Source organism: Melanostigma gelatinosum (assembly GCF_949748355.1).
Source record: "Melanostigma gelatinosum genome assembly, chromosome: 10".
In the NCBI taxonomy this organism is placed as follows: Eukaryota; Metazoa; Chordata; class Actinopteri; order Perciformes; family Zoarcidae; genus Melanostigma; species Melanostigma gelatinosum.
Genome location: NC_136643.1, coordinates 22,016,288 through 22,278,415, shown reverse-complemented (window position 1 = coordinate 22,278,415; position 262,128 = coordinate 22,016,288). Strand labels below are relative to the sequence as shown.

At 42.5% G+C, this 262,128-nt stretch overlaps 16 protein-coding genes across 21 annotated transcripts; 14 read left to right on the top strand and 2 right to left on the bottom strand.

The window, feature by feature from the left end:
* Positions 1-2,347: 2,347 nt before the first annotated feature.
* Positions 2,348-3,265, top strand: LOC306783641 (olfactory receptor 13C2-like; the record flags this gene model as incomplete). The annotated part of the gene is made up of 1 exon (XM_079277355.1): positions 2,348-3,265. One exon carries the CDS (start codon positions 2,348-2,350, stop codon positions 3,263-3,265), a length of 918 nt encoding a protein of 305 aa, XP_079133481.1.
* A 9,785-nt stretch (positions 3,266-13,050) lies between these two features.
* LOC306783765 (olfactory receptor 10K1-like) lies at positions 13,051-13,968 on the top strand (the record flags this gene model as incomplete). The annotated part of the gene is made up of 1 exon (XM_079277567.1): positions 13,051-13,968. One exon carries the CDS (start codon positions 13,051-13,053, stop codon positions 13,966-13,968), a length of 918 nt encoding a protein of 305 aa, XP_079133693.1.
* A 3,879-nt stretch (positions 13,969-17,847) lies between these two features.
* Positions 17,848-18,765, top strand: LOC306783327 (olfactory receptor 10K2-like; the record flags this gene model as incomplete). Its single annotated transcript, XM_079276924.1, has 1 exon — positions 17,848-18,765. One exon carries the CDS (start codon positions 17,848-17,850, stop codon positions 18,763-18,765), a length of 918 nt encoding a protein of 305 aa, XP_079133050.1.
* Positions 18,766-24,262: 5,497 nt separating this feature from the next.
* LOC306783851 (olfactory receptor 11A1-like) lies at positions 24,263-25,180 on the top strand (the record flags this gene model as incomplete). The annotated part of the gene is made up of 1 exon (XM_079277669.1): positions 24,263-25,180. The coding sequence occupies one exon, from the start codon at positions 24,263-24,265 to the stop codon at positions 25,178-25,180; it is 918 nt and encodes a 305-aa protein (XP_079133795.1).
* Positions 25,181-30,154: 4,974 nt separating this feature from the next.
* On the top strand, positions 30,155-31,072 carry LOC306783493 (olfactory receptor 10K2-like; the record flags this gene model as incomplete). Its single annotated transcript, XM_079277164.1, has 1 exon — positions 30,155-31,072. The coding sequence occupies one exon, from the start codon at positions 30,155-30,157 to the stop codon at positions 31,070-31,072; it is 918 nt and encodes a 305-aa protein (XP_079133290.1).
* Positions 31,073-38,841: 7,769 nt separating this feature from the next.
* LOC306783850 (olfactory receptor 10K2-like) lies at positions 38,842-39,759 on the top strand (the record flags this gene model as incomplete). Its single annotated transcript, XM_079277668.1, has 1 exon — positions 38,842-39,759. One exon carries the CDS (start codon positions 38,842-38,844, stop codon positions 39,757-39,759), a length of 918 nt encoding a protein of 305 aa, XP_079133794.1.
* A 6,064-nt stretch (positions 39,760-45,823) lies between these two features.
* Positions 45,824-46,741, top strand: LOC306783280 (olfactory receptor 10K2-like; the record flags this gene model as incomplete). The annotated part of the gene is made up of 1 exon (XM_079276865.1): positions 45,824-46,741. One exon carries the CDS (start codon positions 45,824-45,826, stop codon positions 46,739-46,741), a length of 918 nt encoding a protein of 305 aa, XP_079132991.1.
* Positions 46,742-56,267: 9,526 nt separating this feature from the next.
* Positions 56,268-57,185, top strand: LOC306782878 (olfactory receptor 10K2-like; the record flags this gene model as incomplete). Its single annotated transcript, XM_079276359.1, has 1 exon — positions 56,268-57,185. The coding sequence occupies one exon, from the start codon at positions 56,268-56,270 to the stop codon at positions 57,183-57,185; it is 918 nt and encodes a 305-aa protein (XP_079132485.1).
* A 1,691-nt stretch (positions 57,186-58,876) lies between these two features.
* Positions 58,877-59,794, top strand: LOC306783388 (olfactory receptor 11A1-like; the record flags this gene model as incomplete). The annotated part of the gene is made up of 1 exon (XM_079277012.1): positions 58,877-59,794. One exon carries the CDS (start codon positions 58,877-58,879, stop codon positions 59,792-59,794), a length of 918 nt encoding a protein of 305 aa, XP_079133138.1.
* Positions 59,795-65,787: 5,993 nt separating this feature from the next.
* LOC306783721 (olfactory receptor 13C2-like) lies at positions 65,788-66,652 on the top strand (the record flags this gene model as incomplete). Its single annotated transcript, XM_079277496.1, is given in 2 exon segments — positions 65,788-66,627; positions 66,629-66,652. Coding segments are annotated over 2 exon segments (864 nt in total).
* A 20,754-nt stretch (positions 66,653-87,406) lies between these two features.
* pth2ra (parathyroid hormone 2 receptor a) lies at positions 87,407-116,927 on the bottom strand (the record flags this gene model as incomplete). Its single annotated transcript, XM_079276729.1, has 13 exons — positions 87,407-87,775; positions 88,346-88,387; positions 89,637-89,775; positions 93,500-93,594; positions 96,221-96,287; positions 100,135-100,195; positions 104,254-104,407; positions 105,150-105,333; positions 107,935-108,032; positions 108,805-108,926; positions 109,259-109,369; positions 110,638-110,737; positions 116,862-116,927. 13 exons carry the CDS (start codon positions 116,925-116,927, stop codon positions 87,407-87,409), a joined length of 1,608 nt encoding a protein of 535 aa, XP_079132855.1.
* Positions 116,928-127,427: 10,500 nt separating this feature from the next.
* mrasa (muscle RAS oncogene homolog a) lies at positions 127,428-139,633 on the bottom strand. 3 transcript variants are annotated; one of them, XM_079277166.1, is made up of 7 exons: positions 139,499-139,633; positions 132,907-133,163; positions 131,861-132,014; positions 131,328-131,427; positions 129,460-129,539; positions 128,832-128,880; positions 127,428-127,843 (listed from the first exon to the last, which is right to left on the bottom strand). In XM_079277166.1, the coding sequence occupies exons 2-7, from the start codon at positions 133,097-133,099 to the stop codon at positions 127,715-127,717; spliced, it is 705 nt and encodes a 234-aa protein (XP_079133292.1). In that variant the 5' UTR covers positions 133,100-133,163; positions 139,499-139,633; the 3' UTR covers positions 127,428-127,714. The 3 variants fall into 3 exon arrangements, with proteins under 3 accessions (XP_079133292.1, XP_079133293.1, XP_079133294.1); XM_079277167.1 differs by having other exon boundaries at positions 139,409-139,592; XM_079277168.1 differs by lacking the exon at positions 128,832-128,880.
* A 7,062-nt stretch (positions 139,634-146,695) lies between these two features.
* On the top strand, positions 146,696-149,293 carry LOC306783289 (zinc-binding protein A33-like). Its single transcript, XM_079276875.1, has one exon. The coding sequence runs from the start codon at positions 146,741-146,743 to the stop codon at positions 148,157-148,159; it is 1,419 nt and encodes a 472-aa protein (XP_079133001.1). The 5' UTR covers positions 146,696-146,740; the 3' UTR covers positions 148,160-149,293.
* Positions 149,294-149,793: 500 nt separating this feature from the next.
* Positions 149,794-152,355, top strand: tmem177 (transmembrane protein 177). 2 transcript variants are annotated; one of them, XM_079276698.1, is made up of 3 exons: positions 149,794-149,843; positions 150,821-151,085; positions 151,376-152,355. In XM_079276698.1, the coding sequence occupies exons 2-3, from the start codon at positions 150,885-150,887 to the stop codon at positions 152,105-152,107; spliced, it is 933 nt and encodes a 310-aa protein (XP_079132824.1). In that variant the 5' UTR covers positions 149,794-149,843; positions 150,821-150,884; the 3' UTR covers positions 152,108-152,355. The 2 variants fall into 2 exon arrangements, with proteins under 2 accessions (XP_079132824.1, XP_079132825.1); XM_079276699.1 differs by lacking the exon at positions 149,794-149,843 and adding an exon at positions 150,680-150,743.
* Positions 152,356-154,751: 2,396 nt separating this feature from the next.
* On the top strand, positions 154,752-210,208 carry ptpn4a (protein tyrosine phosphatase non-receptor type 4a). 2 transcript variants are annotated; one of them, XM_079277014.1, is made up of 27 exons: positions 154,752-155,225; positions 174,432-174,586; positions 181,598-181,705; positions 182,129-182,171; positions 182,807-182,885; positions 183,998-184,042; positions 184,274-184,326; positions 186,797-186,917; positions 187,474-187,561; positions 188,469-188,557; positions 192,147-192,210; positions 193,354-193,526; positions 194,029-194,097; positions 194,202-194,336; positions 194,471-194,635; positions 199,022-199,181; positions 199,629-199,712; positions 199,890-199,946; positions 200,410-200,566; positions 201,563-201,729; positions 202,084-202,174; positions 202,363-202,424; positions 203,158-203,304; positions 203,950-204,078; positions 205,807-205,955; positions 206,059-206,194; positions 206,278-210,208. In XM_079277014.1, the coding sequence occupies exons 2-27, from the start codon at positions 174,449-174,451 to the stop codon at positions 206,683-206,685; spliced, it is 3,117 nt and encodes a 1,038-aa protein (XP_079133140.1). In that variant the 5' UTR covers positions 154,752-155,225; positions 174,432-174,448; the 3' UTR covers positions 206,686-210,208. The 2 variants fall into 2 exon arrangements, with proteins under 2 accessions (XP_079133140.1, XP_079133139.1); XM_079277013.1 differs by having other exon boundaries at positions 192,147-192,216.
* Positions 210,209-211,922: 1,714 nt separating this feature from the next.
* On the top strand, positions 211,923-237,467 carry epb41l5 (erythrocyte membrane protein band 4.1 like 5). 2 transcript variants are annotated; one of them, XM_079277606.1, is made up of 25 exons: positions 211,923-212,061; positions 212,812-213,027; positions 217,101-217,205; positions 218,430-218,472; positions 218,692-218,770; positions 219,110-219,154; positions 219,677-219,729; positions 221,290-221,410; positions 221,564-221,651; positions 221,810-221,898; positions 222,030-222,099; positions 223,512-223,681; positions 224,273-224,379; positions 224,594-224,612; positions 225,417-225,462; positions 225,550-225,674; positions 231,070-231,212; positions 231,443-231,537; positions 231,742-231,876; positions 231,955-232,022; positions 233,708-233,789; positions 233,995-234,075; positions 234,369-234,428; positions 234,664-234,797; positions 235,393-237,467. In XM_079277606.1, the coding sequence occupies exons 2-25, from the start codon at positions 212,848-212,850 to the stop codon at positions 235,460-235,462; spliced, it is 2,208 nt and encodes a 735-aa protein (XP_079133732.1). In that variant the 5' UTR covers positions 211,923-212,061; positions 212,812-212,847; the 3' UTR covers positions 235,463-237,467. The 2 variants fall into 2 exon arrangements, with proteins under 2 accessions (XP_079133732.1, XP_079133733.1); XM_079277607.1 differs by lacking the exons at positions 233,995-234,075; positions 234,369-234,428; positions 234,664-234,797; positions 235,393-237,467 and adding an exon at positions 233,932-233,950.
* The last annotated feature ends 24,661 nt before the right edge of the window (positions 237,468-262,128 follow it).

The following is a 262,128-nucleotide window of genomic DNA, read 5'->3' as shown; positions in this document are numbered from 1 at the left end:
TCATCCTGACAGTGGTAAACAAATTCATCAAGCTGGCCAATTATTTTCCTCTGCCCAAACTTCCGTCTGCTAAAGAGATGGCAGTAGACAGCAGAACGGCAGAACTCATCTACCTGCACATCTTCCACCTGCATGGGATCCCAGTCGACGTAGTCTCCGACAGAGGTCATCAGTTCACTCCCATCGTCTGGAGGGAATTATGCGCTCTGCTGACGGCCACCGTCAGTCTGTCCTCTGGGTTTCACCCCCAATCCAACAGCCTGGTTCTTCAGAGAGGAAGAACCAGGAGATGGAAATGGCCCTCTGCTGCTTGGTCTCCCGGAATCATGCCTCCTGGTCGCGCCAGCTAATGTTGGTGGAATACGCTCTCAACACCCTGACCAGCTCCGCAACAGGCTTGTCACCCTTCCAGTGCGCATATGAGTTCTAGCCACCTCTGTTCCCCGAGTTGGAGAAGGTTTCCTGCCCTGCAGTCCAGACCTTCATCCCCCGCTGCCACCAGACCTGGACGAAGGCCGACCGCTACGCAACAGCGGCTAACCGACACCGCACTCCAGCCCCTATCTACGAGGTGGGTCAGAGGGTGTGGTTGTCGACCCGGGACCTACCCTTGCGGGTAGAGTCCAAGAAACTGGGCCCAAGATTCATCGGGCCTTTCGAGGTCAAGAGAATCATCAACCCGGTGGCAGTGAGGCTCAAGCGCCCCAGATCCATGTGCATCCACCACACGTTCCACGTATCCAAGGTCAAACCTGTCCCAGCTCTGCCCCGTCGCCCCTCTCACTCTATCGCTCACCTAATTAGCTCAATCAGTACACCTGTTCGTCACACTCACCTCATCAGCTCAATCACTCTCAACTGCTCACTCTGCGGCACCTACTATTTAAAGCCCAGTCTCACACACACTCACTGCCAGATCATTTTCCCCATTATGCCAGACTTTCCCGCGTTCATCCTTGGACTGTTTTCCCGTTGCCGACCCTGCCTGTCTGGACTTCTCTGCTTTGCCTCTGCCCCGGTAAACAACTCAGCCTTCTGTCCCCGACCATGAGATTCTAGCCTCTGCTTTCTCTGGTTTCTGTCTGCCTTCTCCCCTGACGGCTTGGCGTTCCACCGAGTGGATTTCTCCACGTGTACAGATCGAAGGCTGTTTACCTGTTGTGTCTTCTGTCTGCAATAAAGTTTCATTTCAACTGTTCTGTGTGTCCGTCGTACTGCTTCTGGGCCCTTGCCATACCCGTTACAGTTATACTCTCATATATTCACAAATCTCTTTGTCTCCCTCTCTCTTCGGCTTATACTCTAATCAGCTGATAATTGGCATTCACTCTTGAGCTCAACAACCAGATTCTGCCACGATCTCCATGAGCCAATCACATCGTTGCTGTCAAATTTTAAAACTGCTCTCCTCTCTGCTGCTGTCAGTTGTCATTTCATCATCATCATCATTTCTTCATCCCATCGATGGATCATCAGCAGTTCCCTTCACCACCACCAGGGTCTAGACTTTAGGAATATTAGTGTTCACAGCATCATTACCCCCTTTAATATACTACGTCACTGTGGAGTATAATCTCTTCACTATTCATCTCACCATGCATGTGTAATTAATCATTTTTGACTTTAAGTGAATTCTCTCCTGATTGAAATAGTTTTAGTCTTACTAGTGCAGTGCACTTTCAAAACATGTCTGTTCAGAATGAGCTGAATGCTTGGCCTGTGGTGTTGCTGCTTTCAGCTTTCTCAAAACAACTGAACACTGTGCTTCCTTGAGTCCAGAGAAATATGTCTGCCATGACATACTTGTGACACACACCAAAGACACGGCTACCCACGGTCTAAAACAAGTGAAATTGGCCTACGGTGTGGTTCACTGGTACAAAACACCAGGGAAAAACTTTACCGTTTTGCAGCAACCTGAGCTTGGGACACACAACAAAATAGGCCCCAAACTGCTTTAGGTTTATTATGATGTTTAGATATACTGCTTGATAGAACATCAACTACAAACGCCACAAGTGCTCCAACAAAACAATAAATGCACAAGCACATACAGCTTGAATGTTGTTGTGAATAGATGATGCCATAAAAAACATCTATGACTTCATGTCTCTAGAATCAAGTTGTTCACCGAGCTCATTCTTTGGAGAGTTGAATGAGATCCATGGAGGGAGAAATAGTCTGATAAAGACATCCCACCGACTCACACAGATCCCTTTCCAGTTCCTGTGTTTGCTGGATCACACCAGAGCATATCAAGGTCAGGTACTGAAGACTGAATAAGACAATCTAGTGCTGGTTCCATGAGCTTTATTGTTTTGTTATCATCTCTTTTGATATATCAATGATGGATAATAGATTAAATGTGACATATATAACTTTTGATGGGCATGTGGAAGTGCACAGATATAGATATCTTTATTTTGTGATCATGTTTACGATGTATATTTTAATAATTAGCAGTAATTTCACTGTTGTGAGCATCATAGTGATTCACAAATCCCTACATGAGCCAATGTACATTTTCATTGCAGCTTTGTTAATCAACTCTGTTCTTTTCAGCACTGTTATCTACCCAAAGCTTTTGATTGACTTTTTATCAGAGAAACAGATCATATCTTATTCAGCCTGTCTCTTCCAGTGGTTTAGTTTTTACTCTCTAGCAGCTTCAGAGTTCTTCCTGTTGTCGGTCATGGCCTATGATAGATATGTGTCTATATGTAACCCTCTGCAATATTCAACCATCATGAGAAAAACAACTGTTAATATGTTCCTGATTTTTGCTTGGGTTCTGCCTGTTTGTGAGGTTTCAGTACCAATGTTACTGAGTGCTAAAAAAGAAATCTGTAAGTTTCATTTGAAAGGAATACATTGCAACAGCACAGTTCCCAAACTTCACTGTGTGAGTTCAAGACTGCTTCATATTTATGGCATGGTTGCTTTAGCGAGTGCTGTACTTTTCCCTGTGCTCTTCATACTTTTTACATACACCAGGATACTTGTAATATCCTATCGATGTAGAGGAGTCAGGACAAAAGCTGCACAGACCTGTTTACCCCATCTGCTGGTTCTAATCAACTTTTCCTGTTTTATTGCATATGATGTACTCATTCCTCGACTGGAAGTTGATTTTCCCAAAATTGTACGTTTGATAATGGCTTTACAAATAATAACATACCATCCTCTTTTTAATCCAATTATTTATGGACTAAAAATGAGAGGAATTTATGAACACCTGAAGAGGCTCTTCTGTAAAAGGGTCTAATGTATTCACACTGATAACTGTTGTCCAGTCATCGTTTTGTGTCATAATAATGGAAAGATTTGATTACTTTGAAGATTTGAAGACATGTTTCTAATATAGTAATGCACTTCAACAATGTAATGATAAGTACTGAGCAATTCACTGCAGTTTTAAAAACAAAACAAAAGGTAATGGTGAAGTCTAACAGATAACCACAACTTAATCATACATTTTACAGTTTGATTGTAGTTACCGTTGATGACATGACTGTTGTCTTCAAGTGTATTGCTGAAGTTTATAATAGCCCTCAAATAAGCATAAGATCAGATGAGATACGCCTTTATCAATCCATGGAGGGCAATCTAGTGTTTTAGCAGCACAATACAGAAAGAAATACAGATAAGAGAAGTAAAAATAAATATTATAATATAGTACGTGGTGGAGTGAGTTGTGATCGGGCAGTGGTTGTTATGTTACGGAGGAGGGTGGGGGTTGTGATGAAATGAATGCATGTAAATATTTTAAATGATCAACCTTGAAAGCAAGAGTATGTTTCTGATTCGGCAGTGCATGTAACTAAAATTGTAGTTTTGTGCCCTGAGAGACGTGTTTGTTTTTAATTTGATGGTAAAAATAAACGACTAAACCCACTGTTTCTGTCAAGTTATTACTTCATCATTATTACTCCATCTTGAGTAAATAATCTCATTCATAAAAAAGTCCAATTGTCATATGTAGGCTCGACTCAAATACTGTCAAATTTTAATAATGTTAAAAAGTACTGCTGAAAATATGTTTCGTATTATATTTGACTGTTTATAATCTGTAGTTGTCAGCTGGAATATTTTTGAAAAAGCCCTATCATGTACACACCATCATGATATCAAAGTCTTTACTTGTGGGTTATTTCATCCATTGTAAAATACAAAAATAATCATATAACATTGACTACACATTGATGTTTCTATGTGGTGAATTTTTCAAGAGGATGGTAAACAGAGTGGATTCAAGCTGATACTTTCAGTTTTTTAAACCCTCTTCTAATGTTTATGACTGTGTAGTAGTAAAACAGACAACTCTCCTAAAATACTATGCCTAGACACATGACTATGCAGACATGATGATTAATTTACAGTTTAATTACCTCCATTATAAAAAAAAGCTGTGATCAAAACTACATGGATGATGCACTGAGTGGGGGCCAGCTCCCTGAACTGGTGGAGAAGTCCTGAGGGAAAGATGAGAACAAGATCGGAAGAAAAGAGTCTCTAATTACAAAGTCTGATCCCATCTCCTCTAAACAGACATTCATCCAACCTGTATCCATCAGTATGTGGACTCTGGAGCATCCCTTCACAGGAAAACTCATAGTGAAGTTAGGGCTCAATCAATTAGAGATATATTTTAGAAAAGTTGCAGTTTTGTTTTCATCAAGCTGAGATTCCTCTGTACATGCACTGCTTTACTGTCACCACCCGGTGCCAGCCAACACCAGGACAATAACTGATGAATTAAACTTGTTCAGTCAGTGTTCTTGCAGCATGCACAGTGTGTGTTTGAATCATCTTCAATTCAAATACGGAAAGTCTATAAAACGTTGCATACGTCATTTTCTCTTACATGCAAAATACAGAAATAAAAAGTGTGAAGCTGCTTCCATAGTGTTTTAAGTGTTTCCAGAACATCTGAGTTTCTGGGCTTAGTCGTTACTCGGGATGCCCTCGAAAAAAAAAGGGAACCGGTTCTAGATTTGTAAAACCCGGAGTATTGATAATGTCTGGAGTTAACGGTTCTACTATCAACACATTAAAAGTTAGGGAGTGAGATCTCCAGAAAATAGCAGCATCACAAACCTCCTCTCTCTGTCTCTGTGTCTTTGCACGAGGGCCAGAGTCGTGCTTTACTCTGACACACTCACACCGACTCCGCTCAGTACAGCGTGAGACACACATCATGGCAGAGACAACAAAAAGATTGGAAGTGTGGCTACATTTTACTGGAGTAGATGCTGATATCTCTGTCAAAAAAGCAAAAATAAACCCCCAATTAATTAAGGGAGTTAATTCCAACAATTTGGCGAACAAGCACATAAATCTGCAGAAATGCAGTTTTCTGCTGTTTGGCGAGCAGCCGTCCATCCTCGTCCACTGCAGGTAACGTTAGCAATGCCACGTGGAGTTTGCCAATATCAATTGGCTCATACATGGAAGCTAATTGTTGCAAATTTATGTTCAAGACTTTGGAGCTTTTTGTTTTGCTGCTCACTTAAGACTATTTTTATTCATACAAGAATAATGAAACGATGTTGAGTGTTATATTAATTAATTGTCTTTTTTTCTCACAAAACAATCAAAGAAGAACCAATGAGGAACCTAAAACCGATAAGCAGCATCAAGTATATATGAGTACTATCGTATATGTTACTAGTATAGTAACATTTGATTTGGCGTTATTTGATCAGCTCTGTTGTCCTCGTTCTTATGTCTATTTCTGTGTCAGTACATTGACAGCAAGTCAGAAACCCGAGTCAAATTCTTTATCTGTGGACACATACTTGGCAAATAAAGCTGATTCTGATTCTGATGAAGGCTTGGACAGGCTGGAGTATTTACAGGACCTGGTTTCAAATCAGCCAAAAGATCTCTAGCATCCTTTCTGGCTTCAAAGGCAATGAGAAAAGTAAGCAGTCATACCTGGAAAACAAGTAAAGAGGCAGGCAGGGAAGTAGAGGAGCGCATGTGGGTTTGGTAGTCAGGAGACTGGGTCTGGTGGGAAAACACTGAAGACTACTCCTGGTGAGACTGGGAATGGCAGCATCTGAAATGAGAGGTGAGTTACTTACAAGGCAGTTAGAAATGTAAACTGAAGGAAACAAAAAGTTAAAAGCTGGCAGATGCTATGACACCCACATTCACTTGTATTCAGGTCTCGGCAAGAAAAGCAGAATCAAACAATACAACTCTCATGACTGATTTCATCAAGTACTTAAATCAGTAGCACTAACTTATCCAGGGTTTTGTTTGTTTTTAATATTACGTTTTGTTAAATATTGAAATCAAAACACATATGTGTGGCTTATGTCCTGTCGTGGTGAGGAAGACTCTTCTTATAATCTCATTGATTCACAAATCTCCCCGTCTCCCTCTCGCTCCGGTTTATACTCTAAGCAGCAGATTATTGGCGTTCACTCTTTTTATTTATTTATTTTTTCAATACATTTTTCATTGAAAGACACGAGACAATATTAAGACACAGCCGTAACAACAAGAGGATGACAAGAACAGTGGGATAAAGGCCAGCAAATGTCATGTAGTCAGTGTGTGTGTGTATGTGTGTGTGTGTGTGTGTGTGTGAGAATGTCCATGAGCCTTTTGAGATGGAGGGAAAAATATATAAAAATAATAATAATAATAAAAAAAAGAAAACTAAAAAAAACACACCAAACCAAAAAAATAATAATAATAATAATGAAAAAATGAAAAACAGGTATGTGTGCATATGGATGTTCATGTATGCATGTACGTGGGTTTCAATTGGTTGTCCGGCAAGAAAAACAAAACAGAAATCAATAATAGTAAAAAATACACAAAAAAAAAATATATATATTTATACACCGGTATATTTACTATACATATTTCAATATTAATAGAATGGGTGGTGTCACGTTTGCAGAAACATCGTGAGGGATGACCAGGTGGAATGGTGTTCTGTTGTATTGTATATGATGGATGAGGTTAGATTTTCCATTGAAATATATTCTATCATTAAGTTTCTCCAGTGTGCGATGTGCGTATTATTCCTCGATTTCCAGTTCATGAGGATAGTTTTCTTGGCGATAGTTAGGGCCACAAGGAGTAATTTGCGGTTTGGTTTCCTCAGATGTATTGCTGAGATGTCTCCTAGTAAGCACAGTGAAGGGGATAAAGGGACGAGGCAGCCCAGGAAGACAGACAGTGACTCAGTTATTTCTTCCCAAAATTGATTAACTGGTGTGCAGTGCCAGGTGGGGTGAACATAGCTCCCATAATCTTATTTTCTTATTGCACAGCTACTGTCTTCCTCAGTTGCTCTGCTTCCAGTTGTTAGATCCTGGGGTACTTCTGGCCCGATACGGGGCTACTTACTGACTCAGCTCTCTATTAAAAGATTGTCGAGCTGGTGTTCTTGCGAGGGAACTCGCCTGGCTCTTCTAACTGCCGTTACTCCCGACGTCTACCCTGCTTCCTCCGGTCTGAGTGCACTCGGTCGAGGGGCCACCCTGACCCCGGGCGCTCCTACCGGTCGCGTCGGTTATGGCAGCTTCCCTCTTATGGATCCGTGCTCTTGGTAAATGCCAGGTTAGGTTTTAACGGCTAGGATTACTTCTTTCTAAAACCGTAAGGGGTTGTTAAGTGGATTCGGTCTCTAGGATAACCTTTCAGAACTCAGTTGTTAGACATACAATGGCTTTAACTTTTTACTGCCACGAGGAACTTTTTACTACTTGAGCAAATGAATGCACTTGAGAAATTTACTTTAAATGCAGATTAGATATTTATTGCAGGTTATATTTAGTTAGTTTGCAAGGGTTAAGCTACAGCTCACATAAAATGTTACTACACTTGATTCGTTACTTAAATTTTCTTCTTCGATTATACTCATTAGTTTTAGATGCCGAGACGGCTCGGTTGGAGCTGGATGTCCAATGGTGCGATGAAAAGGTTCTTTTGGAGTTGTTAGGAGCGAAGGTCCGGCCGGACCCTCGGTCCTCCTGCTCTCGCAGCGAAGTTCGGCCAACAGTCCACAAAACTCAGTACAAAGTCTTTCTAGGGCTGCTGCGTCTTCTCCGTTGTCCAGTTGGTAAAGGCGAGCAGGGGGGAGAGGTGATTCTCCGTCTTTCAATTTTTGTCCACGAACGGCGGTCTTCTTTCTGTGAACAGAGACGAAGTCCTGGGACGCCTGCTGTCGAACGAGGTCCAGTGTTTCTCCATGGATGGCTCGGTCGGCGTCCCATCGTGAATTCCCGTCTTGCTGTTTGCAAGTTACTTCTTTTATAACACTTTTGGGCTGCCTCTCGCGTCTCTCCCCCCTCCTGTTCAATACATGATCTCATCCCCCCACCCTCTGGAAAGGGTGTTGGGTTCGAACATGTCCGGACATGTCCAGGCTTCATCCTGTATCATGCCTCTATGACTCATCTCTTGCGACAGTCTTTTCCTATTTTCTGCCAAGTCATCCTGACAAAACACTTTTATCGCAGCTCCGGTTACACAGGACATTTGTTAAACACTTATTACAATTGTTAAATCACTCTACTTAGTACACATTTGCTTATAAAATGATTATTGATCTCATCCTTCATCATTATTGTGCTTTGTGTCTTTTCTTCTCAACCATCATTATTTCCCCATCCCTTGAAGCAAACACCCTGCTTACTTCCTCTTTCTCCGTACTTTCTACACTCAGACTGCACTATACTCAGATACACTTATTATTATTATCAGGTTTACATTTGTTAAATCACTCTATGTATTAAACATTTGTTATGTAACGATCATACACTTTATCTTTCGATTACACTTTAACTATTGATTTCTGAGTATATGCTTTTTATATCCTGACCTTCTCCTGATCGTGTATGCATGTTTTGGAGGCAGCTCTGTGGGCTCAACTCTTCTTGACATCCCCTTCATGAGGTCACAGGCTGCCTCGCCTTAGCTAGTAGGAATCTCACAGGAAGGTTTCGTCGGCCGGGGCAGTGATGACGAGCACGTCGTCCTCTGGTGAAGACGGTCCTGATGCCTGCTCCCAGCTGTCGATCACCACTAGGTGATCAAGGTTAACCTTGTTAACTTCTCCATACGGCATGTACTGCATATGCATGCATCCATAACCTTCACCGGTTTATGGCGCATGCGGTTAAACTCTTTTCTTTTTCCTGTGACCCGGAGTGGTTTCTGGTCTCCGGGTCCCTGCCATGCAACGGCTAGGGTGGTCGGCAGCAGGCAGACCACACAGTCATTCTTAATTTCTCTCCATTGCAACACTTCTTTTTTCTCCGGAGAGAAATCACTTCTTGCATAACCCAACTTCCTCAGGGCTCTTCCTGCCCAGAGCCCCGTAGTACTCCTTCTCATGGTAACCACCCCTTTGACATTGGCCACTCTGACGTAGGGTGGTAAATCTTGTATGTTGGTGGCCATTCTTGAGTTCCTGGTTTTCTCCTAATGCAGAACTGGCTTCAGCTGCCGGGTCCTGGGTTGATGTCGCTGGCACGTCCTGCTGAGTCGTCGTCTGTGGGCTGCCTTCGTCGCCATCGGGTCCTCGCTGCCGTCCGGTGGCGATTCCTTCATCAGGGCCGCTGGCTCGTCCCGCTGGGTCGCCTCCGTCTGCCGGCCGGTCCCTGGAACATCTGGTCCGTTCTGCTGCACTTGCATCTTGGACTTTGTCTTTGTCTTTGTTGTCTCGAGTCGCCTTCCTCCCAAAGCCTCTCATCGCGCGTTGAGGAAGGGATGGGATCAGGCTCTGGCCCCTCTACAGGTCGGGCGAGTCTGGTCGATGCTCCCCGTCGCCTGCGGCTTCTCCTGTGCTGGCTTGTAAATACCACACACAGCTTCGATTCGTGGATGTCTCGCAATCAGACTTCTTCGAGGCTTGGGCAGCTTTACTTTCTACCCAACGCCTCACCTCAGGTCTTTTCGTACACGAACGACGCCTCTCTCGGCTGCCGGGGTTCTTCTTTTGGACTCAACGTACTCCTTTTCCGCCGAGCCCCACGTTGGGCGCCACGTGTTAGATCCTGGGGTACTTCTGGCCCGATACGGGGCTACTTACTGACTCAGCTCTCTATTAAAAGATTGTCGAGCTGGTGTTCTTGCGAGGGAACTCGCCTGGCTCTTCTAACTGCCGTTACTCCCGACATCTACCCTGCTTCCTCCGGTCTGAGTGCACTCGGTCGAGGGGCCACCCTGACCCCGGGCGCTCCTACCGGTCGCGTCGGTTATGGCAGCTTCCCTCTTATGGATCCGTGCTCTTGGTAAATGCCAGGTTAGGTTTTAACGGCTAGGATTACTTCTTTCTAAAACCGTAAGGGGTTGTTAAGTGGATTCGGTCTCTAGGATAACCTTTCAGAACTCAGTTGTTAGACATACAATGGCTTTAACTTTTTACTGCCACGAGGAACTTTTTACTACTTGAGCAAATGAATGCACTTGAGAAATTTACTTTAAATGCAGATTAGATATTTATTGCAGGTTATATTTAGTTAGTTTGCAAGGGTTAAGCTACAGCTCACATAAAATGTTACTACACTTGATTCGTTACTTTAATTTTCTTCTTCGATTATACTCATTAGATTTAGATGCCGAGACGGCTCGGTTGGAGCTGGATGTCCAATGGTGCGATGAAGAGGTTCTTTTGGAGTTGTTAGGAGCGAAGGTCCGGCCGGACCCTCGGTCCTCCTGCTCTCGCAGCGAAGTTCGGCCAACAGTCCACAAAACTCAGTACAAAGTCTTTCTAGGGCTGCTGCGTCTTCTCTGTTGTCCAGTTGGTAAAGGCGAGCAGGGGGGAGAGGTGATTCTCCGTCTTTCAATTTTTGTCCACGAACGGCGGTCTTCTTTCCGTGAACAGAGACGAAGTCCTGGGACGCCTGCTGTCGAACGAGGTCCAGTGTTTCTCCATGGATGGCTCGGTCGGCGTCCCATCGTGAATTCCCGTCTTGCTGTTTGCAAGTTACTTCTTTTATAACACTTTTGGGCTGCCTCTCGCGTCTCTCCCCCCTCCTGTTCAATACATGATCTCATCCCCCCACCCTCTGGAAAGGGTGTTGGGTTCGAACATGTCCGGACATGTCCAGGCTTCATCCTGTATCATGCCTCTATGACTCATCTCTTGCGACAGTCTTTTCCTATTTTCTGCCAAGTCATCCTGACAAAACACTTTTATCGCAGCTCCGGTTACACAGGACATTTGTTAAACACTTATTACAATTGTTAAATCACTCTACTTAGTACACATTTGCTTATAAAATGATTATTGATCTCATCCTTCATCATTATTGTGCTTTGTGTCTTTTCTTCTCAACCATCATTATTTCCCCATCCCTTGAAGCAAACACCCTGCTTACTTCCTCTTTCTCCGTACTTTCTACACTCAGACTGCACTATACTCAGATACACTTATTATTATTATCAGGTTTACATTTGTTAAATCACTCTATCTATTAAACATTTGTTATGTAACGATCATACACTTTATCTTTCGATTACACTTTAACTATTGATTTCTGAGTATATGCTTTTTATATCCTGACCTTCTCCTGATCGTGTATGCATGTTTTGGAGGCAGCTCTGTGGGCTCAAATCTTCTTGACACAGTGCAGCTTGTTTTAAGTAGAGCTTTTATCCAATCAGATTTCACCTCTGTGTCTCTAGGTAAGAACAGAGGCCCGAGGCCTGCAGACTCGCAAGTGAATCCCTTTGCAGATTAAAGTACATGGGGACGATATTGTTGATTGTCATAGTGTTCAACCAATCAGATCTTTAGTTTGACATGTTGGGCGTATTCTTTGATGTGTCAGAGCCTGCTAGCTGGCCCAAAAGTACGTCAGCATTACGTGCAGCTCAGTTTTCCGGAGCAGCTCTGCAGTGAGGTACAGCGTGTGCTGTGATTGGTCAGTGCACGAGCACGTGACTATTGTGAAATGAAACTTAAAGTAGCCAGCAAAGCTTGGTCGGAGTAGTGAGAGTTCAAATTGAAAGACATGGAAGAAATTATGACATTTTTTGCATTTTGCTTGGTGTAATTATTTTTTTTTTTACCTCGCTTTGTTTTTTTAAACATTCAATGGCGGAGAAACGGATTTGTGAGTTGGGATTTAACCGTGGGATTAAACTCTTTGTCAACAAAGAAAGGAGGATGGAGTTTGTCTTTAAGTGAACAGCATTTGGTCAGTCAACTGCGTTTGTTTTTTTACATCTAATATCTGAATGGCCCGTGCCCTCGAGTGTGTAGCAGAATGCATGTTGCTGCTGTTGTTTTCCCGTTAAGCTAGTTTAGCGTAGCCTCCCAGAACACGTGCGGTCCCTCAGCTGTTTTTTATTTTTTGTTCCGGTCAGAGGTCACACAGCCCTTTGTCTCCTACGTGAGCGCAGAAAACATTATATTTCCTACAATTTAAGCTGTGGCGCCATCATCAGGTTATTAAGAGATGTTTCAGCTGCAGGACAGCAGTGAAGGCCCAGGTATAAAATTCAGGGCCCGCAACTGGTCTGCCATGACATACTTGTGTCACACACCAAAGACACGGCTACTCACGGTCTAAAACAGGTGAAATTGTCCTACGGTGTGGTTCACTGGTAAAAAACACCAGGGGCAAACTTTACCGTTCTGCAGCAACCTGAGCTTGGGACGCACAACTAAAAAGGCCCGAAACAGCTTTATGTTTATTATGATGTTTAGATATACTACTTGATGGAACATTAACTACAAACACCACAAGTACTCCAACAAAACAATAAATGCACAAGCACATACAGCTTGAATGTTGTTGTGAATAGATGATGCCATAAAAAACATCTATGACTTCATGTCTCTGGAATCAAGTTGTTTACCGAGCTCATTCTTTGGAGAGTTTAATGAGATCCATGGAGGGAGAAATAGTCTGATAAAGACATCCCACCGACTCACACAGATCCCTTTCCAGTTCCTGTGTTTGCTGGATCACACCAGAGCACATCAAGGTCAGGTACTGAAGACTGAATAAGACAATCTAGTGCTGGTTACATGAGCTTTATTGTTTTGTTATCATCTCTTTTGATATATCAATGATGGATAATAGATTAAATGTGACATATATAACTTTTGATGGGCATGTGGAAGTGCACATCTATAGATATCTTTATTTTGTGATCATGTTTACAGTGTATATGTTAATAATTAGCAGTAATTTCACTGTTGTGAGCATCATAGTGATTCACAAATCCCTCCATGAGCCAATGTACATTTTCATTGCAGCTTTGTTAATCAACTCTGTTCTTTTCAGCACTGTTAACTACCCAAAGCTTTTGATTGACTTTTTATCAGAGAAACAGATCATATCTTATTCAGCCTGTCTCTTCCAGTGGTTTAGTTATTATTGTCTAGTCGGTTCAGAGTTCTTCCTGTTGTCGGTCATGGCCTATGATCGATATGTGTCTATATGTAACCCTCTGCAATATTCAACCATCATGAGAAAAAACACTGTTCGTATGTTCCTGATTTTTGCTTGGATTCTGCCTGCTTGTGAGGTTTCAGTACCAATATCACTGAGTGCTAAAAAAGAAATCTGTAAGTTTCATTTGAAAGGAATACTTTGCAACAGCACAGTTCTCAAACTTCACTGTGTGAGTTCAAGACTGCTTCATATTTATGGCTTGGTAGTTTTTGTGAGTGCTGCACTTCTCCCTGTGCTCTTCATACTTTTTACATACACCAGGATACTTGTAATATCCTATCGATGTAGAGGAGTCAGGAGAAAAGCTGCACAGACCTGTTTACCCCATCTGCTGGTTCTAATCAACTTTTCCTGTTTAACTGCATATGATGTACTTCTTGGACGACTGGAAGTTGATTTTCCCAAAATTGTACATTTGATAATGACTTTACAAGTCACAACATATCATTCTCTTTTTAATCCAATTATTTATGGACTAAAAATGAGAGGGATTTATGAACACCTGAAGAGGCTCTTCTGTAAAAGGGTCTAATGTATTCACACTGATAACTGTTGTCCAGTCATCGTTTTGTGTCATAATAACACAGAGATGTGTTAACTTTGAACATTTAAAGACTTGTTTCTAATATAATAACTCACAGAGAATCTTCCACTTCAACAATGTAATGATAAGTACTGAGCAATTCACTGCCGTTTTTCAAAAACCCTGAAGGTAATGGTTAAGTCTAACAGATAACCACGACTTAATCATACATTTTACAGTTTGATTTTAGTTACCGGTGATGACATGACCATTTTCTTCAAGTGTATTGCTTAAGTTCATAATAGCCCTCAAACAAGCATAAGATCAGATGAGATAAGCCTTTATCAACTCCATCTTGAGTAAATAATCACATTTATAAAAACCTCAAATTTTTTATGATCTTAAAAGTACTGCTGAAAATATGTTATATATTATATTTGACTGTTTCTAAGTTGTAATTGTCAGCTGGAATATTTTGAAAAAGCTCTATCATGTACACACCATTGTGATATCCAAGTCTTTACTTGTGCATTATTTCATCCATTATGGATACAAGATAATCGCATAACATTGACTACACATTAATATTTCTATGTGTGGTGAATTCTTCACGAGAGGTAAACAGAGTGGATTCAATTTGATACTTCCAGTGTTTTTAACCCTCTTCTAATGTTTATGACTGTGTAGTAGTAAAACAGACAACTCTCCAAAAATGCTATGCCTAGACCAAAGATCTTCAACAGGGGGTCCGCGAAATCTTTGTTTGATTTGACAATTTAAAAAAAATAATAAGAATTTTCTTTTTCTCTAAACATGAATCTGTCCATTGTTTTAATAGTTCAGTATTGTATGAAAGATAACAGGTATGTTTATGCATGGCAGTGGCACTAATAGGCCATCACTCATTTTTGTTTCCACATTTATGTTTAAAATGAAAACATCAATCTGAATAGCTTGTATGCATGATTATCATGCAATTGACCAACAATGTTGATATTGGCATTGGTATCAGCTGACAAGGTGTGTTTATAAATGTCAGTGGCACGGCCCCCCTACTCACTGTACCTTGCACATGTTTAAAATAAAAACATGAATATATGAACCTGTGTATTATTTGAATAGCTTAGTATTGAATGCACAATAAAGAGGTATGTTTATACATGGTCCTAGGCCCATTTAATATAAAACACAATTTTATACAATATATATAGTGGGGGGGGGGGGGGTCCCTGCTCCATCTCTCTATCAGTTTGGGGGTCCTTGGCCTGAAAAACGTTGAAGACCCCTGGCCTAGACGCATGACTATGCAGACATGATCCATTTACAGTTGAATGACCTTCATAACAAAAAAAAAAAGCTGTGATCACAAGTACATGGATGATGCACTGAGTGGGGGCCAGCTCCCTGAATGGGTGGAGAAGTCCTGAGGGAAAGATGAGAACAAGATAGGAAGAAAAGAGTCTCTAAAAAGTCTGATCCCTTGCTCTCTAAACAGACATTCTTCCGACCTGTATCCATTCGTGTCTGTGCTTTTGGTGACCAAGCCTTTTTGTGACTTTTGCCTTTTTATTTTCAGTTTGGATGTTTCTCACTCCCTAGTGGAGTTGTCTTTGGTTTCTATTTTTGCTTGCTTGATGCCCAGTAAAGAGCCTTGCAATTCACCTCAACTTGTGTCCTGTGTCTAAGTCTCCGCCTGAGTCTCTGATCCACTCCTAATCCCACACAGTAAACCGTGAACCGTCACAGTATAATCCGACCATGACAGACTCAGCAGACCACCCTTTTGTGCACAGCGCACTATACCAATTGGACCCACTTAGGGAGATATGCTGGGCCAGAGGGGGCCTCCAGCGCCGCTGAGCTTCCAGCGGGCTGGCCTTGAGCTCGAGCTCAGTCGCCTATTCGCCCCTGAGAAAGAGAGACATGGGAGGAAGGGTCAATTCCCCGTTCCCTCTGGGCCGCAGTTTTCCCCAGCTCCCTGTGTCCAGTGTTGGGCCAGGGGAGAACCTCTGAGCATCCAGAGGGCTAACCTGGAACTAAGCCGCCCTGTCACCCCTAAGAAGAAGCAGAGGAAGGGTCAGACTCCCATTCCCGCTGGGCCGCAGCGATTCCCCGTTCCCGTCTCCACTGGGCTGCAGCTTACCCCGTCTCCGCTGGGCCGCAGCTTTCCCCCGTCTCCGCTGGGCCGCAGCTAACTCCAGCTCCCCGTGTCCTGTCGGCGGTCCGACCGACTCCAGCTCCCCGTGTCCTGTCGGCGATCCAGCCGACTCCAGCTGTCGCCTCCGTGCCGCTCCCGGCCGCTGCCATCTCCGAGCCGCAGCCACTCCCAGTTCCGGCCGTTGCCTCCGCTGGGCCTCAAATTACTTCAGTTCCCCGTATCCTATAGGCGGTCCGACCGACTCCAGCTCCCCGTGTGTGGACTGTGGTCCGGCCGACTCCAGCCGTCGCCTCAGAGCCGCAGCTATCCCCGGACCCGGTCGCCGCCGCCTCAGAGCAGAAGCTATCCCCGGACCCGGCAGCCGCCGCCTCAGAGCAGCAGTGACCTCCAGCTCCGGCCGGCGCAGCCTCCGAGCAGCAGCGACCTCCAGCTCCGGCCGCCGCAGTCGCCTCCGAGCCGCAGCCTCTCTCGGACTTGATATGAGGTATCGTAGAGCTCTGGGTGAACACAGACGGCTACAGTATTTATTTCCTGATTCAACAACGGCAGCACGTCACTGATAACAGGGGGAGCAACTCAACGCTGCTGATAGGCTATCGCGCTGGGGCGTAACGCGTATATTTCGGCGAACTTCAAAAATTTCAACTCGCGTGTTTGAGGCGATTTGGTGTTTGACACAAATTTGCGTCAATCGCGTCAATCGCGCCGCGGATTTGCGTCAATCGCGCCGCGACATCGCAAATTCGCATCACTCCAGTCTCATCGCGTCTGTGCATAGACTTTGTATGTAATCTACTCGCGTGAATAATTCGCGCCGTGTTTGTTGTGAATGCAGCATCAGACTGAAATCCTGTGATGATCAGATATGACCACTAGTCGGCGCTGTTAAGGGGGCTTGATGTGATGGGGATAATGTCACGGGAGAAGAAGAGGAGTGAGAGAGTGTGATTTTGACTTGGTGCGATTCCGTGGAAAGTTGACAAAAGTTATGAGGAAAACCCAAAACGTGTTGGACTGATTAATTCCCGATCATATACCCACGACGCTTACACTGGTGCACGTTCAAAACATGTCTGTTCAGAATGAGCTGAATCCTTGGCCTGTGGTGTTGCTGCTTTCAGCTTTCTCAAAACAGCTGAACACTGTGCTTCCTTGAGTCCAGAGAAATACGTCTGCCATGACATACTTGTGTCACACACCAAAGACACGGCTACTCACGGTCTAAAACAGGTGAAATTGGCCTACGGTGTGGTTCACTGGTAAAAAAACACCAGGGGCAAACTTTACCGTTCTGCAGCAACCTGAGCTTGGGAGGCACAACTAAAAAGGCCCCAAACAGCTTTAGGTTTCTTATGATGTTTAGATATACTGCTTGATGGAACATTAACTACAAACACCACAAGTGCTCCAACAAAACAATAAATGCACAAGCACATACAGCTTGAATGTTGTTGTGACTAGATGATGCCATAAAAAACATCTATGACTTCATGTCTCTGGAATCAAGTTGTTTACCGAGCTCATTCTTTGGAGAGTTGAATGAGATCCATGGAGGGAGAAATAGTCTGATAAAGACATCCCACCGACTCACACAGATCCCTTTCCAGTTCCTGTGTTTGCTGGATCACACCAGAGCATATCAAGGTCAGGTACTGAAGACTGAATAAGACAATCTAGTGCTGGTTACATGAGCTTTATTGTTTTTTATCATCTCTTTTGATATATCAATGATGGATAATAGATTTAATGTGACATATATAACTTTTGATGGGCATGTAGAAGTGCACAAATATAGATACCTTTATTTTGTGATGATGTTTACAGTGTATATTTTAATAATTAGCAGTAATTTCACTATTGTGAGCATCATAGTGATTCACAAATCCCTCCATGAGCCAATGTACATTTTCATTGCAGCTTTGTTAATCAACTCTGTTCTTTTCAGCACTGTTATCTACCCAAAGCTTTTGATTGACTTTTTATCAGAGAAACAGATCATATCTTATCCAGCCTGTCTCTTCCAGTGGTTTAGTTATTATTCTCTAGGTTGTTCAGAGTTCTTCCTGTTGTTGGTCATGGCCTATGATAGATATGTGTCTATATGTAACCCTCTGCAATATTCAATCATCATGAGAAAAACAACTGTTAATATGTTCCTGATTGTTGCTTGGATTCTGCCTGCTTGTCAGATTTCAGTAACAATGTCACTGAGTGCTAAAAAAGAAATCTGTAAGTTTCATTTGAAAGGAATACATTGCAACAGCACAGTTCTCAAACTTCACTGTGTGAGTTCAAGACTGCTTAATATTTATGGCTTGGTTGGTTTTGCGAGTGATGTACTTTTCCCTGTGCTCTTCATACTTTTTACATACACCAAGATACTTGTAATATCCTATCGATGTAGAGGAGTCAGGAGAAAAGCTGCACAGACCTGTTTACCCCATCTGCTGGTTCTAATTAACTTTTCCTGTTTAAGTGCATATGATGTACTTCTTGCTCGACTGGAAGTTGATTTTCCCAAAATTGTACGTTTGATAATGACTTTGCAAATGATAATATATCAACCTCTTTTTAATCCAATCATTTATGGACTAAAAATGAAAGGAATTTATGAACACCTTAAGAGGCTCTTCTGTAAAAGGGTCTAATGTATTTACACTGATAACTGTTGTCCTGTCATCGTTTTGTGTCATAATAATGTAAAGTTGTGATAACTTTGAACATTTGAAGACGTGTTTCTAATATAACTCACAGAGAATCTTCCACTTCAACAATGTAATGATAAGTACTGAGCAATTCACTGCAGTTTTTAAAAAAACCAAAAGGTAATGGTGAAGTCTAACAGATAATCACAACTTAATCATACATTTTACAGTTTTGATTTTAGTTACCGTTGATGACATGACCATTGTCTTCAAGTGTGTTGCTAAAGTTTATAATAGCCCTCAAATAAGCATAAGCTCAGATGAGATACGCCTTTATCAATCCCTGGAGGGGAATCCAGTGTTTTAGCAGCACAATACAGAAAGAAATACAGATAAGAGAAGTAAAAATAAATATTATAATATAGTACGTGGTGGAGTGAGTTGTGATCGGGCAGTGGTTGTTATGTTACGGAGGAAGGTGGGGGTTGTGATGAAATGAATGCATGTAAATATTTTAAATGAACAACCTTGAAAGCAAGAGTATGTTTCTGATTCGGCAGTGCATGTAACTAAAATTGTAGTTTTGTGCCCTGAGAGACGTGTTTGTTTTTAATTTGATGGTAAAAATAAACGACTAAACCCACTGTTGTTTCTGTCAAGTTATTACTTCATCATTATTACTCCATCTTGAGTAAATAATTTCATTCATAAAAAAGTCCAATTGTCATATGTAGGCTAGACTCAAAAACTGTCAAATTTCAATGATGTTAAAAAGTACTGCTGAAAATATGTTTCGTATTATATTTGACTGTTTATAATCTGTAGTTGTCAGCTGGAATATTTTTGAAAAAGCCCTATCATGTACACACCATTGTGATATCAAAGTCTTTACTTGTGGGTTATTTCATCCATCATAAAATACAAAAATAATCATATAACATTGACTACACATTGATGTTTCTATGTGGTGAATTTTTCAAGAGGATGGTAAACAGAGTGGATTCAAGCTGATACTTTCAGTTTTTTAACCCTCTTCTAATGTTTATGACTGTGTAGTAGTAAAACAGACAACTCTCCTAAAATACTATGCCTAGACACATGACTATGCAGACATGATGATTCATTTACAGTTTAATTACCTCCATTATAAAAAAAAAGCTGTGATCAAAACTACATGGATGATGCACTGAGTGGGGGCCAGCTCCCTGAACTGGTGGAGAAGTCCTGAGGGAAAGATGAGAACAAGATCGGAAGAAAAGAGTCTCTAATTACAAAGTCTGATCCCTTCTCCTCTAAACAGACATTCCTCCAACCTGTATCCATCAGGATGTGGACTCTGGAGCATCCCTTCACAGGAAAACTCATAGTGAAGTTAGGGCTCAATCAATTAGAGATATATTTTAGAAAAGTTGCAGTTTTGTTTTCATCAAGCTGAGATTCCTCTGTACATGCACTGCTTTACTGTCACCACCCGGTGCCAGCCAACACCAGGACAATAACTGATGAATTCAACTCTTTCAGTCAGTGTTCTTGCAGCATGCACAGTGTGGGTTTGAATCATCGTCAATTCATATTCGGAAAGTCCATAAAACGTTGCATACGTCATTTTCTCTTGCATGCAAATTACTGATATAAAAAGTGTGAAGCTGCTTCCACAGTGTTTTAAGTGTTTCCAGAACATCTGAGTTTCTGGGCTTAGTCGTTACTCGGGATGCCCTCAAGAAAAAAAAGGTGAACCGGTTCTAGATTTGTGAAACCCGGAGTATTGATAATGTCTGGAGTTAACGGTTCTACTATCAACACATTAAAAGTTAGGGAGTGAGATCTCCAGAAAATAGCAGCATCACAAACCTCCTCTCTCTGTCTCTGTGTCTTTGCACGAGGGCCAGAGTCGTGCTTTACTCTGACACACACACACCGACTCCGGCTCAGTACAGCGTGAGACACACATCATGGCAGAGACAACAAAAAGATTGGAAGTGTGGCTACATTTTACTGGAGTAGATGCTGATATCTCTGTCGAAAAAGCAAAAAAAAAACCCAATTAATTAAGGGAGTTAATTCCAACAATTTGGCGAGCAGCTGTCCATCCTCGTCCACTGCAGGTTACGTTAGCGATGCCACGTGGAGTTTGCCAATATCAATAGGCTAATATATGGAAGCTAATTGTTTAGCTGCAAATTTATGTTCAAGACTTTGGAGCTTTTTGTTTTGCTGCTCACTAAAGACTATTTTTATTCATACAAGAATAATGAAAAGATGTTGAGTGTTATATTAATGAATTGTCTTTTTTTCTCACGAAAGAATCAAAGAAGAACCAATGAGGAACCTAAAACCGATAAGCAGCATCAAGTATATATGAGTACGATCGTATATGTTCCTAGTATCGTAACATTTGATTTGGCGTTATTTGATCAGCTATGTTGTCCTCGTTCTTATGTCTATTTCTGTGTTAGTACATTGACAGCAAGTCAGAAACCCGAGTCAAATTCTTTATCTGTGGACACATACTTGGCAAATAAAGCTGATTCTGATTCTGATGAAGGCTTGGACAGGCTGGAGTATTTACAGGACCTGGTTTCAAATCAGCCAAAAGATCTCTAGCATCCTTTCTGGCTTCAAAGGCAATGAGAAAAGTAAGCAGTCATACCTGGAAAACAAGTAAAGAGGCAGGCAGGGAAGTAGAGGAGCGCATGTGGGTTTGGTAGTCAGGAGACTGGGTCTGGTGGGAAAACACTGAAGACTACTCCTGGTGAGACTGGGAATGGCAGCATCTGAAATGAGAGGTGAGTTACTAACAAGGCAGTTAGAAATGTACAATGAAAGAAATAAAAAGTAAAAAGCTAGCAGATGCTGCGACACCCACATTCACTTTTATTCTTATTTCGGAAAAAAAGCAGAATCAAACAATACAACTCTCAGAAATGATTTCATCAAATACTTCAATCAGTAGCACTCACTTATCCGGGGTTTTGTTTGTGTTTAATATTACGTTTTGTTAAATAAATATTGAAATCAAAACACATATGTATTGTTTATGCATGTCCTGTCGTGGTAATCTCTCTGTCTCCCTCTCTCCAGCTTATACTCTAATCAGCTGATTACTGGCGTCACTCTTGAGCTCAACAACCAGATTCTGCCACGATCTCCCTGAGCCAATCACACCGTTGCTGTCAAATTTCAAAACTGCTCTCCTCTCTGCTGCTGTCAGTTGTCATTTCATCATCATCATCATTTCTTCATCCCATCGATGGATCAGCAGCAGTTCCCTTCACCACCACCACCAGGGTCTAGACTTTACGGGGAATATTAGTGATCACAGCATCATTACCCCCTTTAAAATACTACATCACTGTGGAGCAGTGGCGGCTGGTGGAAAATGTTCTAGGTAGGGCCATCCTATCAATTTCAGCAAACATCCCAGTGTGATTTAATGCAAAACAATTAAAGTATCAAACACGCATTACTACTTTGCAGTTACATTTTTAACATTTATTCCAACACGAAAAAAAGCAGTAAATAACACTTATATAATATAATATAACATGTTAATTTATTGAGATGCCCCTATGGACCTTGTTATAGGAGGTAAAGATCAGGAGAAGTAAACATGAAGTGTAATTATGAATACTGATGTTAAATTAAGCTATGACGAGTTTTCACTGTTAATTTTACATCTCTATTACATGTTGATGCCTCCATGACCAAGTTAAGCAGATGAGACTGAGGACAACTATGTAGAAGAAAAGATGTTCACTTTGTCTAATATGTAGCTTGAAAGAGTTCTCATGTGTGTCCTGGTGTTCTCATGTGTCCTTACTTCCTCATCCCTCACTCTCTAACTGTCCGTGATGGATCCGTCCCCGTTGTTTTAAAAAGCTAAATAAGTGATTAGCATGACATCATCCAGCTCGCCAAACCTGTCTGGTGAACAGCTAGTACAGAAGCTTCGCATGTACTGCTTCCCTTTCCCGCGAGTCTGCTGTCTGATTGTGGAGTCAGGCTGATCTGATATCAGCTCTTTGGCTGCAGAATCTCTGCCAAAGTTCTCCTCTCAAACGAGAGTTGGAGGAGTAATGCTCGCCTGTAGAGACTTCTCCTGACGAGAACGCCCAGCTGAATCTATTTGAGGGCGCTGATTGGCTAAATTGTATGTCACTCATTTATATATTTAATCAGAAATTGGCGAAACTGCTTCATAGACCCGCCTCTTTTGGGCCAAAACGATTAGGCCCCCCAAGCTGCGCGTTCTGAGACGTGGCTTGCACACAGGCAGAGAGCACGAGCAGACGAGCACACAGGCGGAGAGGACGAGCAGGAAAAGCATATATTTTGCGCAGATATCATATTTTACACATATTACTGGATACATTCCATAGTTCAAAAACACAAATATTCACAATTTGTATAATTTACGATTATTATAATTTTTTTTTTTGTGTGGCTCAAGGTGGGGCCAGGCCCCATGGCCCTCTATTGGCCAGCCGCCACTGCTGTGGAGTATAATCTCTTCACTATTCATCTCACCATGCATGTGTAATAAATATTGTTTTACTCTAAGTGAATTATCTCCTGATTGAAATAGTTTTAGTCTTACGAGTGTAAGACTGAAATCCTGTGATGATCAGATGATCAGAGTCCAGCCACACAGCGATGCTCTGTTTCACCAGATAGGGCTCGGACTAATGTTTGTCCTGTGACTCGAGGAGCTGCCACTACCATAACAGATGTGGGAGACAATACTGCCACAGGTTCTTCCAGTGAACTGTCTCCGGTAGTGCTGCCTTTTGATGGCGTAAGGACCAAGTCCGGCCGCTGTGTGCATCGCCCAGTACGTTATGGAACTGTTGTATGAACTTTTGCTTGTTCTTGCTGGTGTTGCTGCTTTCAGCTGTCTCAAAAGAGCTGATCACTGTGCTTCCTTGAGTCCAAAGAAATACGTCTGCGATGATGTACTTGTGTCACACACCAAAGACACGGCTACTCACGGTCTAAAACAGGTGAAATTGTCCTACGGTGTGGTTCACTGGTAAAAAACACCAGGGGCAAACTTTACCGTTCTGCAGCAACCTGAGCTTGGGAGGCACAACTAAAAAGGCCCCAAACTGCTTTATGTTTATTATGATGTTTAGATATACTGCTTGATGGAACATGAACTACAAACACCACAAGTGCTCCAACAAAACAATAAATGCACAAACACATACAGCTTGAATGTTGTTGTGAATAGATGATGCCATAAAAAACATCTATGACTTCATGTCTCTAGAATCAAGTTGTTTGCCGAGCTCATTCTTTGGAGAGTTTAATGAGATCCATGGAGGGAGAAATAGTCTGATAAAGACATCCCACCGACTCACACAGATCCCTTTCCAGTTCCTGTGTTTGCTGGATCACACCAGAGCACATCAAGGTCAGGTACTGAAGACTGAATAAGACAATCTAGTGCTGGTTACATGAGCTTTATTGTTTTGTTATCATCTCTTTTGACATATCAATGATGGATAATAGATTAAATGTGACATATATAACTTTTGGTGGGCATGTAGAAGTGCACAAATATAGATATCTTTATTTTGTGATCATGTTTACAGTGTATATGTTAATAATTAGCAGTAATTTCACTATCGTGAGCATCATAGTGATTCACAAATCCCTCCATGAGCCAATGTACATTTTCATTGCAGCTTTGTTAATCAACTCTGTTCTTTTCAGCACTGCTATCTACCCAAAGCTTTTGATTGACTTTTTATCAGAGAAACAGATCATATCTTATTCAGCCTGTCTCTTCCAGTGGTTTAGTTATTATTCTCTAGTCAGTTCAGAGTTCTTCCTGTTGTCGGTCATGGCCTATGATAGATATGTGTCTATATGTAACCCTCTGCAATATTCAATCATCATGAGAAAAACAACTGTTAATATGTTCCTGATCTTTGCTTGGATTCTGCCTGCTTGTCAGGTTTCAGTAACAATATTACTGAGTGCTAAAAAAGAAATCTGTAAATTTCATTTGAAAGGAATACTTTGCAACAGCACAGTTCTCAAACTTCACTGTGTGAGTTCAAGACTGCTTAATATTTATGGCTTGGTTGTTTTTGCGAGTGCTGTACTTTCCCCTGTGCTCTTCATACTTTTTACATACACCAGGATACTTGTAATATCCTATCGATGTAAAGGAGTCAGGAGAAAAGCTGCACAGACCTGTTTACCCCATCTGCTGGTTCTAATCAACTTTTCCTGTTTAACTGCATATGATGTACTTCTTGCTCGACTGGAAGTTGATTTTCCCAAAATTGTACGTTTGATAATGACTTTGCAAATGATAATATATCATCCTCTTTTTAATCCAATCATTTATGGACTAAAAATGAGAGGAATTTATGAACACCTGAAGCGGCTCTTCTGTAAAAGGGTCTAATGTATTCACACTGATATCTGTTGTCCAGTCATCGTTTTGTGTCATAATAACGCAGAGATGTGATAACTTTGACCATTTGAAGACGTGTTTCTAATATAATAACTCACAGAGAATCTTCCACTTCAACAATGTAATGATAAGAACTGAGCAATTCACTGCAGTTTTTCAAAAACCCAAAGGTAATGGTTACGTCTAACAGATAACCACGACTTAATCATACATTTTACAGTTTTGATTGTAGTTACCGTTGATGACATGACTATTGTCTTCAAGTGTGTTGCTAAAGTTTATAATAGCCCTCAAATAAGCATAAGATCAGATGAGATACGCCTTTATCAATCCCTGGAGGGGAATCCAGTGTTTTAGCAGCACAATACAGAAAGAAATACAGATAAGAGAAGTAAAAATAAATATTATAATATAGTACGTGGTGGAGTGAGTTGTGATCGGGCAGTGGTTGTTATGTTACGGAGGAGGGTGGGGGTTGTGATGAAATGAATGCATGTAAAGATTTTAAATGATCAACCTTGAAAGCATGAGTATGTTTCTGATTCGGCAGTGCATGTAACTACAATTGTAGTTTTGTGCCCTGAGAGACGTGTTTGTTTTTAATTTGATGGTAAAAATAAACGACTAAACCCACTGTTGTTTCTGTCAAGTTATTACTTCATCATTATTACTCAATCCTGAGTAAATAATCAAATTCGTAAAAAAGTCCAATTGTCATATGTAGGCTAGACTCAAAAACTGTCAAATTTGAATCATGTTAAAAAGTACTGCTGAAAATATGTTTCGTATTATATTTGACTGTTTATAATCTGTAGTTGTCAGCTGGAATATTTTTGAAAAAGCCCTATCATGTACACACCATTGTGATATCAAAGTCTTTACTTGTGGGTTATTTCATCCATCATAAAATACAAAAATAATCATATAACATTGACTACACATTGATGTTTCTATGTGTGGTGAATTTTTCAAGAGGATGGTAAACAGAGTGGATTCAAGCTGATACTTTCAGTTTTTTAACCCTCTTCTCATGTTTATGACTGTGTAGTAGTAAAACAGACAACTCTCCTAAAATAATATGCCTAGACACATGACTATGCAGACATGATGATTAATTTACAGTTTAATTACCTCCATTATAAAAAAAAGCTGTGATCAAAACTACATGGATGATGCACTGAGTGGGGGCCAGCTCCCTGAACTGGTGGAGAAGTCCTGAGGGAAAGATGAGAACAAGATAGGAAGAAAAGAGTCTCTAATTACAAAGTCTGGTCCCTTGTCCTCTAAACAGACATTCCTCCAACCTGTATCCATCAGGATGTGGACTCTGGAGCATCCCTTCACAGGAAAACTCATAGTGAAGTTAGGGCTCAATCAATTAGAGATATATTTTAGAAAAGTTGCAGTTTTGTTTTCATCAAGCTGAGATTCCTCTGTACATGCACTGCTTTACTGTCACCACCCGGTGCCAGCCAACACCAGGACAATAACTGATGAATTCAACTCGTTCAGTCAGTGTTCTTGAAGCATGCACAGTGTGGGTTTGAATCATCTTCAATTCAAATACGGAAAGTCTATGAAACGTTGCATACGTAATTTTCTCTTCCATGCAAAATACTGATATAAAAAGTGTGAAGCTGCTTCCACAGTGTTTTAAGTGTTTCCAGAACATCTGAGTTTCTGGGCTTAGTCGTTACTCGGGATGCCCTCGAGAAAAAAAAGTGGAACCGGTTCTAGATTTGTGAAACCCGGAGTATTGATAATGTCTGGAGTTAACGGTTCTACTATCAACACATTAAAAGTTAGGGAGTGAGATCTCCAGAAAATAGCAGCATCACAAACCTCCTCTCTCTGTCTCTGTGTCTTTGCACGAGGGCCAGAGTCGTGCTTTACTCTGACACACTCACACCGACTCCGCTCAGTACAGCGTGAGACACACATCATGGCAGAGACAACAAAAAGATTGGAAGTGTGGCTACATTTTACTGGAGTAGATGCTGATATCTCTGTCGAAAAAGCAAAAAAAACCCAATTAATTAAGGGAGTTAATTCCAACTATTTGGCGAGCAGCCGTCCATCCTCGTCCACTGCAGGTTACGTTTGCGATGCCACGTGGAGTTTGCCAATATCAATTGGCTAATATATGGAAGCTAATTGTTTAGCTGCAAATTTATGTTCAAGACTTTGGAGCTTTTTGTTTTGCTGCTCACTTAAGACTATTTTTATTCATACAAGAATAATGAAACGATGTTGAGTGTTATATTAATTAATTGTCTTTTTTTCTCACAAAACAATCAAAGAAGAACCAATGAGGAACCTAAAACCGATAAGCAGCATCAAGTATATATGAGTACTATCGTATATGTTACTAGTATAGTAACATTTGATTTGGCGTTATTTGATCAGCTCTGTTGTCCTCGTTCTTATGTCTATTTCTGTGTCAGTACATTGACAGCAAGTCAGAAACCCGAGTCAAATTCTTTATCTGTGGACACATACTTGGCAAATAAAGCTGATTCTGATTCTGATGAAGGCTTGGACAGGCTGGAGTATTTACAGGACCTGGTTTCAAATCAGCCAAAAGATCTCTAGCATCCTTTCTGGCTTCAAAGGCAATGAGAAAAGTAAGCAGTCATACCTGGAAAACAAGTAAAGAGGCAGGCAGGGAAGTGCATGTGGGTTTGGTAGTCAGGAGACTGGGTCTGGTGGGAAAACACTGAAGACTACTCCTGGTGAGACTGGGAATGGCAGCATCTGAAATGAGAGGTGAGTTACTAACAAGGCAGTTAGAAATGTACAATGAAAGAAATAAAAAGTAAAAAGCTAGCAGATGCTGCGACACCCACATTCACTTTTATTCTTATTTCGGAAAAAAAGCAGAATCAAACAATACAACTCTCAGAAATGATTTCATCAAATACTTCAATCAGTAGCACTCACTTATAGCGGGGTTTTGTTTGTGTTTAATATTACGTTTTGTTAAATAAATATTGAAATCAAAACACATATGTATTGTTTATGCATGTCCTGTCGTGGTAATCTCTCTGTCTCCCTCTCTCTCCAGCTTATACTCTAATCAGCTGATTACTGGCGTCACTCTTGAGCTCAACAACCAGATTCTGCCACGATCTCCCTGAGCCAATCACATCGTTGCTGTCAAATTTCAAAACTGCTCTCCTCTCTGCTGCTGTCAGTTGTCATTTCATCATCATCATCATTTCTTCATCCCATCGATGGATCAGCAGCAGTTCCCTTCACCACCACCACCAGGGTCTAGACTTTACGGGGAATATTAGTGATCACAGCATCATTACCCCCTTTAAAATACTACATCACTGTGGAGCAGTGGCGGCTGGTGGAAAATGTTCTAGGTAGGGCCATCCTATCAATTTCAGCAAACATCCCAGTGTGATTTAATGCAAAACAATTAAAGTATCAAACACGCATTACTACTTTGCAGTTCAATTTTTAACATTTATTCCAACACAAAAAAAGCAGTAAATAACACTTATATAATATAATATAACATGTTGATTTATTGAGATGCCCCTATGGACCTTGTTATAGGAGGTAAAGATCAGGAGAAGTAAACATGAAGTGTAATTATGAATACTGATGTTAAATTAAACTATGATGAGTTTTCACTGTTAATTTAACATCTCTATTACATGTTGATGCCTCCATGACCAAGTTAAGCAGATGAGACTGAGGACAACTATGTAGAAGAAAAGATGTTCACTTTGTCTAATATGTAGCTTGAAAGAGTTCTCATGTGTGTCCTGGTGTTCTCATGTGTCCTTACTTCCTCATCCCTCACTGTCTAACTGTCCGTGCTGGATCCGTCCCCGTTGTTTTAAAAAGCTAAATAAGTGATTAGCATGACGTCATCCAGCTGGTCAAACCTGTCTGGTGAACAGCTAGTACAGAAGCTTCGCATGTACTGCTTCCCTTTCCCGCGAGTCTGCTGACTGATTGTGGAGTCAGGCTGATCTGATATCAGCTCTTTGGCTGCAGAATCTCCGCCAAAGTTCTCCTCTCAAACGAGAGTTGGAGGAGTAATGCTCGCCTGTAGAGACTTCTCCTGACGAGAACGCCCAGCTGAATCTATTTGAGGGCGCTGATTGGCTAAATTGTATGTCACTCATTTATATATTTAATCAGAAATTGGCGAAACTGCTTCATAGACCCGCCTCTTTTGGGCCAAAACGATTAGGCCCCCCAAGCTGCGCGTTCTGAGACGTGTCTTGCACACAGGCGGAGAGCACGAGCAGAGAGCACACAGGCGGAGAGGACGAGCAGGAAAAGCATGTATTTTGCGCAGATATCATATTTTACACATATTACTGGATACATTCCATAGTTCAAAAACACAAATATTCACAATTTGTATAATTTATGATGATTATAATTTTTGTTTTTGTGTGGCTCAAGGTGGGGCCAGGCCCCATGGCCCTCTATTGGCCAGCCTCCACTGCTGTGGAGTATAATCTCTTCACTGTTCATCTCACCATGCATGTTTACCGTTCTGCAGCAACCTGAGCTTGGGACGCACAACTAAAAAGGCCCGAAACAGCTTTATGTTTATTATGATGTTTAGATATACTGCTTGATGGATCATTAACTACAAACACCACAAGTGCTCCAACAAAACAATAAATGCACAAACACATACAGCTTGAATGTTGTTGTGAATAGATGATGCCATAAAAAACATCTATGACTTCATGTCTCTAGAATCAAGTTGTTCACCGAGCTCATTCTTTGGAGAGTTTAATGAGATCCATGGAGGGAGAAATAGTCTGATAAAGACATCCCACCGACTCACACAGATCCCTTTCCAGTTCCTGTGTTTGCTGGATCACACCAGAGCACATCAAGGTCAGGTACTGAAGACTGAATAAGACAATCTAGTGCTGGTTACATGAGCTTTATTGTTTTGTTATCATCTCTTTTGATATATCAATGATGGATAATAGATTAAATGTGACATATATAACTTTTGGTGGGCATGTAGAAGTGCACAAATATAGATATCTTTATTTTGTGATGATGTTTACAGTGTATATGTTGATAATTAGCAGTAATTTCACTATCGTGAGCATCATAGTGATTCACAAATCCCTCCATGAGCCAATGTACATTTTCATTGCAGCTTTGTTAATCAACTCTGTTCTTTTCAGCACTGTTATCTACCCAAAGCTTTTGATTGACTTTTTATCAGAGAAACAGATCATATCTTATTCAGCCTGTCTCTTCCAGTGGTTTTGTTATTATTCTCTAGGTTGTTCAGAGTTCTTCCTGTTGTCGGTCATGGCCTATGATAGATATGTGTCTATATGTAACCCTCTGCAATATTCAACCATCATGAGAAAAACAACTGTTAATATGTTCCTGATCTTTGCTTGGATTCTGCCTGCTTGTCAGGTTTCAGTAGCAATGTTACTGAGTGCTAAAAAAGAAATCTGTAAGTTTCATTTGAAAGGAATACTTTGCAACAGCACAGTTCTCAAACTTCACTGTGTGAGTTCAAGACTGCTTAATATTTATGGCTTGGTTGTTTTTGCGAGTGCTGTACTTTCCCCTGTGCTCTTCATACTTTTTACATACACCAGGATACTTGTAATATCCTATCGATGTAAAGGAGTCAGGAGAAAAGCTGCACAGACCTGTTTACCCCATCTGCTGGTTCTAATCAACTTTTCCTGTTTAAGTGCATATGATGTACTTCTTGCTCGACTGGAAGTTGATTTTCCCAAAATTGTACGTTTGATAATGACTTTGCAAATGATAATATATCATCCTCTTTTTAATCCAATCATTTATGGACTAAAAATGAGAGGAATTTATGAACACCTGAAGAGGCTCTTCTGTAAAAGGGTCTAATGTATTCACACTGATAACTGTTGTCCTGTCATCGTTTTGTGTCATAATAATGGAAAGATGTGATAACTCTGACCATTTGAAGACGTGTTTCTAATATAATAACGCACTTCAACAATGTAATGATAAGAACTGAGCAATTCACTGCAGTTTTTCAAAAACCCAAAGGTAATGGTTAAGTCTAACAGATAACCACAACTTAATCGTACATTTTACAGTTTGATTTTAGTTCCCGTTGATGACATGACTATTGTCTTCAAGTGTGTTGCTAAAGTTTATAATAGCCCTCAAATAAGCATAAGATCAGATGAGATAAGCCTTTATCAACTCCATCTTGAGTAAATAATCACATCTATAAAATGGTCCAATTGTTTTATGATCTTAAAAGTACTGCTGAAAATATGTTATGTTTTATATTTGACTGTTTCTAAGTTGTAATTGTCAGCTGGAATATTTTTGAAAAAGCTCTATCATGTACACACCATTGTGATATCCAAGTCTCTTTACTTGTGGGTCCATAATGGATGAACAAATAATCGTATAACATTGACCACACATTAATGTTTCTATGTGTGGTGAATTTTCCAAGAGGGATGTAAACAGAGTGGATTCAAGCTGATACTTTCAGTGTTTTTAACCCTCTTCTAATGTTTACGACTGTGTAGTAGTAAAACAGACAACTCTCCAAAAATACTATGCCTTGACGCATGACTATGCAGACATTATGATTAATTTACAGTTTAATTACCTTCATATTAAAAAAATAAAAAGCTGTGATATAAACTACATGGATGATGCACTGAGTGGGGGCCAGCTCCCTGAACTGGTGGAGAAGTCCTGAGGGAAAGATGAGAACAAGATACGAAGGTCTGTTTATCAGGTCATGGTAGGTGCCTCAGTATTGAATATGACCCCTGACCTCTGTAAAGTTTCCCTTGAAGAACTGTGCTGCAGCGGGTGTAACCAATCCAACCCTCACCAGCAATGAAGAGGTTTATGGTGACCACATGCACTGCTTTACTGTCACCACACGGTAGCAGCCAACACCAGGACAATAACTGATGAATTCAACTCTTTCAGTCAGTGTTCTTGCAGCATGCAGTGTGGGTTTGAATCATTTTTAATTCAAATAGGGAAAGTCTATAAAACGTTGCATACGTCATTTTCTCTTGCATGCAAAATGCAGACATAAAAAGTGTGAAGCTGCTTCCACAGTGTTTTAGGCGTTTACGAAACATTTGATATTCTTGAACAATGTTACTTAGCAGTGTTTAATTAATCCCCTCCATATGTCATGATTTTCCCTATTTTAATAAGAATTTATTGTTAAGATGTGTTTTAGAAGTCGTCTGCAGAAAATCATACATTAGTTCTAGTCTCAAGAGACCTCAGTTGATGGTTGGATACAGTCATACAGTTGATGTTGACAGTTCTTTGTGGGCAGCTTTACCTTTGCAAATCCCATGTAAGTGCATTGTGATTCATTGTTAATTTATTTGGATCCCCATTATTTGTCACGCAACATAAATCACTCAATTAGCTGTTGGAATACAAAAATAAACAGAAAGATCCATAATACAGGTAAAGAACTGCATTGAGATCAAGTTCAGGCTGCAAAATGGACTGCTAAGGTTTTGTTTTTTGGCCAAAGCGACATGACTTAAGTCTGACTCAGTTCCGAAAGTGTCCAACACGCAAATCATACACCTGAACTACAGACACAAGTACAAAGTTCCACACACAAACCTACGCACATATATTTTTGACATTTGACAAAATGCACGGCCAAAAGGTATGTAGACACAGGACCCCCGAAAAACAGCTGAACATTACACCGATGTTGACGATCATGTAATTCCAAAACATGGCATTAATTGTAGATCAATTTATTTCGCTGAATTTCAGGAGCAGGACCACACCTCAGCCACTCGCCCACTTCCGGCCACACTCCTACAAATACCTACCCACTCTAAAGCCTCAGCTGGCTCGTGCTTTCCGCACTCGCAACCGGAACGCCACGCAGAGAAAACAAAAAACGTTACCTCGCCTAAAACATGGACCTGCCGTCCATCAGGCCATCCGACGACGACGACCAGTTCGCTTCCCCAGAGGCCACCCGTACAGCCCAGGGAAGCACTCGACCTGCCGCCAACGAGACGCCGCCAACCACCATCGAGAGGGTCCAGCTCAATGCAGCCGAACCCGCCGATCTCCACCACGCCGACCTGCTGCAACCACCCGCCAGAATCCGACAATACGAAGATTCAGACCCACGGCCGTCCTGTGATAACTCACATCTCGGTGGCAGAGGGAGACCCGCCACCTCCAGACGTAGACAACGGAAACATAAATCCAGCTCTCTCCTTCTTCGCTCGCTCCAGACCCAGCTCTGGCACGAGCCTCCGACGACTCTGGCTACCCGGCACGCCGCGCTCAAAGACGCCGCCAGCCTCTGCGCTCCAGCCAGGTCCCCCATCGAAGAAGCACCAGCTGATATCTCCAACTGGACCATAGTCCGCCTGCTAAGAGCATCGAAGCAACAAAGCAAACTGTGCCAACTCCTCACAACTTTCCCAAAGTCACGTCAGGCTAAGAAACACAAACGTACCTACATCCAAAACACACCGGCGTAACGCCAACGGCCGTGACGACACCACGCACCCCGAAGCTCCGACCTCCAACCCACAAAGTTCCGGGTTGCCAGGTTGCATCGCCTCACCTCTCATCCCCCTCCACTACCACAGGCAAACTCAACTTTCCATAGCAGCAACGAGATGCCGACTCTCTCTTCCTCCCTTCAAATTTCTACAGTATTCCATCCCACCTCCTGGCCAGATTCACCCGTCCGTCTCTTCACGTTCCCTTACTTTATCAGGGCCCTGTCCCAGTTTCCCCTACACCACCCTTCTTCTGCCTTTACCCAGGCACCGGGTTGCAAGGTCTTCTTTCCTCTGTCCCCCTCTCTAAGCTGTCCCCCTCTCTAAACGCCAACGGAACGCAGCAAAAGGAACAGAACGCAGCAACAGGAACGGAACGCAGCAACGCAACAACTAATCGCAGCAAGCAACAACTAATCGCAGCAAGCAACAATGGAACGCAGCAACGCCGCCACGAATCGCAGCAAGCAACAACGAATCGCAGCAACGCAACACATCAACGGATCACAGCAAGCAACAACGCCATGCAACGACGCAGCCACGCAACATAACGCAGCCACGCAACATAACGCAGCCACGCAACATAACGCAGCCACGCAACGACGCAGCCACGCAACATAACGCAGCCACGGAACGGAACGCAGCAACGGCGGAACGGAACGGAACACAGCAACGAGTTGTGCTTTTGGGTTCTCGTATCTGTAATCCTTACAGTATAATCTGGCCAACATGAACCCAGCCGACTCCGCACCTCCCGAGACGGAACCTCTGACTCAGAACATGTGGCTAGGCCACGAGCAGCAGCTTACCTTCTTAGCAGAAGCTATGCAGGCTATGAGCGTCCGTCACAAGCGCAGCATGGAGTCTCTCCGTGATCATCTGATGAGTTTGTCCGCTGCGGCTCAGGGTCCAGCTGCCGCCAGTGCTTCCAGCCCTCCTCTTCGCACTTCTCCCGTGTCGGATGCACGCTTGCCTCCTCCAGAGCATTATTCTGGGGCTCCTGGTTCCTGCCAGCCATTTCTGATTCAGTGCTCCCTCGCCTTTGAGCTTCAGCCCTCCGCCTTCCCCTCCGAGAGGTCCCGAGTAGCGTACATCGTATCTCTCCTCACGAGCAGAGCCAAGGACTGGGAAACCGCAGAGTGGGAGCGACAGTCGTCGATCTGCGCTTCAGTCCAGCTGTTTTTGTAGGAACTGCTGAAAGTCTTCAACCATGCCACGCCTGGAAGAGAGGTCGCTCGAGGTTTGTTTGACCTGAAGCAGGGAGGGAGATCCGTAGCTGACTACTCCATCGAGTTCCGCACCATAGCAGCCGAGAGCAACTGGAATGCCTCCTCGCTCCTCGATGCCTTCTACCACGGTCTCTCAGACCGCCTGAAGGACGAGTTGGCGGCTCGAGATCTTCCTGCTGGCTTGGACGAGTTGGTCGCTCTCTCCATCTGTATCGACGGTCGTCTGCGGGAACGGAGAAGAGAGGGGCTTTTCCGCTGCTCCATCAGGGCCATCTCGCCGATCCGACGATCCTCGGGGGCTTCCGTCGGAACGGGTCTCTGACGGTCCGGCCGACTCTCCTGAGCCTATGCAGCTGGGGCGGACCCGGCTCGCCACAGCAGAACGACAGCGCCGCCTGCAGGAGGATCAATGTTTTTACTGCGGCCAGAGCGGCCATTTTGCAACCTCTTGTCCAGTAAAAGAGATGGCTCACCAGTAGGGGTGTAACGGTTCACAAAATTCACGGTTCGGTTCGGTACGATACAGTGGAGCAGAAAACTATAAATGCCAGAGAAATGTACTTGATTTTAAAATATATTTATTCATTACAACTAACATCATGAAGTTATTCTTTGAGTTTGAACAATGATGGAACTATACCTGAGTGACCCATCTTCTGGGGTGTCTTCTTAGCAACACATAAGCATAAAAAACTAAAACTGCTCCTTAATGTTATGTAGTATTGTTACTTACATCTTGCTTACATCTTGTATTGTTACTTACATCTTGCAAAATAGTTTTAATCTCAATGGGACTACCTGGTTAAATAAAGGTTAAAAAAAAAAGAAAATGTTTTTTTTATTTTTTTTTATTCAAACTTATTCGGTTCGTTATGTGTACCGAACCATGAGCCTCGTACCGAACGGTTCAATACGAATACGCGTATCGCTACACCCCTACTCACCAGTCATCCGGAGGGCGCTGGTGAGTCGAAATGTGAACTTAAAAATGCCCTCTCGTCCTTTGATTCATGCTCAACTGTTTTGTTCAGGGAACAATCACACTGTCTCAGTCCTCATTGACTGGTGCAGATGCTAACCTTATGGACAGGACGCTGGCCTCCCAGCTGGGGGTTGAGCAGGTGGCCCTGGGGAAACCCATCTACGCCACAGCTTTAGATGGTCATCTCCTCTGCAGGGTTACCCATCAATCCACTCCTCTGCAAATGACAATGTCAGGTAATCATAATGAAATGCTTACATTCCATCTCATCCATGCACCTCAGCAACCAGTCATTTTGGGCTATCCGTGGCTTAGGACACACAATCCACACATTGACTGGGCATCAGGAACTGTATTACAGTGGAGTGTTCATTGTCATGCTGTCTGTTTAAAATCTGCCTCATCGTCTGTCCCTAGTCTGCCCGCCTCTTCTGAGTTCCCAGATCTCTCTGGGGTTCCTAAGGAGTATCTTGACCTTAAGGAGGTTTTTAACAAGGCCCGGGCCACCTCGTTGCCGCCTCATCGCCCGTATGACTGTGCCATTGACCTCCTCCTGGGTACATCTCCTCCCAGAGGTAGACTTTTGTCCCTATCTGCTCCTGAGACGAAGACTATGGAGAGATATATTACTGACTCATTGGCTACAGGAATCATTCGACCATCTTCATCTCCAGCGGGAGCGGGGTTTTTCTTTGTGGGAAAAAAGGAAAAGGTGCCCTTGCATTGACTACAGAGGACTCATGTTAGGATCTCGGTCTGACCTAGTGTGTGCTCCTCTGTTTTCCCCCTGTCAGTGTTGTTGTTTGAAGGCCATGTGCTTATGTTCTGTTTTTGTGTCAGCCTATTGTTTCCACCCCCGAGTTCCATCTCCAACCACGCCCCTCTCCCCAGGCTCAGCTGTGGGGAATTCCGGTGATCAGCGCCGACGGACTTAAATACCCCCAGCTGTCCTCCGGCGCGTTGTCAGTCCGTCCGGTTACCAGTCTGGTCACGTAAGTCTGAACACCAATTCAGTGAAGATCGTTACCTGTTTGTTTTCTGTGTCTTCAGTTTGAGTGCAGTCGAGTTTCCCTCCCGACTCCGGAGGCTACCTGTCCCGGCCTCGGTTGAGCTTCCCTCCCGACTCCGGTGGAGATTATAGGAGTGACTTTAGTTTGCTGGATAGTTCGTCTTTGTTTTTTGTTGGCTCATTCTGTGACTCCTCCTGCACCGTTAAAATAAAGTCTTGGCTGGAGTAAACCTGTTGTGTGCGTGCGTTTGGGTCCACTAACTACACTACCACATAACAACTCAATAACATTACGGAAAAAATAGGTACCCTCTTCCACTTATTGCCTCTGCTTTTGAGCTGCTACAAGGTGCTACCATTTTTTCGAAACTCGATCTCCGCAATGCTTACCATTTGGTCAGAATCCGAGAGGGGGACGAGTGGAAGACTGCCTTTAATACTCCTAGTGGACATTATGAGTATTTAGTTATGCCATTTGGTCTCACTAATGCCCCTGCAGTCTTCCAGGGGTTGGTCAATGATGTTCTCTGCCAAGACCAAAGCAGTTGCTGACTGGCCCTCCCCATCCACACGCAAGGAGCTTCAACGCTTTTTGGGCTTTGCAAACTTCTATCGGTGGTTCATCCGTAACTACAGTTCCGTGGCTGCTCCCCTCACCGCTCTCACCTCCCCGCATGTGCCCTTCCGGTGGTCCTCTGCGGCAGCAGGGGCCTTTGGTGAGTTAAAATCACGTTTTACCTCTGCTCTCATCCTCATATTCCCAGAGCCTGCCCGGCAATTTATTATGGAGGTGGACGCCTCGGACACTGGTGTAGGAGCGGTCCTCTCTCAGCGGTCGGCTGAGGACGAAAAGGTTCACCCATGTGCCTTCTTCTCCCGGAAGCTGTCCCCCGCGGAGAGGAATTATGATATTGGGAACCGGGAGCTGTTGGCAGTCAAACTGGCATTGGAGGAGTGGAGAAACTGGTTAGAGGGGGCGGAACAGCAGTTTGTGGTATGGACAGACCACAACAATCTAGAATACATCCGTTCGGCCAAGCGACTGAACTCTCGTCAAGCTACAGACCAGGTTCAAAGAATATCAAGCCAGACGCCTTGTCTCGTCAGTTCCAGCAAGAGAGCTCTCCTTCCCATCCTGAAGGTATCCTCCACCCTGAGTGCGTTATTGGTGTGGTATCACAATAAATATCACAATATCACAATAAATATTTAAATATTTTTTTTCACTCAAAACATGTCTGTTCAGAATGAGCTGAATCCTTGGCCTGTGGTGTTGCTGCTTTCAGCTTTCTCAAAACAACTGAACACTGTGCTTCCTTGAGATCAGAGAAATACCTCTGCTGTGACATACTTGTGTCACACACCAAAGACACGGCTACTCACGGTCTAAAACAGGTGAAATTGGCCTACGGTGTGGTTCACTGGTAAAAAAACACCAGGGGCAAACTTTACCGTACTGCAGCAACCTGAGCTTGGGAGGCACAACTAAAAAGGCTCGAAACAGCTTTAGGTTTATTATGATGTTTAGATATACTGCTTGATGGAACATTAACTACAAACACCACAAGTGCTCCAACAAAACAATAAATGCACAAGCACATACAGCTTGAATGTTGTTGTGAATAGATGATGCCATAAAAAACATCTATGACTTCATGTCTCTAGAATCAAGTTGTTCACCGAGCTCATTCTTTGGAGAGTTGAATGAGATCCATGGAGGGAGAAATAGTCTGATAAAGACTTCCCACCGACTCACACAGATCCCTTTCCAGTTCCTGTGTTTGCTGGATCACACCAGAGCACATCAAGGTCAGGTACTGAAGACTGAATAAGACAATCTGGTGCTGGTTACATGAGCTTCATTATTTGTTATCATCTCTTTTGATATATCAATGATGGATAATAGATTAAATGTGACATATATAACTTTTGGTGGGCATGTGGAAGTGCACAGATATAGATATCTTTATTTTGTGATCATGTTTACAGTGTATATTTTAATAATTAGCAGTAATTTCACTATTGTGAGCATCATAGTGATTCACAAATCCCTCCATGAGCCAATGTACATTTTCATTGCAGCTTTGTTAATCAACTCTGTTCTTTTCAGCACTGTTATCTACCCAAAGCTTTTGATTGACTTTTTATCAGAGAAACAGATCATATCTTATTCAGCCTGTCTCTTCCAGTGGTTTAGTTATTATTCTCTAGGTTGTTCAGAGTTCTTCCTGTTGTTGGTCATGGCCTATGATAGATATGTGTCTATATGTAACCCTCTGCAATATTCAATCATCATGAGAAAAACAACTGTTAATATGTTCCTGATTGTTGCTTGGATTCTGCCTGCTTGTGAGTTTTCAGTACTAATATTACTGAGTGCTAAAAAAGAAATCTGTAAGTTTCATTTGAAAGGAATACTTTGCAACAGCACAGTTCACAAACTTCACTGTGTGAGTTCAAGACTGCTTAATATTTATGGCTTGGTTGTTTTTGTGAGTGCTGTACTTCTCCCTGTGCTCTTCATACTTTTTACATACACCAGGATACTTGTAATATCCTATCGATGTAGAGGAGTCAGGACAAAAGCTGCACAGACCTGTTTACCCCATCTGCTGGTTCTAATCAACTATTCCTGTTTAAGTGCATATGATGTACTTATTCCTCGACTGGCAGTTGATTTTCCCAAAATTGTACGTTTGATAATGGCTTTACAAACGATAATATATCATCCTCTTTTTAATCCAATCATTTATGGACTAAAAATGAGAGGAATTTATGAACACCTGAAGAGGCTCTTCTGTAAAAGGGTCTAATGTATTCACAGTGATAACTGTTGTCCAGTCATCGTTTTGTGTCATTATAATGTAAAGATGTGATTACTTTGAACATTTGAAGACGTGTTTAGAATATAATAATGCACTTCAACAATGTAATGATAAGTACTGAGCAATTCACTGCAGTTTTAAAAAACAAAACAAAAGGTAATGGTTAAGTCTAACAGATAACCACAACTTAATCATACATTTTACAGTTTTGATTGTAGTTACCGTTGATGACATGACCATTGTCTTCAAGTGTGTTGCTAAAGTTTATAATAGCCCTCAAATAAGCATAAGCTCAGATGAGATACGCCTTTATCAATCCCTGGAGGGGAATCCAGTGTTTTAGCAGCACAATACAGAAAGAAATACAGATAAGAGAAGTAAAAATAAATATTATAATATAGTACGTGGTGGAGTGAGTTGTGATCGGGCAGTGGTTGTTATGTTATGGAGGAGGGTGGGGGTTGTGATGAAATGAATGCATGTAAATATTTTAAATGATCAACCTTGAAAGCAAGAGTATGTTTCTGATTCGGCAGTGCATGTAACTAAAATTGTAGTTCTGTGCCCTGAGAGACGTGTTTGTTTTTAATTTGATGGTAAAAATAAACGACTAAACCCACTGTTGTTTCTGTCAAGTTATTACTTCATCATTATTACTCAATCCTAAGTAAATAATCAAATTCGTAAAAAAGTCCAATTGTCATATGTAGGCTAGACTCAAAAACTGTCAAATTTCAATGATGTTAAAAAGTACTGCTGAAAATATGTTTCGTATTATATTTGACTGTTTATAATCTGTAGTTGTCAGCTGGAATATTTTTGAAAAAGCCCTATCATGTACACACCATTGTGATATCAAAGTCTTTACTTGTGGGTTATTTCATCCATCATAAAATACAAAAATAATCATATAACATTGACTACACATTGATGTTTCTATGTGTGGTGAATTTTTCAAGAGGATGGTAAACAGAGTGGATTCAAGCTGATACTTTCAGTTTTTTAACCCTCTTCTGTGTAGTAGTAAAACAGACAACTCTCCTAAAATACTATGCCTAGACACATGACTATGCAGACATGATGATTCATTTACAGTTTAATTACCTCCATTATAAAAAAAAAGCTGTGATCAAAACTACATGGATGATGCACTGAGTGGGGGCCAGCTCCCTGAACTGGTGGAGAAGTCCTGAGGGAAAGATGAGAACAAGATAGGAAGAAAAGAGTCTCTAATTACAAAGTCTGATCCCTTCTCCTCTAAACAGACATTCCTCCAACCTGTATCCATCAGGATGTGGACTCTGGAGTATCCCTTCACAGGAAAACTCATAGTGAAGTTAGGGCTCAATCAATTAGAGATATATTTTAGAAAAGTTGCAGTTTTGTTTTCATCAAGCTGAGATTCCTCTGTACATGCACTGCTTTACTGTCACCACCCGGTGCCAGCCAACACCAGGACAATAACTGATGAATTCAACTCTTTCAGTCAGTGTTCTTGCAGCATGCACAGTGTGGGTTTGAATCATCGTCAATTCATATTCGGAAAGTCCATAAAACGTTGCGTCATTTTCTCTTGCATGCAAAATACTGATATAAAAAGTGTGAAGCTGCTTCCACAGTGTTTTAAGCCTTTACAGAACATCTGAGTTTCTGGGCGGAAAAAAAAATCGGAACCGGTTCTAGATTTGTAAAACCCGGAGTATTGATAATGTCTGGAGTTAACGGTTCTACTATCAATACGTTAACTTAAAAGTTAGGGAGTGAGATCTCCAGAAAATAGCAGCATCACAAACCTCCTCTCTCTGTCTCTGTGTCTTTGCACGAGGGCCAGAGTCGTGCTTTACTCTGACACACTCACACCGACTCCGGCTCAGTACAGCGTGAGACACACATCATGGCAATGACAACAAAAAGATTGGAAGTGGGGCTACATTTTACTGGAGTAGATGCTGATATCTCTGTCGAAAAAGCAAAAAAAAACAACAAGTGAGTAAATACCAGCTATTTTTCACAACGTTTGGCGAAAAAGCAGAACATGAATCTGCAGAAATGCAGTTTTCTGCTGTTTGGCGAGCAGCCGTCCATCCTCATCCACTGCAGGTAACGTAAGCGATGCCACGTGGAGTTTGCCAATAACAATAGGCTAATATATGGAAGCTAATCGCTTAGCTAATTGTTTAGCTGCACATTTTATGTTCAAGACTTTGGAGCTTTATTTGCTGCGCACTAAAGACTATTTTTATGCATGTAGTACCTTGGATACTTCCGGTTTAGGTAACCGTCATGTTGTGATGATGTCAGCAATGTGCGCCAGAGTGTGAAACACAAGAACAATAAAGATGGACGCCCACCGCGCCCTATGAGACAAACTGGTATCATTCGTTTTACTTTGACACTTAAATGTCAGTGAAAACAGAATACTACATGGTGTCAGAATAGCTTGGTTCTCACTTCGACCTGACAACGGAATATGGAGAACACAGGCGTCCCCACGCCACAGATTGATTGGGATTCATCTAACCTGCCCGACGCATGGAGAAAGTTTCGCCAGCATGTGGAGCTAATGTTCTCCGCCCCGCTAAGCACTAAATAGGAGGAAGAGAAGTGTAGCTATCTACTCCTGTGGATCGGTGAAAATGGCAGATATGTATATAATACGTGGACCCTCACGGCAGATGAGAGAAAGGCACTCCAAACGTACTATGTAAAGTTTGAAGCATATGTAACGGCCAAAGCTAACCCCATTTTCGCGCAATATAAACTTCACGAAAAGATACAAAAGGATTGTGAAAATTTCGACCAGTTTGTGACTGAGCTAAAGCTGCAAGTAAAAGACTGCAACTACCCTAACGGTGATGAAATGCCCCGCAAAAGGACGTCAGTGTAACAAATGCAAAAAGCCCAACCTCTTTGCTAATATGTGTCGGACAAAAACACAGTATCAGCCATCAAAATACAAGCCCAAGAAAGTCAATGCTGTTTCAGAAAGCACGGAACAGGCACCAGTGGATCTGTACATTGACACTATTATAAAAAAGCATGAAAATACAACAAGGGAACAGGCATTCGCAGAGGTGGAAATAGGAAAAGCAAGGCACAAGTTAAAGCTCAAGATAGATACAGGTGCCCAGGCTAATGTGATACCAGTGAACATATTCGACAAAATATTAGAGAGTATTGCATTAGGTCCATCAGACAGCGACATCTCAGGATATGGTGGTCAGAGACTTGAAGTAAAAGGAGCTTGCAAGTTAGCATGCAGATACAGGCAGAAAACAGCCATGCTAGACATGGTGTCTGCAGAAAATGCTCCCCGTTTTGGGCCTACGTGCATGTTTAGACCTAAACATGGTCAAGCTAGTGCACATGGTTGACGCACAGTCGAAAACACACACCAGCATCACAGAAGAGTTTGCTGACGTATTTAAAGGCATTGGACTGTTCCCCGGAGAATGCACCTTTCACCTTAAACCCTTTGCAACACCGGTGGTGTGCCCACCTCACCGCATCCCACATGCCCTGCGCAACCGACTCAAAGATGAGTTTGATGAAATGGAAAAAATGGATATCATCCAAAAGGTCACAGAGCCGACTGAGTGGGTGAATGCACGAGTGGCAGTGGAAAAGCCGAAAACAGGAAAGCTTAGGGTGTGTTTAGATCCCCGCCCCCGAAACAAAGCTATCCAGAGACCCCACTATCCACTTCCCACTCTAGATGATGTCACATCAAGACTAGCCAGAGCACAGTACTTCAGTGTACTGGACGCTAGATCTGGATACTGGACGATAAAACTCAGCCATGAATCATCCATGCTGACCACGTTCAACACCATCTACGGCAGATATCGGTTCAAAAGGCTCCCTTTCGGAATCATTTCTGCACAGGATGGGTTTCAGAGGAGAGTTGATGAGGCCTACGAGGGGCTTCAGGGTGTCGCAGCCATCGTAGATGACATTTTGGTGTATGGCCGCACCAGAGAGGAGCACGATGCCAACCTGCCCGCCATGCTGGAGAGAACCAGGGAGAGAGGAATAAAGCTAAACAAAGACAAAACCATCATCTGCGTCTCTGAGGTGAGCTATTTTGGACATAGCCTGACACGGGAAGGCATCAAGCCCGACCCTAACAAGGTCAAGGCAATTAAAGAAATGGCTCCCCTACGCAGCAAAGCAGAGCTGGAGACCATACTGGGCATGGTCACCTACCTCTCCAAGTTTGCACCCAGACTTTCAGAGATAATTGCCCCACTTAGACAACTGCTGAAAGAGAACAATGAATTCACGTGGGACTCAAATCAAGATGTTGCATTCCAGCAAATGAAAGACCTGCTGACACAGGAGCCCGGCCCAGTGCTCACATACTTCGACCACACCAAAGATGTGAAACTACAAGTCGATGCATCAAAATGCGGCTTAGGAGCAGTCTTTCTCCAGGGAGAGAAAAGAGTCACATACGCATCCAAGACACTAAATGAGACAAAAGAAAATTATGCTCAACTCGAAAAGGAGCTGTACGCAGTGCTCTTTGGATGCAGACGCTTTCATCAATATCTGTACGGACGACAGGTGATCGTCGAGTCAGACCACAAACTGCTGGAGTCAATCATACGGAAACCCTTGGCAGCCGCACCGCCACGCCTACAACGCATAATACTGCAGCTACAAAGTTACGACATCACCATTACACACAAGCCTGGAAAACAAATCCCGGTCGCAGACACGCTGTCCAGAAAGCCGATTGAGTTTCCTGATAACTCGTTAAGTGAAGGCATGGATTTACAAATCCACACGGTGATCAGCAGTGCACCGGTGAGTGACCGCAAAATGGCAGAAATCAAAGCCGCCACAGCAGAAGATGAGCAACTCTCAATGTTCAGACAAGTTATCCAAGCAGGATGGCCTGAGTCGAACAGAAGGTGTCCGCCTGCTGTCGCTGAGTATTGGAATCATTGGGACGAGATATCAGTGACAAACGGGATCCTGCTCAAAGGTGAAAAAATCATTGTGCCACATTCACTCAGAGCTGAAATGCTTTCACGCATACACACTGGACACTTAGGGATGGAAAGGTATGAGCAGCGAGCAAGAGACGTACTGTTCTGGCCCGCAATGTGCAAACAGATCTTGCGTAGGATCTTGCAACATCTGCCTTGAGCGCCGCAGCTCCAATACAAAGGAACCGATGCTCTCGCATCCTATCCCGGAACGACCCTGGCAAACAGTAGCCACAGACTTGTTCACCTGGCACAGTACTGACTATATAGTTGACTATTATAGCAGGTACTTTGAGGTAGAAAACATCACCAACCTCACATCCGCAACTGTCATCCAAAATCTGAAGTCCATGTTCGCCAGATTTGGAATACCCCAGACAGTAATCGGTGACAATGGACCTTGTTACAGTTCACAAGAGTTCAGAGGTTTTGCTCACGCATGGGACTTTGAGCATACCACGAGCAGCCCGCTGTACCCACAGAGTAACGGTTTGACTGAAAAGACTGTTCAGACTGTCAAAGCCCTCATGGACAAAGCACATGCAGAGCAGATAGACCCGGACCTCAGTTTACTGGAATGAAGAAGGACATCCCACCGACTACAACAGATCACTTTCCAGTTCCTGTGTTTGCTGGATCACACCAGAGCATATCAAGGTCAGGTACTGAAGACTTAATAAGACAATCTAGATATACTGCTTGATGGAACATTAACTACAAACACCAGAAGTGCTCCAACAAAACAATAAATGCACAAGCACATACAGCTTGAATGTTGTTGTGAATAGATGATGCCATAAAAAACATCTATGACTTCATGTCTCTGGAATCAAGTTGTTTACCGAGCTCATTCTTTGGAGAGTTGAATGAGATCCATGGAGGGAGAAATAGTCTGATAAAGACATCCCACCGACTCACACAGATCCCTTTCCAGTTCCTGTGTTTGCTGGATCACACCAGAGCACATCAAGGTCAGGTACTGAAGACTAAATAAGACAATCTAGTGCTGGTTACATGAGCTTTATTGTTTTGTTATCATCTCTTTTGACATATCAATGATGGATAATAGATTAAATGTGACATATATAACTTTTGATGGGCATGTGGAAGTGCACAAATATAGATATCTTTATTTTGTGATGATGTTTACAGTGTATATTTTAATAATTAGCAGTAATTTCACTATTGTGAGCATCATAGTGATTCACAAATCCCTCCATGAGCCAATGTACATTTTCATTGCAGCTTTGTTAATCAACTCTGTTCTTTTCAGCACTGTTATCTACCCAAAGCTTTTGATTGACTTTTTATCAGAGAAACAGATCGTATCTTATTCAGCCTGTCTCTTCCAGTGGTTTAGTTATTATTCTCTAGGTTGTTCAGAGTTCTTCCTGTTGTCGGTCATGGCCTATGATAGATATGTGTCTATATGTAACCCTCTGCAATATTCAATCATCATGAGAAAAACAACTGTTAATATGTTCCTGATTGTTGCTTGGATTCTGCCTGCTTGTCAGTGTTCAGTACCAACATTACTGAGTGCTAAAACAAAAATATGTAAGTTTCATTTGAAAGGAATACTTTGCAACAGCACAGTTCCCAAACTTCACTGTGTGAGATCTACACTACTTAATATTTATGGCTTGGTTTTGTTGGTGAGTAATGCACTTCTCCCTGTGCTCTTCATACTTTTTACATACACCAGGATACTTGTAATATCCTATCGATGTAAAGGAGTCAGGAGAAAAGCTGCACAGACCTGTTTACCCCATCTGCTGGTTCTAATCAACTTTTCCTGTTTTATTGCATATGATGTACTTCTTCCTCGACTGGAACATGATTTTCCCAAAATTGTACGTTTGATAATGCATTTACAATTAGTCATATATCATCCTCTTTTTAATCCAATCATTTATGGACTAAAAATGAGAGGAATTTATGAACACCTGAAGAGGCTCTTCTGTAAAAGGGTCTAATATATTCACACTGATATCTGTTGTACAGTCATCGTTTTGTGTCATAATAATGCAAAGATGTGATAACTTTGACCATTTGAAGACGTGTTTCTAATATAATAACGCACAGAGAATCTTCCACTTCAACAATGTAATGATAAGTACTGAGCAATTCACTGCAGTTTTTCAAAAACCAAAAGGTAATGGTTAAGTCTAACAGATAACCACAACTTAATCATACATTTTACAGTTTGATTTTAGTTACCGTTGATGACATGACTATTATCTTCAAGTGTATTGCTAAAGTTTATAATAGCCCTCAAATAAGCATAAGATCAGATGAGATAAGCCTTTATCAACTCCATCTTGAGTAAATAATCACATCTATAAAATGTTCCAATTTTTTATGATCTTAAAAGTACTGCTGAAAATATGTTGTGTTTTATATTTGACTGTTTCTACGTTGTAATTGTCAGCTGGAATATTTTTGAAAAAGCTCTATCATGCACACACCATTGTGATATCCAAGTCTCTTTACTTGTGGGTCCATAATGGATGAACAAATAATCGTATAACATTGACCACACATTAATGTTTCTATGTGTGGTGAATTTTCCAAGAGGGATGTAAACAGAATGGATTCAAGCTGATACTTTCAGTTTTTTTAACCCTCTTCTAACGTTTACGACTGTGTAGTAGTAAAACAGACAACTCTCCAAAAATACTATGCCTAGACGCATGACTATGCAGACATTATGATTAATTTACAGTTGAATTACCTTCATAATAAAAAAATAAAAAGCTGTGATATAAACTACATGGATGATGCACTGAGTGGTGGCCAGCTCCCTGAACTGGTGGAGAAGTCCTGAGGGAAAGATGAGAACAAGATAGGAAGGTCTGTTTATCAGATCATGGTAGGTGCCTCAGTATTGAATATGACCCCTGACCTCTGTAAATTTTCCCTTGAAGAACTGTGCTGCAGAGGGTAAAACCAATCCAACCCTTACCAGCAATGAAGAGGTTTATGGTGACTACATGCACTGCTTTACTGTCACCACCCGGTGCCAGCCAACACCAGGACAATAACTGATGAATTCAACTCTTTCAGTCAGTGTTCTTGCAGCATGTACAGTGTGCGTTTGAATCATTTTCAATTAAAATAGGGAAAGTCTATAAAACGTTGCATACGTCATTTTCTCTTGCATGCAAAATACAGAAATAAAAAGTGTGAAGCTGCTTCCACAGTGTGTTAAGCGATTACAGAACTTCTGAGTTTCTGGGCTTGGTCGTTACTAGATGCCAAACGGAAAAAAAAGGGAACCGGTTCTAGATTTGTAAAACCCGGAGTATTGATAATGTCTGGAGTTAACGGTTCTACTATCAATACGTTAAAAGTTACGGAGTGAGATCTCCAGAAAATAGCAGCATCACAAACCTCCTCTCTCTGTCTCTGTGTCTTTGCACAAGGGCCAGAGTCGTGCTTTACTCTGACACACTCACACACGACTCCGGCTCACATCATGGCAGAGACAACAAAAAAATTGGAAGTGTGGCTACATTTAACTTGAGGAGATGCTGATAACTCTGTAAAAAAAGCAAATATTTATGTTCAAGATGTTGGAGCCTTTTTTGCTGCTCACTAAAGACTATTTTTATGCATACAAGAATAATAAAGCAATGTTGAGTCTTTTATTAATTAATTGTCTTTTTTTCTCACAAAATAATTTAAAAAACCCGATAAGGAACCTAAAACCGATAAGCAGCATCAAGTATATATGAGTACTATCGTATAGTATGTTACTAGTACACTGTAAACCCGAATTTATTTCAAATTAAACTTTTCAGTGGTCATCACTTATACTTGAGTGTTTTGTAAAACAACTGTGTAATTACTAAATCTATTTAGTAGTTTGCACTAATCAACTGAAATATTGAGTGCAATGATCATGTTTAGCAGAGATAACTTGGTAGGTTACGTTTCTGTAAGGGGGGGGGCCGTTTGAATTTCACTCGATTCAGCATTAGTGCCGTGTGCAGCGCAGTGACGAACCCAGAGGAGTCTGCTCGTCCTGCGTCCGAGCGCGACACCCATCCTGGCTTTGACGGAGCTGCGGGACTTCTGCAACAACTTTGAACCAAGTGGAATGGTGAGTGTGTACTCTCACCATGTTGACTGTAACGTTAGATATCATTCTGGGAGCATTTATTTCAACAAGTAAGCTAAACGCTAACGTTAAATGAGTGTTAGCATGCTAACGATTTTCTGTGGGTCGTTTATAACTTCAACACGTGTGCTGTGTTTTAAGCTCGCTGACGATAACGTTAAGTTACGTTAGCTTTTCAAAATGGTGCTTGGTTAGGTTGCACAGGAGTTATTTATGGCATTTATAGCAGTAACTTAGCTAGCTTCTCAAGGCACGAGGTCATTAGTTGGTTATTAGCAGAGGCTGGGTAACGTTTTGCAGTGGAGTTAATGTTACTGGAACTGGGTTGTTGAACTGAAAGTTGAGCCAATAGTTTTCTTCTTGTTTACACAGGTTCTTGTGAAGATGCAATGGAAGTGTACATGTTGTGAGTTCATAAGTTGACTCAGGTCGCCCCCGGATCGCGCACCATCAAACAGCGGACTCACTGCGGACACCGGGGTATCCGCACATCAAACGTGCCTTTTTCCCCCATTCAAATACTGCAGGCAGGTAACAGGCAGCCTACCATTAGGACCCAGGCAACAGGGGTCATACCATACAATGGGGTGGGAGGTTCACCTTTCCTCCTGAACTCAGACAAACCTGAGAGAGCAACTGATCTACCTCGATGCCAGCCTTTGTTTGGTAAGTTCTCTTTCCTTTTTTAAATATGTTTAAAAGCATGATTTTAGGAGTGAAATTGTAGAAAAAACATTCTGTAAAGTGTTAACAGTACTTTTTTGATCCATTTTAGATTTCCTCCCTGGCAACCATCGGAGGACATGACACAAAACGGGTTACATGGAACATCCTTGCCCGCATGTTCAACGGTGATGTTGGGAAGAGAATGAACTGGAAAGGGATACATGTGAAAAAGTCCTTCAGCCAGATGGAGTCGAAGACTTTGCTCCTGCGTAAGTAACTAATATTTAATGAAAACAATTTTGTGAGGATTTGTGTCTAACTCTGCTGTATTTCCCTCAGTGGGGTCCTCCTACGAGTCCCGCCCACTGCCGCGCCTCTCTCCTTAGGCACAGCTGTGCCTCATCTCCTGTGATCGCCTCCAGCTGACATAAATACTCCTGTCACTCTCATTCCAGTTGTCAGTCCGTCCGTTTACCTACCTGGTATTCCGACCCGTGAGTAGTCCATTTGTTCACTCTCTGAAGATCCGCTACTAACGATGCATTTCGTTTTTTCAACTTGCCTGCCGTACAGTGTCGAGCCTCGGGTTTTCACCTGTACGAAGAAGCCTTCCAGTTAGTTCCTCGGAGATCAACTGTGTAGTCTTGGCGTTCCTGTGTCGAGCCTCGGGTGTCACACAGATGATCCAGCCTGCCTGCCAGCCGCGGACGCAGACCGGCCACTTCCCGGCTAAGATCCGATCGGAGCGCGAGGATGCGCTTCCGTACTGACGTTTGACAGTATTCCTGTCGGCTTCGTCGACCGCTCAGCAGGATTAGCCACTTTCCGGCTTGGAACCGTGCGGAGGCGTGGAGACGCCTCCTATTGACTTTGTCCATTTCCTGTCTTTTCCCTTGACTGAGAGAAATTAATTATCGTGGTTTTGAAATAGAACTCTGCTGTCTGAGTCTGTATTCGGGTCCATGAACACACCACATCATAACAGAATGGACTGACCATAACTATGGACCCAGCAGACACAGCAGGATTTCCACCTGCAGATCCCCGGGTCCGTGAGTCATTTGTTCCGGCTCCTGAACCTTTCCATGGAGACATGAGAGGATGCAGAGGTTTTCTGCTCCAGATGACGTTTGTGTTCAACCAACAGCCCTGCACGTATGCGTCGGACAGTTCTAAAATTGCCTATCTGACCGGGTTACTACATGGCCGTGCTCTCGACTGGGCCCAGGCCTGGTTCACTCAGAACCTGTTGGATACGGTTTCTTTTGGACAATACCTGGAGGCGTTTAAGAGAGCTTTTGACCACCCTACATACTCTCAGGTCGCTGTTCAGAACCTCCTCCGCCTCCGTGAGGGCTCTGCTAGCGCCGCTGAACATTCCATTGACTTTCGCATCCTGGCCGCAGAGTCCGGTTGGGAGGAGAGGGTGCTAAAGGGGGTTTTTCTCAGCAGCCTGTCGGAGGGATTAAAGGACGAGCTCGCTGTTCTGGAGGAGGCTAAGACACTGGAAGACCTGATCGCTCTCACCATCCGACTGGATACTCGGATGCTGGAACGTCGGAGAGAGTGTAACTACAGGCTCCCGGCTCCGGTTCGTCAGCCAGTAACCACTTCCGGTCACCGGTCCCCAGTTCCACCTCGCTGCCGCAGCCCAGGCCCCCAGCACTCGCCCGCTCCGGCACCTTCTCCCGTGGATCGGGATGAACCCATGCAGTTGGGACGGTTCCATCTGTCTCAGGATGAGAGGGAGCGACGAATCCGTTCAGGAGCCTGCCTCTACTGCGGCGAGCCGGGTCACCGTATCCCTGTGTGCCCGGTGCGCCCCCAAAAGAGAGGGCTCGCCGGTAAGAGTGGGAATACTGGCGAGCGACTCACCCGACTTCCCCGTCCCAAGTCCCGTCTCACACTACCAGCTAAGTTATGCCTGCCATCCGGTGCTCTACCGGTCTTGGCCCTGATTGACTCTGGAGCAGAACAGAGTTTTTTGGACTCCTCCTTGGCCTTCGCTCATGGGATTCCCTTGGAGGAGTTGGAATGCCCTCTTCAGGCGAACGCTCTGGATGGCAGTCGCTTGACCAATATCACGCACCGGACTTGCCCTATTATCCTGCTTGTGTCAGGAAACCACCAACATGAGATCTGTTTTTACGTCTTCTCTACGCCCCTGACGCTCCTGGTTCTGGGCCATCCTTGGCTCCTGGACCACAACCCACAGATAGACTGGGCAGGAAACAGAATCATCGGATGGAGCCCTACATGTCTTTCGAGGTGCCTCAAGTCCGCCATTCCCCGGCAGACCGCTTCTCTCCACACCCCTACTACTGGAACTGATCTCACCTCGGTCCCTTTGGAGTACGCAGATCTCAGCGAGGCATTCAACAAGGAACGAGCCCTTTCCCTGCCACCCCACTGACCCTACGATTGCGCCATAGAGCTATTCCCCGGTGCCACCCTGCCCTTCAGCCGACTATACAACCTTTCCCGACCTGAACGCGAGTCGATGGAGACCTATATCACAGACTCCCTCGCTGCTGGAATTATCCGCCCATCATCGTCCCCGGTGGGAGCAGGGTTTTTCTTCGTGGCCAAGAAGGACAAGAGTCTCCGTCCTTGCATCAACTACCGAGGGTTAAACCAGATCACCACCCGGAACAAGTACCCACTACCCCTAATCAACTCTGCTTTTGAATCCCTACCCGGTGCCACAATTTTCACCAAGCTAGACCTCCGCAATGCTTACCACTTGGTTCGGATACGAGAGGGGGACGAGTGGAAGACCGCTTTCAACACTCCCCTGGGACATTTTGAGTACCTGGTCATGCCATTCGGACTTACAAATGCACCAGCCGTTTTCCAGGCTTTGGTGAACGATGTGCTCAGGGATTTTCTCAACCGGTTTGTGTTTGTCTACATCGACGACATTCTGATTTACTCCTCAAACCTACAGGAACATTGCCACCATGTCCGTCAGGTCCTTCAGCGCTTACTGGAGAACCAACTCTTCATCAAAGCCGAGAAATGTGAATTCCATGTCACCTCCGTACAGTTTCTTGGTTTCATCATTGAGGAGGGTCAGATTCGGAAGGATCCAGAAAAGGTTAAGGCGGTCACCGAATGGCCGGTCCCCTCTAACCGGAAGAAGCTCCAGCAGTTCCTAGGATTTTCAAACTTCTACCGCCGGTTCATTCGGAACTACAGTCAGACGGCGTCATCCCTAACCAGACTCACCTCCACAAAGGTGTTTTTTTCCTGGTCCCCCGAGGCCGACCGGGCATTAAATGCCCTCAAGGAGCGATTCACATCAGCCCCCATCCTAGTACAGCCGGATGAAAGCCGCCAGTTCGTGGTCGAGGTGGACGCCTCCGACACCGACAGTAGGAGCAGTATTATCACAACGCTCAACCACTCACTCTAAGCTCCGTCCGTGTGCTTTTTTCTCTCGCCGCCTTTCCCCGGCCGAGCGGAACTATGATGTGGGCAATTGGTTGGAGGGGTCAGTCCACCTGTTCATTGTGTGGACCGACCACCGAAATCTCGAATACATCCATTCTGCCCAGCGACTGAACTCCCGCCAAGCCCGTTGGGCTCTGTTCTTTGCCCGTTTCAACTTCACCATCACCTACCACCCAGGAAGTAAGAACATCAAGCCCGACCCCCTCTCTCGGCAGTTTTCCCCAGACGAGGTTGACCCAGCTCTGGACACGATTATTCCACCTGCCTGTGTCCTAGGGGTTCTCACCTGGGCGAGAGAGTCTGCAGTGCGGGAGGCTCAGCAGACCCAGCCAGACCCAGGAGGTGGTCCTCCTGGGCGCCTGTTCGTTCCCCTTTCCGTCCGTTCCCGGGTCCTACAATGGGCTCATGACTCCCGACTCTCTGGCCACCCTGGGATAAGACGTACGATCAACTGGCTCCAGCGCTCCTTCTGGTGGCCATCCTTGGACAATGACACCCGAGCGTACGACCTAGCCTGTACCACCTGTGCGCGCAACAAGGCCTCACACAGACCCCCTGTTGGACTATTACGACCTCTGCCTGTTCCCCACAGGCCTTGGTCGCATATGGCATTGGACTTCATCACCGGATTTCCTCCCTCCGAGAACAACACGGTCATCCTTACCATCGTGGACCGGTTTTCCAAGGCAGCTCACTTTATTCCCCTTCCCAAGGGCCTGAGGGACGAACAGGCGGTTAGGAGGTAGAAGACAGCAGAACGGCAGAACTCATCTACCTGCACATCTTCCACCTGCATGGGATCCCAGTCGACGTAGTCTCCGACAGAGGTCATCAGTTCACCCCCATCGTCTGGAGGGAATTCTGCGCTCTGCTGAGGGCCACCGTCAGTCTGTCCTCTGGGTTTCACCCCCAATCCAACAGCCTGGTTCTTCAGAGAGGAAGAACCAGGAGATGGAAACGGCCCTCTGCTGCTTGGTCTCCCGGAATCCTGCCTCCTGGTCGCGCCAGCTAATGTGGGTGGAATACGCTCTCAACACCCTGACCTGCTCAGCCACAGGCTTGTCACCCTTCCAGTGCGCATATGGGTTCTAGCCACCTCTGTTCCCCGAGTTGGATAAGGTTTCCTGCCCTGCAGTCCAGACCTTCATCCGCCGCTGCCGCCAGACCTGGACGAAGGCCGACCGCTACGCAACAGTGGCTAACCGACACCGCACTCCAGCCCCCATCTACTGTCAGGATCCAGGATCCCTGTCTGACCTGTTCGGTGTTACCTCTGTTTCCCCTGATCTCCTCTCCTCATGTGTTCTGTCATTCCCCTGTTTGTTATTGTGTGCCATGTGCTCTCTGTTTGTCCTCTGCCTCCAGACGCCTCCCATGGCCACACCCTTGAGTGTGCACAGCTGAGGACACTCCAGCCGATCACCTCCTGCTGCCTGACACACCAGACTCAGGGCCCACTAATGAGTCCCCTGTCACTACATAAGCTCTGGCCCTTCAGTCTAGGGTTGTCAGGTCGTACCGTCTTTCACCCGCGTCAACCCCGTGGCGTCCTCTGCCCTCGTGTTCTACGGATTACACGTTGAACTCCCACATAACATCTACGAGGTGGGTCAGTGGGTGTGGTTGTCGACCCGGGACCTACCCTTGCGGGTAGAGTCCAAGAAACTGGGCCCAAGATTCATCGGGCCTTTCGAGGTCAAGAGAATCATCAACCATGCAGTGAGGCTCAAGCTCCCCAGATCCATGCGCATCCACCACACGTTCCACGTATCCAAGGTCAAACCTGTCCCAGCTCTGCCCCTTCGCCCCTCTCACTCTATCACTCACCTAATCAGCTCAATCAGTACACCTGTTAGTCACACTCACCTCATCAGCTCAATCACTCTCAACTGCTCACTCTGCGGCACCTACTATTTAAACCCTAGTCTCACACACACTCACTGCCAGATTATTCTCCACATTATGCCAGACTTTCCCGCATTTACCCTCGGACTGTTTTCCCGTTGCCGACCCTGCCTGTCTGGACTTCTCCGTTTTGCCTCTACCCTGGTAAACGACTCAGCCTTCTGTCCCCGACCACGAGATTCTAGCCTCTGCTTTCTCTGGTTTCTGTCAGCCTTCTCCCCTGACGGCTTGGCGTTCCACCGAGTGGATTTCTCCACGTGTGCAGATCGAAGACTGTGTACCTGTTGTGTCTTCTGTCTGCAATAAAGTTTAATTTCAACTATTCCGTGTATCCGTCGTACTGCTTCTGGGCCCTTGCCATACCCGTTACAGTTATACTCTCATATATTCACAAATCTCTTTGTCTCCCGCTCTCTTCGGTTTATACTCGAATCATCTGATTATTGGCATTCACTCTTGAGCTCAACAACCAGATTCTGCCACGATCTCCCTGAGCCAATCACATCGTTGATGTCAAATTTTAAAACTGCTCTCCTCTCTGCTGCTGTCAGTTGTCATTTCATCATCATCATCATTTCTTCATCCCACCGATGGATCATCAGCAGTTCCCTTCACCACCACCACCAGGGTCTAGACTTTATGGGGAATATCACAGCATCATTACCCCCTTTAATATACCACATCACTGTGGAGTATAATCTCTTCACTTTTCATCTCACCATGCATGTGTAATTAATACTTTTTGACTTTAAATGAATTCTCTCCTGTTTGAAATAGTTTTAGTTTTACTAGTACAGTGCACTTGACATACTTGTGACACACACCAAAGACACGGCTACTCACAGTCTAAAACAGGTGAAATTGGCCTACGGTGTGGTTCACTGGTAAAAAACACCAGGGGCAAACTTCACCGTTCTGCAGCAACCTGAGCTTGGGAGGCACAACTAAAAGGGCCCCAAACAGCTTTATGTTTATTATGATGTTTAGATATACTGCTTGATGGAACATTAACTACAAACACCACAAGTACTCCAACAAAACAATACATGCACAAGCACATACAGCATGAATGTTGTTGTGAATAGATGATGCCATGAAAAACATTGATGACTTCATGTCTCTAGAATCAAGTTGTTTACCGAGCTCATTCTTTGGAGAGTTTAATGAGATCCATGGAGGGAGAAATAGTCTGATAAAGACATCCCACCGACTCACACAGATCCCTTTCCAGTTCCTGTGTTTGCTGGATCACACCAGAGCATATCAAGGTCAGGTACTGAAGACTGAATAAGACAATCTAGTGCTGGTTACATGAGCTTTATTGTTTTGTTATCATCTCTTTTGATATATCAATGATGGATAATAGATTAAATGTGACATATATAACTTTTGATGGGCATGTGGAAGTGCACAGATATAGATATCTTTATTTTGTCATGATGTTTACAGTGTATATTTTAATAATTAGCAGTAATTTCACTATTGTGAGCATCATAGTGATTCACAAATCCCTCCATGAGCCAATGTACATTTTCATTGCAGCTTTGTTAATCAACTCTGTTCTTTTCAGCACTGCTATCTACCCAAAGCTTTTGATTGACTTTTTATCAGCGAAACAGATCATATCTTATCCAGCCTGTCTCTTCCAGTGGTTTAGTTATTATTCTCTAGTCTGTTCAGAGTTCTTCCTGTTGTCGGTCATGGCCTATGATAGATATGTGTCTATATGTAACCCTCTGCAATATTCAACCATCATGAGAAAAACAACTGTTAATATGTTCCTGATTTTTGCTTGGATTCTGCCTGCTTGTCAGTGTTCAGTACCAACATTACTGAGTGCTAAAACAAAAATATGTAAGTTTCATTTGAAAGGAATACTTTGCAACAGCACAGTTCCCAAACTTCACTGTGTGAGATCAAGACTGCTTAATATTTATGGCTTGGTTGTGTTAGTGAGTAATGTACTTCTCCCTGTGCTCTTCATACTTTTTACATACACCAGGATACTTGTAATATCCTATCGATGTAAAGGAGTCAGGAGAAAAGCTGCACAGACCTGTTTACCCCATCTGCTGGTTCTAATCAACTATTCCTGTTTTATTTCATATGATGTACTTCTTCCTCGACTGGAACATGATTTTCCTAAAATTGTACGTTTGATAATGGCTTTACAAATAATAACATACCATCCTCTTTTTAATCCAATTATTTATGGACTAAAAATGAGAGGAATTTATGAACACCTTAAGAGGCTCATCTGTAAAAGGGTCTAATATATTCACACTAATAACTGTTGTCCAGTCATCGTTTTGTGTCATAATAATGTAAAGATGTGATGACTTTGAACATTTGAAGACGTGTTTCTAATATAATAACGCACAGAGAATCTTCCACTTCAACAATGTAATGATAAGAACTGAGCAATTCACTGCAGTTTTTCAAAAACCCAAAGGTAATGGTTAAGTCTAACAGATAACCACAACTTAATCATACATTTTACAGTTTGATTTTAGTTACCGTTGATGACATGACTATTATCTTCAAGTGTATTGCTAAAGTTTATAATAGCCCTCAAATAAGCATAAGATCAGATGAGATAAGCCTTTATCAACTCCATCTTGAGTAAATAATCACATCTATAAAATGGTCCAATTTTTTATGATCTTAAAAGTACTGCTGAAAATATGTTGTGTTTTATATTTGACTGTTTCTACGTTGTAATTGTCAGCTGGAATATTTTTGAAAAAGCTCTATCATGTACACACCATTGTGATATCCAAGTCTCTTTACTTGTGGGTCCATAATGGATGAAAAAATAATCGTATAACATTGACCACACATTAATGTTTCTATGTGTGGTGAATTTTCTAAGAGGGATGTAAACAGAATGGATTCAAGCTGATACTTTCAGTGTTTTTAACCCTCTTCTAACGTTTACGACTGTGTAGTAGTAAAACAGACAACTCTCCAAAAATACTATTATGCCTAAACACATGACAATGCAGACGTGATGATTAATTTACAGTTGAATTACCTTCATAACAATAAAAACTGTGATCAAAACTACATGGATGATGCACTGAGTGGGGGCCAGCTGCCTGAACTGGTGGTGAAGTCCTGAGGGAAAGATGAGAACAAGATAGGAAGAAAAGAGTCTCTAATTACAAAGTCTGATCCCTTGTCCCCTAAACAGACATTCCTTCCAATAAATATTTAAATATTTAAATATTTTTTTCACTCTGAGTGAATTCTCTCCTGATTGAAATAGTTTTAGTCTTACTAGTGCAGTGCTCGTTCAAAACATGTCTGTTCAGAATGAGCTGAATGCTTGGCCTGTGGTGTTGCTGCTTTCAGCTTTCTCAAAACAACTGAACACTGTGCTTCCTTGAGTCCAGAGAAATACGTCTGCCATGACATACTTGTGTCACACACCAAAGACACGGCTACTCACGGTCTAAAACAGGTGAAATTGTCCTACGGTGTGGTTCACTGGTAAAAAACACCAGGGGCAAACTTTACCGTTCTGCAGCAACCTGAGCTTGGGACGCACAACTAAAAAGGCCCCAAACAGCTTTATGTTTATTATGATGTTTAGATATACTGCTTGATGGAACATGAACTACAAACACCACAAGTGCTCCAACAAAACAATAAATGCACAAGCACATACAGCATGAATGTTGTTGTGAATAGATGATGCCATAAAAAACATCTATGACTTCATGTCTCTAGAATCAAGTTGTTTACCGAGCTCATTCTTTGGAGAGTTTAATGAGATCCATGGAGGGAGAAATAGTCAGATAAAGACTTCCCACCGACTCACACAGATCCCTTTCCAGTTCCTGTGTTTGCTGGATCACACCAGAGCATATCAAGGTCAGGTACTGAAGACTGAATAAGACAATCTAGTGCTGGTTACATGAGCTTTATTGTTTTTTTTATCATCTCATTTGATATATCAATGATGGATAATAGATTAAATATGACATATATAACTTTTGATGGGCATGTGGAAGTGCACAGATATAGATATCTTTATTTTGTGATCATGTTTACAGTGTATATTTTAATAATTAGCAGTAATTTCACTATTGTGAGCATCATAGTGATTCACAAATCCCTCCATGAGCCAATGTACATTTTCATTGCAGCTTTGTTAATCAACTCTGTTCTTTTCAGCACTGCTATCTACCCAAAGCTTTTGATTGACTTTTTATCAGAGAAACAGATCATATCTTATCCAGCCTGTCTCTTCCAGTGGTTTTGGTATTATTCTCTAGCCGGTTCAGAGTTCTTCCTGTTGTTGGTTTTGGCCTATGATAGATATGTGTCTATATGTAACCCTCTGCAATATTCAACCATCATGAGAAAAACAACTGTTAATATGTTCCTGATTTTTGCTTGGATTCTGCCTGCTTGTCAGGTTTCAGTACCAATGTTAGTGAGTGCTAAAAAAGAAATCTGTAAGTTTCATTTGAAAGGAATACTTTGCAATAGCACAGTTCACAAACTTCACTGTGTGAGTTCAAGACTGCTTAATATTTATGGCTTGGTAGTTTTTGTGAGTGCTATACTTCTCCCTGTGCTCTTCATACTTTTTACATACACCAGGATACTTGTAATATCCTATCGATGTAAAGGAGTCAGGACAAAAGCTGCACAGACCTGTTTACCCCATCTGCTGGTTCTAATCAACTTTTCCTGTTCAAGTGCATATGATGTACTTATTCCTCGACTGGAACTTGATTTTCCCAAAATTGTACGTTTGATAATGACTTTACAAATGATAATATATCAACCTCTTTTTAATCCAATCATTTACGGACTAAAAATGAGAGGAATTTATGAACACCTGAAGAGGCTCTTCTGTAAAAGGGTCTAATATATTCACACTGATAACTGTTGTCCTGTCATCGTTTTGTGTCATAATAATGTAAAGATGTGATGACTTTGAACATTTAAAGACTTGTTTCTAACATAATAAAGCACAGAGAATCTTCCACTTCAACAATGTAATGATAAGTACTGAGCAATTCACTGCAGTTTAAAAAAAACCCAAAGGTAATGGTTAAGTCTAACAGATAACCATGACTTAATCATACATTTTACAGTTTGATTGTAGTTACCGGTGATGACATGACTATTGTCTTCAAGTGTGTTGCTAAAGTTTATAATAGCCATACGATCAGATGAGATACGCCTTTATCAATCCCTGGACGGCAATCTAGTGTTTTAGCAGCACAATACAGAAATAAATACAGATAAGAGAAGTAAAAATATATATTACAATATAGTACGTGGTGCAGTGAGTTGTGATCGGGCAGTGGTTATGTTATGGAGGAGGGTGGGGGTTGTGATGAAATGAATGCATGTCAATATTTTAAATGAACAACATTGAAAGCAAAAGCATGTTTCTGATTTGGCAGTGCATGTAACTAAAATTGAGTTTTGTGCACTGAGATAAAAAGTTTTTATTTTAATGTTATGATAAAAATCAACAATTAAACCAATTGTTGTTTCTGTCAAGTTATTATTCCATCTTGAGTAAATAATCACATTTATGAAAAAAATCAAATTTTAATGATCTTAAAAGTTCTGCTGAAAATATGTTTCATATTATATTTGACTGTTCTAGTCTGTAATGGTCAACTGGAATATTTTTTAAAAAGCTCTATCATTTACACACCATTGTGATGTCCAAGTCTTTACTTGTGCGTTATTTCATCCTTTATGGAGAAAAATAATCGTATAACATTGACTACACATTAATGTTTCTATGTGTGGTGAATTTTTCAAGAGGGATGTAAACAGAGTGGATTCAAGCTGATACTTTCAGGTTGTTTTAACCCTCTTCTCATGTTTATGACAGTGTAGTAGTAAAACAAACCTCCAAAAAATACGATCATGCCTAAACTCATGACAATGCAGACGTGATGATTAATTTACAGTTGAATTACCTTCATAATAATAAAAACTGTGATCAAAACTACATGGATGATGCACTGAGTGGGGGCCAGCTCCCTGAACTGGTGGAGAAGTCCTGAGGGAAAGATGAGAACAAGATTGGAAGAAAAGAGTCTCTAATTACAAAGTCTGATCCCTTGTCCCTTAAACAGACATTCCTTATAATAAATATTTACATGTTTTTTTCACTCTCAGTGAATTCTCTCCTGATTGAAATAGGTTTAGTCTTACTAGTGCAGTGCACGTTCAAAACATGTCTGTTTAGAATGAGCTGAATCCTTGGCCTGTGATGTTGCTGCTTTCAGCTTTCTCAAAACAACTGAACACTGTCCTTCCTTGAGTCCAGAGAAATACATCTGCCATGACATACTGGTGTCACACACCAAAGACACGGCTACTCACATTCTAAAGCAGTCGTTCTCAACTGGTCTGGCTGCGGGACCCACCATCACCCCTTAATGACAAGACTATCTGTATTCAAGAAGTCTAGTAATAGTAACGTCTCTGTGTAGTAAACTGTCAAATCAAATGAAGAAAGTACACATCAATTATATTTTAACAAATATTATTCTCATTTTTCAAATTTAACTGGATGGGTTATCAATAATACATAGAAATACATAAATAAATGCTCTTCTCATTTCAATTAAAATAACAGCTGGATTAAAAAATAAATTACGTAACAAAATGCATTTTAGAAAAGTTATTTTCACTGAATTGCTCTGCAGCTTTAAATTCAGTTCATTCAGGGTGAAGTGAAAAAGCCACAATATTATATTTTTCTCATCTTTCAAAAAGAGAAATTATTGTTGGACTGATATGAGTCTGTCCAGTCAGTCAAATGACTCTGGTCTCTCCGGCCATTTTTCTCTTTTGAAAATCGTCCTATGATTTGACTTTCACAACTCTCACGACAACAGTCCTGCTCTGCTGTCTCCTCGTCTCTCCCCCGTGTGTCACTGTGTGTGTACATCTCACTCAAGTCAGGAAACTTGTCAGGATACCCATATTTGATTGCCTGAGCTGCATCACGTGATTCACAACGCATTGCTCAGTGTATTTCCTGCACCGCTGAACAAGTGCCGTAAATGCTGGAATAATTCCACTGCATAAAAAATGCCCTTCAAAATAAAATCACAACTTTTTATTTTTTATTTTTTGTCAGGCAAAGGCCCGCGACCCACTTTTGGGTCGCGACCCACCTGTTGAGAATCACTGGTCTAAAACAGGTGAAATTGGTCTGCGGTGTGGTTCACTGGTAAAAAAAACACGAGGGGCAACCCTAACTGTTCTGCAGCAACCTGAACTTGGGATGCACAACTAAAAAAGCCCCAAACAGCTTTAGGTTTATTCTGATGTTTGGATATACTGCTTGATGGAACATTAACTACAAACACCACAAGTGCTCCAACAAAAAATAAATGCACAAGCACATACAGCATGAATGTTGTGTAATGATCACAAAGGTCTGCCTGTGTGTACAGCAAATGTGAATGGGGAAACTGTGGGTTATGTTCCTTCACCTATATAAAGTACATTACATTACATTACAGTCATTTAGCAGACGCTTTTATCCAAAGCAACTTACAATAAGTGTATTCAACATAGGTTTTCGAGAGAACAACTTGTCACTAGAAGTCATAAGTGCATCTCCTTTCTTCAAACAAGCATCTAAGAGCATAAACCAGAGCCAACGTACAGTGCAGAAACAAACGAATGCAACAAGTGCCACAAACTAATAGAAATGTAGCTCAAGCGCAAGTTCAGTCAGGAAGACACTCACTAGTAATCTCTGTCTTTCCTCTCCTTGTAATTACTCTATCAGCTGATTGGGGGCGTGCACTTTTAAGTAACCAACCAGATTCGGCACACCGGTTCCTCAAGCCAATCATATCGTTGCTGTCAATCTTTAAATAGTGTTCTCTTCTCTGCTGCTGTCAGTTGTCATTTCAGCGAAGCAGATGCAACCCTCCTCCACCCCAGTCGCCTCCAGTCAGCATCACAGTCATGCTCCTGATTCATCATCAGATTGCAGCAACTCCTTTCAGCACCACCACCAGTGTCTGGACTCCAGGGGGGATTAGGCCTGTTGGACCTCAGTATCCCTACCCTCGGTGATAGTACTTCAGGATGGAGTCCAATCGCCAAAGACTTTGCACTTTTCATATTTGATGCTTGTATAATAAATCATTGTTAACTTATGAAACAAGTCTCTCCTGATTGAAATACAATAAGTGCAATAAGCTAGTATGAATGCAATAGATACGAAGTAAGTGCTAAGTGGAAGGCTCTTCTTGAAGAGGTGAGTTTTCAGTCTGCGCCGAAAGATGGGCAGCGACTCCGCTGTCCTGACGTCAGTGGGGAGTTCATTCCACCACTGTGGCCGTAGGGACCGTAGGGACCGTAGGGCCGTAGGGACCTCTGAGCGACGGGGGAACCAATTGGCCCGAGGCAGCAGAGCGAAGTGGTCGGGCAGGGGTGTAGGGCTTGACCATGGCCTGGAGATGGGAAGGAGCTGTTTCTTTCACTGCCCTGTAGGCTAGCACCATAGTCTTAAACTGGATGCGAGCTCTTACAGGGAGCCAGTGTAGAGAACGGAGAAGGGAAGTTGTGTGGGAGGGTTTCGGGGCGATTGAACACCAGGTGAGCTGCAGCTTTCTGGACAAGCTCCAGAGGTCTGATGGCCGACGCCGGGGCTCCGGCAAGTAGTGAGTTGCAGTAGTCCAGGCGAGAGATGACAAGAGCCTGGATGAGCACCTGCGCCGTCTCATCAGTGAGGAAGGGGCGAATCCTCCTGATGTTGTAGAGCAGGAATCTGCAGGAGCGTGTAACCGATGCAATGTTTGCTGAGAATGACAGTTGGTCATCCAGGGTCACACCCAGGTTTCTTGCAGTCCGAGTTGGCGTCACCATGGTATCGTCAATGGTGATGGACAGGTCTCGGCGCGGGCAACTCTTCCCCGGGAGGAACAGTAGCTCGGTTTTGTCCAGGTTGAGCTTGAGGTGGTCTGTCGTCATCCACGTCGAGATGTCAGCCAAGCATGCAGCGATGCGTGCCTCCACTTGAGTGTCACCGGGGGGAAATGACAAGATCAGCTGGGTGTCATCGGCATAACAATGGTAAGAGAAGTCATGCGAGCGAATAACAGAACCCAGATATGTTGTGTAGAGCAAGAAGAGAAGGGGGCCCAGGACTGAACCTTGTGGAATCCCCGTAGTCAGCATGTGTGGTTCCGACATGGCCCCCCTCCATGTCACCTGGTAGGATCGACCTGTCAGGTAGGATGCAAACAGGGAGAGTTTGCATCCCACTCCTCAAAACTTACCTGCAACCCGGGCATCCAAAGGACCCAGGACGCTCTTGGGCAGGGCTTCTGGTGGGTCTCGCTCAACGAGAACACCAGGGAATTCATCAACGCCTGCCCAGTCTGCAATCAACACAATCCTTCTCACCAGGCTCCGGCTCACCTCCTTCAGCCTCTCCCAGTGCCTCATCGTCCATGGTCCCACATCTCCCTGGACTTTATCGCTGGGCTACCACCATCTGAGGGCCAAACCGTCATCCTGAAAGTGGTCGACAGATTTAGCAAGCTGGCCAATTATTTTCCTCTGCCCAAACTCCCGTCTGCTAAAGAGACGGCAGAAGACAGCAGAACGGTAGAACTGATCTCCCTGCACATCTCCCGCCTGCATGGGGTCCCAGTCGACGTAGTCTCCGACCGAGGTCCTCAGTTCACCTCCATCTTCTGGAGGGAATTCTGCGCTCTGCTGAGGGCCACCGTCAGTCTGTCCTCTGGGTTTCACCCCCAATCCAACGGCCAGACGGAGAGGAAGAACCAGGAGATGGAAATGGCCCTCCGCTGCTTGGTTTCCCGGAATCCTGCCTCCTGGTCGCGCCAGCTAATGTGGGTGGAATACGCTCACACCACCCTGACCAGCGCCGCCTCAGGCTTGTCACCCTTCCAGTACGCATATGGGTTCTAGCCGCCTCTGTTCCCCGAGTTGGAGAAGGTTTCTTGCCCTGCAGTCCAGACCTTCATCCGCCGCTGCCGCCAGACCTGGACGAAGGGCCGAGCAACCCTGCTCTGGTCTGCCGATCGCTACGCAACAGCTGCTAACCGACACCGCACTCCAGCCCCCAGCTACCAGGTGGGTCAGAGGGTGTGGTTGTCGATCAGGCACCTACCCTTGTGGGTAGAGTCCAAGAAACTGGGCACAAGATTCATCGGGCCTTTCGAGGTCAAGAGAATCATCAACCCGGCGGCAGTGAGGCTCAAGCTCCCCAGATCCATGTGCATCCACCACACGTTCCACGTATCCAAGGTCAAACCTGTCCGGCAGAGTTCCTTGGTGCTCGCTGCTCCTCCCCCTCCGCCTCCATCGCCTCCCTGTTTGGACAATGAGGGTCTTTCCTCCGGGTCTGGGGAAGCCTAACTCCAGACCCCCTCCACCCACCCGGCTGTGTATTCTGACTCTGCAACCTGAGCTTGGGACGCACAACTAAAAAGGCCCCAAACAGCTTTATGTTTATTATGATGTTTAGATATACTGCTTGATGAAACATGAACTACAAACACCACAAGTGCTCCAACAAAACAATAAATGCACAAGCACATACAGCTTGAATGTTGTTGTGAATAGATGATGCCATAAAAAACATCTGTGACTTCATGTCTCTAGAATGAAGTTATTCACCGAGCTCATTCTTTGGAGAGTTGAATGAGATCCATGGAGGGAGAAATAGTCTGATAAAGACATCCCACCGACTCACACAGATCCCTTTCCAGTTCCTGTGTTTGCTGGATCACACCAGAGCACATCAAGGTCAGGTACTGAAGACTGAATAAGACAATCTAGTGCTGGTTACATGAGCTTTATTGTTTTTTTATCATCTCATTTGATATATCAATGATGGATAATAGATTAAATGTGACATATATAACTTTTGGTGGGCATGTGGAAGTGCGCAGATATAGATATCTTTATTTTGTGATCATGTTTACAGTGTATATTTTAATAATTTGCAGTAATTTCACTATTGTGAGCATCATAGTGATTCACAAATCCCTCCATGAGCCAATGTACATTTTCATTGCAGCTTTGTTAATCAACTCTGTTCTTTTCAGCACTGTTATCTACCCAAAGCTTTTGATTGACTTTTTATCAGAGAAACAGATCATATCTTATTCAGCCTGTCTCTTCCAGTGGTTTAGTTATTATTCTCTAGCCAGTACAGAATTCTTCCTGTTGTCGGTCATGGCCTATGATAGATATGTGTCTATATGTAACCCTCTGCAATATTCAATCATCATGAGAAAAACAACTGTTAATACGTTCCTGATTGTTGCTTGGATTCTCCCTGCTTGTGAGTGTTCAGTACCAATGTTACTGAGTGCTAAAAAAGAAATCTGTAAGTTTAATTTGAAAGGAATACTTTGCAACAGCACAGTTCTCAAACTTCACTGTGTGAGTTCAAGACTGCTTCATATTTATGGCTTGGTTGTTTTTGCGAGTGCCGTACTTCTCCCTGTGCTCTTCATACTGTTTACATACACCAGGATACTTGTAATATCCTATCGATGTAAAGGAGTCAGGAGAAAAGCTGCACAGACCTGTTTACCCCATCTGCTGGTTCTAATCAACTTTTCCTGTTTAATAGCATATGATGTACTTCTTGCTCGACTCAAACTTGACGTTCCTATAACTTTACGTTTAATAATGGCTTTACAAATAGTAACATATCATCCTCTTTTTAATCCAATCATTTATGGACTAAAAATGAGAGGAATTTATGAACACCTTAAGAGGCTCTTCTGTAAAAGGGTATAATGTATTCACACTGATAACTGTTGTACAGTCATCGTTTTGTGTCATAATAACACAGAGATGTGATAACTTTGAACATTTAAAGACTTGTTTCTAATATAATAACGCACAGAGAATCTTCCACTTCAACAATGTAATGTTAAGTACTGAGCAATTCACTGCAGTTTTAAGTCTACCAAATAACCACGACTTAATCATACATTTTACAGTTTGATTGTAGTTACCGGTGATGACATGACTATTTTCTTCAAGTGTGTTGCTAAAGTTTATAATAGCCAAACGATGAGATGAGATACGCCTTTATCAATCCCTGGACGGCAATCTCGTGTTTTAGCAGCACAATACAGAAATAAATACAGATCAGAGAAGTAAAAATAAATATTACAATATAGTACGTGGTGGAGTGAGTTGTGATCGGGCAGTGGTTGTTATGTTATGGAGGAGGGTGGGGGTTGTGATGAAATGAATGCATGTCAATATTTTAAATGAACAACCTTGAAAGCAAAAGCATGTTTCTGATTTGGCAGTGCATGCAACTAAAATTGAGTTTTGTGCACTGCGATAAAACGTTTTTATTTTAATGTTATAGTAAAAATGAACAGTTAAACCAATTGTTGTTTCGGTCAAGTTATTATTCCATCTTGAGTAAATAATCACATTTATAAATTTTTTTTTTAATTTTAATGATCTTAAAAGTTCTGCTGAAAATATGTTTCATATTATATTTGACTGTTCTAGTCTGTAATGGTCAACTGGAATATTTTTTTAAAAGCTCTATCATTTACACACCATTGTGATGTCCAAGTCTTTACTTGTGCGTTATTTCATCCTTTATGGAGAAAAATAATCGTATAACATTGACTACACATGAATGTTTCTATGTGGTGAATGTTTCAAGAGGGATGTAAACAGAGTGGATTCAAGCTGATACTTTCAGGTTGTTTTAACCCTCTTCTCATGTTTATGACTGTGTAGTAGTAAAACAAACCTCCAAAAAATACTATTATGCCGAAACACATGACAATGCAGACGTGATGATTCATTTACAGTTGAATTACCTTCAAAATAAAAAAATAAAAAGCTGTGATATAAACTACATGGATGATGCACTGAGTGGGGGCCAGCTCCCTGAACTGGTGGAGAAGTCCTGAGGGAAAGATGAGAACAAGATAGGAAGGTCTGTTTATCAGATCATGGTAGGTGCCTCAGTATTGAATATGACCCCTGACCTCTGTAAAGTTTCCCTTGAAGAACTGTGCTGCAGAGGGTGTAACCAATCCAACCCTCACCAGCAATGAAGAGGTTTATGGTGACTACATGCACTGCATTACTGTCACCACACGGTAGCAGCCAACACCAGGACAATAACTGATGAATTCAACTCTTTCAGTCAGTGTTCTTGCAGCATGCACAGTGTGGGTTTGAATCATTTTTAATTCAAATAGGGAAAGTCTATAAAACGTTGCATACGTCATTTTCTCTTACATGCAAAATGCAGACATAAAAATTGTGAAGCTGCTTCCACAGTGTTTTAAGCATTTACGAAACATTTGATATTCTTGAACAATGTTACTTAGCAGTGTTTAATTAATCCCCTCCATATGTCATGATTTTCCCTATTTTAATAAGAATTTATTGTGAAGATGTGTTTTAGAAGTCGTCTGCAGAAAATCATACATTAGTTCTAGTCTCAAGAGACCTCAGTTGATGGTTGGATACAGTCATACAGTTGATGTTGACAGTTCTTTGTGGGCAGTGCCACCTTTGCAAATCCCATGTAAGTGCATTGTGATTCATTGTTAATTTATTTGGATCCCCATTATTTGTCACGCAACATAAATCACTCAATTAGCTGTTGGAATACAAAAAGAAACAGAAAGATCCATAATACAGGTAAAGAACTGCATTGAGATCAAGTTCAGGCTGCAAAATGGACTGCTAAGGTTTTGTTTTTTGGCCAAAGCAACATCATTTAAGTCTGACTCAGTGCCGAAATTGTCCAACACGCAAATCATACACCTGAACTACAGACACAAGTACAAAGTTCCACACACAAACCTACGCACATATATTTTTGACATTTGACAAAATGCACGGCCAAAAGGTATGTAGACACAGGACCCCCGAAAAACAGCTGAACATTACACCGATGTTGACGATCATGTAATTCCAAAACATGGCATGAATTGTAGATCAATTTATTGAGCTGAATTTCAGGAGCTGGACCACACCTCAGCCACTTGCACACTTCCGGCCACACTCCTACAAATACCTACCCACTCTAAAGCCTCAGCTGGCTCGTGCTTTCCGCACTCGCAACCGGATCGCCACGCAGAGAAAAGAAGAAACCTTACCTCGCCTAAAACATGGACCTGCCGTCCATCAGGCCATCCGACGACGACGACGACGACCAGTTCGCTTCCCCAGAGGCCACCCGTACAGCCCAGGGAAGCACTCGACCTGCCGCCAACGAGACGCCGCCAACCGCCATCGAGAGGGTCCAGCTCAACGCAGCCAAACCCGCCGATCTCCACCATGCCGACCAGCTGCAACCACCTGCCAGAATCCGACAATATGAAGATTCAGACCCACGGCCGTGCTGTGATAACTCACATCATGCCTCGGGCCTCTCTTCTTAGACACAGGGGTGAAATCTGATTGGATAAAAGCTCTACTTAAAACAAGCTGCACTGGAAGCAGAGCAACTAAGGAACACAGTCGCTGTGCAATGAGAAAATAAGATAATGGGAACAATATTTTTCTAAATTACAATACATGTAGTGTATTTAAGAAAAAATATTAAATTATAAAATAACTATAACTTTGTGATTCTGTTTAGGCCAGCAGAGAAGGCTTTGCAGGCCCTGACGGTCCACCACTGCATATATCACACAAAAATCCAAGGATTTCTCTGTCTGGCAAGCCAGTGCACAGACCAATCAGCATCTTGTGAAGAGCTTACTGTCAGCTGGCTTAGGTGAGAGACGACTGTTCCTTCAAAACACAAATAGCGACCGCTAAAGAGGTTAGCATAGATGCTGCAATAGCATCAGTTACATCAGAGCTGGAGATCATTTCTTCATTGAGAGAAGAGCAAAGGACGGCACTGAAGGCTTCTCTCGATGGTAAAGATGTTTTTGCTCTTTTACCGAAAGACTTTTGGCAAGAGTTTGATTCACAGATGGTAAATGGACTTTACTTGTATAGCGCTTTTCTCGTCTTTCCTGATGGCTCATCCCATCACCTGCCAAGTATTTTTTGGATACTTTTGCCTGCCCTTTTCCAAACAGTTCCCTGTGACGGCTTTTCTGATGGTTTTATGTCAACAAACCATCTTGCGGGTCAGGTTAGGGATTAGATGGATCTTAATACAAACCTGTGACCTGCAATTACATTTGCTAAGAGAATGTCTGCCTGCACCAAATAGAGAGAAATAACAATGAGCCAGAATCTAAGACCTGAAAAGATACAGTGCGTTGGAGGTATTTGTTGGATAAAAGAACATCACATCAAATGATGTCAAATAGAAAGTACAATATATGTGAATATTCTTTTCTGGACATATATTTTATTTTTGGATAAATGTGAATGCTGGCAATGAACTTTTTGTCATTTGTCATTAAAATGCCATCAGAAGTCTCATGTATGTGCATTCATGTAAATTTAATGACGTGTGGGGCACATGTGCCGCTTGCAACATATTGTACACCAGTAATCGATTCAGGCAGAATTTAGGAAAATTACCTATCTCAACACTCTGCTGGTATTTTCAAGCTAATAATGAATGGCCAAATAAATGAAAGCACAATAATTATGCTAATCACTCATTCATTCCAAAAAACTGGTTGTCACAGTTTTGGCAGGTTTGTCATAAGGGGACTTCTACAATTACTAAAACATCCCTGAATGGCATTTGCCGTTTTCCTCTTTTGCTTTGGCTCAATTCTTGAATGACTGGAGGACTCAATCAGATGTTTTTAATGCAACCTGTTTCCCTTCATTTATCCAATGTGCAATTAAGGCTTAATCATCTTTTTTCACAATTCTTTTCACTATTCATTATATAAACCGGTCTCAGTCCCAGCTGCTTTAATGTACACTGTGTTATGTCATTGCATCCCCCAATAAATGAGTTTGAGCAGACACACCTTATATGATTAAGTTACCACCAACTCTTTGAGGCACTCATTATTTTTCCGTAACTGTGTGGGGCTATGTGTCCTGATCTTTGTGAATTGGACTGTTTCTGTTATGACGCTCATTTACACAGAAAGGGTCGCTAAATGTATGCATATTACCCAATTTAAATACTTGCAAAAAGAACAAGAGCACCAAGACACTATTTGCTTGCCTGCGCAGTTATGAGATTTTCTTTTTGTCTTATTTGCACAGGTGCTTCACTTACAAATGCTGCGCAATTCTTTATAAAGTGCAGTTTTGACTCGACATGTAAAACCCAGTGCTTACATTTTTCTAAACAAATCATTTTCAACTATTTATTCTTTTAGGTATCTATTTATACAATACATATTTTTCATTAAATGGTGTAAATTATTGGTTAACCCTATAACCTCAAGTTACCTTGCCATCTGGTTGAAGCTGGTCCCCTGGGTTTCCTTTGTTGAGGGACGTGTGACTTGGACTAGCATGCTCTGCCTCTCCAAACCTGCAATATTCTTGACTGTTAAAGGTAAGACGGCTGAAATATAATGGCAAAAATGTATGTCTATGTCTCAAAATAAATTAAGTTCCTACTGAGATATAATTTTCATGTTTTGTCTGTTTAGTAATTAGTCTTTCAACTGGTGTAAAGCCTCGTCTTTCCTCTCAATGGAATGAGAAATGACTTCACACAGATATGTTTGCAAGAAGTCAAAAGATTTTAAGAGTAAGATTATTTCTTCTATTAGGTATCTATTTACAACAAAGATATACAAATGCTTTTCATTCAAGGGTGTAAGTTATTGGTAAACTCTAACCTCAAGTTACCTTGCCATCTGGTTGAAGCTGGTCCCCTGGGCTTCCTTTGTTTCAGCTCTGTCTGTGCCAGCATACTTTTTTTAGTGCGCAGCCTTGGTGTGAGCTGCGTGGTGGACACACTGCAGTCATCCCAGATGAAGAATTTCTGTCAAAGAGTCCTGGACCCCAAGAAGGGCGTGTGACTTCGACTGGCATGCTCTGCCTCTCCAGACCTGCAATATTCTCGACTGTTGAATGTGGAATAAAGATGACTACTGCAACTTATAACTAACCTTTGAACTTTTCTCAGTAATTACAATCTGTGGTGTAAAGCCTTGTCTTTCCCCTCAGTGGAATGAGAAATTAATTCACACAGAGAATTTACTTCACACACGTTTGCTAGAAGATTTAAAAAATGTTTTGAACCTACCATGTTTTTTCGTTCTGTCTCTATTTACAACAACAGAGGTTGTTGCTCCCTCAGATGCTCCCTTCACGTATTTTCTATGTGGCAATGACTATTTAATTCATTCATTCACTAGATCTGCTTTTTAATTCCTCACTCTGGCTGCAATAACGGTGCAGATGGCCACAATACTGCAGGGCATAGTCTTGGCTAACCCACCCAAAGCATGTGGTCTGTGCCGCCCCTCTCTCCCAGCTCTCCTGCACCACCTGTTTGTTGAGTGATTCTCCCCGTGTCCCTTCAGGCTTAGCCAGTAGTTGCCTTCAGCGCAACCTCAACAGCATGCCCCCAGTTTCCACCTGTAGCACACAGACTGTCAACATATTGAGTGTCCATTTTTCCCTGCATCTTTTACTTTCTTATCTTATTTTAACTTGGATAATTATGCCAATCAGAAAATCCATTACCCAAATATATTTCCTCCAGTGCAACTTAATTGGAAGACTTCTATGAATTCATTCTATTGGCCAGAGCCCTCTTTCGCTCCCCCAAGGTAAATGGGAAATTATACTTTTTCTCCGTGTTGCATTTCCTTTGTAAAGCCTACTTTTCCCAAATCGTTTTCCGTCATCTGACAAGTTGTGACAGCTGTGAAACCTTAACGTGTTTCCTGCCCTTGAAAAGGATTTGTTGAAAAGTGATTTGTTCCATCCTCAGGTGCTCTCTTTTGGCTGGATGGTTCACATATCACCTATTCAAACTGGGCGAGTCCACAGCCGGGAGCAGCTTGTGGACACCTACTGTGAGACTCAGGCTTCCAATGACAAGCCACAAGAGACTGCAACAAAAAACAACACTTTATCTGCCAGTTTGGTTGATATTCTTACACTTTGTATTTGCTTTTGTAATGTTCCCAGAGTCTGGGAGATCCATTGTGTGCAGGTTGTAACACCACTTTGCAGTGGGGTTCTGGTCAAGTCTTAACAATGGATGCTGGCTTCTGCAGTTGTAAGAACATTCATCGCTATTGTGCTCTCCCCACCAACTACAGAGCATCAGTGCGGCTGGGTGGATGTTGAATAATAGGTAAAACTTGGTCAAACATTATGTTTGGTATGCAATAAAAACTATTTCCATATGTCACTATACAATCACCTAATTTCAGATCATAGACAATATATAATAAGGTGGACGTAGTCGTCGTGACGTCAACCATTATTTTGTGAACTCCCCTTCGGCATTTGGCCATCGCCATCTTGGATTACGAACGTCGCCATCTTGTTTGTTTTGCAACTAATGAATAACAGTGACCATATGTAGACGGCGGAGCAGTGACGTAGAGACGCTGTATACAGCTCTGGTAGGTTCAGTTAAAATAATGCAAGTTTCAGACACTTCCGCGTTGGCTGCACTGTTCAGAACCGGAGTTTGCCGCGTCAACAATAACCACTCTCTTAAAAGTTCCTCTAATTTCATCTGCTGAACTCAGGAAAAAAAAAACACTCATGCCTCACGAAGAGGTTCTGCATGGATGAAACTGTGATGAATCTCAATCCACTTTTGAAGGAAGCGATTGCCAGATATCTCAAGCACATATTGTATCACTACAGACCATTATTTAAGGAAAAATACAATATCTTAAAAGCTTAATAGCCTTCAATATATATCAATGCTATCTTTTCATTTGAAGGTGAATATTGGACCTTTGAGACTATTTACTCTTCCAGCACCTACAAATGATCCCAGGCCAGCTGTGAATGTAAACTCAAAGTATATACGGCCTAAAGATATGTTTATAATGTTTACAAGAGTGTACACTGCATTTTGTTAGCATAACAGTCTCTTTAGAGGACTCTTACCTGTGCATGTGACAATAGACAGCAGCACTGTTCAGTCTGGCATTAACTCAACGAACATCAGCACTGCTGCTGTATCGCTCTTGACTTTGAACTGGGCTGTAATGCCGCAAGAGTGATGCACACTGACCTAGCTTAACTCGGAGCGTCCCCCCTTTTCATACTAGCGCTGGCACAAAGTCACACCACAAAAAGTCAACTGATGAGGGCCCTAGCTGGTACATCCTCCTTAGACACACCATGCTGCCATCAACTGGTGTTTTGAAATTTCACATCCTTCCAATAGTCACAGGGTTTGTAGTTACCCAGAATCCTCCTGGCTCAACGCGTCCTTGAGCAAGAAGATGAACATGAGCTGTCCAGTGAGTGTGTGTGAGTGGAGTGCTTTGCACTATGCTCATGTTAGAAGCAGTCTACTTTGGATGATAATGTTGACGCCTTAATGAGTTTTGTAGGATCATCCGTTGAATAACATACAGTTATAGAGCAGAGATTATTCTCACTGGACAACCACACCTGCTAAATATCAAGTGGTAATAATGTCATCATGTCATTATCATTGCCGTGTGTTTTATTTTCTGTGTGTTTCCCAGCTCACAGACATCAGGTCTGCCAGATTGCTGTGGTTGTGGACTCAGTAAGTCATGGCAAACATAAATGGTCCAAGTGGAGTCTCATGTTCTACATCCAGTAAAGGGTTGTGGCATTGTTCATGCTTGCTCACTGTCATGGCATACATTTTTTCTCAAATTGTCTGCAGTGAAAAAGCCTTATTTAGCCTATTTGTGTTTTCCAGCTAAGCCCCAGTAACTCTTAAACTAGTGTCAAGCAGCAAACCCAAATCCAAGCTTCAAAAAGTCCATTCAGACACTTAGACATCTTTCAAAGACTGTATTTTTATACAGTCTTTGCTTGTTTCTACAGTTTCAGCAAACAGCGAACTACGGATATGCTTATGCATCCAAAAATATGCAAATACATTCTTCTGACAAGGAGGATGGTGGTTGTGAATTAATTATTAAATCATTGAATTGCATAATATCTTATTGTTTGAATATCAGTAAAGCAGTCACCAGTGCAGAGCAAATGAAAAAGGAAAGAGGGAAAAAAGAGACAGAAAAACAGACAGATCACATTGATGGTCTCTGATGTTGCCTTGTTGCTGCTGTATTAAATATCCATGTGGACTTAGTGCCTCTCGGCTGCCCACTGAGATGAGGATCTGCGTTTGTCTGTTTTTTTGAAAATCTGGTTGATTACAGGTACTTTGACACATTTCTGGTCATTATCTCCCCCCAGGGCTCACACTGTCAGTGAGCGCTGTGCTGATGTTTTTCATGACGTCACCATCAGCGTGAAGTGCCTCTTACATTTGCCAAAAGGAAAACCTAGTAACAAGCTGCGTCCTGGAGATGGCCACGTTATTCATCAGCACGTTATTATCTCTTATTTACCAAGAGGGGTGGGTAGTAGCTTTTACAGACCGACTAATGTGGGTTTGAAATAAATACGACTCAGCATGTGAAAACGGTTGTATAGTGTCTTCTGAAGGAGCTTTGTCAAGTTTGAGAAAATAAACCAGATAAAATGTTGATTTGGCTTGAGACTTCAAATGTATAAGAGGTTATTACAAAGTGTAGGGTTAGTGATCGACAGACATTTAATAGTCAGTGAAGGACATTGTTGTTTCTATGCACTAGGTGTTTCTCCTCAGAGTTATGTCAGCAAGTATAGGTCAATATTTAATCAACTGAAATATCAGTAAGCGAGAAACAGTGCGCTATCTTTAATTAGCCCATATCGTCAACCCATACTGCCATGAAATTAGACCAAAATCTTTGATTATTTATGTGAATAAATCTCCACTTTTTATGGGAAGAAGATTACTAATTTGACTTGTTCATGTGTGACATATGTAACGTGACTTTCTTCTTTTTCTCAGGAAAGCAAGAGGTCACTGCCAACTGTTTCTGTGTGTGCTTTTTCTCAGGTTGGAGAGCAGCGAGGTGTACAAATATACCCATCCAAGCACATTTGCTGCGATAGTTGAATGCACCAGGGACACACATATTGCAGCTCAGAACACAATTATCATTCAAGAGTCCATCATAGTGTTTGGTGTCAAGGTGCTGGTAAACAGTTTTTTCATGCAACCAACCGCGCAAAGCCCTTTGTAGAGAGCCATTTCAAATTCAAATTGAGGTAAAAGCAGGAAGGTGTCAACATGATCATAACGTACCATAATTCATCCAGTCCAATGTGACAGTCACGTATCAGTTTTTGGTGTTTGTATTTTTTTTTTCTCTTTCTTTTTGCAGGTAGAAATGTGACTTCCAAAATTGAATGAATCTGTGTTTAGAGGAACTGACCCTTTATGCATCTAACATGGTCACATAGCCTGAAGTGGTCACAGTCCTGCAGGTAAATGAACATTAATCAAGTAAATATGTCATATTCTATCAATACAGCAGGAACGTGTAACATGATGCATGCAAGTATTTACCTTTACCACCACGGAAATGTTAATCATATAGTCCAAGTAGTTTTTTTCTGTTGTGTGCTTAATATGCGCCATAAACACAGCTGGGAAATAAAAGTTTAATCAAAAATGACAGTATCTGCTTAAAATAAATTTTAGCTGACAACTCTAATGTGCCCATCTGTTGCAGCCTAAATGAGGTTTATGTAGATGTTGCTGCTGGTGGCATAGAGCCAGAGAAGCACCACATGGACAGCTTCAGTGGAGGGATCTCATGCAGTATGAGTCTTGGCGATGTTTCCCGTTGGGCCAACACATTGTTACTTAGTACCGTAACCTTTTTGGATTTCATCTGGTTAAGAATGTATTGTAACGGTAAGGAGGACACAGAAATCACAGCAATCAGAGTCAGTTCCGCAGGGTATTCAGGGTATTTAATTAAACAAACTTCAAGTAACACAAAACAACAGAAAAACTTGCTCAGTCCAGAGCTCTATTACAAAACTAGAAAATATATACTATTTCAGCCGGGCCGCTAGCCGACTTACCGGTCTCAACTCTCTCCAACCCTGGAGATCTTCGGGAGGAGCTCTAATCAGCTCCTCTGCTCTACCTTTGTTCATCTCCCTGATGAGATCAACACCAGGTGTGTCTTTTCCCACACCTGATCCCAATGCTCTCCTGCCGGCGTGGTTGGAGCACTCTGGCTGGAATGTAGATTCCTCTAACTACCCTCCCCCTCAGCCCCTTACAGTATCCAGAGGAGAGAGCAGTGATCCAGCCCTGTTGTTTTAATCTTAGCAACCAAATGATTTTGTGTCAGAGCTGCAAAGAAACGTTTGTGGTTTTATCAGTGCTTTTCTGAATTGTTATATTCCACAAGCAGCTATTTTATAATTTACACTGTGTAGTGTCAAAGCTTGAGACAGAGTTAAACAACAATCAGTGCCACAGCAGGCAAACATAATGCTGTTAGTGTCTCAGTTCTTATTGGGTGTATCTTTCTTAGTAGTTAGTACTGTTTTAGGGTTAGGGCTAAATTAGACACTTTGATTGAGTTAATTTCCTTACGGTGGGCTGATGCCAGAGGGAACAAATAGCAGGTGCTAGATGATTGTACTGATCATAACTTCTCACTGGATCACTGGATGTCTTTTAAGATACTACAGCATGACTGTATTTGCACCCAGACATCATTTATTCACACACAAAATAAAAAACTGTGTTAACTTTACCCAGTGGCAAATGGGTAGAAAACCAACCAGGACAGTGAGTGACAATGCTAAAACCGCGCAGACACTGCATGGATTAAGCCCGATTTTAGCCCCGAATAGGAATACACAGCAAATTGTACAACTAATAATATAGTTGTACAACCCTGGCTGGAACCAGTCTTTGAGAGATACTATCTCTCGGGACATCTCCATCACATGATGTACCAGACACAGGCTCAGCTTGGAGCTTAAATGGTCCTCTACAGGGGAGATGGCAATGTAGTGGAGATGCTTTTTGGTTTTGGACCAATTTTCCCTGGACATACTGAAGCCACTCATTTTCTCATTTCACATTGTTACGCTCTGCTCATGTTTCCTCGAATCTATCACCCAGCCTGATAATGAAACAGGACATTATATTTCCTCCTTTTGAGTGTACGCCTCTTATTATTACATAGGGAAAGAAAAATCGGAAGACATTAACAGTAATGTGTTGACGAGGTTGTTTTGAAGATGTAACTAATAGCATTTATCTTCTGTGTGATTTTCTTAAAAGCTCTGAGTCGGGTCAGAGCTCCTGCTCGGCTCCTTGTTTTTCTACAGCAGTTATGAGTCATATCTCTAATTTTCTACTTGCTTCAGGGCCATGTTGGCTTATATTCATGGTCGTTGTTCGCCATCAACTGATTTCTGAGGCAATAAGGTCACACTGTGTGAACCCTTGAGACTGTTAAATAATAGGTATCACATTCAACAATGTCTTAAGGTGTTTTGGTTTCAGTGACACTGAAAATACTGTTTTACATTAATGCTGCGCTTCACAAAATGTAATACAGGAGATTTATTTTAAATGTTTGCGCACATCTTTGAAGTTCACCTGGAAGTTTGGATATCAAACAGCATTGCGATCAAGGTCTCATAAGGAGTCACTCAGAATAGTTGCATATTAAATCAGATTGCACATTGCAGAACCAACCACTTGACAGTGTTAACTGATGTATAAAAAAAAGTAAAATTGACTTTTGTTTAGGTTACATAAATGCTAAATATGTCAAGAGACCAGCAAAGGTAAAACATCTGCACACTTTTCATTGGATATGATTAAATTCTCAAAATAAACATTCTTGAGTGAAACAGGGGTCACACACAAGCAAGTCAAAGTCTTCATTTGTATCTATACAATAAAATTGACAAGTAAGCAATCGATTTGAAAGTGGTGAAAATGAAAACTGAACTGCAGCTGCCTCATTGTACCCTTTAAATGCTTGCTGTCCAAGGCACAAGGCTGACATTCTAAGTTTCCTCACAGACTCCAATGAAACTAGCCATCTAATGCTTCTTCACATGATGTACAGCTACTGCAAAGTCCAGAACCTCTTCGATCCTGAAACAGCCAAAAATCCACACTTTCACGAAGAAACTGATCTGACTTCTGTCTATGTCTTGTGCTATACAGTATAGCTTCAGCACTTAAGTAGACATGGCCAACAAAGAAGTAATCTCTATAAAAGGATTCAGGCAACAGGACACGATTCATTTCCTGAATCAGTCACGTGGTACGGCCGGCTCGCGAGGCTTCGAACGTCACCTCATACGTCATCAACACGAGCCTCGATACGCGCGTCACAAAAATCTTCCTGGATTGCTCGACACACGCTTCGAAGCCTCGACACGGAAGGACACATGTTCTTTCAACGCGAGGTTACAACAGTGATTATTTAACACACATAAAATGCATATACTTTGATAAAGGCTCCATGAAAAGAGAATATTGGGCCCTGAAAGGTATTGTATTCACACACTGTGTAAATATTCTTAAAATACAGTCAATTTTGAGAACTTTTTAGTAAAATAAAAACCTTTTAACAAAAAAATCCCTGTATCTACAAGTAGACGAGGCAATTGGTTTGGTTATGTTGGCTTCACCTTGTAAAATAAAAGCATATTGGATCTCACATCCTGATAATAAATGTTTTATTCAATAATAACACTGAATACACATACACTGCCATTAAACATTTTGTAGTGTTCTGCAACAAGAGCTGGATTGAGTCCAGTTAGAAGAGGACTACTCTATATTTCTGAATGGTCTTTCATGCTTTTAGCTCTAAAAGTCCTCTTTACAAATAGATAGACAGCTATTTAGTATGAAGGCTGAGCAATGGTTCAACCAGACCCTCGGAAAGACAGAAAGAGACAAAGATCCCTCTGAGCAACAGCTCTATAAGAATAGAAGAAACTTTTAATAAGATCAGTTTTCAACCAATCCCTGGGCTGAGTGTTGTGGTGATGTATGGAAAATAGATCGAGAGATCACCCCGGTCCTTCGCAACCTCCACTGGCTCCCGGTAAAATACAGAATAGACTTCAAAATATTACTCACCACCTACAAAGCCCGAAACAACCCAGCCCCTCCCTACCTTTCAGACCTCCTCCCCCTCCACGCCCCAACCCGTCGCCTCAGGTCCGCCGGTGCAAACACTCTGAAGACCATCAGGACCAAGCACCGGACCTGAGGTGACAGGGCCTTCTCAGCTGCTGCACCTCCCCTCTGCACCGCCCTCCCCATCCACATCCGTGAGGGTCCCTCCCTATCATCATTCAAACAAGCCCTCAAAACCCGCCTCTTCAGACTCGCCTTCAGCTGCTAACCCCTGCACCCTCCCCTCCCCTACATGACCCATTCCGCACAGCTTCTCCAGTTATTCTTTTTTTTACCACAATGTTCTGTTTGTTTGTTTTGTTTGCTCCTCTCTTTCTTTTTTTTGTTCTGTTTGTCTCTGCGCTATATAAAATTGAAGTGTTATTATTATTATTATTATTATTAGATCTTTTGTCGGGCAGCTAACTGGAATACGTCAGTCTCTCGGGTAGAACGGATTAGATCTCTATTCCATGGAATATATTTTTGCATTTCATAGTGTGATTCAGTTTGTAACTGCATTTGCTTTTGTTAGAGAATAAATATCTTTTGATTTTAACTTGAACAAACTATTCGGCCTTATTTTGTTGATGGACCTCGAGTCAGAGGGGTCTTTGTCTCTTGGAAGAAGGTCCGCACCCAACATAGGTGATCCGGATTGGATTTGAGTTTAACGTTGGTAGACGCATAGGACAAACATGTGTGAAGCCAGTATTATCGAAGTACCACGTTGTGAGATAGAGGTTGCGATAAAAATCTTTAATCTCAGTCTTTTCTTTTTAGAGTCTCTTGCAGATGTTCCCAATGGATACTATGTGTAATCCGGTGCATACACACCTCACATGGTATCCTGACCTAACCGGTGAACTGAGAGAAAAGTGCTAAACAAAATGCCCTTTCTGACAGCCTTTTAATAGAAATAGCCTTCCCCAAACTGTTGCCACACCTTTGGAAGCCCACTACTCCTCCACAAAATGTACTTGTAAAGGAAAGAAAAGAACGGTTCTTGAAAAGTGATTTCCAAAGCTGTTTTGTGAATGGCAAAACCAAGAACAAAACTATTGTGACACATGTTTTTGCTTCAGCACACTGCAGTTGTTTTCTGTGTGCTTGTGTGGCCTGCCTCTCTCAGGTTAACCTGTTGTTGATCCTAGACTTTCTCACATTACAATAACAGCACTTACATTTGACCGGAGCAAATCTAGCATGGCAGTAATTTGACAAATCAACTTCTTAGAAAGATATCATCCAAGTCAGTCAACAGTCTCTGTAATACATTTTTAAAAAAAGATCGATAGCTGTGTTGATATGTGAGACCTTTGACCAGATGGAAAGTCTTTTGGTTCCCATGGCAATCCATTCACCAACATTTCACCAATAATCTAAAATGTCAACGTCACACCTCCCACATATGTCAGGAGAAAGTCAGCACAGAATGAACCAATTATTCATGGAGAGCATATTGAGAAACAAATGCTGGAAAGTGTTTTCTTCAATATTTTGTTGATTTGTCTGCCAATAATTTCTGTTGCAGGAGAAGAAATATCAACTGGCTGCTTCTGTTGTCAGTGTGATGACTAATGTGCCGATATATTGAATGGAATGATAGTTTATTTTGCTCGGACATGATCATCTTGTATGAGGAAAGAATGCTTGCTTGTCATGAGTCTCCCCTGCTGTGACTACTGCTGGAGATAGACGTCAACTTAAGCCATGCATTGTAACACAACACGAGCTCATTCCATCAACATTCTGAAGTGCAGGATGCAAAGTATCTGAAGAGAAATAACACAGCGCAAAGAGCTTTCAGATGAAAAGAAAGGGTCGATGAAACTGACTGAGTAAATTGAAAGGAAAGTGAACTACTGACCCATAGCTCATGATCTAAAGTGAAACACTGACGCCAAAGAGTGGTTTGTGTATTTATCCTGTTTATGTTTATGTTTACTGTTTATGTATTTATCCTGAAGGGGTTCGTCTCCAAAGCCACAAAAGTGAATCAATTATATTTTCCTGATTAAATCATGTTTACTCTCATGAATAGGCAATTGTTTGAATCAAAATGCACGAAAACAAGAAGTGTGTGTGGGTGCTGCCTATTTATTAATATCTACAAATTAAAATCTACAGTCGCTGAGTCTGTGTCATGTTAACTCTCAGAGCACCTATAAAAAAAAGTCTCAATCAGTCTAGAAATCAGCTTTGTTCTCACATTTCACTGAGCTGCAAGTGTTCATTGCGATATATTTAAATTGTTGTAATATCTGTGCTTCTTACTCTGACATATTTACTTGTCAGTTGTTCTGAAGGGCTTTCATTCTGTTGCTAATACGTGTTATGCTTGCACTGCTATACAACATATATATTTAAAAAAGGAGTATTGGTGCTTTGGGCTTTTAGTGCAACAAGGTATTAAAATAACAAACGTTGGTCTGGAAATAAGACCAGGCAATGATCCAAATTGAAATACCTTAAAGTCTTAAGTTTAAGTTAGTCTTAGTTCAGGCGGCACACAGGAGTCTCACTTGAATTGGCTGATTGGCATCAGCTGTTTGCAATATGCGATACAATGATCCAATCAAGCATCCAATCATATGTCTATGTTTGTGTTTATTTCGGGGGATCAGCTCTCTCAGCAGACCTCTACGCTGTTTGGAATTCTCGTAAAATGTAAAATTGGGAAGGACATTGTAATTCATGGTCAGCAAACCGAAGATAATTATTGCTGACTGAAAGGCTGTTCTTTGCCGAATCTGTTTTTACACATTTCAGAATATTTCACATTTAAATGTCGATATTTAAATTGAATGTTTCATATGACCAACCTATGAAGACGTTCACACATCTCATCTCACCAGGAGATTCCATTTGCTGTCAATCAGGGCACCTGATGATCATGTGCTTTGACTGCATGTTTCACCGCTGCTCTGAGCTGGGATTGTTTGGTGTGCCTGCCTAAGGGCCGGATCAGACTGTGCGCTTATTGCTGGTTGTCTGATAGTACAATTTAAATTCCTACCTCCTAATTAATAGCCTCCTGCTATTATCAGCACCAACCACAATTAGAATAAACACAAACAACATTGGGCGAGTTGTTTCTTTTTTAAGCGAGGCGCTCAGAATAACAAAAGCAGCGCACAAAATGCTTCGCTCTCATTGAAAACAATTACCAAAACATGTCCTTGGCTGCTGAAATGCGCTCTGTTGGATCAGGGCCCCACCAAGCTCTTATTTGCATGACTGTGTGTTTGTGTGTGAGTGCTCTGCTTTTTCTTCTCAAGGGGGAGGAGGACTATGTCTTTGAAATAAAGAAGACAACAAAGAAGAGTGGAGGAGAAGGAGTGGTCATATTTACATACGGCATAACCTGCAGCAGTCAACAAACAAAGCATAGATCTGTTAGATAACACAACAACTCTGCACACACCAAGTCAGATAGCAAACATACAATAAACCTTTGCCTCCTCACCCGCCCATTATGTTGGAGCATCTCTCTTACTGAGCAATGGAGAGAAGCACATGGAGAGAAGAGCGATGCACAAATAATTGTAGTCAAATGATGTAAATCCCCTGATGGCTTTGTTTGGAAGAGCTCAGACATGGCTCATACTTAAAGCTCAGACTTAAATCTTAGTCTTAGAGCTCAGACTTCAATTTGTATGCGTGCATTTGATTTTCAGGAGCAGGCCCAATAACATTTTAGGCGTATTGATCAGGCTGATAGCCCACAATTATAAGCACATCCTCCCTGTGTATGCGCAATGTTCACAGATCTGGGAACAACACAGGTGAAGTCACTGACAGTTCATTTATCAGGTCAACAGAAAAGCATCCCATCTGGATTTTTTTTCTTCTATTTTGATGCTTTTTTTATGCACTCTAGTACCCTATTTACGTGAATATATCTTAATCATTGAAACATGTAAGTGTGAAGCCTATCCTGCTGCTAAAACTCTTTGTTACTTTCCAGATTGATGAATTTGTGATTTCAATTGTGATGGTTAAAATATACTGTGACTTTTCTCCTTTTCTGTATTTTGTGTCACTCGGGGCTGACAACCACACACACACACACACACACACACACACACACACACACACACACACACACACACACACACACACACACACACACACACACACACACACTTTAGAGACCAGCATTCAATTCAATTCAATTCAATTTATTTTTGTACAGCCCAAAATCACAAATTACAAATTTGCCTCAGAGGGCTTTACAATATGTACACGTTTGACATCTTCTTGTCCCGGGACCCTCACATCAGAACAGGAAAAACTCCCCAAAAACCCCTTTAACGGGGAGCATTCATTTTGACAGGCTGTTGTGTATCTCCGGAGTCTCTTACACACATTACTTTTTCGTTTTTTTTTTAATCTAGCTGCACATTGGCTCACATGTATTTACAGGCCTACACTTAAAAACGTTCAGGGTTAAGCCCCGATCAAATGAACTGGCGACAAGTTATCTATCTGTTGATCACCTGAATCTATGTAATGTTCAGTAAATATCACAATAAAAGTCGATTGTTTTTTGTCTAAATAGTACACATGTTGAAAGGCAACAAGTACTACTCATCATACGATTGTTGTTGAGTTATTCCTCACTCAGCTTGACCTAACGTTCTATTTCATTGATAGCCGTAAAGCATAAGTTACACCTCTGACTCCATTCGCCAACAACATGCTAACAACAGCTAACAACATGCTAAACTGAAAACATCGTAGGCTAGTTAGCTTTCTTCATCAATTGTGTTAAAGATGAAATGCAGTCATATTTAATAAACCAAACAAACCTCCTTCTGTTGCCTCATTCTAGCAAGAAACACGTCTCATACACTTCTGTCAATATCACCACCAGTTGAGAGCATGTAAACAAGACAACTTTGGAGTAACGAGTACACAAAGTAAGATGCACACACACACACACACACACACACACACACACACTTTAACATAGAACTCACACTATGCAGATGGGAATATACAGTAGAGTGTATTATTCTCAGGGCTTCATAGAAACCGTTAACATTTTTGGGGTTTTGGTTTTGAAGTGACTGACAAATACTGTTGAAGGCCACAAAAACAACATTTCAGTTAGTTTTATGACACACAGGTAACTTTTAAGCAAATATTATATTTGCTGATGTGTGTGGTTATTTTTTTTTTTTTTCAGGTGAATCATAAAAAAACAATTTGTCAATCTCATTCATTGACGGCTGGAATACCAACGAGCACATTGACAGGTTGTTGTTGCAAACATTCAACATTTATCATCACTGAACAGGGTAGTGGGTCGGGAGGAAACAAAAGAGGGGGAAAGGAAATAAAGGAGAGAAAGACAAGCAAATATCAAAAAGAAAACCAGCAACAGCATTTAGCACATAAACAAGACATGATTCAAAAGACTCCGTACTTTTTTTTTCAAGTTTCTGCTGGAGTAGGAGAGGCACATGCACAACAATGATCTTATCTTTGCACTGCATCTAATGCATTGACGGAAATGCATGCACAGACACGACAACTTTAAGCAGCCTTAATGTAGCCCTTCACAGGCAGAAGAAAAGTTGACACAACAAACTGCAATTGTACTGCAACATCTTTGTCTTAAGGGGACAGTTCACAGTAAGTTGACATTAGATTTACATCAGATGGGGCTCGTGCTCGTGACAGCACAAGAGGTAAACGTCAATGGCGTCCAGCTTGGCTGAGCTGTAATGTTAGCTGTAGCTCAGTTGTGCAAGGTGAGCTAGCAGTATCGAGTGGCTGTAAACTACAAACACAAGCCTCTTGTCCGTGAGTCGACGCACACTTCAGTCTGCACAGGGGAAACAGTTGGCAGTGTAGTTTGGTAGAAAGAAAACATTTCCAAATTACAACTGCTCACAACAAGGTCTGTGGATCATTTTGAGTACCCAGGTCAAGATTTCTGGAAAGTTACATTGTTGTTGAGTTTTTATTTGGCACTTTAAACACCACAAGCCGAGTGTCCTTTAGTTCCATTATATTGGAGGGAAAGCAGATATCGCCAGCACTCAGCAGCTCACACCAAAACAATCTCGACTGATAAGTAGCGCTACAGGTAAAAGCAAACAAATCAGAAAAAAAGAACTGAAAACAACTGCAAAATGTACCACGAATACTGTATGTGCTGCTGGCTGTGACAATTGTTGTGGCTCTTGCATGACAGATACTGTAATCAGAATTGCAATGAAGCCAACAGGAGGGTTAGAAACTGCTGTAGACGGCTGTCAATTACATTTTTTAGCTTTGGAACATGTGGGGAAAATGACAAGTATAAAATGTTCAAATTCAGTCAGCATTTTGGGAAGAAGAAATGGTCATCATGTCGACACAGTCCAGGAGATGAGTTTCCTTCTGCAGCTATCATGCTGCGGTTAACTTTTATTATTTGTGTCTGTGTACTTTTTATTAAGTTTGGCTTGTCACTTTCCTCAGTTGTGGTTCTCAAGGTCCCAGCAGGAGAAGTGCAGTTTACTGGAAACAGAAATACATTTCCATAAAGTCAGACCATCAAAATTCATGCAACAGCATGTTTTCTTTTATTGACAACAGAGAGCACTAGGCAATGCACTCCCTGAGAGCTTCTAAAGGTGGTGAATGATTGTCAGTTCGACGGGTGGCTGCAGCAACTACCAATACTAGAACATCAATTTAGATGTGTTTTGGTTGTTGAATAAGTTGCATTTCATATTTTGGCACCTCAGAGGGTTATGTTATATTCTTTTTCATAACGGGGTTCAAGACATGTTTTCCATTTTTGTACATCCAGTCCAACATTCGTTTGCCCTCGATACCTGCTTGAAGGAATACTTTGTATCATTTAGGGGGATTAATTGGCAGAAATGGAATATAATATTTATAACTATGTTTTAATCAGTGTACAATGATATGGAACTAAGACTCATCGTGTATCCGTTAGCTTAGGAAAAGGAATTTATATCTACGTGTAAGAGAACGGGTCCTCTTCCACAGAGTCTGCCATGTTGCACCACCATGTTTCTACAGCAGCCCATAACGGACGAACACTAACAAGAGCCATTCTCGATTTGACATTGTCTGAAGGTAGGGATGCGTTTTGAAACCCGGTGACTTTGCTGTTGCTGCAGAGACGATATTTAGATATATTAAAAAAATTAAAATTCTAATCCTGTCCTAAATTTAGTTGCAGATGGGTATTTAGTTGGTTGCAATCTGCAACATCCCACTAGATCTTACACACTGTTACTTTAAGAGTTTCAATGAAGTGGGTTGGACAGGATTGGGAACCTAGAAACCTTTTCATCGGTCTCTACCGCATGTTTTGACATGTTTGACATGTTTTGACAGCTACAGTGTTTCCTCCTCATCCTCAGCTGTTGCACTTGGAACAGGCAGATTTTCCTTCAGCGAGATATCATCCACCCGCTTGGGGCCGCCGTCCTCGGGTTCCTCAGGTATGGATGGGTCAGAGTTACTGACCACGTATCCTGGGAGGGTGCTGATCACGGGAGGACCTATGCTCCGATGAACACGGCTTGAAAGGAGCGTGGTGGAGCGTGCGGAAGGGCCAGCCCCTGCCAGGTGGGACTGGCTGCTGGTGCTGTTGTTGATGCCAACAACGACGGAGCCGTAACGGTAGCGGCCGCAGACCACCGGGCCCTCCCACTCAAAGGCCAGGTTCCAACGTGTCCATGTTTTCTTTATCTCTGTCTGGACCTGTGGGGATGGAAAGAACAAAGGATATGAATATAAAGAAGTATACTGCAAAATGATCTTGATTTGATCCAGGCTAATCTTTTAGTTTTAGGTTTCTACAAACCTTAACACCTGGTTCATTTCTTTTATTTCAGTGAAGACTGTTGATACTTTAGTTTGGACTGTAATTCAGCATATTCAAAGTATAACAACTCCTGCACTATGTCAAACGTTAATACAAGCAAACAATTGTCTGATAGGAAACGCACAGCAACAAAAGCATCCCAAAGGAGTCACGTTTTTGGCCATGTGGCGAATGCAAGTAAAACATTCATTCACCTTTTAGCTCAGGTTTGGTCTCCACCAACTCGTGAGAAACATTATTACGGTTTTTAACTTGCTAAATCTTCAATCTTGCAAATCTCCCCGCTGTGGGACTAATAAAAGATTATCTTATCTTATCCAGCATCTTAACTTCATCTCCCCCACTTCAATTTACTGTAAGGAACTTTTTACTGGTTAAGAAACAGTCTTGCAGTGTTTGTGCTTCTTCTGTGCGATCAGTGGCATTTGGAAAAGCGATCCACTCACCTCTCCGTTGCAGAAGCAATAGATTATGGACACAAAGAAGCCCTGAAAGGAAGAGATTGACATACGAGTTGTGAGCTCAAATCTCTTTGAGCAAGTGAGAAAAAAATATGTCTCGGGAGCAACAATCACAATAATTAAAATGTCTTTCTTTTCTGAGTTCGATACAGACGCAACCTTTTATCAAAAGAAGGATGTTCCAGGTCATCCATCTCTTTGCCTCAAAGAGTGCCTTTCTTATGAAAATTAGAGAGAGAAATATTCTCTCTGGGTTGCTGTTTGATCTGTTCACCTCTTGTCCTTGCTTCTCACAACGATAGGAAGTTACAGGAGAGACACAGTGTCTTTGTGAAAATGGTGGGTCATGGGAAGATGTGAAGGTGTGTGTGTGTGTATGTGTGTTTCTGCACACGTGTGTGTGTGTGAGTATTGCTACATTTCTTTGCTGGTGAGAGGCATCCACACAGTGACTCTCTGAGAGGTATAAATCAACAGCGTATGCTGGTTCATCCCAATAATTGCTATTCAGTACTCATTTAAGACCTGTGGGGGGAAAAACGTATTTGTGTCTTGAAAAATATTTGTGTAAAAATGATATCCATAATTTGAAATGTATTGATGCATCTGGTCAAACAATCTGATTTGTTCTAGAAGGTTTCTAGTACAGTTTGAAATACAGAACCCAATATTCATATTCTACGAGCAAGATAAGAACTGTCTTATCCAACACCAATCGGACATTGCCTCAAAGGAATCACTTCTGTCTTTTCTTTCAAGTCTGAGCATCGGTGTGCACATATGTGAGGGTGACAAGGAAGCAATGAATGTCTCGACTGAGAAGAACAGTGCAACGTATCCTCATACAGCAGTTTGTAGGAGGTTTACGAATGTGTCATGAAAATATTGACACATAGATCGCTCCATAACCACAGACCCTTCCATGTGTTATACATTTACCTCTGTCACTTTGATATCATTTATTTAAACTCGCACTCTTTTAAATACACATAGAAAAAAAGAATGTATGTGGAGGGAGATTGTGGTTGCTGTTGAATGGTGTTACTAAGCTGACTTTGAGGTGTTGGGTTGTTTCCACATTAATGAGTCAGCCACTACAGTAAAGAGACTGAACTGCTCCACCGGATCTGTGAATGTGAGGACCAACCTTGAGTTGGCTCATGCTTGTGGGAGTGCTTGCTGTAAAAGGGCATGGCGGGTTGAGTTTGAGGGCAGATTTTCACAGAATGTATATCAGCTCTCTGCAGTGTGAAAATATCTGAAGAGAACTGCGTACCTGAAAGGAATTGAAGAACAGCTCACAGTACATGCGGACCTCCCAGCTCGATCCTTCAAATGTATGAGGCATCCCAACAAAGATGATGTAGTGGATGCCAAACACCAGCACTAACACAAGGGTGGACTTTGCCAGTTTCCTACGGAGACACAGACACACACAGAACGTAAATATGGAAGCAAAGCAGAGTCCTGAAAATAGGAATATCAGCCGATTCGTTGACATCCTGTGGCAGACTTTATTATTCATTAGATCATCATACGATAGATAGATAGTTACTTTATGTAACAGTACATTTGATATCGCTGGAAAAACTGAATTTTATTCAATATAATTCATGAATGAATTGAAGAACATCTAAGGTCAAATTGAGAGTCAATTTAAAAAGTATCTCTGCAATGTACTGCACTGCACTCTGTCATATCTGCAAATATATACACCAACAACACGAATACTGTCTCCAATGTAGGCTTAATGTGAATGTGGTTGGAAAATGAGCAGTTTGATAAGAGATTGGTCTTAATTTGTTAGAGAAGACATAATTTAGCAAAAGCATTTAACTTGGCCATCTTCATACTGTATGTGTCAACGCATAACAAAAATGTGTGAAAAGCAAATATCCTTCTTTGGAACCAATTTGAGTTTCCCATCAAACAGAATGAAAGAAACCATGTTTTTTTTTGTAATTAAATACATTTGCAGCAAATTAGTTTCATCGTAAACGGGTTAATGGCTTCTAACACGAGACACTGAGATCAGTGATCATTTGTTGTTGCAAAGCTCACATTTGTTCCACAGATTGTTCTTCACGGAATATTCATTTTAAAAGAATTTACTTTCAGGCAGAATCCAGTCAACTAATCACATCTAAATCAAGAAGTGCCAGATGTTTGGATTCGTCCTGCAAAATAACTTTTTTTCCACTTGGCGCTGATTGTATACACATTACAGAAGTCCAGACGGCTCGTTTCTGAAATTGGGATGTGCATTTATTTATCAATGAATTGAGTATTTATATGGCACACTGACCTGCTTTATAATAAAAAAAAGACATGGAAATCTCACTTTCTACAACATGGGACCTTTAACACACACGAGAGGAAATAAAAGGTGTGTTACATGTGCACAGGGATCCTTTCAAGCCATATCTGAAATAGACAAGCATCTGCATACAGTACATCTCTCTCATGTTCAAACCAATGGCAGTGTCTGTGCCACACAGACATGAAATACTGGCAGGTAAAGCTCAGATGTGCCTCCTGAGAAAATAATGCAAGGTTCTTAATTTCTTACTTTTAATTCATGGAGAACATGGAGATTGTATCTAGCAGCAGCCCTGGGCATGCAATCAACCTGACAGAAGCGAAGAGTCCTGATTGGAATTGTCTGCAAACAGAAAATGGAGATATTGTTATGGGAAAATATGTCAGTCTACTGCTTTAGGGTTAAAGAATGTAAGTTTTAGAAGAACAGGCACTAAACCTTGTTTCTTCTAAATGATTCTAGTAAATTTCGGATCCAGGTGTCTTGTTATCTGTTATCTTGTGCATTGTTTCTGTCTTTAAAGACGGAGAAACACACAGAGGCCTTGATTGCGGTATTTCCCTTGATGGGCATCAGTTGAAGGGCATGACCCTCTGCAGGCATATATGATGTGTGATGATTCACAGGCTTATTCCGTCTCTGCAATACTGTGACTTAACTCTTTGACCAGGTCACAGTGACATCAAAGGACGCATCTGGCTGGGTGTATCCATGGTTTATTGTGGGGCAAACTGGTAACAAAGGGATTTGTAAACAGGCCATGAAGTGCCTTCAGGGTATCGTAAAGACAGGACACTGCTTCAAAGGAAAACATCTGCCTTGACTGGTTTCCTTCTTCTGTTTATTCTTGTTTGCGAACCAAGATAACAGCATGCTGGCTGGGAATAAATGTCCATGCATTTGACTGTGTTGTCAGAGCACCTCTTGCAGATGACGGCGATGTGTCTGTGAGACTGTGTTCTCTTTGCTTGCAAGCAAATAAATTGACTATTACAACTTTGATCGTTCATCCAGACTCTGTTTCATTTGACATTGATTTGATAACACTTTGACACTCTTCTCCCGACTATTCATAGAAATATTCCACAACAATATCTACAGTCCCTTAAAGTTCAGGTGAGGACTTCAGCTTCTTCTCTTCACATAATGATCCATCCTGGAACTAAATGAAGTGCTTTGGAGTCTATTGCATCAATTCAAAATCTACTGGAGTCCAAGGAAATGTTCGCAATAACTCCAATAATGCCAAGAGGCTGCCCATCCTCTTTACAGGAGCAATTCTGGCGACCAAATCAAACTGTAAATTACCTGAAAGGAGAGTATGTGCATTCATTCATCATGCTGCTTCCAGTCAGTGAACATAACTGATTGCAGCAATTCCCTGCAGGCTGTTACCTTTGGATGGGACAGGGGACGGATCTGTCTCCTATAGCAGCTCTAAACTGTCACATGCATGTCTATTTTAATTTACTATTAGCATGATGAGTGCTGTCAGTTAATTATAATCAAAACGTGATTTCAGCCAGGCCACAAAGCTAAACATGTAAACATTTAAATAATGCAAAATGAAAACTAATCACAATACTCTCTGGGATACATATTCATGGTCATTTTGACAGTGATCTCCTTCCCTGTCTCCTTCTCCTAGCAATTCTATCCTTACTGCTGAAAATGTGAAAATAAGGAATAAACAAGGTCCGGCCTGTGTAACAGAGGTGTAACGGCATGCAATCCAAAATGCAATTTGCAGTCAGATTCAATACTTTTTAGAAATTGCAGTTTTAAAATTGCGTCCAACGCATCCATGCTAAACCGGCTGCTGATTATTATTCGTCACCCGAACGCATTTGGTTTGGCTTTTTATGAGTGACATATAAAATACTGTTATACATATATTTGTAAATTAAAAATGAAATTGAATATTTATAATACTGTAAAGCATGAAATATAAAGTTGCAATAAAGTGTAGTTTTTGCTTTAATCTCCAGCAAGATACAGCAGCTATCACATTGTCAGTGTTAGTTCAATCAGCATTCCAATTCAGTCTTTGCGACAGCTATTATCCCTCACCTCTGACGTTATATTTGGCTTACATTCATCTTCCAGCGTGGATGCCAATTTGCTGCAACCAATCACTTTCATCTTTTCTGACAGTCTGCTTATCTACCCAAAGCAACCTCGCTTGCAGCGTTCAACACAGCTGTTCTCAGATAATACACTTTCATTATCATGTTTTTATCTGACACATTGATTCCTGCACCTGCGGAATAAAAGTGAGAATTGCAGATATGCGTGTGTGTGTGTGTGTGTGTGTGTGTGTGTGTGTGTGTGTGTGTGTGTGTGTGTGTGTGTGTGTGTGTGTGCAGTAAGCCTGTTTTGTTCACACTACACAACTTGCTTTCTTGCACTTGTGGTCTTGTGGTCTCTTGTGGTTTTGACACTACAAGACTGACCAGCGACATGTGGACAAACACTACAATATCTTTCAGCAGGAGGAATCCCTGATGAGTATGTCTGGTCTCCAAAACACATTTAGTCACAACCCGTTTCCCATCAACCCGTGTCTTGCGCTCTCATTGGCTGCAGCTCCACGACAGACGACCCTTTAGCTCGAACTTTGCATGTGTACTGTATGCTTAAGAGTTGGGCAGCAAAACAAACGTGGTCAGTATGTGCTTATGAAAGTTTTTGGTGTACGCTGAGCAGCTACATCTCTTTCCCCTTCTTTCAGTGGGTGAACACACAAATTTACATCAAATTCCACCCCTGGACACAAAGTGCAGCGCTGGTTTCGTAGATTCGTTCAGTTGAGAACACACCTGTACTGTTTCCTGGTGTCGTATCTCCCTGCGTTTGTCTCTCGAATTTTAGTGGCCAACACTCGTACGATGTTCACAAACAAGATGAAGTTGAGCTGAAACAGAAGAACAGAGACGGAAAAGCTCTTCATTTATGCAGTCCATGTCAGTGTTCTTACTTCCTGTTACTATAATTGATATATCTGTAAAATAAATAATGTTTACTTGTTAATGGCTGATGCATACATGGAATTTGTCTCCGGTTTCCACTCCGCTCTCAATGTACAAACACAAATTTACAATAAACAAGAAAATAGGCAGCAAAAAAAGTAGAACGGATGTAGGTATAGACATTTAGCTATATACAATATAAGTATAAATATATATCCAAGAGAAAAAGTGTATATATATACCGTATATATATATATATATGTAAACATAAACCTATAGACTATGGCATGAATTGTAAGTGGTGGTAATAGTGCAGTGTAACGTATTTATTGTTCATGAGAGTGACGGCCAGTGGAAAGAAGCTGTTCCTGTGTCTGGTGGTCTTGGCGTACAGAGCTCTGTAGCGCCTACCAGAGGGGAGGAGTTGGAACAGCTCATGTCCAGGGTGTGAGGGGTCTGCCGTGATCTTTCCAGCCCGTTTCCTGACTCTGCAGGTGAACAAGTCCACGATGGGACCAATGATCCTCTCTGCAGACCTGACAATCCGTTGCAGTCTGCTATATGCCAACATGTTAAATGGCATTTGGTCATTGGAATAAAATTGTCAGCAGGTGGTGGTGCGATAGGTATAAACACTCGTCTGAAACTGGTTATGAAACAAAAAACAGTGCCGATGTGAAAGGGCTGTGTTGACTAGCTCATGATACACAGCAGGGATTACTTATGATTTCAATCACTGGATTCCATGATTCATTGCCACTCCAATCAGAGGAAATGTATCATTTAACACAAATCTTAGCAGTAAAAGTGGTGCCAGAGGATCTGCTGGACTGATTCCTGGACAAAAGCTATTAAAAGGTGAAATCCTTTGGATATTCATTCTCATACACAGGTTTACAAACAAAGTGGCAACGCAGTGATGGCAGTGTGTCTACGTCTGTCTTCGGCCTGGATGTGTCTGTATGGAAAGTTAATCACCAAAGTTCATCACAATTCAACCTAAAGGGAGACATGAATGTCTGAACCAAACCCGTGAGTCAGAAGGGTCCATCCTCTGGGGACCAAGGATGTCTGTACAAACATTTCATGGCAGTTAAAGTACTTTTTCAGATATTTCAGTCTGGACCAAATATTGCCATTCATAGATCCTGAGTTGTTCAATGAGTTAAGGTATTACAGCTCTGTCAGTTATTAGAAGCCCATTTCTCACCAATATTTTTGCAAGGATGCAGATATAATAACTTTCCTGAAGTAAGGAGTTCTCAAATATATATTGACATTTTAGAAGTGGTTACAATGAATTCACTGCATTAGAGCATGAGGGTTGTTGGAGACCTACAACATAGCATGTGGTCTTATTTCTGCAGGTTGACACTTTCTGTAGCCTCAAGAGAATCGGTTACAGCGAGCAGTGCACTAGTCCTGATGAAGAGATGCTGTCTCATTAAAATCTGCAGGACAACTCAAGGCGGTACATGTCAACAAAGTATTGTAATTTCTTTTAGTGGTTTCATTGTGGTGTCTTCACAGCGAGACGCTGCATGAACAAAACAAACTTCTCTTTCCTTAATTTGTGCTTTCGTGGCAGGCTCCGATGCTCAAAGAATCAAAGAAACCAGCCAATAGAGGAGTTGTGCACATTATCGAGGATAAAAGTCAGAGCGAGACTGTGAATCCTTATTGATTTGCATGATATTCATTTGCAACAAATGCTGTCGTTTAATGACATAAAGCTCATTTGAATTCGAGAAAGATCCCTTTCTCCATATTCTAGTGATTCACTTGCTGCTCCTCCGTTTACAGAATAACCCAGAGATGTCACGATCAGGCTTTGCCTTGTGTGTTCTGTGTCTTTGTGTAACTTCACGCTCCTCACTCTACCTGTCAGTCACTCCCTCAGCATCAACCTAACTCCCTTCACCTGCCCCTGATCACCAATCACACTAACCTCATCAGCTCATTACTCTCACCTGCTCACTCTGCCTCCTTCACTATTTAAACCCCTGCCTCAAACACCCCCCCCCCCCCTGCCAGATCATTGTTTTGTGTTCTTACCTACCCACCCGTTTTTGCTCATCCTGTTCCCGGTTTCCCAGTCTGCCTGCCTTGCCTCGCCTCGTCCTGCCGGATTTCCCCCCTTGTCTCTTGTCTCGTCCTTGGATTACCTGTTTTGTTCGTGAGTTATTAAAAACCCTTTTTTTCACTGCATCTGACAGTCTGCGCTTGAGTCCTCATCATGCCCCGTGACAAGAGCTCATTAAAAACGTTCTGTCTTAGACTTAATTGTGCTCAGATGTTTGCTTTAGTTTGTTCCAACTTGTTTTGCAGCCTGTAGGCGTTGATTATTTTGTAATTAGTTCTTACTTACACATACAATACATCAAAGTTTTCTTTAACTTAAAGTGAGTCTGGTCAGTTGGATGTTATACCCATTTTATGTTGTGCATCATTTGGCTTTATGCTCAAACACACGATCACACAAAATGCTTTACTTCATGCCTTAGTACATTTCTTGAGAACTTCTCAAGCTACAATCACACAGCGATAGCAACTTCAAACTGTATTTCTTACCCCGATGGCTGTCAGAATGGGAACCTGGTAGATCCACTTTATGTTACCAGCACTTAACTCCCAACACCTGCAATTAACACAAATACAGAGAAAAAGGAAGGAGAGGATGACGTTAAAAAAGCAGGAGAAATAAGAATGCAGTTGGTATTATTCAAAAGAGAGTACACATGTTGCACCAAATAAATGATTAAGGTCAGTGGGAAAAAGAGAGGTTAGATATTCAAGTTTGAAGTCCCAAATCCCAGACCTTTATAACACCGTGGTAGCGACCGGTCAACCCCAAGGTAGCCAGGAGGCCCTAAAGCATGCTCGCAAGGACGGACACAGGAGATCATTCCTGCCCGCTCCAATAAGACTGTACAATAAATCACCTCAGCTATAACACTGCTACACTGTTTGCTGTTGGTTAATCTTTGCGCTACGGTTTAGTTTATTTAGTAAGTTAATTTAATACTATACTATTTCATTGTGTATATACTGTGCATTTTCATACTTAATATTTTTAACTATTACTTCAATTGCTGTAACAAACAAATTTCCCCTTGCGGGATGAATAAAGCATCTATCTATCTATGGTCAATTTGACTCTAAATGGACCATAATTCACTAAATGAACATCATGCTGTATCGTCGAAGACTTGAAACTGGCGATTGAGACCATAACCTGAGAAGTAAGTTTACTAAGAAGTATGGTCTTTTTCTCACTTCTATGCACACAGAATTTGTTTTGTAGTCGCCCTCCGATGGCCACTAGAGAGAATGCAAGTTTAAAGCACTTCCGCATTGGCTTCACTTTTCAGAATTATTATTATATATATTATTATTGTTATTAATACGCACATATTAATATTGCAGTGAGCTCTTGTCTCATTCAGTTTCCAGTTATCCACAGACTGCACAATTCAAAATGAAAGCAAACATCTCCTCTGTGTGATGCATCACACAATCTCTGAAGAACAGAGACACAATTCAGTAAGATCCCCTCATCTGTTTCATGTGAAACAAGCTACACTTCACACTCTTGTCGTCAACCGTCCAAGTTATTTTCCATCGCAACCTTCACTATCATATACTACTTATTGAGCAGAAGGAAGAAAGGGTGGGTGTGTTATGAGGACTAATAGCTATCTTTTGTTTATTTGTGTTGGATACTATCTGTTGTTTTTCTTAAATGCAAATGTAGACTGAAAACAAATAAAAGCAATGTAGCGAGCGACGGAGAGCGAGCTGTACCCAGCATGACGTTTGGCGAACAGTTAATAGGGAGCCCCTCTCATTAAATACAAAGTTCTCGATGTATGTGAAGGACAGACAGAGATTTCTTGCTTAATACTTAGATGTCGTACTGAAAAGGGTGAAGGAGTTTGGCCTGGCATTGTCTCCATATGTGAACCATCACAAGGAAAACGTGCAACACAAAGCTTCCCACAAAATGTCTGTTTCAGGGGATTATGCAAACACGATAATGCAGATGTGTCGCAAATGTTGAGCAGGCGTCAAGTCTGCCAGAAAGTGTACTTTGTAGGGTGTCTAAACACAACCCTAATGTAATGTGGGGGATTGCATGCAAGAGTTGCTGTGCATTACACACAGAAACTTCCTAAACTTGGTGAGTGTGGTGTGGTAGCCTGAATACTAGAGATCATCAAGTTGTCGTCTCTACCGTCTCTTTCTTCAATGTATAAAGTTCCACTTTGCCAAAAGGCTGTGGATTTCGTTCGGGATGATTCTCATCCAGAATCTCTCTTTGAAGATGATGCTACCTTGAAGGTTATATGGCTTTAAATACAAATGGTTCAAAACCAGTGCAGTATGTTCCGTGAGGCTGTCAAGAGAGTAATATGTAAAGTGTGTTCACTGTCGCTCATTGTCTGTCTCGCTCCTTTGGGGACTGAGATGAAGAGATGAAGTTAACCCAATGTACCTAAACTCAAAGTGTATTATGACCAGTTCATTTCAGGAAGAGTCACTGAAAAGATCCACCATCAGAAAACAACCACTCAGCATATGTCACATTAGCTTCTAGTGTCCACTCACATAAAAAATGTAATTTAATAATTTTGAGATGTAGACATTTTGCTGAAGACCAACGACACTGTCTGGAGGGCCTTTCAAGCTCAGAGAAAGAGAAATTGTTGGTGGAAATGATGTTTTGTACTGCATTGACAGCTATGCTCTACTAATAAACACTCCCAAAATTCAAGAATAGGCATATTTTGAACAGGAAGCAATAATTCTTACTCAGTCTTTCAACATATTACGACTCAGCTCAAAGCTGTCTGTTCTCAACAAAGACAAAAGCTGAAATTGCATGCTGTCGTTCCTTATATCAACTCTGTTGCCCTTTTTCAACTCTAGACTCAGTTTGAAAGGCTTCTTCTCAATCTTTGAACAGGAGTGAAATAAGTAATGAATGTCAGTTACAGAGAGGCAGAGGGAGGTCATATTTGGTAGGAAATATTATCACATCAGAACTGAGCTCAGCGGTCTCAACCTCTGATGATTTCACAGCAAATGGATAATGGAGATGGACCTATGCAATAATACAAATGCAGTACAAATTAAACTATATTATTGTCCTGTCAAACTAATGGACTACACATACAATTTTATCTTTTGTGTTTCCCAATGACAAAGTATGTATACAAATACTTTTGTGTACATTTGGTCTGTTTTCATGGTTTGGTCTAGGCCCCTCAGTTCAAGTTAGGGAAATCTCAATGCTACAGCATTCGATGACATTTTAGTGTGGTAACAGTTCTGGGAACGTCCTTTCCTTTTACAGCATGCAGGCGTGTGATTGGCAAAGGTCCAAAAAGCATTGTATACGGATACCGATGTCCTGTTTATATGCCAGCCTCGTCTACTTTTGCTTTTTGTTGGTGGAACTTGCAGAACGCATTTCTACATCTCTAACATCACACACTCAATATTAAGCTGTTGAAATGTGTATTTGTTTGTGTAGTAGGGTAACGTTTGTCATACGCTTAAAACTACAAATTTAACATCATTTTGGAACACAATAATTACTATAAATAACATCCAAAAAGTGTAAAGAGAAAACTTGCTATGGATCAATAATTATTTTGTTATTTACAAATTGTAGTCTTTGTCTGAACATTACATTTTTCTCGCAACGTTTGCTGTTTGCCCTGTACAATCATTTACTGTAAATCAAAAGAACGGATTCAGAAAACATTTAAATAATTTTTCATTAAGTATATTAATTCTCTAATAAAGTTATGATGAACTGTTCACGAATTATTAAGCTTGCTAGTGACGATAATAATATCTAGAAAATGCATTTTCTGCAGAAATGCAGTGTAAATGCAGACAGCTTTTATGCTTTGTCCAAATCTGTGGACCGTGAAACAGTCGGGAATCAAACCGCTGACTCTGCGATGTGTAGACATGTTCTCTAACCGCCCTGATTGTGTGTTTTTGAGTTTTGATGTGGAAGAACGTTACTGCGCTTTACAGGGTCCTGACCTCAATCTCATTCACCGCGAGTGGACCACACCAAAAGAGTGACGGCTAGTATAGCAGCATATTAATGCCCATGGTTTTGGAATGAGATATTTAACAATCACATACAGGTGTCATGTAATTTGTAACATACCCAGTTTTTCACTCATGACCTGATATGACACCGTTTTAAAAGTTGAGCTCCTCTTAGCAAAAATGTATTCGGAGTTCTATTGCAATTTAAATCATGCATGATTAGATTTCACGGATGATTGAAATGCCACCACAATTATGCGATAATTATAACATCCTGACATTCTGTGTCTCGGTTCATGTTTATATTCAAACTTATTCTTCAGACTAGTTGACCTTTTTTCAATGTTGGTGTCTTCTATTTTTTTTGTTTTTTAAAAGAAGACATTTAGAAACAGTACGACGTGCTCTCTCACCTTGCGTCGGCTAGCGTTGCCCTGGCGATCGCCCACACTGCCACAAAAACAGCTGGAACACCTGAAATCAACAAAGCAAAAAACAAACGGTAAGCTGTGCCGTGATGTAACATCCTTTCTTTACCTGATTTCATTTCTAATATATGGTATCAAGGAAAGAGAGGTATGATGTCTGAAGACATCAAACAGAGATAATCAGAAGGAGGGATTGTATGGGAATCATTGGTGGGGGGGGGTAAAAATGCACACATTCCACTTACTGCTGGTGCAAGACCATCCAACCAGCTGAGTCAACGGATGGGGAACTAAAGGTTTTACTGTTTTATAGCAGCTTGTTGAATTGTTAATTTCGCATAAGAATTCAGGTCAACGCCCAGGCAATGTAATAGATAATGTAATCGATTATTACCTTTGTGGCTTCATGAATATATCTACAATCTTAAACAGAAGTGATTGCATAGCATTGGGATTGGGGCTGTGCAAGACCGACCTCTCTCGGATGAAATGTCCCTCTGTCATCTAAATATGACAGCTTTCTAAGAGTCACCGTGATCAATCAGTGGAACTTAAACTGGATGAGACGTGTTCCCCCATCTTTCTTTGAATCGAAACAAGCAGAGGCTGAGAGAGCCTAATGTGAGTTTGTTTGAGAGTAAAGTGCAGGGATGTGACCATAATCCTACGCTGATCTCTGAGCACAGCACGGAAACAGCAAGGAGTTATATTACTTGTTCCATGGGCACCCGATGACAGCTAATGAAAATAAGAGCATTTTCATCAATATTACGGGCTAGTCAGAGGATTTGGGGTCCTGCCATCCATGTTGACATCTATCTAAAAGTTCAAATCAAGTTTGCAAATAAAAGCTATTGAAAACGGCCATGTCAGAGTGACTACATTCATGTTTTCAGAGGTTATGGCGTGTTTATTAATGATTCTAGGTGTCAATTTGACATTACAGTGAAATCTATCCGAAGTGTCTCCTCGGCACAGCTTTTTTGTTTTTTCACCAGCGAGAAGATGATTCCCTTCTTAATCACCAGATGAATTCACACTATCGAAGCCAAAGAAGCACATGATGCGTGCTGCAAAAATAAGTCGTTCTTAGCTCTCCAGGGAGGAAACTAAGTGGTGGATGCATAATTTAACAGAGCTGTTTTTAGACCTGTCAAGAAAAATGCATCCCATCCCGGAGTGTCTTATGCTTATGAAAATAAGATGATGACACAACGCAGATTTAAGATACCTTGTGGATTTTTATGTCACTATTACCGCTATGGAGCAATGTTTTAATAAGAGGGTCTCCATTCTATTTGTCATAATTTCAGTGTTATGAAGAAACATCTCAAGAATACACAAGATGTGCATTGGATATAAAAAGAGACTCCACAGGGCCCCTTTAACAAACATCCTCCAAATCTTTACCAGAATCCCCAGAACCAGAAATGATGGAGATTGCTAAAAGTCATACTTATTTCACTCTTGAAATTCTTCATTAATAACGATTTCAAAACACCGATCTGTTTAAAAGTATGTTGTTTTTTGATAAATTGTTGAAGATAGGGAATAAACAAACCTACGAATCAGTTCTCTTTTGTTCTCCCTGTAGGTAACTTCAACCACACTGATCTAAAGCATTATAGTCCATGAAAACAAGATGAAACATTCAGAGGAACAATTGTTGTATTCGACCATACGAAAGCACTGCAACTCACACTGGGTTTTTTTAGCCACAAAAACAAAGACATTGAGTTTAATTAACGGGACGCTGCCGCTGTCGGACATCAGACAATACTTCCCAAATGAGCAACCTGTTTTTCAATTATCATAAAATGGTAGACGTGACACGGAAGGCTTGAAAATAAAGGAGGCAATAACCCTAAAACAATACGAACATAATATCTACTTCATGTTAGCATGTATAACACTTATTGATACTTTCACTGCTTTTGATATAATCAAACCAAACGTGAGCAGCCATTTAAATTCTGACAAGTCAAACACAGATCAGATAAAGATCTGACGTCGCTTTATTTTCCCCTTTGTGTTAACATCACTTCATAAACGAATGCTGATGGGGTCTAAAAACCTTTCATCTATTGAAATAGTACCAGCAGCTCTGTTGCTTCTGATCCCCAGCTAATTTCTTTTCATCCAAAATCAAATGTATCACTTTTGTCAAAAATAGTTGAGAACCCAGGGAAGCTGCTTTAAATGAGGGAATACATGTTCGGTATGTAAATTAGGCTAAAGGGACATAAAGCGTATAATTATAGTTTAACGGATGAAATCTAATAATCATTTTAAAGCAAGCGTGTATTACATAACAAATGTAAAGTGATTTTAACAAATGTAAACCTGATAATAATATGTGTATCTGAGTATAGTGCAGTCTGGGTGTAGAAAGTACGGAGAAAGAGGAAGTAAGCAGGGTGTTTGCTTCAAGGGATGGGGAAATAACGGTGGTTGAGAAGAAAAGACACAAAGCACAATACTGAAGGATGAGATCAATAATCATTTTATTAGCAAATGTGTACTAAGTAAAGTGATTAACAACTGTAACTGTGATTATTATAACTAATCTGTGTTAGAAATGTGTGTGTAGGAAAAGGGGGAAGTACAACAGATGTTTAACACCCAGACACGCGCAGAGCTTGATGAAGTAAGCGCCCAGACAGGGAAGTTGGGGTGATTTCCTCATGCACACACACACACAAGTTTGGTACTTTTCGAAGCACTTGCACCAAATCAATGATGTCATGTTAATCATGGGCTGAGGGAGGACGTGTTGGGGAAGAGGGGGGAGAGACGGGAGAGGCAGCCCAAAAGTGTTATAAAAGAAGTAACTTGCAAACAGCAAGACGGGATTTCTACACGAGCCGTGCAGACGCTCTGAGAAGAAGATACGGACGATCGCCACTGAAGTATTCGAGGACTTCATCTCTGTTCACGGAAAGAAGACCGCTGTTCGTGGACAAAGATTGAAAGACGGAGATTTTCCTCTCCCCACTGCTCGACTTTAACAACTGAACAACGGAGGAACGCGGCAGTCCTAGAAAGACTTTGTACTGAGCCTTGAGGACTGTTGAACGGACTCCGCTGCGGGAGCAGGAGGACCGAGGGTCTGGCCAGACCTTCGCTCCTAACAACTCCAAAAGAACCTTTTCATCGCACCATTGAAATCCAGCTCCCACCGGGCCGTCTCGGCATCTATAAACTAATGAGTATAATCTAAAGAAGAAAATTAAGATAACGAATCAAGTGTAGTAACATTTTATGTGAGCTGTAGCTTGACCCTTGCTAACTAACTAAATATAACCTGCAATAAATATCTAATCTGCATTTAAAGTAAATTTCTCAAGTGTATTTATTTGCTTAAGTAGTAAAAGTTCCTCGTGGCAGTAAAAAGTTAAAGCCATTGTATGTCTAACAACTGAGTTCTGTAAGGTTATCCTAGAGACCGAATCCACTTAACAATCCCTTACGGTTTTAGATGTAATCCTAGCCGTTAAAACCTAACCTGGCATTTACCAAGAGCACGGATCCAGAAGAGGGAAGCTGCCATAACCGACGCGACTGGTAGGAGCGCCCGGGGCCAGGGTGGCCTCTTGGCCGAGTGCACTCAGACCAGAGGAAGCAGGGTAGACGTCGGGAGTAACGGCAGTTAGCAGAGCCAGGAGAGTTCCCTCGCAAGAACACCAGCTCGACAATCTTTTAATAGAGAGCTGAGTCAGTAAGTAGCCCCGTATCGGGCCAGAAGTACCCCAGGATCTAACACTTTGTAGAGACGGCCTTTCATTTCGCCGAAATATGCACCAGACATGAGCAGACAATATTAATGACCACGGGGGAATCACATACGAGGACCGGAAAGCGGTTTAATAAATAGACTAGACTGCTGTGTCATACATTTGCCTTCAAAAGTGGTTTGGTGCTGAGAGGATTATGCATTGTATAGAGTATGTTAATGCATTGTATCTTCTGTATTTTTTAATCATATTGATGATATGGCGATTATGACTGTGTTTACATCTGTATTAACTAAAGCTTTCAGCATCGGCTGGATTTAAGTTGGTAGAGAATTGTTTAGAATGAGTGATTCTTCTTTTTTTTGCTTACCCCATCCGATGAGGGTGAAGCCCAAGAGATATTTGGAGTCGGATCGGAAGGCCATGAAGATGAGACTGTGGAGGTAGAGGCCTTCTACCAGGATCCAGTAGTAGTTGGTGGCCAGAAAATAGATGAAGAGGAGCACTGCCACCTTGCAGCCAATCTGATAACAAAACATCACTTTTATCACATTATTGTAATCACAGTACAAACTATTCTCACACTGCAGCCGCCCTATAATAGAGTGTAGGATTTTAACACCTTGCTGTATAAATTTGCACAGCGATGAGAAAAAGTACTCAATGGTGAAACTACAATTACAAAGTTTATCAATAAAGGCCATCAAATCAGCTTCAATTTAAGATTGTTAGCCCTCACTTTTGGCCCACATATTTTACGAACCGACAACCATTCATCTAATCACTATAATTTATATGACTATAATTATTAATGATGACAAAGTATACATTTGGCTGCACAATCATGACAATAAATGAATACATCTGCATTTCCTCTAATATCTGTCGTTCACAATTAATATCCTGAATTAACACAAAGAACAAAGACACATTATTATTGTGCATGCAGTGCATTCATCTGCAAAGCTGTAACGTAGTCATGCTTTATACCTCACTTTGCCTTAGCTCACATTTCATAATCCATAAAGCAAGCATGAACAGCGATGTTTATTTCCAGAGGCACAGAACAAATGCAGTGAGGAGAATATTTGCACTTGTGAGAACCCAGACAGTAAAATAGTTACTGTCTGCACACAATGAATGCAAGAGAAACTAGTAACATGTAGTAATTCCAATGCCGACACAATGCCGACACAGAGCCTGACTTTACTCAGTTCTAATGGCCAGGAAGAAAAAAAGATTCAGACAAGTAGCTCTGGTACTTACATACTGAGAGTTGTCCACTGGTGCCATGCTAACTGCCTTTAAGTTGTCCAACAGGGCCGAGTCGAAGTCCTGCAATCCAGCACTGGAATGGACGACTTTGTCCTTCACAAAGATGCTGACTGCCCGCAGCATGAAGGACACAAACAGGTGCATGTGGATGTAATTCCTGGTGCAGTGAAGACGCCTGCCGAGAAAACAAACAGCATTCACATTTATATTGTCTCAGGTTTATTGGTCGCTGATGCGTGTATTGTTAGAGGACAATACGTCCTAATTGAAGTACAAGTTCAAGGCTAGTCTTCAAGTATTGCTGAGTAGATATAGAAGAAAAATAGTCAACTATAACGTGGAGGTTGATTGGGGAAAAATAGCTATTTAGGTGGCATATAAGAAAATACAGCCAACCGGCTTTGTAAAATGCCTGAGTGTCTTTCCACTGTAAGCCGTCAATGCAGCACAAGCCTGACCTGCAACAGTCATCAGCGGATTAAGCACCATGACGTAAAAGTGGTAGTTTAAATCTCAAACTGTTTCTTCGGTTACATTTCTGCTCTCGCATTGCTTTCGCCGACTCTCGAGCTCTCAGGGACTTTGTAACCCGCATCATTGTACGTCTAAAGGTCCGGGGGCCGCGTTGTTGTCCCTGCAGAAGCCAGCACACCTCCCTCTTTCTGAGACGTGAAATGTGATTTATTGTTTTCAGCGGCTGCAGAAGGTTCAGAAATTGTAGTGGACGTTGGCAGTTGCACTTCAGCTGAGTTTTATCAGCTGCATTAGGTATCCTGGACATCCCTTCGTTGCTCAGCACTGTAATAAGCTGGTTGACTGCGGTTTGCTATGGTAAATATGTTGGAGCTAAATTAAGTGTCATATGGGGTGATGCGCATTATTGTGACAGTATGTTTAAAGAGAATAGCAAAGAGAGCAGAAGAAAGCTGAGGAATCAAAGATTTTGAAGCTGCTTCATGATGTCAAACACACAACAGATATAAGGCCTGTTTGTCAAAATGCATCTTGTCAGCTGCAACTGATCCAGAAAATATGCTCTGTTTGAAGTCTTCCTATTTAATCATGCTGCTGTGAACCCCTTTGGGACTTTTCCTGTCTGAGATGAGATATTGTCGACTAACTTAGCTTTCTACGAATGAAACACTGAAACCTACCTCTACTGAATCTAGAGACAGTTTCTTTTTACATTGAGTGCCGATAAGTGATTAACGGAGACACAATCTTGAGTATGATGGATTATCTTTATGTGGAAGGTGGGAGAGATGCCTTTAAAGAAAGTGAGAAACTAGTGTGGCCCCAAAGATAGATATATATATATATATATATATATATATATATATATATATATATATATATATATATATATATATATATATAATCTATTGCCTCAAAATGAGTTTCTTGTGATCTCAAATCACAGTCGGTCTCTCCACAGCGGGTTGTTGTACACTCAGCCGTCCTCCCCTGTAGCCAACACTTACATCACCTCTGTTTGAAACTGTTGACGACACTGTTTGGTTCATTTACTCTACATGTTACCAATCAGTCAAATATGTAATAGACTTTTAAAACTTTTTTTTACAGTTAATTAAAAAGTGAACCTTAATTGGAAGCCTGTGATAGAATGCAGAGCTCGTGCCCTTACTTCTCCCTTTCCTGCACTGGCACTAAAACGATTGAGCTGCAGGGTTGTTGCTCAGTATTTCAATGAACTCCTCAAATAAACTCAACATTGTCTTCACTATTTCACAAGGACAGAGAGATGGGGAAAAAAATAATCCATCAAGCATGCAGCAGTGGAAAAAGCCTGCCTGGTGATGTGATGAACCGCAGCTCTATCAGCACTTTCAAAACCAACTTGGAAAGTCTGTACTCACTGACCTGGAATTATCTCTTATGGTTTTAATGACTTTCTTTTATCTGACAAGCATATATTTGTGATGCACTATTGTGTGTAGCTTTCTGATTGTGTCTCTTGTGTGTTATTTCTTGCATGACATTGTATTGTGTTTTCACACTGTACTGTTTGTTATTGTGTTGTCTTTGTTTCGACCTGCCAAGGGACTACATATGTGAATTAACTTGAATCTATAGCCTGGTACGATGCATCACAATGGTGATATTTGTGATTTAAAACTGTACATGGTCCCTTTTAAGTTAAATCAAATTAAATAGAAAATGCTGGCTTGCAAGGAGAAGGTGGAACAACCAGTGGACTGGTGCCACACCAACGATCTGTCCCTGAATGTCAACCAAACGAGAAAGATCATTCAGGGACAACCATCTCTACATCAATCAGGAGCACTAAGTTCCTGGTGGTGCACATCACTGACAGCCTGACCTGGAGCCAAGAGAGCCTAGCAGTGGTTGCAAGTCCTGTGACAGAGGAGGAGAGCACATCTCCCGCCGTCCCTCACCAAATTCTGCAGAGGCACCATGTAGTGTTCTGACCAGCTACTTGTCTAGTATGGAAACTACCTCAGACCGGAAGACCCTGCAGAGAGCGGTGAGGAGAGCTAGGAAAATGATCCGGTCTTCTCTCCCATCCATTCAGGACTTAGCACACACACGCTGTCGGACCAAGGCCACGACAAAAGATACGGTGGTCTATGTGCAGAACTACCGGGTTCTTCAGTGGCTTCTTCCCTCGTGTCATGAGACTCCATGACCCAACCCTCCAACTGCTGTGACCGTCGATTATTACTCTGTCAGTTTGAGTGTGCATGCAATACTCATGGTTTGTGTGAAGCATGAGCATTAGAAAATCCGTTTTTACCTGAAGTATCCAATGATGAAGATGGCCACCAGCAGAGAGCTGAAGGACACAGCGTAGCCTGTGGTATACATGACATACAGCCGCTCGAAGAAGTCTTGCTGTGAACGTAGAAATACTAGCTTTTCAGTTCACTCTTTAAAGGGAAACAGCGTTGCAGAGGAAATAACATACATGATTCACAGCTGCTGGGAGAAACAAGTTGCAATGTGAACAAGAAAGCAAGAGAACTCATTATTTTGTGTTTCCATTTTGACAGAGGATGATGAGTATTAAAGCATTCCCAGAGCTCTTACTAAGCCAGTCTAAGGTTATTTAAAAAAAACAGAAAAGGGTAGATTTATTATGTCTTAAAGTCTTAAATCCTTAATCTCTGAATGCTGACAAACTGGAGACAACAGGAGTTTAACCAGTTGAGCCAGTGGAGCCAGTCCTCCAGCCTTAACTTCAAGTGAAGTTGAGCCCTCATGCACATCAAGGCCCAAATAAATCAACCCCATCGTGTCCAAGCCCCGTGTCTAGTTCTAATAAACAAAGGATCAAATAACTATCCACAGCAGACAGCTGTGTTCAGAAACAAATATCAAACCGATCTTTGCCCGAAAATGCAGTTTGCTTCAGCAGAATGCGAGATTAGCAGCGGACAAACATAACCTCTCTCCTGGCAGAGATAATAAGAAAAAACACAGTTCTCCTTCACAAAATTGTGTTCAATTTGATGGGCATTTACATGGTAAGGTGTGAGTTTGACTCTGCCCAATGTGTTCGTACATGAGTTGAAGCACACACGTTTCCCTAGCATCTGATTTCAGTCAAGTCTATCGATCGTGCATGAATGAGATTGGTGCCTGAATATTTCACAGTCATACTCACCCTCCCTTCGTCATCAGCGGGCTGAAGGAAACGCAGGCAGTCTGAGTAGTTGGTCCATGTTCTGTTCCAGTGGTCCACAAACACCCAGGAACCGTTGACGTCACACTTCCTGTAAGCATGTCCTGTAAACAAACGCTTTCACATGATTTTGGTCATTTACAACCCAAACAAAACAAATGGTGATGATTAAAGCATTTCATGCAGATGGATCTTATGGATTTTAGGCATTTGCCCAAGTAAAATGAACGGCTAAACAATGTTTTGAAATATATGGGATACATTTTTATTTTTAATTGATTTTGAATATGTCAGGTAGTACATACTTATATTACAATATATCACCAGCGTAAACAATCTGAATCTCTATATTTAAATGTGCTTGTAGTCGTCTAGTTCTCAGTGTTTGTGATGGTACATCTTTAAAAAACAAAAACATTTTTTAAAAAGTGTTCACCTTCGTGATTGAAGTCATAAATGTAAGCTGGGCAGGGGACCTTGGTAACCAGCCCAGGGGAGCCATGGGGCCAACAAATAAGACCGTCCCACTCTGGAGGGCACACCTCATCTACAGCGAGCAGGGTATAATAAGTAAGAGGAAGTCAACACACAATTCACATACTGTCGTCTGGTATCTGGTCAATGTCTTTTGTTGTTGTTGTTGCTGAAAAGCTGTTTTGTTATTCGTATTGACTCCATTCTGTCCATGTGAGAGAAAGACTGTAATACACTGTTTGACCAAAAAAAAAGAAGTCTGCAAAAGAACAGAAACATTAGCTTCTGTTACTCTTTTAAATTCCATGTTGATCGTATTTAATTTTATTTTGCATTTTCATCTTTATCTAGCTTCTAAACAACAGGTTCTGAAAGCTGAAAAAAAGATTATTCATAGTTTAAATATCACCAAATCAAGAAGGGGGCAATTATCTTAGATAATCTTAGAGGGGGAAAAATAGCTTTCAATGTGTCTGGTGTGAATCTCCCCGACACTTTAAATCGTGTCTTAACAATCCATAAGATGTGAGGAAGTTTAAGTTTAATCTTAAGCCACTGTTGTTGGTCTTTATATCATTTGAGCGCTGATGTCTGAAAGGAAATGAAATGTATAATTTCGTTATTTACGTCATAATCGTACATCATACTTTTCCCTTCAATGAGTATTCTCCCATATACTAACACACTCAAATATCTCTCGATAACATGTTGCATGTACTGAATATTTGCTCTACATTGATTTTCTACAGGAAAAACACGCTCATTTGCCTTTTGCCAACAAAAACCACTAAGAGGTCAACAGAAACCAATGGATGTCATGGATTTTATTGTGCTGGATGGTTATAAAATCTAAAATCATTAGTCTGGTGAAACATGTGAGAGCCACTCATGGATATCGAAATTGATGCCCCAAACATAAATGTGCACCTCCGCTGACTCATCTGCTCACTGCACTTACCGCACAATGACTATCACTGTAAACATTACAAAGTGCAACTTTCAAAAGCAATGCTCTTTCTAGTCAGTTGTCTTTTTCTTCATGGTTTTGGATAAGAGTTACGTTTGGTACACATTGGTTAGTACTCATCCTAAAAGCCTTTTCTCTTGTAACATTAAATGTAAAAAAAAAACATCTGCCGGACAGCTGGCGGAGCAACAGCAACTAAGACGGGCAGGGTTTAGCAAACGGTCAATTGTTTACACACATCTTCTGTTCATATATTTACTGTATGTGTTGTATATTTGATAATCACTTTCATTGCTTCCACATAAACATGAAGAAAACTCAGATTAATTGCGTGGCATAGTATGACAATGTAACTGTCTGTGCACGTTTTGTACCTGTGGACTCAGTGTTGGAGAGGTTCTGGTAGCACTGCAGTTTGATCTCATAAAGGATGTACATCTGCTCCTGTGCAGAGAGAGGCCCATCGAACCCCATCTGTGGAGCACGACAAACAAGATCAGACCTGTCACCCTCTGTCTATATGTCTTCAAATGACAAATGACCTTTTGGCTTCTCAATAACATTTGGGACATCTTTTCATATTCCATCTGTTGTGGGCCAGGCCAACATTTGTGGCCTCTAGTGGAGGAAAGTGGTCACAACGAAAACAACGGCGGAAAGCAGAGAGAAAAAAACATGTTATTGCGAATTTGTACATTTAACATTTGTTTTTTTCATGTAAAATTCTTTATATTTTACCATTACAGAAGGATATTACTGCTCGGCCTGACACAAAGATAAACAGAGCTCCATAAGCACAAAAATACTGTTTTCTGCTTCGTAATGAGTGTTACATTCTCACGGGGATGCTAGTGCGATTTAGTGTGATGAAACACCACATGAATTAATCTGAATTAATTGGGCTGATGTTATCCGCTCAAGACAGATTGTTGCTACGCTACCTACACGCTGTTGGCTGAAGAGAGGCAAGGCGCATAGGAGCGTGCATAAACGTCACGTCCTTGGGATTTTCCCAGCAAAACCGTGACATAAAACTCAGTCCACGGGATGTTATCGGCAAAGACAGTCGGGGAAAGTCTCAGTTATTAAGTTACATTACAATCCATTCACACTTGGCTGTACGAAGTGATTAATACCATGAATAAATTGTTACATATAGTACCATTTAATTGCTGTGGCATCCTTTTGACCTATGAATGAGACTAAGCGTCTACAGCCATGCTAGCTGGTTTGTGAGGCTGTACTTCCAGGCACAAAGGTGATTGGAGCTAAAAGCTAACAACAAAATAATGCTAAATATGCTGATGTTCAACAGGTATAATGTTTACTGTGTTTGCCATCTTAGTTTAGTATGTTAGCATGCTCACATTTGCTAAGCAGCACTAAAGTACAGCTAAGACTGTAATTAGTTTTTTAAATATCTGATCATGATCCAAAGTGTTAAACAAGCTAATGGTAGCACCAGAGGAAAAGCCAAGGATTACCAAAGGCGTTACCAATCGTTATCTGGGGACAATGAATCGTTGTTGGGAGATAACAGTCGGCCTACATTGTCCCAGTGCACCGCACTACATACATCAAAAAAACAGTAAAGTCCTTTTTCTGATATCAATTCTAAATAACTTCCTTATATGAAAGCTGTTCAGCCCTTATGGAACAACCCAAGACTGGATTGGTCGTGGTTTGTCAGTTTGCCAGTAATGTGCGGTATCGTTAATATAGAATGGTAATGTGAGTAATAATAAAAATGATATTAGCAGTGGGAGTCAGCAGGGCCATGGCGGGAGGAAGGACCAGGGTCTAGATATTATACATATATATATATCAAGATCTTCAAAAAAGTTATCAGGATGTTGATGAAGTCAGTTCAAGCTGTAACACCGTGAGTCATGAGTCACCCTCGTGGGAGTGCATGAGCCACCCTGTGATGTCAGGTCAGATGTAGAAATGTTAACAAGCGAGAAATATTATATTAAGCACCACGTTCAGAACTACTCAAAAAACTTCTCGTATGCATTGGCTCAAAAGTTTTTACCGTACTGGTTTTACCATTACTTGTCTGTAGAGATGGAAATAATAACGTCATTATGAATTCAGACCGTCTCATAACCTGTCAGCCTGTCGTGGAGAATGACATTGTGTTTATAGTACCAAGTCAAGTGTGCTGAACCATGTCAATTGATCTCTGGCAGACCAACAACAGACCAGTCAGGCATACTGATTATCCTCTAAAGAACTCATCCTTGTTAAAACCTGCATGCTTGTAAGTGTGGGTGCATTAGACTCAATGGAATAGGATGTGGCACAACCCCGTCTCACACGTTATAACACGTCGTAGCTGTCATCAACATCATCAACAACATCATTTGACCCGATGTGCAGAATGATGGTTTTCACAGTTGGGTGTGCATCCACAGGCAGGATCCTTTATGAAAGGTTTTGGAAAACAGAGTATCTTGGTGTGTTTTTACCGCTCATGATTTTTACATCTGTTGCAGCAACGTCGCCCACAATCAGAGTTTGAGGCCCAGTTGTTAGCTTTCCATGCAGCCTTTAGCTTTCTGGGTTACTTTCAGTCCTTCGCCTGCTGTGTGAGGATGAGAGGTTATCCAGGTCATCAGGGTCCTGCACGGTGGAGCTGTCCTCTCACTTGCTTTTTGGGGGATGTTTGTCGCTAGAGCTCCCTTTCGCAGCTGTCGAGGGCTGCGTGTCCTACTGACTACAGGAGTTGAAAAGACACTTTGCCTGCATGATAATGAAAGCCAGCAGGTCACATCACAAATTGCAGGGAGCTAGGCTCTCTCGACCTCCCAATTCCCAGGTTCAGGATTTACTCTCAGGCTTTGCCCCAACGGAGTTTCAGGCAGCACAATCACTTTCAATCATTACGTGGTACACGGCCTTCCTGTTCCAAGGTAATCTTGTCGATGCTAAAAAGACATGTGTTCGCATGCTCTTGTCCACTGGTGTGGACCAACGGTAAAGTGGTTTCGATCCCACATAGTTCCATGTTGACTTCTAACAGGTGTATGTTTCGGTTCCGGCACTACTATTTTTTTTCAGAAGTTTGTGGTAGTAAACCTTGGAAAAGGGGAGCAAACTTGGTGCCCCCCCTTAAACTTATTCGCTTTGATGAAGTATTACGTATCCAGTCACTACAGTTTAGGCTTGTGTTGTTCGGCCATGCTGTAAGGACCTCATACAAATGTTGAAACATGTCAATAGCCGATCATCTCCACAAAGAATTACAGTCCCACAGATTCATAAGTATCCAAGAGATGCTGTTCAAAGTTTCTCACATTTTATTTCACTTTTATACTGTAGATTAATGGCAGAATATGTATATTGAATTGTATATATTTAATTGTATATTAAATGGGCACTCTTGGTTAGATTCCAAGTGCTATTAACATGCATAGCAATCTGGAACTTCCCTTGCACTGCTGTACGTGTGAACGTGGTATGGATTTCCGTTTCCCTGTTGTTGCTGTGATATATTGTGTTGGTGTGTTGTTGTTGTTTTTTAGTTTTTTTTATAAATTTTTTATTGAAAGACACGAGACAATACATAGACAGAACAACAAGAGGATGACAAGAACAGTGGGATAAAAGCCAGCAAATATCACATAGTCAGTGTGTGTGTATGTGTGCGTGTGTGTGTGTGTGTGAGAATGTCCTTGAGCCTTTTGAGATGGAGGGGAAAAAATATAAAAATAATAATAATAATTTTTAAAAAAACAACAAACCAAAAAAACTGAAATCAACAATAGTAAAAAATGGGTGGTGTCACGTTTGCAGAAACATCGTGAGGGATGACCAGGTGGAATGGTGTTCTGTTGTATTGTATATGATGGATGAGGTTAGATTTTCCTTTGAAATATATTCCATCATTAAGTTTCTCCAGTGTGCGATGTGCGTCTTATTCCTCGATTTCCAGAGGATAGTTTTCTTGCCGATAGTTAGGGCCACAAGGAGTAATTTGCGGTTTGGTTTCCTCAGATGTATTGCTGAGATGTCTCCTAGTAAGCACAGTGAAGGGGATAAAGGGACGAGGCAGCCCAGGAAGACAGATAGTGACTCAGTTATTTCTTCCCAGAAGTGATGAACTGGTGTGCAGTGTCAGGTGGCGTGAACAAAGCTATCCGGGCTGATTTGAGTGCAATGTGACAGATATCTGACGTGAATCCCATTTGAAACATTTTTTGCCCGGTGTAATGCATTCTGTGAAGTATTTTATACTGTATTTGTTGTAAATTGGCATTTTTAGTCATGAAGTAGATGTTATTGCAGATTTGGTTCCAGAAATCAGCATCAGGAGTGATGGACAGGTCTGATTCCCATTTTCTTGATGGTATGGATGATGTTTTGTCAGACTGTGATATTACTCTACATATTTGGTGTGTTGTTAAAGTTGTCTTTTGTATTCTGTTCTTATATTAACCCTGGCTGCATCACAAATCCCCCCTTGAGATACAATAACGATAACCTTGAACCTTGCACAGGACGTGTTTTCTTCTTCAATATTAAGAGACAAAACCAACCACCATCTTTCCCTGACCATTTTTGACCACACATGACACACATGCCCACTCCAGTCTCTGGATTCAAAGTTGTGTGCTCTGTACGCCCACCCTCCACCCTCCAAATCAACCGTCTCCCTGTGACTTCTGTGCAGCAGAATACAACACTTAATTAATTGGAAAACGTGTTTCTGGTGGACATAATCCAAGCAGCAATTACATTTCCTCCAAAACTTATAAATGTAATCTTCTCGGCGATAGGGCTGCATAATGAGGTAAGGAGAGAGGAGGAGGGGGAGAGAAAAGAGAGTCGTAGTGACATTTTAATTACAGAGATGAGAGGCTATTATTTATTTACAGTAATCTATGGTTGTGCTGTCACATACAGCAGTGGTGCATTCCTTTTTTTTCAGCAGCAATTGACTTGTTTTGTTTTCTCAGCATGGACACACATTTGTTGATATGGCGCTCTTAATTACTCAGCAAGTCGATGTTGACAAGCTGCCGAAGTCAAAGGGTCAAACTGTATTTGTTCACTCCACACATTTTAGCTTCTTTCACGATATAGACACCTTCCATTTCAAAACACTTTGCATTAACATGTTGTGCAATACGGATATGTTTTGCTGGGGGTTCTTGCGAAGAACGGTGACTTGAAAGCACATTAAAGCATGTTTCTTCTCCGTCACTGAGAATTCAGCATCTATTGATGTGCAAATATCAAGATGCCTGCAGGCAAGTCCTGAATATCATTTCATAGAAGTAGTCAAGGTATGTTTTTCATGTCTGTGCTTTCAGATATGAGGCACGGTTACGTCTATCTTTAGAAGCCTACCCTTTCCTAAAATCGAACATGCATGTGTGGTGTCTGCACAACACATCTAACCTTTTATCAGAAACACATCCTGCTACCCCTGAAACACGGCCCTGGTTAAGCGGGAAAACAAACTGATGGATGGATCAGATTTCACGAGCCATCTATCAACAGGCAGCTACATTTACCAATGACTGTCAATGGTAGCTCCTATGCTAATGAGCAAATTAAGAAATTAGTTGCATGAGAAAAAAAAGACTTTCACACAGCAGCTGTTGCTGCGAAACACCAATTAAAAGTTATCATATAGTCAGAAGCTTCGGAATCAGTTTGTTTAAAAGAAAACTATGAAACCTTGATATTTCTGGCTTAGCTCAAGGTTCCTTGGTAATCTGCAGAGAGAAGCTTCCTGCTCTGGTTCGTAACTAGAGCTGCAAAATCGATGATGACTTTTTAAGAAATGTTCACCACTCAACACAGACTTGTCACTCCACTGAAAAGTACATTTGCTGTCAACAAACACCCATCTGGAAATGTCAGATTCCATAAAAAATATATATATATATAGATATATATTTCTATTCCTTTTCATTCAGTTTTTTTAGTGGTCCTGGTGCTGACGGCGCTGTCCATGGTGCTGATAATGAAAGACAACTCTCCTTCCTTCATTTCAAAAGATAACACAGGATCATTCACAGTTCAGCGACAAATAACTCTGCATGTCCGGTGATTCATTTGCCAGAATTTTACACATTAAAAGGCTGATGGTGCACTATTTCAGCTGCCTTAATCCTTTTCTGTTGCAGCTCATCACTGCCAACGTTTTAAATGAGTCATTTGAGATCGAATGATGTGAGAGTAGAGCACATTGACCATTTAGAGGAGCTGTTAGGTTTAACTCTTTTTTTGGGATTGGACCCAGATGTCACGTATCTATTAAATTAGAAGCACAATGGCTGCCATCAAAGGCTGCAAAGCGAATATGGGTGCGTGAACGATTGGCAGATGATGACTATTGATACAACTCCTCAAATCTGGAACAAACAGCTCCTGAAATGCCAAGCTAATTATATACACAAAAAGACTTTCTGCAGTGCCGTGTTGCACCGATTTAGTGACTGAAAAAAGGTCAGCTGTTAAAAGAATAGGTTTGGTTGTTATAATGGAAATATAATATCATAAAAAATATGACTTCAGTAGCAAGAATAGCGACTGTTATAGTGTCCAATATTTTTGCTGAAGTGGAGACATAATGCGTCCTTACCTGTGCGTCCACAGAAGCCGAGCACAAGAAAAAGTTTAAGACTAATATCCACACAAGCAAGTTCATAGTTTGTCTTTCTGCCTTCATCTCCAGCAATTTAAAAAAAATATACACGAACTGTGCGTTCATTTGAATTTAAGCAGCCTTATTCGCTCGAGATAAACACTTCATCTGTCGCCGTCGCATCATTGAGTTACAGCTTCACATTGTTAAAGAAGGTTCCATCGCAAGTTGTGGTCCAAAACTGAGCCGCCCAGCGCGGTGAGAGAGATTGCGGCAGTGGACTTCATCAGATCACAAATTCCACGTGTTTTTTTTGTTCGCAGTTAGTCTGGGATGCGCGCCGGGTGAGGAGAAGTGAGCCTCACGTCCAGTTTCGTCACAGTACGTCATGATTAAAACCCCCTTCTTCCTGTGCGCGCTTCCCACCACGCATGTAGACGGGACTTGAATGCCGCCTATACCTCGCGCTAGTCGTCACTATGTGATTGTGAGATTTCCTCTCTCCTCGCGCAGTATATCACGGGACAGGGGACGGGGCACCCTTTTGGCAGTGCAATGTTTTTGACGAACAGACACGCTTTTTAAAGATATCGGCCAACTGTAAATTAATATATGTTATTGGTTTTCATTCAAGGTTTTTTTACCCATTTTTTAACTGAGCATGTAAAAACCTTCTGCTAAAGTTACTGTAACAGTATGTTTGGTTATTATTTTTTATTCAACATATAACCATTACTTGGGGGACATGAATTCTGACAATGAAATGTTATAACCTCAATGCTAAAGATTCATATTTAAATATAAAAATTGCGTATCAGACTAAATTCTCAGGATGCTTTGTAAGACTGCCAGACTTCTGCAGTTAAATGATTTAATGTAAGAATAAACTTAAAAATCAGAGTCCAAAAAGCACAGCCAAACACAAACTCCAGCAAAACTTCATATTTCAATGAAGTCAAACCGACCAAGAAACAACGGAAGCACGAATACACAATGAGAGTAGGGGGACACACAGGTGCAACAAAAGGCGGGAAAACACACAAAGGCCAGAAGTAAAACCAGACATCGCACAAAATAACACAGGAAAATAAACAAGAAACTAATTCATTAATTCATTAATTTAATTGCTGAGGATAACTAGATCCATATACATTGCAGAATACTACATTTGCTTGAATCAGGTGAATCCGAGATCACAGTAGTCTGTGACTGTCTTTGGCATGTTTAATATGCTTCAACTGTGTTACTAAAGGTTGAAACAAGGACCTTTATAGACACGTCAACTATTATGTTAAGTGTAAGTGGGTTTTTTAGACACACAAACAGTATTATAATAGTTCGAATTAATTCACGCTTTGATCCAATCCTTCACAACATTCCATTCGACTTAAAACGCTCCTTCAGCCGATGGTGCCGAAGGAGCTGTCCATGGTGCTGACAAGGCACCATACGGCAGCGGCTCAATTCCAACCATAGAACAAGCATTGGTGAGACACAAGCCTGTCAGATCTTTTTCTAACAGTATCACATTTGTGAGTCCCTGTTCATCTCTTCTTCAGGTATGTAACTGAAGCGCATTGAGCATGGATTTCTACATGCCTGGACTGTTGCACAACACACATGTGGGCAGAGCCTGAGTCAGCGGTGAACGAATACAATCGGCGCATACACCACTGACTCACGCTGTGCCACATTCTATTTAATAATGGAAACTGTTGACGGCATGCAGCTGTCAAATTGGCAGGGCCATCATTTACCCAGCATGCAATGGTTGTAAATTAAACCACTTTACAGCCTCGTAGTAACAGTGTAACAATGGAGGAGAGACAGAAGCCGACCGCGTACAAGAGAGAAAATCACTACATTTATCGTCAAAAACTTTCTGAATGCATTTTTAGAAAGAAATAGAAAGAGATCCCGGAGCATGCACCCTCTTGAATAGACTGTGATTATTTTATGATTTCACATCCAAGCGCCTGTTGCTTCTCTGCCCAATTAGTTGAAAACGGGCATCCACTCATGCCTTCACATGATTTTATCAGCATCTCTCAAGCCGAAGGCCTGCTGAGTTCCATCGATTCACCTTTAAGAAACCTGAAGGGAAACCGGTACTTATCCTCATACGTAACCCGCTGTCAAGGCGCATTGAGTTCAGACCGACTCAAACACGAAGGCTCTGCTAAGCGTAGAAAGTGCTCTTTAGACATCTGAAGCAATTCAATTTCATTTATAAGTTACATTTCATGTCATTTCAATACTTTCATTTTAAATGTCTCAGAGCTTGTCCCCTCAAAAGGAATATACTCCTGCCCAATTAACATGCCACAACCTGAGAGACATTTTGGACCTTGGGTTCCTAATGGAGATATAATGACAACCACAACATTGATGTGTGGAGTCTGAAAGTTGTACACAAGGACACACATCACTCAGTATGTGAGTCAGTTCTAAACAGGGAAAGACGGCGTTGCATGTATATGAGGCTCCCATGAGGCTCAACCTGCTGTCGTGTTTGGTGCTGTGAGCTTTGCTGAAGTTGTTTTGCTCTCCGACTGATTCATTATTTCGCGGCTCCCGTCGAGCCTCTTGACATTTCTACAGTGATGTCAAGAGTGAAGAACAGGCAATCTTAGCTGTTCTCGAATTAAAGGCTGGTTTTTGTAATCAGAAGAATTTACCGGCATATTCGATGGCCCCAAAAAAAAACAAAAAAAAAAGCCCATTAATCCATACCATGAAATCAAAAATGTGAGCGTGTTACATCAGTGGTTATAACAAAACAATAGTTTTGTAAAAAAAAAAGACGGACGTGCATTTTCCTCACAACCATGCGGTTTTAGTTCCCTAAACTGTGGGTTTTGTTCTAAACTGGCAGACAGAGAGGCATTTAAATTGGACTTGATACTGAACCCTGCTGGATACTGGAATAGCTATCACAAAATCTGCTGCGTTCAATTAAAAATGAGTAAATACCTGCAGCCTTCGTCATTGACTTTCACTTATCATAACCCCATAACTCCAAACGGTTGCAGAAGTGAAACTTTAGTATTATCAGGGTGGAGTATTAAACCCGGAGTAATGACTGAAGTTGGAGTAAGGTTGTGTCATAATGTTTTTTGGGAATCATTTTCTCTTTTTTCATCTTATCAGTTGTTGTTTCTTTTCGATTTGCAAACCCAGACTAAGCAACTCTCACTCTGGATCTAATGGAAATGCATATTTCATTACGGGGTTCTGTGAAAATATGATGAAAAACAATATTTTAGCTGCCAGTCATCCCACTTGTATTTCAACCAATCATTCACGAGTTACAACGGGGTGAAGGGAGGAAATCATTTATTGACTTTTACAATGGAGGAATGTCTGAATGCATGAGAGAGGAATGCCATAAACATCTTTATGCATTGTATGCTGGGGACTTTAAAGGCCAAAGTGAAAGACCACTTACGGTACTATTTACATAACTCTGTTTATATTTGTATTAGGAATTTAAAAGCACAACAACTCAAGAGTATAGTGACATAAAAAAACCCTTAAAAGCATCACTAAAAACCCGATGGAAACAGCAAACAACACATGAAAACATTCAAATCAATGGAAAGAAAGCAATTACGACATAAACATATCGTCCCCCTTGCCATTTCCCACAATTCATTGTTTTAAATTGCCTTTGTTTGGCTGTGCTCAATATGAAGCAGCAGGTTGTTCCACAAGGAGATCCAGCACAGAGAAAGAGCTTCTCACTGTTGTACTTTGAACGAGGAGCACTGCATGACATGACGCTGGCTCTTCCAAGGTTTTATTTTTCTGTTGAACTTCTGTCGTTCTTACAATTGTTAAAGTTATTTTATTCAGATTATACCTTCTCGAACAGACTACTAAGCGGTTCTTTATCTTTTTAAAATAGTATGTTCCTAAATACTTCCAATTCTTTAAGGATATTGCCTTTCTAAACACCATTTATATACTTTTAAATTACTGTGTGGATTCAGAGTTTACATGCCCATTATTATTGTTATTATCATCAGTTTACAGAATGCATTAGCATAGATTACACTACAATACTAAAAGTATATCAAGTTAGATCCACTCGACAACCTCGCTCTCTCTTAACATGAAAAATACTTGACTGTTTATCTATCCAGCATGGGATTTAATAAGAGCTGAATGCAGTCTGGCTCCCTGAACATTAAACTAAACATGATGCTGTTAAAATCATGGTAATGATGCAGGCCAGAGCGTCTCACTGTTTCCATGACTACAAAAAGCGTCCAGTTTGCCGTGTGCTGGACGCGGTCATTTTACTGTGCTGGACAGCATTCAGTTTCAGTGTTTATTTTGCTTCCCACCACTCGACATCAATGTGGTCTGCAGCAAGAAGTCACTTGTTTAAGTGAACACGCAGAATGCTGTTCATGCATTATTGTGAGTGGGCGTGCTGCTCCTCTTGTTTTTGCGATGATCAAGACTGTGCACTCTGCAGATAAGTTAAGTCTTGAGTTGTACATGTGCTGCACTGGGAACACTACAGTAGAAATCAATAGTTGATCAGCCCAGAACAAAGGCAAAAGGAGGGCTTCTACACGTGCGAATCCTCCCTGAGCACTATGACACCATTCCCAGTGGAGGTGAAGAAGAGAAGAGCTCTTGCTGTATGCAATGATATCGTTCTGGAGATCTCTGGAGCGGCCTGTGTGCCTCTCTTCTTATACGATTCCCCCTTTGTTGCTATTATGTGCGTGTCGTAACGTGGAATTGTTTTTACGTGAAACTGCTGCCTGCAAGCATGCTCAAAATGTTGGCATGCAAAATCAGATTTTCGAGTGTGTTGTGGGTGAACACTGTTGTCCCAAAATAACAGCTGAACAACAAGTGGAAAAAATAGCAGATGGTGGTGAGACAGACGTGGTCAGCCAGCCGCTCAGAAAACAAAAATGATTATGTTTTAAAAGTTGCAATTAGGAACACGTCTCTGAGGTCACACCACGCATCTAAAGTCCTGTTACTGTCAGCAAAAGATGCTGTAAAAGTTAATAGTTTTGAAACACCAAAAAACTGCCAAAAGAATGCAGGAGTTGTTGTACTGCTGGACTTAAGGCAAGCGCTGCTTTATATTTGCTAATGGTGATGTCTCGGCTTATACTACATGATGCATACATCCTGAAGGAATGTGTTTTAATCAAATTACCACAAACTGACTGGTTGGTTTCTGGAGCTTCAGGCGAAGCATGATTCAGTTGTCTGCTGTGTACACTGGACTTGCTGGGTACATGGAGGCGACGGGAAGCCCAGGAGGCGTAGCAGCAGGGGGTCAGTGAAAGACAACGGGTCATATTCTCTTGGAAAATGAATCTCAGCACGGGGTGCCCTGGTTTAGAGCGTGTTCCAGAAAGGCCGAGTCCTTACCTCAGGTTTGAGTCCGGCCCAGGGCCCACTGCTGCATGCCATCCCCGCTCTCTACCTGTGTGGTTTCCCGTCTGTCTCTCTCACTATCAAAAAAAGAAATGGCAGAAAAAAAATGATCTATTGTTCCACAGTTCACTGGTCCATTCTGCGCCATGGATAACAGTCATTTTATATTTCAGTGTTTACACACGCACCCACACACACACACACACTTATATGACAACAATGTAAAATAAGACAGTTTCCACAGATAACAATGCAGATTAATGTGTTCCTGCACCAGAATATATTCCGATACCTGGATACTTCAGACTGTCAAAAGACTTCCTTTCAACACAATAAAGACCCGAATTAAGAATCCCATCATCATGAGTTTTCCCACATAAAATGACTTTCATTATGAGAAAATTGAGGTCAAGTCAAATTACGAAGCGACGGTTAATATATTAATTCATATGAAAGTAATACTCCAAAAATTTAAATTGTGACTTTTCAGGTCATGAGACACTTTACGTGACAGACATGCGAGAGGAAGATGACGACATGGCTCTCTAAAAATGCTCTTATCTCTTTCCAAGGAGGGGGAGTTTGTCTGGGAACGGATAATTGTTGTTCTACTTGGGGTCTTTTCTTGAATATTTTAAGGAGGATAATATGTTTTTGAGTTTATTCGTTGTTATTTTCATCTGGTTTTCATTAGCAGCGTTAACTGGGTTGTGTTGGAAACATTTGTTCCCCTCTGTTATAACACATGCAGCTCATTCTGTCCAGTCTGCAACCGTTTCTAATTTAGGACATCCTCTGACCACGGCATCAGTTCTCAGAAATCAGATGAAAGACATCATTTCTTAGATCACCAATAGAATGTCTTTTGGACATCAGACCTCAGTTACCTCTGTTTATTTTCTGCTCCATAACACCACATTTGTTTTGTGCTCTCGTTTTTGGTTTCCAGGAATGAAATAAAATCCATTGTGGTTGGATTTTGCAATCACAAAAATGGGCCCAGTATTTTAAAGTTGCAAAATAAATTGCTGTGAAAGGCGACATAGACCTGACAAAACTGTGTAAATCTCCTTCCATTTCTTTGGCCTCCGGGTTCATTAACAAATTAAAAATCTAATTAAAATGAACGACCCTCAAAGGCCCAGTTTCATTTCGAGGGAATCCGATGCAGGAATGAATTTCAACTTTGGACCAGCATTTAAGATCTTAATTATTCTGTTATGTTGCTACAGGTCTTCGGGGGCCTGGTTTCTCATCACACAAGCCAGTTGCCAGAAGGTTTTTTTGGAATGTAAGTTACAGTCATTACATTACAGTCATTTTTAGCAGACACTTTTATCCAAAGCAACTTACAATTCAGAGTCTATCACATTTCTACACCGCAGGCACAACTACGGGAGCAACTTTGGGGTTAAGTGTCTTGCTCAAGGACACATCGACATGCAACTAGCAGAGCTGAAGCCGGGGATTGAACCGCCGACCCTCTGATTGAAAGACAGCCCTGCTGTCCACTTAGCCACAGTTGCCTCAAATTGCTGCAAACTACGGGATATGTTGAGTGTTGAGATTAAAATCTGTAATAAATAACACAACCAGCCTCAGGGTTATGTAATAAGCGTGAAGTCAGTCTTAACTTTTGGTTTGAAACGGGACACAGTGGTCTCCCGGGTGAAAGTCTTGTATTTGTTTGACCAAACACTTGCTTGTTATACTCTTTGTTATACCATGTAAGTTTGATCCCACCTAACTTTAAATAACGGTCGCTCAATATACTACGCCGCTTGCTCAGTGAGTCGCTCGTTGTACTACATCGCTTGCTCTAACAAATGCAAAAAAACGTAGAAATTCAACGTTTTCATGTAAATCATTAGAGATGCAGTATCCGTTCTGAGTCTGTCGGCCTGCCTCACATCCCCCCCCCCCCCGAGGCGTTGAAATCAATGAGGCAAAATAGAGATGTCAGCATTCTCGGTGTTGAAATCAATGGACCTTGAAGGCTCTGAAGATTAATGAGCGGCGCTTCTGCTGTGTAAGCAAGACGACTCTCGCGAGTTTCTGCATTTTAAAAAAGAAAGCAGACAAACACGTAAAGTCACAATGCTTGTATCTCTTTATTGAAATATAATCGACGCCTGAGGCTAGATAGAAAAAGGCCACAGCTTGTTTTGTGCCTCGTCTAGCTCCTCAGTCTGACACCGCCAGTTAAAACACAACAGACCTGTCCAAAAACACATGTTACACAACTGGTGCGACTCGTCCAAAAGTTATTAAAACCTAAAGTTCACCCTCACTGCCACATACCGACGACGTTTCAGGACATACAAGACTCAAATCAATTGCATAACTTCAACAATACTTGGTGTCTGAAAAAGAAAAAGGATTCTACGTCTCCAATACATGAAACAGAAGTGCTCAATTTAGCTCACATGTAATCCAGGGTCAAATAATTGATACATTATATTCACTTTCGGCATTTGTGTTTGGTCTGCCTGAAACGTGAAGACGGTGCAATCAGCAGGTTTCTTTGTACCAGCCACAATGATTCTTCCAGGAACGGGAACTTTCTCCTTTCAAACGGGGTTTTGGACCTCAAACCAAACAGTTAAAGTAGAGGACACCTGCCCGGAACGTGAACTCAGTCTGCTTTCAGGAATTGTGTGTGACATTTTTTTGGGAAATATGCTCATTCACTTTCTCACTAAAGGTCTAGCTCTAGTCTAGACCAACTATGAAGCTGGCCTGCACGCCAGTTGATTTCGACCGGAAGCATAAAAGTCTGGAAACCGCTAGGCTGGCTTTGTCCAAAGGTAAGAAATAATCCAGCACATAAACCCACCATTTGTACAGATTAACCAAACTAAATATCACATGTTCAGTGAGCTTTAGAGGCGCTGGTTGGCCGATATTGTTTCCAGTCTTTACACTAAAGGTCTAAGATAACGACTGCATGGCTCCATCTTAGTATTTGAAGTTACCGATGTAGCGCTCGGCAACAAAGTGAAAAAGCATATTTTACAAAGTGTCCATCTCTTCATTTAAGAAACTTCACATTGAACAAAGAAACATTTAAAAGTTACATATTGGACGACAAACTTTCTTTGTTTTGACCCTCGTGTGAGGCTGTTCACACCAGCAGAGAAGAGGTTGTTCAGGATCAAACCGTTTCTTCTTCTTGGTCCACGACACATTAAACGTCTCTTCATGTCGGGGCTCAAAGGCGAAAGGCCTCCGAGTCCCAAAGACATGAAGAAGAGAAGCAAATAAGGGGGGGGGGGGGGATAGCTTTTTGTCCAGGTCTGGGACATGCTGAGGTAACAGACAGTAATAAATTATTCAGTTTAAAAAAACACTTTGCAAGAATCATATCAATAATACAAAATGGTATCAAACATACATGATGCAACATTTTCAATGTTTCTCGTTTTTTCTTTCCTTCGATCCAGAGTCTGTTGCTCAACGGTCGGCACGTCGCCGTCCCTTTAAACAGGAGATGGAGATTCAAACCGATGCTCTTCTGTCGCTGAGGTTGATTTCTTTTTTTTCCACTTTCATGCTGAGGTGAATTTGTACGCCATTCAATAACTGAGAGTAACATGGAACGTTTCTTTTCAATACCTTTCCAATGATTAAATTCCAATTTATTTAATCACAGGCAACAGGCGTCCACAGGCACACGGGGCTACAACGCTAATTGCCTCTTTGCTTGTTTCGTTATTTGATTTTACATTCAAATCATTTTTTGTGACCGTGCCAGGTTTGAACAGAAAACAACATGCCAATGGGAAAGTCAGAAATCGTATTAAAAGTGCAAAAATGTATTCCTTCAAGAGACGGTATTCTTCCAGACAAAAAAAAAAAAAAAAAAAAAAAGTTGTCCACCGAAACTTTAGTGCGTTAACAGTACAAGCCATTTCATAGGTTATTAAGTTGTACATTCCCATCTACCTCCCGACTACAGACGTGAATATACTGAATGTCTTGTTGCTTCGAGTGTTTCCTACAACTCAACGTCGTCTGTAGCGAGGTTAACATGGCTTTGAGCCCCAGGAGCGTCACGCCGCCCGGTTCACACAGGCGGTCTAACTCGGCTGTATCCCCCGACTGGAGGAGTGCTCTCCTTCGCTGGGCTCGATTCATTGTCCTGAATTCAGCGGTGCGGTCGGAAAAAGCCCCTTGATTGAAATAAAGTGACATCACATTATTTTGGTTCGTGGCCAGTGCAAATCAGCTTCTCCAGCCGGCTTCACATCTGAAACGTGAAGCTCTCGTTGTCCCTTATCTATTGTATTTAATCCGGCGGATCTTTTGTAGAACAGCATTGAATTTGTTTACATTGCCACCTATAATTCATTTCTTTTTAATATCACAAATAGAATTGTTTTGATATTTCTTTTCTTTAGATAAAAAAAAAAACATGGAAAGTACAGAAACTTGTTTTGAAGACAATCTGTTGAGACTACAAAGACACAGAACATATCAGGGCTATTGCCCATACAGTACTGGTGAAGACTGCTCTCATCATGCCATTGACCATGACTGAGGAGGCAACCGAAATAAACCACAATTATTTCCAAACACTTGCTCTGTGTCGTTATTATGAGTGTCTGTAAAGATGGCCGCCGACACATCGGTGTTGGCAAAAACCGCGTAACCACATCTCACTCTCCTTTACAATTACTATATTTAAAACACTTATTCAACGAGCTGATATGACCACAGCGCTCACCTGTCAACCGTTACACCTTTTCTCAGCGGCACGTCTCTCTCTCTCGCCACGTCCTCCCTTCCCTTCCGACATTTCAATCCCCGAGGGTCACATGACCACGAAGTTCCCGCTACGCCCACCAAACCAAAGCACCTTCTACTTACACTACCCAAAATCACTGTCGCCCACTCTCGTGTTCATCCGCCACGCCCTTATGATGTCCGCTCTACAAAGAGAGAACACAGCACAACATTTTCTAAAAGATCGCACGGGTTTCTTCTGTTCCCCAAATTGTGAGGAGTGTGAGGACAGACGGGAGACGACCGGCAGGTTGCTGAAAAACGAGGCGCCATTTTTGAGGCGGGCCCTCCCTTTTCTCAAGACAAAAGTTCCAACGTCAAGGTGATTCTGATCTCCCCCCCCCCCCCCCCCCCCCCCAGGGTCTCTCGTCTGGTGCCACATTTGAAATGAACTTGATGGACTTGCGTGAGAAACAGTTGATGGCGACGCTGTAGTTCTGTGTTGAATAGAGACGAGAGGGACGTTTGAAAAGGATTGAGGAGAGAGGGCTCAGCTCTCACTCAGAGGCATTGTGAAGGGCGAGGAGACGTCGGTCCAACATTTCAGATTCACTTCGTCAGCCATTCAGCGACCCTTTTGTGCTCCAGTAGTTAACACCCGCTGGGGAGTTCCCTGACATCCAGAGGTGTGTGGGTGTGCGTATGTGTGTATGTTAACGAATGATAAACAGGACGAGGGAGGTCACAAGATGGCGCAGTGGAACCTGTGGGAACCTGCCGAACGCTCCGCTCTCCATTTCATCTTCTTTTTCTTCTTCTGGTTTCGCTCTGGCACCTGTTGTCTGCGAGTGTGGAGAAGGAAAATACATAAATACAAAATACACACAACCAGGGTTAATGCAGGTTCAATTTGAGACTTTTCAAGACACACATAGAATGAAATGTAAGAATATCGTTTGTATTTTGCAGTCATGCCGGCAGAAGTATGAAGGAAAAGTATTATCGAAGAAAATAAGTCCTAAAAGTACAGCGTTTAAAGCTCTGCTTTCAGTGTTGAGCGTAGACGCCGCCTGGTCAAACTGGAGGCGCGTTGCTGTGGGAGACTTTTCAATTGCTTTGATTCCTGATGTCCAAAGTTTTAACATCAAATATAAAAACAGCATCAGGCCTGAACCACATATCAAACATAAAATAAAACATAAATACGACCCTCCTGATTATTGGCAATGCATTCATTTTAAGATGAATCATCTTCAAGACATTTTTAGAGCTTTTTATGCTTCAATTTCAGACAATTGAATTTGTGACATTTTATGGGCCTGCGGAAACTCTGCAGCAGTTATCATTTTGGCTCATAATGTTTTATCTATCATGTAATCATCCGAGTGGTTATGTGCTGGACTGTTTCTTGGCCGGCCGCTGTGACTTACTGCAGTCCTGCCGTCACCACAAGGCTGCAAGGGAAACTAGAAATGAACGCCTGCTGGCTCCAGCTTCACATTTGCCATTCAGACATGAGTGGGTTCGATCTCATCCAACTCTCCAATGCTCGTCTCCTTTGTTTTGTGTTTTTTTTATTCTTTTCCTCTTTACAACTACTACTGCAAATCACAATCACAAAGGCAGCCATACAAGCGAGTCACACTGAGCTTAGAGCCAGTCAATAGTAAGCGTCACCTCTTAGAGATTTTACATTAAAACGTGTTATATGCGAGTTGTCAAAGCAGCCATAAACCACTACAAAGAGGATGGACACTTTCTGCCTGAACCGCTGATGCAGCAGTCTGAAGAAAGCACAACCATTATGTCTGGATCCACCTCCTGACTTACCACAGTCTGACCACTAGAGGGCAGTGTTGATTCATCAATGGACGCTCCTCTTTTTCCCCATAACGTACCAAAACAGCAAAGAACTCGACTGAATCTGGATTATTTCCTTTCTGACAGCAGTGTACCTGTGGATCTGAGTTAAGGCCTTAAAACAAAACTGGCATGTCTGCTGGATGCTTATTGGTCCTTGCAGCGAGAGAAGACCTTAAAACAGGATGTGACCACATTCGAAACATGGACACAAATCAAATTCTTCTGAAATGACACGTGTCAAGGCAGGAAATAGCTCTGGGATTTTTTTCTGTGCTTTTCCACTCTTCCTAAAAAAACACTTCCAGTGCCCTCACATACCAGCACAACACTCTCTGTGTGCCACGAACCTCGAAAGAAGTGAAACACACACTGGGGGGGGGGGGGGGGGGGTGACACACTTAGAGTTGAGACACTGCTATTAGAAGTCTTATGACTGTATTTACGTTTGTAAAAGGGCCAATCAGTACTGTCGTCAATCACTTTAACAGCTGTTGCTGCAAGTAAATCTCTCACATCATTTTTTTAAATGCAAAGACGTCACATTTTTCATGTCATGGAAATAAAAAAGGACAAACGAAAGTCAGCCTGGAGTTACCTTATAACACGAACCAGCTCGTGAAAGGCTTTGTCCACATTCATTGGAGGATCCTTGGCACTGGTTTCAATATAAGTTATCTGAGGAAACAACAGAACGGTTCCCATAGTAAGCATAGATGGTACAAGAGTGGAATATGAAATAACCACACATGAATATAATGTATAAAGTATGGAAATATACAAGTGCTACGTGGTTAAGAAACTATAAAAAGGTCAAAAAAAGTTCCTGATGAGGTGAAACTAGAAGAAAATACACGGATCTCAAAAAGGACGGATCCTCATGACGGATACGTGACAACACCAATTAAAACATACCTGCCCACTGTCACTAAATCAACAACTCTGCAGACAATAAGTGTATGTTGTTTGTTATCGTTGTTGTTTGCTGCTGCTGGCTGGCTGAGGGCTACCAAACGCAATTTGGTTGCATCGCTACAATGACAATAACAACCTCTTTATCTCTGTCTTCAAAGACTGAGACAGATGTTCCCTGACATGCCTAGCAGCTGTGGAAAAACTGATGAATCAACCGAGTGTGATGCTGGTCAGTGTGGAAACAGCCCCGAGTGTTGGACTCTTTGTCCAGGCTGCATATGATCACTTCAAAACGGCAAAAATAAAAAGAAGAGGCCCTTGAATCCAAAATAGAAAAGAGAGAAAAAAAACACGCGACATAAAAAGCCCCAATACGTCATAACCCTGGAATAAATACTGCACATGTCTGTGACAGAGATCCCGTCTGGACCAAACTCATTCGACATCACAGGGAGATTGTAGAAGTGCTCTGAGATCAGTCAACATGGTGTTTCAATGCTCATGCTGTGTTCACTGAGAGGAACCGCAAAAGTATGGCCTCCACAAAAATCACGTCACCGCAGCTCGTCGCCGTTGAGACGCCGAGTCGTGCACCTCGGAGTTGCGTCACCGGGAGCTCCTGGCTTCTCAGACACGATGATCACAAATAGCTCACTGATGAAGTGATTGACTGTTAAAACGCTCAATAAGCAGGATACCAAAATAAAATCCACATTTGTGTAAATATTTTGCAGCCAAATCAAATAATTGAAAAGATATTCAACCGGTTTCATTCCAATGCATTGAGTTCTTGACAGTGCTCGTCTCGAGGTGATAAAGTCGGTCCTTGAACGTTCACTCCGTCTTCTTCGGTAACTTTTTGTTGGTACGCTCCCTCGCGTGTCGGAGAGTAATGCAACCAGCAGCGCTTTGAGCATAAAAGCCCTCGTGCGTGCTCGTAGCTCGCGCCCCATCAGTGGAGGCTCGCGCCACGGTGAGTTTAAACAAGGCCTAAGGGTTAGGGGGTCATGTGACAGCAAAGTTAGGTATTCAACCTTTAACGGCTTCTAACTTTCACTGTGATTCTTCATTTTAAATGCCGAAATAGCTGAATATACAGCAGAGCTTGTGTCAGTAGCCTGGATTTATGTTGATTTCTGACGCATTTTAACAGCTGATATAACCAATCACAGAGCATAACTGTTGTCATATAATGATGTGGTCAGCTGGGCTGTCTGTCCCACTCCTTACCAGATGTTAGCTGTGACAGGCGAAGAAAGCGACGTGTTTCTATCTAGACAGCTTAATGTAGTCACAGTGGTGAGTCTGTGTCATCAAGGTGTTCTTTTTGTTCGCTACAGAAGTGACAAAAGTCTACTTTTCAGCTGTGGAAACAGAATTAGCCATTTGAAGTTGATTTAGTTGTATTGTGATTTTTGTTTGGATGGTTTCAGATACAAGGACACACGCCTCTGTGAGCAACGATCTTTCCTCTCACTGTTGCTTAGAGAAGGCCTCCATTGTCTTTAGTCTCTGTAGTGCACACAGGCACACGTGGACCTCACTACTTACGTTGTGTTTTGCAGCCATCTCCTGGCCCTGGTCAGTGGTGATCTTTCTCAGATGGACCAAGTCCACTTTGTTAGCCACCAACACCATGGGGAAGGCCTCCCTGAAAAGAAAAGGAGAAACACGCACAATCTCAGGTATCTCTGTACAACTGAATAATGCATCTCCAACGAGTGTTTAACTGCGTCTCGTGGTCTAAAGACGATTGTAAGGACCTGATAGGTTTAGCATCACATGCGTCACAATTTGTCTGAGAGGTGTCAGGTTTCTGCAACACTTCAATCTTGTAGAAAAATGAGCTACAGTAGAGCACCACTAAATATGGACATACGGCAACTTGCTCAGTTCCAGTTTCTATTTTTGTAACATCTCATGCTGAGTTTTATTGGCTGCTGTCAGAGAACAGATGAGTCTCCTCTCTCACAGCTGACATTTCACAACACGAGAGAGTCCAGCGCCGACGAGATCCTGAACCACTCTAATGCTGAAACAAGACAACGCCATCGGTCAGTAATGGCCTCATCATTCCCACCTACCTGTCTTTGACCCGTAGTATGAGTTGATGGAATCGGTCCACATGTTCGAAGCTGGCCTTGTCCGTCACGGAGAAGACGATGAGGAAGCCATCTCCTGTCCTCATATACTGCTCCCTCATCGCACTGAACTCCTCCTGGCCGGCTGTGTCCAGCACTGGAGGGACACGAGTGTATTACTTTATGGAGGAGTCTCTCTCATACCGACCTTTTCATTTAAAAACACCCTGACGATTTACGTATTTGACATGGGCTTTGAGCATACTGTACTTTATATCTTGTCTGAATAAGTAAGTATACAATCAGACTACTTTTCCAATTAAATAAATTTACTTTTTTTTTTAAATGTTCTTTTCAGCTGCAGTCACAAATTGGCAATTAGGCATTTCATTTTTAATTATTGTTGCTCCACAGAGAGTCACTTATTCTTAATATTAATTGTTGAACTCCTCATAACCAAAAGCATTGTTCATGCTTCAATTTTTCTGCAGGAACATGTTCAGTTCCTCCACAACTTGAGAGATCACCTCGACCCACACTTTGTTAACCCAGAGACGCGGAGGATGTGTTAACCTGCGACTGTGACCCAGGCATCTTTCTGCTGCTCTTACGTAACAACTGTGTGAGAACCACTCACGGGCCTTAGCAGAAGCCAGTAGTTAAGATAGTTAAGACAAAGTGCGTTCCGATAAACTGTAGAACAGATTATTTTTTATGTTGTTTTTCCAAATTCTTTCCTGAGCTTCATGTGTTTCCAACCTAAATTGAATACTTTATTGATGGAAGGATAAAAATCATAGGCCGATGCATAATAAGTCTCACATGCAACAGTGCCTTTTTCTAAATGTCTTTAATTCTTTCAACTAGTTTATAGTCTGCTCAGTGGAGGCAGCGGCGACCACTGGAATGTAGCTAAACGCTGAAACATCCTTTTAAGAACAAATACAAATGTTCCCTCATTAGTCAATGAAGGACCAAAAGAAAAAGAACAAAATAAATTAAAAAAATAAGACCGAAGACAAGCATGGAGGGAAATTATTTCTACTCACCATCCAGTATGGCCCACTGTCCGTCTATCTCCGTGTGTTTGAGGTACGAGTCCTCTATCGTGGGATCGTAGTCCGGCACGAAGATCTTCTGGAAGAACTGGATGGTGAGGGCGCTCTTCCCGACACCGCCGTCCCCCACCACCACCAGCTTGTACGTTGGCAGGTTGTCACTTGGCAGGGCGCTGGTCGCCATGGCTACCTCGACAGTGGTGGTGAAGGTGAAAAGTAGGCTAGGTAGGGTGGCTGAGGACACACACCTGAAGGGGGGAAATAGAAAAGAAAAAGGGATTGGCAATAGAGAGGGGAGGGAAAAACAGAGAGAGAGAGAGAGAGAGAGAGAGAGAGAGAGAGAGAGAGAGAGAGAGAGAGAGAACAAGGGAGGTGTTAAGGGAGGTGCAAAAATAGAGAAAGGGGGGCCAGAAGAGAGCGTTCAGCACCCTGTAAGCTCACCTAAAACATGTCAGAGCTGGGCAACAGAAACTCAGATTCTAGGTTTCACCCACCAGAGAGAGACACACAGCTAGCTGAGTGACAGCTGGACATGGCTTTACAATAAAACGGAAAAGAGTTTCAGCAAAAACATGTTGAAGTGGAACAATTGACTTGTTTTCCAGAGACGCTGATGTTTTTCCAGGCCCTTTAGTACGGTTAGCCGTCTTGGAGCCAACGTCGAACAGTTTTTACAGGAACTGCATCTTATGGGACGACAGTATTGACGTGAGTATTTATGCTGAACCGGCAGATATGAAACCACTGAACCGTGCAGAGTTCTGTGGCAACGCAAGTAGCAACATAAAGCCCACCCAGAGCGCTAAACGGGTAGCTTTGTGATTAAATGACTTGATTTGCTAATATGATCATCATTGTTAATGCGAGTGGTGGACTTCAACATGCACAATATGAGGGGTATCAGGACTAAGTTATCATGAAATATTTATTCCTAAAAAAATAAAAGGAAGTTGGATAGCTTGGTAGTCCAATGTTCTCTCTGCATCTACACTGTCAAATGAAATAAGAAAGGCAAAACGATTGAGATATAAGACAGTAAACATTTTTCTTTTTCTGCTTAAAATGGAACTGATGCTGCACGATTCCATCAGCATCTGTAAGCCAAGCATTAGCCCAACCCCGGTGTGCCAAGCTGTGACCGTATGCATTTCTATTGTGGCCTCAAAGCAAAGGAATAACCACACTGACCCACGGTATTATGGTCCTAATCCCTCGCTCACGTGGGCGATGTGATGCTCGTTCCTGCAAATGGTCGATCACTCCTTCACTTATCTGCATGGGGCAGTAACATGTCAAGAGAGGCTGCAATGCACCAGCAAAGACAGGGAAGAAGGAGACTGCTAGCAAGTTAACATGGCTGTAAACCACGCTGGTACCTTTGACATTGTGTTGCTGATGCAAAGCTAACATTTCCTGCGGCTTCATATTAAGACCGTCACTGGAAAAACCACAAGCGGCTATTACTGTGAAGCAGCTACAGGAAATGCAGCCGCATTTGCCATCAAGATTAGCTCACAGATTATTTCTTGTCAGCTGACGTGTTGTAAACAGAAGGACGAATAGTGAACGAAGCAGCAGCCACAATAAAACCGGTATCGCAGACAACCACTTGTCCTCGCATCGTTGGTTTTAATCAAAGCCACTGAGAGCAGACTAATGACATCTACTCTCAGGAACCCAGTACAACCCCAGAACCAGCAGAGAAAGATGATGGATAACCGTAGCTTGTAATTATGGCTTTTTGAAAACAAAAATAAACGTCCATCTTGCTTAAATATGAGAGGTTTAACCGAGGAGAAGAGTATTCATTTTTTCCCCACACAAGTTAAGTACAGTAGAGGATAACAAATGTATCTATTTAAACATTTGCAAATGATTAAGATGCATTCACACCTCAGGGGAACAGCTTGTACAGTATATTCTTTGTATCAGACGGCCCTTTTATAAGAGTCTCACATTAATACAGTTATACTGCATAGTTCAAATCACTATGCGCAATGAGATAGGAGCTTTAGTGTGTTTGTATGTCTACATCTTATGCTGTTGGTGCAAAAAGCTCACACCAAAGCTCACCACAAAGAGGGGGAGCGACAGCGGGAAGGAGTCATGGGAGGGAAGCAAGAGAACAGAGCAGGAGAGAGGGAGAGGAAGCGAGGCTACACGGGGACAGAGTTGATGAAAATGTTACAATATGGTGGAGCCGACACAACTGCTTTACTGTGTGCGCCCACTTTGTCTTGTTATTTCTCCTTCTATGTGATATTGACAGTTTTGCTCCAAGCCATAAAATTAAAAACCGCCACTGCAAAACAAAATCTAGGTTGAAGTCTAACTGTCGATCAAATCAAGCGAACTTAAAGACTTTTGACCTAGTAGTGCTACTGGGCAATGTTTTTATGAGTCACCCAGTTTAGTGCACGTGCGTCCTCGTGCATGTGCATGCCTTCGAGGACGCACAAGCACGTGAGCAAGCACTCGGACGACGCAGAACACACTATCTCTGGTACTCTGGATGTGCACTAATCATGATTTATAATTTTCCAAAGGTTGATTTGTGAATGTTTTTTTGAGGAAGGAAATGCATTCAACACTTTTGTAAGACTGTGGCGATTGCATGCCATGAGACAGGCACCTTTAAAAATCTACACACAACAAAAAGATCTAAATAATAAACATTTCATATCTCAAGCTGGCTTCTACTTTCTGTTAGGTAATGTTAAGCACATGTGATTTGTAGTGAATGGGTTAAAAACATGCGAACCACTGATTCAACCATTTAAGTCAAACCAAGCACAGTGTTCATACACATTTTAAATTGGAATGTCTGAAATCAAACTAATCTGGTACTCCATCTTCCTGTGAATCCTTCAGCTGGCAGTCAAAAAAAAAAGAAAAAGAAGCACATTCACCAACTACGAGCACCACCACCACCCACGCACCCACGCACCCATTCCTTCTTCATCCACCAGGAAACAGCTGTCAGCTGGCTACGGTCCAGCCTTTCCTGCCCAGCACAATGGAGGGAAGGAAGATGTTTCCTTCCTTTCCAAAAAACCAAGCCAGCCAGCCAGCCAGCACCTCGGGTTGGGCACACAAGTTCCGAGACAAATTCCTGATGTTGAAATGCCTCTTCGGCTGGCTGGCTGTCGTGAAGCCACAGAGTAAATGTCTATGCCACGATTTCGCCACCTTTGTAGGATTTTTGAGTGCTGTGCAGAAAAAGAGAAGCCCCGTGAAATCACAGTAGCTGCCACCAGGTGTGGTTCTCACACTAAGTCAGGTCCCAACCTTGTATGGCGTGTCAGCATTTATCCCGAGTCTCACTTGGTGGAGGCCACAATCCTCTGAAACGCAGCTCACTGTTTCGTGAGACAAAAATAATCCACAGACACCAAAGTTTAAAGCAAATTCCTTTGGGAGTGGAAGCTTGGTCGAGGAAGTGTCATTATGTGCCCGACCAAAATCAGTCATCTGCTCAATGTGGCTGTATGGCTTCACAAAGCCCGATGTTTCAGAGGGTCAACCAGGGCTGCATCAGGACAGCTTTACAGTAAAACGCTCGCTGTGTTCACACGAACGCCAATGAATAGAAATCCTTTCCTCTCGGATTTGGCCTTTCATCCACACTAAGCCGGCGGCTTATTTATTTATTTTTACATCACTCGACTTTGAGTAGTGCTTTGATTAAGGAAATGACTCCGTTTAGGATTTAGTGACATCTAGCAGTGAGGTTGCAACAGGCAGAAACTTCTCCCGTGTGCTAAGAACGATGCTAAAAACATGAATGGCTCCATCTAGAGCCAGTGTTTGGTTTAGCTGTACGTTCTGTGCGACTGTAGCAACGTGGCGGTGCAACATAGCGGTGTCTGTGACGAGGACGCGCTCCACATGTAGATATAAAGAGCTCATCCTAAATTACCGAAACACAACCAGTCTTCGTTTCAGGTGATTACACAACAAACAAAAGACACTTATTAATTTATTTTGTTGTTGTTGCCTGAAACTGGTGTCAATGTCCTGCACTTTATATCCATAACCCAGCTGATGATGATGATACGTCAATGGTAAAAGATATTTAGTAACATATCATCGATTTCTAGGAGACGGGGTTGGAATAAGAGAGTGTAGGAGGCAACAAACTGAGATTTAATACTTTATCTGGCCGTGTCTGTCAAAATGGTCAAGCCGCTCACCCCCACTCTAAATCAGATGATGGCCGTTAAGCACAACTTTGGTCAAAGTATTGAAATGTTTATTAATCAGAGAAACCTAGCTTTCCATCACACCGAAACATTGCAGCACATCAGATTAAGTTATCGGACGCCCTGTTGCACACACTGGGTGTGCAGCAGTGCGGCACAGCGACAAACTGCAAAGCATGTAAATAATGACGTGAAGCTTCTTTTGTATGTTGGTTCACTTTCACAATCTCTACAGCTGTGGCACAAATAGGTGTATCCTCATCCAGAGTGATAGAGGACCAGTGGCATGGTTTATACAATGCCACCACTCTACAGGTGTGTGGTTTCACGTGTAAAATAGCCGGTGTGTTGTGGACTTCACCGGGACTCCATAAAGCCTCTTGAGAAGCGGTGGGTCGCTGCCTTGGGAAAGGATGAAGGGACTTCCCTCTTCACACGGGAACAAAGCAGCAACACATCTCACAGAGCAGGAATCAGGAGGAACACAGCGGTGCACACCCCGGCCTGGACTGTAGCGCTGATATCAACACTCAGCCATCATTCCAGAGAGGCGTTAAGGCACAGGTCGCCGAGTTCACAAAACTGTAGTCAAACTCCAAACCTTTTTTTTTTTTGAGAGCCATTTTTTTATTTTACCTTTGACTTATGAGCCATTTAAGAAATGGACAGTTAGATTTTGGTTAACCAGAATATAAACAATTCTTAAAAACTGAAACCCTGAGTTTGTTGTCACCAGGACAGCCGGAGTAAAAGCAATGACTCTGTCTGTTTCTATATTTCAATTCTTCACTTCTCTACCATGATAGTGAGGTAGACAGCTTTCTCAAGTCACTCGTGTGACGATATTCACGATTATCCCGGAAAATGGAAATTCACCATGATTAACTCATTGTGAGTGGTTTCCTATATCGTCCCATCCCTGACTCATACAGTACTTGAAAGATGTTTTCCTCACAAAATAATATGACTCCCTGGATGAAGGCGTACATCTGCTTCCAACAGGTACAAACTCAGTGTGCAGCGAGATGCACTCTGCACAGCTGAGCCACTGTCTTACTGCACAGGGTAGTTTCCTTCCTGAGACAGCGTTTCAAACCGACGGTCATTTGAGCAACAGTAAGCTTTGCCAATAAAAACTGTGTATAAAAGATGTCTTTAAACTTATTTCAACAAGTAGTGTGCTGTGTACCGACTGTGCACTGACGTCATTTCTGTTGATCTATTTCAGAAAATGAGGCGAGCGGAGTCAGCTGCCCTCCTCATCACATTTCCCCCAGTGATGACGGACTTCATGCTCACATCTTTTAGACCCTGTGCAACCTTTTTGGCTCAGAATTTGAATGTCACAGGAATCAATATTTAATAACAAGTAGGCAAATATTACCAGGCCTCGTACACATGTAATGGCTCACACACACACACACACACACACACACACACACACACACACACACACACACACACACACACACACACACACACTGACTCACCTGAGTGGGAAACCCAGCGTCTAACATTACTAATCATAAAGAAGGTGATTTCTTCTGGCCAAAAGGTCACAATTAAACTTAAGGAGAAATTATCATGCAGAAGTCAGCTCGCCATTACTCCTCTCACAGGCAACGTGCAGCTTCAGCAGCAGCAGGGACTGACTTTTCCATTGAGTTATGATGGAAGGATAAAGGGGTGTCTGTCTTCAGACAACCAAATTATCTGGTGATTTCACGTCGCTATTAATAGTGAGTAACGTGCGTGTGTGTGTGTCTCTCTCTCTCTCTCTGCAGACTGGGGTGCTTCTGAATGATCTCATCCTATGATTTGACACATGAAGAATCCCGCTGTTCTCTCCGTCCAGCGGTTCAGTCTGCACACCACGTCTGCTTCAGTGAGCATTTCTGACATACGAAAGAAAAGCCAAGCATCGTGTATTTTGGGACATTTGTGACATACACGGGCAGGGCCCGTGTGTGTGTGTGTATATATATATATATATATATATATATATATACACATATATACACATCATGTGTGTGTTTGTGAGCGGCCGTGTGGAAAACCGACAGAAGCCGCCCCTGAAAAATAACGGGCTTCGGTTGCTTCATCCTTCTCTTGAAGTTTGCAGCAAAAAAAAAAAAAAAAAAGAGCAATTTCCGCTAACTGAACCCAGTCGTCGGTCTACTAAATTAAAGCGAAGCTAACTTCCCTCGACTGTTTACCGCGCTGTCATTGTGACAATGTAGCAAAGGCTGCAGTAAATTGTTGATACACAGAGTGGTCGGGTTTACACTCACGGTCGGTGTTGCCGTCACTGTCCGTGAACACGGACGCCCGCATTCACGACCTCTTCTTCCCCCTCTCTCGTCAGCAGGAAAGCCACTTACCGAGATGAGTTTTTTAGCAGTCGTGGACACAAAGAAACGTCCTCACGCCGATATATTCCTCCTCATCTCCCTCTCTCTTCCTCGGCTTCTTCAAACCGCCGCCGCCCTTTCGCCACAGACGAGAGCGCTGCCCACATCAGCGAAACAATACGTTGAATAGCTAATCTTTGTATTGCAACAGCTGATGCTATAAATAGAAAAGCCCCGAAGGGGTGAACGCCGTTTTTTGTGTGAAGGCGTTTAACCGTTACATGTCGGTTTTTAGTGTAACATGATATCCGTGTTTGAGAGCGATTGGAACGTAACGTGTTAATTTCCCTTCATAGTGGATTTTGTTCGTGGAACATTTTTTAAATCTCACGAAGCAGAGACAGAGTTCCCCTTTTAAGTGAAATGGACTCTTCCTTTATTTATACAGCGGACTTCTTTAAAGGGATAGTCCTGTCAAATTAGCTGTACCTAATTTAAGAGGAGGTAAACGGATTAATTAAAGAAAATGTTATATATATATTAGTTGAATCGTGGACAACTAATCATTCTAATTCAATGATTGACCCATTATGTCTAAATCAGCAATAGCATAAATCAGGTTATGATTTTTCATACTTTTCAGATGTCTTTGACTCCTGTTTGCTATATTATGAGCAAAACCTGTTAAACCTCTCATCAAATAAGTTCGAGCCATTAGTGCAACGACTTGTGACAAAGAGACCCACAAATCGTTTTACGTTTTTAATGTACTCTCAGCAACAGGTAAAGGTTATCAAGCATACGAAGAAGTCACATTTTCATTTGTGCCTCTGGTTCACTGTTGTATCTTTTTTATTAATTCATTTAAGTGGTTCTTTAGTGATCCTCCCTACAGCAAAAATAAAACCTTTTTTCTTAAATTGTTTTGTTGAAATGTTTCCAACTTTTATTGAAATAAATACATAAATCAGTACAACCACAATATATCCAATCTACTGACATGTATTTGCAATTATTATATATGTATACACTCAGTGATACAAACAGAAAAATAGAACAAGAAAGAAAAGAGGGAAAAAACCTTACTTCATATTCATGCATACATACGCATACCTACATGTATGAACACAAATATTTATTCTTTTTTTATTTTTAATCAAATATTTTGTTCTCTCACTCTCTCTGTTTGTCTGGTTATCTTTCGTTTGCATAAATAACACAATTTTATTTATGTGGATGGAGGTTTATCGCATGCATGAATGTATACACGCACATATAGATGCAACCATTTTCATTCCCTCACAAGAATAGGAATCGATAAGTTAAGCAAGGATGCAGCCTTGAGGATGCACTAAAAAGACTAATATGTGTGAGAAAGTAAAAGGTCTTTTTTCACAACAGACAGTTTGACTTGTCATATTCGGGAAAGCACAACCCAACATATGTTAAGCACACGTGGCTTTTAGAGAGGCACATTCGTTCATCAGAACAAATAAATTGGAGACCTTGTCACACAAGTATCTCATTGTTGCAAAATCATAGCTCGTAATTGTGAGTCATGATTATGAGAAAAGATCTCATAATTACAAGATCTCATAAGTTTCCTTGTAATTATTGGATTTCTTCTCTCTTACATAGTGAGCTACATCTTGTAATGGTGAGAACAACGAGTCTTATTTCTCACATAGGCACATGTGTTATTTTAGCATTTTACGTGTAAAAACAGGAATTTCACATGTTTTTTGGCGAGATAAAAGGCAATCATTTAACATAGAGTGAATGAATCAACTAATAAATAAGGACACTGAGAATAGATTCGGGTCGATGCTGTAGGCTACAATTACATTTTGGTCATCAGTAAATCTGCATTCCAACAGATCTATGAAGAAGGAATAAAGAAGGTCATGAAGTATTGATTGTTGAACAGATTAAAAACGGATGATAAATCACTGCCGAGCAATCAGGTTCCTTTATCTTCATAACTTACTCAGTAACAGGTCGACAGCTCCGAGGCCCGCTGGTCCCAAAGTCAAACAGAGGCTGCCTTCTGACTGACGAGTTCATTTGTCACACTGGCAAGTATACTAAAGAAGTGCTTCCCAGAAAGCTTTGTTTGCGAGCATGATGAGTATACATTCTGGATTTCAGCTCGAAGCCACAGAGGGCCGGGTGCAAACGCTAACGCTAAGGAATGCTGATATCTCATGAGATGTGATATATTATTGAAAGACAGATTTGACTTAGTGTAGTTAATAAGTGCACACATGCTCAGAAAGAAAGAAACCACACACGCACACATTTTCCACATTACCGGCAAGACTGTTTATGATGTAGCAGTCCATTAACGGTAAGAGGTGCGTGCGTGTGTGTGAGAGTGTGTGTGTGTGTGTGAGAGAGAGTGCGTGCGTGTGTGTGAGAGTGTGTGTGTGTGTGTGAGAGAGAGTGTGTGCGTGTGTGTGAGAGGGGGTGAAAGATGTGAATAATTCAATTGCAATGCGGAAGCGGGAGCTTGCTATGAGTTTTACCTCTGTAAATAATCCAGACATTAGGCGTTTAGAACTCACGTTACAGTAAGTGATACAGGCGATGAAGTGCTCCCTCATCTCTGTGGGTTTGTCCAGTATTTCCGGGAAAATCTTCTTTTATTTAATCGCGTTAGAAAATACTCACGTGTATCCATACTCTGTAATTCTTTCCATACTTTTTGTGTGGCCATAACATGTCTTTCTCTTGATTCTCAGCACACACAAAAAAACAGATTTGGCAAGACAGAAACAAATAAACAAACACAAAATACGTTACAGTCAACACGATATACATTCTGTATTTTTCCCAATGAGAGTGCCACAATAGAAGGTTGTGATTGTTGACTCCAATGGCCAAAGATAGAGGTTCGATTTTGATCCACAATAATAGTGTTAAAGATTAGGGTACTGTCCAGTAGTTAAAGCTGCACATGCGCCAACTGAGACTGAGCTAAAAGTACAGTAGCATCCCTCGAGCATATAGCCTCACTATTCGTAATGACGATTCAACACTTTTCGTTGTCTGAATGGTTTGAAAAGAAGTATTGTAGTGCTGCTGCTGGCAACTCTGTGAGGTTGTACTTCTGCACTTTTAGCGGAAGGCTAATGTCAGCATACTAACACTCACAATGCCATTGTCAATATGATGATGTCAAGATGGAACTGTTTGCCATGTTCACTGTCTTAGATAATCGCATTAGCGTGCTAACATTTGCTAATTAGCAAATCAAAAAATGGTGCTAATGGTGACACTGGAGGGGAGGGGAGGGGAGGGGAAGTGGATGGGTCCAGCAACCACAGGACTTTCAACCATGAGACCAATGTTCAACCCCCCTTTCTCAAAGTGTTGCTGTAGTTTAGTTGCCTGAATCTAACGTTTGTGATGGTTTTCCTGAATCTAATTAAGAGGCTTTGTTGCCTAAACCTAACTGTACACAGTTAAAGATGTAAAGATCCTGCTCCCTACTGTACTGTGCCAATGTGACATAATTATCAGAATCTAATTTGACATTTTTTAACGATTCTTCAGGTATGGGTATGGGAGAGATTGTAAATCAAAGGTAAACAGGATGGAAACAGTTTTTAACAACTCACCAATGACTCATTTGTTTCTCCTGTACGTCCGTCTGGGATCCCAAAGCTTGCTCTGTTTGACGTAAGAACATATTGATTTCTGCTTTGGAAGACTTGTAAGAAGCAATCAAGAGGTGGTGAATTGATTGACTGGGTTACTGATTTATTCATCCATTGAGAGGTCACTCTTCTGGATTGGACGACAAGTTGATGGGATCTTAATTTGAGAATTGATTACTTTGTGTCTCCTGCGTAAGTCCTCGTTTTTGTTCTCCATGCTGCAGGCGTTTGGAGGGCAAGGGTCAGTTAGGGTGAGCCTTTCTATTGGGCCACTGTCCATAAACACAATAACAACACACCAAATAATTAGTTCAAAATTGTTATTCTCAGGAATATTTTGTAGCATTCTTACAAATCATAAACATCAAAAAGCCCACAGTGTTCATCATGTCCACGCTGAAAAGTGGAATCGACATTCAGTGTCAAGGGTCATTAAGCACCAGTGACTTATGTGTGTTTGTCAGTACTGATGCACTGACACTGAATCCAATGCTCAACAATGTGCAGCAAACAGCCTCCTCTTCAAACGTACAGGACGCTGCCCTCAAAAACATCCGACTATTTCGCCATTTGACTTCAACACATGGACACACCAACGTGTTTTAAAATGCCACGGACCGGTGCCGGTGCAAGAGGTCAGCTTTTAAAATATTTGGTAGCTTTATATCCAGCATGCATTGTGTAGAAGGCAGAGAGGAACATTTGAAGATGCTTCCAGCCCATCACAGGACTGACCTATCTCTGACACATGACTGTCATGAGCACCCAATTCTCCCCTGTAGTTGTGCACATTTTTGAATATAATGGAATAGAATATAATGGAATAGAATAGAATAGAATAGAATATAATGGAATAGAATAGAATAGAATAGAATAGAATAGGGGGTTTTCTCTGTCTCTTTCCCTTCATATTGCACACACACACACACTTCCATCGCCTCTTGCCTGTTTCCATGGCAACAGTAGTGAGCTGTTTCTTCACTTGAATCACACGGTCTGACTTGATCACAATACATATGCACACACACATACGTGCACTCACATACACTGCAAAGTGATGAATTGTTCTTTTTTTTACCCTAAAATGACCGCGTGTCCTACAGAGGCCGCATCACTGTACACGGTTGTAGTACTGGTGATGCAGCATCACTCAACAGGTGTTATGTAGACGACCATATGGATCTAGTCCTCACTGTGGAAGGCTCTAACTTGCATAGTTTCCCTTTTACAGATTATCCACAACTGGGGATCAATAAAGTTTGATTTTATAGACTTTTCATTGAGAATTTGTCGATGAAGCAAAAGTGAATTGCCTAAATAAATAAAATTAAATGAACAAAAACACTGACATTCAAAAATGGGTCTGAGTGATCTCTTGATCACAGTCAGTGGGTTTAAAAAACGTAAAAAGTACACCCACTCCTAATGTGCTCAATGTGTTGCTGGGCTGTAATCTACAAGTACACACATTCTCTTAAAAGGGTGTTCGGCCACCCGACCCCATCACACCTCCAGCTCAAAACCAGCACCGTACTAATTTGGCATCAGAATACCAACGTTCATCCACGGCCCCATGTCGATGAGTTACTGCACAACTTTCACTTCCTCCTCTACCACGACACCACCACCACGTGTGCAGCCAGTCAGCACATTGAAATCAGCTGTTTTGTACCTGGTTCCACCTTTCATTTACATCCTGTGCATATAAGCACCAAGCTCAGCTACACCATTACAATTTCACAGCAGCTCACGGGCATGTATGCACATCTCAGAGCTCCTCAGAGGAAACACACATCTTTACAGATCAGCAGCAACCACACCTACGTGCTCGCCCCCTTCCCCTTTCTTCTAATTTGCAAGGGATTGCCTGCATGTTTGAGTTGATCTAGAGAAATGTGTCGCTTTGAACATATGCATGTGTGCAACAACACACAGTAATTGCAGCAGTCTCTTATAAAATACCAATAGGGCTGTAATGAACCGTTCCCATGTATTCATCACACCCACAGATGACAGCAGCAGCTCAAGAAAAAGATGTGAGGGAGACCGGCTTTAATGTTATTCTGGTGAGTTCCACCTGATTTGTTCCTCATTGTTTTATTATTTTTTATTCTCTTCTATCACAAAATGTATGATTTTATTTTATGTTTACTGGGAGAAGAAGGAATATTTTGATTCAATTTGATGTATTGCCACATTATTGCCTGGCTTCCACATATGAAAAAAATTAAATAAATAAAGACCGTGCTGGGTGAACCATAGTCTAAACAACTTTTTTTTCATCTTGGAGAGATTTGCCATATATTGACAAATGCACAACATAATTTGCAAAGTTGTACTCCCCCACACTAGAAACATTCAGATATTTGTTTGTAGAATATTAAGTTGGTTTTACACTTTCCTCAGATCAGTTCCTTGTTCAGGAACATCAGGGGAGGGAAGAATAATCCCAGCCCTCCATCCTGGACTTCCTGATAAAAAGCACATTCACACTTGCACCCGTCTCCGCAAATGTTCACTCCATCCCTCATTCACTTCAACTGAATCCTGTTTGTCCAACAAAGTCAAGTATGCGTTTCCTGCTTGAAAGTTAACCTTTGTTCAACTGTGACCTGAAAAAAGGGTGTTTTGAAAATTGAGAAGTAAAATCTTGCCTTGTGCCATTACCATGGTTTTTATTCACAGTATTAAACGAGGAGAGTGCATTATTGCTCTCATAAACAGTTTACATGTCATGGTTTTATTATTTGTATTAATTTCATTGGATGAAAGGAAACTGATGATGTTGAGAGGAACAACAGAAAGACGTCATGCAGCACAAATGCATGACTGAGCAAAGCTTTGAATAGTTGCAGCAAGATCCCCTTCCTGTCCTTCTTGAAGTGAAACAAACCTGTTACTTCAAATAGTTTGTTCAATATAAATGTAAAGCAGTTGCAGCTAATGGGAACTCTTGGGCATTCAAACTGTAGCGGAGAATCGATGCTCCCGTGCTGAATGTTACAGTGAAGACTGTCACAAAGAGTAATTCTCCTCTCCTTAATATACGGGATTCAGAGCACCCACAGATAAATAGAGTACTTTATTAATCCCAGAGGGAAACTGCAGCCATGACATTAGGTCCCCGAACTAGTTCGACAAGAGAAGAAAAGCTGAAACTGAACACTAACAGTTGGGACCATGGCTAATATATAATAATAGCACCTTGTGTATAGTGTAAGGCCACTGTCTCTGTTAAGAGGACGACACATGTGTGTTCAGCCTGGCAAATAAAATATGCTCAGAGGATCAAAGATAATTTTGTCGTTTTCATGGTAACGTGATATGTTGTCTCCTTCTTATTGCCAGCCCTCACTCTCCCACTCAGCCATTCACCAGGTGACGTCAGTAAATCCCTGAGGGTTCAGGGTTTAAATCCTTAAAGGGGACATTGGGATTGGGCCATTTGTTTTAATCAAAATGAGATCCGGTGGGACACCGGAAGGGGCGTGACTTCACCTCACTTTATATCCTCGAGGTTGTGTTTACTGCAGCAAACTTCAGGTGTGTCACGCGGAGTCTTAAAAAAAAAAAAAAACAACAGTGAAAGAAAAAAAGCGACAAAAAGAAGAGCATGGCTCCAGCTTGGTCTGCGCCCAGGAATGCGCTCTCCTGTCCGATTTGCCATGATATCTTCAGAGACCCGGTTCTTCTCCGCTGCAGCCACAGCTTCTGCAACGTGTGCGTGCAGAAATGGTGGGGGACGAAACTGAATCGCCCGTGTCCCGTTTGCAACACGGTGTCTTTCACCAAAGTGCCGCCTCGCAACCTCGTGCTGAAGAACCTGTGCGAGGCCTTTCTGCTGGAGGTGGAATCCGGGCTCGTGTGCCGCCTGCACGCGGAGCCGCTCAAGCTCTTCTGCCTGGACCACCGGGCGCCCGTCTGCGTCGTGTGCAGAGACTCGAGACTGCACACGAACCACAGTTTTACCCCCGTGGACGAAGCCGCGGAGTCGTACAGAGACGAACTGCGGGAATACGTGGGCCAGTCACGGGAGAAAGTGAAACTCTTTACTGACGTGAAACTTGAGTTGGAAAAATTGGATGATGCCATTCATAGTAAAGCTTGGGGCACAGAGATGATCATAATACAAGAGTTCAGCGTGCTTCAGGACTTTCTAAATCTGGAAAAAGATTTCAGGATCCACGCACTGAAGGAAGAAGAGACGCGTAAAAGACACGTGATCAAGGATAAGATTGCAGGTTTGACCGGTGAGGTAATCGCCCTGGAAAGCACCATCAAAACCATAGAGGACGGGCTGAGAGATGACGACACGTCACTCCTCCTTAACGTCAACGCTTTAACGAGAGCAGCTGAGCGCCCCCTGCCGGACGACCCGGAGCGGGTCACGGTGGCCCGGATCGACATGGCCAAACACCTGGGGAACATGGCCTTCAACGTGTGGTGCAAGATGAAACATATCGTGTCGTACACCCCTGTGATCCTGAACCCCGACACTGCCCACCCACAGCTGCTGCTGTCTGAAGGTTTGACCAGGGCGAGGTGCAGACCAGAACAGCGTCTCGATGCGACCCCGGAGAGGATAGAGGGCCACCTCAGCGTCCTGGGCTCCGAGGGCTTCACCTCGGGGAGCCACTGCTGGGACGTGGAGGTCGGGAGCAACCGCGTGTGGGCTCTGGGGGTCATGGCACCGGATGCCCAGAAGACGGGAAACATCACGTCTGGGTTGTGGATGGTGAGGTTCTGTAAAGGAAAACTGTCTGCGTTCTCCCCGTCATGCCAAGTGTCTGTCCTCCCACTGAAGAAACCCCTCAAGCGGGTCAGAGTGCAGCTGGACTGGGACAGAGGGACGCTGTCCGTCCTCGATCGAGACACTAACGCACCCGTTCACACCTTCAGGCACACGTTCACCGACAGGCTGTTCCCGTACATCAACACCTGGGATACCCACCCAATGAAGATACTGCCAGCGGATCTCACCGTGACGCTAACACGGCCGGTGGACAATCACCAGATCAAAGCGGTTTGGTGAGGAACCTGCTGTCACAAGAAAGAGGAGACTATCACTCAATGTTTACATTTGTTTTTCTTATTTTTTTCAAGCCAGGGAACAATTTTTTGTCTTTGTGGGGAGCACTACTGAAGCACAAAAGTATAGGGATTGTCAAATTAATGAAGATTGTGAAAACTGGAAAGCTGAACACAACCTGAATGTACACCTGCACATACGTGTGGGTCTAGAATGAAGCAGTGCTGGGAACATTGAGTTATATACATTGTATGTTTATAGATTTGTGCAATGTAAAATATACAAAAAAAAACTGAAATTGTTTTGCAAAACTTTAAAGAATACAAGTGGTCTTGACAATGACCATGCTTGTGTGCTGAAGCGACACTGGGGGGCCTTTCCCAGCCACGTGGTAGCAGGGCGTTACTCCATTTTCAAGTTACGTATTTGGCAACATGGTTGCTGTTTTTGTGTTTGTATTTTTCTTTATCTTGCACTTTAGCAGAAGCATCAGGGCAGTGGTACAGTGGTGGGCACATACTGCTGCTTTAAACAGTGTAGTTTTGATTGTTCCTATACTTTTTTTTTTTTTTGCATTCATCCGCCACACGTTTGGAGTGCCTTTGTTGTAGCTAATTGCCATTCATCTGTCAAAAAAAGAACAGACTATTACGCCATTTTTTTGGTTTGTTTTATTTTTTTCATCAAACAAGAGATATCGTTTTCTTTTCTCTAGGTGGGGTCATCACTGCTGATGAATACAGTATATGCAACATGGGCACAACAGAATGTACACATGGAAATGATATACATGTAGGCCTAGATTGCAGCGGTATTGGGAACAATTAATGATGGAAATGTGTATGTGTGTAATTTAAAATGTACTAAAAACTGCAATGTCAGTAACTAATAATGTTCTGCAAAACGGCATGAATACGAGTGGTCCTAAATATGATCATGATTGTGAACTGACCAAGCTACACCGGGGACCTTTTCTCTCTAACCAAACGGTCGCAGGGAGTGACTCGACTTTGAATTTACATAGTTGTGTTTTGTGTTTGTATTGTTCTTAGTCTTGGACTTTGTTACGGTACCATCAGGGCGGCGGTACCGTGGTGGTCACATATTGTTCTCTTGAACAGTTACGTTTTTCATTTATCTGCCACACTGTTGAAGTGCCTTTTGTTATAAATACTGCCTTTATATGCAACTTTGTAAGTGTATAAAAGGATGACACTTGTTCTAAAACAATAAAACACTGAAACTCTGAAAAAGATGTGTGAATTTATAATGCTTTCATCAGGATGTGTGAAGGTCGACAGCTTAACAGGTGAAGTCTGCTATTGTTCTTTGACAAATCATTGCAGACATCTTTCCAGTGTTTATTAATCATACAGCCATTGATCTGTGGTTTAAATGGTTAAATGGAAAGCTCTTAGCCTGGCTAAGTACGGTTCATGTTGTACAACTCAGTCCCTCTTTATTTAGTTTCTGTATTATATTATTACATGTCAGGAATGCTGCCATTTGTATTAATATTCTGTGCTCCTAAATTCAACGTGCTCTCTTTCTGAATACAGCTGCTCTTCAAAAGCTTCTGTCGTAAAACTGTCGTGCAGCAGTTACGACAGCTGATCGCTTTACGGATAGGCGATGACTTTCTGTCATGTGAGAACTACGGGTGTCCTTGCAAGGATGTGGAGAGCATGTGAGTGTTATTTAAATGTTTGTTTTTTTGGCTATAAAGACAATTCCTGTTTTTAGCCCGAATGTGTGTGCACTCGGTGAGCTAACCGCTAAACCGGTTGGAGCGTTTCCTTACTATCGGGTCAGTTAGCTGCGGTTGCTTTACAATGTAGCGTTAGATAATGTGGAGTAAACTATATACACTTTATAAACCCGGTGTCAGTTTGCAGCAGTAGAGCTGGTTAACGGAACTTTTGGGGGCATTTTAGGGCTGTTTTCTGGTGTTTTTAGTGACGTTAAATGCCTAGATATAGCGATTTATTGGTATATAAATAGACGTAAACTATTATAAAATATTTTTATATAAATATGTATTATGTATTGCTTATTATTATTATTGTCAATTATTTATAAATATTATTTATCAATAGCAGCCTATTTATTAAAATATAAATTATTTTATTTATATATTTATTTTATTGTAAAATGTAATTATAAATAACAAAAATAAATGTAATAAAATTGATCTGGTCTTAAATGTCATCTGGAAGCAGGAGATTTCTTTGGCCTTTTCACTCAAACTATAAAATCAAATAAAAAATGTCGTGAACTGAACCTTTAAAGACCAGGAAAACACAAAGCCAAGCTGCTCTGTCTCGTATCCTCTCTTGGTATGCGGCTAAATATCTGCAGTGGTCTTCATCTGTGGACTGGAACAAACAGTAATATCTTATACATTCGTTGTGTCTGCTGTTATCTTCTCCATCTGTCAGTTAATGTCTTCTGTTTACCCTGAAACACAATGACCAGGGACTGTCATGTACACCTGTTAGCTGAGGCCATCTGAATATACTGCGTGATGAAGGTGATGTTACAGAGGCCGAGTGGTTAAAGAGAAGATTCCTTCAACAGGACGACAAAGGTTCAAATCCCCGCCTGAAGGGTCCTTGAGAGAGACACTTAACACACTCTACCTAACCTTTTCTGCCTCCTTCACAGATGCCTCGTGTTGAAGCCTGTGGCGCCCGACGGACACAAAATCAATCAAAAACAAAGACGTGACATGGCGTCTCGCTTCCTCAAGTACTCCGTGCTTCTTCAGAAGTACAGGACTCCTCTGCTTGTGGCGAGCTGTGGCGGGGTCTTCGCGGCCAACATGTTCTACCACGTTTTCCCCGATATCACCTACCGTCAGCTCTATCAGGCCTGGTCCAAAGGAGAACCGGTCACGCTGTCTGAAAAGCTCGAGGAGGTTTTCCAGCAGGTAGTGTTGTCCAATCGACCTCCATGGTTACATTTAATAACAGTGGTTTAGCTAAAATAGATTTGTACATTTGCTTGCAAGATGGTTCAGATGCGATGAAAGACCCGAAGGACATTATACCTAGAAATTATTGTAAACCATTAAAAAGCAGTTTATTCCAGCAATAACGGTTATGACGTCAGGGTTGCTGGCATTGTATGGATGCACAACCTTTTCCCTATAGCTGAAGTAAGAAGAATAGCCAAATTCACAAAACAATAAAATCCAAATTCCCATGTTGTCATTTGTAGGTGTTGAAGGACGGTGGTTTCAGTTCACCCAAGAACTTCTCTGCCTTCGCCTCCTTTGGGTTTCATCCGGTTGGTGCTGGTGTCCCTTGGCTTTCTACCGGGGCCCAAATTGGCATCCCAGCGAACTTTAACAGCACGCCCGAGGACCCGAGCGGAATCACCAACCGCAACATCTTCATCAACGGCAAAATGGTGGAGTGGAGCAGCGATACCGGCTTGGCTCTACAGGAGGCGCTGGTGTTTTCCCTTGATGCGCAGAAGTTCGCCATAGCACGGGAAGCGGCCCGCTTGCAGTCCGGAGGACCTGTAATGAGTGCTGCTGTGGCCCCGGTCTGCCTGGGTGGGGTCTGGGTGTACAGCGTGCTCATGAAGCAGTTGTTCGGGATCCACGCTGGGCCTCCGCTGCTTCGCGGCGGCGTGAACATTGTGGCGCTGGGGCTCGGAGCCGTGTCCTACTTCCTCACCTCGGATGCCGTCAGCCAGTGGATCGACTACAACTCAGACCGGCGTGCAGCGGGCGTGTCCCGTGATTACGCCAATGGAGGGGTGGAGTTTTACGACAAGATTCTGTCCAGAAACAAGACACTGCGCTCCCTGATGGGGCAGAAGGGAGAAGCGATGTATGCTCTGAGTGGCAACTTGTTTCCCGCTCACCTCCTTCAGCTGAAACACACATCATACACATCCAGGAGGGAAGGCATCCTCACTCTGATGAGAGAGGAAAAAGCTTGAGAAGAAGTGGGAGGAAGTCACCTGAAGTTTATCACTGAGAAGACTGTTAAAAGATAGCAGAGTAGGAGTGTTCCTGAGCTTTTTGTGAAGCATGAAATCCTGGCCATAAGAATTTCTTATACTCATGAAGTAGAACAATACAAATGACAAGACTTAGATTTAGTGACCAGCATGACTGGTGACTTATTTATCCAACTGAAGACATGATTTAGTTGATTTCTCAATGTAAAAAAAATAAACATTTTTGAAACCTATTTCGGAGCATGTGATAAAATATATGTTGAGTCGAAGTGAGTGACCAGTCTTTGTCTGGCAGAATAAGATGCCATTGTTCTTTGTCTCTAGATATTACAATTAGAACCCGTTCGGAATGATCAGCGTTGCAAAACACTTTGTTTAACAGGTCGGGTCACCCAAATGGCAAAATCTTATTGGTATCTAGCCATGCATAGTTCTATTTGGTTTTATTTGGCCAGATTTTGAGATTTCCAACAATATCCTTACAAGCAGGGTGAATGGAATTGTGTCATTTAATCACAGCACTGAAAATTAACGAACAATGTTCCGGTTACTCGATTATGCATACATCTTGGACCTTGGTGATTTATCCGGAGTGACGGGCACATTGTTTCCAGCCACAGCTAATTTTTGAAACCTTGCACTTGTTCTCCCTGTAGAATCTGTTGATTGGCTCTTAAAAATGGAAAGGGACCCACAGCCGTAAATCCATTATGCAGGAAAATATTTTGGATTGTTATCTATATAAAAGCTCTTTCCCTGGTTTATTTACCTATAGCCACCCATTTGTCCTTTTATGAATAACTATATATCTAATTGCGTTCACTTTAATGAACATCAACAATATTGTATTCCTCTCAGGTCAGCTCTCAAATAACGTTTATGGACAGTAACCCTCTCTACACACGCATTATTTGCATGACCGTAACTAATTTATTCAGCGATAATAATCTTAATATGCAGCTTATTGTGGCTCAGAACTCATATCGTTCCCTTAGGTTGTCTTTCTGCATATTAACAAGGTGCAGATATGGTGTTTTAATTACAGTTCCAATCTTTACCCTGTGGACTGATCTAAATATAGATTAATGGTGTTGTAGACAGACATACAGGAACTTTTTACATCATTGTCCTTCGTTAGACCGTGCCGTAGAAGTACACACTAAGTGGAATCTACAACCTGCTGTGTTTTCCTTCAATGGCTCAATGGAATCGCAACAAAAAGGCACATAAAGCACTCTGATGGCAGAACTGGTGGAGTGGCGGGACTGCTCTTAATCAGGACAGCTTGGGTTCACTGTTTGCTGACAGCAAGTCAGACTGCCCTTGAGCAAGATGCAGAATTTGTTCCATATCCACGATTATGCAGCAGATTGTGGGCTTTGACACCCTGCACCCTTCTTCAAGAAATGCTCATTATGTGAGCTAAATATATATATTTTTGTTTCCAAAATAACCCCCTTATAATATTATATTGACAACACAGTGGGGAAAAACATCAATGAATACATACCTGATAAGAAATGTTAAAAAGGTGAGCGCTCTGAGTGTTTTCTTTAGGTCTCCATCTATTCCCCGACTATAAAGTGGCTTTTGGGATATGCATGTCAACAACACTGGGCTTATTGTCTCGCTCTCACTACTCCGCTTCATCTGCTCACTTCATTGTATGCCAAACAGAGTTACTGTACAATGACCCATTGTTAGTTGTATTGTAGGCTGTTTCTTTTTCAAGCCACTTGAGGTCAGTACAGCCCACATCACCGCTCTCACGACGCGTTGCTCTCCTTCCTTTATGGTTTCTCATGAATGACAGGGCTGCGCATTCATTTGGTCTGAATGGACAGGCTTGGACTTGACGTGAATGAGAACAAGAAAGAAAGGGTTGAATGTCACTTTTTATTATATTAATTTGAAAGGTTACACAATGATAGTCATGCTGAGATCAAGACTCCCGTAGGGACAGGGCTCTTTAAAAATAAAATGAAATTCAAGTTAAAAATACATTCCAATTAAGATAAAAATCGTGTGTGTGTGTGCAAGTAACAGTATCAGCCTTAATATGAAAAAAAGAAATCAAATTCTGTTTTATTTTTGTAGGAGTGTGACATGTCGTTCTGCAATGTGTTTGTGCAACAAAACAATAGAGCGTTCAAATATATTCAAGGTACACAAAAGTATTTCACAATACATATCAGAATATATATGCAAACTGCATTTTCAATACAGCACCTCATTTTCTGCTATTCAGATGACAGCTACTGTATGTGCACTGGTAAATAACTGCCTAAATAATATGGTCATAGTTTTACTGACTGAAGTAATAAATACATTCTGCAACATATCATACAAATTCCACACGAGCTGCAACATAACTGTCACTGTGCTCTTCATACGGGTTACAGAGCAACTCAATGTGGGATTATATTTCTGATTATATTTTGGAGAAACTCTACCTGGGTGCGCTCAAAAAGAAAACCCAAACAGCGCGCCTCCCGCTCGGTGGCCCCGCCCCTCTGCGCTCGGTTTGCGCCATTACGTCGCTATGCTGATCGCTGCTGTGCTGCAAGGCAGGCAGGCAGGCAGGCAGGCAAAGCAGCTGCGGAGAGACCACGGAACGCTGACAACAACGGAGAGGCTCACGTTAGGAAAGTCTCAAACGCAACATTTGCCTATTTTTGTGATTGGGTGTCCAAATATTTTCACGCGTAACCGTTTCGCCGATCACATCTCCTTCATTTTTACGCATGCGTGGGGATATATTTTTCATTCTCTCGACCTGAACTGACTGCTTAGTCGCCGCGTCTAGCCAATGGTTACCGCGGGGGCTCCTGTCTTGTGGATTATCCGTCGTCGCCGAGCCAGTCGCATGGTCGAGCCCGGAGGAGGCCCCGCTCTGCTGGATGGACGTGTGTGAGCGCAGCGCCGGACTCCGAGTACCGATGAAGACGGTGATTGTGATGATGCTCGGGTTTCATCGGCAGCGGGTGAACTGATCTTTGGATGTTCGGGCTACGTCGCCCCTACTCAAAACATTTCCTCATACGGCAAAAAAAACATATTCTTTAAAAACTGGACGCCCCTGGAGCAGTTTATGACGGTAAGAAAAGACTCAATCGCAGGCCACCAGCTGACGTTAGCTCGCTAGCTAGCTAGCTTAGCGCTGTCACTTTTATCCAAGTTGGCTAAAATGCTAATATTGCGAAATAACACCGGGATAACGCTCCCCCAAATGACCCGTGTTGTTGTCACACGTGTGTGTGTGAAGGAGCGAAACCTCACATAAACACACAGAGAGCCGTTATACACGTTTTATTTCATAACCTTAATAAACCAGTGGGTTGTGTGTCGCTCGCTTCTTAGCTAGCTGCTCCTCAGCCCATTCAATATCTTTGCAGCTTACTTTAAAGCTAGTGTGCGCAGTTTTTGGTGTGCAGTGAGTCTGTCGAATTAATGTAACTTCGGTCGAGCTTCTTTTTGAGTCTACGGTATTTCTATTGGAGTCAAATGGACCGTTAACATCCCATTCACTGTCACAGTGCACCATAAGCCCTTTAATGACAGAGTCCAGTTGGCGTTAAATGGAAGCGCTGCGTAAAGATGACATTCCTTTCATCGTGCAACCGAACAGCAATTCATTTGTGGTTATTGAGTGATTTCGGTGGAAGTGTTTCACTGAGCTACTGTGTTTATTTTCCATCATCGTCAGCGGTGAATAGATCCAGCGAGGACGGACCCTTTAGGGTTCAATGGAGGTAAAGGTTTTTCCATTCATTGGTAAATGTTTGGGTGAACCACCGTTTTGTTACAGCGTGCTCTCATGTACGTGTCACATTCTAGAAATGTCACACGAGGCCCCGTGTGTACGGGGTAAGATCCTGCTTTTTAGTCACCCATGCGTCCTAAAAAAAAAGTCGCTTATTTTTGTTGCAAAGTAAATGGTTGAAAATGTGCCGTTAACTATGTGGTGCTGGTTCGCTGTGATGAGCCGTCCTCCTTTCTGTCGATGACGTAATCCCCCACCATCCTGTGTGCCACATCTTTTTGGGTCGCAGTCGGTTCCTCTCGCTGCCTGCTGCTGAGATCACACGGGCCTCCATCTCTCCTCTCCTCGGCTCCAGCTGGTTCCCTTTTGTCTCCATCTTAACCGAAGAGAGTCGTAGCTGTTTTTTTACAGTCACAGTTGGTTCTGAATGGGATCTCAGGAATTGTGAATGAAACCCAGTAGTTTGGGGTTATCTTAAAACCAGCAGCCTCAGAAAACTGTGGTTTTGGGGGGGGGGGGGGGGGCGCACACCCCAACCCACAACATACTGTGTACATCCGGTGTAATTTTACAGTTTTAATCTGTCAGATTAGACCGTAGCCATTTCAAAAAAAAATAAGCTTTTTCTGCAGTATCCATTTATGAAGGAATCTGCATGAACAAAAAAACCCGAGCAGACGGGGGTCCAAAAAATGTCTTTGACCTCATGTTGGTATTGACCTGAATGCGTTTGTGAATCCTCGTCTGAGGCTGAAGCTGAACTACGGTACTTATCTTGGGAATTAGGCCTGTCATGTTGCACTTAAAAAAAGTTTCTCTCCATGAATTTTGTTTTACGTGCAGTGTAACCATTTTTATTTACATCATAAATTCCCAAAATGGTGTGCTGAGGAGAGTCCTCGATTGAGCCGCTTTGCTTTCGCCGTCTCCAAACCCTGAAGAAGCCTTGAGTTTTAGGAGTGGATGGACTCAGCTGCTGATTAAATTGCCTGTGGCAATGGCCCTGGGTCACTTGAGCTGCGCACCTGAACCTGCCATCCCCATGGTGTACAGCAGAAGTGTGTGTGTGTGGGTGGAACATGGAGAGAGAACCGATAGTAGAAAGTGAGGGGAAGTAGTGAGGAGAGGATATGGAGACAGAGGAGGCCCAGGTGTGCCAGGGTTAATGGGGATAATCTGCACCTGGTAGCAGGGGTTAGGGATCCCATGGGAGCAAATTGGGAGTTTGGTAGTATCATCAGATCCCAAAGCAGCTTCTTCAACTTTTAAATGTGGCCTTATAGTGCAGGGGCAAACTGTAATTTATTTCCAGGCATTCTTAGTCATTTTGTGGCTGTTGTTAACCAACACAATACAATTCAGAGGTTGACTTATCATTTCTCAGCCCAGGTTTTCCCGGTGCCTGTGGAGAAGATGCGTAAAGAAGCCGGTCTTCAGTTGAACACCATAAACCGGCCTACATAGTGAAGTAGTCAAAGGTCGACCATTGTTCTTGTCTGCGTGAAGGGCTGAGATGTGTACACACTGTGGGATGGGCTCGGAGGCGCACAGAACAGTAGAACGTGGGACATTATGTGCCAAAAAAGATCAAACAAGAAGTCAGTGTTTTGTGTCTCTTTTGTCTCATAACTGTGCCGGTCCAGGTGGAGGTAGTCTTTTATGCACCCTGAGCTTCGCCTTCTGTCTCTCTGATGTTCCGTCTCTTCCGTCACTTCCTCCTTTCTCTCGCCTGCGTCTCACCTCTTTGCTTATGCGTTTTCTGCGCTTCCTTTTTCTCTCTATCTTATGCCGACACCTTACATCTGGTTAGTTGGAGAGACACACCCTACCTTTCAGCATGGCTCCGTGCCGCTGACTGCTTAGTATTGGTGCTAACCGAAAGTGTTGGTAAGAAGACGACTGGCTGGGTGGGCTGCAGGCGAGATATATTATCAGACTTCAAAGATATGCATATCTTACATTAGTAGGCTTGCATCCATTGCCAAAAGAGCTATGAACAAAACAGTTCATTCACTTTAACTTGTATCATCATAATGTAGGTTTTTTATTTTTTGTCAATGTAACCCAAGTTGCTTTTTTTCCACCACATGCACAAGTTTATAACTTTATTAACGCTCACACTTGTGTATGTTTCAAATTGAGTGGTACTTACCTTTTTTTAGGATCCCCGATAAGATCGTCCTCTTTATTTGAGTGAGACCAGGTTTGCCGTGACCCACGCTGACTGTTGGTGACAGGCCTGTCAAAGAGCAGCCTGTTCCTGTTTAACCAAGAGGACCAGCTGCCTGCTCATTCTGTTATAACCCTTTGGAAAGCTCGCGGTCCTATTTGCAGTTGGGCAGCACAGTAAGCGGAGCCATTGATAGACCGAGTTTGGCCACTTGCAGTTAACAGCGGCTGCACAACCGACCCGACCGTTGCCAAGTTACCGGTGATTTATTTATTTTTTAGCCAGCTTATTCCTTGAATGTTGTGCGTCTTGAAATGAAATGACTGCCATTAAGTCATTCTGAAAAAATTGCCGAATATGCCTAATTTGGTAAAGAATGGAACAAATCCAATTGACCCAACGTGGCACATGCCGGTGGCGGCCTCAGATCGTCGTCATTGTCCTGAGCTACAGTTCTTTCATGCGGCCCGGCGGTCCTCAAGTGAACCAGCCAAACAAACAGCCCTCCATTCACATAAATATCCAGCCAGATAGCTCTCAGAAAGGCAGCTAGTTAGCGGTCTGTTGCTGGGGCGGCTGTGGCGCGACTCTTTAGCGAAAAACCGTCTCCCAAGCCCCAAACACAGCTGTGTTTATTCTGTGTAAGATACCACAAGCTACAGAATGCCAGCACGAAGGTGCCTCGACAGATTCACGCTCCCGGAAATGGAAAAACAAGTAGTGCCATTTTAATGGCGACGTGTACGTTTTGATTGGTCGTAAAGAATAATCGCTTGCTTCTTTTATGCCGGTAGCATCGGGCTGGGCGATACGGCCAAAATGTTCCATCGCGATATAGCTCATTTCATATCTCGATGGATATAAAGTATCATATTAAATTTGTCCCAGCCTTTCTTAAGCATTGTAGACTGAATGTCATTCAGAAATTAGAGAACATGTTTGCATAAGTTTGTAATTTATAAGCCAAGACTAGAAATAATTAGTTGCCTGTGAACACCGGGACAAAAACAACAGTGGCTCTTTGAATTGGGTGTAGACGAGTTCAGTTCTAGCAGGAAAAACGTGGTTATTATATTTATCAATAAATAACATTCATCCATAGATGGACAGTGGTAGTATTGTATTGAATCACATTAATTCTTCATGTTTATGCAACAATGTTCTGAGGAGTGTTGTGTGTAAAATATGAGTTTTTAGTGGTTGTAGCTGTTTATTTTTAAGATTTCATGTAGACGCATGTTTTTTTTATCAGATCAGGGTCACCTCTTCTGTTCCCCTCCCTCCTCTCTCTCTGCCCAGTGTTGGCGTATCTGGATCATGCATAACTAATCAGATGAAACTGCCCATTATGGTAATGGCGTTCTCCGTTAGTGGGCTGTAATAATGGTTTGATTAGCTGAAACGGCATGTTCTCCAGCCAGAGAGAGGAGCTGGAGACGGACTTCTTACTCTCTCTCACACACACAGAATAAATGCTTTTGAAACCAACAGTTACATTCAAGCTATAATTTTGGCACCCTTATTATTCAGTGTAGCAGAAATCATGTCGTGTGATCCCGTATTGCTGTATCGGCCATAACAAATTATACAGGTTTGTAGAGCACATCGCATTCAAATAAACTCTACTTTCTGGAAAATCTCTCTAGCTTTTAACCGACTGATATCAGAGTGTGGACTGTCGTGGTCCGTCTTAATTCTTTTCTCGGACCTTCACCTTTTAAAACAACTCAAAACATTCTGGTTTAGTCGGAGAGACTTTTTACTCCACGAGCCTTTAGGCCTTTGCAACATAAGCAGTGGTCCTAGATATTTTTTGCCATTCATTTTTTGCCAATAAACAAATGCAGGTTTTAAAGAAACGGGCAGTTTTCATATAAACAGGGTACCGAGCAGTACTTCTAAAACAAATGTAATCCCGACTGCTGCCTTCTTTTCCGTAACATGCAGAAGTGCTTGTGTCTGACTCTCATCCATCCAGATGTCTGTAGACTTTTGGGATTGGTACCAACAACCCGTTTTTAAGTATTGTACTGGTTACTGATCAGTCAGCACTGCTATTGGTCGCTGAACATCATCTAATCGAACTTCCACTAATGCTGTCGGGTCTGATACAACATGAGTCACGAGGTGTGTGTTCAAATGCTCAAAACGTGTGTGTGCAAACTTCAGCAACGAAATGCAACTGATGTCGAGTGTGCTTGATCTGTGTAACAGGCGTAACACTTGCAACCCAATGGGACAATATGACATTCATTTGTGGTGTTTTGCATATTCTTAGCCTGCGTTGAGTGTCTAAAACAAGAGCAAGTCATTCAGGTGCAAACTGAGGGGGCAAGATGATGAGATCAGTCCTTTCCAGACCATCACTGCTCCGTGTCTTATTGTTATAGAACCACCACTGGATGATTATACCTGAACATTTCTCATCTGAAAGGGAGGACTCCTCTCCACTGCAGCCCCACCCCCCACATTTACCCTCCTCAGGTATGTGAGTACAGCTGGCTCCCGACTCTTTACTCAAGAGTTATGCTCCGGTGCGTGTTTTGGCTTGTCCTTTCCTTCGCTAACATCCTCGCCACTATCCCCAAAAGACACACAGCAACACATGCCCATCTCTGTACATTTACACACCCATACACCATTTCCTAAAAGGTGTGTTCAGATTTTCTCAGCAAAGACTTGTGGACCTATTGCCATGTGCCCTTTTATAACCTGCTGCTTGTGCAACATGAGCTTAGCGTGTGTCAGCTTCAGATCCTCAGGTCTGCCTTTTGAAACAGCTGCTTAAAGAGCCTTGAATACCTCCGGAGGTCAAAGGACACAGTTGCTTAAGAACGGTGGGTCAGGGACAAAAATGGATGCGCTCCTTTTCCTGCAGTCGCCCCCTCATGAGAATCAGCAAAGCTTCATTGTTTTTCGATCTCCGGTTGAGATGTGACCAGTTGGGGAGTTAAACTTGATGAAATTACTCACAATCGTGTTTCTATTGGGTTATAGAACCTGTTTCCAACTTAAAATAATGAATCTCTCCCAGTCAGAAATAGGCAAATTAGCAGCACTTAAGAGAGAGTTACATTGGTTACCATGTCTCTAAACCTTTAGTTTCCTGCCCTATTTTTCAGACTTGCAGACATTTTTGTGTGACATTTGACGGGGTTATTTCTGGAACATCAACAGTTTACATGGTATAACCTTGTTTTATCTGCTGCCTGTTTTGCTTGGAGATGTGTGGAGGAAGCGCAAAAGGATTCCATATCCAACTCAAACAAGGACATAAAGAGCAGTCTAAAAACACAAGACATTCGTGCTGCTGTTGTTATTTCATGCTGCTTCCAATTTCTCCACTATCGGGCTTGTTTTCTATCCATCCGTCCTTTCTTTTTACCCTTACTGGTCTTGAATTCTAGTCTACATGACCAGCTGGTTCAGGACAAAGGTGTTTTGTAGTTTCAGTTTCTTGCTTGCTTAGTTTTAGACTGTAGTCACAGTGCATGTGAGATGATGCAGTGGAAAAAGCAAGAGGGAAATGACTGACAACATGCGATATCTAGTTACAAAGGCTGATGGGCATGCTTTTTTGGAGGGTGTGTCCGCCCATGTGAGCTTGGAACACACGCTCTCTCTCGCACGCACGCACGCACGCACACACACACACACACACACACACAATCACACGTACCTCCCTGTGCTCTGTTGTTGACATCAGGGCCTAACCTTTCTCAACTGTAACTCAAAGCCTGAGGATAGGGAAGATCCTCTCAAGCTTACTCACAAAGTCCCCTTAGTTGTATTTAACAACCATGTACAGAAACACTGCAACTACATTTTATAACAGAACACTTATGTGCTATAATAAAGTCAGCTAACCGTAGCAAGCTAACGCTTGTTGACCATTGTTAACTTTATCATGATAAGTAACCTAACCTTTGCAAGCTAACGTCAGTTGTCCTGTGTTAACTGTAGCATACGAAGTCGGCTAACCTTTGCAAGCTAACGTCAGTTGTCCTGTGTTAACTGTAGCATACGAAGTCGGCTAACCTTTGCACGCTAACGTCAGTTGTCCTGTGTTAACTGTAGCATACTAAGTCGGCTAACCGTAGCAAGCTAACGTCAGTTGTCCAGTGTTAACTGTAGCATAAAATGTCAGCTAACTTTAGCAGGCTAACTAACATGACTGTAGCTAATAGGGGCGTAAAGATACAGCAATTTGGATCAATATATCGATTCAGTGATCAATTTAATATCATCAATGCGAAGTGATCATGATGAAACTTGTGTTGTACACCCTTAGTATTTAATTGGTGTGAGTTAAACAGGGACTCATGTAAGCTTGCTGTATGATGGTAATTGGGTACGATGGATAGATCTTGTAGCTGTAGATGGCTAAAGTGACAGCTGAAATGTAACACGATTTTAGATTAAAAAGTGTTACTACTAGCTAATAAGTTAGCTTATTGTAGTTATTTCTACAATAAACTCTGTCCCTGTCCGTTCAGCCTTCTTTAACTCAAACGTACAGCGGTGAACGTCACGTATGCAACTATCTGCAGCTTCCTTTTGATGCAAGAAGGTCTTGTGAAATGCACTTGTTGTACGTCGCTTTGGACAAAGTTATGGGAAAACAAGTATTTTTAAGCATTGATCAGCAACACAACAAGTTGCTGAATCTCAATATATTGGACAGTATCAGTGGGTCAATCTTTTCCATATATTGATCTGTTTTACTGTGTGTCTGCCGGCTAGTTATGTTCTGTAGCAGCTTGTTTTTTTTTCTGTCGGCCTTGGTCTAGATGTTACTACGTGTCGGACAGCTCTGGGTTTGCAGCAATTCTCAGTTGGAAAAACAAATTGCTGTGTGTGTGTGTGTGTGTGTGTGTGTGTGTGTGTGTGTGTGTGTGTGTGTGTGTGTGTGTGTGTGTGTGTGTGTGTGTGTGTGTGTGTGTGTGTGTGTGTGTGTGTGTGTGTGTGTGTGTGTGTGTGTGTGTGTGAGAAAGCTTATACAGGACTACGGTATCTGTGTGTGCAGAAAGAGCGCGCAAAATGGACAACCATACCCTGAGAGAATCTGTGTGTGTCAGAAATGAGAACCTGAGAACAGGATTGTGTGTGTGTGTGAGGGAGAAACAGGCTGCCTAGCTGCTGTTTTCTGGGGCAGGCTATCAGGCAGCGAGACAGCAGGGAGGGTTAATAACAGAAGCTGTTACATTCTTGTGGTTTCTCTGATTTCAGCATGAGGCAGGGGGCTGGCTCTGACTCTCTCTCCCTCTCAGCCTATTTGCCAGCATGGAAGCGACCAGCAAGAGTACAATACATGACATTTCTTGGACACTTTAATCTATGACACATTAATTACAGGACTATGAATCTCTTGCATATTTTAGCACCTCTTGCTCAGGCATTAACCTAGCAACTGAGTAACACTAGCTAAGCTAGTACTGTGAGCAGTGGCAATCATTTTACTTTATAGTTTGTTATTCAGGCCATTCCGGGGCCAGTTTCTGATGCTACAGCTGAGGACTGGCCTTTATTTATGTATTGCATATCTTGGTGCACCACCAGCTGGGTTTCAATACAATATAGATTTTTAGAGGAGTCAATACATTGTATGTCATAGCTATCTATAAACAACATAAGAACTCTTAGATATAAGTCCAACACTAACAACAACAACCACTATAATATAGTTTTAGAAAAAAACATAGCTGTGTATGTGTTCTTGAGCAAGGTGACAAAACAAATGCAATTAAGAGTCATTTTCACAGAAAGAGTTTTATTATGTCAAGAAGCAAGTATTGTTCATCTAGTACTTAAACTGTGACTTTAACTGTCCAAGCTGGTCCAGTGATTTCTGGACATTGGAGTCCAGAACATTAAGACCTGACAAACATTGTGGCGTCTTTAGTCGTTTGCATGTTTAGTGGAATGAAAAAAAGGGAAACACATAAAATCATGTTTGCACAAATAAACGTTACGCCACAGCCAAACATTACAACATCACCAATGAAGACACGCTCAGTCGGTGTGCATTGCTAATATATGACATACTACGATATAACAGCGTTACTCTGGTGTTGAATCTGTTTCACTGGTTCATTGAAGCCCCCACTTGGCTCTGGGGTTGCACTAATGTTCTTTTGTAAAATCGGATTAATGCAGAACGGGCTAAATCAAGCGCTGTTTAACCCGTGTTTGTGAAACCCGGTTTGAGGTTGCTGTATATCAGGTCAACGCTGCAGAGGAAATGCCATCTGCTTGGTAACACTACCACAAATGCATAAACTGTGCTGGCCTACATATGTAACCTTATAAAGCTTCAAAGAACGTGCTATGCATGTACATTACCAAGGTACTTTAAACATGATAGATGCTACCGAATACACATAATCATCCTAGGAGCAATAGCTTTCCAAATTCCAACAATGAAAAGGTTTTGATAACATATTTGTACATGCAGACATACTCGTGTGGGAAGGCAGGGCATGGAAAAGGACTTTGATGGTGCACTGTGATGCTAGCAGAAATACTTAAAGACCCCGGTGATGCTGGGAGATTTGTATCAGCTGTTCACCTGAGCGTGCACTTTTTTGGTATTTTTGTATGAAGCAAACTGTGGCCTTGAAGGGGATTAAGGGATTCTGCCTTCATACCTCAGGACATGCACAAAAGCAGCTAATTGGTGTCTCAAGTCTGTCTTCACCGGCAGCTTACCTTATTTTCAGCAGCGTGGAAACATCGAGGTGATCGTCAGGAGGAGGGCCCACGCTTTCCTGTTTTGGCCCTGTTTACCAACCACAATGTGTTCCACCCACATCCATCTCTTCATACGACCGGCGGTGCGGAGATGTCCCCTAACACCTCTCCCACACACATGCTTCTTGTTACATGAGCTACATAATGCATTCAATCAAACTGTTTAATCATCAGCGCCGCTCTCCAAATCTTCCCCTCTTTGAGTTGCCGGTGTTGTAGCAGGGCCTGTGGCTGTTCAGCTTTGCGGTTTATAGTTTGCAGTTAATCCACCTTAAGGTTATTAAGGTGAATGATTTTTATATTTGGATAGTTTATAGGTCTTCTATCGTGAGTGTTCACAGTGCTGCTAACCACACAGTTTTTCCTCGCAGCACAAAAAATGTAAAAATTACTCCCCGACTGCACTGAAACCTCTAGGTTTGACCCACAGCGGGTCAGAACCATGCTGCTGTCTTACGCGTAAACGTGACATAAAAAGCTCCGTGGTAGACCAAACGCGCGTCGAGCTGCAGCTACCCATACATTAAACTGTGGGGCTTTCTGAAGTAAGTCACAAGCAGATGACCATGTCTGCTTTTTGTGATGATCGCCGTCTTTTTAAGTCAAAATTACGTCAACAGTAATCTCTCAAAATATCAAAGAGGGAGAGAGTGGTGTGAAACTGAAGCAGAGCTGCAAGTTTCCTGAATTATGCATCATGCAGAATTCCTTTCATAAGCAAAATAGAGCAGATTATAAGCCTGCAGTGTGTCCCATCTGTGGACACACACACACCACACACACACACACAAGTATTTCTCACAGAAGTGAACATTTGTGCTAAAGACACCTGGAAAATTCATTTTCAGACGTTTTAAAGCAGCAGATGTTGTGCATGACTGTGTTTTAGCACCTTGTCCTGCGTGTGTATACTGATTTTGTATTTACGTTTTTCTATTTCTGGTTGTAAATGACCAAAGTTTGAAGCGGTTTGTCCTCACAGCGTTGCTAGACATTGAGGGTTTATACCACTCGGCTTTCAATTGACACTTGGATGAAGGACGGGGTTAGGCAGTTGCGTAATAATGCAAATGTGTGTTTGCATATGTTGCATTAACATAACCCGCTGTACATTTATAGCCAGAGGTAGGAATCCTCTGGATGCATCCAGGCAGGGAATTAACGCGCCTCTTTTCTTTCCCGTCGGTTGCTGTGTTTGCATATATTTGCATATATTTTTTCATTTGTACGGTATATCATATCGTGTTACACTCTCTCCATCATTTTGTTAGTTTTTAAATGTCCATCGTATAAATAGGCCTGCTAATTTAATAATAGGCTCAATAATAGAACTCATTTTTAAAATGTGAAAAATTAATCGGGCATCTATTTTCAGTGCCTGAGCAGGCGACCTTCCCCTGAGTGCACAGCGTTGATAATATGGACACATTTCAGTAAAGCGCCAGAGTTTCCTGGAAAATGACCGTTGTATTACTACCTCTGAAGGATTAGGCTGATGAAAAAAAAGCCTCTTCCTCGTACTCCGTCCTCAACTACTCTCTGCCGATATCTCGTTTTAAATGTCAGCCGCGGTCGAATTCTATTTCTCTGCAAAGAAAAAAAAAAAAAAAGGCTCAGATAGACGAATAATGAACGAGGCGGGTTGAAATTTGATGAGACGAGTTCTGATTGGTTTAGTGTTGGAGTATCACGGCCTGACCATCTCTAGCTTCTAAGAATAGCAATACAGGGTTATCCTGAGGGTTCAGGGGATTCAGTAAGTCATGTAGTCATCATGACTTTGTCACGTGATGCCATCCTCTCTCTTTTCTAAGAGACGCTCGACAGATTTTGTTACTTCAATGTTGACACAAATCACGGCAAAATGTCAGTCACATTTTATTTTTATCAATATTGACATCATGGTTATTTATCACAATTATTTATTGTTTTTTAGGGTCAAAAACAGTGTACAGGAAGGCTGTATTTTTCTATTTGTTATCTATATATTATTATACTAACGATTTATTCTGGTCCTAGGCTGCACGGTTTATTTCAACGGAAGTTATTTGTCTAAAAACAAGTAATTCTGTCTTCTCCCCGAAACTCGGTGACGTTGCTACCGGATTAGGCCTGAAAAGTGCGTGAGCAAAGTTCCATACTTCATAACAATCGGGCTCTTTCACTGTGAGACCTGTGTGGCGCATTCAGGCCAAAGCCGCTTTCACATGATCGCCATCAAAGCGCTTAATGCTGCGTAACTCCTTTGTCATATTTAATGTTTGGCTCGTTGATGCCCGACTCAGCAACCGCTCAAGAAAATCACTCCGACTTAACACTTTGACCTAGTTTGATAAAGTACACGGAAAAAAAAGTACATTATACGCCTGCAAAAATCTAAATATCACGATTTCAAGCCAAATATTGATTTATTTTTTAGCTTTCGACAGACTGTGCTGTGGAGAATTAGGCATGAAATATGTGTGGATGCTGGCTCCCACAGGTTACTGTAGATATTCACACATGCACACACGGTTCTTGTAAGCTTCAACATTTAAGACGCAAAAGAGCCGACATCAGCTCTCCCACACACATGCATGCATACTTTTGTGCGTGTGCACATGTGTGTGTTTGTTCTTTACGGTGCGTTGTGTCAAGGGAGCTTTTACACTCAGGTGATGAAAGGCTGATTAACTGACTGCTTATATTGATCGCACACACCGTTAAACACACAGTTGCTGAGAGCCGGTGGTTAAAGAATTTATACCACACGGATAAATCGATTATCATGAGAATACCACCATGTACTGCGGGTGCAAGGAGATGGCTAAGGTAGTGGTGAAAGAGGGCAAATGTCAAAGTTTGATTCCCATCGATTCATCTCGCATCACCTCAACTCGTCACTGTAGTTGCCCAGAAATAGTCCAAGGTCTACATGCATGTCACTAGAAATAATGGCCGTAATTCACTTGTTTCTGTCAGGTGTAAATGTGGCTGTGCTCCTCAGCCATGTAGCAGAGTTGTGTGTGTGCGTGCATGGTGCAGAACACCTGGCCTCCCTGCTGGTGGGGCAGGAATGTGCAGGGTTGAGATGGATGCGGGGGGGGGGGGGGGGGGGGGGGAATTTGCAGCGTGCTCAGAACACGACCCCCGGTAACATTGAGAAGTGCTGGCGTCAGCAGAAAAAGGAAAAATCAGGGGAATGTGCTGCTTCAATCAAACCTGCATCTGTTTCTCTGCTTGCTGTTTTTCCGTGTGTGTGTGTCTACATTACTGTAGAGAGGGCCTCTTGTTGTATGAATGAGGTAACACTGTCCCACCCCTCATGTTTCCAATCTGTGTTCAGTTTAGCTTTTTTATTCCTTTAATTCCTTTACGTTTTTTCCCACTTTGCAGTTATTAATTAGGTAAAGTTGACACTTATGTAATGTTGCTTTTTCTTATTGAGGACACCATTACAAATGTCCCCTACAGTCGTATAGAAGCCTGTCACCGACACTGCTGTCTGCATACGTGGCTACAGGTTTCTTACCGGTGTGGTGGAATAAAGCTCTGTGAGATGATTCAGAGAAATACAAAAGCAGTAGACGGTGAGCTGTGATACAAATCAATGATTGAACCGGCTTGTGTGCCGCAGACGGTTGGTTGAATGTTCTAAGGACTCTCGTCGCTCATCACAACTTGATCACTGTGAATGAATCATTTTATACGCTAACGTTGGATGTCTCATGAAGCTGGTGCTGGGAAACCGATCATAATCTGGTATGTTTTACAACAGATAAATGTCGTGATTTTGTATTTCTTGCATTTATGTTTTGTGCTCGTGAATTTACGGAGGATGTTGGGAAGGAAAACCTTAAAAGAATGTGGGTTTTCTCCACCACTGCTAACCAGCCACCACGGTGGCATTTGTGCCGTTTGTAAAGTCAAAACCTGAAGTGAAGCCAACCTGTGCGTTTACGTGGCCCGAGGGAGAGAAGCTGGGCGTGTGTTCACTGCGGTTACTGTGGTGCTTGCAGCAGTTATGATCATAATGCTGTTGATGTAGTCAGACGCGACTGTTTTCTATTCTTCAATATTAAGAGTGACGTGATGGACAGTCACTGAGCACGTTACTGGGAATATGACATTCCTGGTTTGTTGGTTTCTTAATCTATCGTGGATATTTTCAAAGAATTATTTGGAAATCTCTGTTTTACGAACTCTCTACTTTCCACAACCTTTGCCATTATTTAAATGTGAGCTGAATGTTGTTGTCTTGCAGATTGAGAAACACAAAACTGTAAAAACCATCTGATGAAATGTCCTCAGCTGTTTGAATAATTCCACTTGCCGGAGGCGAAGGTTTTTTGTGGAAGTCCCATTGATTAGAGGAATGTGCTTCTAGCCAGAGGGCAGCGAACGTCTTACAGAGGGGGAGTGTAGTCGTCTCTCCACCTGTAGTCTCCATACAGTGGTAAAAGCCTGATGTAACTCTTTCCCTTTCTTAGAATATATCATATATCTATCTTAAGAGTGTTTTGTTTCTTCCAACACGGAGAAAAATGGCAATTTGAGAGAGAGAGAGAGAGATCAGGTTGGAGTGGACACTCAAAGAGCATGGAAGCTAACGAGGGGAGGAAGAGGGGGATGTGGATACGCTGATGGTGAGAGGAAGATGTGAGATGCATCTAAAGGAGGTGAGTCCAGGAGTAATATTAGACCAGAATGGGCAGAAAGGAGCTGCTCCTGAAAAATCTCCATTATCTGTATCTTTAATTCAGTGGGAATCTCTGTGACAGGTGCTACGTTTTTGTGAATGGCTCTGTTTTGTGTGTGTAAGTCGATTGCTTCTGCCTGCCACTGATGACTATAATTTGCATAATGGCCTCACACAGGCCGTGCTGACAGTTAAAGGCAGGAGGAGATGAGGGGGGGGGACGAGGATAAAGGAAAGCTGTTATCAGGAGAAGTCTCGTGGGGCTTCTCTCTTTGGTTTCGTTTCGATCTGTTATTAAATCCTAGACTTTTGTAAGATCTCTGGAATGTGTCATTGTACTGGAGTGTTTCTGTCATTTAGCGTCTGTGGTTGTGTCGCACCCTTGTCAAACACAGCTGTAACTAATACCACATCGCTGCGTGACACTCCAGTAGTTGACGAGCCAGAGGAATGTCATTCCACCGGTGCTTTTTTTCCGCCGTGACAAGTCGAAGTTCCTGATCTGAAGACACACAGCGTACTCTGATGATGCCAAAGTCATGGGTGTAAAGAAACACGCCGTTTTTTTTTTATGTTTTCCTGATATATCAGAGGAAAAACACCCTCATATTGTAAATAAAGGGCTCATGATAGAGTTTGAGAACTACTGAAATAATGTGTTTCAATCCATTTAGCCTCCCGAGATCCTTTAACCTCCCAGCTTACCGATTGACTCACCTGGTCTGACCCTCGTGGTGTTCAATTGGATCGTGTTTACTCTGGCGTCGGCCCTCTGTAAACACCACAGGAGGCCGACTGGATCAACCCTGTTCTACAGTAGAACCGTCGATCTAAAGCTTCACCAGCAAATAAATCAACAGTCTCACAAGTTCAGGATTTCATTTCAGGTGTTTTCCGATACAGTCAGAGATTGAGATGTTGGCTCAACGACAATTTGTTGAGCTCCAAACACTCGAGATGCTCGAGAGACGATCGGATCCTCGGCTGCACTGTATGACTCTACCATCGGCCAGGTCCACATATGGCTCACCCTAAAGGAGGTCAGGGGTCATTCGCTGCCCACATTCCTTAAGTTGCACCCCACCTGCCCCCCCACAGACGCATTCTAAATGCTTTGTTTGAATCCGTCAGCCACACACACACACACACACAAGCACAGACATGAAACAGCACTCTGTCTGCTGCTGTTGTTGCCCTACATAACGTAAGTAGAATTAAAGGGATGATGGGGGTTGGGGGGTGGTGGGAGGGAGGAGTGTAGGTGGAGGAAAAAAAATGGTGGTGGGAGGGAAAGGGGGGGAGAAACCCGGGTGAAGTTCAATGAGGGCGGGTGTCGGGGTCTGAAGAGGGAGAGATAGAAAGAGGGATGGGTGGGTGCAGGAAGAAGGAAAGATCTGGAACAGGAAGTCTTATTTTTCTTCCAGGTTAAGACGAGATCCCGGGCTTCCCGTTCCTCTCGGTTTCATTCATGTGTTCCTTTTGAAATGTCTCACACAGAACGAGAGGAAGATCTATGGCGCTTTAAAGTATTTTTTTTTTTTTTAATCATTTATTATGAAAACCCACAGCATTCACAAGCTGTCTGCGCACACACACACTGGCACACATCTGTAGTTGACCACCTGTTTGGCTGTGGCCTAGTTTCCGCTGTGCAGCGCTGATGTATAATTCCTTTGGGATCTCGAGCTGTGAGCCTCTTATTTCAGTCGTTTTAAAGCAGCACAAAGGGACATGCATACATAGCGCGTCTTTTGAAGAAAACTCGCGGTATGAATAGAAACGTATGGGGGGGCAGATGAAGTTCGTTAGTCATCCCACATATACGAACCGGGAGAAGACGTTGCCTGTCGTGTAGTATTTTCCTTTTTGAAGACTTTTATTCTGTTGGTATGAATAAGACATATTGGGAGAATCATAGTTCAGCAGGAAGTGTTTGGAAAACTTTTGTTTGCAAGTATGTATCCGGATTCAGTGGAGCGACACACGACCTGATTTGGATGTGAGATGACATATTTGCATGTATGTGAATGTGCAGCGGATGTGTTGTGTTGTGTGTGTGTTGTGTGTGTGTGTGTGCGCGCATATGAAGGGTGTGTGTGTGTGTGTGTGTGTGTGTGTGTGTGTGTGTGTGTGTTCCTGTGTACAGACGGGAAGGCTCCAGGACCGTCTGTGTTTGCAATAAGCTGAGAGAGCCAGAGGAGCCCACCACTGAGGGGAAGCTTTAGGGGTCAAGACACACACACACACACACACACACACACACACACACACACACACACACACACACACTCTCCTGCCTGTTTGTAAGCTCTGCTGACTACAGGAAGCAATAATGGTAGCGTGCTTCCGGAGTTCCGGAGGCTTCTCTCAGGGGAGTGTGGCTGTCCTGTCCAGCTCAGCAGAGCACGACTGAAAAGGAACACGGCAGAGCAGAACGTGATAGAACGTTTGTGATGGAACACGACAACGAGACAATAGAACGAGAACACAGCAGAGCAGGACCGAGGACGACATAATGGATTGAAAACAAAATACAGCGAAACGGAGACTATACATGACGTAGAGGAGCAGCACTAAAGCAGACTGTATAGCTCAGCGAAACACAGTATTTTGACAGCATCTGTGTATTTCACAGAGAATTTTGACAATATTTACCTTTAGTGCTGTTTTCAAGTCACGTACAGAGGTTATATTTGGGGGGGAATTATGATTTATATGGTTGCGCACTACGGAGATGATCTGTCTTTAAATAGTCTTCAGCTGGATGGCAGGAAGAGAGCAGGGGATCCTGTGGAGAGAGAGTCTCTGTGTCAGACCTCATCTGTGTAGCCTGTAGCTGTTCCACAGCGCGAGCTACTGATGGCGTCCCTCCCTCCGGCTGTCCTCCCTTCCTCCCTTCCTTCCTTCCCTCCTTCCTTCTGCATGGCTTGATCTCGGCGCTCCTCTCTGCTCATCTCGCAGGTCCGTTCGTTCCGTTTCCACCGAGCTGACAGCGCTGCTGTGTGTGTGTGTGTGTGTGTGTGTGTGGTTGTTCTGTTGGCAGTCGGAAAACCTTTCTCTCAGGGCGACCTACAGCGCGACCACCGTCACGCCCGGTTGGATTTCACCTGCTAGCTGTCAGCCACTGGATCCCACCCTTCCTGTAATGCGGCTCACTAGCATCTCCTGTGAGAGCCTCTGAATGTACAAACGCGGCCCCCGGTGTGTGTCACACAGGCCTGGGTTTCCTCCCATGCAAGGCGTCGATAGAGGTGGAGAGCGCTGACGCCTGCTGATCTGAATCAGACGGACGGATGCATCTCTCTTAAGTGTGAGCGCTTCAGTTACGAAATGACGACATCAACTCTGCCGTGTGTCTCTCATGATCTCCACTCTGCTCTTATTGAAACCACCTGTTAAGGATGCGAGTGGAGCTCGAGTGTCCTGGAGGTGACGAGGCCTTTTGCTGCCGTTAGTCGCGGCCTCCTCAGCTATACATTCGTGTGTGTGTGTGCACGCCATCTGCCAGTGGTCACGGGGGTTTGTGCTGATGTGTAGCGACAACCTGCTCAGACATGCAGAGGACACACACACACACACACACACACACGCTCACACAGAGCCATCGTTGCAGATACAGCAGCTCCTGATGACGGGGCCGTGACCCTTGTGGAGTTATTATGTCTCCTGTCAGGACAGATCACCAAGGAATAAAAAAGAAAGCAAGCAGGAGGCCGGCAGAGAGGACACAAATCCCAGCGCGGCGCCATATGTTGCCCAACAAAATCAAAGCAAAATGAAAACACTGCTGGGACAACACAAACAGGAAGAGCTGACATGGGAAACACACGGTCGCTCAGATCTCAGCCGCTATTGTAAGATAATAACATGAGCATTCTAGTTGCCGTTAAGGGCGGTACGCTGATTTGCTTTTGCCAAATGTAAAGCTACCGCCAGCAGCCTGTTAGCTTAGCTTAGCCCAAAGAATGAAAAACGGGAACCTCGGCTAACCTGGCTCTGTTCAGAGGAGACACAGTCCGCCCGCCAGCACCTCTAAAACCCAATAATGAACATTTATATCATTTGTTTAATCTGGACGAGAAGCAAAGTGTAAACGCAGCACAGCGTGATGTTGCGGTGGGTTGTGTGCTGGACTATTTCTTCAGGCGCAGTAACTTCCTGGAGTTTTTGTCATCAATGTGAGGCTGACGGCCAGGCAACCGGTGGAAACCGCAGAAGAAGTTTCCCAAAATGCTGAATTATTCCTTTGAGGAATAGATCAAATATGTACATGAAACAATAAAAGCACCCTATTGCGTGTTTGTGCACAGTATATTCCAATATAACTGTGATAATAATAAGATCGTTATTCATTGTTGTGCTGCAGAGTGAATGCATACATGAAGGATTAGATATCCTGATTGTTGGTTCTGCTGACGGTTCACATGCCATATTCCCTTCTTTTGAATGTCAAACACGGTCACGTGGTGTCATAATGAAACGTGGAGGAGGATTGCACACATTTGAAGCTCTTTTGCTGCGTTTTTTTTTCTTCCTCTCCTCGTTGAATTTTATAGTAGCTCGTGAGTGATTTAGTGCCGGGCTGCTGTGTAGTTTCCACATCCCCTGCTTGCCTACTCATTGACATTCTTTTCTCATGATGCAGTCGCTCTTCGCTGCCTCGCCGTGCCTGTACAGGCTTGCCTTGCTGCGTGGCTGCCTGCACTGAGGCAGTGGGGAGAAAAATACATTATGTTGTACTGTACATCGTCTTATTGTCCTTTTTGCGGACTGAATCCATTTCTTCACCTATGTTGCCATAAAGCACGTGCACATTACGAGCATTGACACAGTGAGGCTCCCTTTATAGTCCTGCCTCAGTCTTTTATGTTTTTGGCTGTTTCACCTCTTGTTCCCGTCACTCATCCTTCGCTCCTCTCCGCTGTGTGTTTGCTTGCTGCAGACCCTGGTAGGAGCGTGATGAGCGCGCGCTTCCACTTGCCTGCTGGCAGATCCTACAATGTCCGGGCGACGGAGCTGGAGCGAGACAGGCAGCACACACAGGTTGTGTGCAACATACTACTGCTGGACAACACCTTCCAGGCGTTCAAAGTCTGCGTAAGTATCCCGCTCTACAAGCGTCTCGCTTCATTGTCAATTTAGGATATTGCAAATGTGAGAATGAATTTGTTACTGTGGGTTTGGCATGACTTACATGATACATACTGCTTTTTTTTTTCTTTTTTTTTTTCTTTTTTTAAAGGAACAGATGCTTTCAAACTGAAGCGCAGCTCCCCAGGGGGGCGCGAGCGCAACGGGAGCCACCGTTTGCTTCAAAATTCGTACTTCTTCTTGGAGTCTTTATACTCTAAAGTCAAACCTGAACACACAGGCATGATGCACACATTTTTATATTCAATAATATAAATATACACTTCCTGGGAATACCATTACCTCTGATGTCAATCATCAATCCACCTGAGAGTAAAGATGCTCCTTATAGATCCAGAAGTTGCCGAAGAATCTTCATGTTTTTAAGTTTTCTTCAGTTTTAAAGTAATCCAGTGAGAGATTTCTGTACATCCATGGATGCATAACCAACAGGAACTGTCAACAGCAACTTCGGCTTACTTTTAATTGTGCCAATTTACCAGAATGTAAACAAATGTAGGCAAAAACACACATGGCTACCAACAGCTAACTGACTTAGTTATTATCATACAATAAAACAGCTGACTGATGAGAACCCATCACCTGGAATTTACCTGGAATTTTTGTGATGCATCTCCTAAAAATTTAAAACATAACAATATAGGGACGCTCATCAAGCCGTGAAGTGAGAATGAGCCCTCAAATAATCGGAGATTAACCCAAAAAAAGAAAAAGCCGTTCAAAACCTCTGCGTGTCCCTCCGTTGTTTGCAGACATTCAATAAGCAGATTACTTTTCCTGTAATATTGTGATGACACTTGAAGAATTATTTTTCTCACACTGGCTGCTATCAGCAGCCGATCAGGCGGTCGGTGTTTTATCTCTCTTTACAATCACGCGCAGTCGCACCTTGAGGGGCGAGGAGGACAGAATGTGTGTTGTATGTTTTGCCCAAAGCCGGATGACAAGCTGGCTTGTGACCGGCGTTGCAGTCTTCTGTCGCCTCGCGTGACAACACATCTCCTTTATTTTCCCTCTCTGTTTTTACATCTCTCTCTCTCTCTCTGGCACCGTGTGTTTGATCAGACTTCTGACAGTGCGAGTAGAAGGGAAATTCCCTTTGTGAGTCAGAAAATATAATTCCTCTAATAACATCCTATCTCTGACAGATCACATCCTGCTGCTGTGAGTGCATGTGAACATGTGCATGCATACATATAGATATATATATATATAGACTGTATATATCTAGAGAACTATACAAACATGCACATTATGACTTTGTCAGTCAGACATTTTATTTTGGAGAGGTTGAGTTTGTATATTTTTGTCACAAGCTAGCTTGTAGCTGGTGTGTTTTTTTTCACTTCCTGTCATTCTTCTGCTCTCTGTGGTTCCCACCAAAAGGAACGACAGACAAATCTGTATGTGAACTATATATATATATATATATATTTTTATTTATTTATTTTTGGAGGAATTCTCAGTGGTTCAATCAAACGACCAGTGAACTTCAACTTGCATCATACATCCTGTTCTGCTCACGGATAATCACTTCAGCCATTATTGCGTATCGCCATCCTACACACTCTATTTTATAAAATCTCTCCTCTCCATTCCCCCCCCCCCCGCCTCTTGAATGAATGAATGGATGAATGAATGAGTCGATCTCTGTCAGCGTCATTGATCAGGACCCCGGCAGCAGCAGCACTCACTTCCTGGAAAGACAAGCCACCCTGAGCGCAACAATACTTCTATTGATCCTCTCGCTGGCCCCGACCGGCCTTGATTCCAGCGGAGAGTGAAAATCCAGAAGCGGTCACTTATTGTCATGGGAACCGAAGCGCTCGTGGTGCAGGGAGGGGGGCGGGGGGTGGTGCACATGAGGGCTTCTGCTGATGGTCTTTATAGATGGGAAGCCTTGGGCTGGAAGCAGCATCTAGTGTAGCATTAAGGCTTGATAGATGACGAGGAATAAAAGTAGCCCCGGCCCACTGCTGACCCACCTCTCTACCAACACAAGAGCGAGGTCAGCTGCAGGATTTATTCAGAGTAAAGTGACGTGCATCTGTAGCGATAGCAACCACTAAACACCACGTAAACATGCAGCTGTCTGCAAGAGCTATTTGGTCGTGAAGAAGCTCTTAATAATGAGCACGTGAGAGCAGCGAGAGGCAACGGATAAATCATTCCGCTGTAATTTACTGCTGATTCAGACCTCTGCAAGTTCCGTGGTAGAAATGATTGAAAAGTATAACTTCTTCTAAATTCTGCTTGTTACACTTAACTTTAACCGGTGACTTTGAAGGCCATACTTTTATTCAAGATGGCTGACCTGAAAGAATACGAACACATCTTCCTACAATGAGCTCTACGGTCATGTGAAGCTTCTGCAGAAGCCAGCTGCATATTCTTTCCACTCCATATCCTACTTTCCCTTCAGCTGACCAATGACCCGTCACCCCATTATCTCATTATTCTTTTAGTGCAGTCCTGATATTAAATGCTCCAATCGTTAGCACTGGGTGAGCCACAAATATGGACTTCTGCTGCTCCGTGTGTTTTTTGTAAAATGATTTCATTTTAATTATGTGTTTGGCTTTGTGTGAAAACTCTGGAGACTGGCTCAGCGTATTGTTATTTGTGTTGTGGGATAGATCGCTCTCTCTCTCTCTCTCTCTCTCTCCAGAAATGGGTAGTAGTTCAGGTGGAATATGCTGAATGAGCGCTACTCAAGTTATTTCTATATATATATATATAAAGCGTGGTACCTCAGGAACACATTGAGGGAATCGCTTCACATTTGGCACAAACGTCCACCTGGACCCGAGGATGAACTTTGATGAGATTTTGGTGGTCAGCGGTTAAGGTCTCTTTTTAACGTCACGTCTGTGGTGATATCTGTTTTATATTGTTGTAAAAACATCCTCAAACAGCTGTATTTATTCAAGTGTCTTGCCATAAACTACATTTTGCAAGATTACATGATAATGCTGTCATTTTCTTTTGTCCAATCATAAGACTGCTTACTGCACAGAGCCTGAACACGTCGTCATGTAACTGAATGGAACCTCTGTACGTTAGCGGTTAGCTCCGGTGCTGCCGACGTCCCGAGCTCTCCTCCTGCTGATTTCAACACGGATGTGTTCACGACGTAAAATGATCAGGACTCGGTGAGAGAGAGAGAGATGTGAATGACTCCTCCTTCACAGACATCTCTTCCTGTCTGAACAAGCCGCCTCACGCATTCCTGAATTTCCATCATTGCTTCACACGAACACGTACATGCAGCACATTCAGCTGTTTCCAGTGGAAGGAAATGAACAAGGAGGGAGATATAAGTGACACATAAGTGACGCATTTTTGCGGCTTTTGTTATCCTACTGTAAGAAGAACACTGAGATTTTTCCCTCAAGCACCACTTTGGATCTCAGGTCCCTCCAGTGTGATTGATGTTTGGGACTCTTTTCCCCTCTCACACTTTAGATAAACCCTCAGGGTGAACAACTTATCAGAGCATCTCTCTCTCCTCCTCCTCTCTCTCTCCCCTCTCTCCTCCTCCTCTCTCTCTCCTCGCTCTGACACACAGACACTATTTCAGTCAGTGGTGCTGCTGGACTGATGATCAACACAAAGAGCGTTTGTGTTGCGCAAACGCATCGTCAATCACTCCTAGGGCTGGGCGATATGGCCTAAAAAAAAAATCTCCGATTTTTTTACAAAAAATCCGATTCACGATTTAAATCGATTTTTTTCCCCCAAAATTTTTTGCAGATGACAGAAGCTGTTGAAAACAATTTTTTCTTTTATTTTGTGATGATTTTCCCAAGTAGGTTGATAAAAATAAAGTGCAAACAAAACCTGAACATTGTAGAAAGGTGCCTGTAGTATACAAAAAGTATTTGGTCACTCTTTTGTTTGCCTGAATCATTTAAATATAAAATTAAATTAAACATAACATTAAATGGCATTAAATAGTAGCCTTCCATTGTAAACAACTGTGCAAATGTAACTTTTTACAGTAAGCTTTTCTAACTGAATACACTGATACAAACACAGCATGAAATAAAATGTATATGACCCTTTAACATTCACATTTTCAAAAGTGCAACATCTGATCTAACATCAACATAACATATTTTGCACAGTAAATAAGTGCATGTAAACAAAATCAAGTGCATTCACAACATAACCAACAGTATTAAACAGTAGTGCATGTTTTTTCTAAATATTTTTTGCCAGGAAGACAAGCCTGTCTACTACCTCTGGCTTCAGGCATGCACGGTGGCATGTAACAATGCCCCCCCCACACACTGAAAAGCCTCTCAGAGGGGGCACTTGTAGCTGGCACAGAGAGGTATTTCTTTGCTAAAGTACTTAGCCTTGGAAAGTTAAGTTGGTGACGCTTCCACCAGTCAAGTGGATCGGTGTCTGGGTCAACCTGCTGGACCACAGGTCAGTTGTTGCGGAGTAGAATGACATCCCCTCCAGCTCCGCAGAGATCCTTTGGCGTGTACTATTGTACAGCCGAGGCAAGGCAACGTCAGAAAAATGTTTACGGCTTGGTAGCACGTACCTGGGGTCCAAAGCTTTGAGACGGTGAATAAACCCCGGCTTTTCCACGGTGTATATGGGCACCATATCTTTTGCGATATACATCGCGACTGCATCCGTGATGGCTTTCCACCGGGCACTCTTCTTCTCATGCGGAGTACAGTTGGTGAATGTCTCCAAAATGCTGGGTTGTTTTTGTGAGGTGGCGGCGGCAGCAGTGAAGCTGCTGGCCGCCATTGTTTTAGTTTGTAAACAATGCGCGCGCACTCTACTACGGGAAAAAGGGGTGGGGGCGATTTTCTCGATTTTCAATAAAACACATCGCCTTAAAGCACACATTCGAATTAATCGATTAAATCGATTTATCGCCCAGCCCTAATCACTCCCTTTCTCTCTTCTTTCTCTCTTCTCTCTCTTTCTCTTCCTTTCTTTGTTTGTTTGTTTCTCCTTCGGTCTGTGTTCAGTTACTCTTTCCATCTTTGAGTGTGATAGCCCGTGAACCATCCACAGTGTGTGTGTGTGTGTGTGTGCATGTTGAGTTTTAACAATGGATTGCTGTTTGCTCCTGCACTGGCGCCGATCGCACACTTGGCTGGCATGCTTTAAGAATACCAGAAGAGGCTAACACACACACACACACGTGTGTACATAAACAGACACACAGAGTGGCGATGGGTTTCCTGGGAGCACAGTATAAGAAGTACACAGAGGGCTCCCACATTCAACTTGAAAAGCTGCTTCATATAAAGGAGAAGCAGCACACACACACACACACACACCATCTTAGAGAGGGCAGTCTGTTTGTCCCTTTCATCAGATTTAGTCAAATTCCGTCGCCTAACACTTCCCAAAATACAGAAGTATGAAATCTTTCCAATTAAAATCATTCAAACAGTTATTGGAAAGCTGCAGGGAAGTGAGCAAGAAGGGGGGAAGGAGCACAGAGGACATCAGGGTTGAGTCACGCTTAACTTTCTGTCAAACTAAGGCTTTGACAGCAGCTGATTGTTAGCAGACACACACACACACACACAAGCGCAGAGCGCTAAAAGACTGCCGGTGATCCTAGAGGGCTGCTATGTCAACATGTCAACTATCATTCCGTAGACACACACTTTACTCACACATGCCGGGCTGTGAAAGTGTGTCACCAGGGTAAAGGGAGGAGGTGGTCGAGAGCAGTAACTGTGTGTGTGTGTGTGTGTGTGTGTCCTCCCATGGGAGCTCTGATGGAGTTACACACTAACACTTCCCCTCTCTCCCCCCTCTCAAAGTGGCGGGCAGGATCAGGTGTGAGTTTCTGCTCCACTTGTGGTCCCACAGTTTATCCTCTCGTCCTTCCTTCTCTCTCATGAAACGATGTGATATTAATGATTCCTCATAAATGATTCCTCACCCTCTCTCAGCCTTTCATCCCTCTTTTCCCTCCGTCCTGTGTTTCTCAGCGGGTCCTCTTTCTTTCTCTTTACAGACTTTTATTATGATTATTGCATAAACAGTCCTCATCCGTTATCAAGTGAACAACCTGAAGCAGCACTGAGCACTTCCTGTCGGAAACCTTTGAAAGCAGAACTTAAAGATTTGAAGTTCCTTCACGTGTTGAAGCACATGGTCATTGATTTACTTTAATTACCTCGCTGAGCTCTCAGCCTCTCGCTCTAAATGTTCCTCTTCTCCACGTCTCTCTTTTATGCCCGCAGACAGACGGCGGTTTCGCTGTTCCGTCTTCACTCTTTCGTCACAGTGCTTTGGTTTATTTGTTTTCTCAGAGTGTTCCCTACTTCCTAAACGTCCGACTCTTCTGTATCTGCTGCGTTCTAATCCTCGGTTTTCATCAAACAGTGGCCCACAGCCTCTCATGTCTGTGTTTACTGATCAGCTTCCAGTGATTTTAAAGTTGAATTGTGAGGATTTAACAATGAATCGTTGTGTCTCCGGTGTTTCTGTTTGGATGTAAGACGATATCTTACGATCAGATGCTCATCCAACGAGCCGTGTCACCAAATGTTACTGTTTCTTTAAGACAGCTGGTGAACGTGGCAGCTGACACATGGATTTGTATCCATATGTTCATGTCTTTAAAAGTCATTGCGGCTCCACTCGTCTATATTTTGAATGTACAATTTTCATGCTGACAGTGTTTTATATGTTTGTTTTTGGGGCGTGGTTAGAAAGACATTAAATACGGCTCAACATGGAGTTATTTTATTTCACCAGAATATTGCCATCTCTTTTTTTAAAGAGGTTCTGGCCAAGAAAGCAGCGTAAAAGTTTTACTCCATAAAAAACACAGATAACAAAAACAGCAAAAACGTTAAAATCCTATAAAAGAGATTTTTTTTTTTACTGTGACTTTTCACTGTCGCAGCGGAGTCCAGGAGGCGAGCATTTGATGGATTGTGTGTTTTCTGTCCCTCTGTGCAGAAGTCGGATCATGGCCAGGTGTTGCTGGATGCTGTCTTTAAGCACCTGGAGCTGACTGAGAGAGACTACTTTGGCCTGCACTTGGCTGATGACTCCTTAGATGCGCCGGTCAGTCGGATGTTTTTGCTCTATAGGAGTGTGTTTACGAGTGAATGAACGTGTCGCGCTGTAGCATGTTCCAGCCGTAAAACACGGTCGTGGAAAGTTGCCGTAATCTATTGTGTGGGTGCATTGATTTTAAACCTGCGTTATGTGTGTGTATGAGGACACACGTGGACTCCAGCGCTGTATTTGGATCAGCATCAAAAAATCGAAGTCATCATGAATGTACATTTACTGCATGTCAGTGTGTGTAGTATATAGAAGTGTTTGTATCCACGTGAACCGTGTTTGAGTACTTCTGTCAGATTGTCAGATGTGTGTGTGTGTGTGTGTGTGTGTGTGTGTGTGTCTGTGTGTGGTGAATAATTTAGGGTGTGTAACCATGCTATGGAAGGTGTCTCTAAGTGTCTCTCTATCAATATTTTACAGCGCTGGCTCGATCCCAACAAGCCCGTCAGGAAACAGTTAAAAAGTAGGTGAAACCCACCTTAACTAACCAGGTCTTTTTCCAGCGATCGGCAGAAAGTCGTGACGCCGACGCGAGTTCACTCGAGTCCAAGTCGTTGCTTAAATCTGACTATTTACCATCTGATTGAGGCGGTAGTGTGCCGTCCAGCCCCGAGGTTAAACATCCTCGCTCCACCACAAGCAAAAGTCTCCCGTCTACACTGCGATTCAGAATTCTGAATCTGCTGTGAGCAATTATTCAACTTTATTTCAACTCGGCTCTGTTTTTGGATCACGAGTAATAGAATGTTGTAGCACGTAGAGGAATTAAGAAGTAGCCAGAGTGAGAGACGCAGTCGTCCTCCAGCGACGACTGAACTGCGTTTCAACTGTGTTTTTGTGGCGAGTGATTGATTCATTGAGGAATAACCACAGGATGTTATGTATGTTACAGTACACGGAGCTAGGCCGATGTTTTTGTACACATTTTACGCTTTGAGTCATTACGTCCACTTTGTTTACATCCTGTAACGGTTTAAAAGAGAAATATGAATCCAGTCTTGCAGTAGAAACGTGTACACTTCACTTACAGTTTGCATCCTCTCACAGATCTGCCGCGGTGTGTTTTCCCCTCTAACTGTTTGTTGTCGTCTTTTCCAGGAGGCTCTCCCTACAGCTTGAGCTTCAGAGTCAAATTCTTTGTGACAGACCCCAGTAAACTTCAGGAAGAATACACACGGTAAGAGTTTACAGACTGGTATACACGGATTATCACTGACGTAAAGAGGGGGGGGGGGGGGGGGGTTTGAAAAAGGACGTATACTTGACACAAGCGGTTAACGGAGATCCAGCCATAGATACCCGTGACGTGGATTATGCTTTATAGTTCAGTGTTGGCAACACCAGACCGGTGTATCATGATAAGGATCTTATCGTGCTCTGATATCGAGGTTATTAAAACGAGATCATGTCCATAAAGTGCACGATAATAGAGAACGGTGATCTTGATGAGCATGAAGTTCTTCTTCCTATTTGCTTCCTGTCGTATCCGACTCTCAATTAGCAAGAGTAGAGACAAATACTCATTGTTGAGTTGAATTAAACAGGTTTATTGAGATTGGTTTAGTGTCCTAAGTGCCACATAATGATGTAAATTGGGTACATAATGTCCCTAAGCTCACCATGCAAGAAGGAGCATATTGTATATAAAATGTAAAGGGATTTTATTCTGGGAATCTTAAGTAAACAAGGTGATGATGTAGAAAATGGTTATGAAAAGAGCTTTTGGGATCTAATCATCAGTACCAGAGCTTCATTCTCTCGCTGGTGATGCAGGCTCATTAACGAGAAATAAGAAACCAGCGTGTTCCGCATCGAGGCCGCGATGTGGACTCCAACCCACACTCCTGCAAACATACGGTCTGACAACACTGCGCTCTGCACGAACAACATGCAGAGGAGGCGTCGCAGCGCCATATCGCCTTTTCCGCCTGGTGTTTATTTCAGCCTCTCAGCCGTGGCCTCGCTCGCTCTCTCTCTCTCTCTCTCTCTCAGCCTGATCAACACTTTCTATGCAGCTCTGTGAACCGGGAACCGTGGGGGGGGGGCTTGGATCTCACGCGCCGAACCGGTGATCTTGTACGCTCGAGTCACGACAAAAAAAACGCACTGCATTGACGGCTTTGTTTATGACATCGGAGTAGACAACGATGCTGCTGCAAACACCGCTGATAAGGGTCCGCTGAAGGGGGTCCATTCATTTGACACAACAGGAAAACCACTAAAACAATTTAAACAGAAGTAACGGTGCACTGGTGTCTTTTCTTAATGCGCTGTGTCGTCCCTCCTCAGGTACCAATATTATCTTCAGATCAAGCAGGACATCGTAACTGGAAGGTGAGTCTGCACTTGTGTTTTTAAGTGTCTGTAAAGAGTTGCTGTTGTAGACTTGTTATCGGTGCATTAGCATTGGTTGTAGTAGAGTGAGTTAGTCGGCACGACTGGAGGAGATATGAGTTAATACACACGCCCAACACTCTCTGTGTTGTTTTTGTCAGTCACGATGATCAAAGATGAGCAATCGCTCTTTTGTATTGATCCAACACTTCTTGTCCCTATGCTTTCCAGACTGCACTGTCCTCACAACACAGCCGCTCTGCTGGCGTCCTATTCCGTTCAATGTAAGTAGCGCTCCCTGGATGCATCCGCTCTCTGGAAACAGGGGCAATTCATTAGGCCTCTCTTTAGCTGCACTCTCTGTTAAATGTAACGGCCGCGGTTGCTCCAGTGCATTCGTTGCTGCTGCTCTGAAGCCATTATGACTCAATTAAGACTCAAGTGTGCTGCTATTTGATAGCATTTGCAGCCACGTAAATATGCAATGTGATTGTGGTTTGTTTTTTTTACAGCCGGGGTTTAGTTAAAAATAAAAAATCCTTACTGGTCAAATATGGTACAGTGGCGAATGGAAATGTGCTGGTGTGATTGAGTGTTTGTGTTAAAGGCTGACTGTGCCCCCTGTCATCAGAATAATGACGCACTGGTCCGTCTGTGTCACTCGCTCTTTCTCTTTCACTGCTGCTCATTGTTTTCACGCTGCCTGTTTCGCTGTCTGTTTCTTTCTTTTATCTCTTTAGTCCGTCTCATCCCTTTCTGCTTATCCCTTTTTTTCACACTCACAAACCCCCCCCCCCTCCCCTCTCTCTCTCCACTCCCCTCTGCTCTCTCTCTCTCCCTCTTTCTGTCCTCCACCCCCCCCTGGCATATTTCGTGGGGAATTTGCACTGCTGCAGTATATAGGTCAGAGAAGAGATTTGGCCCAGACGAGCACCGCCGTCATGACACCGCTGCTTTTAACCCACGCAGACACACACGCACGCTCTGTTGCTAGGTCCATGTTGTCACTCTGCTCGGTGCCAGCCCCGATTTATGAAGATAAATGTTTGCTTTTGGGGGGGGGGGGGGGGGAATAAAACGGCTTGAAGCAGCTGCTATGCTGCTAATTCAATTAGCTCGGCCCGAGTGCCGGCACAGATCGTTCTAAATCCCACGTTGACGCTTGCGTTCTCAAAACGCCACGAATCCCACCCAGTAGATATCAACTCTTGATTAGTATTCCTCAGAAATAAGACATTTTGGTGAAACAAAAATCTTGTAATGACAGATTTTTTTTTGTTTCATTTAAAGGCGTCGATGTGAGTTTTTGTAATGCAGCTTTTCTTATGAACAACATTGTTGCATCACCACACGTTTACATTAATCAGACAATCCATCATCACAAATGATGAGTTGAATGTCTCGTTTGTGCCTCGTTGGTCAATAGCATCGTCAGGGAGCCTGAGCTCGAGCTAGTATGGATTTCGCATCAACAGATGAATATGTCAAGAGAGATCAGGTTGTCGGCCAGCCTTTGAGCGTCACGTGTGTGAACATCGGACCCGTGTTACAGTAATAACTGCAGCATAAAGTAAAACCAACGTTGGCCTACTGTTCTGAAACGTGAGCTATCGACTGTGCATGCATTTCTCCCTGGAGCCGTGTGCACATCAATAAGCGGGTGAGCTCGAATTGATTGGTTGGTCAATATGTTTAAGCTAGCGGCTAGTAGGTTAGTCCAGGGACTACTTGAGTAAATTGATGCTTTTGAGCTCTAACCACGCGCGAGTGAGCTGCTTCTCTCTGAAAGCTTTTAGAGATCTAAGAATCATTTCACTCTTCATCTTCCTGCCTGTTCTAGCAACCACGTCTTTCTTCATCTTTCAGTGAAAGCAGCTGTGTTTTTGATGCTGCTGTCTTTTGTTATTGTGAGGCCACAAAGATCGATACTTGCCATTTAGTTTTCGACATGTTCTTTAAGATGGTATTATGCACTCGCACAGTCTCACCATGTCTTTGGCCTGCGTTGAGGATATCGTGTATCGGACCAGCTCGGTATATGTTCACACATTGAGGACTGGTCTGTTAGTATGATGGTATAAAAGGGTTGCATTGCCTGTTGGCTCTGTTCGAAAATCTGCAAGGACAAAGAAACACGTGTGTACAACAGCACGCTCAAAAAGAATGTGAATGCATAATACATACTCTTAATATCTTAATACAAGAGGTTTGTCAGTGGCTGTGAGAATCGTGTAGATGAGGTGTGGAAAGACCATTGAGTGTGATTGTTCCTTTGCCTTCCTGTGTGAACAGATGTTAATGAAGTCAATAAGATGGCGGATTGAAAAGTGTGCGATAAATCACAGTCAGTTAACGAGTGTCAATTTAAATTAAAGGTTTGGTGTTAGTTGTTTTCATAATCCGCTAAAGCATACAAATGTTCATATCTGGAAGATGTTTATCAATGAAGATGATAAAGGTTAATAATAATCGGCCATATTCGCATTAAAAATCTATTTTTGCACATCTGCCACAAGTAAGCTTTCAGACAATGGACAGAGAATGCTCCATGTGTTTGTGTAAAACTGTTTGGCTCTACCAGTATATGTTTTTCAACGACATGTTGCAGTGTAGTGTCCTAAAGGAAAGCGTACCCGTGCACATCACATGCAGACCTCTCTGTCGTCCTGGTTGTCGTCTCGTTGGCTGTGTGGTTCCTCTTTTTTTTCTGCGAGCGGCGCCGCGTTGACGTTAACTGGATCTCTCCCTCTGCAGCTGAGCTGGGGGACTACAGCGAGACGGAGCATACGGCGGGCTGTCTGTCGGAATTCTGCTTCCTGCCCAACCCGCCGCAAGACTTCCACAAAGAGGTCGCCAAACACCACCAGCAGCACAGGTACGCACGAGCGCATCGGTGATCCCACACACATTCAAATGCATGTAAAGACTCACAGGAACTGACGCATTCAGCCGTGCATGTGGCAGGAAAGTCACTCAAAAATGAATTGGATTCCAGGCCTTGAAGAGATTACTCTGTCACAATATATCCTTTTTTTTGTTTTTTTTCGCGATGTCAACGACTGCTTTATTGCACTCAGGGATTTTTTTGAGTTAGTTGAAAGAGTATCAGTAGAAAACTACACTGTTTTGTACTCTGTTCAATGTTCAATAAACTGTTGTATGATAGTGTATATTGTGTTGCAGTAAACTATATATAAGCCACAGTTTATCTGACCTTTTCCCTGCTGTTACTTTCATGTCTCTGATCGGCCATTTCTTTTGTTCCTATTTGTGCCCTTCTCGTCCTCTCTTCTCCATATGCCTCTCTACCACACACACACACACTCTCTCTCTTCTTCTTCCCGCCCTGTCATCATCACTCCCTTTGCTCCGACACACAACCTCCCGTCCCCATCTGTCTTTGTACCTGTCCCTTCCTCTCTCGCTCTCAGCGGTCTGTCTCCTGCCCAGTCAGAGTTTAATTACCTGAACACAGCACGCTCGCTGGAGCTCTACGGGATAGAGCTGCACTATGCAAGGGTAAGTAAGGTGTTATTCTTGTTTACACTCGAGTCTGTTTTTGGTGCGTTGCTGTGTGTACGTTTTGAGTCTCTTGCGTTGCCGTATGGTCTCGTGCCTCATATTTCTTCCCCCCCCAGCAAAAAGCTGACGCGGCCCGTTAGACGTGTCCGTGTGTCTGTGATCTCACGCTGGCCTTTTTCTTTCCTTCGTCTCCCTAACAGTACAAGATAACTTAATCCCTAACCCTCATACAACCGGTGGTATCAGAATTTATATCAAAAGAATCCCAATCTGCTCCCCGCTGTCACAGCGCGGTTGATTCAAAGCTGTGTTCGGTCCCTCAGCAGCCGAGGAGGCTAGAGAACCGGTTGGAGGAGCTGCAGTGTGTACACTTGATGTTGATGCCCACACCCTGCGGAAATGCCACACATTGGCATTCAGCTCTCACTGAAGTGGCAACAGATGGTAGCAGTGCAGCCAAGTCACCATCTAGATTTCTTTCATAGGAAGTATTTCTGTGTGGGGAAAAAATCACATGAATCTCAAGTATTACCGATAATCTACTAGCAGCACAAGACAAACGTGTGTCAGCACTCTGTCATCATCAGTATCACATTGCGTATACAGGATTACATTTCTTAAATAGATAATCAATTCGGGCTGAAGTCTGTCGGACTCTGACCTGAACTGTTCTTGTCCCGCACAGATTGGGATTTCTGTCCGTGTGGGTTTTTCCTCGGTGTCTCATTAAGCTCCACTCTTAGTTTGAGTCTGTTTTCGTCAGCTGCTCCTTCTTTTGTAGCAGTGAGGAAGCCTCTCTTTTAATATGTCGTACTCCTGTTGTGTCTCTGTTCGGCTCCGCTTCATTACAAACACACACACACACACACACACACTCACACACACTCTGTTCTCCTCTCTTCAGGACCAGAGCAACACAGAGATTCTTCTCGGGGTGATGTCCGCCGGCATTGTGATTTACAAGAACAGGGTACGGATCAACTATTTCCCATGGTGAGACACACACACACACACACACACACCTAATGATGAGGCAGAAGTTGTGGGTGGTTTTGGTGAGAACACTGATGATGGTCTCGGATTTGAACCAGTCCGGTTTTAGAAGGTTTGCTCGCATCCATGATTAACCTTCAGCGAGGCAGTTTTAGTGGCGATGGATTGCGTGGATGTGTAATCATTGGCGAATGAATCTCTGAGGGGAAGCCAGTAGAGGATGAATAGGAGGAAAACCAAGTACTGAGCCCTGTGGGACGCCCTGGAACTCCGGGGCCGTGGGAGAGTTGTTAATGCTCGATCACATTTTTAACACACAACTTCCACCAGTAGTTTCTGTTCCGTGTGTCGGTTTGAGGGCGAACACACATACCAAAAGAGATGGAACGTAAAGCGTACATGCTTTCTGGACATGTAACTCGAGCATGTAAGTGCGAGACATGAAAGAAGCTCGCCGGCTTCAGTTACACCTGCTGGAAGCCTGCGAGCAGGGCAGCTGAAACCTGGCAGCTTTTAGATGTGAATGAGCAGAACTGTGGGTGAAAAACAGAAGACAACCAAAAAGCTTTCTCCATTGATATTTTCAGTCACTGTTGGCAGCTCCGCTGTAACAGTTGAATCTTTGCTGCCTTGCTTTCGGTGGACTAAGACTGCTGCGTTTCTGTCATTTCCAAAAGCCAGATTTCCCCTGAGCCGGGGAATCAAACTGTGGATGTTCTCGTCTCAAACGTCTGCCAGCGTCACTTGAACGGCCTCCAGGAAGCCTTTTCGCTGAGAAATGTGCTGCGTAATGTTTTGGTAATCTCACACATGGTGATTATTGACACATGTAAACGTTTAAGCCTTGGTTGATCTTTGCTGGAATTATGCAGATGATTCCACCAGATATGTCTGGGGGGGGGGGGGGTGGCTTTGAGTTGAACTAGGTTTCCTGTTTTTTTTTTAACCTCTCTGTGTAATTCACTTGCTCTCATCGCTCTATGTCTCTTGCTCTCGTTCTCTCCAAAGCATCGATTCTTGGAAATCTCCCATCCTCTGCTGCTGCTGCACTGTGGGAGGCAAAATGTTAATAGTGCCGGGGGTGAGATAGTAACAACTCAAATCCCTGTAACTCCGGAAGATAATTCACTCGTGTGTAGGCTTAACACACACACACACACACACACACACACACACACACACACACACACACACACACACACACACACACACACACACACACACACACACACACACACACACACACCCTGACCAAATGCACATAGCAGCTGGTGTGTGTGTGTGTGTGTGTGAATGTCAAATACAGTAAGATGTTTGTGATAAGATGAGTGAGAGTGTGTGCTCACGAAGGGTTTGCAGAATGAAGGGTTTTGTGTTACTGACATTGCGGAGAGCTGAAGTCATAAATCTGGGGACTCGCGTCCCATTTGGGGCCAAACCATGAAATTTTTAGGGTAAAGACTTTTTTTGGTTCGGGTCAGGATAAGTCTCCATGGAATCAGTGCAAAAATCCTCCTAAGTGGAGGAGAAAAACAGTTTGCATGCGTGTTAGTGTGTGTGTGTGTGTGTGTGTGTGTGTCTTCATATCCTGTCAGCTGAGCTAAATTTAGAGACCAACAGCGGTGTCCACAACAGCTGTCTGCGGCCATGTGTGAGAAAGAGAGAGAGTGACACAATAGTCCACAGTGTCTCTCAAAACCTATGCTCACGGATTTCCTTCTCTCTCCTTTTCATGTCTTCGTTCTTCATCCTCTCTTCAACAAAGGCTCACAATGTCCTACATCGGCTACAGTCCTGTCACATCTCCCGGTGTCTCTCCTCTCTACTTGTCTTTGTTCCCCCATGCGAATAATAAATGGAACTGTACGATACAGTGAGGAAGGAGACACATTTCCCCCCCCCCCCTCTCTCCTATTTCTGTTCACAGCAGCCTGACAAATGAGCCACACTTCGATGGGGCATGACTCACACTCTGCCGAAGCGTGTGTGTGTGTGTGTGTACGTGTGTTTGTCCATGCGAGAGAGTGTGTGTGAGTAAGTATGTAAAATATATTTAGCAGCGAGCGATGAGTCACAGCAGCAACAGAGGGATTATGTTACTCCGCTGCTGCTCGGCAGCAGACCTCGTACTGCGGCCGTGCACGTGTGGTCTTCTGATTCCAATATTATTTCAGACCGCTTCTGCCGCTTTAGACGCATGACTCGATGTTACGCGGATCGATGAGAAAAGATCGCCCTCCAGCTCTGGAAGGAGGAGCGGGTCGGAGGTTAAATGAACAGTTGGGACGTGAGTCATGGGGCGGCTTACTTGAAGAAGAAGGCGATTCATGGAGGAGTGTGCTTCTCAATTCTATTTATTGGTTCCTGAACGTCAAGTTTGGATTGCAGTACTTCCATCTTCATTGCCAGTTATGAATGTTTTCATTGTTTGGAGTATGGTGGAGTATGGCTAAGCTTCAACTTGTGCATGGTCGAATGAATTAAGTTATTTTTACTTCAACCTCTCAAATACCACTGAGTGATGCTGTGCATGCAAACGTTGTTCGGACTCTTAATCTTGAATTCCAGTTTCTTTCTTCGTGTTTTGCTTATCGACGGCTGTTTCTGCATGTTTGAGATACAGTCGACCAATTAGAGCGCTGTATATCCGTGGATAAGAGACATAAGGAACGTCAACGTTATCTTCCTGCATACCCAGCTAGCTACCGTGTTTACATCCATGAGAAATAGCGAGAGAAAAACACCCTTAAAAACAGCGAGAAAGGTGAACAAGAATGATAGAACTGTACAGGATATTGTAGGTTAACTTCCAGAAATGGCAACCGTTATATTCAGCCATAAAGAGTTTTAATATTTCACTCGCATCATAAAGCTTCAATGGATGACGCTTTAAGATTACTTAAAGGGGGATTTTGAGGAGGGAGAATCACGATGGTGAGACAAATGACTGTTCACATCAACCTGAAAGCTGCTGAGAAAATAAAGCTGTTCTTTGTTTTGCTTTCAGTGCATTTGGTTTCTTTTCTTACTCAAACAATATGACAAGTAATCGGACAATAAACAGTGCTACTTTCTTCTTGTTAAATGATTGTATTCAACGAACACAATTCAATGAGGCTTTGTATCTAAACACACAGTATTAATGTTTATATTTGTTCACAAACGACTGAATATTATCACAGTAGCTGGCCATGGCCATCAGGAGGAGCACCTTTCAGCAAACATAGTGATCATAGTGTAAAACATTAAGTATGACATTTAATCGCACTTTTCTTTTCCAAAATATTAGTAGATTTTGCTAGTGTATTTTTATTTGGCTGTTGGCATGACCAAAAGACTTTTTTTTTTTTTTAAATCTACATTACAGTAAAACAAAAGGATTACACATTTGAAAACACATGTTTTTCTAAAAATCTTCATTTTTATTGAAGATTGTTACCTTGTTTCGTATTGGGGCACGTCCACTAACGATGCTTACCAAAGCACAATGACCGTTATCAAAAGTGTAAACATTTAACATCAGTGTCCCAATACAGCTGATCGGCTCATTAACTGTAGAGACACTGACTTTGTCTTTTTCTGCTTCCAGGTTGAAAATAGTGAAAATCTCCTTCAAGTGCAAACAATTCTTCATCCAGCTGAGAAGAGAGGCGGTAGGTGTAAGTGTAACACACACACACACACACACACTTCTTAACCACCACCTCCCTCCCACATTTGTGACGTTTGAACAGATTACCCTGTGTGTGTGTTTTTACATACTGAATGTTAAATGTGTGTATATACTGTACATGGTATCTGAGCTGTGTCTGCATGTGTGTGTGTAATCGGTGTCGGATTAACCCCCTGCTGTCTGTGACCTCGTTGACTCTGCTCATCCCCCGCTGTGTCCTGCATCCCTTGTTTGACACGTGGATCTTTTCTCATTCATAATGTAACAAACGCATAATGTAAATTACACAGACAACTGACCTGTCTGTACAATTGTGTGTAAAAAAAAAAGAAGTGAATTACTGCTGTCCCGGTAGTTTAATTCCTAATTCTTTCGATTACGTTTCCTGTCTCGTCCACCTCCTCGCTAAAAGTAACAGATAAACAGTTGAAAAGTCAGCTAAAAGTAATGTACAAGCAGTTTAAATGTTAGCTAAAAGTAATGTACAAGCAGTTTAAATGTTAGCTAAAAGTAATGTACAAGCAGTTTAAATGTTAGCTAAAAGTAACAGATAAACAGTTGAAAAGTCAGCTAAAAGTAATGTACAAGCAGTTGAAATGTCAGCTAAAAGTAATGTACAAGCAGTTTAAATGTTAGCTAAAAGTAATGTACAAACAGGTGAAATGTCAGCTAACAGTAATGTACAAGCAGTTTAAATGTTAGCTAAAAGTAATGTACAAGCAGTTTAAATGTCAGCTAAAAGTAATGTACAAGCAGTTTAAATGTTAGCTAAAAGTAATGTACAAGCAGTTTAAATGTCAGCTAAAAGTAATGTACAAGCAGTTTAAATGTTAGCTAAAAGTAACGTACAAGCAGTTTAAATGTCAGCTAAAAGTAATGTACAAGCAGTTTAAATGTCAGCTAAAAGTAACAGATAAACGGTGAACTCAAATAAATGGATGAACAGTTAAATGGTTAGCCACACGCTGCCTGTCTTTGCTGCATAATGTATCTTTATTTGCATGATGCCTACTGTTGGACTCGGATAAACTGAATTCTGGTCACACCACTGTCACTTCACATGCTGAACGCCAAAGTCTTACTCAAAGACCCGCTAACCATTCTCTTACCGCCCCGCACACAGACTGAGACCCGGGAAACGCTGCTGGGTTTCAACATGGTGAACTACCGGGCCTGTAAAAACCTGTGGAAGGCCTGCGTGGAGCACCACACCTTCTTCAGGCTGGATCGGCCCATCCCACCACAGAAGAACTTCTTCGCTCACTACTTCACCCTGGGCTCCAAGTTCAGATACTGGTCAGAACAAGATAACACACACACACAGAACAAGACAGTGAATTTCCGAACAGCCTCACCCTGACAGCCACACTTTGACGGATTGACATGTACACACACAAATACATGGACCAGACTTGTGGATGCTTTGTCTACATTTCACTCTGTCTGACTCTCGGTAAACATCAACAGATGTACATGTTTGTTTGGAGGTTGATGCAGTTGTTTCGCTTTGGGCTCAGAGGCTGAAACACTGGAAGGCCAGTGCCTCTCATGCTGTCTTCCCCCAGAAAACCACAACTTAATTATTCATGGCGTCCGTGTGCACCTCTCTAACAAACTACTTCACATCGGTGATGTTCTATACATTTTGGGGAATTTTAAGTTGGAAAGGGGAAATAATATATTGTGACTGGTTTTTAAGATTTAATTTTAAGGCAAATATATGTCAATATTTGAATCCAGTTAGAGTAGAATTGTTCAAGTCCACTGACGGTTGTTCTGGTTGTTTGTGTGTCTCTAGCGGGCGGACAGAGGTGCAGTCTGTGCAGTATGGAAAGGAGAAAGGCATCAAGGACAGAATATTTGCCAGGTAATACACATCTTTCTTGATGAGTTCAATGAACTACTTGGACTTGTTTCATTGTTATTGTTTTTAGTTTGGACACAACCAAATAAATGCCTCGGTCCGCGCAGATCACCCAGCAAGCCGTTGGCCAGGAAGCTGGTGGGCGGAACTGACTGGGAGTCGGTCAGCAGGAACAGCCTATCGGATGAGAGACTGGAGACCCAGAGCCTGCCCACTCGCTCGCCACCTGGGACGCCCAACCAGTGAGTCCCAGATTCAGGCTTCACGTTAGACAAATATAAATGTTATAATCTTTGGTCGGCGCAAAACAAAATGTGGTGAGGCCGTGTTCTCAGCCCTTTAACGCTGTGTGTCTTTGCATCTGTTTGTCTGCCAGGAACTCGCTGTTTGTGCAAGAGGGCACACGACTCCGCCCTTCGTCCGTCGGCCACCTGGTCGATCATGTGATCCACGCTTCACCCAGCCTGCCTGTCTTCTCCTCCTCCAATCACAGGTCGGCGTCGTCCACGCAGGCCAACAGCATCAGCTTGGACTCCACACCGTGAGTCTCAACTAACTTGTCACGATACCACTTTCTTTAAAGCGGTTTGTCTTTCGGTTAAAAATACAAAAACCAACCGTTGACTTTGTGGCAGGGAAATACATTTAAATTAACTGCCACATAAATAAAGCACAACCCCCCCCCCCCCCCTTTAATTTTGAAGTTGAATTTGACTCATCAGTGTTAGTGCCACTCTGTCTGACTGTACTGCTGAGTTGACGGGTTTTTAAATGTCTGTCTGTTCCTGTGGCTTCTCCAAACAGTTCACACCCTCTCCCAGTGTCACTTAGCTGGTCCCATTGAGAGATGAACCCTTTGAAAACCAGCCTGTAAAATGTGTTTACAGCAGCGAGCAGGGCGGAGAGGTTAGACAGGGCTGAACTAGGAATTAATGTGTTTGTTTTCGGCATGCCTTTATTGTGCTCACACGTTATAAAATATCTGCCGAAATCCTTGAAGTTCCACATTTCTGTTTGCCTAAAAGCCTGTGAGTGAAAGTTAAGTGAGTTAGGAGTGACTTTTGTGTACATCTTCACTGAATATATCTTATTCAGTCCTTCCAAAAGAATGACGGGATATCAGAAAAGGAAAGAAAACAAGTATATTCAGACACAGTATGTTATGTGTTTTGTTGCCTTTAAAGCAGGGGTCTCAAACTCATTTTCACTCCGGGCCACATCAGCATCACGGTCGCCCACAAAGGGCCGGTTGTAAATGTCACTACTCGTAACATATTGTTAGATAACTCTCTGCAGTCACAGTTTAAAGTAGTCTTCAATGTACTCACAATACATTTCCATGTTAAATGTACAGTAACCAGCCAAAGAGCTGCTTCTAACTTAAGCATCTCATCATTTTGACTTTCAATCTCATAAATTTGACTTTCTATCTCAGAATTATGACTTTCTATCATAGATATGACTTTCTATCTAATAACTTCGACTTTATATCTCATAATTTCGACTATGGGGATATTTTTATTATTATTAGTCTGACTTTAAAAAAAAAAGATTTTTTTTAAGTTTTGCTGGCGGATTCGCGGGCCACATAAAATGACGTGCCGGGAGTTTGCCGGGACCCCTGCTTTAAAGCATGTACACATGCTCTAGTAGAAACCCCAAAATACAAGTATGAACCTAAAAAATGACCACATCGTTAAAATGTCACGTTATTATGTCCGATTTATTTGCTACACTGAGCTGGAAATGAGCCACGAATGTAAGATGCACAGAAGTGCTGCTGAGGGAGGCTGTAGGTACGGCAGGCTTTTCTCCGTTGCCACAGTGTGTGTGTGTGTGTGTGTGTGAGAGAGGTGAGAGAATACGGATGGAACATTTCTCAGCTGGAAATCAGTGGTGAAGTAACATTACAGCGGTAGTTCCGCTGCCTACGAAAGCTAATAAACACATGCCAAGCTGTTGGCTCATCCCTCTGTCACAGAGCCAAGCGATGGTGTAATCACCTGCTCGCTCCTCCTCACACGACACACGTTAGCCATGCATGCTATTGAATTGCCTTTGATTTGTCCATTGTGATAGTCGTTCAAGTTTTCAACACCCACACCAGCTTTACTTTCGTAGAACATGATTCCTCGGATTTCTGTTAACCAATAAAGTTGACTTCTCTTCGTCTGCCACCTGCAGAAGAGACTCGGGAGTCATTTCTGCTGCAGAAGTGTCCTTGAGCAAATAATAAATAATAATCTTTCACTTTGAAGCAAAACGACTTGGATTTATATTTGACTCGTCAGACGTTTCAACATCTTGTGTCTTTCAGTCTGTTGACAGATGTGCTTGAGATGTCAGTTTGTGCATTCACGCTTTTATTGTCCATAACCACATTCAGCCGGATGAGTAAGATTAAAGTGAGCTGTTTACATGACTCCTTGACTTCATAACTGTTTTCTAAATATAGCTCATTTGGACTATTGCAGGAAGAGGGAACTTGGTGAGCAGCTTCAGCGTCAGAAGTTTCCAATCTCCCAATCCTCTTGCCTGAATCATTTTTCCAGTCTGTTGAGAAGATTAGTTTATCTGTTATTTGGGCCGTAAAAAACCCAAAGATGTGAAAATAAATCCTTTAGAGAGTCAGATCCGAGGGTGACCTTCCTAATCACAGACATTAGTACTGGGCTGCAAATATTTAAAAAATAGTTCACTGGTTACAATTTCCAAAAGTAGATTGTTGTCAAAAGAAACACATTCATGTTTTTTATCATCTCGCTTTGCTTTGGTGGCTCCAAATCACCTCCTCTGCCAACACCATTGTGATGACAATCCAGATGTTTGGTTTTGGGAAGCTATCGGTTCTAAATATAACAAACACCGCTTTGACCCAAATAGATTAGTCGGCCATCTTTGGTGAGAATCGGGCATCCCTCATCATTTACAATAACTGTATATTTTCAATCACGTTTTTCACGTCTGTCACTTCGCTCAGGCCCATAATCCAAATTTCCCAAATGTTCCTCCCAAGACTTTCCTCCAATAAAAGCTACATTTGAATCTGGTTTCTCTCCCACAGGCCAGAGTTATGTCATTTCCACACATCAGCAATACTACAAAGCCATCACCCTCAGACACTCTCCATAATGTTCTGTTTTTAGTCAAAACTGAATGTGTTTTTAAAATCATTTTTGTGTTTATTTTTAGGTTTTGAATGCAACTGCTTTACAGCAGCTTGTTTACGACTTGGTCACTGTGCACATTCATGTCGGGCTGTCCTCTGTCCAGTGTTTATTTTAGCAGCTAGATTTAGTCTTCATCTTAATATTTAGACAACAATGTCTCATTTTAGTCCTTTTTAGCCTTCATAGTTCGTCTAATTTAAGTCGACAGCAACTGAACATGTTTTAGTCGACTAAAAGACATTCAACTTTGAGTCATTACTGGTGACAAAATGTTTTCTCATTTTATCAACTATTGTTTTTAATCTACTCTTAGTCCTGTGTCAAATGTCTCTTTTTCAGTCATCAGTTTATATTATTATTATTATTAGTGGTAAAATTTCAGTCAATCCAGTCTCGCCAAAACCAATTATTTTGTCATTTTAGTTTAATTTACTTTCCATGAGAACATTTTTCATGAATGACATTAGCACAAGGAGGACAGTGACAGACGGAGGGCAGCTGCTGCAGCGTGTGGTGTGTTCGTGTGTGTTTGAAAGAGAGAGAGAGAGGAAGAGAAGGGTGACTCTGACGTAAATGAAGAGATATTTTTGTTGAAACATTTCAGATTCTGTCACCTACAAAGCATTTGACAGAAGGACAACTGAAAAGCAGGGCTCAGTTATGTCTGCTGTACAAAAGGGTTAAATATCCTTATCCCAGGGCCTTGGCTACGTCGTTGAAGATACTTTAGTATCCATTTCACCCGTCTGTGTCGTGTTGAGCAAAGTAATGCAGGAGGATGCTCCGGCCTGCTGTGTGCACTGCCCCCCCCCTTCTGAGAGCCTGACCTGCTTTTGACCGTGTGTGTGTGTGTGTGTGTGTGTGTGTGTGTGTGTGTGTGTGTGTGTGTGTGTGTGTGTGTGTGTGTGTGTGTGTGTGTGTGTGTGTGTGTGTGTGTGTGTGTGTGTGTGTGTGTGTGTGTGTGTGTGTGTGTGTGTGTGTGTGTGTGAGAGAGACACAAAGTGGCACCAGTAGCAGCAGCCAAAACAAAGGCAATGCTCTTTGACTGGTGCTCTTGTCCCACGAGTGTCTGCACACACTTACGTTTACGGACTTAGAATCAAATGACTTGCTGTTACCCCCCCAGAGAGTGAGCCATGGTGCTGCTGAAAGCATTACCTGACTGCTTGTGTTCCATTGTACACACTGACTGCCTTTTACTGTCTGCATGATGGAGGGGGGTGTTTTCCTTCCTCTTGCAGCCCTTTTATTGAGGTTAATGCATTATGACTGACACAGTGCTATTAAGCCTCTCTGTCTCTTGCAATCTTTCTCTCTCTCTCTCCCTTTTATCTGTTTTTCTGCCATCGTTTCTTTTTCGACAGAAGCGCCCGCCTCGTTAACAAACGGCACAGTCTTTAGCTCGACCCATTAGTCTGGTCTCTTCCTGTACCTGCATGCTTTTTTGTCTTTGGTTTCCCACCGTATTCAAAATGCCAGGCTTTAGTTTCATCAGCAGTTGAGTGATTCATTTTGAATGTGACAGTTGTAATGTTTTGCTCTTTGCCAGATGCAAGTGTGAGCATGTAGAGTAGTGGCGCAAAAGACAATCGTCACCACAGCTGGAACACATGTTTACCCAAGTCTGTGGAGAAATATTTGCTTCATTAAGAACTTTCAACATTCGTCTGATCCAAATACTTTTCTCTCTTGCTCTTCTTTACTTCCGTCTCCTTCCCTCTGTCCCTGACTCCCCCCTCTGTCTTTACCGCCCTCAGGTCTCCAGAGGGGCTAGACGGCCTACCTCCAGCTCTGCCCCCCAAGCAGCTGAGCAGGAAGACCTTGAGCCAGATCATCCAGGCCCACTCCCAGCAGAGCCTCCTGGACAACCACCTTAACGAGATGTACGATGTCCCCGTCAACGCCGATAAGACCACGGTCAGTATGTCAAAGCAAGACTGCAGCACGCTTTGCATATTTAAAAAAAGTTGTGATGCCCAGTTCCAAAAAGCATTTTACGCTCAACCTAGTCGTCCTTTTCTGTGTCTGTGTTTTTTGTATTGATTTGCATTTTGAGGTTCAAAGCATATTTTTCATTCAGGAAGATCATTAGCAATGAAAATGAATTACAACCTAAGCTGCCTTCAATTAAAGAGGTTCTTTATTCTGCAAACAATTTCACAATGTTTTGATTTTTGTTTCTTTCTGCCCCCTAGTGGCCAAACGTATTTTTTTTGCCGCTTTAAATCTTGATCTTATATTAAAGCTGTGGACTTGGCATTCCAGTCGAGTGTTAGAGCTGGAGCCAATAGTCCAGTGTCCCAGAGGTGGACGTGTGGAGGAAATTAGTATGTGAATTTGATTAATCTGTGTCCAACTTTGCAGCTAAATGGAGTCGTCCCTCATGATAATCTGGTCCTGATCAAGATGAGACCCGACGACCATGGACGTTTTGGCTTCAATGTCAAGGTGAGTGCTGATAGCAGTTGAAAAAAGGTCTGTTCATTGTCCCTCTCTCGGTCCATCACTTATTTTTCACTCCAAGTAGTCAAAACCCCGATTACAGATTGTACGTATGCATTATGACCAATTCCTAGAAAGCTCTTAACTGATGTTGCCTATGTGTGTGTGTGTGTGTGTGTCCAGGGTGGAGCTGACCAGAAGATGCCCATCATTGTGTCTCGAGTGGCTCCCGGAACATCAGTAAGTCAACAGCCACCGCATACTACACTAGCAGTGTGTACCGACTAGGCACAAATGTATCGTGCAGTATGCCAAGAATACCCAGCTTTCATGCTGATTTGGCTCCTCGGCTGGAGCTCTCTCAAGAGACCTGTCTCGTAAACAAGAGGCTGTTAATTCCCTGTTGAGGGAACACAAACAACCATTTTAAAATGAAGGGCGACCTTTGGTAATCTGCCTTTTTGGAAGTGTCGGTTACAGAGCTAATTATTTAGCATTCTCATATCTGAAGACATTGTTGCAATTCTACTAATGATGCTATCTCACCATTGTCATTGTCCTCTCCCCCCTCCCCTCTTCCTCCCTCCTCCTCCTCCCCCTCCCCTCTTCCTCCCTCCTCCTCCTCCCCCTCCCCCCCTCCTCCCTTCCTCCTCCCCCCTCCTCCCTTCCTCCTCCCTTCCTCCTCCCCCCTCCTCCCCTTCAGGCCGACCTGTGTGTGCCTCGCCTTAACGAGGGTGACCAGGTGGTCTTAATTAACGGACGGGACATCTCTGACCACACCCACGACCAGGTGGTCATGTTCATCAAAGCCAGCTGTGAGAGCCATTCCGGAGAGCTCATCCTATTGGTCAGACCGAATGGTGAGTGGTTCCCATTGGTTGGATCTACTGTGTCACCTTTACCTGACTTCAATTTCTATTTTTCTTCTTTCCTTCAATAATGGCTATTTAAACAAAATCAAAAAACTGTATCGTTCAGACATCAAATGTATTATTTACTTTTGAAATTGTTTTGCCCCCGAAAGAATAATAATTAAATGATTCAAACTTCCGTTTAGTTGAAGTCCCCTCAGTGTTTATGAAAGGGGAGACTACTGTGGAACTTGGATTTGTTATCCATCCATCTGACTGGGGGGGGAGGGGATGCCAAACTTTCCAACGGCAGTGTACATCTGGCAGTTACTGGGTGTGAACATTTAGCACCTGCTAATCTCTACATGTGGTGCAACCCATTTTAATGTAGCGATGCATGAATCTCTGCTTGTTAAGCGCTTAAGTGATAACCAGGCAAAGTGTAACCGACGGACAGCTGCGGCCCGCTCCTTGAAGATTAACAGCTGCACATCTGGTCACCAGTCTCGGTTCTTCTTCCGGTCTTTTCTGGACTGCTCAATCTCACTCTTGTTATTTTGAAAGGAGATGTGTGAAGTCACATCTCAGCCTTTTATATTCACCGTGTAGAAAAGATGGCAAATCATTTCCTTTAATCGGCATCAGTGAAGCAGCAGCAGAGCTTTTAAAGATGAGGGCAATTCTTGGTATTTTAACTGGGTCAAAGAGGATTTTATGGATTCTATCCATGTATTAAATTCCTGTCAATTCCCATTCTTTGGCTAACCCACTGTTTTTCTTAAATGTAGGCATATAGATATTTGCCGATAGATGAACTATATGTTCCTATCGTGCAGTGCTTTGGTTGAGACTTGAAGCGTTTCTCTAGCTTGCATGTTTTCTTTCTTCATTATGTACTTAAAGGTAAATGAACTCCTCCGGGCCTCGACCTACATAAACAGCTGTGTGTGTGTGTGTGTGTGTGTGTGTATAAACTGTGACATGTTTCCTCTCTGTCCCGCTTAGCCATCTATGACGTGGTGGAGGAGAAGGTGGACTCGGAGCCAGATTTTCAGTATATCCCTGAGAAGTCCCTTCAGGACCCCACCCAGCTAGACCAGCATGCTTTGAGGGACTCCATGGTCACACTGAAGGAAGGCCTGATCAGTGGAGCCATTCTCGCTCAGTTTGACGTAAGGAGACAGTATGAAAACATAAACACATAAATAGATACTGTGCATATATGCTTGCACAGAGACAAGCTTGGGAAATAGTTTGAAGCGTTTGTCACACGTTTCTTTCCTCCTCCACATTCCCGTAGCTTCCTGTCCTTCGTCATAATCCCTTAACAGCTTCCTGTTTAAACCCTGTGTTGTGCTTTTAGCGAAGAGGAATGTTGGATGCAAAACAAACCCAAACATAATGTACGCAAGTTGCTCATGCCCACAAAAGTCATAGAAGTTTGTGCATATTTACATACACGAGCGGCGCAAACGAATATTTGGAGGTTGCGACGTTAATATAGATTTGTGTTCCTTTTCTTACAGCAACTGTACAGGAAGAGGCCCGGGATGACCATGCTGTGTGCCAAATTACCTCAGAACGTTTCCAAAAATCGCTACAGAGACATCTCTCCTTGTACGTGACTGCACACGGTCGTCTATATCTGTCGGCTCGTGTGTTTACATGTGAACTGACGTTGTTCCTTCCCTGATACGCTCTCTCTTCTCCATGTTTTTCCCTCCTGAAATATTTTCCTTCAACGTTTGTCAATTGTCTGTCTGTAATCTCTCCCCCTGTTCTTGTCCTTTTCTGCCCCTCTGCAGATGATGCCACGCGGGTCATTCTGAAAAGCACAGATGACTACATCAATGCAAACTACATCAATGTGAGTTAGTTTCCCTCGTATCTCTCCATCGCTATCTCTGCACTTTGCTTGTCTGACACGTGGTGGGTGGTCTGCTTGGCTAACCATCAAAACACATGTTGAAACACTACGGCTGCGGTGCTGGTGAATGAATTAACCACACGAGCTTTACGAGCCAATAACATTGCGAGTTCCTGTTTTGCACGTTTTATTTTTTTTTAAGTCGGCCATTTAAGCTATCAGCAGCTCATGGATGTTATTGATTTGCCTTTAGGTTATGCATGTTTGGAAGTCAATCTTGGGCCTTTGTTACATAATTGCACTGCAATGACCTTTACAGATATAATAGCACAGCAAACAGGAATGAGGTGGAAAGTAATGATACGGCAGATGAAGTGTTCTCAGTTCTCTCACAGGCTGCATCAAAGAAAATGTTTTTCAGTTGAATGAAGTTAAAGCCGGACACACTTATTATTTATCTCTCCGTTTATTACTATAGTGTCACAAGGTCTGACCTTGTAAGTGACTCAGCGGCTTATTCAAACAGAAGACCAAACGCTGCTAACTTGCCAGCATGTCAAAGCATTGAAGAGGACGTCTTGATTTATTTTTTTGGGGCCAAAGTTAAAGTGGTGCTACCTTTTTTTTTTTTTTTTTTAAGAGTAACCTGAGAACATTTAGCTCTCTGCACTGCTGAAAACGAGCTCTAAAGGGAAATCCTTCCAACCGAATATCTCTGCGTCTCTGTCTGTAGATGGAGATTCCAGCCTCGAGTCTTATAAACCGCTACATAGCGTGCCAAGGCCCGCTGCCCAACACCTGCCCCGACTTCTGGCAAATGACATGGGAGCAGGGCTCGTCTATGGTGGTCATGCTGACTACGCAGGTCGAGAGAGGACGGGTATGTAGAGGAATTCTTCAAAGACGAGGACTGGAATCCACATATGGACTGCAGCATGTTGGAAAAAACATAGGTTTTTGCTGTCAGTGAGTCCAATTGGAAAAAACTAAATCTCAAACCTTTTACTGTACGTGTGGCATTGCTTTGAATTCTGCTAACCGAGTTTCCCATTTGTAGATGAAATACTTTTTGTTTTAATTCTTCTGTCAAAATATTTCATCATTTACAACACACTGCTTTCGGGTAAATTGTGTCTTTTGTTCATTTGATTCGAACATTATTCATTATAAATGTGTTACTGTGGAAAAGAAAAGGATCCAAAATTCATTAATCATCAAACTAAGTGGCAATTTTAAAACATGCATCGTTTGCTGATTTCTCTTGACATTAAAAATAAGTGTTTAGTTACAAAAGGAAAGGTCTGTGATGGGACATTTTGAGATCACGATCTATACACACCACTGGAGGTTTTTAGTGATTCCATATGTATTAAATGTCTATGCTGTATGTTGGTGTCTTAAACAGAACAGTGAAGATGGATAGCCCAAGTGAGCTGCTCTTCTGTAGCACAGCATGAACTTTAGTGACATGTTAAGTATATTAACTGTTCAGGTGTAAACCGAATACTTCTGTCTGTGTTTATAGGTGAAGTGTCACCAGTACTGGCCCAATCCAGACAGCAGCGCCACCTACGGAGACTTTACAGTAACGTGCCACAACGAAGAAGGCAACACTGCCTTCCTGGTCCGGGAGATGACTCTCACGCACATACAGGTAAACATAAACACACACAAAGGCAAACACACACACAGGTAACTACAAACACACACACACACACAGGTAAACATAAACACACACAAAGGCAAACACACACACAGGTAACTACAAACACACACACACACACACACAGGTAAACATAAACACACACAAAGGCAAACACACACACAGGTAACTACAAACACACACACACACACAGGTAAACATAAACACACACAAAGGCAAACACACACACAGGTAACTACAAACACACACACACACACACACACAGGTAAACATAAACACACACACACACGCACAGGTAAACCCAAATACACACAAAGGCAAACACACACACAGGTAACTACAAACACACACACACACACACACAGGTAAACATAAACACACACAAAGGCAAACACACACACGGGTAACTACAAACACACACACACACACAGGTAAACATAAACACACACAAAGGCAAACACACACACACAGGTAACTACTAACACACACACACACACACACACACAGGTAAACCCAAACACACACAGGTAAACATAAACAAATACACAAGTAAACACACACACACACAGATAAACAAATACACATGTAAACACACACACAGGTAACTACAAACAAATACACAAGTAAACATAAACACACACAAAGGTAAACACACACACAGGTAACTACAAACACACACACATAGGTAACCACAAACATAAACAAATACACAGGTAAACACACACACACACACACACACACAGGTAACTACAAAGACGCACACAAGAGAAAAAAGGGCCAAACAGGAACGGCCAATTAGGACCTAATGAGAGGAACAAGAGAGTGAAGGGGAACAGGATGGAGAGTCCAATCAAAGCGAAGGGACCAGCGTCTCGGGAAGGAGGATGAGCCTGCTGAGGAGCCCCCCCCCCCCGAAAGTGTGTTGCCATAGTGACCAGTGTGGTCACCATGTTGTTCTTTTTCTGGCTCCCGCTGCTGGTTACCATGACAACCCAACCACCCTCAGTCAGTCACATCGCTGCCGAAATAAGAGGGAGAGCGAGAGAGAGGAGCAGAGAGTGGGACGATGGTAGTTTAGTGAATGTAAGTTTGTCTTATTTTTCATGTTGAAGCCTCTTGATGCTCAGTCTTAAATTATATCGTGTCATGTGACACAACATGCCGGTATTTAGGACAAAATGTACCTTTCAATGGAGGATCGTATGTTCCTGCTGTTTCCTCCTCGCGTCCTGCCGTCTGTGTGTTTTCCTGATTTAGTTGTCTGTGCGATGCCCGTGCATCCATCGTGACCTTTTGAGATAAGGAGGAGGAGGAGGAGGACATTCTCCTCCGCCTGTGATTGTTGCTATGGAGATAGATGTGTTACCATGGCGATGCAGCGGGGCAGTATAAAAGAGGAACACGGGGGCTCTGAGTCCAAACATGAAACAGTGGTGTGACTGTGTGAACAAAAGAGAAAGTGTGACATTTTTATTCATAGATTTATTGCAGCGACATAAAAATGTACATTTTGTCTTTAATATCAGTTTGTGAAAGAACAACATGAATCACCAAGTGGTCCAGCAGAGTGGAAGAAATAAAAACCACTGTTTGTTATTCAGCTTGGGTCATGACTGAGGTGAGAGTGAGTGAGCCCTCAGTTTGTTTCCAATAAGAAAGAAGCCTTTCTGAAAGGCAGTACATGAAAATATGATGTAAAGTAATTCATCTTCTTCTCAGAGTGAGCAGCAGAGAGAGCTCACCCAGATCCAGTACCTGGCCTGGCCAGACCACGGCGTACCGGACGACTCCACCGACTTCCTGGACTTCGTGGCTCTGGTACGGACCAAACGCGCTGGACAGGACCAGCCCATGGTGGTGCACTGCAGGTACAGTTGCCCCCTTTTTGTGAATCGTGTGGTTCGATGTCGATAGACTGACATGGTCAACTCATTTCAACTCTTAATTCTCTGTGGTCTGTGTTATTTACAGTGCGGGGATCGGTCGGACAGGGGTTCTGATCACAATGGAGTCGGCGTTGTGTCTGATGGAGTGCGGTCAGCCAGTGTATCCTCTAGAGATCGTCAGGACCATGAGAGACCAGAGGGCCATGATGATACAAACACCTGTATGTAGACGCATCCCTTTGTCTGTCTAGCTGCTCTCATCCTCTTGAATCCATCAGCCAAAATATCTCTCTCTCTCCATCAGAGCCAGTACCGATTCGTGTGTGAGGCCATCCTGAAGGTCTTCGAGGAGGGCCTGGTCCAACCATTCAGGACCGTCGTCTACCAGCTGAGAGACAGAGTGGACGAGGAGAGGGAGGAGACGATGGAGCAGCAGAAGGCCGGCGAGGGGGAAGAGGGGGAGGCGGCCATGGTGGAGTTGCTGGAAGGAGGTCTGGATGAAGAGGACGACGACGACGACGAAGAGGTGGAGGTGCTGGATGTGGGGGTAGTGAAAGAAGAGGGGGAGGAAGAGGAGGAGGATGAATATGAGGAGGAAGGGGAGGAGCCAAGCGTCGCAAGCGCTGCAAGTGCTGCAAGCGTTACGAGCGCCATCAGCGAGACCAGCGTGAACCCTGATCCTGACCCGGACCCTGATCCTGCCGACCCGTGACATTTGACCTTTGGTAGTCATGAGGGTTTCCAGGAGGAGGCCAGGTGGGCCGGAGGAGAGAACAAAAGCACTGTTGCACTTTATGCTGAAAAAAAACCGGAAAAAAAAGACACACAAACGAACATACGTGGAAGTCATGGACAAGCTAGAATAAAAAAAGAAACCCAGCTGTGTTGAATAGGTACCGTTAGTGGACAGTGTATGTTCAGGGTAAAGAAAGTCATGAAAAGAATGAAAGTTAAACGTACGAGAGAATAAAATGTGGATGGGGAATTGCTGTAGTGCCATAAGTACGAAGGGGAAGGGCTGCCCCCATGGATGGAAAGGCGTCGCCCTGTCCCCTTCTGAGCGAGTCTGCCAGACGGACCTGCCTTTTTTTAGTGTCCTTTTAGCTGATAAAGAGATAAACCTTATCTTTTGTTCCTCAGAAAGAGTATTTATTGTGTTTTAGTTTGTCAAACCCTGTCCACTGAACAAAAAAAAAGAAAGACTTGTATGTTTGTTTGTATGAATCTAGAGCTTCATGCTTTCCTGATTAAATCCTAGGTAGTAAAGTAGTGCGATTCCAATTCTAACTACTTCATTTCTTTTGCTTTCCGTGAAGAAGACAAAAAAAAAAAAAAGAACAGATTTAATTTATTGTACTTGTTTTTTTGTTTTTTTAAAATCTTTCTCAGCTTTCTTGTCTGACAGCACCGACTGACAGATGGACCGCTGGAAGCACTTTGTGTCTCACCTCTTGTTCAATGCTGTGGCAAGTTGTGCTCCTGGTCCTTCTTTGTGCTGTGTTTTTGAGCTCTACAGACGCTCTGAGGCGAGCCACGGTTCGGCGTGGTGAAGAACATATCCGGTTTACAAGCCTCCGTGTTTGGCTGGTCACAGTCAGACCTCCCACTGAAAAGACATAAGGAACTTTCAGCAGTGATCCATGATTCAAATTCTGGTCACTTTGCGTCATGCTCAACAGCACATTATGAAGACGGCGTCACGAAGAGAGGCGACCAGTAGACACACGGCCTCACTGAGTTACAATCTAAGCTGAGAAAACAAGGCCGAGGTCAGTTCACTTCTTTAATCCACACGCAGTCAAGATGATATTTCAATCAAACCCCTGCTGAAGTGTCCTTGAGCCAGACGGAGACAACAAATCCTCATCGTGTGTGAAGCTCTGTGGCTTCACTCTGATGTGGTGTCGATCACTTAAAGGCACCGGTATCATTAATTCATTCTTGAAAGCTGCTCTGGCGATCAGCATTTGCTTTTTGGAATTGCGTTGACAGTGAACTGATCTCAGCCTTAGTGTGACTAAACCTTTAAAAGCTTCCTCCACTGACCACCTTTCTTTCTACACAAACATTTAAATATGAATGGGAGCAAACCTGGATCTCTCCCGACACGTTTGCAGTTGTGTCTGGTGGGTCGTAGACTAGTCAAGGGGTCACTGGAGCGGGGCTTTAATCCAACCTTTGCCGGTTCATTTTCTCAACCCGTCTGCTTGTCTGCCAGAGAACAGTTGAAAGTTCAAAGGAGCAGCACAAACGGAACATTCAGCCTATACTTTCCCATTGGTACTTCATTTTAAGGCACATGTTTGTCTCTGTTTTAAAGCCAAGATGATGACGCGTTAATGAGAGAGAGAGTGCTAATGAGACTAAGTGACGACTTGTATTTTTAAATTCACAAAACCCAGCATCAAGTTGCCTGTTGAGTCTTCTTTTTTGTCAAAGTACAGGTGACGCTGCCGTTGTACTTTACATAGTGGTATGGAATGAAGTGTAGCCTCTTCATGATTTTAGATATTTTTCTTATCGGATGCTTCAGTACCTGCTGTTAAAGAAAAAAAGAAAACAAACACCAACTGCTGTGAGAGTGTGTGTGTGTGTGTACTCAGTCTTTCTCTTTCTCTACCTCTCCCTCCTTTATTTCTAACGTATAGTTTGTTAGCTGTCTGGTCTAAGCCTGCTTGTCCGTCAACTGGAACGAAGGGTTGTGCCATAAAGCCACAAACCTCATCTAACCTGATCTCAAGTGTTTCTGAAGAAACTCAGATAGCGCTTTCTCGGAGAGTGTTTTTTTAATTTTATTTTTTTAAAGTCTGTCCTAAGAACCAGGCTGAATCTTTGCTTGTGAAACATTTCAAACCGTGCTGGTACCTCCCTTTGAAACAGCCGAATCACACTTTTGACACGCAGAGAGGTGGGATCAAGAAGAGTATAGCTTTCCTCTTCTCTCGCGCTCTCTCTTTATATCTCTCCTAAATTGCGGACCTCTCCCAAAAATCCGCCCAGCTCCTTCTCTCAGGCAACATCAGTGATTTCTGCAGAGCCCACGCAACATCCACAGTCCATTCTTCTCATTGTTCTTCCCCAGATGCCTCTCTTTTGGATCATTTCACATGGAACCCACTCTCTCTGCATGGCCTCAAGGCAAAATGACACATCTGAGCAGAATGCCACACGGGTACAGTGGACACACCGTGGGCAGCCGGTGAATGAGCGAATAACTGACCCCCACATATGCGCTTTTAATCAAAAGAACAACCGTTCAGCACTTCAGTGGCTTTTCCTCCTCACTTTTTTTGTCAGAGCCAACCACATCAAATTGAGTGAACTGTAAAGGCCTCGTGATAAAGTGGCATCAATGACAAGTTAAAACATGGACCCCTGCAGTGCAAAGTTAATAATTGATAAATCAGGGCTGCCAGTTTCCGTCTGCACCAACGATCCAGCGATGAGCTTTCTGTGTTCAAAGTGTTTTGTTGTGTTGACACATAATTGGTCCTCTCTGTGCGTTTCGGGTACTGATCAAAGGTAGTTTGGAGGGGACCAGACGTGGGGGGGGGGGGGGGGGGCCCTCGGGTTAGTTGTATTTTTGTGAAGATGAAAACGGCTCTAGTTGGATCGGGAAAGGACAACACTTTGTAGAAGGCTGGGGGGGGGGGGGGGGGGGGGGGGGGGGGCTAGGTAATGACGCATTGTTAAAATTAGTTCTTTTTTTCTTTTTCTTTTTTTGGAATTTGACATTTTTAGTTTGTTTAAAAATAAGATATGTAGGGAACAAGAAGAAAAGAAAAAAAAGACAAGAACTCCTAACTACACAGTGCCACTTGTTAATTTTGTGTAAATAATACTAGACCATGTAAATACAATGTTGTATATGAAAAAAAATCTTTAAAATAAAAGGGAAAATCATTTGTGAGCAGAAAGATTTTTTTATTTTCCTTTTTTTGGATTTTATTTTCTCTTTTGGATGATTCAAATGTGACACAATTGGTGTGTATTTCAAGACTGCTATTTCAAAATCTTTTGTTTTGTTTGAGACGTTATCTATTACAGCGAGTGTATATACAATGAACCACAAAACAATGAGAAATGTTTTACCGTATTATACCCTTGGTTAACGCCTACCTGTGTCATAAAAACCTTTGTCCTCAGTTGCTTGTTTCTTTCTGCTATGATGGTTTATGGTGCTTTGTCTGAAAGCTTGATTGTGAACAATTAAAGCTTGTGTGTCAAAGCATGGAGACGTGGCCTCGGATCGCCTTGCTTTTCCACCCAGACTTGGCTTGGTGTAGCCTTGTAATATTTCAAGGGTACCTATGCAAAGGCCACAGCTGCCTTAAATACCAGCATGTTACTGCAGTAGTACGAGACGACCAGTGTTGTGTGGCAGCGCTTCGGCACATTTGTGAGCCAGTAAAACCAGGCAAAATATCTGTGCAGTGAATACGCCATCCACATATATATTTTAGTGATCATAGTATTTTTTTGTTTGTTAATTTGCACAATACACAAACATAACGGTGATAAATAATTTCACCGTGCAGGAAGAGGCCCTGGGGTCATTTAAAGCCTCAATATTAATAATTTCACAATATTGTAGAGAACACAAAATATATACATAAGATATGACTGTAATATTAATGACAAAGAATTTGAGCAAGACATATGGAATATAAGAATAACAATAATCATCATGCCATACTGTTGCAGTCCGTCACATTTAATTCAGAATTATTTCACACATCACAAAAAAAGTACAACACAGAGGTATTATCATTGCAGTTTGTAAGTCGGTAGTGATTAGAAGACATACAAACATTCTGTCCATAAAATTCCTCAACACAGCATTAACATTAGTCACAAACGTGGATTGCAATTGTCTGTCTTGGGAGCGTGAGCAGGATTCTGAATGAGTCATTAAATGCCACCAGAAGCTTTTTCACTTTTGCTTTACTGTAACTGCACAACAAGTGGGCTCTAAAGAGAGCTGGTTAACATCCTCCGTACACATAGGTCATTTACGTGCTATAGCGTAGTGGCTTCTGCGGTTTGCAACACTGCCCACTAAATGTGAGCAGACTGAGCAGTTGCTGTAAGCCAGCCAATATAAGAAGACGGGACGACTAAGTCATCAGCCGCGTTAGATGGTTAATAAGACTGTCCCGCCACCATACATCCAGTCTTACAATCTTTTAACTTTTTAGAAAGATCATTCACGTACAGTTTCAAGAGAACAGGTGACAATATTCTACTTTGTTGAACCCCAGTAGTCACTAAGAAGGGTGCAGATACTCTTACGCCATCTAGCTTGGGATGAACTTGAAAGCAATGTCCCTGTTACTGGCACTGATTCAGTGTCATCAAAAAAGACACTTAAGGCATTCAAATACTTGTTAGCAGAGGCAATAAACTAATTTCTTTGTCCACACAATGCTACCCTTCTATGATGATCTCCACACCCAAACCAAACAGGTTCTATAGTCTCTGGCCACCTTTTATAAACCATTATTCCTAAACTAACCAGAAGGGGATGCTGCTGTCTAATGGTGACAACACCGTATGGATCAAACGAGGCCAGTCTTCTTCATACTGTAAGTTTTAAATGGCATGTCAACTATTTCGTGAATGTATGGTTATTAATATATTTTACTGTTCATAACTTTATTGTGTGTATAATCGATTATTAACCTTATTCTCTCTAGCCTTTTATCAATAAAGTACACTATCACTGAAAAAATTAAATGTAAACTCGTAAAGGCAACAATACTTTAAGTGTGTGTTTTCTTTAGGGAGGAAACTCCACAAAAAGAATATTTTATTCACCCTGCCAGCTCAAAAAAAACGGCGTTTCGCTTTAAATATGTTAATTGCGTTTTTTGTTGTTAGGGATTTATTGGGACGTCACATCCGGAGGAAAGCTTTGCCTCCTACTTTTTTGTTGGGACCTGGGAGAGAAAATTACCCCGCAGAGGAACGAGGAGGGGAGAAAAAGGAAGAAAAGAGGACCAAGTTACAAACCGCGGACATGTACAAGGTTGCAGTTTAGTCGTCTAATATGCAAGCGGACGTCCTCTCGCCGTGAATTCAGTCTTTCGTAAGTATGCGTTCTTTATCCACAAGTGACTGCGGAGCAAGTGTACGTCGGATACAGCTTTTCGAAGCAAAAGACGGTGTTTGTTTTGCTGTGCGGGGACACCCTCGCGCGGGCGGAGTCTTGTGTGTCGCGTACGTTAACCGCTAACTGTTAGCTCCTGGTAATAAAAAACAAGCACCTGTTGTAGTTGACGTTACCCTCAGGCCTCAAAACTGGGTACAATTATGAAGCTGTGGGTTAAATTGTTCATTTGTTTGGTTCATTCATATTATTTTAGCAGAAGAATGTTTTCTAGCCTGTCTTTGAGGGGTTTTGTAGTTTGCACATCTTTGAAGTCGACTCGTTGGCTAACCTAAGATTGTAAATTGATGTTCTTTGTACTTTGTTTTTTTGTATTCGTTGAACAGAGTAACACAGTAACGTTAAAAGAAATACTAACATTTAAATTAATATTTTATTATTATACAATTTTTTTTTTTTTATCCTTACATATATATTTTATTTATTATTTTATCTCTCTCTCTCTCTCTCATTAATATATTTTATTATAATATATCTCATTTAATATATTTTATTATAATATATGAAAGTTCATACAAACAAATGGACCTGTTAGTTTGTAGTTTTTGTCAGGTATCCATGATGGAAAACGAACTAGCTCCCAGCTGACATTACAACAGTGAACTAAAAATAATACATGTCATGTTTCTGTGGTCAGAGTAAGCAACTCTCTCCTCTCTTCTCCTACAGGTGTGGCAGTGTATCCCTCCCCCTCTCTCCCCCATCATGCTGAGTTTCCTGCGCAGGACGCTGGGCCGACGTTCCATCCGGAAACATGCGGAGAAAAGTCGGTTACGGGAGGCCCAGCGTGCCACGACGCACATCCCTGCTGCTGGGGAGGCAAAGTCTGTCATCACCTGCCGCGTGTCCCTACTGGACGGGACGGACGTCAGCGTTGACCTGCCGGTAAGGAGGGTTGTGCGTGTTCATTATGCCACAGTGTGGACGTTAACGGTGATCACCACCCAGATGCTTGTTGATCTCCAGGCGTCATTTTGGATGTTGTGCATTCTTGTGTATGTACTTCATTTGAGTGAGCATTTGAAGAACTTTTTAAATACCATTTCACTTGAGCGTTAGGAACTTTTTGTGTGTGTGTGTGTGACCACCTGTAATTCCATTATCCTCTTTTGAGAACCGAGTTGATCACATGACATGTAAGACTGATCACCAAGTGGATACACAGCAGAACTTCACTCTCTCGCCACATTTCTTCCTCTCTCTCTTCTGTCTTTTTTCTCCTATTCCTCCCTCCTGTTCTTCATTCTCGTTATGTTGATTGTTGCTTTGTATCGACATTTCCTGAACAAACACGCAGAAGTGCAATTGTAATGTATCATTTAAGAACTGAGTGCATGAATATATGGATGTTTTCCCCTCATGTGATCTTTATTTTCACGTGGCTCACAGAGTTTTGCTACTTTGTGTTTCCGCTGGCATTCCATGTGTTGACTCTGCAGCATTCCTGAGAGGCCAGTCTGGTATCTAACTGTCCCGTATCAATCTTATCTGGAAATTTAGCCGTTTGGTGGAAATTACAAGAAAGGATTCTTGAATATTTTGTCTTTCATATTATTATATCTGTCTTATTAGTTAGACTCCAAATGTTGTTGGTTTTGCTCGTCTTTTTTTATTTCTCCTCTCATATTCTGAATGAATTGAGATTATTCTCTACATGTAGCTCGTTACTTATGCGTGAGACCGGGCAGTGATACTTGGTAGTGGTAAATGAAACCAGGAGCAAACAGGAGAATTCCTGAGCAGCTTATTGGGCAGGAATGCATGAACGTATTTTATTCAGCACGTCTCACAAGTGAAGTCACACATTTTTGAGTCTGTCATAGTCTAAGAGCTGACAAATCATTAACTTGTAATCCTTCCTGTCAGCTCAGTTTGTGTGTAGAGAAGTTACACTTATTTAGCTCTCGCTCTCTCTTGTTTTTGCACGGACGTGATTACTAGAATTTGTACGAAGCTATTTCGATTTTGGGGTTGGAGCGACTGTATCTGGAGGTTTAATCCTTTTGGTTGTCGTTCATGGATTACAAAGACTTTTGTTTCCTTTGCTGTAGTTTGAATTCATGTTTTAGTGTTCTGCAAAATACATTGTTACATACATTGTGTAAATAAAACTTCTGTTACACAGTTAAGAATGTAGCTCCATCAAAGGGTTCACATAGTAGTGGGTGCCAGCTAAATAGTTAATTCAACTCACGCGTGCATACATTTGGGGGACCCCCTGCCAAATGGTGCCGTTTGTCTTGTTTCTTTTTAGATGTTCAGGTGGTTGTAAATAGAAGACTACGATCCAAAACTGAATAGGACTGCTGTGTGTGGGGTGTGTAAGGCCAACCAAAGTTGACTCCTAGGGATACCTTTGTTCTGCAGCATCCATGTCCAAACATAATTCCTACACAGCCTTATGATTCACATTCCTCCCTGTTCAATTTATTTGCTTCCTTGTCTTTTCTCTTTATCCCCCCCCCCCCCATTCCCCTCTCCACTGCCACCCACCCTGTCACCTCCTCCAACTTCCCTTTCTCTCGCTGTAGATTTAAAAGCTCAGAGCAAAAGTTAAGCACATGCAAGCTTCTTTTACTTTTACACAAAACAGGTCATTCTGTTGCAGTTAGTACATCGTTGGGAATGATATGCAACAAAACAACATTCTTAAAGCCACATCATTGACGTAAACAGATTGGCCTGGTTTTAATTTGTCCTATCTGAAAATAGTTCAGTCTACGCAAGTGTTTAGGTTACATTTTCATCTTTACGTTTACATTATCCAGAAATCTAGAATCTACCAAACCAGCATCTACTGGATGTTCTCGTGTGTGACTGTGTGTGACTGTGTGTGACTGTGTGTGACTGTGTGTGACTGTGTGTGACTGTGTGTGACTGTGTGTGTCGTCTTCAGGGTACTGCAGGTTGACTTTGCAGTGGTTGAGCGACTTTGGCTTGGGTGACTGTGCAGCCGTGTTTAGATACCTTATCAATTGTTTAACATCGGCATGTGAACAGATGATCATTGAGGACAAACATAATCTTTTCTTTAATCGTATCTCTTACAGTGTAATGGGTAAACAATTGGCCCTAAATGACAGGTGAAGGTGTGTTATTCTCATTTTTTGACACACTATAAATGAAATCCAAACCACACGGTTTTCCTTCTCTATACACTGTTTTGGCCGTTTCGAATGGATGCATTACTACGCTGGTTGGTTTTAGCGGACTTATAAATTGCAGTTGATAAGAGCATCGGCTAAATACCTCAATGTAACCGAGACACAGAGCTGGATGCTCGCAGGCAGAAAGACTGCAAACAGCCGAACAATACCGCAGGCAGTATAACAAGGCCTTGGGTGCAGCACACATGCACAATGAGCCCTTTGTTCTCTCTCTCTCCCTGGGTACTGTGTGCCTTGTCGACGATGCCAGCTAGCATGGGGCCAGCTAGCATGGGGCCATAGCCCCCCTGAGCTGCCCCGGAGATCTCTTAGTGTGGGGGGGGGGGGGAATGTGTGCGTCTGTAGGACACACAGAGAAACCTTTGGGGCACCCTCGCCCCTCTCCTTACCTCATGCAATTCTGGCATGTTTCTTTTTTTATACACCTTAAGAGTTGCTGATGGAACTAGTGCTGCAATTGGGAAAAGACGTGCTAGCTTCCTGTTGCCAAGAACATCACCGTGCTTTGAAGCTCAGTGAAGCGATCTTAAATCATGTAGGAAACGGTGTTCGTTTGGAAAAACAACCGTATTATAACATTGTTATTGTTGACCTGGTGACAAGAGCTACAGTGTCTAGTTGTTGCAATGGTTAGTGCGACTCGGGGCAACTTATCAAGCCAGTCACGTGAATGTCATGGTTGCCCCGAGTCCTTTGTTGCAACGCGATGTCGATATTTACACGATTGCTCAAAGAAACGATGCATTCTGGATGCTGTCGCCCTGACAAGCTTTTGATGTTTACACACATGAAAGGAAATGAAGACTCATTTTTAGTGGGAGAACAAATTTTGGATTAAGAATTTATTGATTTAAAGTGAAAAGTGAAGTGCAGCTGCAACTCGATGTTCGATGGCCTGATCTTTTCCTGACACGGTGAAGCGTCCACAGAGCCAGATGATCACATGACGTCTCCAGCCACCCCACCTTCCCTCAGCTCCTCGCTGTCTGGGGCACTTCTGTGTGTGTGTGTGTGTGTGTGTGTGTGTGTGTGTGCACATGTGAGGGAGAGATATCCCAGACAGAACACAGGCAGTAACTGGTACGGCCTTGTCAGAAAGGGCAACACCTGTTAAAACTTACTTTATGAGTACTTTTAATATTTTCTCATATCACATGTACACTTAAACCAAGAACAGCTCAGAACAGTATTTGGTACAAAAAAGAGAAACAACCATTATTTTTAGGCCAGAGTAAAGAACTGATCTTTTGGTGTTTTAAACTTCTTCAGACAAATCCGAAACAGAATCACATTTATTTGCCAAGTATGTGTGCACATACAAATAATTTTACTTTTTTCTTTTGCATCTCTCTTGATGTACTTACACAGAAATAGTAATAGAAGCTAGGAACAAGGACAACAAAGCTAGAAAGATGAAAGACAGGACTGTTATGTTCACAACTAATCAATAAAGGATGATATTTATATACAAAAAAAAATGTAAAATTGTAATCTACGCTGGGCTGGCAGCAATGGATGTTTTGGCGTTGGAGGGTTATTGACTCTCTATGAGACATTTAACTCTTCATCAGATTGACAGTCCGCAGAATGAAACTGTTCCTGTGTCTGGTTGTGTTGCCGTGCGGTGGTCTTTAGTGTCTACCAGAGGGGATAAGTTGAAACCGGTCAAGTCCAGGATGTGATGGATCTGCACTGATGTTACGGTCCGGTTTTCTGAATCACTAGTTTATAACTTGTGATCCTACATGAGGCGGTCTTTCACTCAGTGTGTGTGTGTGTTTCCCTGATCAGAAAAAAGCAAAAGGCGAGGAGCTGTTTGACCAGATCATGTACCATCTGGACATCGTAGAGAAAGACTACTTCGGACTGCGCTTCATGGACTCGGCACAAGTGCCGGTAAGAATGGAGATACACAATAATCTTTCTCTCTCTGAACTGCTTGCTTTTTTATGGTTTTGCATCTTTGCCATACTGTGTGTCGCCGAATTTGTTTGTGTAACCATGTTTCAAGATGTCTCTTTCATCACAATATTTACTGTACTGAACTCATCAGAGTTGTATCCAACTGTCTTACCAACTGTTTTACATTTCACCATTTCGGGCAGTCTTCTCAGCTGCTGTTCACATCCAGACTTAAGAGTTCGGTCTAGATCGCCAGTCGCCCGTTTGAAGGAAGGCTGTCGGCAGGGACTTCCCCTCCCAGTGAATGGGCTAAAGGGATTGGTTATGGGACTCTTGTCAGCTCTGGGAGTCAGGCTGAGGTCTGACTGAGACAAACTGGTTTAAGCCACTGGTCTGCCAGTGACCCTGTTCCTTCACGCTGATGCACTGTGAAGGCCATGGAAGGAGGCAAAGCGTGAGGATGTAACTGAAGGAAGCGGCACCGAGGAGAGGGGCGGAGGTAGAGAGTCAAAAGGGTGTGAGAGAGAGAGAGAGAGAGAGAGTGGGGGGGGGGGGACTGTGATAAGGAATGTGGGGGAGAGGAGACTAGAGAGTGCTGCGAGTCCCTCTGTTATCTCTCTTTACGTACAGACACACAAACACCACCACCTCTCCTTGACATTTTTCATGCCTCATAGAGCCTGAACGTCCAAGAAGAATTACAGCACAGAACACTGACTTTAGTGTGTGTGTGCGTACTTGTACAGTTATCTTTGTGAGGACCAATTTGAGTCCACACATTGAGACAGACCTTCAAAGGCCTGTCTGAGGGTTCAGACTTGGTTTAGGGTTCGGGTTAGAATGAGGTTTAGGTTAGGGTCAGGCACTTCGTTGTGATTGGTTCGGGGCTAGCTAGGTAATGCATTATGTCATTAAGTAGCCTCACAAAGACAAGCACAAGGTTGTGTGTTTGTCATTTTGTCTGTGTTGCATTTTGACAAAGGAACTCCCAGAATACTTTTAATGAACGTAACTCACCACTTGGCTTTTGTTCATTCATTCAGTTGTGTATATATAAATATTTAATGCTTGTAAATTGAATAAAAGCAAGTATAATAGTTGATTATACTTGTGAGATCAAATTGCCATTGGTGTTGATTTTTTTTACGACACCTAACATCTCTATAGTGCTGACGCTGCTGTGTTTTTAACGATGTTATCACCTTCATGTTGTTTCAGCACTGGCTCGATGTTACAAAAAGTATCAAAAAACAAGTGAAAAGTAAGTCTACCTCCACAAACATGCATGCATACTTGCTATGTATCAAAACTTCAAGCTGTGTTTAGCTAAATTATTTTTTAAATAAAGCCCTGTGTGTTTGAGTGAGTGCAAATGAATGCTGTGCATCTGGTCTTTAAGACAGTTTATGAAAACTACATGTTACCCTGGTATTTCTGTTATCACATTAACGTCCATAATATTTACTCGGCTGTCTTTCAGTTGGCCCACCATACTGCCTTCACCTGAGAGTTAAGTTTTACTCTTCAGAACCGAACAACCTGCACGAGGAGCTCACCAGGTCAGTTGAGCCACAAACACTCAAACTCATTTTCTTGCTTTATTTCTTTTTCACTCATTTTAAAAATGAGGTGAAATGGGTGATTTGAGATTATTTGGTGAAGCTGTTCATCTCATACACCTCAAAGAAAGTCGGTGTTATGTCTTCTGCTCTAACAGATTGCTTTACAAGTAGGTTGCTTACTTCTGTGTGCGTGCGTGGAGAGAGAGAGAGAGAGAGCTAAAAATAACAATGAAGTGCTGTGTGTTTATATACAAAAATCAGAAATGTAGGGTTCCTACAGGGTAACTTCAAATTCACATTTCACCACCATATCTCACTGTTTTTATTTTCTTCCAGATACTTATTTGTGTTACAGTTAAAGCAAGACATCCTCAGTGGCAAGTAAGTCATTTCCTGTGTTTTAACCCTTTTGACTGCCGTCCATCTTAATGAAGAACTATGCACAGAACTTTGTGTTATTGTTCTCTAAATGCATGTTCAGTGAGAAAGACAGACGGACGAAGAGATCGTTAACTTGCCACACCATTAAACAGACCTGGCAGCAGCGTGTCGGTTCCATGTTATGTCATAGTGGTTCTCCAGTCCACACAACCAGTTATTTCACACAATTAACTTTTAAATCAGTTCACCAACACAATGCACTGCATTGCCTTTCTTCATCACTTCATCAGTGTCTATTAGAGGCATACGGGATTACATGTTGGGGAACAGAAGTTAATTACTAACTGTAGTCAGTAAGTGGACTGGGAATACTGTGAGTGTAAGGTTCTACTACACTTTTTTGAATTGTTTGGCTGATTAATAATAGGACCAGTGGGCCTCAGTGAAGATCATGAGGGAATTGTAATGGCCGTGTTTTAGCTTCGTTGATGTTGCTGACTCTTACCATGTCTGTGCTTTCAGGCTAGAATGCCCGTTTGACACGGTGGTGGAGTTGGCCGCTTCCTCGCTACAGGGTAAGCACAGCAGGTATCCAGGATTCTCTCCAACTCCGTCCTTGTTAATTGGGATCACCTTTGTAATGGCTGCCATTATTTAGTGTTTTGCCGTGCACGCTCCTTTTTGGAGAGTTGAGAGATAGAAGCGTGGTGTTTTTGCAATCTGCAGCGACTAAGTCCCGATCCTAGGATCTACTTTCTGTTTGTCCACAGAGCTTCAACCTCGACGCATGCCCAACAGACATTGCACCGCACCCCGACACTTACTTTAAACCGGTTGAACCCATAAAGCAATGACCCCACATCTCAGTTGAGCTGGGTCTCAATAAGGGAGTGGCGTAGCTTCGGGTGACGGTGGAAAGAATTAGATGGCAGACACATGTGGCTGAGAAGTGATGTTCCCAATGAAGAGGAACTTTAGAATCGAGCCGTTGCTCCTCTGCGTTAGCTGAGCTGATGTGGATAACTGCTACAGATGCCAACAGGAGAAGCTGAAGGATGTTTTTGGGGAAAGATATATTTGGGTTTCTCTTTAAAGTTTAAAATAAGCCATACTGGTGTCTGTTCCATAGCTACATACAGTACATTTAATAATGCGCTGATGGAGCAGAAAGTGGTCTTCTACCACACGTTGAACAGTAATATACTTTGTTAAACTACACATTGATACTGTTTGTAATCGTTGGAAATGCAGCGTTTGACTCCAAGAGCAATGAAAAGAGTGCTGTTTCAGAGGAACAAAGTGTGAATCATTAGACGTTTATTGAATGGGGTTGCGTGCACAAACTCTTGAACACACACACACACACACACAGTCACTGCACTGTGGGGTAAATGCCAGCTCATTAGTGCTCCATCCTCTCCGGAGGCCCCCTAATCCAGCACCCGTTCTGTCTTCTCTCTTTCCTTCGGTTGAGCTTCCTCCCGTCATTTTCCCTGATTCAAAACTATGTTTTGGTCCGCTGACGATTGATGGGATAGGAATAGAGTAAAATAATCTCTTCTCTTCTCTATATCCTGAGGCTATCCTCACAGCTGGACGAGCTAAACAGTGAGGTCCTAATTGCTCCTATCTACCCAAATGCAATCAGAACCAAGGCTTCTCAGTTTCTGTACACCACCGTACCAGAGATGAGATTTTCCTTTTTTCTACCGTACCCTCTTTTCAACACACTATTCTCATTTTTATCTGGTGAGGATTTATGTTTTTTTCTGGCCTTCGTCTCTTTTTTTTCACCAGATTTAAAAAAAATCTATGACCTCTTGTCCAGAGAGAGATCAGATACCCATCAGTCATGTGTGTGTGTGCGGGGACATTGAGGGAGGGTTTGTTTATTATACTGTACATTAGGATGACCTACTACCACAGTATTAGACACACCTCCAGGGGTTGTGAACACAAAAGTATTATTTCAAGAATGTTGTTGGTCTTCACTTTATTGTACACTGAATTACCAGTTCGTGTTAGATACGTCTGTGCAGTCTCGTGCAGCCCACAGCGCCTCAATGTAAAGTATCTTGTGGAGCTATGTTGCTCACAGTGGGAACTGATAAGTGTGCACGCCTGTGTGTTTTCAGCTGAGCTAGGTGATTGCGACCCATTAGAACATCATCGGGACCTGGTGTCAGAATTTCGCTTCATCCCCAACCAGACTGAGGACGTGGAGCTAGAGGTATACAACAAATGGAAGGAGTGCAGGTAAGATATCTAATAATAATAATAATAATAATAAAAGGATGCACTGTAGACTGTATGCCGGCCTTCTGTTTGGCTTGGAGCTGCAGTTGTGTTTGATCATGCAGACATTTCTTTCTGTTTCACCTCCTTCATTCTTTCTCTCCGGTCTGTCAGAGGTCAGATGCCAGCCCAGGCTGAAATTAACTACCTGAACAAAGCCAAGTGGCTAGAGATGTATGGGGTGGACATGCATATGGTCAAGGTAACTGACACACACTCTGTCTCACTAGCATGTACCGTATACCCTGAATAGATGAGAGAAATTGGTGAGACTGTGCATATAATTGTGTGAAAAATTCATAATCTTAGCTCTTTTGCTGTCTCTTCTTTACCTTCTTTCATTCTATCTCTGCTATGCAGGCAAGAGATGGAAATGAGTACAGTCTGGGTTTGACACCCACTGGAGTTCTGGTGTTCGAAGGGGAAACCAAGATCGGACTCTTCTTCTGGTATGTTTGGTTGTGTCACAATTTACTGAAATATTTGCTTCAATGCTTTATAGAAACATCTTTGAGTTTTCAGTGTTCTTCCCTCTCTGTGTGTGTGTGTGTGTGTGTGTGTGTGTGTGTGTGTGTTGTAGGCCCAAGATCACTTGTCTGGATTTTAAGAAGAGCAAACTGACGCTTGTGGTAGTGGAGGATGATGACCAGGTGAACATGAGCCCACACAGTGGAATGTTGAAAATGCACAACATGCATTCAGCCTCTCGTAGTAATCCCTCTTCATAACAGTTTATCAATGACCCGATCTCAGAACTCTGACTGTAAAGAATGTACTGCACCTGCCACACTTTGCTCCTGTTGCAAGGACAAAACAATACCACACCGAAGTGTGTTACCAGTTCATTGTTAGTTATTAGTTAGTTAGTTGTTGGTGGTATCATAACACTTCATGCAGGTGTGGGCTTGTGAATGACATATTCACATATAATATATAAACAACTGATCCTATCGCATCTGTCCTCTTACATAATAGGAAAGAATTAAACCACTTTGCACTTTAAGGTAAATCTCAATATTTTACCAAATATCATAAAGCAATAACAACGCTGCCATTTACTGACAGAACGAAGACACAATTATTTACAAACCAGGCAAGATGTTTTTTTGCGTCGCATAAAAGAAATGGTCAAACAATGAGTATTGCTCTTAAAGCTTTTGTTCGAAGCAGAGCCTGAGCCCCAAAAGAGGCTGGTTCCAAGTCAAAATGAAACAAGGCTTAGTATTGTACTACCCAGAGGCTAGTGTACATGCGAGAGAAGGAGAGCCTGTTTGTGTCCATCCTGGAGGTCTGAGTGAGGTTAATAAAGAAGCCTGCCCCCTCTGGTATTTCTGGTATGCACCATTCTCCAACTCCTCCACACACACACACACACACACACACCTACACACACACACACACACACACATCGCTGTCCTAAACAGTTATATGCAGCATGCTTGTCTTTTCACCACAGGCGTTTACTGTATGGACTGTAATTCTCAGCTCTCTTATCGAGATGCTTGTTTGTCTCACACACACATAGCAGGAGCATCGGGGATGAACCCAAAATAGAGAAGGCTGGCTCTTGAGTCTTGTCGGGCTCATTGCATTGAACATTGTTGCACATAGTTTGAGAGTAAATTGCGGAAGCGAAACAGTCTCATCCCATTGTTTCTAAATTTTGTAAAACAGGTGGCTCGTTGGAAAATCACTCTGAAGATGATGCAGTTTTTAGCCCCGCCCTAAAGCATACCCTGCTTTATCGTCTATTTGACTCTAAATGGACCATCGGTTACGAAATGAACATCATGCTGTGTTGAAGAAGACTTGAAACTAATAAATCAAGTGAGAAGTCGGCTCATCGACTCATAGACTTCTATACAATGAGACTTATTTTTGCAACCAGAGGAGTCGCCCCCTGCTGGCCATTAGAAAGACTTGTCTTCACTTTCCAGACCCGGAGGTCAGTCGAGCAATAACAAACAATGCAGACCAAAGTAAATGTTGTCTGTCCCCGTACTGTGAACTGGTCCTCTCCTCTGAATCGCCCCTAATCTAACCTCAGCCCTCTCCTCCCCAGGGCAAAGAACAGGAGCACACCTTTGTCTTCCGGATGGACCACCCCAAGGCCTGTAAGCACCTCTGGAAGTGTGCTGTGGAGCACCACGCTTTCTTTAGGCTGAGAGGGCCGGTTCAAAAGAACTCTGCGAGCTCTGGATTCATACGCATGGGGTCCCGCTTCAGATACAGGTAACGGACCAATGTACTGGTTCACATGCTTTTCAATGAGGCACCTTTTACTTGGCAGACTTTAAGCCCCTTTTAAAATAACACACCAACATCCTCGCTGGGGACGACAACTGGTTTTCCTAAGTCGTGTTATAAATTGAATGTGTGGGTTGCCACACATTTAGAGAGCTGTGTGTTTGTTTCTGTACGATCTGTTTGAACATACCAACAGAGATAGTCCTAGTTTGGTGCACAGTATCATTCTCTGGACATGTGAGTACACACAGATACTTTAGACAGGCACGCAATGTCAACATGCCGCCGCAGCCAGCGAGTTCCCTTCTGTGTGTGTTTAAACATTACCCAGTTGGATAAGCACTGGCAGTATTGTTGGTTTTACACAGAGGTTACAGGGTTTGTTGTTAATAGGTTATCGCTTGGATGAGTCCAGAGTTCAGCTGGGGTCACCGCTGTGACTTTTTTTTGATTTACACAAGAATCATTCGGAGATGTCTCTTTTGTGTTTCGTGGTTTGGCCTGCGTTGATCCGTCTGGGAGCAAACAGAAGTCCTTGCATGTGTAAAATGTATTTTTATGTGTTTTTGTGGCCAGTGGAAAGACAGAGTATCAGACAACAAAGGCCAATAAAGCCAGGCGGTCCGCCTCCTTCGAGAGAAGGCCCAGTCGACGTTACTCCAGAAGAACCATGCAGAACAGAGGCGAGGACTACTCTCTCTCACAGCACATGTGTATAAATACATAACGATCAATACCACAACTTAAAATACATTGCATAGTACATGGTATATACACATGAGGAATGCATGCAGAAATGGAAATCTTACGTGACGTAAACATGCACAGACCCATATTTCTGTGTTTTAGGATCTCTCTGAACTCAACACTAACTGTCTGTTCGTTGTGTTTTTACAGGAGCGTTCCATCATCAGGAGTGAGTACTCTGATATTTAAACATATGATTGTGTCCTTTGCCTGACGCAATTACTTTTATCTCGCCTTTCGTTTTAGGGTGACATTTTATATAAATTGCCGTAAGCGCCGCTGCTGCGTGATCCTGTTTGATAAACAACAACGATGGAAAGGCTTTCACTGTAAACGTCACTTAGAGTTCTCAAGTACCGTAGCTTGAAGTGCTGTGACTCGCGCTCTCTTAATTCTCTCAGTTCCACCGTAATAAGCCTTGCCTTGTACTCTCGTTGCAGAAGTAGCCTTTTGTTGTGGGGATGTGTGTGCGGGCTAAACGCATGATGTCAGTGGTAGTTCTAATCTGTCATGGGACCAGTTGACTCAAAGCATTGTGATGGTTATTGTTCCTGTGACTTTTCATCACCCCCTCATTGGACAGTCCCAGACTGTGACAGGTCAGACAAAGTATTTGCAATATTTAAAGCTGTGCCGAAAGGACACCGCATTATAAAGATGGGGATTTGCAAATTGGATAACTTTGAAAAGAACATCATGAAAAAATGTGTCATAAGTTTGACTAAATTGTACAACTCCATTGCCCCAGAATGTGGTTCATCTGTCACAGCCTGAAGACTTCTGTGTAATTTGCCACCCGCGGTGGCTGCTCAGCCAAATGAACACGAGCGACGTGCTCTGAGAAGCATTATGGGAGACTTTAAGAGTCCCTGCTTTATTTCTTTAGTGTCCTTAAGTGTTCAGACGACCAGTTTAGTTCAAGGTGTTTGCTATTTGTTTTTTTGACAATTATTTTCTTTCTTTCGTTGCTCAGACTTCTTTCCTCGGGCAACGGCGTCAGCTCCAGCAAAGGCAACAAGGTGAGGAGCAGAACTGCTGTGTGTTTGAGTCCCTCCTCCGTTATACAGGAAAGCACAACAGAGTATTTTCTCTCTTTGCGCCTCCAGGCTACTGCCAGTAGGAGTGCCTGGTCAGCAGTGCCCGTGGTCAGCCCGGTGGCTGCTGCTGCTGCCGCCTGTGCACCGATGGAAATCGAAGCTCTACCCAGAAGTCCTGGAGGAGAAAAGAGGAGGTTGGTACCTCCAGAGTTACTTCTTTCTGCCAATTTCGTTTATCTTCAGCTCACCTTATTTGTTCAAATAAGTGAATGCACATTTGAGAGATTGGGGAGACCGGATGTTTTCAAGGTTAGATGGATGTTTTTAAGTTGAATGCCAATTATAATCTGTGATGCCAGTGGCAGCTTACTATAGTGCTCACTGATGAGGGGCAACAAGACCAGGCCATGCATGGTTGGAGCAGACTGACTGATCCCTGTGGGGTGCTGAAAGAAGTGGGTGGATAGCGAGGTGTGTTTCTTTCATGGTCTAATGCCACGAGAGTGGGTTGAAGTGGCTTATCCACTGAGCCTGTTTTGCTGTGACCGTGGATGGCAGGAAAGAGTAAATCTTTGAATGCAGTTGTGTGAATGAACAAGCAGATGTACATGTAAATATGTGTGCTCCCTCCTCTGTTGTAAACCTGCCATGTTCCCCCTGTGTGTTCCAGTATTACAATGTACTGAGGACATATTGGTCTTGTCTGGAGGCAGACCAGGTAGGTACGCTCAAACGCTGAACCTCGCCATTGCTCTGGCTTTAACCAATCAGTCGCTGTGCAGTGGCGGGCTCTCTGATTCTGGCTTTTGGAGAAGGGTTCTCTTCTGACCAAACGGTCTCCTGTGATTTGCTATTTGTCCACTTGTGATCAGCATGAAAAGCCAACCTAATCGCTGCCGTTGATGTGATGATTTGGGGTGCGGTGCTGGGATCTCTGACGCGACATGATTTCTGCTTTTTGGACGAGTTCTGTTCAAGTCTTTCGGTGCGTTCCGGTGTGTAGACGTCTCTTCTTTCAGTCCTCTAACGTCACGTTGTGCATCTTGTTAACCGCCTGCTCCTCTTTGAACCCTCATTTCTGAACTGTTAAAGGGTTCACAAGATATTTCAGGATGAGTGGAAGTTAATAATTCTAATTAGTGATGCTAAGGATGTGCCAAAAATATTTCAGGTTTTTGGTGGTGAAACAGTGTAAAGTAGGTTCTCTTACTTCTTGATCATACTACTCTGGCTTCTGTGGAACAAAGCTCAGGGCTGATCCCGTTTCGAGTAAAGTATATTTCTGGTAAGTTGCACTCAGAGGATTGCCTGGCTTTAGAGCAGAGGCCTTTGTTTTCAGTTTATTACCCTGAAAAACAGGATGCACAGACACAACCTTGGAAAGGGCGAGTGCACAGACAGAGCGACGGCCTATCACACTCATTGTGCTGTACACTCCTCTTTCAAACGTTGTTGCTCAAAGGGTTAACGGTATATATCCTAAAGGCTGTAAATACTTTCTTTTCCCTGCACGTCAACCAACCCTTTCTTAGTTTTGTGCGGGAAAGCAAAAGTTTCTGACATTTTGCTTCCCAGTTAGTGTCTGTTTTAAGTGTTTTTAAACGAGATGAAGTTGAAGACCTACCAGGTACAGGCCCACATTACTCTGCAGTAGGCCACTGTGGTCTGGCCTACTGCTTTATCAGCAGACCCAAGCCCTGCAAGTTCTTGTGTATTTTGATAAGATATTACACGGAGTTCTGGTTCATGCTATCAGCCAATGGCAACAGTTTACTACTGACTCAGTGTGCCGGAGGAGGATGCTTTGAAAGAGACGATACCACTAATACTTCAGACTTATCCCTTTCTCCTCCCACTCCTTTCTCCCTTTCTTTTATCACTTAGCACTTTTAATTTAGCATGGAGCACTCGAGCATTCAATTTCCTCTCTCCCTCCCTCTGTCGTCCAACTTCACCAAGCACAACAGAGAATAACTCCTAATGTGCTTAAGCCTAATGCTCATACATGTAAAGTTGTGATGTGATGCCTTCATACTGATGATATAATCCAGTTTATATGTAAAACAGAATGACGGGTCATTCACAAGAAAATAGTTTAATAAGAGGAGCTGCATTTGTTTAAGTAAGAGAAAACAAAGTGAAATGTTAACCAATACGGATTAATTAATAGTAATTGGTAATGTGAATGGCCTGTATGCGCTCTCGTTGTTTGTATCTGTTGCCTTCTCTCGTTACGCTTTCCTCTCGTTCCTGTAAGCCACTCCCCTTCTCTACTTCTCTCCTCTGTAACATCATCATAAGTAGACAACTTACAGATTAATGCCATTGAAATGAATTCATTGCATTCTATTCTTCCATCGCTATCGAGAGAGTACATGGAAAATAATGAAAGGTCAGTAGGAGTTCAGTCTGCTGTAAATCTAGTCGCATCATCAAGTCCGTCACCGTTTTACAGAGGCAGCGGGAAGCTGTGCTCCCAGAGGAGCTGTCACCACGAATAACTGCTTCCGGCTCGCAGCCTCCAGCGCTGAATATATAAACTCAGGTTTGACACATAAGCCATCAGACCTCAGCCGCTAGAGGTGCAAAGCCAGGTCAAGGAAGCTCCAGAGACACCCAGTCCACTCAGCTCAAGTGTGCAAGTCACAGCACACTTGGCTGCACGCTAGTGTACAGTGTACCAGAAGCAACGTGCCATACGTTGCATGGCATGTTCAGTATCCTGACACAACCACGAACGCCTTATGTATTCATTCATGTTGTTTAATGTTCACTGAAATATCTTCTTTTTAAATCACCAGCAGCATGATTTCTCTTGCCAAGCCCTGATTTAAAATGACATGATTTCCTGTGACAACACAACATGGAGCTCTTAGCACGACTGTAGAACCTCCTCAAGGAGTCCTGTTTCTCATCCATGCGAGGACGGACTGCAAGGTTCACCTGCACCTCAGTCCACATGCAATGAATTACACTTCAAAGGACGACACTCCTCTTTCAGACTCTTGTTATCAGCTGCCTCACATTCTCTTCTGCTCCTCCCCTCTTCTTTAAACCTGTCACACTAGCGGTTTCTCCTTATTCTCTCGCTCTCCCTCATGCATTTGCATACAATCTCTTCCTCATCTATGCTGTTTTTCATTCAATGCTTCCCTTCCTCTCTTGGAAGTCTTGCTTGTGGTTTACCTACACTCCCCCTCACTCCCCCCCCCCCCCCCTGTCTCTTTACTTCCCCTTGTCATTGTCCTCCACCCTGTTCTCCTCAGGTCTCCTCTCCTCCGCCCCTTCATGCTCATGTCTCATCAAAGCTCCCCACAAGGAGCTGGACAGATCCGAGGAGCTGCCGACGGTCTTGCCCCCTCCGTACTGACATGAATTGGGACCGCACACTAGTAAATGTGAATGGCTCGGCAGTGACTCGCCCATGAAAAGCTTCTGTGGCAGTGACTGCACCACATGGAAGGACACATTTGGTGTGAATGCAGTCGTGCCTTTTTAACTGAAGCGTTCCTCCACACAAACCGCTCAAAGTATCAAGTATTCCGTCGCGGACTGACGCCTCTCCAAGCGTGCCGTCACACTTGATACTTAATGTTTCACTCGACTCCCTCCACTTGTCCTCGGCCCTTCCTCCATAGACATAGAAGTTGTCTACTTTTTGCTTCTTTTCTCTGTCACCTACACTTTCTTTGTCCCTCTCATTCTGTCTGTCCTCGCCCCCTTTCCTTCCTCTGTCCTTCACTTTTAACCTCCTGGTGAAACTGGCTGGGGGGGGGGGGAGATGGTATCAATGTGAGGCTCAGGAATTCAACTCCACTCTCGACTCCGTCAGGAAACAATAAGTCGCATAGTTCCTGCCTGGAGGGTTTGACTAAGTCCTCTTCTGTTCCCAGTGTCGGCCTCTCAAAAGTAGTATTTCAAACACTGTTGCTGCATTAGTTCCATCAAATGATTTTTTTTAAATCTGATTTTATCTATTTTGTATTTAATCTGTTCTGCACATTTTATGGCTCTGCTGCCGTTTTTAAAAGGTAGTTGTATAAGAAGATCGATGTCTTTCTCGTCTGTCGTGCAGAGAAGTCGTTAACGTGGCACAAAAGAAGCTAGCGTTTTGTTCCTGAACACATCCTGGACTCTATGCTCTTACTTCAATTCAAAAATGACCTTCTCCTCCAACATTTGGCGAGAAATCCAACAAGCACGATCCCATTAAGATGTTCAAAAGTGAATCGTAATGTAAATTGTTTAGCGACATAGCTGCAGTAGTGTGGAGACAGTTGGGAGGGTTACTATGAAGCGACGCAGCCACCGAGGTGACGGAGGGTTTGGCTGATGTGTAAAGAGCGGTGTGCGTCATAACTGAATTCTCACATCACTGTACAATGTCTTCTTGCACAGTTCAACCAATGAAGATGATTTCATAATGTGATTGCTTAGTTACATGTTTACAACATAGCTCCGACCAAAGGATGTATATCTTTCTGAACGGCGTTGAAAATCATTTCAGAGAATAAAGACGGGATTACTCTTGATTGAGAAGACTATGTAGTGTCGTGTGTGTTTGATCAATATGAAGCACAGGAACAAAGGACATCTACACACTACTGTTAGGATTGAACGTGACAATAATCACTTCAATGCTCAGAACCTTTTGGGTTATTGTAAAAGATGTATCCTCTCCCAATGACATCTCTTAACTGTGCGTGTGCTGCATTTCATTGTAAATACAGAATGTTGTGTTTGCTGCCCACATCAGGGTTGGGTGCAGCCTCACTGCTTCCTTCATGGATTGCCTGACATGTGGGAGTGTTTACGTACGTTTGGTTAGTGAGTCCTCGGGAACAGTATTGTCCTTTTCTTCACATCTTTGTGTGTGTTTGTGCCTAAGCTGCTGTGTTCTCAGGCAGTGTAAGTAATAATAAGTAATATATGCGTCTCATGTTTCACTGTCTTCAGGCTACAGAAATATGAGGTAATTACTTCAGCTGGAAGAGCTTGTATCAAATGTTCTGCTTCAATATTGCGCCACATGTTTCCCCTCGGAGGTTATTGTCTGCTTTGTCTGACTGACTTCCACTGACTGAATCGTGCTTCTTTACCTCTTGAGAAGACGTTTTCACCAGTGCTGTGTATTTAAAGAGCTTCCCTCTTGAACACGCAGGTCCTTTTATCTTTCAGGTAGAAGGAACAGTAACTGTCTTTGTACTTTCTTGAGTTCCTGATAACGAACATTTTTTTATTTCAAATACAATGGATGCAAGGCTGTACTTGCCAAACACCTATGAACCTTTACGCTTTGCTTTTGCCAGATCTTTTTCTAAATACGGTGGCCTTCTATTTAACATTCTGTTACATTTTTGTAAAGTTTGTTTGTTGGAAGTTATCCTAAAATTGTCTTCTGAAAATTGCCACCATGGGCCAGTTTTGACATCTTTGCAGAGTCCATTCATGTCTCATGGGTGTCGCAGGTAAGTTGTACGGCTGTCTAATATCACACTTGCATTATCTCCGCCAGTGTTTTTGTTTATATTTAAATATGATCATGCCGCTTCTTTCACATCCTCCTCCTCTGCCGTTTCCTGTCTCTAGTGTGCCCACGGTTGCAGACCTGATGGAGACGTGCGTCGATGATGTCCTCGTGGCTCCCGTCGCTTCTCCTGAGACCGCCGCAGACGAGGCCGGCCCCAGTTACGCCTATGCTGCCGCCGGGGACGATCCCCTCAGCCTCGCTGGTGAGGCCGCAGAATACCACACAGTGAAAAACAATGAGCTCTGAATCTTAAAATAAGCCACTGTAATCCTATGAATAGCCCTATAGTATATATGAACATGTACTTGGCACTACTGGCACCACCACGTAGACTCACGGCCGTCTTCTTCACGTCTTTATTGTGCACGCACTGAGTGATTCAAACGCAGCTCTGTGGGTGTGTGTTTAAGTTTTAACGCCGTGTCTCTCCAGAAGCAGCCGCTCGTCTGAAGCAGCTGGAGTTGGAGAGCAGTCCGCTTCTTGGTACTCTGAAAAATGTCACCGTTAATATGGCCATGAACAATCAGGTGAGTATTTGTTAATATAGTGTTTAGGTTCATTTCGTAACTTTTATCCCAGGACCTAAACAAAAAAACGAGATAAAGACTCGTTTTATTTGCGTCCAGCCCCAGCATAGAGACATTACAGCAGGGCCAGCATCGCTATGTTTGGTTTGTTCAGAAGTAATAACCATATTTTTGTTTGTATGGGGCGTGTGTGTGCCCCACCAGGAGGACGTGGTGAAGCTCACAGAGAAGTGTGGTCTGAGCAGCACAGGCGGTAGTCCAGCTGTCGCTCCACTGTGCACCCCAGAGGATCTGAAGAGTAACATCCTGAAAGCACAAGTTGAGGCTGCTGCCCTGAAGGTGAGGAACAGACCCCACACAACTGGATGCATGTTGTTCTTTGGTGATCGCACTTTAATGCTTCTAATTTATGTGTAGGGATCTTTGGAGGAACACGTCCTAATTGTTGGAGATAAAAACTGTAACTTGCAGGAGGCTTCATCCAGGTATGACCACACACTGGAATATTTTTACTTTTAAAAGTACAGTCTGTAGAACAGTGATATTTCTTCTGCTTAGCTCCCTTATGTTATTGACATTATAAATAAAACAATGTGTTTCTGCCAAGACTCCCACACTGTATTCAACCATGAAAAACAAAAACTGTTTATTTCGTCTGTACAGCCAGTGCAGAGACAACATGGACGGGAGAGAAGCGATTGTCACTTGTGCTCTATTGTCTTGAAATGTGGGATTTCTTCCCTCCTCCTCCATCTCCCCTGAGTCATGCCAACTGTCAACACATTGTCTCCGCCAATCTGGGCACTGCCTGCTGCTAGAGCTGATCAACCGCTTGCATATTCATGAGGATTATTGGCGTTGCTCAGGAAACATTACGTCACCTTCAGCTCGTTCCTACAAGCACGGCGCCACAGCTTGTCAAGCAAATCCCTGCTTTGTATCGGAGGCAGTAAGTGGCTCAGGATGATGGGGGGGGTGGGGGGTGGCATGAGCCACATAAGATTTGTAACAATATATAATGTATATATCCTCCAGTTCTTATTTAAAAAATACATTTAAATGTTCTTCCTTCCCGGTACCCCATTCAAATATTGGTTCATGATGAATTTGCTTATTTTATTGTGATAATATTTTACTTTACTGTAAAAGGGGCGGTTGGGCAATAACTCGTCTGTCCGTCAGCACTCGCCCTGAAATCCAAGACTCCTGGGACCTGCTCAAGTCAGCCTCACTGGACTCTCCAGCAGGGGCCTGGTCTGACCTGGCCCCTGCTGGAGAGTCCTGTGAGGGAACCTTTGACGCTGCAGATTCCTAATCCTTCTGAAAAGGACGCGCGCATTATATCCGTTTTCTCCATTCTTTTATCTAATTCTAAATCAAACAATAGATTTAGTGATTACTACACTGTACAGATTAGGATGCAGTACATTGATATTGCTCACTGTGCCTGCAACTTTAAACACATGTTATGCAACGATGGTTGTCATTTAACCTACTTCAGCTGTTCGGACCTTGAGAGTAGGCAGAAACAAAAGGCTCGGACCACTCGGATGTCAACAAGGAATGAATAAAGGAGGCTCGAAAACCGTTACAAATAAGGGTATAAAGATTGTATTTGGAGAGTAAAAAAACAGGTGCGTTCAGATTTTGGTGCAAAACTGGTTTTCCTTCAATAGCATCGACTTAACTTAACTAGTTCCTGTCTCCTCACTGTACTGATTATACAGGCCTGCCCCCTAACAGAGCATACAACAACACTCACGATATCCATCGAAGAAAGAAGGGCTGCTTGTTCTTAGTGGTCTTTGCTGACATCTGTTGGCATGTTTTAGCAACGCATGCGTGTGTGTGTGAGTAATTCAGTGCGTGTCTGGGTGAGTTGAGTCACATGACTTGAGTTCTGCCTGGATACTTCTGCCGTCTCTGCTCAATACGTGTTTACAGTAGGATGACACAAAATGCAGACGCTTGACAAAGGCTGCATGGCCTCAGGCTCATTGATGCACTAAGTGCTCTGCTATCTCCTACTGTCTCAATCAAGAGATTTCTTTGATCATGTGAACAATAAATATGTATTCTAAATGTACCCGTGAAATATGCTTTAACTTTTGTACCGAGGAGGAGGAACTTTAAACACATTTCTGTAATTGTTTCTTTCTCTGCTCGTCAGTGCCGAGAGGCTAGCTGAAGATGTAAACCCCTCTGTTCCCAAGATGCCCTCCGAGTCTGCTGGTGAAGGCATGGCACCGAAGGTAAGTCGTAACATTGGATTCATTACACGTCATGAAGGTACTCGTAACCCTGTCTTACTGTGGCCGCTCTTAAACCTGAAGGATCTCTGTTTAAAGTGGCAGAAGATGACTTTCCAACTTCTCTCCCCGTCGCGGTTCCAAGTGACACCGTTGTAGGTGCCGGTTCTTCTTTTATATGTCGTGGTGTGTTTGTGTCCTCCTGCAGGTTAAAGCGGAGGAGGCTGACCTGCAAAACGTCGCCCCCCTGTCTGACAACCTGATTGATTTCACTGATCCAACTCCTATGGTCAGTCGCAGTCCTATTTGTGTCGGCACCTTTTGTAAAAGGACAGGATTTATTGACCTGCTGAAGAACACTGAGGGGGGATCTGGTAGGATTGTCTCGTTGGGGAAGAGTTCAGCCGCTACCTCTTGTAACTGTGTTCTGAGAGGCAGGTGGAAAAAGAGGAGTAAGAATAAAACAAGAAGTGTGAGAGTTCTATTGAAGTAAGCCTGCATCTGTGATTGAAGGTGGTAGAATGCACCACCATGAATGAATATAATCAATATCAACCTTATCCTGATCATTCTGTCTCCCAGCTACCACAGCAGCAGCCCAAACCTCCCATCACACCTCGCTGGATCATTCCTTCAACCGCTGTGAGTGATCGATCTCTGTATTCACCCAACAAAGTGTTCTCACGTTCAACTGTCTTACCTGGAGGTTTTCATGTGTATTCCGTTATTTGTCTCCATTGTCCTGAAACGGATGATGCAAGGCTCACTGGTTATTTTTTTTCCACATGCACTTGCATAGCTGCTGCTCACGCTGGCTGATGTAGAAGCTATGTAGAGAATGACCTCCTTCCTTCTCCCTCATCCCCGTCTAATGCAGCCTCCTGGCGTCTTTACTAACGGCCTCCTCGACCTCGACCCCCCTGCTAAGGGTCTCCTCCCTGCAGATGGGGGAGCAGCTCTCACCCCAGCCCTCCCCCGCCTCGCTCACACGCGTAACGCCGTCTCCGCCAGGTAAAACTCTTTTAGATTTGAAACCCAAAGCGCTTGAAGCTTGTTTTTTAAAGCAAGCTTTGGTAGTATGCTGACCCCTGCTGGTCATGCAGGAAAGTGCCTCCCTTTCGCTGAAATCCCAACGCAAAAGAGTTCCAAGTGGAAAATATCACTGGCAACTCTTGCTTGGTTTTGCTATTTAGAGAAATCATGAGCTCTGTGTCTGTCTGTAAAACACAGCTAGCCACTGCAGAGGAGTCTCAGCGAGTGAAGTACGTTTACTGAAGTACTGTACTTAAATACAAATGTGAAGTACTTGTGCTTTACTTGAGTATTTCCATTTTATGCAACTTTATACTTCTTCTCCACTACAAGTCAGAGGGAATTACTAAATGATGTTAGTTATGCACTTCACCATGTGATGGATACTTTTTCTCTGTTCCCCATCTTAGTTGTATTTGTATTGAATTCATTCTTCATAAAGCATAATGTTTCAGGACCCATATGCTCATAACTTCTCGGTCAACATGATGGTCAATGTTTGATGCTTTTACCAGCAAAGTATAGTCTCCATCTCTGATGCAGTCGTTCTGCCATCTGTCACTGTGTCGCGCAGCACTGTGGGTCAGCAGCCAGCCCCGGAGGACGGAGCCAAACCCAGAGGTCTCCTGACCACTGAGCTCTGATGGAGCAATGCGGAGCGGCCATCACCACATTCCCCTCCCTCCCCCCCTCCCCCCTCCTCACCCATCCACACAGTGCTGAACACTGAGGGCTCAGAGGGAAGTTGGAACCAGGGAAGAGGCAGCTTACAGACACAATTGCACCCACGCGTACAAAAACAGATTGGACAAACTGAACATAGTACACAGGAAAATAATAGGAATATGACAGTTTTTCACGATAACATGCCTAGTTTTTGTAAAACATGTTCAAACAAACATTTAGCTCCAGCATTAACATCTTAACAACACCTAACTTGTGAATCTCCTGTATGAGTTCACTGATAGTGACCTGCAATTTGCTTAATCCATCCAGTCAGCCAAACCTCTGTCTCTCATAACGTGCACCACCTTGTCGGTGAAAAGTGATAAAAAGTCAAGTTGGGGCGGACGCACTAAGATCTCTAGACACTGTCTGGTTCGATGCGTAGAAGCATCCGGCTTCTGACTCGAAGGGAAGTTTGTTTCTCTTTTCTTTTCTTTTTTTTTTAATCGTGCTGTTTTATTCCTGGTTGTTCTCACCACTGGATCACTGCTACACTGAGCTTGTCTGTACACGCACGGATCACACGGGATGTAGCGCTGCTGTGCTGAAGTCCACTGGATGAAGGACGAAAAGAAATCTATAAAAAGACTTTAAATGTTGACTCTAAGAGATGAAAACCTGGACTCTTAACATGAAGCACTGATGTGATGCTGTACTGTCCTTGTAGCACACGACGAACCCTTTAAATCCAGTCCGTACTGCACGTGAAGCTCGTCTGTTGGCAGCCACTGCATATGAAAACGTCACTGGATTATTTTTGCAACACTGGACCTTGGAATTGACGTTTTGCATTGGAAATGTAGTTGACCACTTTAATGTTTTTTTATTTTTATCTTGCTCTTAAGTTTCCTTTTTGACGGTTTAATTTGCTCATGGCAGGACTTTTGAATTCACACGTTTTCGTAGCGGCATGATGAGGGATCGAACATCACGAATGAAACTCTGTTTGGACCCAGTTTGTGCGGTTTCTTTGTAAACTCTTATTATTGAGTGAAAGTTGAAGAAAAAGTTTGAACATTTTGTGTGAAATGTGATCCTATACTTCGTTTTCACTTGAAATCGCTGCCTCTGCGTGTGGCCATTTTTTTATTTTTATTTACAGCCATTTTAAATTGGCAATGTCCATGCAAGAGGCTGCTCATCTGCTTTTGAAACCAACGTTTTTGTTCATCTGAATTCATTTAAGACCGTAATCTCCCCCGCTGTAGAACATGACTCCTGGACTTAATATGCTGTAGCTACGACCCTGCCTTATGGACATGAATGTATTCAAATGGTCTCATCTGAGAACGCTGGAGATGCCACACGATGAAAACTTTCACGACTTGTTAAATTCTCAAACGCTGATCTGGTTAATGACTGGAGGAAAATGTGTGAAATATCTTAAAAGCTGATTTTATACGTGTTGTATTGAGGCCTGATTCTACAGTTGTTAATGAAATGTATCACATTGACTCTTAAAAGATGGGCTTTTTAAAAGTCTCAATGCATCATAATCACTAAGTCTAGACCCTCATTTAAGTTATGTCCGTCGGGTTTTCATCATCTGTCTTGAACAAGGGAAGCTGACCGTTTTACGTCTTCTTAGCCGCGATGGTTATTTATGCTACTGCTCTGTTCAAATATTACATGTTGTCCAAGAGTGTTGTAGCGTAGAGTTTTAATGTATTGTCAGCATAATGGCATCAGCTGGCTGTAGATATGAAGTCGATTTATATATATTTTTTTGGAAATGATGTTTGCAGTATTGTTTCTACACACACTGAGAATATTTCTGCATTGAAGTGTTCTCCAATTACAGAAAGAAGTAGGAGACGTATTACTGACCGAGCTGACTGGAAACACACAGATTGTGACCTTTTCAAATGCAATTTTATATCAACTTATTTTATTTTCTGGAATACCTGATCATGATTCAGTAAAGCTTTGCTACAGTAGGACTCAATTGTTTTTCATTCATTTTTACAGTTTGGCTACTGTTGATTATTTACTGAGTTAGATTTTTAGCAACAATCTCATTTACTGTGAACCACATGGGATTGAAACCAGCTATGGAACAATGACCTCAGTCTCTTATCTTTATCACAAATGTAGCATTAACCACTGACTCATCTTCCTCGAGGTTTAAATATATTCAAACCGTTTAAGCGCATCATCTGAAAACATCTGCATGGTCTTGTTAGATCTTAGTAGAAGGGATGTTTTAAAGTGGGGTTGAATGAAGTAAGCCTGCTTATCCATAGTCGGCGTGTTACATCCACTAGATGACAGTCGGCACCAGTTTGGAGACGCAATTTATACTGGATGACGTCACGCATTAGAGTAATTGTTGTTTTGGTATTATATTTCTGGACCATGTATGAATATATAAAACTAAGAGTTCCTCTAAAGGACGTTCAGCCTGGTGAGCGGACGAAATGTTTTAACATGTCGGCGCTTTAGCTGTTGCGCTCTAAACTGGAAAGAAATTAAAGTCTCATTGAGTCGCGTTTCACACAGATTTTAACAGTCTATATGTATGTTGGCCAATCCACCACTGGATGGCAGCACAGCACTATTTTGTACTATTTTCCCCTCTCATTCAGATCGCCACCTCATAACTGCAAATACATATACCTCATGCAAAACTCATCTCTACGCTACTGCAATGCAACAATTGGGACTATGAAATTAGACTGTTCCAAGAAGCTATTTATGCCCACGAATGTCATCAAGCTGAATAAATACCCTTTAAAGATGGCACGGTTGATTGTATTTTACATTAATCAAGATGCAACAATTCCCATTATATTATCACACGGCAGCACACTGTAAACAATGACATTCTGAGCTACACTGTGTCTTTGTGTTTCATTTTCAACTGTTAAAGGTTGTTTGCTTTATTTAGGCATAGATTATTGTACTAAATAAGTCTGATCTCTTTAAAGCGCATTGAATGAGACCAGAAGTTACAGCAGCGTGTGGTTTATGTTCTGGTGACATAAAGTAGCTCATATGGAGAACTAGCGAACCTCTATCTGAATGTACTGGCTCAGCAGAAGCGGATCTTTTTTTTGTATAAGAGGGGTGAACAAGAAAAAACTAATGTTTACACACGTTTCTCATTATCTGAGAAGTTCAAGCCCTTTTTTTCCAAATAAACTGTCCGTCATCTCTTCAGCTGCTTCATTTAAAGAACCAAACACATCTGCTTTTGGGGTCAGATTAATACACTTTTAAAGACTCATTATCAACCACAGTTCAGTGGCTGTTACCTTGTAAAAAAACCTGTTCTTTCAGCGAGAAAATCCTCAATAAGTACCAGAATAAAAGCAGAGATATTGGTTTACATTTCAAACTGCAGTGATTTGAAATTGATTGACTGCGACTGGTCCATGCTACAGAGCAATACATAGTTGGACCATTATTAAACAGCAGACGGCATACAGCTCAATAACTCAGCCAGGACTGCTCCCCTCAGCAGATGGGCCGACTCCCCCCCCCCCCCCCCCACCTTCCAAATGAATAATTGATTACGTACATGGACCTTATGCCAGGTCATGATTGCTTAAGCATGCTCAAAGCTCTGAGTGAATTCATGGAGGTTTGGCGCGGGGCCCGTGTCCTGACGTCACCAGTTCAGATCCAACTCAAGCAAAGACGAAGCCCCCTCTTCAATTGTTTATGTTCTTTCAGGATGGATATCTGTGCCGTTTTTAAAAATGATCAGCCTTGTTTATCGTTTGATGACCAGCTGTTAGAGATGGATTCATTAAATTTAAGGTTTTAAGACCAGAAAAAGCTATAATAGAAGAACTTCAATGTAATGGGTGTCAAGGTTTCAACCCAACAGGCTTAACAATCTTAATGAAAAGGTAAAATGTTAGCATAGCATCAACTTCAGTAAGCCCTTAAATGTTTTATTGTGTTTATATATCTGTCAGGTGAAGTCTTGACTCTGACACCAAACGTTAGCATGCTAACAGCGGTTGTCTGGCGGGAAAGAAAATGGGGGGCCGGAGCCTGTGTTCTCAATCAATACACATGTGCTAGCTACCAGCTAGCTCACAGCTAACCTCGGTACGTACATTGCTTGTTGGGGGTGAAGAAACCCGGACTGCACAAATGTTTCAGTTGTCACATTTGCTTGCTTTTCGTATGAACACACCTTTAGCGCAGACGTTTTAGTCCGTATTGCTTCAGACTTTCCCATTAAATCTCAGATCTGACCAGAAACCTGTATCAAGCTGGATTTTTGTCTTCCTAATTAAAACCAGTTTTCACACTCTGGGTAAAAACCCAGATGCTGATGAAACGGACTCTGCAGCTGCCCTCGCATCTGTCCCCATTGTGTTCTCTGTTCCGACTGTCAGATCCTGACGAAGTTTCCTGCAGGATGAACTGACCTCGGTGAAAAAGTTTCATCCAGCAAAAGATGAACAAATGGTGGAGCATCTGGACGGCGGGGAGAAAGTGAAAGCTAACGACGTTTGTGTGGAAGGTTTTCTTCGGCGGGAGAGCTTTTAGAGACCAGAACAGATCCGTCGGCTTTCCCTGAAGATGAGCGACACAGATTCTGTTCTATGTTAAATATGAGTCTCTCACTGAACTCCTGAATACGTTTGTCCATTTGCCCACAAAGAACTCGCTTCGGGGTTCCCCCCCCAGGTCTAAAGTGTATCGAGAAGTCCTAAATATTCAACAGGTAAACTCTGGTACAAAGAAAAGACTCTCTCGCACCCTCCCCTTACACACACACACACACACACACACACACACACACGAGATTCTCTCTGTCAGTCATTACAATAAAGGCTATTGTGCTGTTTGGCGAGCTGTTGGAGGAGATAACATTCTCTGACGGCATTTTGAAAAGACGCTTATACATCTCAACTATCAAAATGGCTTCATAGCCTTGGCGTGTGTGTGTGTGTGTAAGAGAGCGTGTGTCTGATCGGTGTGAGGAGGTATTCATAGTCGAAGCTTTGAGATGATAAAGACGTGAGTTAGGGTAACTGATCCCTAAAGGGCTGCATTGTGTCAGTAAAATGTCTATTATATGCATTTGAATGTGTGCCAGGTGAGGTTACAAACACGCACGCACGCACGCACGCACGCACAGAGTAATTGTATGTTGTTGTTCCATCCATAAGAAACGGTGAAATCCCTTTCCAGCATGTTTAAAAAGATGGATGGCAAACATCACACAATATGTGACAAGTTTGGTCCTGGGAATCATATTCATTGATCATGATTTGAACCGCTTAAATGCATTTCTAACAATATTTCACTTTGCATTGGTCCATGTGATTCTGTACTTTTATTTACATGTTGCCCACCGGACACGACGACCCTGTTTGTCAGCGCTTTCCACAACCTCACGTCGCATGACTGTCACGAGTATATGATTTATTTTCCTGATCACTCGCCTGTGTTGTTTGAATCTTCCAGCTGTAAGTTGTTTCGGAGGAAAAGCTCTGATAAACCCACGGTAGTTGAGAAGAGAATTTAGTGTTTGGCTTAGTTGAAGAAACCTAAACTGATAACTTGTGTTATGAAAACACCAGAGTCGTGGTTAAATGAATCGTTGTTGGTGCACCAAACATTGTTCCAACTACTCGCCGAAGAGGTTTTGCTGTAACAAATACAACTCCCTCTCATCATTCACATGGCCATCATTGTTGGATTGATGCTGTTGCTTTAAGTCTTGCGTTCCTACACAGAAGACACCAAAACCAGTGCTTCAAAAACCTCTCCACTCCAAGAACGTTTGATGACAGACGTCACCAACCGGGCAGAGAGTGGCACTGAAATCATTCCTCCACTTTAAACTAAAACTCTGCTGCATACCACGTACACAATGTGAACATGGCAAGTATTGAAACACAACTTCCCTTTTTTCCAATTCTCTATTGCTGTATTGAAATGCGCCGCTCCAAATGTCAGCCTGCTCTTTTCAAGCCGTCCACAAACAAGTGACAGAGATGACACATCGAAAGATGCATATGAATGAGACTTTCTCTCCCTGCAGAGGAGAAGGCTGCTGTTGCCGTTATCAGTATACCAGGTTCAATGGCTGGCCACAGGCAGGGCTGTGTGTGTGTGTGTGGAGAGGATCCAGTGGGGATTCTAGACCTGTGAGAAGTCTGTTTTTGAAAGCAAAGAGTTTAATATATCCTACCATTGTTATGCTGACGACCATTGTTATGCTGACGACACAACATTTGATAAGCAAATCCACTCAGTTGTCAGAACTAGCTTCGACCATCTGACATCACTTGCAAATTTAAAATCATTCCTGCCTATTAAAGATTTATAGAGTTTTTAAGCTCACGCTTTTTTATGTTAGATCATGCATCAAAATAATCTCTTTTCTTTAGCCCCTTAATTATCAACATGAAGGCATACACACTTGTTTTTATTTACTTCTATTTCATTTAGTTGTTTGTGGAATACCGTTGTATGCTATGATTTTATCAAGATATTCTATGTATTTGTTCATTTACTCATATTCTCTTATAATTGCTACCAGTGGAATCATGCAATCGCTCGCACGTGCGTGTGTGTGTGTAAGTGCGTGTGCACCTCTGTGTCTGTCCACGACTTATCTCGCATTCTGCTGCAGCACCTGAGTTTATGTCTGTGTTTTATCAAATCTCTTTGTAAAGCGCTCTGGTCACTGTTTGTTGTTTTTTTAAATGTGCTCCATGAATAAACGTGACTTGTGTGAAGCAGAGAGAAAAGGAGTGTGTGTGTGTGTGTGTGTGTGTGTGTGTGGGCGTCTGACGGGCAGACAGCTTGACAGAGCTCATCTGTGGCAGTCGCCCTCTTGTGTGTTATCAGCGACTCCCAAACTGGCGCTGCCAATCACCCCTCATGCCGGTGGGACAGCACATCTACCAAGACAGACCCCACACACACACACACACACACACACACAGAAACATGCATGCATAAACACCTGGCACCGAGTCTACAGCAGTGCACACACTGGAATATACACACACACACACACACATATGGTAGGTGATGTAGCATGCTCGTTCCCATCACTCGCTGTTCCTGTCATTTCCTCTCTCTCTCACACACACACACACACACACGCTGGTAGCAGGTGTTCCTCACACTCACATGGAAAGACTCGCTCCATCTGCACACACACAGCAGAAACTGCCCCGCCCCCCCCCCCCCCCCCCCCCCCCCACACACACACACTCTAATACTCACCAGTTATCTATTTCAGGCACCGGCCAATAAGCTTTCGCTCTCCTCGTGCTCTCAGCTCTCATTAGTTGCGGCACACCTGGTGAAAGTATTGGACTGATGTCACACTGTATCAGATGAGGACGGACAGATTACCCCATTTCCCCTCGTTAGACCGTCTCCTTGAAGTCGTGTCCACAACCTGAATAATTTCAGAACCACGTTGACATTTTCAAGTCGTAAGTGTGCACTAGCAGGGTGGCAGAAATAACACAAGGTTTGAGATTCGTATAGTTTTCACAGGGAACTCTGCAGAATGCCAGCACAACACAAATAATCACTGCATGTTATCCACTTTTACTATACCTTCATTTCAGGGCTTTAACTATATTTGAATTATTTAATCTACAGGTTTTGAAAGTAATTATTGTATGCTTTTATGAATTAATGAATAAAAAACAGCAAAGACCTCCCAAAAACAATGGTAAAGATGTTTGAATAATGATAACGCTCTCATTCTGTTGACAATTGCCAAACTGAATTTTTTTTAATGAAGGGAATCACATGAGTAGTTTCTTTGGGCCCTTAAAAATCTGGCTTCATACGGATCTGGATTCAGTTCAAAGCTGATCAAAGCCTGAGTCACTACAGTGATCATTAAGCCAAAACATTTTGATTTAGTGTCAACTGTGGAGCCCAGAGCGGACTAACAAGCTCCGAGAATGTCACTGAATGTGCCGGCGGGGGGTCACATTCGTACTGTTAACAAAAGAGGGAAAAAACAAAATCAAAACTGCAGAACAAAATAAAAGCTGACAAGATCAAGCCCAAAGCAATTAGGAGAAATCAGGCCCGGTACACCGGGACCAAACCTGTCTGGCCCAATCAAATGTGGGCCGAGAATCAAAGGACGCAAGGAAGCACAGAAACACAACAACCAAAGAATGCAGCTGCAGCCAATTTTCCAAAACGAGCTGTCGCCCAAATGTTTGTTGACCGTCCACACACCGTCCACGTCTCCCGGTCGCTCAGCTCTGTCGGAAAGTAAAGCACTGGTGGTGACTTGATAGATGTGTTGCTCACATTGTTAGGCGAGGGGTATTTGTTACGGATTACGTGTGTTTTTAACGGATCACAAATATGTTTCTTGTCAAAGTCTGCATGAGTCCTCGTGGGACTAAGGTCGACAGACGGGACGTGTGAAACAAAAACTCAATCTTGACTTATTTTGAGTTACATAACAAAAACACAAACCGTCTTTTGCCAAACCCAACCGAGTGGTTTTGTTTCCTCTTTGTTTTTGGTTCAATTCCCAACGTTGACCACATGTTTAAAACTGCAACAATAATCCGGGCGAAAATATTTTTCCCCTGAAAACGTAAATGAGAACGCAGTTTGGTTATAAGTACGTCATTTTCAGGAGACAAGGTTGCAGCTAATCTTCCCAAAGTAATTAGACGAACACGGGAGAAACCTTTTCTTAATTGCGCTTGGGAATGATATTTACCCATATTTAAGACATTTTAATCAGGTGGAATAATAGTGCAGATTGAAATATTCATACCAGTTTGTTGGCATTTAATGATCTTTCTTTATTTCATGAATGTGTCCATTGTGATGATTTTGTATTGTGTCCTTATTCTTTGTATTGTTGGGCTATCTATTTGCAGACTTCGTCCCTCGTGGTTTTGCCGCATCCTGATCTGCCACAAACGCATCTGTCACACCAAACATCGTTTCCATAACAACAATTATTGAGACGGGGCAACCGCAGTCTGTGCAGAGTGTCAATTAAACTCAGGAAGGGAAAGAGACGCACGCCTATGGACACGCACGTGCTGCCCACGCAAACACACACTCATAAGTATCTCCGGTGACAGAATGGGTCACATTTGCTTCACTGAAGATGTTTATTATTCCTCCGATTGAAACCGAAAGAAATGATTAGTTACTCATTACCATGTCGTTTCCATCACTCTTTTTCTTCATCTCTCCATCCCTCTTTCTCTCTCGTTCTCTCTCTCACACACACACACTGACTGATAGCAGTGCATCGCTATCTGGGTAGAGTGTCAAGCTGCCTTATTCAAGTTAATTAGCGAAGTGTAATTCTGTCAGTCTGCAGGCCGAGATACAGAAGGGCCCCTCTCTCTGTGGATGTGCCATAGAGACACCATCTGCCGAGACAACGGCAAAATTATATTTATATGTTTTATCTTCAGAAAATAACAATGATACGGAAACCGGGCTCAAGGGTTCATCGAGCAGAAGCAGCTCATTTATAGACATTAGAGTGTTTGCTCACAGAAAGCGTCGGTGAAGTAAAACAATTTAAAATTCAAATGAACGTTAATGACCATGAGACGAAAAACAGGTTGTGACTCTTGCAAGTGTGCAAGCTTCAAAAGACGTTGATGGCATTAGACATAGGCCTATTCTTATATCTCATAACTTTGCTGATCCCAACTTTCCATCTTTCACTGCCATTAGGTCCGAATCTCAATTAACCATTTAAATTGCAGAACTAATTACATTCCAGTGAGCCTCAGCTGGAGTTCGGGTTGAGCGCTAATCAGGCTAACACGTTATAATGCAGCCAGAACTTAATTACCCAACGCATGCCGCTACGCAAGATGTGCTGTCAGTCTTCCTACAGCGTGACATCACAACATATCCTCACTGAAGATCTGTGCGATATCTTACAAAAACAGCAACTCCAAATCTTTTGTGGGTTTTCCTGTGAAAGTCCAGCAACACGTGTCGATTTACGCTCGTTGCAGTCTTTTCAAGATAAACTTCCGTCTTCACAGAAGTTAGGTTAAGGCAATACTAGTTTAGGTTTCGGAACAGATCATCAGACACTAAAGTTTAGACAACTAACCTACTTAGGTTTGGAAAAAGATCTTGGCTTGGGTTAAAATAACTGTGGAAGTGCCGTAACGGACCGCAAGTTACGTGACAAATAAATCAACGTTGACTTTTCGTTTTACATGCGAAAGACTGTTTATTGTTTGACCCATCCACCTCCACTCCTGCCTGCCCAGTGAGGGTTTTGCAGTCTTTATGCTTCCCGGTTCCTCATTACGCTGATGACATACAGATTTATTTTGTTGCATACGAAGCATTTATTTTCGCAGGTATCGCTACAAAGACTGCACGAGAACAGCCTGAATATCGTCAAATGAATCAGTAATCTTATGTAATCTTATAACAGAAATGGAGAAAGTTTATCTCAAGAAGGAAACCTCCTGATGTTACCAATACAATAACCCCAATGAGAGCTTCTGTGTTCTAAATGTGTGCGGCAGGAATGTCATGCTAACGCAACTATTGATTTTATTCTCATTTAAGTTGTTATTCGTCCAAACACATCAAAATCATACACAGACACAAAAACGAGGCCTGTCGGACGACAAAAAACAACAACAACAAAAGAACAAGGGCGGGACAATACATTTTATTACCAGCATGGCCGCCTCACCCAACTCCAACTTTAACCTGAACAGAAGTCGAATGAAACCCAAACAATCACAGACAGCTGTGCAGTGGGTGAGCAAAGTATGACCCCATGAAAATGTACTTTGTTGAGACACATTGAGAGACTAAAAAATGGAACAGAGCAGGAAATGGAAGGTCTTCCAAAGGAGTAATTGTCCATTTCATCCGCAGACACACACATCTTTTAAACACACGTGTCTGTGTGTGTGTGTATGGGTGTGTTTAGACAGTGTTGTTGTCCTTGTCCTTGTCATGTTTTTGTTTTTGTCTTTAGATGCCCCAGTTAAAACTCAGCGCTTTGTTCCTCAAACTAATACCAGCTCACACACGTCTGGAAACAACACTCATACACACAGATTTTACAGATGCAAATGTGGTTGCATGAACAGCGTTAGTCAGGGATTTCAGAGTCAGTTTATTCACCAAGGGCAGGACTAAAGAGAAGTTCGCTGCATGCATACACCGCTGACAATCACTGTTGCATTACTTTCTATACCATTGACTTACCAACCAACCACAACTCTGATGCATTGTCATTGAAACACAATGTTCAGCTCATGTGGTTTGAGAATACACAATATGATATGATAGGTGTGAAGAGTATGAATGTGTTAACTGTCTGCTGACTCTCCAAAACATCACTGATGTTTGTTTTATGTGTCATAAACACCCGGATAAGAAGCTTTCTGTTGTAGGAAGACGCCATCTTTTGTTTTTACATGAACTCTGACTGTGACGGTCATAAAAAGGGGCACTGAAAATGTCAAAATTGAATAATCTTTTTAATTTTAGTCGGTGTGTGCGTAATGGTGAGGAACACACACGGAACAGGGCAGAATCAGTGGCATGAATAAAAATGTCTTATTAGAACAAAGCCAGTGTAAGGGCAATCTCTACATTCCCACTAAACCACACTGCGACACAATGCATCATAATTCAGTGACTTTCAAATCTATTGCATACAAGTACACATGCATGCGCATATATGGCATCATTTTTCTCCATGAACACAAATGCCAGCTGCGTCCAAGCCTGTAATCAGATTACAAGAAACGCAAACACGACAAGAATAGAAAAGTTAGAGGAAAGAATCTGAAAATAGATGCATCTTTAACATCTTTAACGAAAAAAAACATTTTCTTTGTGAAGCAGGGCCCTTATTTTAAACTGAAGAGATCATATAAATCAAACACATTTCATTTAGTTTTACATTGATCCATACACCAGAATCATCATTAAATAATAATAAAAGCGGTTATACGGCAATGTCCGTCTCTATTAACGTTGGCAGTTTTCCTGTTTAATTTCTGCTGTGCGAAGATAATTTTTCTAATAACACTCTGACACTATTATACAGGACAGTTTGATGTAGTTTTTCTATTTCTGCAAAAAACAGAATTTCCTAAGACAACAGCGGTCGACTGTTCTGGTTTGGCAAACGCCCATAAGCTCTCACTTATACAGACATGTCAATCACAAGTTAAACTAGAACGTCTGCTGCGACTTGATTGATATTTAAGTGAAATATCCATCAGAATTTTGTTTTTACTGTTTAGATTGTGGCCAAGAAAAGCTTATTTTGGGGTTTCTTACCCCTCCCTGCAATATCTGGATAGCTATTAGATGGAAATATTGTACAGACATTCGTGGTCCCCAGTGGATCGACCTTTTATCCTCGAGCTCCATCATCAGTTTAAAATGTAAATTCGTCCAATACTTTGATTTATACCAGTAAAATGTATGTTTATTGCTAAATAGCACATGTTAGCATGCTAACATGCAAAACTAAGACGGTGGCCGTTGTAATAATTTTACCTGCTAAACATCAGCTTGTTAAGATTGTCATTATTTGGCTCAAAGCATAGCAAAGACCAGCCAGCGTGGCTGTAGACTCTTGTTTATGGGAGCTCGAGTCCACTCTCCAGCTTGCTTTATTCATTGGAATTATAGAGTTAGCATGTCCATTTTTGGGGTTGTAGCATGTTCTGGGTGTCTACAAAAGTGTTTTTATGAGTTTTTATTATCAAATTTAAAATGGTTCCTTAAGGACTTTTACCAAAGAGGCCGCTGTTCATGTCCTGTGTGTCAAACCAAAAGTCAAACAGGAGAGCAGGAGTCTTAATAACTTTGTCTGTGTGCGACAAGTTGTGAATGATAACTGCGTTAAATGAGATCCCGTTCCTCAATCCCCTTCTTAATTCTTCTTAGCTTGTGCACTCCCATGCCACACACATGTCATCCACCTATTCATGCGATCGGGGTTGTGATCCGAGGCCAGCCAAGCAGCAGCTTTGTGAATAATATCAATTCTCCATGGGAAACTAATGAGTGGTGGACATGCCCACCGGCCACGGGGGACACAATTCATTCCTTCACACAGGGCGTCTGTCGGAGACTGTGTTGCGTCTCCCCGTCTGAGTGTGTGGAGCTGTTCGCTCAATGCTCTGCCATATGGCCACTGTGTCAGAACCCTCCAGGGTTTTTTGGAGAGTCACCCTGTGAGTCCTTCATCTCTGTGCCCAGACGTGGCTCACTCATGCTGGGCCAAAAACGGAGAGACAGTGAGCTCCCTGAATGGGGGAGGGAGGAGGGAGGAAATGCAAAAGAGTGGTCTAAAAACGAAAAATCACATTAGTCGCATATTACTGCTACTATTACTGCTTTTATTATCATCATTATTCTATTATATCCACTGCTGTGGATATAATTGTTATATTACTGCTATTACTACTCTCATTATACGTATAATTCTGTCACTTGGATTGACTATGTTGTAATTTAATGTTCATTTTGTACACACTTTTTTTCCCCCTCGTTAAAGGTTTTTATCTTTTGGTGAGGATGTAGTATGTTGCACAGATTGTAAAGCCCTCTGAGGCAAATATGTGATTTATTATATTGGGCTATACAAATAAAGATGAATTGAGGAAATTTAAATACTTGAAGGGACGAGAAATGAGGGATCTGAGTTAAACAACAAAGATTTCGAGATTCTTCATCACGTAAAAAGAAAAAGTCAGAGGGAAAGACAAGAAGGAGACGAGGATGTCGAGATGGAGACGCTATCAGATGCAGAGAAGAGGCAGATTGAGGAAGACACACGGCAGAGAAAGAACTATTCAATTGCATAGAGGGGAGAGAGGAAGAGGAGGAGGAGGGTGGGACGGCGCGAACAGAGCCGAAAGAGAAATGATGAGAGAAGGGGAAGAAAGGAGTAAAAGAGAGGAAATGTGAGAGAAAGTGAAGAGGCCAGGTGCAGTGGCAGAGCAGATGGAGGGAAGGCAAGAGGGAGGGAGAGAGAGTGATGGCAGGGGGGAACAGAGAGAGTAGAGAAGTTAATGTCTCGACTGTTGTGTGATGGGGCGTGTCTGCTCCAATGCCAGGCCGCTTTTCTACACACTCATTTAAAGACCCTGTTTTTTTTTCTTCTTCTCCTCTTTCGCTTTTCAAGCGTCCCCTTTTCTTTGCTCTTTGTCTCAATTTCTTGCTCTTTCTTTCGCAGATTCAATGCACTGCACTGGCATGACTGTACATCACCAAAAAACACGAAACTGTTTGCCAGAATTTTACTTTCAAACAGCAGTTGAACCACATTAACACAACAAATAGTTTGGTTTGAAATCATGGAATTGTACATGGTTACCAATATCTGTATTAGCTTCTAATAACGATAATAACTTACTTGGTCTAAAAGTACAGGTATGTTTAAAACAAGCTGCTCAAAAGCACAAGAAAGTAAATGTAAAATGTTGACATTTTGGGAAATATTCTTATTGACTTTCCTGGAGGGAGAGAGAAGATCAACACATTTCTTTTATGTCAAAATAAGGCCGCAGCCAGTTAGCTTAGCTTAGCTCAAAAACAGGGGAAAAATGCTACCCTGGGTCTGTTCAAAAGGTAACGGAATCTGCCTACAAGCACCTCTAAAGCTCACCAATAAACACGTTGTACAGCAGGTTTAATTCGTTAAAAGACAAGCTCTTGGTCTTTGTATGGGGATTTATATATCTATCTCCTGGTCGGCCGCAGTAACTTCCTGAGTTATCAATTAGTGAATAAGCGCATTTCCCAAAATGTCCAACTTGTTTAAAATATCTGGGCTTATATTTGATGTTTTAATCTTTCTACACACACGCACGCACGCACGCACGCACGCACACACACACACACACACACACACACACACACACACACACACACACACACACACACACACACACACACACACACACACACACACACACACACACACACACACACATCTGTCCCGGCACTGAAGTCCCGGAGACGTTTTTCCGTCACAGAGAGCCGGGTAGAAAATAGCATGAACAATCTCTCTTCTTTTCTGTCACAGGGTCACTGGAGCGGCGCGAACATAAACATAATAATCCCTTTGAGCACCGTGGGGGGACAGGATGCCCATATATGGAAGCGAGGAGAAAGGGGGGCGTGGCGGGCCCTACAGGGTCGTGTGGGGGAACTTGACATGGTGGAACGGCTGAATTATATTGGAAAGCCTGAGAACATTCGAGCATCCAGACTGTTGGAGTGACTGTCTGTCTGAGGCTGGAACACACACACACACACACACACAATCTGCTTGTCTGTCTCCTTTCCTCTTTCCATTTCCCCCTCTCCTCTGTCCTTCCTGCCTTTTCTCTTTAAAACACGTATTTATTTCGAACCCATCTGTCATCCACGGCAACTTTTACTTCCTTTTATTCTTTCTTTATTTGTGACTTCTACTCCCTCCCTCCAGTCCTCCCACTGTTTCCACCTCCGTGTCCCCCACCTGTTAGCTCTCTGTGCAACGTCCAACATCTTACACCGTTGTCGGCTAAACACTGAATGATCACGTTTCTCCTGCCTGAACCGTTTCACCTCCCTCGCAGTGCATATAAACAAACAGGTTCCAGAGTCTTGTGTCAGCCAAGGAATTCAAAACTCCACATATCTAAAATAAATTATCTTAGCTGTTGCAAATGTCTTGCAGTGCTGCCAGAAGTTTGTTTTTCAACGTGCACTTCACCCAAATCACAAAACAAAACAACATATATATTTTTCTTCCTATTTTCTACCAAACAAGAAGTCCCAATAAAAACTGCAGAAAGTGTATCCAGAGAGACTGGGATGTTGTCCGTGGAAAGAAATGTCCATTTAAATCCCAATTACCAGACAAAGGAAACCAAAACTATCAGCATGCTGTTCTACGAGCAGTTAGTTGACTTTTTCAACTTTTTATCTGCAAGCGCCTCTTGTGAATATTCATATTTGTCCTTTGTCCAGGACTTCACCGTGACGATGAGGTCGTGGCTCGGGTCCGACCTGTTTTGGAAGCACCTGGAGGTTGCTCAACTTCTTTTCTTATCTACCGAACATTCTGATCCTCCTTATTGTAATTTTACTTTCATTATATCTGGATCACTCCTCTGCCGAGGCGTCTTTCATTCTCTCCTTGAAGGGATTTTTGGGTGTTTTTTTTTAATCCAAAAGAAGGTTGTAGGGGGTCACGCTATCCAGATTGTGAAGCCCTTTGAGGCACGTCTGTGATGGGGATGTATAAATACACTTGACTTGACTTAAAGTAGATCCACTAATTTTTCCTTCCTACACATTACAGGTTGACATGCAACAGTGTAAACTATCCAAGAGTGGATCAATGGGTGTGTGAGTGCTGACAGCGTAACCCAACAACGAGGGCGGGGAGATTTTGGGCTATTTTGGAAATTTTGGGGTATTTTGCTCCCATAACATGTAATCTTTCAGACTCGTGGAAAGCAAACATCCAAAATACACATTCATTTATTTTATTTATATCTATTTTGCTCCATAGAATTTTCCCAAATTCACCAAACGTTAGCCTGTATAATGCCTCATTTCCACATTCAAACATAACATTTCAGTAAACTTGTAACAGGAAAAAAGGATTGTCTTGTAAGTCATCAACTGAAGAAGTTTCATGACGATATCAGTTAAATCATTTCCCCCATACACCTGTAGTGTCTCCCCTTGAAGAGCAATCTTGTACTTCTCCTTCCGCCATGAATATTGACATGTTATATTTGAACTAAATAGTTTCCTTCCGTTGACCCCGTGTCCTAACTGGATGCGAGGTGAGTGAGCGGCATCGACAAAATCAGTTTTATTGTTTTCAATTGGAGCGTCCCAACTGGCCGCCACCTTCTTTTCACCATCACTCTCCTCCTGTCCTTCCTACTCCCTCTGTCCTGCAAGACTTTAAATGTTTAAACAGCGACCGCGGTCAGTCATCAATCACACTGACACAGATAATTACTGAAGGCACACACACACACACACACATAACCTCAGTCATTACTAAACACCTAATGGACACGCAGCCAGGCTTTGGCCTTTAAGCACTATGTCTATCATGGACACACACACACACACACACACACACACACACACACACACGTTATACTCTCAATCACTCAAGCTCATTAGCCTTCTCTTTTGCGTCATCTATCTTTCTCTCTGCTTATTTCTCTTCCTTTTACATCCATCTATCTTCCATCTCTTACTTGCATTGTCTCTTGCCAAACCCCCCAATCCCCCCCCCCCCCGCCTTTTTTATTTTTACCTTTTTTCTCTCTTTCTGTTGACCGGTCTCCATCGTTCCTCCCTCTCTGTCTGTCTCTCTCTCTGCCACATTTCAGTCTTCCTTTCTGTCCAACTGCCTCTCTGTCTCTGCCTCTCCTACCACCACACATGCAGGGCGTCGTCCCCTGTAATAAATCTTGTTTCCTGTCCGTTGAGGCTGATGCGGCCCGCAGCTCTATGCAGAGTGATAGATGATACAATATTGAGCCATTGTAAGCTGCAACTGAGATCTAGGGTTCTCATAAGAAAAGGGCCTCCGTAGCCTGTAGGGAGGGAAAGGCCGAGAGGAGAGAAGTATGTGGAGACGAAGAGGAAGAAAAAGAGACGGCAAAGACGAGAAGAAACTGAGTATTTATACGGAGCAAGAGGAAAGGGGTGAAGCAGGGTGGCTGGAGAAAATAAGGCTCATTGGTACCTGCACAATCAGGAATAATTTAGTTGTTTTTGGCAAATGAAAAAATGTCTGACAATTTGTTTCTACGACAATGTAAAATAATAACATACACAAAGCAATGGCAAAAATGCGATATTGTTTTTGTTTTTTTTGATTAATGCAACATGCTAACACACCCAGCGACTTACCTTTACTTACCTTTATTTACAATTGCTGCTGCATGGAGCTTTTCTGTTTGTCTTGACCTAAAGCCAGTCATGACGCTATAGATCTTTAGGGGTGGATGAAGAGCACACGGTGACTCAGTGAAAGAAATAGACTCGTTACCGTGTGTTTAAGACACTCTGTAGACTTCCTGCCATATGTCAGTATGAGCTGCTCAGCAAAACGTTATGATACCGGATGTAAATGGCCCAAACTATGTAAATGACATTGTAAAAAACTAATATTTTCTTTAAAGCTGCTAGGAGGAACTTTCATTTTGTGTTGATTTTGGCGGCCCCTGTGGACAAAAGCAGAACTCCTTGAAGAAACTTCAAGACACTTCCACAAGGCCCTAAATAGTCTCATTCCTCTAGTGAGTAATGTACAGCAACAAAGGTCTGAGCTGAGGGGGAATACATCACTTGACTGGAATTAGACAGAACAATATCTTCTGTTTGATCTGCCAGACAATCTGCCAGTCTGTGTCACTGGTTGCTGCAGAGTTTATTCGGGCCACCTGTGGTTCTCTATTAGGGACGATGGCATCCCATACACAGCGATACACAGAGGCATTCACAGTAATCCAAAAGCATTTGGACAAGCACGAATGTACACACATTCACACGTGTGTACGCACAAGACCTTCAATTTCAAATTTCAAATATTGAACGAGACTCATGTTTGACAGAGAAGTGATCTCGTGTGACGTTGTAATTGTGCTGCAAAACCTCTCTGGATGGTGTTTGCAGTCAATGTTTTGCATGTTGACAGTGGAGATGCATCCTCCTCCCCAATCCTCAATCTTCTTGATCTGATCTTACGTAGACTTTTTTCAGCAGAGTGAGACATAATTAGCTGACTTTAGTTAAATCAAAAGAGAGAAAACAGTGAGATTTCTAAGATGACTGCAACAACAGAAATATCGTAGATCAAATCTCCAAACTACAGAACCTGTAGGATGCATTTTCATGTGTATTCTCAGTCATTGCCCTGCTTCCTGCTGGGTGCAACACCAGACCACTGAAAAAGGGGCAGAAATAGATAATTATGTCTTTTTTTTAAGTTCATTGAACACAGACGGAGCCCTGTCATGAAGCAGGTGAGCAACACGCTACTAACACACAATGAAGGAAAGTGAAAAGGTTTCTATCTGTCGTGTTTTACCTACACCCCCCTTTTCATGGCTGATCTTCATCTAGTCTCTTCCATGTTAAGCTGTTTGTTTATTCTCAATGCCACTTCCATTTTGTGTGTGTGTAGGTTCTAGATACAATGCTTGTGTTTGAAACACATTGCTCATTATGTATTTCTTTTACACACATCCTGCAGACATGGAGCAGCGTTAGCATTCATTCGGAGTCTTGTTTCTGTCCAGCTGATGACTGTAAGTCCAATATTCACAATTCACGGTCAAAGGGTCCTCACCCAAGACACTTTGAGCATGAAACAATTCACTTCCTGCATTCTGGCACATTTTGTTGGATCAATTTAAGGCGTAAATGTCTATTCATGTAACGTGAAACCAAATTCAGGCAGCAGGTGACAATTCATAATATAAAAAATGTAATTTAATATCATGCAGAAAGGGTCTCAGACATTCTGTATTGCTTTCAAGTATTTATTCTACTGTAGTTTGAATTTTCTCATTTAATGTAAGTCAGCCAAACACATGAAGGCATGATTTACTCTTCCATCCTGTTTTTATGATATTTTATGGCATACTATATTATGACCTTTATTATGTCATACTCTACTATACCTATTTATGACCATGACTTTTTTACAGCACACTTTATGACATAGTATTCAATTTAAATGAATTTGTTCATGATCTGTGTCCCCTCCAGACGGTCTGACAGGCACAGAATCCTGTTTGGTACTGTCTGGATGAGACAAAGTTTAGGGAAGCAGCTGTGCGCTGCTCTTCCTCAGTGCTGGAAACTGAACCAACAACACTTCTGATCAGGTTTAAATCTCCACATTGTGTAGCTTATTATCCACACCAACTTCACCACCGCAAGATGAAGTGCCGCTCATAGCTTCTGTCCCAAGCTTTTCAGTGGGAAGCACATGTAGCACATGCAGCTTGCAGCCATTGAATACTGCCTCCCTCACATAGTGCTCCAGCGCCTATTTGCCTCTGATCTGGGGCTTCTTTTTCCATGAGCTCCACAAAGCTGAGAGAGCTGTAAAAATAGGGCTAAAGTCGTGTAGTGTGAACTCGGTATTAGTTGCTAAATTCTCCAGCTTTGGTGTGGTAGGCAGGACATAAGGTATGGGGGGGCCACATTGGTTGAGAGCCACTGTTTAAATCAGAAAAAGCTTTTATTTACAGCTGCACACTGGGGTTCCTCGGGTCTGAACAGTTGTTGCTCAAAATCACCAGCTGTCACTCGCTACAGCATGCTGAGAGGAGGCTAGGGAAGGACACGCTAAAAACACACACACACACACACAAAGACACACCTGAAGGCACACAAATGCACTACATGTGTACCTTACACACACACACACACACACACACACACACACACACACACACACCATTACCGTCATGATGTGCAGGAGGTGCTCGGGGTCCAGTAACTTCTCTTAACTCAGCAGGAAATGAACCTCTCTCTCTCTCTCTCTCTCTCTCTCTCTCTCTCTCTCTCTCTCTCTCTCTCTCTCTCTCTCTCTCTCTCTCTCTCTCTCTCTCACACTCTCTCTCTCACTCACTCTCTCTCTCTCTCTCTCTCTCTCTCTCTCTCTCTCACACTCTCTCCCTCCTCTAGCAGATTGATAGATGATTCCGTCCAATCTTGGTATAAATCAGTGCTTATCAGTGCTATAAATGTGGCAGGAAATTTAAGGATTTTGAATGGATATAGTCAGATAAACCGGGGCTTTGTAGAGCCGTGGTTGCATGTATTTCCCATGGAGATTTACATCGTGTTCATGTATTTTGAATATTCCTGAATATTGATTAGTTTTACCCACAAAATACATTCAATATGAAGTCCAGTTAATAGGCTAAGGTAATAAAAGGTTAATGTTAGCTAAAGCTCATGGATTTGGTTAAATGTTAATTAAAAAGTCATGCCATGGGTATTTAACTCAGACGACGAGTGGCTAAATAACCATAAGAATGTTAATCCTGCTTTAGTTATGAGAAGGGGAAAACTGATTAAATATTTTGTCAGTGAACATTTTGCAACGTGGCAGATATGTCAGTTAACAATGTTTCTTCATTATGTTAACAGAACACTGGCGGGATGAGGTCACTTAGAAAATGTAGGAAATGCAAATAGGTCGTAGACCTCTGAAAACATTATTTCTAGATAGAGTTGTTTAAATGTAGAAGCTGATGAGAAAGTAGTAAACTAACTACTGCTGCTGTCACAGCAACATGGTGGAGTAAAAAAGGACATTATTTGTTTCTGAGTCATAATGGAGTCGAAGTAAAAAGCAGCAGAACAAGGAAATACTTAAGTACATGTTCCACATACACACACACACACACACACTGTTGTGTTTATTGTTCACACATTAAGTACACACAGGTAACAAAGAGACACACACACAGACGTAAGGACGTCCGCCACAAAAGCACACCTGCACCACCTTCTCCTCGTCCCTTGTTAAAATGAACATGTCGATGCACATGCATGGACTCACTCAGGGAGTCATCTGTCACTCTCCATCTGGTGATGAATAATACACCAGTCTGTCACCAGTCCAATAAGCACACACTGCCCCGAGCCGCTGGTAAATGCACAACATGGTGAAAACGCAGAAACACACTGCAGGCACTGAGAGGAAACCACACAAATAACCACAAATAACACCCCACACACACACACACACACACACGCACACGCACGCACACGCACACACACACTCGAAATCATGATTGATGTGTTTGGAGCTCTGTTCACATGTGAAGCCATGGGCGCATTATTTGAAAATTAATGATAGAGGACTTTCATCTCTTAGAGAGGTAAAGAGTGCAACACACACACACACACACACACACACACACACACACACACACACACACACACACACACACACACACACACACACACACACACACACAGGAAAAGAGAGGCATTATTAGAAACCTCATGATGACAGACTAGGCTTGCATCATTACTTATTTCTTTCTTTGGTTTTATTATGTGACTTTAAAAAAAAAAGAAAATCACCACTAAAGAAGTGATAACAGTCACTTCATCAAGAAAATCAGCCTTTGTCTGCAGATGCATTTTAGGTCTCATCAGGAATGTTTTAAAGTGTTTCCTGTTACTCGTCAGTAATCGTACAGAATGGAAAAAATGTGTCCAACCTGACTCACACTGCTCCAAATTCTTCTGTCAGACTATTCAGGCTTCACATGCATATGCCTACATACATCACTGAACACCAAGAGGTGTGCTTGGCTACAGGGGTTGTGCAATAAACCTTAAAAGCCACCTTTGAATACACACAATATGGAATGAGGTTGCATCATGTCTGGTGAACATGTGTATCTGTGGACTCATCTTCAACAGAAAGAGTGATAATTCTGCTCTCGTGAATTGATCTCGCTGGTCACATGATGTAAACATCGACCACTTCTCATTCACGACATAATTTCTTTTCTTATCAGCTTTTGATACCTTTTGCTGCTCAGTTTTAGGTGAGCCTCTCCTAATGTGTATCAGCCAGCAAAAGGTGATTACAGATCTCACGTCAACAAACTGATCTCAGGTTGAATTTTCAATTCAGTCCATTAAAACACAACCGTTTATGAAATGTATAACCACGACACAGTTTGCATGTGTGGACCCACACATTGTGCTGATCCCAGTCCTGCTTTTCAAACAAAAGCAGAGACATTTCTTTCTGTTGAGCCCAATGGGACTAACTGTGTGTTCAGACAGAACCTGAGGTGAATTTTAAAGGCAACAGATTGCATTCAAAGTCAACGGAAATTCCAAATGTTCAGACTTTAGCAAAACGTGCACGTATTTATGAATCCACAACAGGAACACAGTCAGTTTATGAGCTGTTTGGTTTGAATAAACACAGACCGCACAGACGTTCCAGAGGTCAGATTTGCACAAATGAAGCCAGGCTCTGAGGCTTGTGTACGCTTGGACTGTCATTTTTAAAAATATCTCACATTTAAGTGTAACTTCACGTAACACTGAACAGCACACTGAGTGAGAGGTTGCTCGGTGGGCAGATCGGGTTTGATCCAACACATATTGACAGGTATGTGTTGGCATGAGCCAGCAGTGAGGTGAAGTTGGCGGTGTGGGGGAGGACAGGGAGTACAACACACAGACAATCTGCTGGAACACACACACACACACACACACACACACACTTGTGCCACCTACCCAGATGAAAGTGTTGGCACTGTGGCAGTCCACTCTGTGGCGCCCTTAGAGGCCCTGATGAGGGTTGTTGTTGCTATTAATAGTATAAGGAGTCAGCAGGAGGCATAACAGTGTGTACTGTACAGTATGTTGTGCATGCTTTTGTGTGGCCTTTGGTTTTACACAAACCACACGCCACACACTTTTGGGGACGTTCTTTCCTGGAGACTTACCCGAACCGTAACTGCTACAAGCCTATTTCTATTCCTATCCTTAACCTAAACCTAACTTTACCCTGTCCTTAAATCAAAATTATCCCCATTTCAGCCCCAAAAAAGTTGGGTCCTCCATGTAATCAGATTGTTGTCCCCACAAGATGGGTAAAATACACACACACACACACACACACACGCTCACTCACTGAGGGGGGAGAAACCGCAGCCTTGGATAGTTTAGGAGTCTCAATGTCAACAACCACCTCTAAAAGCACAAGTGTTTGAGGCTGAGCAGCCGCTTTAGATAAGCTACCGAACGGAGAGACTGATAGCATCACAACAGAATGTGCCTGCTGCACCGGTGACTGATGAAATGTTTTACAAACAAATAAGAGGGATGAAAAAAGGGCAGTGGCAGGCAAGGAAGACACTGATGATAAAATATTTCATAAGAGGCGAGAGCAATGAAGGATTGAGAGAAAGGAAGATGAGATTTTTTAGATTATTCACAGTAAGAGCATGGAGTAGAATATTGAATAAAGTGATTAATGAGGAACGAATGAAAAGAGAGAATAAAAATGGAAGTGAGGACAACAGTTAGGGAACAGGAACAGTTAGGACGGATAAAAAGCAGAGAGGGAGGAATAAAACATGCAAATAAATAGTTAATTATGCAAAACAAACTAGTTTGTCAGGTGAGCCTTGCATCTTTCGAGTAACTTTTTTAATTTGGCAAAAATTCAGGGACGGTTGCCAGCACCTGGCAAACGGCCAACGAATAAAAAAACCCAGAAATGAGAAAGCAATAAACCTTTTTTACTGTGATTAGATTTTCAACAATCTTATTTGTACTGGTGTAGTGGTAAAAAAAAACAAAAAAAAGCTTTTGTCTGATAAAATGTAATTTGATTCAGCAGCATGCAGCCAGTGAGTTCAGGACATTAGGAGAGCAGGACGCTGGAAGCTGCCAAGACCACAAACAGCTCTCACCCAGACGCCCACCCAGGTAGAGGCAGATAAAAAAACAAACACAACAAACATTCATGGATTTTATACAGTCTGTAAAGGAGACATTTTGCACTTAGGTTACTTCATGTTTTTCTACAAATTGAAAAATAAGATTCCGTCAGAGGCTGCACAGCATGCAAATTAAATTCGTAGCTCATTATTTAAAAAACTGCTTTCTAGTCCCGTCCCCTCTATGCTGATATCAGAGCTGCTCTGTTCCCTGGAAATGACATTAGAATAATTTAAAGTTGAGGAATCTGAGGGAATTAGAGGGGAGAGAGAGAGAGAGCAAATGTGGAATATGTGTAAAGACGGAGTGAAAGAAGGCAGAAAAGGGAGAACAGCGAATCAAATATTTGACCAAATTGTTTGCTACACGAATAATTATTCCAGTAAATGATACAATATTGTGGAGGGAAGGAAAAAAGTTGCAAACCAGCAAGGTAGCTATCGTGAGGAAGGCGAGAAGAAAGAATAGGGAAAAGAGGCTATTGTGCTGTTTGCATCATATCGGTTCCACTTAGTCGTTTGTGTCTCAGCTGCAGGCAGAATATCACATCTATGCTGACAACGAAAATATAATGCAGATAATCAAATCGACTGTTCTTCTGTAAAACCAACAGTGCGACTTTGCTCACACAAATTAATGTGAACACACACACACACACACACAAACACTCATATTCATTATTTTATTTCCAACCTCAGTGAGGCCAGATGTTGAAATATTTCATGCAAATGCAAAGTTTCTACTCATTAGATTTATTTCATTGGGGTTGTTGTTAGTGTGGTGACACCCATTATGCAAATGTAATATTTGTGGTTGACATTATATTAGGAGTAATCGTTCATAATAGAGTAACTCAACAGTTAATGCGTTTGCCTAACAGCGAGAAAGGCACCGTACCCACAGTCCTAGACGTTCTATTGGAGTTGCCTCTCTCCCATTGCATTATTGACCCGAGGCAGGTATGGATTCATAATACACACACACACACACACACACACACACACACACACGCACACACACACACACACACAAACAAGCCAAGTCTCTGCCACAGCAGTAGCAGCTTTGTACAGCACAGGATTTGTTTGCCTATAGCTGTCGATGCTACTGCTGAGGATAACAGCCTTCTAATGAGTACCAGACTTATCACATTCATGAGAGGCTGCCTGACGGTTAATGTGGGAGCTGTGTGCATCTGGTTGTGTGCGTTATGAAAGACAGAGAGGCAGGAATGGAAAGAGTGGCGGGCAGGCTGCAAGAGGGCATTCGCCGTCATAACTTCTAAATTAAAGTGCTGATCAGTTTGAGATTAACTGGTTTAAAATGATTGAATAAACACATTATTACCGTTCAATCTCTGTGTTTTCTTTTTACCATAATATAAATTGTCTACAACTTTTCGTTTGTGTGTGAGCGAAGAGTGATTTGTGCTGCAGAGAGTGAAAGAATCTGTGTCAGTAGGTTACACTCTCAGCAAAAGTCAAGCACAAGAGACCTGTCTGAAGTGTGCGTTTGCATCTACAGACTGACACGCTTGAGCTCGTGTGAGCCCGCGTTAAACTGCGTTCAGGATCTGGGAAGATGAGATCTGGAGCACGTCATTGTGCGAATGCAAATTATGGAACGGCTGCTACCCTGAAATTCTGGGGTATTGAAAACATTTGCTCATCCTCTAGGGGAGGGGAGATTGTAAAAAAGAAAAAACGCAGCGAAAGCTGCTGAATTTCTACTCTGAAATTAATCTGTGCCTGGATCTATTGGTCTGTTGAGGCACCGGTTTGAGCCTTGAGTTGGCTGATGTGCGGAGACTCCTTCCCTCGTGAAAGCTGGTTGCAGAAATGTTGTTGCATCTGTTCGTGTGTGCATCCACATCTGTGTGTACAATTGTGTGTTTTCATGTCAGAGGAAGCGTGAGAACCGGGTCGGTCTCCTGGGGAGAAGGGTAACAGTGAGATGAAGGAGCGATGAATAAATGAGGGCAGGAGTGATGAGAAAAAAAACAAGAGGAAAGAGGTGAAGAAATGCTGATGCGGAGAAATCACTGATAAGAGCTTTCTACGCTAATTAGAGGACTAAAAGCAAACTAGCATTATGCAGTTACAGACAA

Bases quoted from the DNA above. Each gene is read 5' to 3' on its own strand.
- mrasa (XM_079277166.1), bottom strand. From the start codon at position 133,099: ATGGCGACCAGCGCCCTGCCAAGTGACAACCTGCCAACGTACAAGCTG. The intron at 128,881-129,459 runs GTAACTCCAGGC...ATGGGGAAAAAG, and splicing joins GAGCTGGTTCGTGTTATAAG to AGGAGCGTCCATTGATGAAT. The intron at 127,844-128,831 runs GTAAGTCAGGAG...CCACACTCGCAG, and splicing joins CCTCTAGTGGTCAGACTGTG to ACAACAGGTGCCAGAGCGAA.
- LOC306783289 (XM_079276875.1), top strand. From the start codon at position 146,741: ATGGCTCCAGCTTGGTCTGCGCCCAGGAATGCGCTCTCCTGTCCGATT.
- tmem177 (XM_079276698.1), top strand. From the start codon at position 150,885: ATGGCGTCTCGCTTCCTCAAGTACTCCGTGCTTCTTCAGAAGTACAGG. The intron at 151,086-151,375 runs GTAGTGTTGTCC...TGTCATTTGTAG, and splicing joins TCGAGGAGGTTTTCCAGCAG to GTGTTGAAGGACGGTGGTTT.
- ptpn4a (XM_079277013.1), top strand. From the start codon at position 174,449: ATGAGCGCGCGCTTCCACTTGCCTGCTGGCAGATCCTACAATGTCCGG. The intron at 182,172-182,806 runs GTAGGTGAAACC...CGTCTTTTCCAG, and splicing joins CGTCAGGAAACAGTTAAAAA to GAGGCTCTCCCTACAGCTTG. The intron at 187,562-188,468 runs GTAAGTAAGGTG...TCCTCTCTTCAG, and splicing joins TAGAGCTGCACTATGCAAGG to GACCAGAGCAACACAGAGAT.
- epb41l5 (XM_079277606.1), top strand. From the start codon at position 212,848: ATGCTGAGTTTCCTGCGCAGGACGCTGGGCCGACGTTCCATCCGGAAA. The intron at 231,877-231,954 runs GTGAGGAACAGA...ATTTATGTGTAG, and splicing joins TTGAGGCTGCTGCCCTGAAG to GGATCTTTGGAGGAACACGT. The intron at 234,798-235,392 runs GTAAAACTCTTT...TGTGTCGCGCAG, and splicing joins CGTAACGCCGTCTCCGCCAG to CACTGTGGGTCAGCAGCCAG.